The sequence below is a fragment of the Odocoileus virginianus genome, chromosome 23, assembly GCF_023699985.2.
Source record: "Odocoileus virginianus isolate 20LAN1187 ecotype Illinois chromosome 23, Ovbor_1.2, whole genome shotgun sequence".
Taxonomy (NCBI): Eukaryota; Metazoa; Chordata; class Mammalia; order Artiodactyla; family Cervidae; genus Odocoileus; species Odocoileus virginianus.
This window is the reverse complement of record NC_069696.1, coordinates 14,852,945-15,135,990: the sequence shown is the minus strand read 5'-3', so window position 1 is coordinate 15,135,990 and position 283,046 is coordinate 14,852,945. Positions and strand designations below refer to the sequence as shown.

The following is a 283,046-nucleotide window of genomic DNA, read 5'->3' as shown; positions in this document are numbered from 1 at the left end:
TGGGGGGTGCTCTGTGAGCTCAGCAGGGCGGGTACCTGGGGTCAGGTGCAGGGCTGGCCTCCCAGGCCCGCCCCGAGAGGCCTGTCCACCTCCAGGCCTGGTGAGGAAGTGTGCCCTCGACTGTCTCCATGGGTGCGTTTGGTCCCCGGTCTTGGTGGAGGACTCGGAGTCCCACCCTTCGGGAGGTGACATCACTTTTCAAAGAGCTGGCCCATGTTCCCCGGAGCCCAAGCCCTGTTCCCAAAGGGGGCTGGACTGCGGCCACCCCACCCCCACCTCAGGGTCCCCAGTCTCAGGCTTTCTGCCTAAAACACATGTCATCTTACCCATGTCTCTGAGCTGCTGAGAGCATCGGAAACACACAGTGTGGTGGGCTTCCTGGGCTCGGCCTCCCCAAGGCCCGGGCACCCTGGACACTGTGTGTCCTGAGATACCCAGGCACAGGACCAGGGGTCTGATGATGAGTTCCGCTCCGTCACCACAAAGAGGGCCCTGTCTTCCTCTCAGGCGGAGAATGAGGGGTCTCCTGGGCGGGCAGGAAACTTCCCCATGAGTCCACAGCGGTCGTACCCCCGCTGCCCTCTGCCCCCAGACGGGCTCCATTCCAGAGCATAACAGGCAGAAGGCGTCTCGTTTTCCAACAAGTAATTAAAAAATGAACATTGAAGCTGTGCTGGAACGGGGTTAAGAGAGAGAGCCCTGGGTCACCAAGGAAGTCTGGGTTTTATTTTATTTCCATGTAAGCGTTGGCGTCGTCTGCCGACTGGATCTGCCTCTTCATCGGAGGAGGGGGCGGGACAGTGCGATCTCCCCTGAGTCTCAGGGTTCTCCGGAACAGTTTATGCTCTCTCAGCGGCCGGAGCCACGCGGCTCTGGTCAGAGGAGTCGGGGGGCGGCAGGAGAGGCAGAGAGGGGGCCTTTCCTCCTGCAGATGACGCCCCACACGCCCACCGTCTGCCTCCCCCGACGCTGTCACCCCACTCATCTCCTGTCACCACCAAGACGTCCAGTCTAGGGCAGGCGCCTCAGCCCCCGTGGCCAGGCCCCTCTGTGCTGTGCAGACAGAGGGTGTCTCTGACCTCTCAGGGCCCGGCTTGAAGCTGGAGTGCCTCCCTGTCGGGGACTCCGCAGGCTCCCGCCAAGTCCCCACCCGTGTCTAGACGTGTGCTGGGCCTTGGGTGTACTGTCCACTATGCCGAGAGCCAGGCAGAAAACAGAGCAGAGCTGGCAGGGGGTGGGGGGGTGCGTGCCTGCTAGTCGTGAACAGCTCCGCGCGGCCCCGAGGACTGCAGCCCGCCAGGCTCCTCCGTCCATGGGATTTCCCAGGCAAGGACGCTGCAGTGGGCTGCCATTTCCTTCTCTGGGAGGAGTCTTCCTGATTCTAGGATCGAATTTGAGCCTCCTGCTTTGTGGACACATTCTTTACCACTGAGCCACCAGGGAAGCCAAGACTGCCTGGGGAGGGAGGATTAGCAATCAGCAGGTGGCACGGGGTGGCCAGCGGGGGCGCCTTCACCAGGAGCTGAGACCTGGGCAGAGCTGTCTCCCCACCCCCGCCCTGCTGGGTGGGCTGGCGCAGCTCCCGTCCAAAGAGCGGAGTCAGAAAAGGGGTGGAGCAGGCGGCTTGATGCTCAGGAGACACGCTCCGTGGCGCTGCAGGGCCTGGGTCCCCAGGCGGCTCGCCTCCGAGGCCAGGCGCCCCCAAGGGTAGCCCCAGTGGCTCAGCGGCTGCAGGGGGTGTATGCGGGTGCGGGCTCCTGGCTGCAGGGGCTGCCAGAGCAGAGGGACCAGGGGCTTCTCCCACCCCTGGAAGGGGCTCATCGGTGGCCCCTGTCCCAGAGCTGGGTCCACAAGTCTGTGTGACGCTGGCCTTGGCCCATCTGGCGAGACGGGGCCAGCCCAGTGCCACCAAGAGTCCCTGCCCCGCACGGAGGAGCTCTTTGTCACCTGTGAATGGAACTGCCTCAAAAAGCACCGGGTTCCCTGGAACAGAGGCTGAGCTTCTGAGGGAGAACGCACATGTGTGTCTTATCATCATGTTTCTCAGAATATGAAGGATTAGAATTCTAACACTGCCTGGGGGAAGGAGCGCACATCTCCAGTGAGACAACAGCGTCTCACCCTGCAGACACCCATCCTGCCAATGCTCCCCACTGCCGACGTCCCCCACCTCTGCTCCGCCCACACCCCTCCCTGCTGACACCCCACTCTGCTGACGCCCACCCTGCCGAGAGGCCGCCACATTAACAGAAAAGGATGCAAACTGAATTCACCGTCATCCTCATTCTCAGGATGGGCTGCAAGGCATGATTTTGGAAGCCAATGTCCCCCCCCTTGGGAAGTGGGGCAGACAGGGCGATGGGGGGTCACGACAGTCAAGTTTGGTCATGGAGAGAGCACAGGCCAACCCTTTGCTAACAGGATGAGGGGTCGAGACAGATGGGGAGTAAGACAGACAGACAGAGATGGCCCCACTTGCAGGGACCGGCCCCCACCTCCAGGGCCGGGCGGAAGCAGCAGGCTTGGGGCACCCGGGGAGATGGAAGGGGTGCGGGGAGGCTCAGTCTGCTCTCTGAGCGGGGTCCCGGGGGCCCTGCCCCACCACGTGTCTGCTTCAGGAGAGGCTTCTGGGAGGGGCATCCTGGGCTGGATTCGCACGCAAGGCCCGTAGCCCCCCTCTTCTGACCGCGTGTATGGAGAGGAAAGGCCTTGAGGTCCTCTCAGGCCCCGGACACTCACACCCCAGACCTCCGGCCACCGCCCAGTCTCTGCTTGCAGCCCTGCTGGAGTCCCTACGGGCGGCCAAGTGCCTGCCGTCCCACTAGTCCCGGCCCGGCTCCTCCAGGACCCTTGAGAAGGGAAGCCCCTGCTGGGTTTGCAGGGCTGGTGGAGAGAGAAAAGGGCTTCAAACAAAACCATCATAGCAAGAAGGCTTGCAGTCCCCCGTTACCCTGGCCCCGGATCTGGGTGCTGTCCTGCAAACCTTTCTGCAAGAGTGCTGCGCCCTCCCTGGGGGTCAGCACCTCCCGGGCACGGAGTCCGGTGGGGGACTCACTCTCCTTTGAACCAGTACCACGTGAAGGGTCCTGGGAAGGCTAGGCCGGTTCCCAGGCAGCCGCCTCCAGGAACTGCGTCCAGACTGGCTCCAGAAGGACCCCCAGGGCCCCGCAGGAGCCGCAGCATCGCCAGGCAGAGGGCAGAACACCCCAGAACCTTCTAGACTCCACTCAGCCCCGCTGCCCGCCCCAAGCCTGGTGGGAGAGGCCAGGCGTGTGACTCCCTCCCAGCCCCATCCTGGACAAGCCCGGTTGTCTATGTTTAAATCCATGCAAAGGCGGCCATCGGCCTCAGGGGCCCGGGAGGCCAGGCTGCTGGCTGCCTGAAAAGCCATGATGGGTTCTACCCCCGCCTTTCACGCTGCAGAAGACGCCACCCATTTGTTCTGGCTGAGGTGCGTCCACAGGTCTGCGAATATAATAACTTGAGAGGAAATTGAAGTAGTTAGTGTGAAGTGATGGGCATTTGAAGGAGACTCTCACTTGACCTGTGGGACTAATTTTTCAAACGCCATTTATTGTCTGACTTGAGCAGACGCGCGTGTGTGGGGCCGCCTCGCAGGCTCCATCAGGAGGCAGCTGAGGATTCTGGGGTTTCCACCTCCCATTCAGCTGGGGGGCCCCCTCCCCTCTCTGTGATGCTTGCCGCCGGGGTGTCTCTTTTCCTGCCAGCAAAGTGGCCCCAGGCTCCGCCGGCTCGGACGTTGCGGGGGACGCGGGCACTGGCTGTTGGCTCGCGGTCTGGTCGCAGCTGTCTGGACTGCAGGACCACACGCGCCACGGGTTCAACGTCTCTGTTATGAGGACCTTTCCAGACGGCATTGCTTGTTAGGTGGACAGTTAGACTCTGTAGCCTCAAGCAGTCTCAGGTGGGGACATTCATCTTGGAAAGAGTGGGAAACTGACACTTTCCCGTTTCACTGCCGAGGGAGAAAAATGAGCTCGTCCGTCCGCCCCTGGACGGAAAACTCTGTCCCCCGCCAGCATCCGCATCTTCATTAGACGGAACAGGTGATGGGAGCAACTGGACACCAGGCAGTGGGTGTGGGTGTGGGTGAAGTCAAGGCCTCCTCTAGGGCCTTGGAGCATGTATTTCACCGGCAGCTGTTCGGAGGTCTCGCCGAGCCCATCCCCACCATTCTGGCTCCTGGATCTTAATCCTCACACATCTCTTGTCATAACCGGTCATTTCAGGGTCTGCCCAACGACCCTGCCACCTTGTCAGCCGCTCATTACTTGGGCACCGTCTCTCCCAGGATCGAGTCCACCGCCCACCCCGCCCTCGTCTGTCCTGGGGTGGGCTCCGCTTCTCCCGCCCCACCTGCCACGCCTCCTTACCCACCTGGGTCCACCCGTCCTGTGCTCATCCTCAACCTGTCCCTCCCCAGCGCCTTCTCCGAGGGGCTGTCCCGAGTGCACAGGTGACTCCCCCGCGGGCCGGGGCTCCACGCACCCTTCTGAATCAGTGGAAGTAACTGGGACCAACCAGCTGCGCTGGTCGGGGTTGTGGCGTCCAAGGGCCGCGCCCTCCTGTGGGGTCTAAGGTGAGATCGTGTATCTGCCTGCACCCCTGACTCTGACTTCACCCACGTGGCACTTAGCTGTTAGGTTCTAAAGCTCCTTCTAGTAGGAGGATCCTATCTGACGTCCGCGACTGCCCAGCGGGGCTCCCAAGAGGTGCCCACGGGCCTCTGAGCCCCCGAGGACCCCTGCACACCAGGCGTCTGACGCTGCCTTCCTGTGCCCTCCTGACCTCGGTGCCTCCCACGTCCTGTCCCGCCAGGCCCCTCCCAGGTCCTAAAAATGCCCAGAAGCCCCTGCTCTCCTCCCGCCTACGCAGAACCCTGTCCCTACTGGGCCTTCCTGGACCCCTGTGGCTGCAGCCAGGAGGGGTCCCCTCGTCCACCCAGACCCCCAGGCTCACAGTGGGCGTTTCCTGCATCACTGACGGATGGGTCTATGTGGTCCAGGACAAAGTCACTGAATTTTGGTCCAAGCCAAATGGCTCAGACTCAGGCCTTCCTGACTAGCTGTGAGATCGGGCATCATCTCTCTAGCTTTCCATCCCCCGTTCCATAAACACTGGGGTGTGGGATGAGGTAGGAGGTGGATGGGCTCCAGGCTGGACATTTACAACCAGCCTCCGGTTTACCCTCTGAAGTGGAAGTGACAACAGGGAAAACAGTCCGTCTTCACCTCTTGTAAACATCTCAGAGTAACAGTCATGGCAAGGGCAAAGGGAGGCAAACCTGTCCCAGTAAAGGATTAAGAGATCTCCGCTCCCCGGTTTTCTTTTAGGACAAGGGAGACAGCACACACGTGCAGAAAGGCTCCTTGGGGTCAAAGTCAGAGGATAATTCCAGGCCATAATGAGTCTTGCTCTTCCCAGAAGCCTTCACTTTGAGATCCATCTTGGCTGAAGGACGGGTGCGCACCCCAGGGGTGGGTCCTGAGACAAAGTAACTGACAAGGGGGAGAGCAAGATGATTGGCTTGAGAGAAGACAACTGCCTGAAAAACTGTCCTCTTGTGAAGGATTAAACCCCCAAAGGCACGGCTCTCTCTGAGCTCGCCAGCGTGCCTTTCCACACGTCCTTTTGTTTTCAATAAACTTAGTTTACTCTGTACCTTCCGCCTCCTTGCCTGATTTTGTTCTTGACTAGGCAGGCAAGGACTCAGGACTTCAGACCTCACTGCTGGTCCCTGTGGTCGAGTGTTTAGGACTCCCAGTCCCGGGAACTAAGACCTGCTTCCAGCTCCTGCTCACTGCTGCTTGCTGCAAGCTGCTGTTTACTGCTGTGTGCATCCAAAGTCAGGGAGATCCGTCTTAGTGATTCAGAGAAGCCACTTAGGGTCAGTGGAGCCGGGAGGTGTGAAGGCCTTTCTGGACAACAGAAGTGTGTCACTGCCCCAGGGTAAAGCATGGCTGACGCACGGATGGTGGTGAGTGTTTGTCCAGATGGATGGATGGGTGGATGAATGGATGGATGGATGAGTGGATGGATGGATGGATAGACATCTAGGGTGGATGGATAGATACATGGATGGATGGATGGATAGATGGATGGATGGATGGATGGATGGATGGATGGATGGATGGGTGGATGGATGGATGGATGGATGGTGGATGGATAGATGGATGGATGGATGGATGGATGGATGGATGGATGGATGGATGGATGGATAGATGGATAGATGGATGGATGGATGGATGGATGGATGGATGGATGAATGGATGGATAGATGGGTGAATGGATGGTGGATGAATGGATAGATGGATGGATGGTAGGTAGATAGAATGACGGATGAATGATGGATGGATGGATGGACAGAATGAATGATGGATGGACAGATAGACATGTTTTGTGGGCATCCCCACCCAGAACTGGGTCTGGCCCCTCAGTGACAGATCACACAGTCAGACAACTGGCAGTTACACTTGAGCTGCCCCTGGAGGGAGTGCTCGGAGACCACTGAGGGTGACCCTCTCCCATCCTGTCCCGCCGCCTGAGGCCCAGCTCCTGGAGGTCAGTTCAGGGACAGCTCGGGGAGTGTCCTCTCCCACAGGCCTAGGCCAGTTCTCTCCGCAGGGACAGCTGCGGGCACAGCCGGGGCCCTGGCAGAGAGCAGGTGGAGGGTGGGCACCGACCTCCAGTGACAGGGACCCGACGCCACAGAGGCAGGGGCAGACCCCGGCGCCCCGTCTCACCAGCACACCGGCCTGGGTCTCACCGGGAGGTCCCGGTCCCCTTCTGTGCCCTTGGCCCTGTGAGTGGCCAGTGCCTTTGACCTTGTGTGAGGCCCAGGGTGGGAAGGTGCGCATCGCAGCGAGCTGGCTCCGTCAGCCAGGCGCACGTGGGTAAGGCAACCTTACAGCAGAGGCACAAAGCAAGCGTTCCTCGTCAGAACAGCGCGAGCGTGAGCCCCGTGCAGTTGTTGGTGTTTTGTGCATAAATAAATATAAACACAGATGGGGTTTCCCATGTGGCATGTGAACTTGAATGCCAACGCAGGAGACATCAGAGAGCTGGGCTCGATCCCTGGGCAGGAAGATCCCCTGCAGGAGGGCATGGCAACCCACTCCAGTGTTCTTACCTGGAGAATCCCGCGGACAGAGGGGCCTGGCAGACTACGGTCCATAGGATCACAGAGTCAGACACAACTGAAGTGACTTAGCATGCATGCATGTGAACACGGATACCTTTGTGTACCCTTAACAGGAAACAATAATTATAATTAGCACTAAGGGTTTATTTTTAATGTAACCCAGTCACTTTACATGAATTATCTTATACTCCAAACTCTAAAATGTTTATTTTAGCTGGGATAAGGAGAAACTTTCAGATTTTCATCTTTCTGTTTCTTTTCTGTTTTGGTTTTAAACAGAAGTGAGCTCTCCCAGCGGTGTCTCCCCGGGAGTGGGAGAGAGGCCGTCCACTCTCCAAAGCCCCACCCCCACCCCGCGTCTAGGAAGCCCCCCAGTGGCATTCTGTGTGCTGGCCGGGGAGGGGTCAATGTCCCGCATCCTGGGTCGAGGGCAGTGTCCTCAGCAGGTGATGAAACAGAGGGGCTGGCAGGATGACTGCCTGGGGACAGGGGCTCCAAACGTTGCCGCTGCCCAGCTGTCTCCGAGTTGCTCCTGACTGGGCGCCTGGGGAGGGCAGCGAGGGCCGACCCCATTCACATACTCCACTAACCTGCACTAATCTGCAGCATGCGAGGTCAAGGGGCTTTTCTTTTTGTTTTTTTAACAGCACCAGCTTTTTCAATATACCGTCACCAGGATACCTGCCCCCAGCTCTGCTGGGAGGAGAGACGCAGACTGCAAAGCAGAGCGTAAGGCTGAACTATGGGAAAAGGGGAGACAGGTCCCCAGCGCCTCTCAGCAAACAGGCGGGCTGACCAGGGGCCACCCCTCTTCCCGGGGATCCCTGCGTCTGGAGCCCCTGAGGCCGCTCCTGCGTACCGCAGAGGGGACCGAGTGGGGGTGACCAGGCATTTGTCGTGCAAACCCAGACGCCGGCCTGGGGTAGATGTGGCCTGGGCGAGATTCAGGGGCAGCAGGAGGAGACCGATCAAAACCGCCCCATGTCCCCCCGCTCGCAGGTTGGCCCCCTGGAAATAACGCTCACACTGAGAAGCGCAAACAAGTTCACCCCGGTCCTCACTGTGCCCTCCAGCTCTCCAGGACAGCCAACCCATGCTGGTTGCGGGGAGCCCATAGCAGTGGCTGCTAGCTCACCACCAACCTCCAGTCTCCCACTTCCCCTTCATCTAGTGGACACTCCCAAGTTTAGCTGGGCACGTGGCTACCTAGCAAGGGATGCCCTAGGTGTGGCCATGTGGCTATCTTGGCCCCATGAGCAAAAGGGATGCACACCACTTTGGGGTAATGATCTTCAAAACAGTGGGCATGTAGCCCCTTTGCCCTGTTCTTCTAGTCAAAGGAGTTGCAGATGTGATGGCAGGACCCAGAGCAGCCACTCTGGGCCCAGAGTCGAAAGCTACCTGTTGAGATGGTAGTCACCCCACCAGCCCATCACTTCCTACCTTCTAACTGCTTGGTGAGGACTGTTTGTTACCCCTGGTTAGATGGTGCAAGTCATATAAGCTGAAGGAGCATGGATCCCTAACAAGTCGGCAGGAACTCAGGTTTCCACTCCGACGTGTACTGGGGTCAGGGTGCAGGCAGCACCCTCAGGTGGGAGTGCAAAGCCGTTTTCACTAGTCCCTGCTCTTGCCTCTCAAGGAGTTTGGTGACCCCAGCCGTTCGGCCCTGAGGAGAGCCAGCTGACCCTGCTGGTGGTGATGCGGGGACCAGCGGCTCCTCCTTCACAGCCCCAGGGTCTCAGAGCCCCTTGCTCCAGCCCAGCTCAGGGCACGAGCAGGGGACAGACTGCAGGATCCAGAGCACAGCCAGCTTGGACCAGAGTGCCCTGTCTTTCTGATGCCCTTCATTTGGTAAGAACTGGCCGTGTGCCCCAGGGCCCTGGGGGTGTGGGAGCCTGTGGGCACTTGGGGAGCCTCCTCGTCATCATGGTTTTATCAGGAGAAAGAGGCTCGTCTACATCCAGGTCAGAACCATCGACACGCCTCCTAAGACTCCACTTGACGCAAGGTCCACGGAGAAAATGAAGGATCATGTGAGCTTAGGCCCCCAGTCGTGTCCTGACACCCTGTGACCCCACGGGCTGCAGCCCACCTGGCTCCCCTGTCGACAGGATTTGTGACCCCGTGAACTGTAACCCGCCAGGCTCCTCCGTCCATGGGATTCTCCAGGCAAGAATACCGGAGTGTTGCCATTTCCTCCTCCGGGGGTCTTCCCAACCCAGGGATCAGACCCACCCCTCCAGCGTCTCCTGCGCCGGCAGTCAGGCTCTTTACCTGCTGGGCCACCAGGGAAGCAGAAGCATCATAAACTTTTCCTAAGATAAAAAAGAAAAAGTTTGCAGATACAAGAACTGGACAAGAAGAGAGAACTTTCAGATACAAATGAGACAGCTCCCAGGGTGCATGTGAGTCCATGCGCCTGTGGAGGGTGGTGACCACCCACGCGGAGTCATGGGAATTGTGGAATCAAAGAGAACCATGAAATGGGAAAATATTGGCACTTCTGGTCATGTGAAGTCTAAAAAAAAAAAAAAAAAATTCTTGACTTTGAACAAAAGAGAAAATTACATAATGGATATTATTAGATTAAAGGCTGTTCCCACACCCAATTAGTAAATGTTGAACACTTATTTAAAAAGCAATTAGGAGGCTCCCCATGATACTGCAGTCTGGCTCTGCCCAGGTAATGAACTTGAACCTGGGGGCCCGCAGCCTGCGCCTGCCCCTGTCCTGACCCCCTGCTCCATGGGGACACCCTTCAGAGCCCCACAGCAGAGCGGAGGGCTGCCCCACCCAGGGCTGCCTTGTTTTCCCTCCGCCACCGTCCCCCCAGCACAGCTGAGCCCCTGCACCCCCCCCCCCCGCCCCCCCCCCCGGGCCTTCTGCGCTTCTGTGTCCTCGCTGGGCTCCGGCCCGCTCAGCTCCGCCCCCCACTGCTGGCCCCGCCCCTGCCTGTGACCTTGGGTGGGTCATCTCAGGGATTACACGGGGCCGTTTAGCCCTCCAGCTTGATTCTTGAATGCTCCATAAACGGGAGCCTAAGGGCCGCACGTCCTGCCTTCCGACCTGGCCTTGGGCTTTGGCGAGTCTAAGTCTCAGCTTAGCTCTGGGACAGGGGGACAGCTCAGGCTGACCCAAGGTGACACCTGTGGGGCGGGGAGTCCACGCCTGGTGTTGAGTGAGCTTCCTTGTCGCAGCTCCTCCGGCTGATGCGCAAATGTCTGTGAACTCGGGGCTTTCGGGGGTTTTTCCTCTCACGGTCAGGGGCCCAGAGACTGGAAGCAATGTGCCTACAGGGCCGTGCTCCCTCCTGGCTCTGGGCCAGGACCCTTCCTTGTGTCGACTTAAAAGACAGTCACAACCTAAAAGTTGGGAGTTGTGTTTTATTTGGTGGAAAATTTTTGGACTTCAAGCCTGGGAGACAGCATCTCAAAGTAACCTTGAGAAATTGCTCTTAGGAGATTGGCGGGGGTGGGCGGGGGTGGGGGTGGGGAAGAGTGGGTTTCACGACAAAGGGCAGGTAGTCTGAACATCAAGAGATTATTGTTAGTTAAAGGAAACCACGAATTTCAGGTTAAGGAATTTAGCCCTTCTCTGTGAATGGGAGGGCACAAGGGTCTGGGCTCCCTGAAATCAGTCCTTTCGTATGCATCTCAGCTCTCAGGGCCAGCATCCTGGTTTTGTTCACACCCCGAGCGCCCTTGGGCTCACTGTTAAGAGTGGTTCCAACCCCGTGGCTGTTAGAACACAGGTATTTTTCCCCTTCCCGAACGCCCTGAAGGGCTGGGATCGCAGATGGCTGTGACAGCTTGTTTACTGATATGAAGGAAATGCTCCCTTTCTCACCGGGTTCTCCCGAGGCTGCTGGTGGCTCCAGGGGACTTGCAGCCGCCTCGCCTGTCTCTGCCTCTGCCTTCATGTGGCCCCCTTCCTGCTGTGTATCTGAGTCTCAAAATCTCCCTTTTTTCTTCTTATAGAGACTCCTCTCATTGGATTTAGGGCTTACCCTAAACCCCAGGGGAACTCATCCTAATGCTTAATTACACCTGTGAAGACCCTTTATCCAAATCACGTCACAGTCAACGTTCTCAAATGTTAGGGCCTGGGCATAGCTTCTGAGGCCACCACTGAGCCCACCTTCCCCGCAGGTGTGGGTGCCTACAGGCATGTGTGCACTCAGCCTCTGCTTTTGAGAGTAGAAAATGCCACTTCCCTTCTCCCCTTCTCTCTGTGCTCCAACAGTGGAGGCCGCCCCTCACCCCAGAAACCTGCCCGGGACCCCAGATCTTTTCTCTCGTCTCAGAGCTCCCCACGGCCGTGCCCGCCGCTGCACCAGCTGCCCCATGCCTCCTCCCTGGCAGGTCTGCCCTCCTCGACCCGGACCAGAGCCCCCACCGCACAGGACGTCTAGCCTCAAGGCTCAGAAGTACAAGCGGAGTCAAAACCAGACCTGCAAAGGAGCGGGCTGTAAGGACAGCGATGCTGAGTCTGCAGCAGGAAGGGGAGACGCGGGAAGCCTGCGGCCTCCACGGGGCGCAGACCGCAGCTGGGAGCATCTGGGGAGAGACTGACCAGGGCCCATTAGCCCGCTCTGCTCCGAGAGCTTGATTGAATGAGGTTTTAGGTTTGGCTTCGCTGGTTATTGTAGTTTTTCCCATTATTTCATTGTGCAAATTCCTCGTAGAGTCAGCAGAATCTGGAGGTAAACTGAGCAGCTACTGTGAAGTGTGAAATATTACCCTCAACGAACGCAGTCAAACTATTTGCTTATGGGATCAGCTTGTGGAAATGAGGCCTTGGGGCTGGCAGGCCGGCCGGGAGCGGTCACCTTCCCGGAGCCGAGTCGCGGCTCCTGACTCCAGCGGCAGGCGGGATGTCCTGGCTCCCATAGGGCCAACGCCGCATCATCTACGCGGTATTGCCAGCCCCATTCACTGTGCCACTGACAACAGCTCCCGGGGGCGGGCAGGGCAAGGGGGGTGGAAAACACGTCCATGGTGTATACTCATTCACCGGGCAATTATTGACTCCTGCCCCCTCCCTGGGCTCCCCCCACGTGGGGCCTTAAATCTGGGCAGGCTGAGAACAGGAGCAGGCCTCTGGAGGCCGCGTTTGCGGTGCTGAGTGGATGCTCAGGTGCCTGCTAGACCTGCTCTGGATGACCCCAGCGCAGTCCCTGTCCTCCCTGGGTCAGTGGTCCTCCCCCTGGCTACGTGGCAGAATCCCCCAAGGGCTGTGCCTGACCTCAGCACTGACTGACGTCAGGACCGACTGAATCAGGACGTGCAGGTGGAGCCTCAGTGTCCATGTCCTTCCCGCACTCCTGGGGCTTCAGGAGCCTCCGCGGCTGAGAACCGTCCTCCTGAGCAGGGTGCTGGCTCAGTCTTAGAGGAGGCTGGGGGCCCCTCACCCTTTAGAGCACATGCCTGGATGGGGAGAGGAAGGCCTTGCACACACAGAGGCTTCCTCTGACCGGCATGGGGGCTGCCCTGACGTGCACACGTCCCTTCAGTATAGTCAGTGCTTGAAGAGGGAGGGGTGAATTGGTGGAAGGAAGGATGGACAGATGATGGATGAGTGGATGGGTGGGTGGAAGGAGGAGTGAATGGATGGTTGAGTGGATGGATGGGAGGATGGGTGGGTGGATGGATGGATCGGTGGGTGGGTGGATGGATGGATAGATGATAGATGAGTGAATGGGTGGGTTGATAAGTGGATGGACAAGTGAATGGGTAGGTGGATGGATGAGTGAATGGATAGATGAGTGGATGGATGGGTTGATGAATGCATGAGTGGATGGATGGGTGGATGAGTGGATGAGTGGGTGGATGGATGGACAAGTGGATGGGTGGGTGGGTGGATGAATGGGTGGATAGATGGGTGAATGGATAGGCAGATGGATGGAAGGATGGATGATGGAGGATGGGAAATAAATGATAGTCACCCTTTGCTAGAGGACTGTTGAGAAGCGTAAGACAGAATTCCTTACCTTACAATACATTATAAAACCTTAGCTTTTAAGAATCTGTGAAAGCAATGACTTACAGAGGCAGCAGGGGACACCGTGGTTGGTTTGGGGAGTGGGGAGGCCAATAACCACTGAGCAGGCGTGTGCTCTTGGCCCGGGACCTGGACTGACCCACAGAACCCCCCTCCCATCTCCTTCACCCTGGCCACTGTCCCCACCCCTGCCCCCACTGTCCTGCTGAAGACCCCACACTCAGATGCTTGACTGCTGGCTCGAGCTTCTGCAGCTAGGAGATGGAGGGACTGGACCCGAGGTTATCCGTGCTTGGGTGTAGGACCAGCGTTCTAAACACAGGGGACAAGGGCCAGGGCTTGGCGGGCGTGAGGAGGATGCAGAGAAAAGGTGAGACCCTTCTGGGCTCTACAACACTAGGGGAGGTGGCGTCTGAGAAGGGTAAGCAACCCCACCCAGTGGAAATGAGGCAGAGACACGCAGGCGTCGTGCCCCACCCCGCCCCACCCCCGAGTCCTGGCCGGGGCTCCTCGGGGCTTCTTAAACAAATGTGGTTATGTTATACATCATTTTAATACACATTTCTTGCCTTATGCTTTTTTGCTAGTGACTTATGACTTACTGTGTATATTTATTTTAGACTATAGAAAAGATGTTAGACAAAAAGCAAACTTGAGCAATTTTCTCATTCAGGTTCAAAATGGGTTGTAGAGCAGCAGAGACAGCTCGGAACATCAGCAACACGCTTGGCCCGGGAACTGCTAGTGCCGGGGTGGCTCAGGAAGTTTTGCGAAGGAGAGGAGAGTCCTGATGAGGAGCACAGTGGCCGGCCGGCGGAAGCTGACGATGACCGGTTGAGAGCCATCTTCAAGGCCGATTCCCTTACAGCTGCATGGGAAGTCAGCCACGCTGTGGTTGAAGAGGTGAAAAAGCGAAGTGAGTGCCTCGTGAGCCGACCGAAAGCCAAAACATCATCGTTTTGAAGTATCGTCTTCTCTTACTCTGCAAAACAACAAAAAACCATTTCTCGATCAGATCATGATGTGCAACAAAATGTGGATTTTATGACAACTGGTGGCAACGAGCTCAGTGGTTGGACAGAGAAGAAGCTCCAAGTGCTTCCCAAAGCCAGACTTGCACCAGAAAAGGTCATGGCCCCTGTTCAGTGGTCTGCTGCCCGTCTGATCCCCTACAGCTTTCTGAATCCCAGGGAAACCGTTACATCTGAGAAGTGTGCTCTGTAACGATGAGATGCACTGAAAACCACAACGCCTGCAGCAGGCGTTGGTCAGCAGAGGGGGTCCAGTTCTTTCCCACGACTCTGCCTGACCCACATTGCACAACCAACGCTTCAGAAGTTGAACGAATTGGGCTACGAAGTTTTGCCTCATCCACCATATTCACCTGACCTCCTGCCGACTGACTACCACTTCTTCAAGCATCTCGACAACTTTTTTGCAGGGAAAACACTTCCACAGCCAGCAGAAGGCAGAAAATGCTTTCCTAGAGTTCATCAGATCTCAAGGCACGGATTTGTACACTACAGGAATAAACAAACTTATTTCTCATTGGGAAGAATGTGTTGATTGTAACGGTTCCTATTTTGATTAATAAAGGTATGTTTGAGTCTAGTTGTAATGATTTCAAATTCGCGGTCTGAAACCACAGGTAGGCTTGCACCAACCTAGATAGAAGAGCTGGCAGATCAAGCCCAGCTCCACTCTGACCCTCGGTCTCGTCTGCAAAGCAGAGATGACACTGACTCTCCGTGCAGCAATCCCCTCAGAAAGTGGACCCCTTCCTGGAAGGGGTCGGGACATACACTCCCTCTCCTCCCAGGACCCCTGGCTCGCTCCTGGACCAGCATTAGAGATGAAGACAGGGTTTAGGGCAAGGAGACTGCCCTGTAGGTTACATTCTGCATAATGTCAGTATACATTTGTCCAAATCCATAGGACGTCCAATACCAGGCATGAACTGTGATGTAAGCCATGGGCTTTGGGTGATGGTGACGTGTCAATGGAGGCTCACCAGTTGTAAATATCCCATGTGGAGGTGGATGCTGATATTGTGGGAGGCTGGGCATGCAGGTGGAGGCGTACATGGGAAATGTCTGTACCTTCCACTCGATTTTACCTTAAACCTAAAACTGCTCTAAAAAGTAAAGTCTTAATTACAAAAAAGAGGATGAAGGGGAGGAGGAGGAGGGAGACTGGCAGGGCAGGTGGGTGGACCCTCCCGAGCCTCTCCCGCTCCAGGAGGCAGTGAGGCGAGTTGCCCGCAAGGGTGAAGCCGCAGCAGGGACCCAGCCCAGGGAGCCAGGAGGGGACACACACTGGGCTCCTGTCCCCCAGCCAGCCGCGCCAGCTGGTCCCCGAGACCACCAGCGACATTGCCAGGCTGAGCTGTTGAAATAAGCTCCTGGCGTTTGTACATCAATCTCCAGGCTGAGAATGCCAACGTGGGTTTGATCCTGAGTGTGGTTTCAGCAGCACTGATAATGACTCCGTAAATCTGCAAAGTATGTATCTTTAATCTGGCATAATTAAATGCTGAGTTATTTGCAAATGAAATGTTTAAAACCAGCAAAGCTGCTGCAGCGTCCCAAGGCTGAATCTCTGGAAGCAGGTCTTGGCCGAGCATCGTCTCCACCTGCCCCTCCTCCGTGACGGCTGGTGGAGGAACAGGAGCGCAGACGGGAGCCCCGAGGCCCCGCTCTGGGGGTGTGTCACCCCGAGCTTTGGCAAGGGAGCTTGCTTGCCTTGGCGGGGGTGGCGGCAGGCGGCTCAGCTGGCTCCCCAGCAATGCTCCAGGTAGGCAGGTGCTCAGGGGATGGGACTGAAGTGCCGCTAAGCCGATGCTTGGAGCACCCTTGCTGGGATGAAGGGCTGTGACTGCGAAGAGGATAAAGTGATGGGCTCCTTACAATCCTTCCTCCTCCTGTCCCTTCCACAGAGGTGGGGCCGGGAGCAGGGCAGAGCCGGGGCTGGCGGGGGACGAGATGGGTCAGGGCCCGGGCGGGCCAGGGGTCCAGGTCCATCCTTCTGTCTCCCGGAGCAGTGTTTGTGGATGGAGGGTACCCGTGTGTGTGTGTGTGTCTGTGAGAGACATGCTCTGTGTGCAGGCTTTGTGTGAATGTGTGCAGGTGAGTATCTGTGTGCAGATGTGTGTGAATCTGTGTGCAGGTGGGTGTGTGTCTGTGAGCAGGTCAGTGTGTGTTCAGCGAACTGGCCCCAGGAAGCCTGATCACACCTGTCCAGGTGACACATTATTTTTGGCTCCATCGTCCAGCAGTCACTCTGTGAGCGTGAGCTCCCAGCCAGACTCTATAGGCAGAGCCCACAGGTGCCGACAGTCAGCGGAGGCTGACCGTGGGCTGTCTGTGGTGTGGTAGGGCTGTGTCAGTGACAAAGGTCCTCCTTCAGTGGCATCACTGGAGCATTTAAGGTGAAAGTTATGGTACTGACATTGGTCTTGAAAGCCATATTAATAATAAAAGCAGTAACTACAGCAGAATCAACTTCAACAGAGATAAGGCTCACGCAGCCATTGGCAAATCCAGGTGAATGGTGTCTGCGTATTGATTGTACTGTTCTCGCAACTTTTCACTAAGTGAGAAGCATTTTCAGTATTAAAATAGCAAGTGGTGAAAATGATTTCACAGAGAAAAAAACAGGTGGAAGCTGAACATGGTTTTCATGTCAAGGACATGTTTGTGACCACACGGAACAGAATAACGGAGTCAGAATCCACAAACAATGAGTGACTGGCCCGGTAATTGACACAACCAGCAGAAAGACATTAGCGGATACACAAGGATTTAAATAATCCAATTAGAGGGCTTGCAGTGGAAGACATATGTACTATTTTACACAAAGACACGCAGACTACAAATCCCTTTGGATACACCAGAAATAGTATGTGTGCAAGCATTAACAATGAAGCAGACTACAGAGGAACTGCCCAGATGCTGAAGAATACGTACTGTACAGATTATCCTTTTGGCCAAAGAATAATAAAATTAGAAACTATTGATTTTGAAGTATCATTGAAACCTAAACAACATGGAACTCAGTAAATGTGGGTAAAAACACAATCAGGTTGAAATGACAAAAAGTTTCTAATGAAACTTTGCATTCCCTTCTGGAGCATGGCTAAAGCATAATTAGGAATTTGATTTTAAATATGGTTATCACGGGGGCTCCCTGGTGAAGGATCTGCCTGCCAGTGCAGGAGACATGGGTTCCGTCCCTGACTCAGGAAGATCCTATGTGCCGTGGAGCAACTAAGCCTGCAGAACACAACTGTGGGGCCTGCGCTCTAGAGCCTGGGGGTGGAAGCGACTGAAGCCCGTGGGCCCTAGAGCGTGCTCCTCAGCAAGAGAAGCCCCCACCGCGAGACGCCCCCCGCTGCAACTCAAGAGCGGCCCCTGCGTGCCGTAACTAGAGAAAGGACAAGGCAGCAACAAAGACCCAGCACAACCAAAAATAAATTAAAATAAAACAAATAAATAAATTAATTAATATGCAGACTGGGGGAACCAAAGCTAAATCTTCAAGTCAGGAGGTTAGGAAAAAACCAAAGCAAGTGTCCCTCCCTTCCTTGGCCTTAAAGGAAAGAAGGGGATGATAAGACAGAGCCCGGCCAGCAGGAGCACTGAGCCAAGTAAGGGGAAGAAGCAAAGGCTGGATGTCTGCAGGAGCTCACAACGCAGGAAGCAGCGGTCAGGACCAGAGACGAGAGAAAGGGGCGCAGGAAGCAGCGGTCAGGACCAGAGACGAGAGTAAGGGGCGCAGGAAGCAGCGGTCAGGACCAGAGACGAGAGAAAGGGGCGCAGGAAGCAGCGGTCAGGACCAGAGACGAGAGAAAGGGGCGCAGGAAGCAGCGGTCAGGACTAGAGACGAGAGAAAGGGGAGAAGCAACAAAGTCAGAGTAAGAGGGTGACTAAAAGCATCCCAAGGGGCTTTTCCGTTCTCCTCGCTTCTTGCTGCTCAGAGTTCCTGCTCTCCACACCTTGTCACCACGCCACGCAAAACCGAGGAAATCTAGAGCCTTCTGCTCACAGCCGGGCGAAAGGATGCCAGGTCTGTCAAGATCAGGAAAAGTAAGGATGATGCGACGTTTAAAGTTCGACACAGCAGATGCCTTTCCACCTTGGTCATCACAGACCAAGAGAAGGCAGAGATGCTGACATGGTCCCTACCTCCTGGTTGGGCAGAGAAAGAGCTGAAATGAACCATGTGCACTGATTTGAACTGTATTAAAATATTTTAAATTCTCAAAAAAATAAAACCACACACAAAGAAGGTAACATGATAGTTCTCCAAAAAGCTCTGTGTTAATGAGTTGGAAAACATAGATAAAACATATATGTTTTTGGAAAATCTGAAAATGCCAAACTTGAACCAAGGAGAAAGGAAGATTTGGCTAGGAGAGGGGTCATTAACGTCACCCCAAGGGGAGGCTCCAGGCCTAGCGTGGCAGTCAGGTGTTAATATCCACAGTGAAGGGCATCTTCACCCTTCCCAGGAAAATAAGCCAATAACCAACTTTGGAGCTTAACTTGGTTTCCAGACTGGACAATTGCATTGTGAGGTAATACAATTTTAAGCCTGTTTTATTTATAACCATAGATGCAAAAGTCATAAACCAACTGTTACTGAAATTCATGTCCATGTTGGAAAAAACTGTCTAATATGATTATGATTTTCCCTTGAATGTGAGCATGTCTCAAGACTAGAAAATCTAACCATGAGATTCCACCAATTCAATGGATTAAAAGATAAGATTTATGTGACTACAAGGAGAGATGTAGAAAAATGTTTAGGGTTAAAAAACAAACAAACAAACAAACAAACCAAAAACCACAAACTGCTCAGATTAAAAAAAACAAATCTATCAGAAGATTAGTAACAAAGGGAATTCTCTTGGTTAAGACCATATAATAAAAACCTATAGTAAATACTATGCTTAAAAGAAATTGAAAATGGATTTCCAGTTAAATCAGACTAAAGAGAAAGTTTGCTCATTAGCATAACCACTGCTTGTGGCATCAGAGAACTTGGCCATGGACAATGTGGGTGAAATAAAGTGGTTCTTATAGAGAGATGATCATATACATGGAAATCCAAACAGAAACAGAGATGAAAGCCTGGCACTAATCAAAGGACTTGGAAGGCTTCTCAGACGCAAGGTCAGCTTAGCATCACTTAGCTCTGGACCTCAGTGGGAGCAACACCCAACTACAATGTTGATCCTAAAAAGAAGTATAATTTACTAAAATGACAACCCATTTTAGATAAACTGGTCCAACAAAGAACACACAAGATCTTTTTGAAGTTTTTTTTCTTTAAAGATTTCATTGAAGTGTATAAAATACACCCAACATGATCTCATTCAAAATTTCATGTGGCTTATTTGGAGATGAGATTCTACAAAATGGTTCAAAGTCATTCCAAAATACACATGAAATCTGCACAACTCTTATAAACTCTAGTCAACTCTAATAAAAGAACAGCCAGCACAGGCAACTTGCCTAAGGGGTATTATGACTTATGAAAAAGTTACACAAATAATTTAATGGACAAAAGCCGAGTGGTTGGACAGAGGAATGAGCAGCTGAGGCCAGGAAGAGAGATCAGTCAGGTCTGGATGTGGGTGGGCCCCTGGCACAAGGTAAAAGCGCGGACTGATGGCTGTCAACCACCCGAAAAGCTCTCAGCCACGGGAAATGTCCAGCAGATGCTGAAATGAGAAAGACAGGAAATGCTGAGTAAGGCTAAGCAGCAAAGAGACCTTTCCTACAGGATGGATGAGATCGCAAATTGGGACAAAGACCTTAAAAAAAGTAATAAAGCCTACAAAGGCTACAGGTAGGGCCAGCCCATGACTCAGCAACTCCAGACCTAGAGATACAGTCAGCAGAAATGCATGCATTGGAAACAGGAAAAGATGTCGATCCTTATATTTTGCCTCAGGGTCCCATATGGCTGCTGGTGCTCCACCCATCACATTAACTTTCCCAGAAGGAAGGGACTTTCCATAATCCTACACTACACTCTATTACCACTTTATTGACCAGAACCCAGTCATCTGGCCTTGACCATCTGCAAAGTAGGCTGGGAGTGTAGTCCCATAAAGGAGTGCAGGGCAATCCTATATAAAACCACAAATCTATGGAAAGATGTCCAGTTGTTCAGTCATGTCATTCTCTTTGTGACCCCATGGACTGCAGCATGCCAGGTTTTCCTGTTCTTCACCATCTCCTGTAGTTTGTTCAGCTTCAGCATCAGTCCTTCCAATGAACATTCAGGGCTGATTTCCTTTAGGATGGACTGGTTGGATCTCCTTGCAGTTCAAGGGACTTTCAAGAGTCTTCTCCAACACCACAGTTTGAAGGCATTAATTCTTAGGCACCTTCTCCCTCCAGCCCTTCCTTCCTGCCTCCCAGGCACGCTTATGTCCACTTGTCCAAAATGCTCTGTCCTTTCAATGCCCTTGAAGTTGCAAGTTGATCCTGCTTCCCGGAAAGACTTATTGCCCAACATCCTTTTGTGAACTCCTACTTTACCCTCAACACCCACCTCACAGAGTCCTTAATTATTCCTTAATTATTCGTCTGCATACACAGCTGTCCCCCAACTAGAATGGGGCCTTCTCAAGGGCAGGTACCATTGGGTCTGAATGCCTCCTGTGGGGCACACAGTGGATACAGTCTGATATTGGTTGAATTAATGTTTACCTTCTAAAGTTTAGGCCTTCCTTTTTTGGCAGGGAAGTTCTGGCTTTGACGTCAGGGGGTTGAAATGCAATTGACGTTTCCTGTTAATTGGTTCCCTTGGTTCCCAGCAAGAGCCCCCTCCTTTCCAGGACACCCCTGTCCACTCTGCTTACTGCGTCCTGGTGGGGCTTCTCGGGGTGGGGCTGGTCTCCTGGGATTTCATTGAAATTCATTGAATTTCATTTGTCCTGGGAGTGAGGACAAACCCGCCTGTTTCCTAATGGGTCACCCATGCCTCTCTAGCATCTTCCAGGGAAATCACCCCTAATATCAAACACAAAGCCCAGCGCTGGTGACTGAGGGGCCGGCTCCCAGGGGCTCCTAGGCGGCGGGCTCTCCTGAGACCCGGGAACATCCGGCCAGGTGGCCTCTGCAGGGGTTTGCAGCTTGTGGGGCTACGGCACCTGAACCCAGGAGAGTCGAGGTCGAGGCATGTGCTCTAAGTGGGAAATGCACCCCGGATTTCAAAGACACTACAAAAAAGCTGGACTACATCATGCATCAGTTTCTAAATTGGCTACATATTGAAATGATAATATTGGATAATTGGAGTTGAAATGATAATAATTGGATAATTAGATTAAATGAAAGAGATGATTAAGATATAAATATTTCAGCTGTTTTCCCTCGCTGAGTGTGACCAGTAGAAATTTTTAAATTATACAGTTGGCTGGTAGTCCGGTCCCCTGAGACGGCGTGGGTCTCCTGGGCAGGGCAGGGCCCGTGGTGTCAGATCCACGGGGGCTGTCAGCTCTCACACACAGACCCCACAGCTTCTGATGCACCCGGGTGACAAAGGGACCCGTGACCTGTCCCAATCATCTCCCATCTCCGGGGAAAGACACGGAGGGAGCTTCCTTAAAGTCCTTGGACACAGAGGAGCGTACACCCCAGAGAGTCTGCAAGCTGACCCTGCCGGTGCTGTCTGAGCCCCAGGAATGTCAGAGAGGGGTTCCCTCCAGGAGGAAGGGCCCCACAGAACTGCAAATCCAGCTTGGGCTGCCTCCACGATGGAAGCTTTGTGCTCCAACCTCGTGGCACCGGCATCGAAGCTCACGGTCAGCTGGATGGAAGGAACAGGAGGATGTGTGCCTTACAGACCCTGATGCCCGCCGTGACTGCCCGCCGTGACCTGGTCCTGCTGAGTCACAGTTTTGGGGGTGCACGTGCTGCCCCCGCACTTACGCAGCCTTGGTCTTCCCAGGGTCTGGTCTGCACACCTGGGCCCCACTTTCCTGGCCTCAGATAAGGTCTCTCCGTCCCTGCTCTGCACACCAGCTCTTACGAGCTCCAGCCCAGAAAGGACCCGGTGCTCTGCCCGTCTCAGCCCATGGAAGGAAGTAGAAGTCGCAGCCTGTGGAAGAGGGGAAGGAACTCCTCTTTCTCAGAGCTGGCCGAGCAGTCTGGGGTGGGTCGAGAACCATCAGGGGCTCAGGGAGCAGGACATGTCCCTTCACAGTCGCCCAGGTCCTCCAGTCGGGGAGGCAGAAGGGCTGGACCATGCCTGGCTTGCGGTTTGGGTTTAACCAAACTGTGGTGAGAGCCCAGGTCATTTTCTGATGACCTTTACCTGACAGCAATTTCTCCAGCGGCTTCTATAAAATAGCCACGGCGGTTGCCTGAGTTTCTGCGTCCACCCCTGCAGAGGGGACTCTTGGTGCCTGGAGACTTAGCTGGTTCTGGCTTTGACAACGTACCTGCTGGGTTTGGAGCTGGCGTCCAGTAACTATGGGCTTCCCTGATGGCTGAGATGGTAAGGAATCCACCAGCAACGCAAGAGACCTGCATTTGATCCCTGGGTCAGGAAGTCCCCCTGGAGGAGGAAATGGCAACCACTCCAGTATTCTTGCCTGGAAAATTCCATGGACAGAGGAGCCTGGCAGGCTATAGTCCATGGGGTGGCAAAGAGTCAGTCGTGACTGAGCGATTAACACTTTCACTTTCCAGTAACCATGGAGACATTCGTCTTGGGACCACTTCCTGTCTGTAGAGTGGACTTCTAGCAGCATCTCCTGGCAGGGCTCGGAGGACCCAGCCACGTGGTGCCCACACGCCCCTGGGAACAGATGCAGACAGATAGAGGCCAGCTCTTCTTCCCACTGATGCTTAAGAAACAGACCCAGGGGGCCAGGCCTCCCACTCCCGATGTCAAGAATGACTGTGGGAAAGGCAGGCTGGCTATCTGTAGGTCCTTTCAGAGAGAGGATGTTGTCTGAGCCCATGAAAGAAAATAAAGACCCAAAATCACCTCTGAAGTTAGGCGAACAGTAACAGAGAAAGCAAATTAATGGTTTAAGGAAATGTTTAAAAATAGAAAACTAATAACTATTAATTTTAAAATAAATTAATTAGGCAAGCTTGAAAGAATGCCATTTTTTCCTGAACTGTCAGCATGAGAAGCTAAGAGTGCCTCACAGATGACATTATAAATTTCACTTATATTCTAGTGATTAAACCAAAGTGATTTATTGGAGTTTTATGAGGGCATTTTCCCTCTGTAACTTAAAACACAGACTGTATCAAAAGCGCCCACTTACTGCCATTATTCCAACATTGGTTATATTCTATTCTCTTATTTTGTGATTTATGACTTTGTTTTTCTGGAGATTCTGATCTTAACACTGTTGCTGTGCTGTGTGTGTTAAGTCGCCTCCGCCGTATCCAATTCTTCACGACCCCGTGGACTGTGGCCCGCCAGGCTCGTCTGTCCATGGGATTCTCCAGGCAAGCACGCAGGAGCGGGCTGCCATGCCTGCCTCCAGGGCACACACAAAGAACTTAGGAAAAAAACATTAATATGAGAGACAATGACAGGCTGGAGAGGTGTTCTATCTGAGTATGCACGCGTGTGTGAGTGTGCACGAGTGTGGGTACGCATGTGTGGGTGTGCACGAGTGTGCACGAGTGTGTGGGGTGTGCACGAGTGTGTGGGTGTGCACGAGTGTGTGGGTACGAGTGTGTGGGTGTGCACGAGTGTGTGGGTGTGCACGAGTGTGGGTACGAGTGTGTGGGGTGTGCACGAGTGTGTGGGGTGTGCACGCGTGTGTGGGGTGTGCATGAGTGTGTGGGTACGAGTGTGTGGGTGTGCACGAGTGTGTGGGTGTGCACGAGTGTGGGTACGAGTGTGTGGGGTGTGCACGCGTGTGTGGGTGTGCACGTGTGAGTGTGCACGAGTGTGGGTATGCATGCGTGTGTGGGTACAAGTGTGTGGGGTGTGCACGAGTGTGTGGGTGTGCACGAGTGTGTGGGTACGAGTGTGTGGGGTGTGCACGAGTGTGAGTGTGCACGAGTGTGGGTGTGCACGAGTGTGTGGGGTGTGCACGAGTGAGTGTGCACGAGTGTGTGTGGGTGTGCACCGGGGTTGGGTGGTCTCTGCTGGCCGGACCTGCCCTGAAGGATGAGGAAGTTAGCCCCTCCCCGCCCTCCCCTGCAGCGCCTCCGCCGGCTCGTATAGTCACGTCACTTACACTTACGCTGCTATTGTAAGGTCCAGCATCGCCAAGGTTGGTTCATCTTCTCTGCACTGAAACACACTTTAATCCGTACACTGTTGGCATTTGTACCAAGTATTCTTCCTCCATCGGCTTGTTCGCTGTGGCCCAGCCATCACCTGGACCAAATGCCTCCGTGAGACATCTCATGTCTCTCGAGCTTTGGGTTAGAGGGGACTTAATTCACTCTGAGCCCACAGAACCCTTTCTCACAAGTCCGTCTTCGTGTACAAAGAAACTTGGCTTCAGGTAGGCAGCGCTCATTCCCCACTGACCCCCGCGGCGTCGCTCCTGTGTCTCGTGACGTCAGGGTTGTCGGAGCACGCCTGAGGCACGCGTACCCGCCCTGACCCTCAGCAGGCTCGCTGCTGTGCCTACCTGGGAGAGCAGGGGGTGGGGGACGTGCCTAGCCCAGCGGACAGGGCCTGAGCCTCAACCTCTCAGCTCGTCCATCCCTTGCGGTTGGAGCCCATCTCTCTCCTGGTGAGATTTCATCCCAAAGTAGGTGTTTCCAGCAGAAGGCAGAATCCATTGTGTACTTTATTTTTTTCCTTTATTTTTATTAGTTGGAGGCTAATTACTTTACAGTATTGTAGTGGATTTTGCCATACATTGACATGACTCAGCCATGGATTTACATGTGCTCCCCATCCTGATCCCCGCTCCCACCTCCCTCCCCATCCTTCCCTCTGGGTCTTCCCAGTGCACTTCGGAATGACTGCCGTTGCCTTTACAGTTCTTTCCTGCCAAGAACCACACTGCCTTTTTCCTGGAAGGCGCCCCAAGCAGACAGAGCAACCACGCCCTGTCCCTGGAGCTAACGTGCTCCGGGAGGAACCGGACTGTCCTCGCTCGCCCCAAGGGCGACGAGGCCACCGGGAGGCGTCCTGCCCTCGTCGTTCTGGGTCAGCACGCTGCAGCGCGTGCCCTTCTGATGGATGAGCTGGTTCTGTGCCTGCTGTATCTTCGAGGGCATTTTTTCACGTCACGTATTCCGGGTTGCCTACATGTGGTCCCCGGACCCTTAGCTCTCCCAGGCGTTCAGCCCCCACCTAACTGCGCACTTTCTGCTCAGTTCTCTGAACAGATCCCAGCCACGTCCTGTATCAACAGCTTAGTTTTCATCCGCGTCTCTTCTATTCATCGCGGCTCTAATGAATATTCTGGTTTGCAAATCGTGGCACTTCTGCCTTGGTTCTTCTTCTGAGCTCGGAAATCTTCATCATTTTCCTATAATTTTCTAATCATCTCATCTCGAGCTCATGTCCTGTGGAAACAGTGTTCTAATTAAGCTTTTAACTAATTCACAGAAAGCTTCACTGCGTGGGCTATTCTTTCCTCCAGTTCGCTTTTATAAATGTTTCTATTGTATTTCTTTCCTCATGGTGCCAATTTCTTTCTCTTTCTCCTCCTTCTTCCTCTTTGCCAGTAAGTCCATGCGGTTGCCAGACTGTTCTTTTCCCCTCTGATCCTTCCGGAAAGGCAGGCCTCCCTGGACAATTTGTTCTTGGACAGTGTAGGGGACTTTCCTTGACCCTAGCTCACCGGAAGCCGGTTTGCTTTTCCTTCTGGGAAAAGCGGGTGGTGAAGGGCGATCCTCACACAAGCAGCTGCACTCAGGAGGGGGTCCGCGATGCAGCCTCCCCGCTGAGATTTCTAACTAAACTCCAGCCGCAAAGGTGAGTGCTAGTCCCTCAGGCGTGTCCGACTCTTTGCAACCCCAGGCTCCTCTGTCTGCGGAATTCTCCAGGCAAGAATACGGGAGTGGGTAGCCATACCCGTCTCCAGGGATGCCCCCAAGCCAGGGATGAAACCCGGGTCTCCGTCATTGCAGGCGGATTCTTTACCGTCTGAGCCTCCAGGGCAGCCCCACTCCCCCAGCTACGTGGTATTTATCCTGTGTCTGTGAAGAAATCCCTCCCCTGTTCAGCACCGACGTTGGAAAATGGTTGAGTCCTCAGCGGCCCGTCTGCCTCCGCTGGCATCCCCCACGGAAGGGTCAGCGTCTGTTCTCAGTGGTTTTTGAAATTCATGTTTGATGGGAGGGTAGTTACTCACACCGCTGTGCTGGTTTCTGCCGCACATCAACGTGAATCGGACCCCTCCCTCCCACCCCCCACCCCTCTCGGTTGTCACAGAGCACCAGGTTTGAGCCCCCTGCATCACTGCAAAGTCCCTCTGGCTGTCTGTTTTACAGGTGGTAATGTACACGTCTCCATGCTGCTCTCTCAGTTCATTCCACCCTCTCCTTCAGCGCTGGTGTCCACAGGTCTGTTCTCTGCATCTCCATTTGTTGTCATTCAGTCGCTCAGTGGTGTCCGACTCTTTGTGACCCCGTGGACTGCAGCACGCCAGGCCTCCCTGTCCATCACCAACTCCCGGAACTTGCTCAAACTCATGTCGGTGATGCCATCCAGCCATCTCATCCTCTGTCGTCCCCTTCTCCTCCTGCCCTCAATCTTTTCCAGCATCAGGGTCTTTTCCAATGAGTCAGTTCTTCACATCAGGTGGCCAGAGTACTGGAGCTTCAACATCAGTGCTTCCAGTGAGATCAGGGTTGATCTCCTTTAGGATGGACTGGTTGGATCTCCTTGCAGTCCAAGGGACTCTCAAGAGTCTTCTCCAACACCTCAGTTCAAAAGCATCAGTTCTTTAGCGCCCAGGCTTCTTTATGGTCCAACTCGCACATCCATACATGACCACTGGAGAAACCACAGCTTTGACTAGATTGTACCCTCCCAGGAAGGCGTGGAGCTCAGGGCAGGTGGGAACATCTGCATGTGGTCCACACCCGAGGCTGCAAGGACGAGGTGGTCTCGTCACCCTGGAGGGCCTCCGTCACCCAGGGGCTGGCAGGAGAGGAGGTGCAGCCAGGGGCAGAAGGAGCCCAGGGGGCCGTTTGGAGGGAGGGTGAGAGGTGGGGAGGAGGGAGCTGGGGGCGGGGTGGGGGCTGGGGTCGTGGCTGCAGACGCGGGAGCAGGCAGAGAGGGTCCCGCATCCACTGCTCACGGACGCAGACATGCATCCGAGCCGAGGCTCCTCCCCAGGAGTGTGTGTTGGAGCCTTCTAGAAGCTCCCCAGTCACCCGCTCTGCTCACTGTCAGGAGCACTCGGAGGGGGCCTTTGTCCTGTGCAAAAACACGCTTTTCTTTGTGGTCGTTGAACCCTTCAGTCCTTGGGACACTTTGGGGATGTGACCTCAATGTCACAGTGGGTCTGGGGCCAGTTAACAGAGAATCTCATGTCCTCTTTCTCACCGGCTCTTGACCATACACCTGTGGGCACACGTGTGCTTTATTTCTCCTCTCAGCCAAGTCACTCACTTAAAATCTGTATTTCAGTGACTTCCCTGGTGGTCCAGTGGCTAAGATATTGTGCTCCCGTTGCAGGGTCAGGGAACTGTATCCCCCATGTCAAAACTAAGACCCAGTATAGCAAAGTAAATATTAAAAACAAAGAATCTGTATTTCATTTGTCTTCCAATTGATTCATCACATACGCACACACACAAATCCCCTAACTTATTTTACAAAACGCTCATTATGATCTCCATCGGGCCTGACCTCACACCGATAGCAGCTGTGACCGCTGTCCTGTGGGGGCGGAGGGGCCCCTGGTCACTGGAGATGACTCACTCGGGGACTTGGCTCTGCCCGGAGCCTACAGGCCGTCCTCCAACCTCGGGGCCACCAGACGGAGACCGGCCACAGCCAGGGCTCAGCCTGGGCCTCCAGCTCCCTGCCACTGACCCCGTGCAGCCCACCCGGCCACACGGGGCTTCGTCCCACCTCGTCCGGGAGTGTCAGAAGGGCACACTCTGTAAGCCCCCAGGAGGCAGGGCGGGGGGCCGAGCACCCAGCCTGTTCCTGCCACCCCCCTTTCCGACTCACGGCTCTGCTTCTGGGGGCCTCTGTGCCTGGCCCGTCTCTACAGCAAGCAGTGTCCAAGGAGGGGAGTTTCACCCCCATTCAGCCAGAAGACCCTCCTCCTCTGAGTCTGAGCTGGAGGCCCAGCCCTCCGTCCAGCTGGGAAGCTGCGACGGGGTCTGTGTGGGGTCGGGACCAGCCCTGGGGTGGGGGTGGGGAGACACCAGCCCACCCACAAGGCTGCCAGGAGGTCACGGCTGGCGGGCTCTGGGCCTTCTGCGGACTCCATTGCGGGCGTGAATACAGCTAATGGTCACCAAGCCTCTAATTCCGTTGTTTTATGATATTAAAACCTATAATTTAATAGAACTTGGCCCAGCGAGAAGTGCCCACCTAACACCCACTGTGATTCTCGGTCACTTGCCAAGGCTGACGGGGCTCGGGTCACTGCCTTGAGACTATGCAGCCCGCTCCTCCCGCTCAGCGGGTCCAGGCCAGGAGCAGGGGAGGTGCTGATGGGGAGGGGGCAGAGATGGGGGCTGCAGGGCAGCGAGGGGAGCTCCGTGGGGCCCCGAGGGTCTCAGGACCAGGCTGTTGGGTCCTGCGGTGCTCACGTGGAGTTGCATCACCCAGGAGCTGCTGAAACCCCGCCTGATGCTGTCAGGGTCGCGGCACAAACCAGGCCTGTCCCTGGGGGTGGACACAGGCCCCCCAAGGGAGAAAGCAGGGGAAGACGCGGAGCCTCCAGGCTGAGCTGTGGCTCGAGAGGCCACCTTGCCTGCCTCCCTCCCCCGGGTCAGCGGGAACCTCCCGCTCACGCACATCCCCTGCGGTTGCGGCCTCCCTGCCTCTCTGGTGCCCCGAGGGGCCGTGTGCTCTCGGGGATGACCACTAGGTGTGAGCAGGCAACTGCTGAGCGCTGAACCCCATTTCTGGCCGTGAAGAGCCAGGTCCTCCAAAGAACCTGGGTACTGTTGTCTCTGGGCTGACCCGAGTCCTGATCCAGGGCCCATAGACACAGGGCCGGGCTCCGCTGGGTGCTCAGAGCCCCCCATAACCCCCTGCAGCCATGATGGGAAGACAGGTGCTTGGTGAGACCCCCAGGGCCCCAGCTGCCCCACAGGCTCTGGATCCCGCTGGCCAAACCTCTGGGGCCACACGGAGGCCTTTGGCTTCATGGCAGCACTGGGGAGGGCTGCTCCTGCAGTGAATGCCTGACAGGAAGCTGCCAGGTCGCGTGTTCGGACCCCGTCTGGGGCGGGAGCAGGAAGGGAGGTGATCTCGGGCGTCGGGATGCTCCGGGGCACAAGCCCAGGCGCCCAGGGCCTTTCGCTGCACAGGCCTGGGGTCAGCATACCCTCCGCCACAGCAGGGACCCAGCTCCACAAAACGCCCTCCTCCCCACTGCCTTCCCCAGGCCCCCGAGGGCGGCGCACTCCGTGCTCACCAGGAGGTCGTGAGCGGTGGTCCCTTGTGGTCCGGGACGCCCTCCAGGACCGGCCGGGGGGCACGTGGAGCCAGGCTTTGCAGACCCAGCGGGCACGCGTCTTGGAGGTGACTTCCTGCCCGTGCTCCTCTCCTCTGCCTTTCAGAGAAGCCACAGGACACCACCCGGCCAGCAGGAGGTGGTGATGGGGTGGGTGATGGGGTGGGTGACTCAGGGTGGGGGATCCAGGGTGGGTGATGGGTGGGTGATGGGGTGGGTGACTCAGGGCGGGTGATCCAGGGGTGGGTGACGGGGTGGGTGGCCCGGGGGCGGGTGGCCTGGGGTGGGGTCTCTCCTAGTGCTGTCCCCTGGGAGGAGGGAGGAGTGGGCCTGGGGGGCTGTGAGGGTCTGTGGTGAAAGGTCTCTGGTCATCTTGTTGGGCAGCTTGGTCAGGGGGCCCGTGACGCCCACTCACACAGGCCCTCCACGCCCCCTCCCTCCAGGCGTCTGGGCAGCGTAACACCAGGACGAAGGTGTCGATCTGTGCTGAGAGAGCGGTGAGATCTATCGACAGAGACGTTTGCATCGATCCCGCAGGAAGCAAGGTCGGGGGCCTCCCGGTGGGGGGTGCAAGTCAACTCTTTGCCTGAGGCGGGGGTCAGTACCTGCTCCTTCCAGGCCTCTCTCAGTGGCCTGGCCTCCACTGTCCACACTCAACATTAACCCAGTCAGCAAGGCAGGGAAGTCAGTGAGCCAGTGAATACGCCCAGGTCACGGGGGCTGAGGACTCGGGGGCCCAGGACACGGGCCACGTGGGCCCTGGGGTGCGGTGAGCCCGAGGCCAAGCAGCTCTGGGCCCGGCTGACACCGCCTCTCCAACTCAAAGGAGTCCCTTTGGTGAGCAGATAGCCTGCCCGCTGCCCCAAACTCACGGTCCACGGCAGAGCAGGCTGATGGACCGCAGGGCCGCGTGGCCCAGCCCCAGAGCACGGTCCAGTCTGAGGCTGACCCTTCCCACACGCCTCTCTTTAGGCCGGCTCCTCCTGGAAAGTGGATGTGGGGCTGCAGCTGGAAAGACCGCCCCCAGGGCCTCCGCCTCCTCCTCTCGTCTGACTGTCCCGGGGGAGGGCGCCCGGGGAAGGACTGGGGCAGGGAGCCCCACTGCACTCCGGTGGCCCCCTGTCTCCCTCTAGACAGACAGTGCTTGGCCGGAAGGAAGCAGCAGTCCGTCCTGAATGCTCTGCCGCGTCCTGGGGTCTTGGACAGGTGCACTGGGGTCCGGTGGCCCCACACAGCCTCGGGGTCCATCAATGTGCCCGGAGACCATGTTTCCCAGACAAGCTGACTCTTACCGCAGTGTTCCCCGCAGATCTATCTCGACGACAGGTGACCGGGGGCTGGAGGGAGCACATGTACGCGGCAGGGGAATCACCACGCTCCCCCTGGCCAGGCGACACTCTCAGCACGCCGCAGGCCTTAGGCCCACTGGATGGGAGCCCAGCCCATGAGGGCAGGCAGGTGAGGCTGCAGGGGGCGGTGGGCGCCAGGCCCTGGACCCCGGGGACAGGAGCCCGCTGTCCCCTGAGGGGGCCCTGTGAGGTCAGGAGCTGTGTGAACGTGGATGAGGGAACGTCATCAGATCCTCGCAGGGACGGGCTCACCTTGGCCGAGGGCAGAGATGCGGAGATTCACGGGAGAGATACACGCTCTGACTCAGCAGGCAGAGTGTTTTAACCCGACCCACCGCCTTTGCTCAGCAGTTTCTGACCCACACACTCGCTCTGTGCCCACCTCCCCCAGGGCACCCTCCTGGCTGGGGGCTTTGAGGAGGGGCTGCCTGGCTGGCGGAACAAGAAGACGGGGAGAAAACCAGAGTCCCGGGGGGCTGGAGGTAAGTGCGATGGGAGTGACTAACACAATGGGAGCGAGAGCTTACAGTGAACGATGTCGGGTTCGTGATCTCCGAAGAAGATTTAGCTTCAGGACCAGAGACCCAGGCTTGATCACTCAAGAGCATTTGTCTGGCAGAGTTTTACTAAAGTCAGACAAGGCACAGAGGAAGCTTCTGAGACAGACATCAGAAGGGGGACGCAGTGCCCCCGTCCCTCGTCCTAGCGAGGGAGCTAGATACTCTTAACTGGCTATTGCAATAAATCAAAAGAATGTCTCAAGGTTGTAAAGATCTTCCTAGACCCACTCCCATAGTACACATTTAAGATAACAGGATTAGTCAGAAAGTTTTCAGGAAGGAGAAACATGCCCTCAAGCAGGACACATTGTTGTTACGTAATCCTTACTAAGGAAGGTAGAAAAAGACGCGTGTCCTTTCCTCCTCCTGGAGAGCCCCAGACCCGTCTCTCCTCCTCGGGGACCCCGGCCTTCTTATCGACCGGCCTCGGCGTTGACCCTCCCAGGAGCTGGTGACCCCGAAGGTCCCAGGGGGCCTGGGCTGGGCGGGAGCGGGGCGGGGACGGGGCGGGGAGGGGCTGGGCCCTAAGGCAAGAGGGACTCACACGGAGGAAGGGGCGCCTCTGCTGGCTCCAGTGATGTTTTAAAAAAGCTTTATTTGCATATAGTTGATTTGTGCGTTAGTTTCAGGCGTCCAGCAGAAACTCGGTCACACACGCGTCCCTCTTTTCTAGCTTCTTTTCCCGTGTGGGTCCCTGCAGAGCTTGAGGGGCATCTCTGTGCTGGACAGCGGCTCCCTGTTGTCTGCTTCCCAGATATCTAGGGGGGTGTGTGTGAGTTCCAGCCTCCGCAGGTGGAAGAGACGCGTGCTGCCCAGCAGCGCCAGAAGCGCTGGGAGACACAGGGGAGAAAGCTGGGGAAGCGGCCCCAGGGAAACAGGACAAGTGTCTGCCTCCCAGGAGAGCAGCCCCCGGGGCAGGAACTCTGATCCCGTTACCTACACGGGGTGGGGCCTGGAGGCCCAGAAAGCAGGAGATCCGGCCGTGATGGGGGTACGCTAGGCAGGGGGCCACAGGCCTGGGCAGCAGGGCCTGCAGATACCAGGGAGAGGACGGGAGCGGAGGGCGTCAGAGGGGAGAGGGGGAGGGACGGACTCGGAAGGGAGGGAGCAGGGAGACCCTCGGGAAACTGAGCTGTGTTCAGCGTGCCCTGCTTCAGCGGCATGTGGTCACCTCCCGGCGAATGAGACTCACTCCATACGAGAGACCAGGGGGCTACCGACGACAGGGAGGGTCAGGGCTCCGAGGCTGCAGGACCCCCGGCCTGGGAGACAGCCGCCCGTCTCCAGGATGGGCAGAGAGGCTGGACAGCGGCGGGGAGAGCCGCCCACGGAGGCGTGGACGTGGACGCAGCGTGGCCCTGCCCGGCCCACCCATGGGGAGACACACAGCGGAGCCCCTGGGGGTCTCCCAGGACCAGCTCCTCCCACCCCGACCTCAGGGAGGGGAAGAGCTGTAGGCATGGAAACCACTCCCTGTCTGCATTTCAGAGCCGGGAATATTTGAGTCAATCAAGAAATTCAATTAGCGGAGTGACATTTTGTCACGCGCGGCTCCGCTGCCCTGCTTCCCGTTTTCCGGGAGATAATTGGTGTATTTGCAACAAAACTGCAATTCAATATTTATCAGCTGCTGCTTTTCAATAAAGGAATACTCTGTTAACCGCCCTCCTTAGGATGTCATTTTTACTCAAACCTGCTGACACGTGAGTCCTGGTTCTGGCACGCCCCGGGGACTAAGAGACGGGGGGCGAGGACAGGGGCACAGAGGCTCAGGCTGGGTGGGGGTCTGTGTTCACAGCAGGGCAGGCAGCCCCGGCTCAGCCCCCCAGAAAGGCTGGTGTCCAGTGGGGGGGTGGGGCCCCCAGCCCAGCTCCCACCGCGTCACCCGCATCCCCGTGACGGAGGAGAAGCTGTCTGCTGACCCACAAGGGCAGAGAGGAGCCGCAGCCAGCAGGGGCGGGGGCTCTGGAGGGGTCAGGGCCCAGCTCTGGGGGTGGCCTCGGGACCGCAGGCCACAGTCCTGAGCACAGGCGTGGCGGCGGCTGGGACGCGGGTCTCGGTCCTGGGCACAGGCGTGGCGGCGGCTGGGACGCGGGTCTCGGTCCTGGGCACAGGCGTGGCGGCGGCTGGGACGCGGGTCTCGGTCCTGGGCACAGGCGTGGCGGCGGCTGGGACGCGGGTCTCGGTCCTGGGCACAGGCGTGGCGGCGGCTGGGACGCGGGTCTCGGTCCTGGGCACAGGCGTGGCGGCGGCTGGGACGCGGGTCTCGGTCCTGGGCACAGGCGTGGCGGCGGCTGGGACGCGGTCTCGGTCCTGGGCACAGGCGTGGCGGCGGCTGGGACGCGGTCTCGGTCCTGAGCACAGGCGTGGCAGCGGCTGGGACGCCGGTCTCACGTGCCGTCCCTGCTCGGGAGCGGCCACGGGAGGGTTGGGTGTGCGACCCCCAGGGTCCGTTCACGACCACGCGCGGATGCCCCAGGTGCCGTCCTGCATGTGTGCTGTCACGGCTGTGGTCATCAGTTCTCTCACTGTAGAGTTTGATAAAATAATAATAAATGAACACCGCGAGGTCGCCTGGCTGCTCAGGAGGTCCCCGGGGCTTCCTCCTCCCTCCTGCTCCCCTCCCCTGGGGTGGGAGCCCCCTCGGGGCACCCCACCCCGTCCACCGCTCCCTCAGGCCCTCCTGCTCCCTGCTGCAGATGGAGACGATGTGTCAGATGAGAGCAAATCCAGACCTGAAGGAGGAGAGACGTGATGTCAAAGTCTGTCATCCTGGGGGAGAGTCGCCCCCATCTCAGGCTCCATGAGGCCCCAGTACCACAGGAAGAGGCTTGCCCCACCTGGGGAGGGGAGCGGGCTGACAGCAGGTGGGGGCCCCGACTCTGAGGAGGTGTCCCCACTTCAGTAGCTGTGCGGGACCAGAGGGTCAGCCCCATGAGGGCTGGTGTGGCTGGATGATCCTGGCTGCCCTGTTCCAGCCCTGCCTCCTCAGGCCAGGGGCCCCATCGTTCTGCGGGGACCTCAGGTTTAGGACAAGAAAACAGAGTCCGTGCCCCATCAGCCCCGGGTCCCAGACCGCCCCCTGGGCAGCGGCCAGTCTCCCAGGGTCTCTGGGAGTCCCTCCAGAGTCGGCGTCCAGCAGGCTGGGCAGTGGACAGAGGCCGTGGCTGCTGCTGTGACGTGGGGGAAGCAGTGAGCCCCCCACTCCCCTGTGTTAAGTCCCCAGGGCTGAGACCAGGACCAGCCCCAGCATCCAGCTCAAGGGGCCCCCAGGGCTTGATGAGGAACGCACGGCGGATCAGGGTCAGACGTCGAGCACGGCCCTTGTGCAGGTCTAATCTATGGTCTCACAGCCTTCTCTCCTGCAAAGCAGCTTTTGTGCTCTGTCAACTCCCAGCTCCTTCCACCCGGGTGGGGCCCGCCGTGGAAGTCCCATTGTAGACGTGGGCACACGGCTCGGAGCGACGCTGTGGCCGGTGGGGCTGTGCTGGGAGTCTCCGCGGGGGCCCCAGGATGGCTCTGCAGAGGGGAGGGGCCCCCTTCCCCGGAGACATGGAGAAAGCTGGGGCAGGGATCAGGATGCTTTCTTTTACTGCCTTTTCTGCACAGGCAGGATACAGAAAGTGGAGAGCAAATGGATTCAGAGATTATCTACTTTTATTTAAGGGAAAAAAAACACTTTAATTTTGCAAACTCCACTGGTGTGCTGAAGCTGGCGGGGATCCTGGGCTCCGTTCAGGAAAAGAAAGGCCTGGAGGCTGGGAGCAGCGTCTTCCGGCAGGTGGCGGCGCTAAGTGCCCAGAGGGCGCGCGGCAAGGAGGGCAAGGGCTCTCCAAACGCCCAGCCGCTCCTCTGCGGTCCTGCGGGGCGAGAGCTGGCTCAGCGCCACCAGGCCCGGAGGCAAGCCTGCGAGTCTGTGTGCTGGCGGGCGGGGTGGCTCTGCAGGAATGCTTCGTGCGAGGGCCGCCCCCTCGCAGCCTGCAGGGAGGGACAGAGGTCCCCTCTGTACAGGGTTTGACCTTGTCCTTTCAGAACCCCCTCCTTTCCCACCCCTGCCCTTGTTTGCTCACTCGAACCCTGTAGGCTGCCCGCTGGGGTCTGAACGTGCGAGTCCTCCTGAGTGTGTATGCCGAGATCCTCGCCCCAGCACGACCGTGTTGGGGGGTGATGACATCAGGAGGGTGGGGCTCCGGGAGTGAAATTAGTGCCCTTAGGGAGACCCCAGCAAGCCCCTCACCCCCACCACCTGCGGACCTGGCAGGGAGGTGCCACCGGGGGCCAGGAGGAACCCACCCCTCCGGCACCTCGAGCTCCCGGCCTCCAGAGCTCTGGGAGGTCAGGTCCTGCCGCTTGTGGGCCCCCAGCCTCACAAGCGTTCAGTCACTCTTGTCCCTGGGAGAGAGCAGAGGCCCCAAACCCTACACAGGCCAGGATCCAGGGCTAGGGCTGGGGGCAGAGAGGGCAGAGACGGGGGCGATGGGCTAGGGAGTGTCCGCCAACGCCAGCAACTGCCGGACGGCCAGCACGACTCGTCACCCCAGGGGCAGCGCCGGGCCAGTCCTTGGGGGCCAACGGCCGGGCCCTGCAGGAGGAGGGGGTCCCCATTCTCCTCCATCACTCCGTGAGGAGAGCAGCCGGAAACACATCTCCAAGCTCAAGGATTTGCCCCAGAGGTGGTGCATTGCCCAGACCAGACAGCTCCAGATGAGGCTGCGGAGGGGACAGCCCCCAGGGAGGCCTTGCTGGTGACAGGGGAGGAAGGGGCCATCCCAGCTTTGGGGGCCCCGCCACCTGACCCAGCCTGTCCACCTTCTCCCGCCCTGCAGGGAGCTGACCGTCCAACCTTGGGGACCTCAGTGACAGGCCCCCAGGGCGTAGCCGGAGGCTCCCTTCAGGCACAGGGCTCGCTCAGTGGGGGACGGGTGGGGTGGGGCTGGGGCGGGGCAGCGGCTCAGAGCAGGACCCGGCAGAAAGGGGGTCAGAGGGGTGGACGGGGCAGCGGCTGCCGCAGGGGTGGAGGGGGGTGACGGGGGACCCTGCACCAGCGGCCTCCCCGGAAGGCGGGGCTGTGAGGCGAACGCCGGAGCTGGCCTCTCTGCTTGTGCTGATGCTGGGGGCTTACCGCTGAGAACAGAGGGCGGGAGGTGCCCAGCAGGAGGCAGCGTCTGGGGCGTCTCCCAGTCTCCCTGACTCTGTCCGCTGGGAGTCGGAGCGGGGCCGCCAGCCCCCGTGGCACAGCCCTCTCCATCCAGGGGGGCGGGCAGCAGACTCCCTTCCCGTCCCCACGAGGGGCTCAGCCCCTGGGAACAGAGCCCAGGCTCCAGGCACCCTTTCTAGCTGGTCCCTGGGCTCTGGCAGCAGAGACTGTGAGGCCCCGGCGACCGCTCACCCCCCGGGAACACCAGGCAGGCATCAGGGGACTCGGGGACCAGGGCAGGGTGGGGGTGGACAGGGGAGGGGGGCGCAGGGGCCCTGGGTCTGTGACCACTTCCATGACCTTCGTCATCCGAGGGTGAAGACGGAGGCCACAGTCCCCCTCTGTCTTTCCCCCATCTGGAGATGCGAGTTTGCTGGAGGAGTTTCCGTGGGCGCGGGGACCCCGAGACATCACAGCGAGGACCCCCACGGCCCCTTCGGGCCCTCAGGGCACCGGCGCCCCCCCCCCCCGCTGCCTCCGTTCCTGGTGGTGGGTGATGCTGGCACCGACGCTGCCCACCGGAGCCCGCTTCCCGCCGCGCTGCGGCAACGGTGCCCCCGCGCTGGGCCCCAAGCCCTGCCTCCAGCCTGACGCCCCATGAGACCTCTGCGCACAGAGCGTGAAGTCAGGGCTAGGGAGGCCCAAGCCTGCTGGGCCTGAGTCCCGGGCCACGTCCAGGAGCAACCCCCTGGGAATGGCCAGATCGCAGCCCCACACCAGGACCCCGGGCTCCAGGAGGATGTGAGAGGAGGCGGCGTCCTGAAGGCTCTGGTCTCGAAGTCCTGAGGTGGGCTGAGCGAGCGACAAAGTCCTCCTGCCAGCTGAGGGGACGGGGTGGCCGGGGCTCATTTTGTTGTTCTTAAGTCCCTAACTCGTATCTGACTGCAACCCCAAGGACGGCAGCACGCCAGGCTTCCCCGTCCTTCACTATCTCCCGGGGTTTGCTCAAACCCATGTCCATTGAGTCACTGTTGCCATCCAACCATCTCATCCTCTGTCGTCCCCTTCTCCTCCTGCCTTCAATCTTTCCCAGCATCAGGGTCTTTCCCAGTGAGTCGGCTCTTCGCATCAGCATCAGGTGGCCAAAGTATTGGAGCTTCAGTTTCAGCATCAGTCCCTCAAATGAATATTCATTTACAAGGAGATAAAGGAGATGAGCCTCCGAGGATTAAATGTAACAGGAAATGCACCAGGCCGGTGTGAGAGCACCTTTAAGACATTCGTGAATTTAAAAAAAGTAAATTTACTCAAATGCAAATAAACAGCCTCACAAAGATGCTGATTCTGTTCATTTATAAATTTAGCACAATCACACACACAAAATACTAATGGGTTGCTTTCTCTGGGATTAGTTGGGGAATATTTAAATGTCATATGGGGGAAAATATAAGCAGAAGCAACCGGGAAAGACGTGTGGGTGGGGGCTGGCTAGCTCTGGCAAAATCATAGTGCCTGTGAAGCCTCCACTTCGATCAGCATGGCCCTGGAGTGAGGGGACAGACAGACAGACGGACGGACAGACGGAGGGGCAGAGTGAGAAGTGCAGAAAGAGACGGACAGTGCTGGGTGGGACGGGCATGGCCCATGACGGGCGGGACAAGGGTGGTGAGAGCAGGAGAGAGCCCTGAACTGCACGTGCTGCCCCAGGGGTGGGGCGGGGGGCGGCATTGGCCAAAGCCCTTCACAGGCTCACCCCCAAACCAAGCAAGTCCCAGATAGATCGCTGAGAACAGGAAGCCAGGAAAGAAAAAGCAAGTGGAACTCAGAAGAGCAGAGCAGGGCAGGGCAGCCGCTCCAAGGCCTGGTCCCCTGATGCACTGGACGGATCCCATGTCCCGGGTTCCCCCTGCCCTTGGTGGTGCCTGAAAACACAGCCAGGAGACAGGAGACAGGCCGCAGCCAGGGGACTCGGCTCCTGCCTCATTCTGAATAACCCCAAGGAAAAGTTCTCGGAATGGATGTGCGGGTTCTGATAATTGGCCAATACGCTTGTCCTTCCACAAAGGCATGGGGGTGGGGGAGGTCTCCGAGAAAGACAAAATCTCCTCTTTTTAAAGTAATATCCTTGTTTGTGGAGTGGAATTAATATCTCGTTCATAGCATTTGCTATTGTGTATCTGTCTCTCTCAATCTGGCTGCAGGAGGTGACCTCCAAATAGAGCTAATTTAATCTGCAGAAATCACCCTGCAATTGACTTTCCCAAAACTGATATTAGATGAAATCTCTATTCCAATGAGCCTGCCTGTCATTAACTATTCCCCGTGAAAGGCCTAATGTACAACGTTTAAAAATCTTCCCTAATGTTGTCAGATTTCATAAACGCGCTCTTTTACTAAGGAATTAGTAGCGAGGGCTGAGGGACTCTGATGAACAGGCGGATCCCGGGATCTTGCCCTGGACAGACAGGCTCCTGGGGACGGAAGCTGAGAGTGGTGGGCAGCAGAGATGCTGACGCCAGCTGCCCAGGGATCAGGAAAGGTGTGGGGACCCCAAGAGGGCAGAGGGACGGGGCTGGATCCTTGCTGAGCTGGCTCGGGGTCCCCAGGGGCCCAGCAAAAACGTGATGGCCAGGTTCAGCCGGTCCACCTGCCCCCAGCTCTGGGCCGGAGCTGCGCCACGTGACGACGTGACCACGGACACGTCCGCATGTCAGGAGTGTTTCTGCTTCCTACACACGTGAGCTCCAGGTCTGGTGGGGAGGTCGACCTCTGACCCCAGCACACAAACCCGCGCAGCGCTTTCTGGGTTGCGACTGGGGAGCCAAAGTCAGCACTCTGCCCTCCCCCTTCCCTCCCCATCCCCGTCTCTGAGCTTGGTCCCCACGTCTGCAAAGGGCGCCAAGCCGGCCCGCCTCCTGGGCATGCTGGAATTCCCGGAGGCCGCGCGGTAGGGGCCAGCCCATCGCAGGCACACATCAGGGGCTTTCCGCCCGTGACCTCGGATTAATACTTTGACTAGCGCTTTCACCTCCCGTATCTGTAAGGTGAGTAGTGGGGGGTGGGCTTGTCCAGAGTCCTGTAGCTCATCAGAGCCTGCTGGGGGCTGGGGGTGCCCAGGCCAGCCACTGGTCCCAGTTCAACCAAGAGCTACATCTGCTTTCTCGTTGGAAAACAGGCAGGCAAGAGAGGAATGGAGTGAAACATTCAAAGTGTTGAGAGAAAAGGCAACAACCGAAAGTTCTGAAACCTGAGTAATTATCCCTCCTTCAAAACTGAAGATGCATAGAACCCTTCTCAGATAAGCAGAGTTTGAAGGCGCTCGTGTCAGCACACGTGCCTTGTGAGAAATGCTAGGGAAGTTCTTTAGAGAGAAAGAATGCTATAGTTCAGAGACTCAGATCTAGCTAAAGCAAGGAAGAGTGGAAAAGGACTAATTGACAGTAAAATGAAAATTTATTTTCTTATTCTTAGTTGAACTGATTGCAGTTTGTTACAAATAATGCTGACAGTGTATTTGATCATATATTCTTATGCATATGTCATATGTACATATCCTTGGAGAAGGGAATGTTTACCTACTCCAGTATTCTTGCCTGGAGAATTCCATGGACAGAGGAGCCCGGGGTTGCAAAGAATCGGACATGACAGAGCAACTAACACACACACATATGTACACATATCTATATGGTTCTATAAAAAATGAATGTCAGAGTAATACAAGTGACAAGAGGGAGGAACTAGAATTATTTGGCTATTACTAGGCATTTAAACCACCCTTTAAGTGGTAGAGTATATACTGAACGTGTTCTTGGATCTGTTGTAAATGTATGCTGCAAACTCTAGGCAATCAGTTAAAAAAAAAAGTACAAAAGAAATACAACTGATATGCTAAGAAAGGAAATTATATAAAAAAGCTCAATTAAAACCACAAAAGGCAGATAAAGAGTGGAAGATAAAAATAGGAAGAAAGAACAAAGGCAGCAGATAGAAAACAGGTTTGGTTTTGTAGAAGCTGAAAGATTATTCTAAAATGTATGCAAAAATTCAGAGTAAAAAATAGATGATACAATCTTGAAAAGGAGCAAGGTGGCCAGACTTCTCCATTGCATTCTCGTGTGTCCTGCATGCTAGCGTTCGGGGCTGATGCTGTGGGAGTGAACGACTCAGTGTTACGTAATTCGGGATGGGAGTGTCTCCATTGCATTCTCGTGTGTCCTGCATGCTAGCGTTCGGGGCTGATGCTGTGGGAGTGAACGACTCAGTGTTACGTAATTCGGGATGGGAGCGGAGCTGGTGAATGGCCTGGAGGGTTTAAGAGCAGGAGCAGGTCCTGTGCAATCTGCTCTTCGGTACCTGATGCTCCTCCGATGAAACTAAACTCAGATGCATCTTCGCTTGTGTGCTTAGTCACTCATCGTGTCTGACTCTTTGTGACACCGTGGATTATAGCCCACCAGGCTCCTCTGTCCATGGGATTTCTTCAGGTGAAAATATTGGAGTAGGTTGCCATTTCCTCCTCCAGGGGATATTCCTGACTCAGGGATCAAGCCCTCGTCTCCTGTGTCTCCTGCCTTGCAGGCAGATTCTTTACCCACTGAGCCATGTGAAAGCCCAAGATGCACCTTATGAGTTAGGTATATTCTTTGTATTAGAGGGTTTACAAATGGTGATCACTCAAACTTGTCACCATAACTGTAAATAGCTGCAAAAATGTGATTTTCATGATATTTCAGATATTGAAACAAAACTACCACCATCATCACTTCTTATTTTTGCAACAGAATCTAAACATATAGCAATGGACATCAGGCATATATTTTTTAAAGACTTCAGTAAATGCTGGTTTTAAGTTGAAAGCACTTAATTTTTACCTTCCTCTCATATTTCTATTCTAGTTCTCCATTAAATCGTAAACTAATATATTTTATACATCCAGGGTTTTTGGTCACCCTATCATAATTCCCTATCATAACATGAATAAACATGTATATAAATTGATATTTTAAATATCCAGGTGTCATTGGGTTCTAAATGCTAAATTTTCTTCTAGGTTGAGTTATTATTACCATTATTTTTACAACACTAGATTAAAAACACATGAAAGTAGTATACATACTGACAAACGATTAGCAAACATGAAAAGCTTTTTAAAATGCATCTCATCCCCACATTTAAATCACACTCTCTTAGATGACTAATTGCTGGAATGAAGCAGCGTTCACTTTTTCCCCCTATTTTTAATTTTTAAAATTTAATCTAAAGCACTGTGAATATGCTTATATAAATCAGATGAGGATGAAGGGAACTTTCTCATTCAATGAACATCATTTGGTTGCAGTTGGACGTTGAGCTCTGTGCTGGTGAGCACGCTGTGTGTGGTACCCACACGTCCCCCGCCAAGGTGCACACCCCCTGTGTGATGTCGACACGGGGTTCAAGCTCCCTTCCCTGGAAAATCTGCCGGCCTGGGGCTCTGGGACTCTGAGGCTGGGACACACAGGGGATACGTACCCTCTCCCACCACGAGGGTGACTGACACCCCAAATCCAGAAAACGACAGGTGTCAGGAGTGCGTCGAGGCTTTAGACTGAAATGGAATAGGACCCTGTACCGTCCTTGTCCCCCAAGTCCTCAGCCTGCCTTTTGACTGGAAAACAAGTAACCAAAGAGTAAGTTTTTGGTTTTCTTTTTAATAGTTGTCTGATTGATGCTGAGGTCTCTCCCCTTTTACGGGTTAAACATTCAAAACCAAATGGTAGGGGGCTTCCTTGGTGGCTCCGTGATAAAGAATTTGCCAGCCAGTGCAAGAGACATGGGTTTTGCTCTTCGTCCGGGAAGATTCCACACTCCACGGACCAGCTAAACCCGTGTGCCAGAGCTGCTGAGCCCCTGCCCAGAGCCCGTGTTCCAGAAGGAGAGGAACCACAGCAAGGAGACGCCCAGGCCCCGCGACCAGAGAGCAGGCACCGCTCACCGCAACGAGAGAAAGCTCGAGCGGCAGTGGAGAGCCAGCACAGCCAAAAACCAGCCAATAAATAAAGTTCAAAAAAACCCAAATGGGCTCTGGGGTCAGCGTCTCAGCCTGAGTCGCCCAGTGAGCTGGGGTGCGTGTCTGCTGCCCCATTCCATTCGTGGAGCAGCCAGCCTCAGTGTTCCGGCTTTGGGAGCTGAGCTAGTCGGCACAGCTTTACCTGGGAGTCTGCCCACCTGGGAGAAGCACCTGGGCCTCTTTTCTCATCGCGTCCCGTTTGTAAACCGTGCAGCTGGGTGAGTGAAGATCCAGCTGAGGACGGAGCCCTCCACCTTCCCCGTGACCTCGGGCGACCCCCTGCCCCACTCCTTTCACTGCCTCCATAGCCAGGGACGGAGGTGCGTGACATTGTACAGGAGGCAGGGATTGAGACCATCCCCAAGAAAAAGAAAGGCGAAAAGGCAAAATGGCTGTCTGAGGAGGCCTTGCTAATAGCTGTGAAAAGAAGAGAAGCGAAAAGCAAAGGAGAAAAGGAAAGGTATATCCATTTGAATGCAGAGTTCCAAAGAATAGCAAGGAGAGATAAGAAAGCCTTCCTCAGTGATCAGTGCCAAGAAATAGAGGGAAACAATAGAATGTGAAAGACTAGAGATCTCTTCAAGAAAATTAGAGATACCAAGAGAACATTTCATGCAAAGATGGGCTCAATAAAGGACAGAAATGGTACGGACCTGACAGAAGCAGAAGTTATTAAGTAGAGGTGGAAGAATACACAGAAGAACTGTACAAAAGAGATCTTCACAACCCAGATAACCACTATGTTGTGATCACTCACAGAGCCAGACATCCTGGAATGTGAAGTCAAGTGGGCCTTAGGAAGCATCACTATAAACAAAGCTAGTGGAGGTGATGGAATTCCAGTTGAGCTATTTCAAGTCCTGAAAGATGATGCTGTGAAAGTGCTGCACTCAATATGCCAGCAAATTTGGAAAACTCAGCAGTGGCCATAGGACTGGAAAAGGTCAGTTTTCATTCCAATCCCAAAGAAAGGCAATGCCAAGAATGCTCAAACTACCGCACAATTGCACGCATCTCACACGCTAGCAAAGTAATTCTCAAAATTCTCCAAGCCAGGCTTCAGCAATACCTGGACTGTGAACTTCCAGATATTCAAGCTGGTTTTATAAAACACAGAGGAACCAGAGATCAAACTGCCAACATCCACTGGACCGTCGAAAAAGCAAGAGAGTTCCAGAAAAACATCTATTTCTGCTTTATTTACTATAGCAAAGCCTTCGACTGTGTGGATCACAACAAACTGCGGAAAATTCTGAAAGAATGGGAATACCAGACCACCTGACCTGCCTCTTGAGAAACCTGTATGCAGGTCAGGAAGCAACAGTTAGAACTGAACATGGAACAACAGATTGGTTCCAAATTGGAAAAGGAGTATGTCAAGGCTGTATATTGTCACCCTGTTTATTTAACTATATGCAGAGCACATCACGAGAAACACTGGGCTGGATGAAGCACAAGCTGGAATCAAGATTGCCAGGATAAACATCAATAACCTCAGATATGCAGATGACATCACCCTTATGGCAGAAAGTGAACAGGAGCTAAAAAACCTCTTGATGAAAGTGAAAGAGGAGAGTGAAAAAGTTGGCTTAAAGCTTAACACTCAGAAAACTAAGATCATGGCATCTGGTCCCATCACTTCATGGGAAATAGATGGAGTGACAGTGGAAACAGTGTCAGACTTTATTTTTTGGGGCTCCAAAATCACTGCAGATGGTGACTGCAGCCATGAAATTAAAAGACGCTTACTCCTTGGAAGGAAAGTTATGACCAACCTAGACAGCATATTAAAAAGCAGACACATTACCTTGCCAACAAAGGTCCGTCTGGTCAAGGCTATGGTTTTTCCAGTGGTCATGTATGGATGTGAGAGTTGGACTGTAAAGAAAGCTGGGTGCTTAAGCATTGATGTTTTTGAACTGTGGTGTTGGAGACGCAAGGAGATCCAACCACCTTTTCCAAAAAGGGGAAACATTTCCCGGGTGTTCATTGGAAGGACTGATGCTGAAGCTGAGACTCCAATACTTTGGCCACCTCATGCGAAGAGCTGACTCATTTGAAAAGACCCTGATGCTGGGAAAGATTGAAGGCAGGAGGAGAAGGGGACGACAGAGGATGAGATAGCTGGATGGCATCACTGACTCGATGAACATGAGTTTGAGTAAACTCCAGGAGTTGGTGATGGACAGGAAGGCCTGGCGTGCTGCAGTCCATGGGGTTGCGAAGAGTCGGACACGACTGAGCGACTGGACTGAACTGAACTGAGCGCGTGGCACACACATATGAGCACCTGGCTTCCTGCACATAAGGTGGGCCTGGGATCACCTGGTGGAGGAGCCGCTTAGTTCAGCGAGTCAGGCAGCGGGTTTAATCAGGGATCTCAGGGCTAGAGCGCCTCCATCCCTGTCATCCCAGCCAGCCGACAGCCACTATGTGACCGCGTCCACCTTCGGTCCTGGGGTGAAGAGGCCCGGGGCCACACCCTCCACAGCCTCCCCATCACCATACCCTGGGCAGGGCCCCCTGAGAGGGAGCAGGTCAGGCACTTCCTGAGCTCAGCTGAGCCCTGGGGCGGGGGCTCCAGGGGAGGCAGGGCTAGAAGGGTGGCCTCTCATGGCCAGTTCCCAGGCCTGGCTGACCATGGGGGTCTCTGCAGGAGGCAGTCTGTCCCCTCTTCATCCTACAGCGGCAGCGCCAGCATCTCCAGAGGCTCAGAAGGACCCGTACCTGCCATGTGGAAGGGGGTGTGGGCTACACGCTGGGCTCCAGTGGGGGTAACTTCTCCCAGCGATGTTCATCTGAACCGGTATCATCACCATCGGCAGGGCCACTGACCTGGGGTTCTGTGTCACTAGCTGGGTTCACATCCTTTGATCTCTGGTGCTGGGGGGCAATGCCAGGATTCCTGTACCCCTGAGCACTCTGGGACTTGCTTCAGAGAAGCACGCTGGGACTGTGGGACCTGACCCTTCACCCCGAACTCGAGCCACATGCCCCTTTGACACAACAGCTCCAGCCTGAGGGGTGGCCTGTGTCTCGCCTGGGCGAGGTGCCAGGCGTGTTGGGGCTCAGCCGTGGCCGGGGCAGGGGCAGGGAGAGGCAGATGGGGGACGGACGTGTCCGGGCCAGGGTCCTCCTCCCTGCCCTGGGCTCTGCAGGGGAGTCCAGGGCACGGAGGGCCCAGGAGGAGGCCTGGGGCGTCTGAGGGCAGCAGGGCTGGGGTGCAGCAGGGCCCGTGCAATGGACGAGGGGGCCGGCCGGGGAGTGTGGATGAGGGGGGCCCTGGAGCAGAGAGCCGGCTCTCCATGGGCTCCCCCAGGAAGGGCAGAGCCGGACGTCAAGGAGAACAAGTGTACCCACCAGTCCTGCTGCGTTCTTAAGGCACTCAGGGGGCAGGATTTCATCCGCACTAAATAATTCACTCCAGCACCAAAAACAACAGAGGATGTTCTTCAAATGGCCGAGAAGAAACCTGTGGGATCCCGGGGGCTGCACTCGGTGGGCTGGGGGGCTTTGTCCTTCCCCCAGATCCTGGCCTCCAGCCAAGCACAGCCCCGGCCAACGAGCCCGTCTGGGGGAGAACCGTCGGGGGCGGGGTTGATAAGACTCCTGCTCACCCTCCTTGGGTGACCCAGGCCCACCCAGTCCTTTGACGTGGAGACTCAAGTCCAGTGAGCACGCCTGTTCTCTCCATCAATCTTGGAGAATGCGGACCAGGAGCTGGCCTGGTGCTCACTGGGGGAAGCCACTGCTTCAGACGGTGTGGAAACCAGACGCCCTCCTGCAGCTCTGCGAAAATAGCCCCGAGTTCTCCGGACTCTCCCGCTGGCTCCTGGGCGGTCCCAATGTCTGCATCTCCTCCGGGTGGCGTGTCCGGCCGTGAGGTCAGGGCTCAGCCCCGAGCCGGCCTGGCCTCTGTGCCCCTAGCACCTTCCCGACCACTGGCTGTACGGGGGCTGGGGACCCGACTGGCCGGGCAGACAGCCTGCAGGACACGAGGCAGGACCCCCAGAGCCAGGCGGGCACCGGGGAGGGGCAGCAGGTCCTGGAGAAAGTGCCTCCACTGGGGGAGCGGGAGGCGGAGGGCGGGGCCAGGAGAGGACGCGGCTTCAGGACAGCTGCCCGATGGCGCGGCCAGAACGCTGGATGGGGCGGAGATGGACGTGGACCCGGGGAAGCCCGCCCAACGGACCGGGCCACGGAGGGGGCTGCCCAGGGAGGATTGCCCTACTCACAGGACTCGGGGCAGTCTGGTAGGCGTCGAAGTGTCAGAGCAGACGGTACACAGCCAGGCGGGTACAACGTCCTCTCCAGGGGATGAGGCGGGAACCACCGCGTGGGCAGCGAGAAGCAGGGCCCCATGTCCATACTTCTCCACGCCCTGCTGCAGGCCAGGTGCAGACTCTAGTCCTCCCCTGGCCCTAGTTCTCCCCTAGCCCTCACCCTAGTCCTCCCCCGGCCCTCACCCTAGTCCTCCCCCGGTCCTCACCCTAGTCCTCCCGGCCCCACCCATCCCCCCCCCGGTCCCACCCTAGCCTCCCCCCGGCCCCCACCCCAGTCCCTCCCCTGGTCCTCACCCTAGTCCTCCCCTGGCCCTCACCCTGTCCTCCCCCGGCCTCACCCTGCCCCCCCTGGGCCCACCCTAGTCCCCTCCCCTCCTACCCTTTTCCCCCCTGTCCCCACCCCAGTCCTCCCCCGGGCCCCCACCCCCTCCTCCCCCCGGGCCTACCCTAGTCCTCCCCTTCCTCACCCTATCCTCTCCCGGTCCCCCCCTAGTCCTCCCCTTCCCACCCTTCCTCCCCCGGCCCTCACCCTAGCCTCCCCCGGTCCTCACCCTAGCCCCCCGGGTCCTCCCAGAGTCCTCCCCCCCCCTCACCCCCAGTCCCCTCCCGGTCCTCCCCCTAGTCCTCCCCTGTCCCCCCCTAGTCCCTCCCCTGACCCCCCCTCTAGTTCTCCCCCCGGTCCTCACCCTAGTCCTCCCCGGTCCCACCCTAGTCCTCCCTGTCCTCACCCTAGTCCTCCCCCGGCCCCACCCTAGTCCTCCCCTGTCCCACCCTAGTCCTCCCTGGGGGCCCCCCACCCCATCCCTTCACGGTCCTCACCCTATCCTTCCCCGGGCCTCACCCTGTCCTTCCCCGTCCTCACCCTAGTCCCCCCCCCGGCCCCACCCTATCCCCCCTGTCCCACCCCAGTCCTCCCCCCCCCCACCCCAGTCCCTTTCCCCGGGCCTCACCCTATCCTTCCACGGTCCTCACCCTATCCTCCCCCCCGGGCCCCCACCTAGTTCCACGGTCCTCACCCCATCCTCCCACGGCCCCCCCTAGTCCTCCCCCGGGTTTCACCCCAGTCCTCTCCCCGGTCCTCACCCCAGTCCCCCCTGTCCTCACCCCGCCCCCCCCGGCCCCCACCCCAGTCCCCCCCTTCCTCACCCTAGTCCCCCCCCGGCCCCACCCCATCCCTCCCCTGTCCCACCCTAGTCCTCCCCCGGCCCTCACCCTAGTCCTTCCACGGTCCTCACCCTAGTCCTCCCACGGCCTCCCCTGTCCTCCCCCGGTCTCACCCATCCCCCCCCTGTCCTCACCCATCCTCCCCTGTCCTCACCCCTTCCTCCCCCGGCCCCCCACCCTAGTCCCCCCCCGGTCTTCACCCCCTCCTCCCCCTTTCCCCACCCTGCCCCCCCTGTCCTCACCCCAGTCCTCCCCCGGCCCTCACCCCAGCCCCCCCGTCCCCCACCCCATTCTCCCAGCCCCACCCAGTCCTCCCTGTCCTCACCCATCCTCCCCCGGGCCCCCCCTAGTCCTCCCCTTCCTCACCCTATTTTTTCCCTAGCCCCACCCAGTCCCCCGCCTCACCTAGCCCCCCCGGCCTACCCCCAGTCCCCCCTGTCCCCCCTAGTTCTCCCCCCACCCCCACCCTTGTCCTCCCCTGTCCTCACCCCAGTCCGCCCCCGGCCTCACCCTAGTCCCCCCTGTCCTCACCCAAAATCCCCCCCCCGGGCCCCCCACCCTAAATCCTCCCCGGCCCTCACCCTAGTCCTCTCCCGGTCCCAATAGTCCTCCCCTGTCCCCACCCAGTCCTCCCCTGCCTCACCCTGTCCTCCCCCGGCCCCCCACCCCAGTCCTCCCCCCCCTCCTCACCCCCTCCCCCCCCTCACCCTGCCTCCCCTGTCCTACCCTAGTTCTCCCCTAGCCCCACCCAGTCCCCCCTGTCCCAACCCCATCCTCCCCTGTCCTAAACCCCGCCCCCCCGGCCCCCCCCTAGTTCCCTGTCCCCACCCAGTCCCCCCCCGGCCCCACCCCGTCCTCCCCCTTGTCCTCACCCAGTCCCCTCCCCGTCCCACCCTAGTTTCCCCTAGCCCTCCCCTAGCCTCCCCTGTCCTACCCTAGTCCTCCCCTGTCCTACCCCAGTCCTCCCCGGCCCCTCACCCCGCCCCCCTGTCCTCACCCTAGTCCCCCCCCGGCCCCCCCCAGTCCTCCCCTGTCCTCACCCTAGTCCTCCCCGGCCCTCACCCTAGTCCTCCCCGGTCCTCACCCTAGTCCTCCCCCGGTCCTCACCCTAGTCCTCCCCTGTCCTCACCCTAGTCCTCCCCTGTCCTCACCCTAGTCCTCCCCCGGCCCTCACCCTAGTCCTCCCCCGGTCCTCACCCTAGTCCTCCCCTGTCCTCACCCTAGTCCTCCCCCGGCCCTCACCCTAGTCCTCCCCGGCCCTCACCCTAGTCCTCCCCTGGTCCTCACCCTAGTCCTCCCCCGGCCCTCACCCTAGTCCTCCCCCGGCCCTCACCCTAGTCCTCCCCTGTCCTCACCCTAGTCCTCCCCTGGTCCTCACCCTAGTCCTCCCCCGGCCCTCACCCTAGTCCTCCCCCGGCCCTCACCCTAGTCCGCCCCTGTCCTCACCCTAGTCCTCCCCTGGTCCTCACCCTAGTCCTCTCCCAGGTCCTCACCCTAGTCCTCCCCCGGTCCTCACCCTAGTCCTCCCCTGTCCTCACCCTAGTCCTCCCCCGGCCCTCACCCTAGTCCTCTCCCAGTCCTCACCCTAGTCCTCCCCCGGTCCTCACCCTAGTCCTCCCCTGTCCTCACCCTAGTCCTCCCCCGGCCCTCACCCTAGTCCTCCCCTGTCCTCACCCTAGTCCTCCCCCGGCCCTCACCCTAGTCCTCCCCCGGCCCTCACCCTAGTCCTCCCCTGGCCCTCACCCTAGTCCTCCCCTCGGCCCTCACCCTAGTCCTCCCCTCGCCCTCACCCTAGTCCTCCCCTGGTCCTCACCCTAGTCCTCCCCCGGCCCTCACCCTAGTCCTCCCCCGGCCCTCACCCTAGTCCTCCCCTGGCCCTCACCCTAGTCCTCCCCTGGCCCTCACCCTAGTCCTCCCCTTGCCCTCACTCTGGTGCACAGCCCAGCCCCGCCTGGAGCCTGGGGCATCTGCCCATCTCTCTTGGCCCCCACCCCAGGCAGCCCCTCACCTGCCCCCAGCTGCCATCAGGCCTGCATCGAATCCCACCAACACTCGCTGCCGGACCCAAGGCCTGGCATGTCTGTTTCTGCTTTCTCCGGCAGCCTGTCTCCCGCCTCTGGATCCTGCCCATTGAATGACCTACAGGCAGGTCCTGCCCCCGTCAAGCTGCCGCATCCTCCACCTGATTTCTGCCGTCTCCCCTCGACCCCATCTACCCTGGGCACAGAGGCCAGTCAGACCGCAGCTTGCCCTCCTCAGGGCCTGGGATGGCCTAGGGGTGGCCCCAGGCCCTGCCTGACCTGCCACGGCCTGTCCCTCTGCTGTCTGGCCCCCTGGCCTTCTCGCCGCCCGTGGGACCGCGCCCAGAGCCTCGGCACCCTCACCCTGGGCCCTTGGTCCTGGCCGTCTCTTCCTTCCTTGAGACAAGACTCGCCCTTACTTTTCCTTTGGGACTTTTCTCAAAAGTCACCTCCTCAGAGAGGCCCCCCAGGACTGCAGCATCTAAGCCAGCCCCGTGCCGCCCCACCGCATCCCCGATTTCTACTTCTTTCCAGCGCCTGGCCCCCCAGTCCTTGCTTGTCGGTCCCTTGCCGGTCCCCCCACTTCCTTCTCTACCCTACTAGTTGCCGAGCGCAAGCGTGCATCTGCCCTACCCCCGCCCCCGCTCCCTGGAGCCTTTGCAGGTGGGGGCTGCCTACACAGGTCAGAGTGGCTGAACGGAGGCCCTACAAGCCTTGGGCCGCACCAGGCACACTCGCTCTGCAAATCACATCGGGAAAGCTGAGTCAGGCGCTGCCCTGACTCCACAAGAGGAATCCTTCGAGGCTCCGGAGGCCGCAGCCACCTGCACCCCTGGCCCAGGAGGCGAGGGGGCCCAGGTGAGGCGGGTGCCCCGGCGCCAAGGACACGTGTGTATCGCGTGGCTTCGCCGACGGCAGCTTCAAAGCCCCACAGCACACACGCGTCGGGGACGCCAGCTCCACGCCTGGCTGTGATTGCTCTGTGCGCCTGTCCCCTCTGCCTGACATGCCTTCCGCCCACTCAGCTCATCATTAACTGATAGTTCGCTGCTCGGAGATAATATTTCTAATGTGTAATGCAATTTACAGAGTGTAGAAAGTGCTTACGGTACAAAGCTGTGACTCGGGGTCATGGACCTATATGGAAATTGCTGCAGGAGCCGGCTGGGGAGACTGGGGGAGCAGGCCATCCCGGGGAGACGGGAGGACCGTCCCGACGGCCGTCTGTCTATGCAGGAGGTGTGTGTGTAAATCAGGAGGAAAGGGAGATCAGTGCATTGGCATCTTTCCTCTCTCGGAAGCCTGTTAGACGCGCTTTATTCAATGCAAGCTCTGCTTGTCCCCCATCGTCAGGAGGAGGCATATGGGTCGGGACCTACCAGTAATTCTCATCTCCTGAAAGCACATTTCTATGCTAATTTTTAATTACAATTAGTGCCAGTGTCAGCGGTTAGCTTGGCTGACTGACTTCATGGCCTGCCAGTGTTGAACCTCTGCTTGGAGACTCACCGTGAGGGGTGGGGCCCCCGGGAAAGGACGGCGCGGGTGCTAAGCCAGGGGCCGTCGGGCACCTGGCGGGGGTGCCTCGTGGGCGGCCTGGTCGTGCAAGTCATCTCACGCTGCCTCGATGGGCTCCGCCGGCCTCCCGCCGGTCATCCCCCGGCCCGCCGCCAGCGCACATGGCCGGACCTCTGGACTTCTCAGAACAGCCCAGCTGCGGGGAGAAGGCGTCCCAGGAAGGAGTGAGGCCCACGGGCTCTGACCAGCAGGGGAGCGGCACGGCCGGCCTGCAGGGCGGGGAGAAACGCAAGCTGCCTGTGCGGGGCCAGAGTGTGCGGTCGTTTGTCTCCTGACCTCAGAAGAGCCTGAGAGTGACGGGTCAGCCTGGGCTCTGCCAGCCCCGTCCCCCAGGAAGCCCCGGGTGGGCAGGAGAGCTCTTCAGTGGGGGGCCTGGCCTCCAGGGGAGCAAGGAGGCGCAGGGAGGCTGCACCCAAAGCCTTGTGGGGTGTGGGAGAGGGCGGAGGGGCTCTGAGGCCGGGGGAGGAGAGCCAGCCCAGAGGTGGTGGGGGCCCCTCAGGACGCCCCCGGCCCCCGGGGGCAGCGCCCCCAGGCCAGAGGGCCTCGCCCCCTCCCGTATCCCCTCCGGAGTCTGCAGGGCCCCTTCGTAATGGAAGCTGACAGAATGCAAATGAGTTGCTAAAGGAACCAGCAAAAGTGGCAATTTTTCTCATTTAATCTTCAGATGAGCTGTCTGTCTCCAGGAGCAATCTCATTAGAATTCGGAGACTAATTTTGTCCATCAACACGAGATTATTGGTGTGAGGGAGGTTTGGGGGGTGTCCTCCCAGTGAGGCCCGGACACAGAGCTCGGAGCTGCCCCGCAGGCCCACCCCGCCTCTCCAGGTGGTGCTGTCTACGCTGGGAGGGGCCCCCCAGGCCTGCGGGACAGGCCGCACCGAGCCGTCTGGCGAGGAGGGGTCTGCAGTCCCGGCTGCCAGCTGGACGTTCCTTGCGCGCAGAGAGCTTCAGTCCTGCAGTTCGCTGAGTAGGTCGCACACCCAGAACCCGCTGCCTCCAGCCCCCCACCCGCCCCCGCCGCCGAGCAAGGCTCGTGGGGCGAGAGGAGCTAATGCAGGGGCTCCAAGGAGAGGTCCCCGCCCAGAAGGGGGTGTCCACGCAGCGCAGTGCTTCGCTGCCGACCCCACGCCTGAGGGTCCTGAAGGACGGTGCCAGCCCATCTCACAGGCCGGAACGCTGACGAGACGGGAGCGGCGGCACTGGGCTCTCAGCCGTGTGACCCAGCCAGGGCTCGAGCCCGGGTCTGCCTGCTTCCAAACTCCACGCACGGGTCTCCCTCCTGGCAGCAACAGCCAGGAGGTGGCCGAGCAAAGCCAGCAGCTCCCCTTAGACCCACAGGTGTGGGCGGGCAGAGCCCGGAGCAGAGCGCAAGCGGACTGCAGAAGTCCCCCTGAGCCGACAAGAGCTGGGCTGTGTCCACGCAGACTCGCAGTGACCACCCCCCACCCACCCGACCGGAGGAGGCCGCCCCTCACAGGCCATCTGAGGCGGGGTCTCCACCTGTGCTGAGACCGCCCGCTCCCAAGGGGGTCTGTGGGCAGAGGGAGACGTTCCCCAGGGAGTCATGTCGAAATCCAGGGATGCCAGCGGTGAGGACCCACTGAGACCTGGGAGCACTGCGCCCCCCGAGGCTCCAGGGTTAAAGGTCAGGAAGCAGGAGGGCCCCAGGAGGGATATCAGTGCTGACCCCAGGCCTCCTATGTGCCTGAGACAGACTCTGGCTTTGGGAATAAAGCCCCTCTGTCCCCGCGCTCCCTTCAGGGAGGGCACCCCTATCACCCCAACTCGACACCAGGGAAGCCGCGTCTCGGAGGGTGTGCGGAGCTGCCCAGGGTCACGGGGAGGGGACTGCAGCGCCAGGGAGGGCTGGGACGGGGGCCGAGAACCCACCCGTCAGCGCCGTCCTCAGCCGCTTCCTAGGTGAGACGCTCTCCCATGAAACTAGGGAAGGACACAGGAGTGTGGAGCTGGACAGAAACATGTTGCCCCCGCGCATACAGGGACACCTCCTGAAACACAGGGCCTGGAGCTCATCTCAAATGAGCGAGAGAGAAGGACTGTGAAAAATCCAAAGTCACTTTCATGAGGATAAAGGGTAAAGGTGAGCTGATGGAGGGGCCGACAAGGACTCCCCGCTGGAAACTGGCCTCTGGATGCATGCAGACTGGAGCCTAATGCAACAGACGAGCCGACCAAAACTAAGACAATGACAGATCTGTGAAGGCACACAGAAGCAAAAATAGAAAACCTCAGGAACGAGCTTGCTAAGCAGGAAGCCAGTAGAAAGGGCAGAAAAGCTTAGAAACAACTTTTTAAAGAAAAAGCAGCATCGTTTCAGAAATGAGAATCTAGCCCATTTGTACATAAGGGTGAGCAGACAGCACAGATGCTGCAGTCAGGCCGATGGGAGAAAAGGAGAAAAAATCGGGAAAATGAACTAAAAAGTAAGGGTTCTAAAGAAAGGCCCAAGATGCACGTGGATGGAACCCCCAAATCGGGTGGGGTGGTGATGGAGCAGTGTTCACCCTCCCCAGAAGGGAATCTCTCCTGAAATAAAGGAGTCTGTGCAAAGGGCCAATCTGTCAGAACGGCCCACCCTGAGCATATTCTAGCAGATCCTGGTCTTTAAGGATTTAAACATCTGCTGGGGCTTTGTAGGCAAAAGGGAAAGCTGCTTGTGAGTAGGGTGACTAAAGCTGTTTGTGAGTAGGTCACTAGCATCCAATCGGGGCAGCTTCCAGACGGAAGCGGGGGTGTTATGTAGACTGCGCTGGGGGGACAGTGCATGCAAACCGGCACACACGGTCACCTGAGATCAGGATGGGCTTGTTGCCAGGATCCCGGACAGCGGACTTTGCGCCAGAAGAAAACCGAAACGCAGATGTGAGATACTCGAAGAAAGAAAATGCAGGTGGGGATCGTACATGCTAACTGGCCTTCAAGTATCAAGATCGCCCAAGGGGCAGCCCGCTTCCCCGGCCCCTTCCCAGGAAATCCGCCTGGGAGGGGCCTTCAGACACCCAGGACGTCACAGAAGCACAGCTCAAGAGCGGGGCTGAGCGCATCACTGCAGAACCAGCAGCAGACGGCAAGTCCTTCCCAGCAATGGTCTGTATAGTAACAGAGTTATTTCAAAAGGGACAGAGTCCCCAGTAATTTGGAAACAAATGGGGAGAGGGGAAGTTGTTCAGTCACTAAGTCGTGTCTGACTCTTTGGGATCCTATGGACTGTGGGCCGCAGGCTCCTCTGTCCATGGGATCCCCCAGGCAAGAATACTGGAGTGGGTTCCCATTTCCTTCTCCACGGCATCTTCCCGACCCCGGGATCGAACCCACGTCTTCTGCACTGCAGGCAGCTTCTTCACCACTGAGCCGCCTGGGAAGTCCAGAAAGAGGGGAACCTGACTGTAAATCAAGTTAACAACGCAGCCGTGCTGAGAAAGCCGCGGAAAGTGTGGTGGGTTCGTGATGGTGAGCTGATCCGGATGTCGTGGGGGAAAATCCACACGGTCCACATACGTGGAAAGAAGACCTAAGCCTGATCACACGTGCGAACCGAGACTCTCCGAGTAAGCGGGTGGCGTTGCCTTAGGACGAGAAGAGGCAGGGAAAGCCGGGGTGGTGGGGCCCTGGCTGCCCCGACACCGGGAGGGTCTCCTCCCACTTGCAGTTATGTCGTTGGTGCGACATAGCGGAGCCCCCTTGGGGCTGACGGACGATCCTCCAGGGTCCACTCTCGGTCACTATCTCGGGTGCCTCCTCGAACACCGTGCTCCCGCCCCACCCAGAATCCCCCCAGGATTGCACGTGTCACGGCAGCCGCAGACTCCTGGATCCCGGGGTCACAGTCAGGACAGCAGCTGGAAGCAGGAAGCCCCAGAAAATGCTGGCACTTTTACACTCCTTTGCTCTTACAACATCACCCCAGAATAGGTCAGGCAGAACTTGGCAAAAACAGGAAGGACAGACTGATCAACCAGGGGAGGTGGAGGTTTAGATGAATGTTAGGAGCTCGCAGGAGCAAAGACCAAAAGGGAGAAGGCTCCTTAGGATACCATGGCGGGCTCCCTTGTCCTGATGGACAGAAGTCGGATGGAGTGCTAAACCTTGGACCACAGAACACGCTTGAGATGGGACACAGGAAACTGCACAGCCCTGCTGTGAGTTACAGCTGCTACACCCTCCAAATGTGGCGTTGAGGGAAAGAAGCCATCCCCTTAGACACCAACAGTGTGGCTCCATGTTATAAAGCTCAAAGTAGAGTAAGGCCCGAGCTCTCCCTTTAGGACGGTATTTGCAGGTGGCACAGCTGTGCAGGCACGAAGTGGGCATGGCTGACGTCAGGAGGCCTCTGGGTGAGGGGGCCTGGGGCCTGGAGGGGTCGTTGCAGGGAGCAGAGTGCCCAGCCTTCACCTGGGGGCAGGCACGGCCATCAGCCCAACCCCGATTCTTACACATGTGGATGCGTGCTTTCCCCCTCACACGCGTGCACAAGAAACACACGTTTCCCAGTTGGCATTGGAGCCGTAAAGAGTGGGAGTGGAGTAAATGAAAGTTGGACTCGAGAAGATTTCCCAGAAGGCAGAGACGAGATGACAGCAATGACAGAGAAAAGAGACGGAGACCGCCCGAGGCAGCAGTCCCAGGCTGGGTCAGGTAAAGACCCGACCTGTCCACGCCCGGCAGGTGGAAGGTCCCGCCACTGCCGCGTTTGGGGTCTAAGGCCACGGGGCTGCGGGTTCTGGCCCTGGGCTTTCCCGCTAGGTGTCTGGGACCTCCGGTCCCTCGGGGCCCCAGACCCCAGCTGGTGCCAGAGGAGAACTCGCATCCACCTGTGCTCCAGCCGACGCAGGAGGCTTAGCCGCTTCCCGCCCCTCTCATCCCCAGGGCAGAGCAGGAGAGGAGAAAGTGCAGGGACCACGGGCTGGGCCTGAGCCTGGCCACTGTCCACACCTCTGAGAGCCCGGAGCCGGGGCCGACTCCTCACCATCCGGGGACGCCCGCAGCCGCCCGGCCCGAGGGCCGTGCCCTGGGGGGGAGGGAACGGAATGGAATGAGTCCCCCCTGCACCTATCTGCCCACCCACCACGGCTCCAGATCCCTGAGGGGCCTGTGTTACCGAACCCACCTCTGTGCTCCCCGGCGGCTCACGTGTGGTCTGGACCCCCCTGAAGCGAGGCCAGGGGACGACCCCAGGACCCATCCGGGGCACCTTTCCTGAGCCCTCCCAGCGGGTGGCCCCCAGCCCCTTCCCTGTGAGTCCAGCACCTGGAGGGTCCTGCCCCCCACTCAGAACACCCTGGACACAGAGGGGCTCGGCAGTGAATCCAGTCTTCTGAGTCCAGGCCTGCTTCCCGACTTCGCTAAGAGAAACGCAGCCCCGTGCGCCGACACCTCGCACCTCGGCCTGCTCAGCCGCCCCGGCCCAGGCCCTGGTCGGGGGGCCTCCCTGACCTGCAAGCGGCCTCTGCACACAGCTGGGATGGAAGACGGGGGGGCTGGCCAGCAGGCTACCGTGCGGTATGCCGAAGGTCAGTCTCACCCAGCTTTCTCGAGATCACTGAGACACGAAAGACAGAAGTCGGAGCAGAACAGGCGCAAACGGAGCAGAGAGCCCCGGCACAGGCGGGCGGGTGTGTCTGCCGCTCCCAGGCTTTGCAGACCCTGCTCCTGACGCCCGTCAAGGAGCTCCCCGGCCCATCCGGGGCTTGTATTCCTGCTCTGACTCAACGAGGCACGTCTCCCCGTCTTCAGGCTGCGGTTGAGAGCCTGGAGGGATGCTAATGGAGCTCTCGAGGAGAAGATAATCTGCTAATGGCCTCCAAGAGGCCGCCCTGGAAACCGGACTTAATACACACACCCGAGGAGTTAAAGCCCTGCTTATCCTCGGCTGAGAACGTTTGATTAGAAGGTTTTGTGGCGGGTGCTGGAGGGAGGCCCAGCAGGCCTGATCCGGCCTCTTGCGGAGGAGGACGTGGCTGTTGGCTTGGGGGCTGTGGGCAGCTCCTGGGGTCCGGGCCCTCCAGGAGCTGGGAGTGAGGGAGCTGGGGTCCCAGTAAGGGCTCCTTGGGGAAGGACAAGATGCCTGGAACACGTTGCAGTGGACGTGCCCTCCAGGCGGGCCCCCCACTCCCGCCTCCGGATGGCTCCCACTCAGGCCCACGTCAGCCGGGCCCTGCCGGTCACTCCCACCCGCCCCGGTTAGGCGGCATCCTGAGCCTGGCCCTGCGCTTGGCGGCTGCAGGCTGCCCAGCTCTAAGACACGGGCTCGGGGGCAGACGGCCCTCGCTGGTCACTGGGACCCTCAGAGGCTCAGGCATGGTCTGGGCATCCCACTGACACCCACCCCGGCGCCTCTACCTCCTGGGAAGTTGTTTTTCTGACCCGAGCTGGGGGCAGGGCCCTGTGAGTGACCCAGCCACAGGAGCTGAGAATCCGGTGAGGGCAGCTTCCAGGAGGAGGGAGCGCAGGGGAGGCCGTGGGACTGGACGGGGTGTCCTGTCTCCTTCCCGCCGGCATCTGTTCTCCAGGCGTGGAGGCCCCAGGGCGCAGGGGTCCGGACAGGATGACCCAGCGTCCACAGAGGCTCCCAGATTGGCCTTGGGGAGGACTTCAGGGATAATCGACCAGGGAGCCAGCAGAGGGAGGCGGCGAGGGCCGCAGTGGGGCTGGGGGAGAGGAGGAGCAGACGAGAGCTGAGGGTTCTGGCCGAGCTGGATTTTAACCAGAGACGCTGGCTCGTGGGGGGCTTGCAGGGTTTCTCTGTCCCCAGGCCTCCAGCTGTCCCCTGCCAATGCTGCCCTGAGCACCCTCACCGTGTCCCTGTGTCTCTGGGCACCCCCCACCCAGGGACCCAGCCTGCTCCTCCTCTCGAGAGCCCCCGCCCCAGCCGCCCGGAGGCCGGTCTGCAGCTGGTCTGAATGCACTTGGCCCCTGCCTGGGCAGACGCAGCTCACGGCGGAGGACCACGGTCATCCATCTCCGTAATGAGCCCATTTGTCACACGCGGGCCGGTGCTGTCCACCCACTTGGCGAGCGGTCTGTTCCTGCTGGACGAGCCCCAGCCAGGCCCCGGGGTCCGGGGCACTTTGCAGGCCTGTGTAGGGGGGCTCGGTCACGGCTGTTACCTAGGGCAGCGGTCTGTCTAGGCCCCTCAGCTTGCAGCAGACCATGGGGTTTCTGGAGGAGCCCAAGGAGGGTCTGCTGGGTCGTTTGTCCAGAAACAAGGGGGTCTGATGGGTGGTCACACCCTCTGGACACCTGGGAGGGAGCAGCTGCCATCTCCCCATTGTCCTGGCCTGGACTTCAGCTGACCTGTCTGGAGCAGATGGGGACAGTTGCCTGGTTACCAGCCATGGATGGGGTCTGGTCCTACTGGGAACAGAGAGAGCAAGGTCCCTTGGTCCCATGCGGCTGCCCCATAGCCGAGCGCCTTTGAGACACCGCCCACCCTCCTGGTTCCTCCAGAACCTTCCAAAGGGCACAGTGGCATGCCTGCGACCCCCCTCTCGGTTACCCCGAGTGCCTGCTCCCGGGTTGCTGAGTCGCTGGACTGTCAGCCCACGTGAAGGGCTGTGTCCCTCGTTGCTCAGTGAGCGGCTCCAGGCCACGGGCTGTAGGTGGAGGCCCGGGGACACGCTTGGGTGGGCTTCTGTCCCCAGGGGCTCCCAGGTACCCGCCAGGCAGCTCTGCAGGGAGCCCTCACCTGGCCCTGGGCTGGTAGACTCGGAGGGAGAAGGAAGGCATGACCTGGGCAGGGCTGAGTGGTGTGGTTGCAGCCAAAGGAGCCCTCCCTGGGGGCAACAGGGGTGGGCAGACGAGGAAGACCCCGCCCTGCATCACCAGGCCCCACGCCCCACACGGGTGCCCTCCCCCGCGTCCCCTCCTGAGGACAGCCTGGCCATCCCTGGGCGGGGGCCGGCAGGGAGGCACACACGGGCAGAGCTCTTAATTAAAAGAGGGGAGTCAGGACTCAAAGACATGGGTGTGTGCAGAGGCCTACGTGGACGCACTGGGTCACCTGGAGGGTCCTGGCTCTGCTCAGCCGTCTTCCGGGGCCTGTGATCCATGGAGCAGGACACCCCAGACAGGGGCCTCAACCTGGGTCGTCCAGGCTGTCCCCCAGCTCCTGACTCCAGCAGCCCGTGAGGCTGCCCCAGGCTCCCCGGAAGCCCATGCTCACTTCACCGGCGGCCGGAGTCCTGCCAGCACCACGGCAGGCCTGCCTCCTCGTGCCCTGGTCCCTGTAAACCTGCCCTGTGAACGTCCTCCAAAGTGTCTACTCCATCCCCTGATCCTTTACCTGGGGACTCATCCCACACGGTCTCCCAGCCCCATTAGGGTGTATCCCTGGCCCCGCAGCTCCTTGGGTGTAAATTCTCTCTTGAGAGTCCCTTGGACAGAAAGGAGACCAAGGCAGTCAGTCCTAAAGGAAATCAACCCTGAATGTTCATCGGAAGGACTGATGCTGAAGCCAAAGCTTCAATCCTTTGGCCACCTGATGTGAAGAGCTGACACGTTGGAAAAGACTCTGATGCTGGGAAGAGAAGGGGGTGACAGAGGATGAGATGGTTGCATGGCGTCACCGACTCAACGGACATGGGTTTGAGCAAATTCCAGGAGACGGTGATGGGCAGGGAAGCCTGGTTTGCTGCAGTCCATGGAGTGCGAAGAGTTGGACACGACTGAGCGGCTGAAGGACAGCGACCCAGCGGCAGGCGCGCTCTCACAGCCTCTCAGGGGGAGGGGGAGCGCAGACCTGCAGTTGTCTGGCCGCCCCTGTGTTCTGGTGGGGGCAGCCTGCTCCCGCCAGGGCTGGGGGTTGGGGCCCCTGCCCCACCCGCTCTCCCCCCAGGCACCCGGGGCACCAGCCCGCCCCCTCTGTCCTAGCAGGCCAGCCCCGCTGGCCCATCTCAGGGTCCCTGCCCCTCTGAAGCCTGGATCCCTCTCTGGGGCACCTGCAGGTGACATCCAGCACTGACGGGGAGCCCCACCTCTCTGGCCCCCTCAGGCCCCTTGGGTTCCGCCCTTGCTTGGCTGCAGGCTCTGATCCGTACCCAGCCCACCTGCCCGCCGTCCCTTCCCACGGTTCCCTGACCTCCGGAGGCAGACTGAGGCTGCTGCTTTCTCTGCCGGCAGCCTGAGCCCAGGGCCTGAATCCGCCCAGCACTCTCCTCTGAATCCCAAGTAGAGCCTCACCAGACGTAACACAGCCATCTGCGCCCTGGCAGCTGTGGAGAACCGATTACCAGGGTCCAGGCAGGAGAGAAAAGAGCCCAGCGTGCTTCCTAATGGTATTAGGGATGCTGGGAAGAGGTGTTTCCTGTCCCACAGGCGGTGCAAGCCCTGTGGTTACACTCGCCGCCTCTGCTCTGCTCAGGGTCCCCTGGGACCTGCAGGGCCAGGCCATCAGCACCAGCCGCATCCCTGATGATGCTCTGTCCCCTGAATCGCATCTCCAGGTTCAGGTCCAGAGACCTGCAGACCAGGGCACACAGACTCCAGTCCTCCCAGCCCCCAGAGGCATCCTCCCAGCTGGGGCTGCCTGGGACTGAGAATGGTCCCCCAGCCCCCTAAACCCATTCAGTCCTCCCAAAGCCCTAGGCATGCTTCCTCCAAAACCAGTCAGGCCCCTCTCCTCCCTTCATCCCTGCCTCCACCTCCCTCCTCAAGCCCCTACTTGCTGTCTCTTGGGGGCTGCCCTGGCCCCCTGCTCACCCCTTGCTGCCTCTCTGGGCCCCACAGTCCCGCCTTTTGCAAGAACAACCCTTTTCAAACTCTGCAGTGTCATCTGATAAATGCAACCCCCGGCTAAGCCCATCCACATCCCGCCTTCCAGCTTCACTGGGAGCTGATCCGCCTGCCCCAGAGCACCTCACGCCCCACCCCACCCATGGTGCACTGGGGCCATCAGCACGCTGGCGCCCATCCAGACCCGCTGCCAGGGGGACGTGCCCTCCTGTGGCTCCTGCCCACCCCTCGGATTAAGCACCCGCATTGCCGTAGGCGAGGCTCCCTGACCCTCTGTCACTGTGCCAGCGCTGGTTCCTCGTCCATGAAGCCAGGTGGTCAGTTCCCGCGGCCCCCACTCACTGCCCGTCCCACCCTCCTCGTGGACACAATGGGCTCCGTGTTCCCTGGGTTCTCAGCACTGTGGACAGCACCTCCACGTGAGCCGGAAGGGGTTCATCTGAAAGGGGGACATGTCGGGGCGGGGGGACAGGACAGGGGGTGGGGTGGGGCCCGCACCCGGGCACACGCTTCCTGCGGGACCGCCCTCTGGGGCAAGGGGAGGAAGCCTCTCACGTCTAAGTGTGAGTGTTTCTCCACGTGGTTTCACGTGGCCCTCGGGTAGCTCATCTCAGAGAAAACCAGTCCAGACACCAGCGTCCAGACGCCAGTGTCCACCCTGAGCTTCGCTGGCGAGCGGGTCCCTGTGAGCCCCAGCCTTCTCCCCGGCCCCGCTCAGGTGACAGACATGCCAGGTCAGCCTCCGTGTTCCTGAACTCACTGCGAGTGATCGGCTCTGCCCATGGGAGGGACGAGCACACGTTTACGGTCCAGCCACAGCATGCAGCCAGACGCTGGGGGTCACGGACGGGTGGACGGGGTGGGGCACGAGCTGCGGTGGCGAAGACCCCTCGGAAAGTTCTCGGGTGGGAACCCCAGGGGCAGGGTTCAAAGCCCTGAGTCACAGATCCGGCTTCTTCCTGACAAGGGCAAAAACCATACCCACTGTGGAATTAACACAGCATTCAAGCCAGCAGGCAGGCGCGTCCTGCAGAACCCAGCTCCCACGAGGCCCGTGCAATGTTCAGCTCGGCTCCCACGGACCCTGGCCCCCTCCCTGTGGCCAGATTCAGGAATCTGGTGGGTCAGAGGTCTTTCCTGACAGGACGGTTGTCTGGGCAGCTCTGGGTGGAACGTGGGGACGTGGAACCTGGCTGATGGAGGTGGGGATGTGAGCGGTCCCCCCAGGCAGCCAGGATCTCAGAGCCTCTGCACTCGCACCCACCCCACCCAGCTCCACTGCTGTGCCCACAGGATGGCGGGGATTCAGCTGCAGGCCACGTGACTCCCCCGCCCCCTGGGCAGACAGTGGGCGTGGCCTTCACGAAGCCCCTCCCACCGGGCCTGGGAAAGCATCGCTTGTCCTTGGTCGCCATGAGCAACAACCACGCTGCCCTCTTTGAGGGTCTGGGCTTCACCGAGACAGTGCTGGGTGGCCCAGGCCCCGCGGCTGGGATGAGATCGGCTGGCTGGTTGTTCCTGAGGCCCTGCCCTGCGTGTCCACTGAGGAGGAAGGTGGTGGTCAGGGTATCAGTCCCGGGACCCCACTTAGGGTCCCACCAGGAGCTTGAGGAAATGGCACGGCAGCCGCCAGGGAGCGAAGGAAGGCCTTCCATTTCATCTTCAAAGCATAAGGGGTGGGTCCACGGGAGCAGCAAGGATGGGGGACCCAGAAGCCCAAAGGGAGGCCCCTGGGGCTCCCCTCAGGCTGGCGGCCCTCTCCAGGGGCTGAGGCCACTCCTTCCCCCTGGACAGGCAACTCCGCCTGCGGGAAGAACAGACACACAGACTGAAACGTAGAGGACAGACAGGGGGCCCAGCTGCGGACAAGAGCCCGCAGCCGGCGGGGCGGCACAGGGATGGAGCTGGGTCTGCTCGGGGCGCAGGAGGGTGGCGGCTCCAGGCGGCTCCATCTCCTCATCACTGGTCAGCAGCAGGCCCTGAATGTCGGGGTGTTCCCTGATGAGAAGATGAGCCACTCGCCCGGTTTCCTGGCTCCTCGAAGGCGACAGTCAGATGCTCTGCACAGGCTCAGACTTCGGGGGGTCTTAGTGATGCACGGCTGCATGGGCGTCCACTCGGAGGCTCGGGGACCAGACCGAGTGCCCCTCCCAGCCCTGCCCCGTGGACGCTGACCGGCCCAGGACACGGACCGGAGACTGCGGTCCTCCTCCTCTCGCCTCATGAAGTCAGGCTCCAGCTCACTGGCCTCGGAGACAGGGAAGGGGGCTCCTTCTCTCCACCAGAGATGAAGGCTCGAAACATTCCAGAAGCAAGAGCCAAGGGAACTGAGCCCGAAACTACAGCAAAGTCCCCTCAAGGTACCGACTGATTCCCCAGCTACGTGCGCCCGGGTGGGAGGCTGAGAGCACAGACAGAATCCAGTAGCTGAGACAGCTGGGAAGGTAGGTCCGCACCCAGGGAGGGGACCACCGAGGCTTCCTGGGCTTCCATGGAAGAGGGGCCCCAGAGAGCATCTGGCTGGCCGTCATGAGATCCCAGAAGTCTGTCCCCTGGGAGTGAGCGTGAAGAAGAAAAAAGGGGGCAGTCCCTAAAGGAGGAGAGAAAGGGAGGGACCACATGGCGTCTGAAGGTCAAGGGCAGGTCAAGGGACACGGGGCATCTGAAAGAGCCCCTGTCGTCAAAGCTGGAACCGTTTGAGCATCCAGACACGCAGTCTGGGAGACACCCAAACATCTGAAATACACCCCCCTGAGTTCAGCCTGATACGATGGCTGAGCAGATATGTAAGCAGGGAAGAGGAGACCTGTCTGGGCACGGCCATCGTAGGGTTTGCAAACCCCTGGACCTCGAGGAGCTGGCGCAGGACCCCCACCCCAGGAGTGTGGGCTGCGCCCGGCGGCTTCCGTCCGAGGAGGGCAGGGGGCCTGGGGGGGGACAGGACCCCTCAGCCAGGTGACGAGGCCGGCATCACGGCGATCAGTCACGGTGACAGCACGCACCCTGGGTCCTCTCCTTCCAGGATGACCATAGAGCCAATCAGACAAGCCCCGCCTGCCCCGCCGCCCAGACGGCCAAGGTCACAGGGGCAGGGAGGCTGCAGGGACTGTCCCCGCTGCAGGGGCGCTCAAGGAGACAGGAGGACTTTGGGTCGCCTGGGGTCCTGGAGAAAAAGGGCGTTAGATAAAAACCGAGGGATTCAGATACAAACTGAGGAATTGGGAGGAACGCTTGGACTTCAGCTAATGCTAGTGTGTGAATACTGTTTTATTTGTGGTGATGAGTAAATAAGCATGCTAAGGTGGATGTCAACTGGAGACCCTCGGCGTGGGGTGTGGGATCTCTGCAAATCTAAAACTGGTCTGAAAAACGAAATTTACAAAAATCAAAGCAGAGTTCCACTATGAGGCACCGCCGTCGGTCGAGCCCCTCCCACTCCATCTGGGCAGCCCCAGCCCCAGGCCCCCCACCCCGCCCCCGCAGTCCCCCTCCTGCTTCCCTACCCCAACCTGCGCCTTCCAGCCGTCCCCCACCGGCCCTTGCAGGAAGCCAGACTGCTTCCCAAACTGCGTCTGCTGCAGACGTAGTTGTGGCTCCAGCCTTTCCGGTCAGTTCTGAGCTGCTGACCGTGGGGTCCCGCCTCTCTGGAGCCTGGTCCTTGGCCCCCACTCTCTCCCCTGGGGGCCCATCCCGAGGTCTCCTGGCTTCAGTGGCTTTGCTCAGGGGGTCCCATCCATCTGGAGCCCCTACCGCCTCACTAATGTGGGCGAACCCCTCACACTCCAGGCGCCTCCCCCACTACGTTGGAAAACCTGCCGAGCTCCCGGCCAGAGCGGGTGGGGTGAGTCCCCAGGGGATCTGAGAGCCGTGGGGGTCACAGCCTCCCTCCTCCCCTGCGCAAGCGTCCCTCAGAGAGAACTGGGGCGGGGGCGGCCGGAACCAGCACCCCGGGGCGAGGCTGCTGCCCAGCAAGGGTGGGCCTGGGGACGCACGGCCCCCACGGGAGCTGGTGGCCTCCCGGGCGTCCTCGCTGGGAAGTGGGGCCCGGGACGCCCACCCACAAGGAGTCAGGGAGAGTCATCAAAGCAGCCCACCTCCAGAGACCCTACGGATGGTGCCCAGCTCCCGACAGACCCTCCCCACCGTGTCTCTGTCTGGAATGAGGCTGCCACCAGTAGGTCGGTCCCATCCACAGAGACAGTGTAAGTTCCATCCTGTCTGCGAGGCCCCAGGAGAGGGGAGAGGGGAGAGACCCTTCCCCGCCCCTCCTCCCGGCTATGACCCACCCACCCCACCCCCTGCCCCGGGCTCTAAGGCCTTGACTGCAGCCCTGGCCTCCCGCTGGAAGCCTGGCCAGCTCCAGTCACACCAGGGTCCCCCCAAGACCCTCCACCCCAGCCCACCAGGACGCTGCTACTTCTCTTCAAAGCTCCCTGCTCCCTCTCCAGGCCTCCTCCTGCGCCCATCACAGCCCCCTCCCAGGCTGATGGCAGGAGCCCCTACCTGCTCCCCGACATCGTGGGGGAGGGTTCCCCGGGCACCTCCCAGCACTTCCTGCCCAGGGACACCTGACCCCCTCTCCCTCTGTTCCCGGGTGACCAGTCCCGGCCCCAGGGCCTTCGGACGGCTGCTGCCTTGCCTGATCCCTTGGCTCAGGTGCCCGTGAGTCCGGGACAGGCGGTGGTCACAGGTGCTGGTAGGAGGCTCACCTGCCATCCTCAGAAGGATGCTCAGAAGCAGCGGCCCCTGCAGGAAGCACCTCATCCGGCCTGAGCTGGCCCAGGCCAGGGAGGCCCGGCACCCCCACCCTTGGGACGGGCTCTGCCCTCTGAGGACGGGATGCGAGGGATCCATCCTCCGCAGTAGCCCCAGCAGTGCCCCCAGCCTGCGTCAGACCCAGGAGGCCCCTGGCCACCCCAGCTCCCAGCTCCAGGGGCCGCCCTCGGACCTGGATGGTTCTCACAGGAGCGAGTATCATCAGGAGGTCCCCACCCCAAGGCGGGGGAGGAGGCTAGAGCATCTTGCCCCCTTACCTCGCTGTGCCCGGGGGAGGTGGCCTGTGGTTTCCTGAGCCCTGGGCTCACCAGCCCCCAGGCCTGCTGGCACCCTCCCCCCCCCGCCCCCCCGCCCCCCGCCATTCCCCACCCCTACCCCCTACATCCTGCGGGTCAGGCCCCTGCTGGAGCTGGGATGCTATTAAGACTGCTAAATGTACACTCTTGAGAGTCCCTTGGACTGCAAGGAGATCCAACCAGTCCATCCTAAAGGAGATCAGTCCTGGGTGTTCACTGGAAGGACTGATGCTGAAGCTGAAACCCCAATACTTTGGCCACCTGATGTGAAGGGCTGACTCATTTGAAAAAACCCTGATGCTGGGAAAGATTGAGGGCAAGAAGAGAAGGGGACGACAGAGGATGAGATGGTTGGATGGCATCACCGAATCAATGGACCTGAGTTTGAGTAAAATCCGGGAGCTGGTGATGGACAGGGAGGCCTGGCGTGCTGCGGTTCATGGGGTCGCGATGAGTGAGACGTGACTGAGCCACTGGACTGAGCTGAAATGTGCGCTGGCCACGCAGGTTCTTACCGGGCCTCAGAGGCAGGTGCCAGAGGGGGTCCCCCTCCCGGAGGATGTGTGGGGACCATCCATTCTCCCGCACCTGACGGGAGAGCTTTCTACACCTGGCTCACCTTCAGCTCGCAGGGGAGGCCAGGCCCGACATGTGGTCACGGAAAATCCCCACCCAACCCTTCTTGCCTGAGGACACGTCTCCTGCGCTTGTGAATAATCAGCAGAGCCGCTCCCACCACAATCAACCAAGCTGGACGGCTGGGCGCTGCCACCGGAGTGACCCGCTCCCTGCCAGTCCTGAGATCGGACAGAAGCCCCAGGCCCGGCAGAGCCCCCTGGGCACCAGCGGGCAGGCTCCTCCGGAATCCATCCCCCCAGCCCTGCCTCCAGGGAGTGGAAGCCTCCAGAGCACCCAGCGTCCCCAGGGCATGGCTGGGTAGGAAGGCGGGGAGATGAAGGCAGGGCCCGGCCTGAGAGCCTCCAGCAGGAAGGGACGCTGGCTGGGCGCTGACATGGCCGGGGTCCTCGGTCCTGGGGGCAGGGGCCGCCAATCTGATGGCCTTTCCACTCAGCTGCCTGCCCAGAACCAGGGGTTGGATGGTGTGACTGGCCGACCACAGGAACGAACGCTGGTGGGTAAGCGCCCGTGGTGGGGGCCCCAGGGCTCAAGAGAAGCCTCAACACCCCAGGCCATGCATCTGATGATGGGGGACCCCAAGCCCTGACTTCGTGGCACCTGCAGCGGCCGCGGGCAGGCTTCTCCAGCAGCGGGCCCTGCACGACGGCTGAGCTTGCAGCGGACGGGACGGGTCAGCGCCAGAGCCGGGTCCGGCCCTCTACCCCTGTGGCCGTAAACACACTGTCCTCGGACGCTCCGTGGGTTTTATGGACTGACAATGCCTCTCATCGCCTGATGATTATTTTTTTAATTTTGGCATTAATCATCCAAGGTCCCGCTACATATTTTATGAAATGTTCTATCTCCCATTTAATGAGCTCTATGCGACTAATCAGAAAATAAAACATAAAATGTAGAATGATTTAGCTGGTGGGATGGAGGAGGAAGGGGGGCCAGTTAAGTTGAGGGGGGCTGCTCGGGGCAGAGTTGACCTTGGGATGGTTGGGGGGGCGGGGGTCATTCCGAGGGGGATTTGGAGAGGCCAGAGGCACGGCAGGGGTCCTGATGGTCAGAAGCCAGCCTGGGCCCAGTCTCCACACGGCTCACTTCTAGGACTGGGGCGTCCCCTTCACCTGGGGGGCAAGGCAGGGCCCCAGGGGCAGGGCATGTCTGTGACTTTTTGCCTGGGAACCATTCCCTCGCCGACCCACCCCCAGTGGAGGAGGCCAGGCAGCTGGGAAGCATTGGCCACTACGCCTGTCGGTACAGTTGATTTAGCTTTTAAAGGCTCCAGAGCTGAGCCCCCAGAGCTCAGGTTAGGTTTTCAAATCATTAGCCTGAAGCAGAGTTCCCTGTTAACATGCAAATCTCTCTGAGCTGAGGCCTTGCCAAGCTGCTGTCATCCGCCCCCCTCGGACCGCGACCGCGGAGCCCAGGGCATTGGGGGGAGGGCGGGGGAGTCTGTGGGGGAGTCTGGGGGTGCACGGAGCTGGCAGAGCCGGCAGGGGCGTCTTTGACCCGTGGCTGGACGCCCTCTGAAGCTGGAGGACTGGATCCCCCTGAAGCTGGAGGACGGGCCCTGCCTGGGATGGTGCCTAACCCGCCCTCCCCCAGCCCAGGGACCAGGTCTTTGAGCCCCTGATGGAGGAGGCCGGCTGGCATTTTTTAAAGGCTCCATAAATGTTAAGGACTTATTTACATAAATGGCCAATAAACATATGAAAAGATGTTCAAACTCTATAGTCATCAAAGGCATGCAAATGCAAGCGACAAAGCCATTGATACCGTTTTTTGTTTAGCAAACTGGCAGAGATTAGAGAGGAGGTCACCCCTGGTATGGGCGGCCTGTGGGAAAGGGGCCTTCTCCGGGTTGGTGGGCTTCTGAAGGGGTCCCTTTCCCAAGAGGGATCTGGCCTTGGGCAGCAAGTGTGAATGTGCACAGGGCGCTTACACTGTCGCCTAACAAAGTCCTGCCCAGGGTTTCGGTAAGGGAATTTCTAAATGAGTTTGAGGGTCGTACATGGATATATTCAAGGCAGCGTCAATCATCCCAACAGGAAGGGGCCAGGTCAGCGAGACTGAGGAGGGGCTGCTGTCTCTGAGGGGATTCCCGGGCCCACGTTTTAAAGAGCAGGCATGCATCCGATTTAAAACTATCCTCCTGAGAGCTTCCCAGGTGGCTCGGTAGGTAAAGAGTCCGCCTGCAATGCAGGAGACCCTGGTTCGATCCCTGGGCCGGGAAGATTCGCTGGAGAAGGAAATGGCAACCTGTTCCAGTATTCTTGCTTGGGAAATCCCATAGACGGAGGAGCCTGGTGGTCAGACATGACTGACTTCGCTTTCTGCTGGTCACAAGGGGCAGATGTCTCCATGAAGGATTTTAGTGCCTTTCTAGATATGAGGAGATGCAAGGGTCAGGCTCATGAAATCTCCTGAAAATGTCTGACTATCTGAAGACCTGTTCTGAAGGCCTCGTTCCTGATCTCCACCCTGAGCTCCTTTCTGGGGTTGTTGTAGGTCGGCAGCAGCAGCAGCTCAAGTTTTGATCCTTGGCGAGGTAGACGGCAAGTGCCAACCCGGACGAAGCCGGGGCTGAACTCACGGTGACAGCAAGACAAAGCCATGTCCACAAGGAGCGGGAGGCGAGGCGGAGTTAGTCTCCATGGGCTGCCGGGCATCTGTCACAACCCGGGCGGGTTGTGACCGTGGGGACGTGTTCGTTCAGGCTCTGGAGGGCGGGGTCTCAAGGTGGGGGCAGGTCAGCTTCCACTGGAGGCTCGGGGAGGGTCCTTCCTGCCTCCTCCGGCTCCTGGCTCCGGGAGGCTGCAGCTGGCCCTCGGCCTGCAGTGCGTCGCCATCCCTGTCCCTGTCTGCACACGGCCACTCCCGGTGTCTGCTTCTCTGCGTCTCCCACGGGGACCCTGGTCATTGTGGGCAGCACCCGCCCTTCTCAGCAGGGCCAGCTCTTAACTTGACCCTGGCTACGAAGACCAAACAAGGCCGAGCTCCCAGGATGGGCGGGCGTCAGGACCTCAGTGTGCTTTCCGGGGGACACAGTTCAATCGACACCAGACCGCAACCACCCATATTCGAATCCAGTGGCTCCTCTGGTTGCCACGACAACCTTGAACAGGGCTGATGGACGAGGACGCTCTGCCGGGGATCAGGAGCTGGCCCAGGGTCACCGACCGGACTTGGAGGGCGGGTCAGACTCCTCGTTCACCCTTCCACTTCCGTCTCCAGGGACCCCCCCCCCCCATCACACGCCCATCCTCCCGCCCCCAGGCTGGCCTCCTTCCTGCCCTTGGGTCAAGCAAACTCCTCAATGTCATGGACCTAACTTCCTTGTTTTCTTTTATGGTTTCACCACCCGTGTCTACAGCCCTGAAATGCGAGCATGATTTTGCCTTTGGGGGGACTTTGTGAAAACAGAAATGCGTGCATGTATTCGTTCAGTACCCTGCGTCTTCCGCTCAGCGTGACGGTTTTGAGATTAATCCCTGCTTTTCCCAGATTTGTGGCTAATTCCCTTTCACCGTGAGTGATGTCTCACTCTGCGTAAGCCTCTGGCTCGTCCCTCGAGGCTGTAAGGAGCACCGAGACCCAGCGCCGCCCCCCGGCAAGGGCTCCCGTGTGGGCACGGCGGCCCGGGGTCTCCAGGCTCACACGCTAGATGCGGCCCCTACCGCCCTTGGAAAGGCCAGCCCGGCTCCCAGCGGGGCCGGACGAGGCCAGTCTCTATTTCCCACTCTGCGTTTTAGAGATTGCTTAGAGATTTCCGAACATTGCTTGAATAGTTACATTATTTTGGATCATGTTAAGAGAGAGCAGGCTGTACAGTCTTGTGCGGAAAGCTTGAACTCTGCGGTCAGAGGGACAGCGACGCCGCCCACGGCCCACGTGATGCTGGGCGAACAGCGCCTCCTCTCTGGGCTCGGGCTCCTCACTGTGCTGCCTCGCGGGCAGAGGGGGTTAAAGAAGTCACGCCCAGATGGGTCTGCTAGGACCGCTACTCTCAGAGAGACAGAAGCATTCTTGCTTTGGAAAATAATAAAGCCGCATAAAAAGCAGATGGACAGCAGCCCCGCGCATGGAGCCGACGTTCCTCGAAAGGCCCACCCCCAGGGCTGTGGTCACCGGAAGCCTTCTCCCGGAGCCCCAGCGCGTCTGCCTCCCACTCTGTCCCGGCCTCTGTGGGGTGACTCTGCTCTCGCGGGGCTTCAGGGTCTCCAGGCAGAGCCCTGACCGGTGAGTTAAAATGTGAAGCCACGGGTCAGGGTCACAGTCCCGTGTCTGAAGATTTGGAGCCAGAATTTAGCTCAGGGTCTAGCGAGTGGACTTGACTCCTGGGCCCCCAGACACCCTGAGGCAGCAGCGTCCACATACAGGCCAGCTCTTCACACTGACCGTCTGTGTCCCCCCCATTTCAAATGTTGAAACCCCCACTGCGAGGACCTCAGCATGTGAGTGTATGTGGACATGGGTCTTTAAGATGATGGTACAAGGAGATCACGATGGTGGGCCTCGGTCCAACATGACCAGGGTCCTTGTAAGAAGAGACCGGGACCCAGACACTCAGGTTGATGACCACACGAGGACATGGGGAGAAAGCCGCGTCTACCGAGGGGAGAGGCCTCGGCAGGAGCCAGCCCTGTGAACACCTTGGCCTTGGACTTCCGCCCTCCAGGAGGCGAGGAAGTAAGCGTCTGCTGTCGGAACCACTCGGGCTCTAGGAAATTAAAGCAGCCTCCTCATCTCCCCCTTCCAAGCTCAGCCTGGCTCCTGCCTCCATGCTGGCTCCAAAAATGGTCCATCCTTTCCCCCTCCTCCTCCTCAGGTGTCCCCAGACACTCTGTCACAGTGAGGGTTAGCTTCATGTGTCCGCTCGACTGGCCGTGGGGCCCCGACAGCTGGTTGGACGTGGATCTGGGTATGTCTCAGAGGATTCTGTGGACAGAATAAGTCCGGTCTCCTCAAGGGTGTGTGTGTTGGGTGGGTGGGGAGTCATACAATCCCTCGACCCCAGGATGGCACAGATCGGAGAGGAGGTGCAAGCTCTCTCTCTCTCTGCAAACCCGATGTCCAGCTGCTCCTGTCCAGAGACGTCAAGGACATTGTTGCTCTGGGCTCTAGTGCTTTGAGATTCACACTGGGACTCAAAGGACTGGCTGACCCTTCCTTATCTCAGGCCTCAGACTCAGCTGGGATCTGCTCACTGGCTGTCCTGGGGCCCCAGCCTGCAGGCAGCTTGTGGGGCTTCTCAGTCTCCATCACCATGGACGCGAATTCCTACAATAAATCTCTTCTGTTTAGAGGCTTCCCATGTGCCTCAGTAGGTAAAGAATCCACCTGCCAATGCAGGAGATGCGAGTTCGATCCCTGGCTAGGGAAGATCCCTTGGAGGAGGAAATGGCCATCCACTCCAGTGTTTTTGCCTAGAGACTCCCATGGACAGAAGAGCCTGGTGGGCTACGGTCTGCCGATTCTTTGGGGCCACAAAGAATCGGGCACGACTGAGCACGCACCACAGCACATCCCACTGGGTCTGCTTCTCTGATGACCCCTGACTCCTCGGTGAGGAGGCCCCGGGGGAGTTCTGCCGGAGTACAGGGTGGGGAAGCTGTGAGCTCCAGCCCCTGCTGGAAACTCCCCCGAGTCCCCAGACTGGGCGACACCACAGCGCCCGGCCGGCCGTGTGGACCTCATGGGGCATCAGCCCTCTGTGTCTCCTCTGAAAACCAGCAACTGCCTGGGAGGCAGTTACCCAGATTAAACAAGAGGCCCGTCCCACCAGCCATTCCACGCGCGGCGGCCGGTGCTCCCTCTCCCCTGGTGAGGCCAGCCACTTCCGGTGTGTTCTGAATGAGGAGGGGTGCCGGGGTGCCCTGCGCCAGCCCAGGTTGTGGCGTGCACCCACCGCACTGATGGCAGAGCCTCCAGAGGTGAGAGGAGGGAGGCCTGACGGGCCGGGAGCAAAGCGGAGACAGATGTTTGGCTGATGTTCCATTACATCTCAAGAAAATTCACTCAGAGAAGTCCTGCAAAGTCCATTTACAGGAAAATAAAGGCCCATGGCCCAGTTTAAGATGCTACATCAGCCACCGTCGCATGGAGAATGGGCGCCTCGCTGCGGAGATGACGGGTAACCCCCGTCACTGTCCCGGCCGGCAGCAGCTCCCCGAGCCTCGCCTTCCTGAGCCTTTCATTGCTGGCGCAGGGCACCAGTCAGTGTGAGCAGGGCCGGGCTCCGCGAGCAGTCCTCAGGGAAGCTCCCCGACATGTGCGTCCTGCGGCGTGGCCCAGCTTGCATACCCCCCGCCCCGCGTCCTGGCCCCCAGGACGCAGCACTGTGGGAACTTGGCCTCAGCTCTAACCCCGTCCCGGGACCCCACATCCCTGCACTCGGCCCCCACTGTCCCCGGGCACAGGGCCCCCCGCAGAGGCCTCCTGTCTGGGCTCCTCTCCCGTGACCCCAGCACTCCTTCCCGAGGCCCTGGGCCCTTTGCAGGGACTCCCCACCTCCCCTGGGAGGCCTCTCCCACGCCCTCCTCCGCGGTGCTCCCCACACGCCTTGGCCGCTGGACCGCAGCGTTGGCTTCAGCGGGGGGTGCGGCGGGCCTCGGGTCCCTGCAGTCGGGCTGCCTCCTCAGCATCAGGACACGGTGGACAGAGCAGCCCTGGGCCCTCTCTCCTCAGGGCCGAGTTCTGGGAGGTTCTGCTCAGAGCCCGTGACCCGAGACAGAGCAGCCTGGCTGGGACTCATCACACCAGTGGGCTGACTCCCCTCACGAGGCAGATGGAAACGGGGAGGAGGGGAAGTGGGAACACGGCCTCCTACACTGGTCTCTGGATTTCAGTGTATGTGATCTAGTCCCTAGGAGGTAAGGCAGGCCAGGCCCTCCTGCTCCTGCAGACCAGGGGTCCACACAGCGTGAGCCTGCTCTGAAGCAGCCGGTGCTCTGGGGGCACGTGCCCTGGGGCAGGGGCAAAGAGGCACCTGGGCACTGCACGGGCTTCCCTGAAACTCCGACACTGCGAGGGGCCATGTGACTGAGATGGACAAGGAAAAGCACTGCCATCTTTGCAGGAGGCGGTTAGTCCAACACACACTGGAAGAAAGGCATCCTGCCCATGAGGAGTGGCTCTGAAAGCACTGATGGCCTGGATGGAAGCTCAGTGTAGACCAACGTCAGACAATATGCTACAAGTGTGCCCGTGTGCGCGCACACACTCACATACAAATACATGTGTGCACACATACAACACACACACACATACCTGCAGATGCATGCACATACAAGCGCTTATGAAAACATGCATGCACGCACGTGTGCACACACATACGTACACACAAACACACATACATGTACATGTATGCACACAAGCACACATACATTTGCACATGCATACACACGCACATGGCATTTATCTGTTCATGGCGATGGACTACCATAGCTGGGGGTAGGCGGAAGTGAGTGTGGAAACTATGAGCAAAATGAAATAATTTGGTTAAGTTTTCAAATACAAGGGAGAATGTGATGGCCATAAAAGAAAAATAAGATTGCTACCTGTATATAATTGCTTGCCTTAAAGAAGAGGAGGTAAAATTCCTGGACTTGAAAGATATAGAAACAATACTGTGAAAACCCACCTCTCCCTCCAAAATTTAATCAAATATTAGGGGAAGATGTTGGTCCATCTTAGGACTTTTCCACAGGAACTTTCGATATTGGAAAAGCCAGATTGAAGTTCATAGATTTATGAAAAGAAAATGCCACTTGATAATTTTATGCCCAGCTCAACTATTATTTGAGTGCAAAATAAAGAGAGACCTTTTGTTGTATAGAGAAGTCCCATTGCCTTCTTGAAGAATTCACTAGAGGCCAAAGCACTCTGCTCCAAGCCATCCTGTTCAAAAGCTGTAACAAGTGAACTGGTGTGGAGCTCATTATGAAATCTTATAAACTTAATATGCAGTCTAAAGCAAGGGTAGAAATGATGGCTATGGAATGAGGATTAAATATTATAGGCTATAACACTGCGAAAATAATGATATGAACTAAAGAGCCAGCGGTGGGGAAAGCAGGCTGGGCGTTGGATCAGCAGTGACCTTACCATCCTGCTCAGCACAGGTCAGTGGTTTAAAGCTCATTAATCAAGCAATCCAAGTATCACTATCACATTCAAGTGAATGAAGTTGTGCATGCTTGCTCAGTCGTGTCTGACTCCTTGTGACCCCATGGACTGTAGCCCACCAGGCTCCTCTGTCCACAGAACTTTCCAGGCAAGAATATTGGAGCAGGTTGCCTTTTCCTCCTCCAGTAGATGTTCCCAACCCAGGGATTGAACCTGCATCCCCTGTGTTTCTTGCATTGGCAGGAGGATTCTTTACCCCTGCACCACCTGGGAAGCCCTGTAAGTATGAAGTTGACAACTAGAATTAATAAGAGTAATTGTGAAGCCATCTTATCTTGACCTCCCCCACCAGCTCCCGAGCCCACTGGCTTGCAGTTGAATTTGGTCAAGCAGGTAACACGAGAGACCCAGGGGAACAGGCACACAGCCCTCTCCCCGGAGGCCCCCTCAGCGCCCCGGAGCTGCCATGGCCCCCGACAGCAGGTCGCTGCTCCTGTGTCCACGGGGCCTGCTTCTCCCACCGCTGCCTTCTTCCACGTTTCAGCAGCTCCTCCTCTCCTGGGCCCTTGTTCTATAGAGCTGGCTCTTCCTTCATAACATGTACACACACAGCCTGCTTTCAGCACAAGGAAAGAAGGGGGAGGGAAAAAAGCAGGGAAATTCAGAAAAGGCAGAAAAAATCGTTGCACTGGGGTGGGTAGCCTTTCCCTTCTCCAGGGGAGCTTCCCAACTCAGGGATTGAACCCAGGTCTCCCACATTGCAGGCGGATTCTTTATCAGCTGAGCCACAATGGAAACCCACACGTGTAAAAATATTCCAATATAATTAATTATAGCAAATTTAAGAGAAGCAGTCATATGGCAAACACAGCAGCCACGCCCACAACATAAGGAGACATTGGGACAGAGACTAGGAGGCAGATGAAACGACAGTGTCCTGGAGCAGCTGGTGTGGGGTGTGGAGGAGGAGCTGCTGCAGATGAGGCGGGTGACTTGACCACGAAGAGCCTAATTCATCAGGGCCACGTGCAAAAGCCCAGATACGCCTGCACACAGCAAAACTCCAGATTCCAGCGTGCCCAGGTAATAGAGCTGCAAGCACACATAGACGCGCCCACCACCATTCTGCAAGACTGTAACAGAGCTTTCCAGTAAACCAAGAAAGCAAAAATATGAGTATATGAAAGATCAAAGCAACACAGTTACCAATAATTAGCAAGGAGATCTCGCGAAAATACAGACTGTAGGAGAACGCACCTCTGACTTGTAGGACTGACTTTCTTTTAAGTATACGCAGGATGCTTACGGAAACTGACCTGGATTAGACTATAAATCAGTGCATTTCAAAACCAAACCAATTTTACCATGAAACAGAACATACTTTGTGAACATAATTATATGGCAAGTCACTGACAAAAAATAACTTAAAATACCCATATGTTTAGAATGGTTATGCGGGCTGCGCCCACTCCCCCCCTCCCCACCATGGAGCACTGGTCCCCAATGAAACTAACTACCTGCACCCTAGCATGGAGCCTCAGGGAATTACGTGGAGCAAAGAGAAAAGGCCCACGGCTGCATGGCATACGGTTCTCGTTGTATGACATTTTTAAATGATGAAATTTAGGACTGGAAGATGGACTAGTGTTTGCCAGGAAGGTGGGGTGTGGGGAAGGCGAGGGGCAGGGGAATGTGCTTAGAAGGGTGCTGGGTGTGAGAACGTGTTGGGTGTCACGACTGCTGCTAGATTCATGAGGATAACACTGTACAGGACTGGATTCACGCACAGCACGCAGGTACCTGCCTTACCACACACACACACACACACACACACACACGTCCAAGGAAAAGTGGGGAAATCTGAACAAGATGAGTGAATTGTGCCACTTCAGCAAAACGCCATACTATAACTTTACATGATACTTGGATTGGTGAAAACAGGGCAAATTGCATGAGATTGTCTCCATATTATTTGTTCTACCTGCATACAAATCTCTATCTCAAAGGAATTTTCAATTAAAGATCCTGTGTATTAAAAAAGGTTAAATACTTGTGGTTTAAAGGAGAAATAGCAATGTAAAGTATACAACAGACTTTTCTAAATAATAAAAGACTCTTATGATCAAAAATGTTAGACACAGCTGATGCAAAACTAAAGAAAAGTTTACAACCGTAAACTCTTACTTTTGGAAGGAAGAATGACCAAAAATAACTTAAGGTAACTTAAGAAGTTAGGAAAAATAAAAAACAAAACCAACAATGTAGATATCAAAAAAAAAAAATATAGAATGAAGGTAATAAAAAAGAGTAGAAATTGATAAAATTGAAACCAAACTAAAGGTATTTAACATCTTCAACCTTAAAAGTTAGACTTTTAAAGAAAAATTTATCAATATTGACAACTTCCAAGAAATTTATCCAGAAAAAACTTCCAAAAACTGAAAGTCCATTGCATTTTGAGGACAAATAAACCAATCCTAGAGATGTAAGAGAGGATAAGTGTAATTCTAGCATGACCATATTATCTCTTCAAAGATAAGATCATTTAGAAATTAAGATGGTAGAGTGCATATTCCATCTATTTTTGCAACTTCCCCAGAACATTAATAAAATGACTTTTTAACCTGAAAATCTTTTCTGAAGTTCTACAAAGATGGGGGTAGAAGGAATAAAAATTTTGAGGCCAAGAAATAGACCAGTGAAAAATAGCTAATTGAGTGAGTCTGAGAAATCTGTATTCCAAGCAGTGCACGGGAATGTGGGGAACCAAACGGATGTATCCCAGAGAATTCACAAGGAAGGAAGGAAGAAGGAAGGGAGGGAAGATGCCCAGGCCCTGTGGCACCAGCACCACCTCTGTTTGGAGAGCAAGTCGGCTCCTAGCTTTCCTCCCCCACCCCACGGCCCCTCCTCTACCTCTGCTGAGGTCTGGAGATGCAGTTCCCACCTTTGGCAAAACTGAGACGCGGATACCGTATGCAAAAGACTAAGACGTGACCTGGCAGGAAACCTTCACCTTTTAGGTAAGAGATGAGAAGATAGTCTTCTGGGGGATCAGCCAACCAAAGAGAAAACATCTAAATGCACCTTGAGTCTCCAGGGAGACGAGAATGGTGACCAGATGGGCCATCTCCGTGTCCTTGTACAAAACCCAGTTTCCATGAGTTGACCATGTAAAGCTTCCAAACACGCCGCGCCGTGAGTCATCAGCCCGGGAGTGTGGAGCGGAGGAAAAGTTTCCAGCGTGGGAGACAGTGGCCAGAGCTGCAGACAGAGCCACGCCACTGGGAGGAAACAGGGCTTTTCAGAGAGCAGAGACCTTCCCCAAAGTCGTCGTATACCCCAGAGAAATAAGAAAAATATTGCAATAATAAAACAAGAACAGCGTGCTATCTATAACATGCGAGGAAATACAGAGAACAGTAACAAAATAGTGATTGGAAATTAAAAACATGGCGGTCAAAATGAAAAACTCTAGAGAAAGTCTGCAAGATCAAATTGAAGCAATCTCACAGTGAGACAAAGTCACAAAAAAAGAAAGCAGAGGTAAAAGGAAAGCAAGGGAAAATGAAGAAATCAGATTAGACAATCAGTTCAGAAGGCCCAACAGCCCAATAATAGACGTTGTAGACGAGAAAAGTAAAAATATATTAAGCAAATAGAAGAGGTTAAATCAACAAAAACAACAAAAATCAAGAAAATGTCTCAGAAATGAAGGGCATGGGTTGATGGATTGGAAAGGCCCTGTAGATATCTAGCACAGAAATGAAAAGAAGCCCGCACCAAGGCTCCTCACGTGAGGCTGGGCAGCGGAGCAGAGACCACGCTGTAATCTTACTTGCAGAAAAGTTGGCTCAGAGGGTGGAATCAGCAAGACTTGGGGTTTCTCAACAGCACGACAGGAACGCAAAAGACAGTGATGTGCCTCCTTTGAGTCAGAAGGAAACAGTTTCTAACCAGACTTCTTTACCCAGACAAACCCTTCAGTATGTTTTGATAGTCAACAACAAAATAAAATATGTAGAAAAAAATAAAAACCACTTTGGCAAGAAGACTCTAAAACCACTGCTTCCCGAGAGTGCTTTCGTGGGAGGCTCGGGAGGTTGTGAGCACCTGGCTGATCACAGCAGCCCACTGAGGGCTCAGGCCAGCGGACACGCAGGGCAAGTGTGGCCGCCACCCTCGGGAGGCAGGTGAAGGCCCCTGTGGACGGCCGTCCCCCAGACGCAGAGGTCACCACGCCCGGGTCGGAGGGCATCCCTGTCAACGCGCATGTGGAGGTCCATCCAGGGGCCTCACTCCGACCGTGCCAGCGTCGGGCCCACGCTCTGTGCCCCCGAACCGCTGACCCGGGTCCTTCTCTGTGCCGTTCCTTGGCCGTGTGCGTGGCTCACCTCCTCCTGGGACTCTGGGCCATCTGAGGGCGTGCACCCCTCTGCACAGATGGGGCTGCTCGGGGCTCATCCCGGGAGTGGAGGAGAGTGGGAGCCGTGAGCACGGCTGTGGCCGTGCTCCTCCCAGACACCAGCTCCTGGCCCGCACCACAGCCCCTGCAGGGCCCGGCCGCGGCGAGCCCAGGGGTCGCCGCCTCGTTCACGACCTGCTCGGGGCACTCTGCACAGGCCGCACTGACCCTCCGGGGTGCCAGGCTCCCCCACACGCTCTGCTGGGCGTGTTTTCCCCGGGCGCCTCCCCTGAGCGGCGGCCACGGTGCTCTGACCTTTACACTCAGCTCCCTGACGCTGCTCTCTCTGTAATCCCGGATATGTTCTTAGCTTACCAGCTCTTAAAAATGTAAGAATGTGATTTCCACAAAGTCAGGGAGATGACGGCTCTGGGGAGAGAGTGGAAGGAGGAAAGATTGGGGCGAGGCGGTGGTGGCTTCGTCAGGCCTGGGGAGGCTCCGACCCTTCCTGGAAATGCTGGAAGGGTGCGTGTTTCCCGGGGTTACTGCTGTTTGCTGCATCGTTGAATGAGTGATGTGATATATCTCACAGTAAAGACGTTAAAGACGAGAGAACTCTATAAACACATCTGTCCTGATAAATGTGCAAGCTAAAGTCAACTTGAAAAGTGTCTGATAAAGTATAACTTCCCAAAAATGACCCCCAAAGAAACAGCAAGCCTGAAAAGGCCTATAAGAGTTAAAGAAACTGCACGGGTATTTTAAAGGCCATCCAGCCTATATTTAAAAACAGGCACAGATAGTTTTATGGGTGAATTCTACCAAGTAGTCAATGAACAGAAATCATTCCAATTTCATAAAGAATCGTCCAGACAATAAAAAATGGAAGAACTCTTTTTATGAGGTATCATCTTGATCCCAAGTCAGTGAAGGACAGTGTAAGAGAAACAGAGGTCAATATAATTTATGAGCATAGATTTAAAAATCAATCAAAGTGTTAACAACTCAAATGTGGGAATCCATTAAAAATTACTCATGATCAAACTGAGTTTTCTTAGGAATAAAAGGATGCATTAATACCACATGTGTAATTCACCGCTTAAAAACATACATTTATGAGAACAGAGGCAAGAAAGTGCATTTAAAAAATTTAACTTCATTTTTGATAAAAGCTCTGAAAAAGCTATGAATAGGAGAGTAATTCCTTAAGTTGATATAGGTTATCTATAAAAACAGACCACAGACATCATACTTCAGTATAAAACTTCTAGACACACTCTCTTTAAAATGTGGGACAAGTTAAGAGTGTTTCAATTTGGTGGAGTAAAACAAGATAAACAGTAAAAGATTTAAAAGGGAAAATGTGACACTATTGCCAGACAATTTTGTGGCATCAACAGACGTATTATTCAAAATAAGCTTCTCAAAGTTGCTCTCTGTAAAACCTAAAGGAATGAACACTTAGTAGATGAAAACCTGTTAAGGAGAAAGTAACACAATGACAATGAAAGACAATCAGAAGATCTAAATAAATATTTAAATAAACATTATATTCATTTATGTAAAGTCTCGATACCTATAAAATGCCATATTCATTAAGTTCAATGTACGTCGCATTAATATTCTAATATTTTTGGTAGAAACAGCGAATGTAAAAACTTTATATTTGGATATGTGGTATTTATAACAGTCGATATTTACAGGGCACAGATGTGACACTTACAAATACACATTTATTTCAAATCAATACAGTACGTTCACTACGATAGATCACAATGGGCCATCAAACAGGCTCCGTTTCAAAGGGCTGAAATCATACAGGATACTTTCTTTGGCCATGATGCAACTAATTTAGACCTCAGTAACCCTAAAATACCTAGAAAATCCCCCAATATTTAGAAGTTAAATAACCCATTTCTGAGCAATCCATGGGTCGAAAATAAATAACCAAGCAAATTAGAGAAATACTCTGAACAGGACAATAATGAAAACCCAGCAGACCCACACGTGTGCGACGCAGCAGAACCAACTCTGGGAGGGAGATTCACAGCTTTAAATGTTTACATTGGAAAAGAAGGAAATCCAGAAGCAGACATGCAGACGTTCGCATCAACAAGGCAGAAACAGGAGTAAGGCAAGCCCAGAGCAGGAGGAAGAAAATGAGAGACAGGAGCCCAGATCAGTGAAGCAGAAAACAGAGGGGTTTGTGAGGGCGGGGGTGAGGAACGACCAGAGGTGGCTTTGGGTCTGGTGGGCACGTCCCTTACATTGACTGTGGATGTTGGGAGGTGAACTGTGCCCCCTCAAAAGCCCTATGTTGAATCCCCAGCCCCCAGCGTGGTGGTCCTTGGAGGTGGAGCCTTTGGGAAGTATTTAGGGTTGGATGAAGCCAGAAGGGTGGGGCCCTGGTCCTATGGGACTGGTGACCTTCTAGGAGGAGACACCCTGTCTCCCTGTCTCTCTCCATCTCTCCCTCTTTGCCTCCCTCCCCGCTTCCCTGCCACCCTGAGTTCACAGAGGCAGCCACCCGTAACCCGGGGGAACAGCCTCGCCAGGAGCCCAGCCAGCCGGCACCTCCATCTTGAACTTTCCAGCCTCCAGGATGGTGAGAGATTGGTCTCCTCCCCATTGCTTCAGCCGCCATGCCCGAGGTTCGCTGTTACCGCAGTCACAGCAGACTGAGATGCGGCGATGGTTTCAATGGTGCACACATGTCAAAACGCTGACATGTTCCACAGTGTGTGCTTAAAATATGTGCAGCTAATCGCACATCCATCATAACTCTGTGTGGGCTTCCCTGGTAGCTCAGCTGGTAGAGAATCCGCCTGCAATGCAGGAGACCTGGGTTTAATCCCTGGGTTGGGAAGATCCCCTGGAGAAGGGAAAGGCTACCCACTCCAGTATTCTGGCCTGGAGAATTCCAAGAAGTGTATAGTCCATGGAGTTGCAAAGAGTCGGACACAACTGAGCGACTTTCAATTTCACAACTCTGTAAAGCTGCTTTTTAAAATGCCACCATTTGGTTTCCTTGCTTTTCCCTATTACTTATTCACTTCCTGTTTCACTGATCTCTGCCTTACCTGTACCACCTTCTTTCCACGTACACGGAGTTTGCTCGCGTGTGTGCATGCTAAGTTGCTTTAGTCATGTTTGACTCTTTCCAACCCCAGAGACTGTAACCTGCCAGCCTCTTCTGTCCATGGGATTCTCCAGGCAAGAATACTGGAGTGGGTTGCCATGCCCTCCTCCAGGGGATCTTCCCGACCCAGGGATTCAACCTGCATCTTTTAGGTCTCCTGCATTGGCAGGCGGGTTCTTTCCCACAAGGGCCGCCTGGGGAGACCCTCATGGAGTTTTCTCTGGTTTCTTAAGGAGGAAGCTGATGTCAGTCGCTTCAGACCTTCCCCATTCCTAATAAAAAGCATTGCACTGGCTACACTGAAGAGATTTTCAGTGTAGTGTGTTTTTATTTTTATTCAAGTCAAAATATTTAAATTAGTTTAATTAAACATGTTAAGTTCACAGTTTTTCTTACCTCCTGGATTGTTTAGAAGGTATTTCCAAATATTGGGGAATTTTCCCGATATTGTTTTCTGATTGATTTCTAACTTAATTCAGTTGTGGTCGGAGAGCATGTATTATATGATTTTAGTTTCTTGAAATTTTTTGAGATTTGCTTTTTGTCCAACACTTGGTCTGTCTTGGATCATCTGCATGTGTCTTGAAGAGAGTATGAGTGAAGTTAGTTCATTAGAATATCTAAAGTTAAAAAAGACTGATCAGACATGTACAACTACTTTTGAACAGAGTTTAGTAATTTGAGAAAATACAGATACACAGCCCTACCATGGGTCCCGGCACTTGTAGGGGCCATTCTGTCGGTGGAATGTTCTAGAAGTGTAATTAGGTACTGGCTGATCTTATCTGAGTCGTCCATGGCCTTACTGATTTTGTGTTTCTTTCATCGGTTACTGATGGCAGAATAATGATATCTCTGTTTCTAATGGCTTTGGTCTCTGAATTTCCTTGCAGTTCTGTCCATTTTGTTTCATGTACAATGTATTCATTTTCAGGTACATACACATCTATAATTATTTTATTTTCCTGATATGTGGATACTCTGTCATTATTAGACTCCATCTCGTCTATTATTACTCATAAATCCCCTCCCCACTTCTCACGCCTGTTGTCTGGATGGAACAAGTTGTCCATTCTTTCACTGTGTGTGTTTTCGTGTTAGGGTTTGCCGGCATAAAGCACATATTTTGTTATTATTGTTTTATCCCATCTGTCCTACCCTGACTTTTCGTTGGAGTTTATTCTCTTTACATGTAGCTGCTGCTGTGCTTGGGTTTGGGACCAGCTCACTGTCTTTTCCATGCTCTCAGCTCATGTTTCTTTCTACAGCCTCTCCTGCCTGCCTCCCTGGGCGCACTGCATGTCATTAGCACACCGCTTTCCTTCCACTTTCAACTTTCTAGGTGAAACTCTGCTTTTAGCGTTGCACAGTGGATTATACTATGTTATCGTACCTTATTTAAGATTAATATTAAGTGACTTCTGAAAAAATAGGAACTTTGTAACAGAATATTTTGTACCTGCAACCATCATCTTTTGGGCTATATGCCTTTGTACAAGACAAATAAAACCTCTGTACATTTGAAACCCAACAAAATGTGTTTTGAAGAAATTATGAAATTGCATGCACACCACTGTTGTTTGTGCTTATGTGATACCTGATCCTTTGTTTCACTGCAAGGCTACTGGCAAGGAATTTTCCTGGCTTTATTTTACTGGAAATGTCTTTATTTCACATTCTATTTTGAGGGATAGTTTTTCTGGAAGCAGATTCTTTGTTTGGTAGATTTTTTTTTCTCCTGGACACTTGCGATGTGACTCTGCAGTGTCTGACCTCCACATGGTTTTCTGTTTGCTTTTTTAAAAAAATAGAATTATGGTTGATTTTCAGTGTTGTTAGTTTCAGGTATGCAACAAAGTTATTCTGTTTTAACATAAATACTTACATATTTACAAATCTGTTCTGTTTCAGATTCTTTTCCCTCATAGATTATTGCAAAATATCGAGTATAGTTCCCTGTGGTATTCAGTAGGTCCTCGGTTATCTATTTTGCATGTAGGAGTGTGTATATGAACATCCCAGCCTCTTAACTGACGTCCTCCCTCACCCCCTTGCCCTCTGGTAACCATATGTTTGTTTTCTATGTCTGTGGGTCTGTTTTTGTTTTGTAAATTAGTTCATTTCTGTCATATTTTAGATCCCACATATAAGTGACATCATATGATATCTGTCTTTCTCTGACTTACTTCACTTATTACGATAATCCGATTCCATGCATATTGCTGCAAATGGAATTATTTCATTCTTTTTCATGGCTGAGTAATGCTCCCTTGTATACATACGTGTGCGTAACACCTCCTTTACCCATTCCTCTGTCTGTGGCCTCCCTGGCCTCTGACAGGACGTCAGCCACGAGTCCTAGCACTGTCGGCTCTGTGAAATGGGTGCTCTCTCTCGCTGTTTTCAAGGACGTCTCTTAGCCTTTGTCTTTCAGAGCTCTGACCAGCACATCGTCATTGCGGTTTCTTGCTCCGCCTGGGGTGTTGACCCGAAGGATCTGTGTGTTCATGTTTTCTCCAGATTTGGGAGGCCTTGGCCAGCATTCCTACAAATGCTGCTTCTACAGCACATTTCCTCCTCTCGTTCCGGGAACTAACGCCGCCTCCCTTGGACAGTTTCACGTCACCCCAGAGGTCTCTGAAGCCTCCCCATCTCCCTTCTGCAGTTTCTGTCCGTTGATCAGATCGCCTCACTTTTACTGGCCCGTCTCCAGGCTCACTGGCTTGCTCCTCTGCTAGCTGCCAGCTGCTTTTGAGCCCATCTGGTCAATTTTTCAATCTGCTTCCTAACATTGTACTTTTCGGCCCCAGAACCACCACTCCATGTGGCTGTGGCTTCCTTTGTTGGCCTTCTCTGCCTCTCTACCAGTCAGCACCACACGGCGTGGCGTGGCATCCACGCTCAGTCATGTCCAGCTCTTTGAGGCCCCAGGCTCCTTTGTCCCTGAGGTTTTTCAGGCTCGAATACTGGAGTGGGCTGTTGTTTCCTCTCCGGGGGATCTTCCCAACCAGGGATCGAACCCTCGTCTCTTGTCTCTGCTGCACTGGCAGGCGGGTTCTGTACCAGCTGAGCCACAAGCAAAGTGCCCTGATACCACACTGTCCTTTAACTGTTCGAATATCTTCATAAGAGCTCTTGGAAGTCTCTGATAAATCCAGCAGTAGGCTGGTTCTGAGATGAAGTCTATGTGTAAACTTTTTCCTGACTACAAATCACACATCCCTGCTTCTTGGCGCATCTGATAAATTTAGGTGGAAAGCTCAAAGTGGTATGTTGTGGGCACTCTGAAACGCGCTATTTTTTGAGGGTTGTTGCTTTGCGTTACACTTGGCAGTTATTTTGCCTGCACTCAGACTGTGAAATCTGTCTTCCCTCAAGTGAGGAGCAGCTGATGCTTCTGCTTCGAGCTCTTATCTTCTGGGTTCGTTTCATGTTCCTTGGTTTCCAGCTCTGCTCACTTTAAATCCTGACTCCACGCGTGTGTCTCACACCTGTGTGGTCTAGTGCTCCTCTGAGGATATGGGGAAGTCCACTAAGGTTTGGGGGCTCGCCCACTGTCTGGGCCTTTGGCTTCTGTCTTCCTTGGTTGCCCTGTGTTCCTCCTTCTGATGCCTCAAGCTGGAGCATCTCATCCGGCAGCAGCCTGGACCATGCAGGTTGTAGACTGTCCTTTATCAAGGGCACGGCCTTCCCATAAGTCATCACAAGCCTTTGCCTCCAGTTTCTGCCCCACGTCCCCTGTCGCCTAGTGACCAGCCAGGAACGCGGGCAAACTGGATACTCAGTCTTGGATCTGGACCCATCTGCGTCCCCTGCTCACAAAGGTGCTCTTTCTGCACCCTTCCTGCTGCCTTACCCTTCGAGGCTGTGCGTTTTCATTGCCGCAGCTGGGGCGGGAGTAGACCCAGGAAGAAAGCCATGATGTTGCAGTTTTCACCTGATCAGCAGCAATCTTCCCAAAGTAAACTCTTCCCTGTTTCTTCCTGCCTCTGTTCAGTGCCTTCAGAGCGCTGTGTTGGAGAACCGGATTCAGGTTTTGTAGCTTCTTGGAAAGAGTTGCCAACCTTACCATTCTCCAGTAACCAGCATCCCACCTCCCTGGTCCTTGTTCCTTCCTGAGCCTGCCCGATTCCGGCCAGAGATCTGCTGAGGCCCGTCTCTCGAGGCCTGGGAGTATGGTCTCCTCTTCAAATTCCTTGTGCAGGCAGCTTGGCATTCCCCTTACGGAAGAGGAACAGGGCCCAGGAGATGAGGCTCTGAATAGGCGCCTTTTTTCTGCCAAGGGCGTGGGGCGTCTGCAGCACAGTGCGTGGTGGTGACCCTGTGGGTGTGGCCGTGGACTGTCCAGCACGTGTCCTGCCTGTGCCCTGCAGGGGCAGGGCGCCGACCAGGGCTGGTGCCGGGAGAGACCACGTCATGTCACACCTAGGATGCCGCCATAGGACAGGGCATCACCCAGGGCCGGGTCTGCAGGCGTGTGCAGTGGGTAGGGATGATGCTGGGCGTGGTGCACGTGTGAGCCTCAGGGAGCAGAGGGCAGGTCTAGACCCAACTCTCAAAACACCTGAGTGGAAAGGAGGGCAGAGCTGAGCTCCAAACCTCCAGTTTCCCCCATCCAAACAGAAGGCTGTTCTGTTTGTTCAAGCCTTCATCCCAACCAGGTCAGGACAACTTAGGCTGTGACGGGCCCTGACCCCCGCGTCCAGCAGTGCGCTCCCCACATCCCTGTGGCCCGATGGCGACGACGTTTACCCGTCTGCTTGCGGGGATCATCTTCCCTCCCCTCCCCTCCCCTGCGGCAGAGCCTGGACCCAGCACTGTATCTGCTCTGTTCCCCACTGCCCCCACCCCTGGGCTCGTCCCGCGCTGGGTGGGCGGCGGTGAAAGCGCAGGTGAGTGAGGGAGGGAGGGGATCTCAGCCCCGGGAGCCAGGAGCCGCAGGAGCCGGGGAGGGCTGGACCTGCCCAGGCGGCGCCTGAGTGATCTGGGGGCTGGGAGCCGTGGCCACAGCCCTTGGTTCCCGTGCGCCTGTTCCCTGCAGCATCTTCCCTTTGCACATGTTTTCTCCGTTTTCTGGAAAACCACGGTTCATCTGGATCCCACCTCTGACGCTGCGTCCGTGCTCTGGGGCGCACGCTGCTGTCGGACGTTTCTGGGCCCCTGGGCACCCCTCCCCCGTGTCTGCTGGACTGTGGGGCTCGTGTCTGGGGGACCTCTCTGGATGGGCCGCGTGGCCGAGTAGAGGGGTGTCTCTGCAGAAGGACACTGGGCTGGGCCCTGCCCCACACTGCACCAGGCCGGGAGCACCCTCCTGTTGCTGAGGAAACTGTGCTCCCCTGAGCCAGGATCCTCCTCCTGGGGATATCAGCTGGGGCCAGACACAGACATCCAGGCTCTGACACACACTGTGGACACTTCCACAGGCACACATGTGTGTGCACACACATTCACACACGCATGCACACACACAGACGCACAGAGACACACACACATACATGCACACACACAGACACATTCACACACATAGGCACACACACACTCACACACACAGACATATACACACACACACACACACACACACACAAACGCACACACACACAGACACATCCTGGGATCAAACAGCAGCTGAAAACCTAACTGGGAAAACAGAAATCTCTTTGACCATCTGGCAAAGCAGGATCCCATTAACAGACACCCCAGTTTAGCATCTGAGCACAACCTTCACCCACTGCTGTGGAATATTCGCATTTTTACCCCCCCTCCCCCAGGCAGGCCTGTCCCTGGAGCCTCACCAGCAGGGCCTCCGGGACAGCGCTGACCAGCATGGGGAGAAGCGGCCCTGCTGCCCCCTCGGCCCTCCGCACCCGGCTCTGCCCTGCAGGAGACTGCAGCCCCTCCTGGACACAGAGCACATGCCCGCCTCCCCTGAGCCTCTGCTCCTGCGGCCGCTGGGGCTGGGGGCAGCACCGTGGAGGCTGGAGAGAGGGTGACCACCCTGGAGCCTACGGAGCCAAGTCACCTGATCACAGCAAAGGAGGTCTTTTCTGGATGAAGGAGACTGTTCAGAAATTCCCTGGATGGGAGCAAAGTCCAGGAGCGTGGATCCCAGTGGCCACGTGGTCTCTGGGGGGCAGTCAGGATGCTTGCGGTCATTCCTGTAGCTACTGTTTCTTGTCTTCTTGAGAAAAGAGTGTCTCCACACAAGGGGGCAAAGAAGGGCTGACAGGGTCTGGGGGCCCCACACAGAGGAGTCTGTCTGTACCCGGCTGACCCCTGCCAGGATGCACCCCCACGCCCGCGACACAGACTATTTCCCCAAAGGGCCGGGCCTCCTCAGGCCGCAGCTCACCCCCAGATGATTGAGGGGCTCTCACAGTCGTAATTAAGGGGAAGTTTATGAACCCCAAGCAGAAAAGTAAGTTTAATTATTTGCAAGTCAGAAGCTCATTCTCTCTGGGTGACTTATGACAGCCAGCCACCAGCCTTGGGGATGAGATCGGTTCCGTTTTAGGCATTAAATTGATAACTTGACCAAATCGATTTCATTAGAGGCTCTGTCATATCCACAGTTACTGATGGGCGCTCAGCCCCAGGAGCTGACCACAGCCCTGTGAAAGCGGGAGGAGGCGGCGGCTCCCCTCAGCTGGCGGCCTGCGTGGAGACACTCCTGCTGGACCCACGCTCATCGCTGGCTCTGCCCTCTGCCCTCTGCCCCCAGGTCACCTGGGGCTGCTCTTGTCCTTGGGGCTCACAGGCATCTGATGGGGTCATCTGGTGGGTCCTGGGCACCATTCATGGGCCCCGAGGCAGTGCGGGCATCCAGTGGGTCCCGGGCACCATTCATGGGGCCTGAGGTGGTGGGGGCATCCGGTGGGTCCCGGGCACCTGCTCGGGGTGAGGCGAGGACCTGGGCCCTGAGCAACACGGATGCTCCTGTGGGGACTGCGGCCTCCCCAGGCGCACAGCAGATCCGAGCCGCTCCTGGACCGGGTGGATTCTGGGACTCAGTGCTGTGTTCACGCTCCTGAGCGCTCAGCCCAAGGTCCTCCAGCCTCCCCCTCCCACCTGCCAGGCTGCGCCGGGGGCAGGGCCCCCTTCCGTGTCCTGGGAGTCCCGGGCATGGGCTTTAGGCCCCACCCAATGTGGCCCCACCCCCCGAGCCAGTCAGACGGTCCCACGGCGGGCTGTGGGCCCCAGTGCCTTAGCTGACCCGCGCACGACATGGCTTTTCTGGGACGAGATGGAGCTGGAGCACGGGGCCACGGACCCCACGTGGGCTGGGCTCGTCTGCGTCTCTCAGAAGGGAGTCCAGGCCGTCCCCCTGTCTGGCTGGGTGAGGCCTCGTCCCTCAGAAGGGTCCCGGGAGCCCTCACTGATGGGGCCCGGGGTAGGAGGGGCAGCCGGGCCATCCTTGGCATGCGGGGCTGGGCCCGGACAGGGGCAGGCTTTGCTCCAGGGGGTACAGCCGACCTCTGCCCGAGGGCTGGCCCTGCCGGGGTCCGCGCAGTGTCAGACCAAGCGTCACCTGGAAGGTGCCTCTGGGCGACCCTCCTCCCTGCTCTCCCCGGAGCGTTGGGAGCCCAGTGGTGATCGCGGGCTCAGCAGGTGTCTCAGCATCTCCTTGGCAACAGGAGCATTTCCTTCCTTGTCTGTCTTCCTGCAAGTGAGGCCAGGCTCAAATGGGAGGGCCGCACTGTGGAGGTTGGTGTGGGAGGTACCATCTCCACGCTCAGAGAGGCTCATGACCAAAACGCTCCCCTTGACCGAATCTGGCGCTCGGCCAGCCTGGCGTTGGGATCCCACGTGTGACCTCAGCATGCCCGTCTTAGCCAGAGTCCTGCCGCGTCAGTCTCGGGGGCCCCACCTTGGCTGGCACGTCTACAGCAGGAACCCCCAGCCCCTCCGTGTCCAGTCCTGGCCGCCTGTCCACTTTGCTGCTTGGCTGTAAATCCCCAGCCGTCCGTCCGCTCTGCTGGGCGTGGAACCTGACCTCCCCTGTTGCGGTGGTCCCTGGTGGAACCTTCCCGACTGTTTCCACAGGGCTCAGAGTGAAAGTGTCCATTGCTCACTGCTGTCCGACTCTTCGCAGCCCCATGGACTGTAACCCTCCAGGCTCCTCTGTCCATGGCACTTCCCAGACAAGAGTCCTGGCTTGGGTGGCTATCCCCTTCTCCGGGGGATCTTCCCGACCCAGGGATCAAACCTGCGTCTCCTGCATTGCAGGCGGACTCTTTACTCTCTGAGCCCCGAGGGGAGCGTGCCTTTTCCTTAGCGCTCGCCCTCTGCAGAGCTGAGGTGCTGTGAGGTGGGGACACCTCCACGGTTGGGCTCCTTTCTCGCCTCCCAGGCTCACCCCCTGTCTTTACCATGGCACTGGACGGTGCAGCAGGCATAGATGGGCAACTTCTGGGATCCTCTTGCCCTGGAATAAAGCCCTCTCCTGGCGAGGGTCCCCCAGGGATGAAGGGCCAGCGATGTCACAGGTGGGTCCACTGGGTGCCGCCCCAGTAGAGGGGCCCCTGCACCCCACCAGGAAGGAGGCGGGCCTCCTCCCTGCGGTGCTGGTGGAAGGAATAAATGAGGTGACATCTATAAAAGCAGAAAATAAATGTGGTTATTATTTTAAAGCAATTCCATGACCCTGGGTGCAGAAGAAGAAATAAAAGATGATTTAAGATTCAGTGCATCCCCTAAGAAAGCCAGTGACTAAATGGAGAGGACACACGACCAGACCAGCTGGCCAGCCAGAAGGGGGCACGCGGGTCCTCCAGGGCAGTGAGGCCAGGGGGCCCACCCCCACCCTCAGGAGGGATGCCCGATGCCCAGGCTGGCGCCCAGGAGGAGTAGAGGGATGACGGTCCGTGCGTTGGGTGATCAGGCCCTGCCTTGGCGGTCTAGAGGGTGGCTGAGAGACAGAAGGACAGATGGATGTCTGGAACAGACCAGGGCTGTAAGCTCTGATCCGACCAGTGGAGCTGGGGATGCAGGGCAGCACCTGTGAAGGTCCGCACGCGGTTCCTGCTCTGGGAGCTGCTGGGTTCCCCGGTTAGGACAGAGCGTGTGAGCAACCCCCGTGGAATGGGTGCATCTTAGTGGGGGGCGGCCAGCAAGTCCCGGTGCGGGGTGAAGAGTGCCCGTGGGCAAACACGGGACGTGTCCTGGGAGGGCAGGCTGCCGTCCTGAGGTCCTGGAGCTGCACTGAGAGACCCGGACACCCGTTTCAGCCCCTCTCCTTGCCCACCGCCCTGGGGCCCCTGAGCCCACTTCCTCCCACTCATGTCTGCCTTCTTTAGCCCTCCCTGAGCACCCACAGCCCCCATGTCCGCCAGGAGCCCCTTCTGCACCCCGGTGTTGCCTCTCTCTGGGCCGGGCTGACCCGGCCACTCAGGGAGCCTCCTGAGCCCTGAAGTGGGTCCTCTCGGAGGCATGCGGGCGCTGTCACAGGTTCTGCTGGGGACACCGGGCCCAGTGTCCGCTTAGACCAGCAGGACGAGAGGTGGCTCCCACTCTTCTTGCTGAGCCCAGCACCCTGGGAACCTCTGGGATCCTCCCGAGCTTCACCTCCACAGGGGGTTTCAACAGATGCACACTCTGGTGGGCGCCAACCTCTCTGGGTGGTGGTGTGTGACTTGGACCCCTGACCTAGGAAGTGCTCCGCACACGAGAGTGAGCATGAGAACAGGCACGTGTACACACACACACACACACACACACACATGCATACACTCCCTACACAGGCATGTACAGCGGTCCTGGTTGGCTGGTCCAGGAACTGACTGTGGAGCGTGTGCCTGATCGCTGTAGAGACAGTCACAGTGGGATCGGCTTAAGAAGCCCTGTCCTGCCCCTGCCCCAGAACCTCACCTGCCCCTGTAGGCAGGTGCCCCCTGGACCCCCATCACCCGCAGCCTGCTTCACTCCTTCCAGGAGGCGGAGCTGCAGGCCGATAGGCGGCGGTGGCACAGGGTTCTGGGAGATGGGTCACTGTTGGTGGCCCTGACTCACGGCGTCACCCCTAAATCAGCACCGTCCCTCCTGTTCTCTCAGGCCGCCGGGCACCAGGTGATTCTCGCGCTCCTCTTCAGTCTCCAGGAGCAGGGTGAGCTCCGCCCAGCTCCCTCTGTTCCACCAACTGGAAGCCCGAGGCCCGGAGCGCAGGCGCATCCGGGCAGTGCGGGCAGCCGGGCCAGGGCCCGCTCCCAGACTCCGGCCCCTCCCGACATACAGCCGGGCGGCCTCCGCAGGTCAGGGTCGTGTCCCTGGGGAGCACGGCCCTCCAGCAACGCTGTCCGGCGGGGGTGGAGAGCAGTCCTTCCCCTCCTCCGGACAACACTCGCCCAGCCTCAGGTCACAGCCCAGCTGGGCCCAAGCCCCGTGGGGGGAGTGTGTGACTCCCCCACGGGGGGAGGCGGACCTCACATCCGTTCCCCACCATGTAGGTGGGCCGCAGGGAGACCTGTTGCCTTTGGTGGGTCAGGAAACTGAGGCCAGGAGCTCAAGTCAGCAGACACAGATGAAGAGCTGTTATGGAAGAGCCAGACTTGGCCCAGCCTGGGGTGGACAGGGCAGAGGGGGCGTGGCCAGGGCGTGGTCGGGACAGGGGCGTGGTCGAGACAGAGGGGCGTGGCCAGGTCCGGAGTGAGGAGGCCGGGACTGAGGGGCGTGGCCAGGTCAGTGCAGGCATGGCCGGGGCGGGGGCGTGGCTCTGACAGAGGGGCGTGGTCTGGACAGGGGACGTGGTCGCGCAGAGGGGCATGGCCAGGTCAGGGGAGGCGAGGTTGGGCAGAGCTGGCTTGGCCGGGGCAGAGGGGCGAGGCCAGGTGAGGGGAGGCGTGGCCAGATCAGAGGAGGCGAGGCCGCCGCCAAGGAGACAGGCAGAAGCTGCTTCCACCTGCAAGGCTTTGCAGTGGGTTCTGGATGCCAGAGAGACGCGCTCGCGGGGCACCCTAGCTTGTGGCGGGAGGGGAGAGCCCTGCTGATGGGAAGGTCGGCCTCAGAGAGGTCGGCTGTCACTGCAGCGCCACCAGGCCCATCCCGAAGGTACACCAGGCTTCGCTTGGAGATCAGGGGCTGTTTTCACGAACCTCGGTGGTTACGAAGCTCTTTCTCTTTCCTCTGGCCTCACGATTCTATTTTCCCCTGCTCTGCCCAGAAGGCTCTGGAGTAGCTACGGGTGCACGTGGCTCTGGGTGGGGGAGGTTACTTCCTCTGGCCTGCACACCCCCTGCCCCCTTCCGGCTCATTTCTCCCTGTGCACAGAGGGGGGAGGCGAGGGCGGTCCCTCTCCCGGCCACACTGCCCTGCCTGCTTGGACGCTGATGGCCAAGTCGCCCAGCTCTTTCCTGTGGTGTAGTCCTCGGAAGGCCCTGTCTGGCATGGACGCCCAGGTCCCCCGACAGTGTAGGGCACCCCTGGGAGGCCCTGTGGTGGCAGCCAGGCCTGCATTTTGTCCGTCTTCCTCTTGGGATGAGCCCGGCTCCGTGTGGGAGGGCGGGGTCTCCTTCACTCCCTGGAGTGGCTCCAAAGGCCAATGAAGCCTCCTTAAATCTAGCACAGACTTCGAGATGCCCACGGCCCGCCCGCCAGGCTGAGGTCCCAGAGCTGAAATTTTATCAAGAGCACTTGGAAGCTGACAGTCACAGTCTGCCCCGATTCGGAACACACCGAAATCTGCTGTTTGGATATCCGAGCGGATTTCCCTGGAAAGGGGGGGCCTTCAGACAAGAGTCTCCTTCTAGAGCCCCTGTGCAGGGGTCTGAGGTGGGCCTGGGGGCATGAGCAGAGCCAGGCTCACAGACCCCGGGGAGGGGGTGAAGGCAGGTGGCTGTCAGCCTTCCCATGGACTTGGCCGGGGATGAAGCAGTAGCTACCGGTCAGGCGCTGCTCGCCTGCCCCGGGCTGGGCGTCCGGGAGCCTCCGTGGGGCCAGAAATGCTTGGGGGGCTCTCGCCTGCCCGTGGTCATGAGGCTCCTCCCGGGAAGGAGGCCCTGTCAGCACTGGAGCCCTGAACTCCATCTCTGCCAGCCACACTGGCGAAAGCCCCTCCCAGGACACCGCGGCCAGCGAACAAAAGCCATGCTTATCAAAGGAGTTTCTCTTTATTTTCATAATTTAGCTGAATCAACACAAAACTGAATACTGTAAAACAAGGGGAAAAATGCTGCAACATATCAAACTCCCAGTCTCTGCCCTCAGAAGGTGTCTACACCCACTGTCGAAAGAAACAGGTGAGGGGGGAGGTGGTGGGGACGCTGGCAGGCAGGGCAGAGGTGCGCTGGGTCGGGGACCCTCCCCAGGCCTCCCTCCCCACTACTGGAGTGACCACGGGCCGAGGAGCCTGGGGCCAGCCTGGGGGAGCCAGCACCCCGCGGCCGCCTCCTCTGTGATGGGAAATGCAACCGCCAGCCATCCCTTTCACCCCAGGATACACGTGCCTGTGAATCTGTGGTGACCGAAGGTAACTAAATACTCATGGACGTTGGAATGGGTCTTAAATAAATGGAGTTTCTCTCCTATCTTTAGTCTATGGGTGGCTGGAACAACTTCTATATAGTTTTTTTATAATTTTTTTTTTTTTTTAGTAGCATAGACCTAGCATAACACTCCTGTTAATTGGACTCTTAGGTAGTATACTTCAGCTGAAACTCAGGAAGATAAAGGGGCCTGGCACAGGGCGGCCGGGGGAAGGTAAACGTAACTGTCCCTTATCCGTGGGGCCTGGCGACCCCGCCTCGCAGGAGGGACAGGGGAGATGCGGGCTCGGCCCGTCCCCCACTGTCTCCGCCTTCTGGCATGAAGACTGAGATCACAGGGGGCATCTGATGGGGAAGACAAGTTCTGCTGCCAACTGCCCTCCAGATCTGCGAACGCGAGAGGGGGTAAGAAAACAGGAAATAAAATTGGTTGGAATAGGCGTGATCCAAGGACTGGACACTCCCAGGACAGAGGCCCAGGGGGCAGGACCATCCGACCCAAACCAAGAGAAAGGCCAGCGGCCCTTCTGTGTCACCGGCCAGTGTGCCTGTGCCGCCCAGACATGGTGCTCAGCCCGCCGCCCCCAAGTCCTGCCCCCTCCGCACGCTGGGTGCCCCTCTGTCTGGGGGTGCAGGTCCCCAACACCCGCCCCAGACCCTTTGGGAGGCTCCTGTCCCGGTCTGACTCTCAGGGACGCCTGGGGCTACCACATGAATTGTTAAATAAGATTTTCTACAAATATACAACATATAAAAACTGTTAAATATATAACTTTCGGCTTTGCAAAATACATTTAATGATCTCTTTCAAACAAGTGTTACTTTCGCTTTCTTTAATTTGCTTTCTGGAGCTAAAGGGCGGTCGGATGAGACAGCAGTCATGGGAGACCCAACATGCTCTTGCGGATCCTGGATTGTCCCGCTATCTGAATGGGGCGGCGAGAGGCGCGTCGAACTGGTTAAAACAGAAAGTGATTTTAGTAGGAGAAGGTCCACCTAAGTAGAGAGGAGCAGGTGTGCGCGGCGGGCTGCGGTCCCCGGCAGGCGTGCCCGCGGGGTCCGCGTGGGGACATCACAGGCCACGTGTCCTCCGGCCGCGTCCTCCGGCTGCGCGGGGCGGGGGCAGGGCCCGCAGTGTTCATGGGGCGGGGGCCGCCCGGGCACGTCTCTGCCCCAGTGTACCCCCCGTCGAACCCAGGGACTCGGATGGTGAGGGCGAGTCCACGTGAAAATAGATTTTGCTCTTTGGTCTATTGAATATACTGAAAGGATAAGAAAATAAAAGCGATTCGGACAGTCTGGGGCTCGAGGAGAGGCCACATCTGCGTCCGAGACTCAGTCCTCCCGGGACCCGGCGCTGTCCTCCACTCCCGGGCTGACGGGGCTTCAGTCTCGTCCTCCTCGTCCTCCTCCTTCTCCAAGTCCAGGCCGGGAGGGCGGCCAGGCCAGGCTCCAGGGGTGCCCAGCAATGCGGCCCCGCGGCGTGTCCCCGGCCTGAGTCCTGGGGGAGGCCGGACAGACTCCGCACGGGCTGCCGAGGAAGCAGGCTGTCCTTGACGGGCTAGAGAAACGGAGGGTGGGCGGATGGCAGAGGGCAGGCGGCGTCCACGACGGGCCGAGGACCGTGGCTGAGCTGCGGACTCTCCAGGGCGCCGGGGCCACTGCTGGCGCCCCTCTGAGGCTGCGTTTGTCAGGAGACCTGAGAAGCAGAGAGAGGAGAGCTGTCAGCCTCCACGCTCACCACAGGTACCCGTCAGGAACGGCAGGAACCCAGGGACCCCACGAGGCTGGGCTCACCCAGACAACTGCTCAAAAGACGCCAGCAGACTTTCTTGAGGACAAAAACTAATTTTCAGACCCAAACTGGAGGAGAAAGCTATGCTTGCCATAAGGAGAAGCCCTTGGGAACACCCCCTTCCTCCGGGGGGTGGGTCCCCGCCCCCCCCCGGGGGTGGGTCCCCGCCCCCAGCCCTTGGCCGTGACGAGGGAACATGCTGGAACTCTCAGCAGCTGGTGTGAGCTATGTGTCCTTCGTCCTGTGCTGGCCAGGCCCTCAGGTCTGGGTTGCATCGACCTGTTTCTTTAACCGTGTACACAGCAGGCACTGCGTAATTGCACAGAGCAGAGCGCTGGAAACAAGTGTGCCTCACCCCCACGGAGCCCCTGGCAGGATGCAGGGCTGGGGTGTGCATGCTGGTTGGTGGGTGCAGAGCACCCAAATGTCTCGGGGACACGGCAGAACATGCCAGGTCAGGGCTGTGAGGGGAGAGGGGTCCCCAGACTCTGCTCTGCAGTGGGAGTGTCACGGGTGAGACAGCGGACACAGGACGGGGGTGGGGGTTTCCCCGGGGCACCCCCGCAGCCTCCCGCCGAGCGTCCACGTCCACGCCGGGCCCACCCGCTCGGCAGGACGGGGCCTCCCAGGGGCTGCAGGAGCAGGACTGGTGTGGGACCCCGGGGCTGTGGGCATGTGTCCAGAGCGACAGTAGCCCCCGAGGCGAGCGCCACGCGCCGCTGGAGAGGGGGATGGGTATGACGGCGGGCAGCGGGGGAGAGGCTCGGAAGCCCTGTGTCTCCAGGAGGGGGGCGGGGAGCAGGGCCAGGGTGGGACACAGCCTGGGGTCACTGTCCAGACCGGCGCAGGGTCCTGGGGGGGAGGGTCACTGTCCAGAACGGCGCAGGGTCCTGGGGGGTCGCTGTCCAGACCGGCTCAGGGTCCTGGGGGGGTCACTGTCCAGACCGGCACGGGGTCCTGGGGGGGTCACTGTCCAGACCGGCGCAGGGTCCTGGGGTCACTGTCCAGACCGGCGCAGGGTCATGGTTGCATGCTTCTGACCAGCTGCCTATCAGCCCCGGGACCCGGACCCTAACCCGCAGGAGCACCCCTCCCCCAGCTCTCCCACGTTGGACAGAGGCCCCCGTGCGAGCTGTGCTTGGCGCAGGGTCCAGGAGGGGTGGTGACCCTCGCCTGCCCGGGACTCTGCAGGCCACGTCCAGGCCCGCCCTCCGCTCGGCTGCGCACAGACCAGGGCAGATGCCCTCCCCGACCTGTCCAGTCACGTCCATGACCGAGACCGTCCAGCCTGGCCACTCACTGGCTAGCTCGAGGGGTAACCAAGAAAGGAAGCACCGAACCTACTTTTTCTACATAGAAAGTTGTGTAAGTTCTTACTTGTGGATAAATGGGAAAACACAGGAGCATAAACAAAATAAAAATCCACCCACGTTTCTGTCCCCGAAGGTAAATATTTTGATAACGTTACTGCATTTCGTCTGCACTCCGTAACAGCTCACACGCTCAGTGTTACAGCAACGATGAGGCTGGGGCTCGGCATGAGCGCTCGCGTCGTCCGGGGGCAGGCCGGCAGCCTGTCCGGGGGGTCGGCGGCCCCTGGCCATGTCCGTGCTCACACGGGACAGACGGGCAGGGCCAGGGCCGTCTCAGCGCCCCCCTCCCAGCGCCGCCTGGGCCGCTGCCTCTCACGTCTGCGAGCTCAGACAGCAGAGGCTCCCACGCCCCGTCATTCCACCGAAAAGAGGCCAGCTTTGGCTGAGGACTCCTCTTCACTTCTCGTGCCGGCCGGAGGAGGGGAACACACTCACATCTATGTCAGTTTGTCTGGCCGGGCCCTGCGTTTCTTCCCGATCTGAACAAGGACGCGCGTTTCATCATGGGCAGGCCGGCGAGAGACCCCGGCACGTGCCCGTGGGCCTGCCGCCCAGCGCGTTCCACCCGTGGCTCTCGTCTATGCCGTCTTGCGGACACTCAGGTTTCCTTTTCTGGGAGGGAAGCAGGGCTGGGAGTCCATTCGGGACGCCTTCGTGGCTTAAAGCAACCCAGTCATTACACACCGTCCTAGGGCTTGTCACAGGGGGTCCCCTCATCCTCAGGGGGTCTCCGCTTTCCCCCACACCCCTTGGCCTCTGGCCTTTCCTGCCCCTGGGTGGGCAGGTGGGTGGGGAAGGGTGGACACCAGGCCCCTGTCCGCTCCGGCCAGCGCCCCCCCACGGGCCCAGCCTGGAGACAGAAGCCAGGACAGAGCGACACGGGGGCCTGTCCAGCTTCCTCCTGAGCCCAGAGAGTCCCCTTCCTTCTGTGGCCAGGCCCACGCTGAGTGGCAGAGGGAGGCAGACCCAGAACCACCAGAGGGTAGGGACTGCAGCCAGACCAGCCAGGCGGGGGCTCACGGGTCTGCGGCCTTTGTGGTCAGAGCTTGGGCTCAGCAGCCTGACCGCGGCATGGCCATCGGGAATGGATGGGCAGCCCGACATCCTCAGAGGCTGTGCCCGTCTGGGACAAAAGGTCCGGCCCACCCAGCAGCACCCATGGGTGGGGACTTCCAGCTGGTTCCGAGGCCCAGTGACTGGGAGAGAGGCCGGGGAGTCGGGTCTGCAGCCTGGGAAGGCGGTCAGAGCCCGGGGACCAGCTGCAGCGGGGCCGACAGGGCTCTTCTGGCCCCAGAGGCACGCTTCCGAGCGAGGGATCTCCTGGCCGAGGCCCGTCTCGGGGTCCCCGCTCAGGGCCCCGTGCTGGTCCTCACGGCCCCCGGCTGGCCCTGTGGGCGGTGGGAGGCTGCTCCGCTGGAAACCGGGTCCTCTGGTTCCCAGCACCCTTCCCTGGGGACAGGCCCCTCAAGACAGTAGGCCACACCCCCGAGGGACCCCGGGATCTCCTGGGGGGCTGCCCCACACCTGGGGACCACATGCCTGAGCCCTGGGGAGACAAACGAGACGGAAGGAGGGCCTGAGCTGGGGGGTCTCAGCTCCAGGGCTCCCTCCTCGCACCTGCTCAGGTAGAAGCAGGGTCAGTGACCGGGACCCCAGGCTGGGAGGGACGTGGGCTCCATCCGCCAGGAGCTTGGGCAGTGGTCTCTCTGTCTCTGGGGGGGGGGGTCCAGCCTGGGGTCCCCTCCGCATCTGTGCATATGGGGGCTGGTCTGAGCTGGCATTGTGGACCCGCTGGGGTTCCCGTCCAGGGGAGTCTCTCCCACCAGCCGGGGAAGCCCGCATTCCGAGGTGATGAGTTGGTTTTTCTTGGTGTTTGGAGACTATAAAGCTTTGTTCACAAAACACAGGGATGCTCTCCAGCTCTATGAGTCCACGGAGTCACAGTCTCGGTTCCTCTGAAAGTTCCCACTGCCTTCTGGGTCTGCATGAGCCTTCTGTTCAGGAAGCTCGAGGTTCTGGATTGAACGCCCTGAGCTAAAGGTCCTGATGAATCGCAGAGACACGGAAACCACGGGGCCTCGAGACGACCGTGGACTCTGCGAGAGGGCTTGACCACGAAGGCTGTTACCGTGGAGAAAGTAAAAGCCTGGGAGAAGCTTCTGGAAAGGCTGAGCATCGTCCCGTCCACACCCAGCCAGCCGCGTGACTGCGGCTCTGGGACGGTTTCCTGATCTCACACGTGAGGGATGTCGTTAACTGAGCCCCGAACCCGGGCGGTCCCAGACGCCTGAGGAGGGAAGGGACACGCTCATCCCCAGAGGCGCGTAGATGCTGAGACGTGGCCCCCTCTGCCCGGGCGTGAGGGAGGCGGCCACCTGGAGACCCAAGTCCAGGTGAAAACTCAGAGTGGTGGCTGGTGCCTGGGGCGGACAGGGCGGAGACGGGACACCGCAAACGGCGGGGCTGCAGACAAAGGCCAGGGCAGCTCGTGGCCTGGGGATGCCTGGCAGGAGGCGGCGGGGCGCCCCTTGGGGACCAGTCTGGCTGCCCCGATTGCAGCTACTGGTCACTGTGGCTGCCCCCAAGGCTGCCTGTCCCCGGCACACCTGAGCCCCCCTCTGTCTCCCTCAGGGGCTGCTGGGCACCAGGAGGGTGACAGCCACGCTGCCTCCTGATACTTAGGGTCCCTGAGCGGGCAGCGAGTGAAGGGCTTCGTCCCCTGGAGCCCACAGCCCCCAAAGATCACACGAACTGCCCCAGACCAGCAGGGACACCGTGAAGACACGCAGCAGTGCGGCCCGCGCCTGGGAATCCGCCCCAGAGGCTGCAGGCTGCGGGGGTCTTGTGGGACCTCGCAGAGCCGGTCCTGAAGGGCCAGGCCTCCACGGTGCCCTTGACGAGAGAAGCCAGGGAGGGGAGGCGGCCCGGCAGGGGCAGGGCACGCAGATGGGCCGCTCTGCACATCACATCCCCACAGCACCCCGGGGGCCCGGGTCTGGGGCCCAGCCGACCGGGAGAAGCCGGGTCTGACCTCAGGGCCCCCTCCCCCGCCACCCTCACACCTCGGCCCCTGGCTAGGACTCAGGTGACCACGCCGGCCGCCCCGGGCTCAGCGGCGGCCACGCGTCTCCCCTCCCGGGGTCTCTGGCTAACAAAGCCTCTGCGTGGCCTCAACCACCCGGAGCTGCTGGCCTCCCAGGGCCGGGGGAGGCAGGCCCCACCTCTGGCCAGGCTGGTCAAGAACCAGCAAAGGGCGGGAGGGCGGGAGGGAGGCCGGCACCCAGCCCGAGGCGGGAATGCGAGAGAACTGTGTGCTCAGCGGCCTGCCCCGGGCAGAGCAGACCCTGCGTGTCGGAGTAGAGGAGCTGATTTGGCACCCGCTCACCAGGGCGAGTCTGCTGCACCGGTCACAGTGGAACCGGCCCTCGGGGGACAAAGTGACGTGTGTGTGGGGAGGGGGGAGGCAAACGCCGGGAGGGGCTGAGTGCCGACGAGGGTGTCCCAGTGGAACAACGAGACAGAGAAGACGCGAGAGCCAGCGCTTAAAACACGCCAGGGGCCCCTCCCAGCAGATCTCTCTCCCTGCACCGGTCCCGCAGGCCCGTCTCCCCAGTAGGCAGTGAGTGCCCGGCCCCAGTCTCCCCGAGGCCTGCCTGAGGGAGGCGGCGGAGAGAGACCTCCACTCCACCCGGGGGGAGGCCGGAACCCCGGCAACATCCTGCTCAGCTGCCCCTGGAAGGTCCAGCTCGCCAGGCAGCTTTCCCGAAGGGGGTCTGACAGCTCCGGCCTCTGGTCTGTCTGCTCTGTCCCTAGGCAGAGGCAGACTCTGAAGTCCCTGCTGCCCCCACCCTGCCGGCTCCGCCAACGCCAGCATCAGAGGGCGACACATTTGGCCAACCATCGCTCGCAGCCGCCCCGCCGTCCTGAAGTCCCAGCGATGCTGGAGATGACAGGGCGTGGCGGGGGGCCTGCGAGGGGTGTCAGGCAGCCTCTCTGGTGCCTGACCGTCCGCAGCATGCGGGGCCCCGCGTGCCCGGGGAGCTCAGGGTGGAACCCCGACTCTGCTCTGCCTGCCATGTCCGCTTTCAGCGGGCGGGGAGTCACTGCTGGACCCAGGCTGCGTCCTCAGGGGGACACGAGTCTGCAGATGGTGCGGCGGCCCTGCCAGGCTGCTGTCAGTCAGAGGCATCTGGGGAGCAGGCCGAGGATCCGGCCAAACCCTTTGTGGCTCAAATATCCATCCACGTCCATCTGTTAAAAGGAGCTTCACTGAGGGACAGCTCAGAGCCCACAGGTGCCCTCTGACGGGGTCAACTCCGCGGTTTGGTTTGTTCAGAGCTGGGCAGCCATCACCACGGTCAGCTTGCAACACTTGCCACATTCCCCAGAGTATACCTGTCAGCAGTGACCCCGACCCCCTCCCACCCCGGGGAGCCCCCAGGACAGGGGTTCTGGGGCACGTGGTAGATGTGTCTAACTTTCTGAGCAACTGCCAGACCGTTGTCCAAAGGCGCTGACACGTGCATCTCTGACTCTCTTGATGACGCAATGCCCAGCACTTTCCAGGAAGACTGGCAAATTCACACGGCTCCCAGAATCCTTTGAGAAGCTTCAAAATGAAGCTAAAGGAGATCAGACCCAGCCCAGGGGCCCCGGGAGCCGCGCCCGTTGGTGCTGCGGCAGCCGACCCCTGATGGAGAACCTCTCGTCACATGTTCCATCCACATTTCAGGCTTTAGGAAGTTTCCGCCCCGAGCTGCGATCCTCCCCGTCTGCCTGCTGCCCTGTCCCAGGCTGGGAACCAGCTCCCACTGGGCAGGCCCCCCACGCCCACCTTCCATCGGCCTCGGTTCTCGTGGAGGGAAGCTTGACTTTCAGAAGCTCAGGGTATCGGGGCTGCCCCTGAGGATGGGCCCAGTGTCGGCCTCCTGGTCTCTGGTGACCTGCAGAGGCCTCAGCTGTAAAATGGGGTGACGACAGTCCACGGTGACCACCCGCCTGGACAGGGGACCCTGGGCACGTGCTCAGAACAGCGTTGGGGGTGTCTGCCATCATCACTGCTGGTCACTGCTTGTGTTCAGGCTGCTGGACCATTTCAGCGTCCTTCCTCCTGAACTCAAATGCCCACCTGGCCTCGTCTCCAGCCATCTCATGGTTTCCGGTGTCTTATTTTAGTCTGTAATCCATAGGAAATTTAATTTGGGATGAGGGGTAAGGTAAGGGTCTCACTTGAATCTCCCTCAAATATAAAGCAGGTGTTCTCAGCATCCACTGTTGGGGGCCGCCCCTTCCTCCGGCACCCCTGTCTATGGACACCAACATCTGGGTATGTGTTGGCCACGTGGTCTGGTCCTTGGCTCAGAAAGAGCATCGGAAGAGGGAACACCTTCGTGGGTGGTAACTGGATCCCGGGAACTTCATGAAGCATGGTCCCATACGGACTCATGAGGCGGGTGAGTGGATCCCGGGAACTTCATGAAGCACAGTCCTCTATGGACTCATGAGGTGGGTGAGTGGCAGAAGCAAGCTGAGGCCACACTGCCCAGTGCTGATCAGCTCACAAAGCTTTTTCACCCCCATGTCCCTTCCCAGCGGGAGGTGGACCCTGGGGCAAGTCCCAGAGCCTTGTTCCACACCGTGGCTGGGTCCCACCCAACATGAGACATGAAATCATTCTGTAATGTTCCAGAAAAATTTCATCGGAGATTTGATTGAAATTGTATTAAATCTAAACATCAAGTCTGAAAGGACAACGTCATAATATTTAGACAATCCCTACCTGATCAAAGTGTGTGACATCTTTCTATTCATCTCTGCAAGTCTTTGTAAGTTTCCCATGGTGAAGCTTTGTCATGATCTTTATATGTGATTTTTCTTACTAGAGTTACTCCCAGTTATTTTATGTTTGCTCCTGCCATTAACAGAGAGCTCCTGTCTCTCACTTTCATTTCTTTATTAACTGCAATGAAACCATTATGCTTTCTACACACAGCTGCTTGGAGGTAAGAACACACAGGCTTTTTTCCAGTCTCTCCCCCACGAGCCAGTGGGCGTGCTTCTTCCTTAAAGCTGCCTACAGACTTCACGTTCTGTTTCCACCTCCTAAATGACCCATGTCTAAGCGACTGTGACTCTGTGCCCCAGCCCTCAGGGCGGATGAGCCTTTATTAATCGAGTCTGGGGTGGGCAAACTCATGCTCCCAGGGGCCAGGCAGTGTATATTTTTTAACTTTGCAGGTTGTAAGGTCTCTCTGCAAAGACTCAGCTTTGCCAGTGCAGTGCGAACACATCCCTAGGTGATATATGGGTGAATAAGCCAGGCTGTGTGCCAATAAAACTTTATTTACAAAAACAGGTAGGGGGCCAGATTTGACCAGCAGGTGGTAGTCAGCTGGCCTCTGATCTAGACCAGAGCTTGATCCTGTCTATGAAAGTTTACAGTTGAACACAAGTAAAGGAACTTCTATGTTCCTAGTTGGTCTAATTTAACAAATTCTTTAATTCATTTTCAAGACATTCAGGTGATCCTCTAGAGTTTAGGAAGTACCTGTTTACTTTCTGTAGGTAATAGTGATTGCATTTTCTCATACCAAATAGTTTTATGAGTGCATTTGCCAGAACTTCCAAAAAGTAACCAGTCCTGGGGGACTGTAGGCCAGCCTCACGACAGCCGCTGGCCCTCGGCCCAGTAAGGACAGGGTGGGGTCCACCTGCAGTGCAACGTCAGCCCTGGCTCCAGGGGGACACGGGGCTCTGGGAGGACCCACCTTCTCCTCCAGGTTAGCCTAGAGGGCTGCAAGCATCGCTCCTGTGATGTTTTTTTCTGAGGAATAAATACAGGGTTTGACTGCTGTCTTTTCCCGCATCTTCTGAATTAGAACACGTGTTGTATTTGATCTCCTGACAGATCTTGTTGTCCTACCTGATTCTGAAATATTAAAGTGTTTGCATCTCATATAAATCTGCTGTGTGGTGGACTGCCCTGGGTTCTTTTGAAGGCCTGCAGAAATCAGCCTGCTGTTATTTTATGTCAGTGCCAGCATAAAATCACCCAGTCACCACTCACACGAGGGGCAGGGATCCCCCGAGAAGCATGTGTACCCCAAAACAACGCTAAGTCCCAGAGGGCCTTGGGCACTGGCCAAAGGAGCTCAGTGCTTGGCACATAACCCAGCCCACATCACAGACGCAAGACTCTTTACTGAACAAAACGACTCTCTGCAAACTTTAACTGTGGGGACCTTTCTGGCACCAGGGTTTTACCAGCTCCTAAAATGACCTGGGTAATTTACTGCATTTTCCAATTTGGGGGAAGAGACACCTGTGTGCAGAATGCTTTCAAGAACATGCCAGTTAAAACATCTGGAACTTTTCCAGGAAAACATTAACATTTCCTACTCCTTTGGTTACTTTGTTAATCCCATGCTCCCCAAAATATGATATATTTAATCAGATTTCCATGTGTAGTGATCAGTGGTCCAGCTATGCACACACTCCTGAATAATTTGAGGCCCCATTACAGGCTGATTTTTCTTTCTTCCTTTCAGGCTTATGTTCTAACTTTTAAAAAACCTACACATGACAGAAGTAAAAATGCATTTTTGTAGTTTTGCCAGAGATGCAACGATCAATTCCCTGTCTTTAAAAAAAAATCATTAATATTTCTTTTTCATCTTTACAGGTTTTCTCCTCTCGTTTTGAAGGTGGCTTTTTCTACAGCTTCACTTCTTCATTTTTGTTCTGAGTTAAAAACAAAGTTATTTAAGCCACAGTGTATTGACGAGCCCATCTTTCCCTGTGCCCACAGGTGCACTGGGCTGTTCTCATCACATTCTAAATGAGATTTAACAGTAACTCAGATGTGTACCCTGTGTCGTCCGGTAAGTGCCGGCCCCACGTGATGGCGTTCATGTTCTAACTTTCTGAACCCTTACAGCAGCCCTGGGGGGGCTTCCCTGGGGGCTCAGATGGTAAAGAATCTGCCTGCCAATGCAGGAGACCCCGGTGCGATCCCCGGGTCAGGAAGATTCCTTGCAGGAGGGCATGGCCACCCACTCCAGTGTTCTTGCCTGGAGAATCCCATGGACAGAGAAGCCTGGTGGGCTTCAGTCACATCAGGAGTTCCAAAAGAATTGGACACAACAGAGCGACTAACATTTTCACACTTCCAGAGCAGCCCTAGGAATCAGGGAATAGCATTTTGCCCATTTTTATAGATACAGAAATGGAAACGCAGAGAGCAAGGTCACGTGCTCTGAGTTAAGCAGACCAGGACTGCTCTGCCAGGGAATTGAGCGGGAAGACTGACCTCACAAGCACATGACTCATGGGCGGAGCTTCGGGTTTTATTTCATCCTTGACTAAGAAATTATAGGAAGGCCCTGGTTGCTCAGGTTATGATTCTTTTGGGGGGTATGGTTTCAAACATATGCTATCGTGATTGGAAAAGAAGGTTGGCACATTCCTCCTTTTCAGTTCAGTTCAGTCACTCAGTCGTGTCCGACTCTTTGTGACCCCATGGACTGCAGCACACCAGGCCTCCCTGTCCATCACCAACTCTGGAGCCTGCTCAAACTTATGTCCATCGAGTCAGTGATGCCATCCAACCATCTCATCCTCTGTGGTCCCCTTCTCCTCCGCCTTCAATCCTTCCCAGCATCAGGGTCTTTTCCAACGAGTCAGCTCTTCACATCAGGTGGCCAAAGTATTGGAGTTTCAGCTTCAGCATCAGTCCTCCCAATGAACATTCAGAACTGATTTCCTTTAGGATGGACTGGTTGGCTCTCCTTGCAGTCCAAGGGACTCTCAAGAGTCTTCTCCAACACCACAGTTCAAAAGCATCAATTCTTTGGCACTCAGCTTTCTTTATAGTCCAACTCTCACATCCATACATGACCACTGGAAAAACCATAGCTTTGACTAGATGGACCTTTGTTGACAAAGTAATGTCTCTGCTTTTTAATATGCTGTCTAGATTGGTCATAACTTTTCTTCCAAGGAGTAAGCATCTTTTATTTCATGGCTGCAGTCACCATCTGCAGTGATTTTGGAGCCCAAAAAAAATAAAGTCTGCCACTGTTTCCACTGTTTCCCCATCTATTTGCCATGAAGTGATGGGACCAGATGCCATGGATCTTTGTTTTCTGAATGTTGAGTTTTAAGCCAACTTTTTCACTCTCCTCTTTCACTTTCATCAAGAGGCTCTTTAGTTCTTCACTTTCTGCCATAAGGGTGGTGTCATCTGCATATCTGAGGTTATTGATATTTCTCCTGGCAATCTTGATTCCAGCTTGTGCTTCATCCAGCCCAGCATGTCTCATGATTTTGCTTCCTATAAACTTACTTTAATCAGTATGCAAAGGTTTCTGTGACAGTTCCACCAGTTTGAACTGCAGTGAATCATTTTGTATCAATAATCATAAGCACATATGTATCAATATATGGCACCATATTGTTCCACTTTAATCATTTTACCTGGACTTCCCAGATGGCTGAGACAGTAAAGAATCTGCCTGCAATGCAGGAGATTGCAGGTTCAATCCCTGGATGGGGAAAATTCCTGGAGAAGAGAATGGCTACCCACTCCAGTGTTCTTGCCTGGAGAATTCCATGGACAGAGGAGCCTGGCAGGCTACAGTCCATGAAGTCAGAAGAGTCAGACACGACTAAGTGACTAATACACTTTGACCTACTGATTTCTTTTCCATTTCATTTGCCTAGCATCTTTATTATTTGCTTTTATGCTTCTGTTTGTAGGAGTGCCCTTAGAAGGCAACACATATTTGACTCTTTAAAGAAACCTGATTAGATAGTCTCTGTCTTTTAGCAGAAGAGACTAACCCGTCTACATTTATTGTCACCACCGAAGCGGCATTTCTGCCTTGAGCAGCAAGTTCCACAGAGTTTCTCTTTCTGCTCCTTTCAAGTTTCTTTTCCTTACACACGGTCTTACTTGCTTTTCCTTCCACACTGGTTTAGAAGAAATCATGTTTTTGTTTCTACTAGTGGTGGCCTTTATGTTAATCAAGTGCACTTTTAATGATTAAGCCGTTTCCTTAGTAATGGAAATTCCTTCTTTCCACAAAGAAACACTCAGTGAATTTTCCTCTTTAGTTAAATTAATCAGAAGTTACAAATCAGTTTATTATTACACAAAAATATTCTTCACAATATATGGAGCACATTACATAATAGGTTGTCAATTTTGTGTTCAATCGTGTAACCACTGTCATAGGAATAATTTATATCTAAGCTCTATGTAGTTAATTGGCATCCAGTCACAAGTGGTCTTCTGACCTATGACCTTTACAGTCATCAGCCATTCATTCATATTTCTTTGATGGGCTCCAGGGCATCTCTTATTGACTCTTTTAGGAAAGGTATGTGAATGTACACTTTCTAAATTCTTGCAAATTTAAAACTGTCCTGTTTACTTCCTTTGTCCAAAACCACAGAGATAGAACTGAACTCACAAGTAAAGGGGGGCGACAGAGGACGAGATGGTTGGATGGCATCACCGACTCGACTCAAAGGACATGAGTTTGAGCAGACTCTGGGAGATAGTGAAGGACGGGGAAGCCCGGCACGCTGCAGTCCGTGGGGTCGCAGAGAGTCAGACGTCACTTAGCGACTAAACAACAACAACAACACAGATAAAACTACTTTTCGACAAAACCCTGGAGACGGTGCTCCTTCCCTCTGGTTCTGGGTCTCGTAGGTTCAGAGGCAGCTTGTCTACGCCTTTGGAGGGAGGTCTGTGGACTTTTCCTACTGCTTTTGTTTTTTTCTCCAATACAACCTGGAAGATTAGAGAGTTTCCCTTCTTTCTGCCAAGTCCAGATACTGCCATGGATGGTTGAGTTCCGGATGCTTTTGTTCTGCCTTAACTGGGGGCTCCTCTGGTTCCGCTAACTGGGGGCTCCCTGGTTCTTGACAACCCTCTCTTCTCACCTTCACCTGGTCTTGTTCTCGCCATGTGGCTTCCCCCAAGGGCGTCCACTTCCACAGGCTGCATTTCCGTCCTCTGTCCTCATAAGTTCTTTCTCTACAGCTTAATTTCCTCCATCTCTTAGGAAGTGTCTCTTGGTATAAGATAGGTCCAGGACCCTGTGCTGATCCTCCGCAGCGACACCTCTGTCGTCTGCGGCTTCTGGACACATCTCAGTCCACTCTGCTGTCTTGGGCCCCTTTGTGTTCAGCCGCCACTTAGTCCTGCAGACTTCTGGGTGCTTGCCTGCATCTCATCCCAGGCTGCCATTTCCTCCAGGCTCTTTGCTCCTGGGCCGCGGAGGTCACAGCCTCTTGTATCTGTTTGATGCCAACAAGCAGATGGTTCCCAGAAGTCTCACATTTACTGCAGAGCCTATTTCCAGAGCTAATGTGCCTTTAGGTCTCCAGAAAGCATTCCCTTCCACAGAGAGCTGGCGTTCTTTTACAGCCTTCTGTTTATATTTTAGATGTGATGCTTTTAAGATTCCTTTTTAAACAGGCAGAGGCTGATTCCACCTGGGAATGTGTCAGCAGGCTTGGGAAGAGCAAGTCTGATTCTCTGAGCTTTGGGGGCTGTGGGAGGCCCTGCCTGCCCCAGGCTGGCGCAGAAGTTTGGGGCCATGTGCAGAGACCCCGAATCTTCATTGGACCCCAAAGGCAGCTCCCGGGGGGGCCTGTTCCCACCTGGGAGGTCAGGTTTTCTGTCTAAATGGCAGAGTTTTGAGAAGGAAGGACTGAGGGGACATCACAGCCTTGGTGTGTTGGGCAGGCTTCTCCTGCTCCCGGTGAGAGGCTCTTCTGGCTGACCATGCCCCTTCCAGGGGGCTCACCTGCAGGCTGGCATCTTCTAGTCCTGCTGCCTCAGCCATGTACTCACAGTGACGCTTCCCCCACCCATCTCAGCCCCTGGTGGGCAGGCTCCACTTCTGCCTGCTTGTTGGGTCTCGAGGTCCAAGGTGAGGTCCAAGCGTGAGGAAGAGACCCCAGGCTCCACACCTGGGGGTGGCCTTCTCCTCCTTTATCTCCCTTTCCCCACACCCCAGGACCTGTGCGGTCGGACAGGGGCGCGCTGCCCTCCAACACTGGGGACGCTGAGGCTCATGGAGGGGCAAGTGGCTCCTGCAAGGCTGCTGTGCATCACACCTGTCCCGCCTGCAGGCGGTGGGCAGGGGGATGGACCTGTCTGGGCACAGCCGCGGAACAGGACTGGACAGAACGGGGGGCTCGGGAGGTGTGAGCCCACACGGGTCCGGGTGAGCCTGAGATCACGCTCTGGTTCAGGGGATGACGGGGGGAGAGACGACCCAGGGACAGGACCGCAGGGACGACAATGGCAGCCTTGGCACCAGCCCAGCACCTACGTCACCCTGTGGATCTGCTCAATGGGGAGCTGACATTTAAAGTGATCTAGACTGAGACACAAATCCTTCTATTTCATTTTTCAAGACTGATCTTTAACAAACGTCTGTGCCAAATGCCATATTTCACGCCCACTGCAGCGCCCAGAGGCCATCAGACCTGCCACGTGGGAGGTGGGACCGGGCGGGGATGGGGGTCACACCGGCCGCAGCGGGAGGGCAGGGCAGGAAGACACAACCACAGGGAGAGGTTTGGGGAGACCAGGCCCCAGGCGCGAGGGTCAGGCCAGGGCGGGCAGAGGGGAAGCCAGGGGCCTGGCTGCATCAGAACTGGAGCTGCGCTGCGTTAGGAAGAAGGTCAGCACCCTGACGACTTTTGTTGTGCTCATGCCGACTTAACTTCCGTCTTGAATATGTGATCTGACTTTTCACAGAGCAGTTAAGAAGGATCAGACTTACCTTTGTCTTTTATGAAAAAATAAATCATTAGGCAATGAAATGCCACATGTAAGATTACAAGGACATTGTAAACCAGCAGGAAAAAAATGTGTTTTCGATGACTTTGCCAGTATTTCTGCCCAATTAGTTCATGAAACGTGGAATCGACAAACAGTATTAATTCCAGCGGCTCTGCTGGGAGCTGGGGATGACTCTGAACTTTATCCGTCCTTATCGAAAGCTCACATGGACAAGATGAGAACGTGCGTGCTTGCAGGACTTCAGGGGCACTGCTGGTCAGGGAAGAGGGCCAGGGCGAGGTGGAAGCCCTGGGCAACCGTGGCGAGCTTGCAGGCTGGCTGAAACGGGCAGCGTGCTGGGAGCCATGCCTGCTCGCTCTAGAACCGCTGTCCCGATCATCGAGAGGGCTCTCTGCAGGTTCCTCTGTGGGGACACACGCCCCCAGGCTTTCCTAAGGGTCACTGAGATCTGCGACTCTCTGGAATTCTCAGATCCCCGCCCTTACATGAGCCTGAGCGGTGGGACTCGGGTACCTGGCTATTGCCCACTGCCCCCCACCCCCGCCCCAAGTTCTACAGAAAGTATTCTCATCCGTTTGGTCAGCAGCCACTTGACCTCAATGTTCCAAGCACTGATCATCCCTGCAGCCCCTGGAGAGGCCCCTCCTGGGATTCCTGAGGGGCGCCTGCTGACGCCCTGAGACCCAGCATCCCACACAGCCCGCGGAGGACGAGGGCAGGGCAGGGGGGGGAGGGGAGGAGGAGCTGGCGATACTGCGAGCTGACCACGTGGCCCAGCGGCGCACGCGGTGCGAGGGGAGGGCCACCCCCAGGGCCGGCTGAGCGTGCAGAGCTCGGCTGAGCCCGCCCTGGCCCGCTGCTCTCTGGCAGGCCGCCCGTCAGCGCTGTGGGGTCAGGAGCACCCAGCCCCACGCAGTGACCCGTCCAGCGCCCACTGGCTCTTTCCACTGGACATGCTTGCTCCCGTTTCAACTCTCACCACTGAAGTATTTAAAATCGAACAACGACTCTTCTGAAGAACACTGATGCTCGCAGCACGATTACGGTGAAGAGTCACCAGCAGGAAACTCCCCCTCTTTCGGAACGGGCCAGGAGTGCCCGGGAAACACGGTGGGTTTGGTCAGACCTGCTTTTCGGTTCGGTGCGCATCTCAGCGGAGGACATGAAGAATGTCAGTGCTCACGACGCGATGGTGCCGGGCCGCCATCTACGTTTGTGTTTACACACGGAATCCATTAAAATGTCCAGCTATTATCGCTGTGATGAATAGCAGTGATTCGAAAGAACACAAAATGGATTGCAGACAGGGATCGGAGTCACGACGGGGTATTTTTCATTGTTTGGCAGAAGGAAGAATCGGTGAGGGGCAGGTACCACGTTCCTTCTGCGGGGGACCCACCGTCTGCTTGCCTTTTGACGGGCCAACCCCGGACCTCCTGCACAAAGGCCTCTCGCCCTTGTGAGGGTGTCTTGTGCACAACGAGAAAGGCTGCAGCCCAACCTCCCTGCTGGGCAGCTGGGTCTGCACGGACCCAGCCTCCCCCTCCGCCCCCGTCTCTCTGCTCCAGCACCGCCCAGGAGGCAGTGAGGCGTCTGGACCCAGGACCAGGTCAGAGGGTCCCAGCATGTGTTTCTTGGAAACAGAGGAGGCAGGAAGCAGGCCCAGGTGCGGCAGGGCCCTCAGGAGGAATCCCGCCTGCCAGACGCATCCCGGGGGCCGGTGGGCCCTCCCCCCGAGTAACCTGCCTCCCGGGGCTGCACTGGGCAGGGGGCGGCAGACAAGAAGCCCCCAGCCTGGGAGGTCCAGGAAGAGCCCTTGGCGCTCAGGGCTAGTGGGGCTTCTGCAGACACCCGCCTGGCTGACCCTGGGGACTCAGGAGAGCCCACCTCTTCCTCAAGGAAACAGGAAAGACGGCCCCAAAGCAGCTCACCATGGCCTCTGCTCAGCAAGGCCGCAAATCACCTTGCTCCCGGCTCAGAATCAGTTTTGTTTCATTGATTCTCAGAAGAGTAGTGGGAAGGTGGTGATAGAGGATGAGAGGGTTGGGTGGCATTACTGACTCCATGGGCGTGAGTTTGAGCCAACTCCGAGAGATGGTGATGGACAAGGAGGCCTGGCGTGCTGCAGTCCATGGGGTCGCAGAGAGTCAGGCATGTCTGAGCAACTTAGCAACAACAAAGTGGGAAGGCTCAGCGACAAACGCTTCTAACTGCTGGGCCGGCACGCTTGGGAGCAGAGAGGAACCTGACGTCACCAAACGTCTGCAGGAGCCCTGGCTATGCCGGGACAGTCCCGTCCGTGGAGACCCACCCCCAGCTGGGAGGCTGGGGCCCAGAAGCCCTGGGTTGTGAGACAGGCCAAGCGTGTGTTCCTCCGTGAAGGGGACAGAGTCCACTGCTCCCGGGGCCCGGGGTGGGCTGACCTGGGCTGACAGTGGACGGATGGCCAGATGGTGGGGGAAGAGGGCCTTCAGCTGTGACGGGATTGAGGCCTGCAGGATGCCGGTCCGGGGAATGATGCACCGCCCACAACGCCCCCCAAAGTCCTGGCCCAGGGGGACAAGGCCCTGCCACCTTGACCATGGAAGGAGCCCCCTTCCCAGGGAAGGAGGGAAGGACTCACACAGGAGACAGCAAAGCAGCAGGTCGCCCCCAGACACCACAGCGCATCAGAAAGGCGGTGGGAGTTCCTGGGTGCCCAGGGGCCTGGGGGGAGCCTGGGAAGGTTGGGGGCACCCTGTGGACCAGACGGGAACCCAGAGCCCAGTCAAGCTGCGCTCTGGGGAGAACGAGAAGGCATGGCTCCCTGGGGAGGCTGAGGATGGGGCAAAGGGCACAGTGCAGGGCCCCCAGGTCCTGAACCACATCCTTTACCCAACGCGCGGTCAGCCACCCAGGGCTGGATGTCACCTGCCAGGACCTCTGGGCTCCCTCCAGGACCACGGCCGCCACCTTCCCTGCTCGGGGGCCTCCACGCTGCCCCCACAGGGATGCTGAGGACCTGCCACACGCCCCCTCTGGCCTCAGTGACTCTTGGTCCTTGTTACCTGTGCGCGGCCAGGCCTGCTGTGTGCAGCCAGGAGGGGTCAGGACGGGGCCACCCGTCCTCCCTGATGCTCATCTCTCCTCCCCACCCCTTGCACCTGCCATGTGCCCCTGGGTCTCCTCCTTGGCACCCCAGAAGTCTCTGTGCTGCATCCTGGGATGGTTTCCCTTCTGGTTTTCCTGGGGAATCTTCAAGGTGTTCCACTGCCTGACTCCTGTGCCTGAGGGGTCTACCCACAACTTTCTGGAAGCATCTTCAGGGTGGCCCACACTGTCCTCACTGGAGGAGCCCTCTTGGGGCCTGTCTGACCGCCATGGGCTGTGATGGGGGTGCATGGTGTCCCAGGTTCCCTTCATCCTTCATCTTCATCCCGGTGGACCACTTCATCCACAGCCTCCAGAGGACAGGGCTCCCAGAGTGGGGAGCGGGCCCACGGCTCCTGAGCCTGGGAGGACCATCCCAGTTATGGACTCCAGGCTGGCGGGCCTCGCCCTGACCCATGAACTCGGGGCTGGCGTGGAAATCCACCGGGTCCCCGCTCTGGAAGGTCTGGGCCGCTGTTTTCCAGCTCCGAGCACTTCAGCTGAGAAGCCAGATCCACTCTGATGTCTGCATCTTTGTAAGTGACCTATTTTTTTCCCTCTGAGTTTTCAGGATGCTGTTTTCATCTCCACGGGCCTGAGATTTCACGCTGACACGCCTCAGGACGGGGCTTTCTTCACTTATTTCCGGCCGGCGGTGAGTCCCTGCACACAGGAAACCCAGGCTTTGAGTCCTGGGAATTTCTTTAGAAAACACTTCTTTGATAATTCCTTCTTCATTTGTCTCTATTTTTGGATCTTGTAGTCTCTAGACCCCCTGAATCGATCCTCTAATGTACATTTTTTTCTTTCGTACTTCCTACTTTTTTTTTTTTAAGTTCTCCTCCTGGCTTTATGAGATCTCTTCAATTTTATGTCCCACACATTTGCCAGAGTTTTAACAAATTCTGTTACACACACACACTCATACAGGTAGGTGCTGTCTGCAAAGACAGATACACATCACGTGCATTTGTGCAGGTATGTGACCCGAGTCTCACAGTTCTTGAAGCAAGTCGTCCTTCCAGGAAGCTGCAGCCTCATATAAACAGCAGCCGCCACGGGCGTGGTGGGGGGTGAGCGCCCTTGGCCGCGAGCCTGGCGGGCTCACCACGGGTCTGGTGTCTGAGCCGCCTCCTCTCCGCGGCCTGGGTGCTCCCTCTCCTCTGAGCCCTTCACCCCCGCCCTCAGCTTCTGTGTGTCTGTCCTCTCTCTCTCCTCCCACTGGTGAGGATCCTGCCACTTGAAACTGAACAAATGGATGCGGGCATCACAGGGGGCCTTAGGCCCCAGCTCTCAGCAGCCAAGCTTCTGCACTGGGCTTGGCTGGCTAGTTGGTGGCAGAGAGTCCTCCCACCAAGTTCTCATCCACCCGGAACATCAGAATATGACCTTCTTCGCAACTGGGTCTTTAAGATCGAGCAAGTTAAGGACTTTGGGATGAAATCACCCCTCAGGGAGGGTGGGCCCCACATGTGATGCTGGCGTCTCTACGGGAGAAAGAGGGGAGCTCAGCTGCCCAGGGAGGAGCCGGCGCCTTCATGGAGGGACGTGGCCTCAGCCCGGGGCCGCAGGCAAACCTCAAGGTTGGAAGGACCGTTGACCTTGAACCTGTGGCCTCCACGCTGTGAGGAAAGGTCTCTGCGGCCATGGGTCACCCAGCGTGGTCGCTGGCCACAGCAGCGGTGGGAAGCTGAGACCCCGGGTTTGCTGGAAAGAGGCCCCACGCCCTGCCCGTGTCCCTGGGAGCAGGTGGGTCTCACATCTCGGGACGTTCCTCCTCACTCGGCGCTGGCCTTCCAGGGCCGAGAGGCGCCCAGCTGTGAGTCATCCGGGCATGAGCCTCTTGGGGTCCAGGCTCCCACGGGGCCCAGAGCCCCCGGGTTGGGTGCCTCCACTCCACAGGCGGGGGGCCCTGCGTGCTGGCTCCTGAGGCTGGGGGTCCAAGGGCAGGCCCGGCCCGCAGCTCCTCGGGGGCTCAGCCCCCCGGGTCCCCGAGATCACAGGCCTGCCCTGTTTGGCTTTGCGACTGTACCACCTCCCACCCGCCCCGAGCTGGGGGACTGCGCCCCACCCCACGTCCCTATCCCCCCAGGCATTCCAGCGCATGGAAGTGGGAAACGCGCCTTCTGCTATCACGGTGGGGGGAGCCTGGCGTCGGCAGCTGCAAAGTGCCCCCGAATGCCCTTTGAGGGCCTGAGCCCCTGTGCGCGGGGTCCAGGGCTCAGGGACCCGGAGCCTCCTTGTCCTGAGAGTCCAGCCCTGACGGGGGGTGGCACACAGACCCTGGCAGATGGGAGGCCTGAGCCACCGCTGCCCTGGAGAGGCCCCAGCCAGCCCCTTTCGGGAACCTCAGCGGGAGCCACACTAGACACACATGAGGCCCTCGGTTGGTACATTTTGAATCCAAGGGTGCAGAGGTTTCCAGGCTGACGCTGGGCTTTCCGAGGACTCCCAACTGGCCCCTTGCAAACACTCTGAGCTTCAGAAAAAAAGAGACATGAGGTCCTGGGTTCAGGGGGTGCTGAGCCCAAGGGTTCTCAAGGCAAGAATGCTGAAGTGGTTTTCCATTCCCTTCTCCAGTAAAGAGAGTAAAGCTCAACATTCAGAAAACGAAGATCATGGCATCCAGTCCCATCACTTCATGGCAAATAGATGGGCAAACAGTGGAAACAGTGTCAGACTTTATTTTTGGGGGCTCCAAAATCACTGCAGATGGTAACTGCAGCCATGAAATTAAAAGACACTTGCTCCTTGGAAGAAAAGTTATGACCAATCTAGACAGCATATTAAAAAGCAGAGACATTACTTTGCCAACAAAGGTCCATCTATTCAAGGCTATGGTTTTTCTAGTAGTCATGTATGGATGCGAGAGTTGGACTATAGAGAAAGCTGAGCGCCAAAGAATTGATGCTTTTGAACTGTGGTTGGAGAAGACTCTTGAGAGTCCCTTGGACTGCAAGGAGATCCAACCAGTCCATCCTAAAGGAGATCAGTCCTGGGTGTTCATTGGAAGGACTGATGTTGAAGCTGAAACTCCAATACTTTGGCCACCTCATGTGAAGAGTTGACTCGGAAAAGACCCTGATGCTGGGAGGGATTGGGGGCAAGAGGAGAAGGGGACGACAGAGAATGAGATGGTTGGATGGCATCACCGAGTCAATGGACATGAGTTTGGATAAACTCCAGGAGTTGGTGATGGATAGGGAGGCCTGGCGTGCTGCGGTTCATGGGGTCATAAAGAGTTGGACAGTTCAGTCAACTGAACTGAACTGAGCCCAAGGGGGAGGCCTGAACAAGGCTGGCTGTCATTGGGATGGTGAGGACAGACAACCGGAAGGGCTCCCCCTCTCCCATACTGGGCCAGCTCCTCAGTCCTGGACCAGGGCCGTGGAGGCTGGATGTTCAGTGTGGATGAATGACAGCAGGATCGGTCCAAGCTGGGATGACTGGGGGTCAGCGTGCAGGGTGCTCCAGCGGAGAGCGTGGCTGCCTGGTCCAGGGATGGTCGGTTCATGACAAGATGAAGGATGCAGGGTGATGACCCAGAGGCCACTGGGTGCCTCTCCTGGCATCTAGGGGAGCCCCCTGGGCACCTGACCACCTCACCACCATGCACTCCGGGGACAGGGACACCTGGGCTCAGGCAGAATTCGGACGCCCAGGGTGCCTCCTGGGAAAGTGCTCTTGGTGTCACAAGTTTCCATGAAATCCAAGGTCCTGAGCAGACTGTTCTGACCACACCCCCCCACCCCGTGGCCAAGAATGCCGCTTACCCCCCGAGCATGGTGTCCACGCAGCACAGGATTAAAACGCAGAGTTTAATCGCTGATTTGAGAGACGAATTCAACCAGCTGGCTTGTCCTGGTCCAGCAGGCGCTCCTTAGAGCAGCTACCAAGGCGCAGCTTCAATACGGAGACACCGCACGTGGTGGACGGAGCACGGGTCACATTGCCCTGAGCGCCACCAACTCTCAGGCACTGCTTCAGCCGCTCACGTCCGCAAGGAAGCCACGAAAGGGCGGGGCACTCACGCCCGCCGGCCCCAGCCCCGCCCGCCCCTTCTGCCTGCCCAGTCAGCTGCTGTCAGAGGCTGTTTGGTTGCCAAGGAGAGGATGCTGCTTGTGACCTTGGGAGGGCCAGCAATTTCACTTTGCCCCATGCGGACCAGCATCACAGAGCAGAGACAGATTGTGAAGGGAGCCCCTGGAACAGGGATCACAGGAGAGCCACAGGAGCCAGGCTGCCCCCACCCCGAGTACCCCCAGGACCCATGTCCCCAGGTCTCCATGGCAACTGGCCCTGGTACCCGTGTGACCTCACCCAGGGGCCCTGTGTGCGTGTCACCCAGCAGCTGTCACCCTCAAGACGTGGATGCACCCGAGCAGTTTTATTCTATTTCTTCCTCCTTCTTTTAATGCTAGTCGTGAGCCACTAAATTAATTTCACGACCCACTAATGGGGTGATGACCTGCACTTTGCAAAGCGGTGATCCAGGAAATGCAGGCATCAGCATGCACCCGGGGCCTGGGTTCTGCTAATCAATTCATCAATTGATCACAAGCATCTACGAAAGACCTGAACGGGGGATGGGGATGGTGAGACCCCCAAGGCTCGTGTCTGCCCTTGGCTTGCTCACGGTTTGCTGGGACACGGAGAAGGGAGCAGCCACGGCCACATGGAGAAGAAGCTGGGGCGTGGCCAGGTGGGACTGGGGGCTGGCGACTTGTCGACACAGCCTGGCTGCAGGGAGCTGGGCTGAGGACCTGGCCACTGGGGTGGAATTAGCAATCTTGTGGCCAAGCAATCCTGAGGTCTCCTAGAGCCTCGCCCCCCAGTCCCTGCCATGGAAAACCAATTTATGGTAAAATGTGAAACTCCACAGTGTTAATTTGCCAGCTGTAAGAGGCCTTCAATTCGATCTTAGAAGAGGATTATGTGCTCCAATTATAAGGTGTTTGGGTCAAGAGCTCAGGCCTTCTCTTATAACTCAGTCGGTAAAGAATCCGCCTGCAATGCAGGAGACCCCGGTTTGATTCCTGGGTCGGGAAGATCTGCTGGACAAGGGATAGGCTATCCACTCCAGGATTCTGGCCTGGAGAATTCCATGGACTGTATAGTCCATGGAGTCGCAAAGAGTCAGACCTGACTGAGCAACTTTCACTTTTCACTTTGGGTCAAGAGCTCAGGTAAGCATTTAAGACAGCTTGGAAAACAGGTCTCCGCAGGCGGAGGCACCTCTGCAGACTCTTGGGAAGATGACGGAGCCCACGGATCCCCTAGGGATCCCGCCGCTCCAGCCCCCGGAGCCCACTTCCTGGGCGGGGCTGTGACACTCAGGGCCAGCACGTGGCCGGGAGGTCACTGCCACCTGCCTCTCGGCCGTGCCTCAGAGTGAAGGGCCGTCCCGCAGGAAGTCGAGGGTCCCTGCGCGTGCGCGCCCCTCCCTGACCTGCCACATGCGTGCCGGCTGCTTCCGCCTGCCGTGTCCTTCCGCCTGGGCCGCGGAATCGGGGTGCTCCCCCGGCTCTAGCACCAGGCGCCCCCCCACCGTCCAGGGAGGAGGGCTACACGGGCCCCAGGAGACACGCAGGGCTCCCCGCAAGGCCAGGGCAGCGTTTGAATTCCGCAGACCCGGCAGATTCAAGCCTCAGCTCCACGGCCCACCGACCCCTGGCCATCGGCATCTCTGTCTCTCCCAGTTGCAGTTTTCACGGCTGTAAAACCTAGATGATGGTTCTGAGCCCGGAGGCCTGGGGGATGGAAAGGAACGCGCATCCGCACCTTCTCAGCAGAGGTCTAGGAGTAAATCAAGGGCTCGGGCTGTGCTCGCGGGGAGGGGCCAGCCTCAGAACTGCCCCCTCCCCACCCCGCGGTAGGGCGCCGGGAGGGGTGGGGGCTTGATGAGAGGGGCGTCCGATTCACCGTGACGACACAGGTGCTGCCCGGCGCCATGCGAGGGCAGGCCTGAGCCTGCGGCAGCGCCCCCAGCCCCACGCCCGCCGAGGCGCCCAGGGCCTCTGGAGCCCTGCCTGAGCAGCCGCTCCTCCGGGTGTTCATTCAAAACCCCCAACACAGCATCACCTGCACCAGGGCTGGCCCAGTCCCGGGCGCCCACTCATGGACCCCTGGCCCCACGGATCTGGGGATGGTGACCCGGGGGTGCCAGTCTGCTTGTCCCCAAGGCTCCGTCCCAAAAGGGGCACAGTACGCAGATGGGGACCTTGGAAAGGTCACCTGCCTCCAGGACTCTAGGGGAGGCAGCAGCCCCAGCTCAGAGTCCCTTCCCTGCCGGAGCAGCGAGGCAGCTTCAGGGAAGGGGTGATGCTCAGACAAGCTCACCGGTGCGGCTCCAACCGGAGACCCGGGGGTGCTCGCTGCTGCCCGGCTCCGACACTCATGAGGGGCCGCCCTGCTCAAGACCCCCGCCGCCCTGGCCTGCGAGGGGGAGGCTGCCGGCAGGGCCCCAGGCCCGAACCCCCACAAACACAAGCGGCTGCCAAGGCATCCATGGGGCAGCGGGGGGCCTGCATCAGCTTTACAGCCCCGACCTTGGAAGGTGCCCCAGGGGCCCGACTCAAGCTCAGTGCTGACCTCGGGGCCGGCCATGGGGCAGGGACCCACGGCTCCGCGCAGAGCAGCTCCCCAGACTGGTCTCTGGAGCTGCTGAGAGAGACCCCCTGTGTCTCACTTGGAGGCCGAGAGAGCAGGAGGGGTGGGTTTTCCTCTGACCTAACTCCCGAGGGGCCGTGGCCCCCGCCTCTCTGCCGGAGGATGCCGGCAGAGAACTTCCAGGTGCTTCCATGAGGCCCCGGCTTGCTGACCTAATGCTCCCCGGCATCGAGGTGGGCGTCGTAGCCTGGAGCCCACGCCAGCCCTCAGCTTTCTATGGAAACCTCAGGAGGACGAGTCCGGATGAGGCGTGACAATTGGCTTGAGGAGCCAGTGCTGAGGGTGCTGGGCCTGTGGAGCCCCAGGGCGGTCCCAGTGGGTCACATCCAGGCTCCCCAGCTCCCCTGGCCCTCACCGTCCCAGCCTGTGCTGGGGGAATGTTCGCTTGGAAAAGGAATCTCAGAGAAAACATCCCCGGGACCACTCTGCCATTCTCAGACTCTCAGCCCACGGGAGGTGAGCAGGGGACCCAGCACTCCACTCAGCGGGGTCCAGGAGGGACCGGGCCCTCTCAGAGCCTCTGCTCTAAACACCTGCCTTGGGCCGGGGGGTGCCTGCATCAGACCCATGGTCCCCGTTTCTTTCCTCTTAAAGGCCGTCTGCCCAGAGGTGGGGTCTGAAGCCCCTCTGTGGGTTCCAACCTTTCCTGCAGCCTGGGGCTGGAAGGATATCACCCCAAACAAGACAACCCCCCCACCCACGAGCTTGTGTGGGCTGAGCGGCCTGGCGGTGCTCTGTGTGCCCTCTCGGGCCGACGGGCCCCCAGTGAGCCCGATGCTCTGAGCAGCCAGGGGACAGGCCCGTGTGGCCGCAGAGCTGGCAGCCCCCTGCATCAGGAAGCCAGGGACCGCCTTCTCGCTGCCGCCGGTGTGGCGTCCACCCCGGCCCCGCCTGCTCGGCTCCCCCGAAGCCCCACGCCCCGTACATACCGTGGTGGTCTTTATCCCCCGGGGGCTGCGTACATACCGTGGTGGTCTTTATCCGCCCGCCGGGCTGCGTGCACGTCCAGCCTGACCGGTTGATCAGCAAGTCGCAGCCCTCCCCCTCTAGACACGGGAGCATGTCACACCACTGCTTCGTCCTGATGATCCGCGCTGTGGACAGAGGACAGAGGTCAGCGCCGGCCGGGCGTGGGGGGCGGTTCCCACGCTGCCCAGCGCCCAGCCCCGGCCTCAGGGATGGGAAGGCGGGGTGGGCAGCCCCTGGGACCCATCAGGGGGCCTGGCCAGGTGCCGCCCCTGCCCTGGCTCCCAGTCACCCACTTGCTGTCTGGGGGCAGCTCTGCCGTCGGTCACTCGGTCAGCAGGGACCAAGGGCCTTGGGGACAGTGTCAAGGAGCACCCAAGGCGCCTTCCTGGAGGGGACAACATTGTTCCCTCCTGTGTCTGGAACCCACGTGAGAGCTGGAAAGGCAGCAGGCAGGGCTCTCCCGGTCAGGACCCAGATGTCATGGGAGCCGCCCATCTGCAGGCCAGTATCCAGGGACTGGGTGAGGCTGGAAGAAGGTGGGCGGGGACATCTGGCAGATCTTACAGTGACCACAGTGCTCCCAGAGCTTCATCCACAAAGGGGACCCCCCAGAGGATGCCCGGGGTGGTGAGCCCCGGGGGACGCCCCGGGTGGTGAGCCCCCGGAGGACGTCCTGGGGTGGTGACATCAGGACTTGAGTCCTTGCCATTGTCAGATGGGGAGGGAACAGGTAGACCCCCGGGCCGCCAAGCCCCTGATGACTCCAAACCTACGCTTCCGGGTGCAAGGGGATCGTGTTTCTCTCTTCCTGGGAAACCCACCACCATCCTGTGGCTGTGGGTTGGGGGTGGGGGGTGGGCGGCTGGGGACCTCTCACTGATGGAAACCCTGGAAGGAGGAGCTATGTGATGGAAAGAACACAGATCATATTCATGGACATGTCGTTAAAGGAACCTGGGAACCGTGGGTCGTTTCTGAATTAGGACCAAGTGACCCTCGTCCTTTTGGGGGCAATCGCTTTGGTGGCCGCAGACACGGGCAGGCAGGGTGCAGCCCACAGGGCCCCATGCTGCCCTTCCTGGGCCTCGACGGTCTTAGGAACTTTCAAGGTGTCCTGGCACTGCTCTTTGCAGAGGCCACCAGGCATACCACCAGCCCTGATGGCTGTGACTGTCCTTGCAAAGGTGACAGGGCTCCTGGGGGGCCTCACCCCGTGGGGGCCTGGGCCTCGGGGCTCCTGCAGGGGAGGGGGACTCGGTGAGTCTTAACAGCAGGTGCCCTGGGATGTGGTCTGGAAGACAGACAAGGACGACATCCCAGCTGACCCCTTGGTGCCAGTTCTGACAGGTGAGCAGGAGCTGCCTGAACGCAGGGGAGAGCATCCTGGGGGCGATTAGTGATGTCTGCAGCGGGCACAGCCGAGGGCCCTGTGGGTTGTGCTGCCCCACGGCCCCACCCCGAGTATCTCACTGTCCACGGCCACTGGTCAGTCATCCTGAGACCAGCTCCTTTCTGGGCCGAGCTATGGACGGAACTGTGACCCGCCACAGTCACAGAGTGACCCCAGGGTAGCTGGGCTTGGAGACGGGATCTTTAGTGATCCCGTTCAGCTGAGGTTAAATGAGGTCACAAGGGTGGGGCCTCCCCCCACCGCATCGGTGCCCTTAAGAGAAGCGACCTCAGTGAGACCAACCTCCCCCGGGCAGACACAGTCAGGAAGGGGTCCTGCCAGGAGCCCGTCAGTGGCACCTGCACCAGAGCCTCCCGTCTCCGGAGCTGCAAGAAAAGGAATTTCTGCTGCTCAAGCCCCATGGCCTCCAGTTGTCACTTCAGCCTGAGCGTGAGCACAGACGGCCCAGGAGACTCCACGGCTCGGAAAAGCCCCTCATCCAGCTGAAGTCAGAGCGGAAAAACAGTCCAGCTGAGTGGCAGCTCCTGCGGAGGAGGAGATGGGCTCTGCTCCCCCAGTGGGTGTGGGGGCCCCCAGAAACAGCTCCAAGATGCACGACAAAGGCCACCCACCACCTCCTGCCCCTCGGAGCCTCCAGACCAGTGGGGACAGACGGCTGCGCCCCCCAGCACGTCCCCCTCGGGCCTCCTCTCCTTGTCTGCACTTCATTCCTGCAGAAGCCCCCAGTGCAGTAAAAGATACACAAAAACCTTGTCATTGCAACAAGCACAAACCTTAAAGCCATGAAGAAGGAACGAGATTGAAACACACACCCTGACAATCCCTTGAAATCCTACATGCACAGCACAGAGAAGATCGAGATGAATTAAAGAAAGAAGGGAGGGTTTCTCTGGGATGAACCAAGACAGACTGGGTGAGAAGAGGCTCGTGTGTGGCTAGAAAAGTCTGAATCTGTGCTCCCCTCTGTGTCCCGGGGCTACGCCCAGGGAGGCGCTGTCAGACCACTGTGCCTGGCTCAGAGAGCTCCAGCACGGGGCGGGGCGGGCGGGGCGGGGCGGGGTGCGGCGGGGCGGGGCGGGGCGGGGCGGGGCGGGGACCCAGCCCCTGGTGCGCCCAGGGACCAGAGCAGGAGCTTGGCCTTCTCAGGCAACAGGCCTGCGCTCCAGCTGCAGGAGGGACAGGCGGACCTGGAGGCAAGCAGGCTGGGGTCAGGCCCTGCTGGGAGAGGCCACAGCCATCCAGAAAGCGGCCATCCCAGGCCAGGGGGCAACGTCAGAGGCCTGGTTCTGACGTCGACGCTGCCCTGGCTGGTCTGCAGGACCAGATGACGGAGAGGGGATGCGTTCAGTCTGCCCTGCTGTGCTAGCCGAGACCTTGAGCCTGGGGTGCCCCGCTCCACCCACCATGGGCTCTGTCCTCCCCTGGAAGCTCAGCGACCGTGGGGATACAGGAGAAGCTGTAGGTGGAGTACCCGGCCCAGGGCTCGGCCAGTCCACGCCCCAAACACACGTCCTTCACAGTCGAGTGAGGACAGAAGCCGCGCTCGGCCGCTGACCACGGTGCTGGAGACGGTGGACAGATGCTGGGGGAGACAGAGCCAGCCTCCCCACAGCCGAGCGCCGGGACGCCCGCTGGTCCCCTGGAGGCCCCCCCAGGCTGCAGTGGGCACAGCTCCAGGCCCTTGGTCAAGGCCACGAGCGCTGCTCATCTTCCCTGAGGCTCACGTGGGGGCTGCCTACCCCAAGCCTGCATCCCCTTCGGGAGATGGGGCCACGGAGCCCCCACGGTCATGGGGGAGCCCCACAGACATGACGGGACATTTGAAGGTCAGGGAGAGGGAGGAAAGCTTGTGGGGCACAGAGCCTGGACACACGTTCGCACACACAGGCCTGCACATATGGAAACAGGCACAAGGATGCAGGGGCCTAGATGGAGCACGCGCACATGCCTATGTGTGGGAAACAGCTCAGGTATGCCTGGCTACATACACAGACATGCACACACGCGCACATGAATGTGGGGGCTTCCCAGCTGGTGCTAGTGGTAAAGAACTCGCCTGTCAAGGCAGGAGATGCAAGAGACATGGGTTCAACCCCTGTGTCAGGGAAGATCCCCTGGGGAAGGGCATGCAACCCACTCCAGGATTCTTGTCTGGAGAGTCCCATGGACAGAGGAGCCTGGCGGGCTGCAGTCCACAGGACTGCAGAGAGTCGGACACGACTGAAGCGACACAGCCTGCACTCACACACACGGATGCTTGAGCACACACATCATCACCACACACGGGACCACCGTGTGGGCCTGCCTGGCAGGCAGCAGGCACGTGGATGTGTCTGCAGGACAAACAGACACACTGATTCCATGACCACCGCCCTGTCCCCTCCCAGCGAGGTGGCCTGGAGTGTGGGCGCCAGCCCCGCTGAGGGCGCTGGCTGGCCAGTACCGGCCACACAAGGCCTTCTGTCGGCCTTGGGAGCTCGGCTCAGCCACCCCAGCCCACTTCCTGTGGGGGCAGTTGGCGGCGCAGGGCTGGGCCACTGTGTTCCAGGGACAAAGGGGCCTTTCATGCCCACACGTCACCACCTCATCTCTGGTCTTGACGTCATGGCAGCTCTCAGCTGGGGAGGGCATTCCCTGGGGCGGAGCGGGTCCAGCGAGCAGAGTGACGTGGACGACAGCTGGGCACCACAGAACAGCCCATTCCGGTGTCACGACTGGGGGCCCGCGGCCTCTGCCGGCCCAGGGCGTGGGTCTCCTATGGCTGCATACCCAGTGCCCGTCCGAGGCACAGGGGAGGGTGGGTCCATCCAGGCTGGGCCTCGGGGCCCAAGATGGACCAGCTCTGCCAACCGGAGCCTGTGACGGGCGCTGCACCCGGGGACCCAGCCTGGTCACACTCCTCTCCTGCCTCACACACACACATTTGCACGTGCACACATGTTTGCACACAATGCACATATACTTGCACTCACACACACCTGCACGCACACACACTTGCACACCCACATGCACTTGCAGACACACTTGCACACGTTTGCACACACCCATGCTTGCACGTGAGCACACGTCTGAAACACACATCTGCAGTGCAACACTTTCTACACACACTTGCAGAGCACACATCTGCATGCACACGCACTCACACACCCACATGCACTTGTGCACACACCACACACATTTCCACATGAGCACACACGTCTGCACAGGCAGCACTTGCACAGGCGTGTCTCACATGCTCGCAGAGCACAGTCTGCAGACGCACTCACGTCCACAGCGTGCATGTGAGAATGTCAGCCTGCAAGGTCACCCTTTCCTCCTGCAGCCATGTGGGGGCAGGCGGAGGCTGGCTCCTCCTCTCCGAGTCCACCTTGCTGTGAATACCCAGGTAATTCCAGGCCCAGAGCCTCCTCCCCAGCCATTGTCTCCCCAGGAGGAAGCCGCCCCTGCAGCCCCGGTGCTCATGAAGGACAGAACACACCTCCTGGGACACAGAGGGCCAGCGTCTGGGGCAGGGAGGGACCTGGAGCCTGGGAGGGGAGCAGGGCAGGGCCCCAGGGTGTCCAAGGTGCTGAGAAGCGGGCAGCCCGGCCCGGGGGCAGGTTGTGGACACATCACGGACTGGCTGAGGCAGGTCCCGGTCAATTGGCTAAAGGGCCAGTTTGCCAAAACTGTGGGGAGTAAACCGTGCCTGGAGTCAGAGACAGACCCCAAGGGCCGCAGGGTGACGGGGCCGCAGAGGGGCCTGTGGACGTCTCCAAGAGAAGACGGGGTGCTGCAGATTTAAGGGACAGGGCAGCACAGGGCCCATGCAGAACCCAAGCGGGGACCCTCAGGACAGGCGCCCACACCCGGGGGAGACCCTCAGGACAGGCGCCCACACCCGAGGGACCGCAGGGGCCCAGCGCACCTGCCTCGGAGCCTCCTGGGGGAGCCAGCTCCTTCTCCTTAAGAGACAGATGTCCCTCCCACCCCTGGAGCCCCCACTCTGAAGATCAGTCACCTGGGATCAGCGGAATTTGGGTCCAAATTCACTCAGATCCACGGCCAGCCCGCGAGAGATGGGGCTTTGCTTGAGAGCATTACACCCTAAAAAGTTAGTGGGGCTTCACACGTGCCGTTTCTCTGGAGCCTGCGGAACACCCAGAGTTGGACTCAACCAGTAGAGACTAGCAGCATCTCTCCTGGGAAGGCCCGTGAGACTGAGCCTTTGTCTTATCTGCGGACAGCTCCTGAGCGCTTGCCCTCCCCGGGCCTGTGAGGGGTGCCAGCTGGCTTTGGAGCGGCAGTGTCCACCCTCCAGGGCCACCACTCTGGAATTTTCCATCTCAGGAAAACGGACAGCCCATGTGAGGCAGAGAAGAGTGGGAGGGGCCAGGACTGAGGCCGAAGCTGCAGGACTCACTCTGCTCAAAGAGGACGCTGAGCTTTCCCAGCATGCTCCTCGACTGGGCCGAGCACCCCCTGACTGCTCTCAACCTCCAGACCAGGGTCCCGAGGACGTGAGCTCAGCAGCCATGAGAGCCTCCTATGGAGGCTGTGTGTCCAGCTGTTGACTCCAGTGGGTGTGTGTGTGTGTGTGTGTGTGTGTGTGTGCGTGCACACACCCATATGTGGTGTGCACAGATGTGCCCGTGGGTGACACCCGAAGCTCTCCTGCAGGGATGAGCTGCGTGGACTTGCAGCCCCTGCCCCTCCCCATCAGGACATGTGCGATTCAGGAACCCCCTTCTGCTCTCAGCACACACAAGCTCCAAAGACGGGGAAGCTCAGAAACTCACCCCTTCCAGACGCCCTTGCCGGCCCCCTCGTCCACTCCCGCAAAACTAAGGACCTGGACAAGCACGACGACCTTGAAGACACCCGGGTCTGGCGGCTGGCACGCTTGCTTGGACAGCAACTGTGGCGACGAGCATGCCGCCCTCTGGAGTCTGGACAGATGGACGGGGACGCGCGGCGCTAATTGGCCCGGGATCACAGAGACGGTGCTGCTCCGCTCGACGCCCGCGCCCTTTGCTGCTCATAAATTGCATGGTTCCCTTCGGAATAAACTGTTTCTTCATTTCCATTAACACACGAATCTGCTTACTTTACTCAACAGCTCGGAAAAATGCATCATCCAGAACAAAACCAGTGGGATTCCAGAAATCTCCGGCCACACTCTCAGATTCAGTCATAAAGGGACCGCGTCCATCCAAGATGGGGAGGCTGCATCTAGCAGCGATGTCCCTGGCCCCAAAGTCCCCCAGGTCTCGCTGGTGATGGAGGGGTCAGGCCACATCCACACGTGGGGGAAGGGGCGGCTGGCATTTAATATGAGTAGAGAGACACTAACTATACACATACACCCCATGGGGGTCAGACATTGCTGAGATGTACGCAGGTTTCCAGAAGAGTCCACCACAGGAGGGACTGGCACAGGCCCTGAGGATGGAATTGAGATGTTTTGCTGCAGGAATGTTTGGAGGGTCCCCAGAAGGCCCATCTTTCTGCTCCTCAGGGCAGCAGGTGAGGGCCCCTTCTGGGAGCGGTCACCAGCTGGGGCAGGAAGGCCTGGGGGGCTGGAGGTCAGAGGGCACCTAGGGTGGCGGGGGGCGCTGTTCAAGGGTCTTCCCTGCCAGCTCACTCTCAGGCCGGCCCTCCCAGGGCAGGAGGAATCCGAGGAGGGGGCTGGAGGCCCGCACAGGGAGGCCCCACCCGGCCTGGGGAGACGAGCCGGCCCAACTGGGCCTCTCGGTGGGCTCTGGTCTCCCCGCACCCCCCGGAGATGGGCGGCCTAGGCTCAGGAAAACTCCAGCCACCGTAACACCTGCTGGGACCTGCACGCCTCTGGGAGAGATCCATTGTACCCTCACCCACGCAGAAGCAGCTTCTGCCTTCCAGAAACTCCCGTTTGAAACGTCAAAGTCCAGGCACACCCGGCGAGCCCAGCTCGGGGCCAAGCAGGCAGGGTCTCCTGGGGGCTCCGGACGGAGCTGCGGGGCCTCGCCGGCTCTGCCGACCGCGGGGCCGGCTTGCTGCTACTCCTAGAGATGCACAGGCTCCCTTGTGGTGGACGGAGGGCTGGCCGTCACTCACGAGGACGCGATCGGTCCGATTCCCTCATCACGCGTGGGGACGTGGGAGCTCAGAGCGGTCAGGGCCTGTGCCCGGGTCACAGAGCTGCCAGAGAGGCGAGGCGGGGACCGGAGTCTGCTCGGCCTGACCGCGGGCCCCTCTCTCTGACTCCACGTGGCCGAGGCCAGGACCGGCTCCCCGGGCAGGCCGGCCAGCAGGAGGAACGTGACCCGCCCAGAGGGGAGGCTGGGGGCGCTCAGAGCCCAACCCCCCTCCCGCCCACCACGCGGGGCCGTGTCCCAGCTCTGCTGCTCACGGCCGCGCCCGCGGGAGAGCCGCCTGCCCCGCCTGGGGCCTCCGTTTCCTCACTGCCCGTAGGATGAAGGCACTTACGGGGTGGGGGTTGGGGGGCTGCTGCAAGGATGGAGCTGACGCAAGAGCCGATCAGAACCAGCTGGCCAAGGTGCCCCCCGCCCCCCGCCCCCCGCAGTCCATTCTCTCAGGGTTATCACGGGCCAGGACAGCAGAGATAGCGGCCAGCTCACAGTGCCAGCTCCTGCGGGCGGGCGGCCGGCAGGGGCGGGGTCACCGGGTCCTGGCTGTCTGTGCCAGCCCCCCCCCGCCCCAGCTCTGGTGGCCCGCGGTCCTGCTCTGCGGAGGCACCGGCCAAGGCCAGCTCAGGCCCCCCGCCGCCCGCCACGCCGTTCCCGAGAGAGAGCAGCTCAGCTCGGCCCTCAGCACAGTGTCCCCCTTCTTTGGGACTATTTTCTCAGGATGCACTCCTGAGAGGGGAATGACGGGGTCGAGGGTCTGAGCATCTCCACGGTGCTGGACACGTGCGGCTGGGCTGCCCGGCAGGTGGATGAGACCCTGAGCGTGCCTCGGATGACCTTCTCAGATGTCTCAGTTGCAGCCGGTCAGGCTGGCGGCCACTGCGTGTCCTCCATCCCTGTCCCCGGGGGGAGCCAGCACCAAGTCGCGTCTGGCAGGCGGGTCTGTGGCCATCACAGGAGGGGGTCGGGAGCAGCTTTACGATGGCCTCGGGCCTGAGTCAGTCTCGCCACAGAGGCGCACCCTCTCAGCGCCCACCTGACCGCAGAGCTGTGGGCAGAAACGGGGGTCCCTGCTCCTTGCTGGGTCAGCCCAGGCCTGGGCTCCAGGGCTCTGCAGGGGCGGGGGGCGACCCTGGCAGGGGTCGCGGGCGATCCGGGAGGCCTGTGTGTGAGCACCCTCCCCCCGCAACACCCAGGCGGCAGGGCTGGGGTGGCGGCTTATCCCCTGCTCTGTCCCCAGAAGCATCCGGACGGCAGAGGACGGATGGGGTCCAGGCACTCCCACTGCGCTGGACCCACAAGAAAACCCAGAGGCCTCGCATCTCCAGGGGCCTCCAGGCGGGCTCTCCAGAGACCCAGGTGACGGCTCGGGCTGCTCTGGCCTGGGGCTGGCTGGGCCTGGGTCAGCGGCCCGAGGACAGGGAGACACTTCCCAGGCTGACCGCTGGGGTCTGCGCTCCACCTGCCACCCCACGAGGGTTTCTGGTGTCCACACAGACGACATCCATGCCACACATATCAGGAGCTTCTGGGTGCTCCAGGGCCCCGCTGGGTCCCGGATAATCAGAGCACGCAGCAGGCGTCTGCCGGGTCTGCGATCGCGAGCGGGCTGAGCTTACAGCCACCTCAGTTCAGAGGACTGATTTCACTCCCCCCCCCCACCGCCCCCAGCACTGGGCTGTGCCGACTCCTCTTGTGGGAACTGGGTACGTGAGATTGCCGCCAACGGGCCCAAAATAGGCTCCGGGCCTTTGCCACGTTGATTACGGCTGACAGCCAGAAAGCGGATCCGTGAAGGCACCGCCGCCTTGAATCACAAGCCCTGGCCGCCCACCTGGCTCCAGCGTGTTCTGTGGGCCCAGACGTCCCCGCTGGGAGCGTGGCGGGCATCCTGATGCATTTGGCGGGGGAGGGCTGGGTCTGGGGGGGGGGTGGCAGGGCTGTGGGAGGGGGTGGGAGAAGGATACAGAACCCGAAGGGACCCGAGACCCTGCTGTCCTGGCCCGGGGCCCTGGGCGGACCCGAGGGACAGATTTCTGGGCAGAGAACCTGTCCCCCCGCAGGGCCAGCCCCACACACGCCTGCTCCAGTCTCCAGCTCTGGGGCCCACCTGGTGGCCGCTGGACCTTGGCCCCAGGATGGAGGGACACGGGGTGGACCGTCTGTGGGCCTGTGGGGGAAGGTGTTGTGGGTTCTGTTGGAAATGGCGCAAGGAGGCAGAGGAGAAGCAGAGAGTGCCCTGGGTGGGGACGTGGAAAGAGCTGACACAGCCACACATGGCCACCGAGCCCACGTCTTTACGGGGCAGCGCGGTCCCCGTGACGGTTTAAAGGCCTCTGCGCTGCGGGGCAGAGGGGGACCTGTGGGCCCTGTCCTCCCCCGGCACTGGGACCAGCCCATCAGAGAAGCAGGCAGGGCGGCAGTGGGCACAGTTCAGACGCTGGGACCCCTGGGCTCAGGTGGCCTGGCAGCCTCTGCCCCCAGGCCAAGGGCGCCCGGGCCGCTGGCTCAGGTTGCGCTCGGCCCACCTGCAAGGCACGCCCAGCTCGAGCACGCGGGCCTGCGCTCAGGACCGACGGACAGGCAGGGAGACCACTGTCCCCGGAGGCGCCCGGGGTCCAGACGCCCCAAGACCACGCTCCGCCCTCCCGGTGGGGTCTGCAACAGAGGCCAAGGCCGTGGGCCTCCCCAGGCTGGCACACGCCGCACCCAAGACTCGGGGATTTGAGAAGAAAAGGCAAGTCCTCTTCCCGGTCACTCAGGCTGAGTCTTAATCACCCGGCAAAGAAAAATCTGCAAAACCCAGATTATGTTTTAAAATTAGACAAAAATTTTCTTTCGACAACTTCTAGACAGTGTAATTTAGCAAGCACATTCTCGGTAATTATTTTTTCTTTAAATAGTTACAGTAGAATGGATTAATTTCCAAGACTAGTCTCTGATTAGCGTGATTCATTAGCTGCCTGGGTGATGTCCGCACCAGAGTGCAAGGTCGGAGAAGTCCCCTGGAAGACTGGACACCGGCCCACGCCCGCGACACACTCTACAGATTTGGGTAATCAAATTAGATTGAGAGAGAAAAACCATAGTTGTCGTGAGCTACCTGCATCATTATCTCATTAGGATCAAAAAATGTACTTGGAGGGGGGAGAAAACAATACTCCGGGCATCTTTCTTGGGCAATTCCCACGAACTGACAGAAGCTCCTCGGGAGAGCAGACAGGAGAGGCAGCTAGGTTTCCAGTTTAACTTGGGATGGGCAGAGCGTCCCCCCTGGTTCCGGGGGTCACGGGGCTCCTGGTGGGTAGCAGGGGGAGTCAGGCCCTGGTTGTGTGGGGACATCACACACCCGGGAGCGGAGACGGGCATGCCCCCACATAGGGCAGCCACAGGGCTGGGGGCTGCGCCGGGGGCCCGTCTCCAGAAAGTGATGAGGCTGTAGTCCAGAGTACACGTCCTGCCTCTAGGAGACGCTGGATGTGGTGGGAGATGCCGAGGCTGAGAATGCTGGCGTCCAGGGAATCCAGGCCCCCACTAGGACTCAGACCTATCACCTTCCATGGACGACAAGGCCCATGAAATATCTAGAAACCACTCTGCCCACTCATCTCTCCTCTTGTCCATCCACCCTCCCTCTGACTCCCGCGGCACGCAGAGCGGACATGTAGCTAACACACGGCGTCCCAGACTTCCTGCCTCTCCCTCCTCTCCTGTGGTCCACGGGGAAGGTCACTCGGCAGTGACAGAAGGAGCCAAGGACAGCCGTGGGCACCTAAGACTCTGCCCAGGCTCTCTGCCCCCTGATGTGAAGGCCAGCTCATTGGAAGAGCCCCTGACGCTTGGAAAGACTGAGGCCAGGAGGAGAAGGGGGCCACAGAGGACGAGACGGTTGGATGGCATCGTCGGCTCAATGGGCGTGGTTCTGAGAAAACTCCAGGTGGTGAAGGACAGGGAAGCCTGGCGTGCTGCCGTCCATCAGCTTGCAGAGTCGGACATGACTTAGCGATCGAACAATGACAACTGTAAACAGGGAACCAGTGAGTTTTCACCCATGAACTGGAGGTCCCAGAGGCTTGGAAGGTTTCCTCCAGACAGCTCTCCCCGTCCTCCAGCATCTCCTCCCTGACGGGCTCAAAGCCCCTCTCCCTGTCCCCGCAGGAAGGCAGGCTGAGGCCTGGGGAAAGCAGGGGTGGGGAGACGGAGCCCCGGAGGCGGCTTGCAGCCCTGCGGTCCCTGCCTCCACCCGCACGTGGCCCGCCCCTGCAGCCTGTCTTCATGCGGCCTCTCCTCCTCCCATGAGGACCCCGCACTGGACCAGAGCCTCCCTGATGCCCCCGTCTTAACCGGTCACCTCTGATTACACAGCCACCTAAGGCCACAGTCACAGGCCCATGGGTTAGAACTTCAACGCGTCTCTGTGTTGAACCCAACCCACTACAGACGCCCTTCCTGGGGCGCAGAGCAGGACACCCAGGGCAGGCCACGTCCCACGTCCGTGTTCCACATCCCACACCTAGGAGTGACCAGCACAAGGCCCCCCGGCCCCGGGAAATGGACTGAACTGTGGGCAAGCTGCCAGAATCCAGGGTCACGTGAACTCAGCATGGAGCCCCCGAGCCGCAGGGTGTGGGTGTTGGATCAGGCACCGGGGAGACGCTGTGTTCAGACGCCACGCCAGGATCGATCGAGTTGGCAAGAAGGATAGACTGCTTCCACACACACGTTTTATCTTAGAATTTGGGAAAGGTGTCTCTACTGGAAGCATCTTGCCTGTGTTAAGATTTACAAACCGCGATTTACGGAACGGGAAGGAAGCCTCTCCTGATGTCTGTTTATCTGCTCGATGCTTTGAGCCCCTCACGGTCTGAGAGGCTCCGAAGCCGGGCAGACTTGGCCTGGACATTCTGATGCGGTTTCCTTGGTTACCACTTTGATCTGTGTCCCCAAGTCTCCCCATAACTTTGAGCTAAGCTTTGGTCCAAGCCCAGGGCTCTGCTTGGCATTCCTAATTTTGCTGAAATCCCCCAAGCCGGGAGGCTGCGCCGTGGTAAGGGTGAGGCCTTGCCAGCCACCCGGGGCGGGGGTGGGGGGTGGGGAGTGGGGGCGAAGCTGCTGAATTAGAAAGAAAAGGCCCAGGGAGTGCAATGCCCACAGGAGACGCTGGAATCAAAGGCTCTGAGTTCAGAGGCTGGGCTGGAGTCTTTTGGAAGCCCCGGGGGGCTCACTGAAATGAGCCCGGTGCCCCGCCCTGGGAAGTGGGGCTGGCACAGGCCGGGGGTTTGGGGGTCCCCATGCATCACGCTCCTGGGGCTGCGACCGCTGGACCCCTCCCGCCCCGGGGTCCCCGTTCCGGGCTCTCCTGCACTGTCCAGGGCTGCCCCGCCTCACTCAATGCAGGCTGCCCTGACCACCTCGGGGAGCCCACGGCTGGAAGGGGTGAAGCGCCCAGGGTCGCAGGAAGGCGGCTTTGGGCAGCAGGGGGGCTGGAAGAGAAGCCCTGTCTCTGACTTTCTTCCTTTATCTGAGCCAAGAATCCAGCAACCGCTGATGGCCACCTGGGCAGCTGGATGAATGGCTCCCGGCCTGGTATCCACGGAGCTGCAAATTGGGCGTTATTTATAGTCTGCCTCTGCCAGGGTCAGGGTCTGGGGAACGGAGCGGGTGGGACCAAAGCCTCGGAAATGGACTCCCATCCCCTGCCTGGGGCCGGACCGCCGCTCCCTCTCGGGGCAAATCAGATCCCGCTGCAGAGGCGAGGCCGGCTCGAGGCCTGCCCAGGCCAGCGGGCTCTGTCCTGCCTTCCTGCGGCCCCCACGGCTCCTGGGGACAGAGCCTCCCTGTGTCGTGACACTTGTCTCCAGAGCCTTTTCAGTGAGTCAGGCTTTCATCCTGTGGGCCGTGCTGGAGACCCCCTCTGACTGTGGGACCGAGACCCCCGGGCCACATGCCCTGGCTGCCCGCCTGCAGCCTGTCTCCCACCCCCACTGCACACGGTGCCCCCCACGCCTCTCAGGCCTGACCTTCCCCGGAGGAGGCCTCTCCTGCCCCCTCCACTGACCACAGGCCCCAGGGCCTTCCCCGGGAGCCCTGACCCTCCACGAGGCCAGTGACATGCAAATCCGAGTGTGGATTTGGGGAGTCTGCACCCCACGAGGGGCTCCGTGAGGATGGGGCCGGCCTGCTCAGCCCCCTGCCACAGGCTCTGCACAGCTCCTGGTGCAGAGAAGGTTCTGGAAAGAACCCCTAGAGGGTGGGGGAGGAGGAGCTGCTCTGGGAGCACTGCTGTTTCCAGAACATTCCACATCCCTCCATCACCAGGCGTGGCTGGGCCTGGCCGCTGCGGCCCCGGGAGTCGAGTCTCCCGGGCTGAACTGTGTCTCATTTCCAAGCTTCCAGGAGCGTGCCCGGCTTCTGCTGGGCTTCTCCATCGCTGCCCCTTCTGGCAGCCGCCCTTGTTCAGAGGCAGGACCAGCTGCTGGCTGTGGCCACAGGGTGAGCACAGGGTCAGCCTTCTGCCCCTGGGGTCCGCGCTGCCAGGAGAGTCAGCAGGAGGCGCTAGTTTCCGGGTTTAGACGCGACTCCAGGCAGGGGCAATCTCCTCACCTCAGCAGGTGGACGACGCCTTTCCTGTCCCTCCGGGGCCACCACAGACAGGGCGCCTGCACATCCCCAAGCTTGTGCCGGGCAGCTGGTGCCCGTGGGTGCAGGGTGGGCGCGGGCCTTGGGCCCCCGGGATGCCGGCTCAGCGCCTGAGAGGACGGCCCAGCCCCATGCCCCAGCAGCGTCGGAGCAAAGGGGCCAGGTTCTCCCCCAGGGGGGCTCCATCACCCCCACACTCTTGTTGGCCTTCCCAAGGCTCAGAGTTCATCCACCCCCCACTGTGAGGGCATCACTCTGAGATGCCTGGCTGCAAGGTCAACTGGCTTGGTTACAGAGGTCCCCAAACCCATTTCCTCCTTTCCCGGCATACGTAGCAAGAATGCACTGGAGGCTGTGGCCCGGCCGGAGGACCTCAGGGAAGCCGAGAGGCCTTTTCAGGCTCGGCCCAGAACCCGCCTGCCCTCCCCGGCCAAACGTGGCTCCTGCAAGACGGGGGTCCCCAAGGTGTGGGGGATCCTGGGCCAGCTAAACAGGGGAAGCCCCACTATGATCTTGTGGTTGTTGTCTGGTCACTCAGTCGTGTCTGGCTGTTTGTGACTCCATGAACTGTGGCATGCCAGGCTTCCATGTCCTTCAGTATCTTCTGGAATTTGCTCAAACTCATGTCCATTGAATCGGTGATGCCATCCAACCATCTCATCCTCTGTCATCCCCTTCTCCTCCCGCCTTTAATCTTCCACAGCATCAGGGTCTTTTCCAATGAGTCAGCTCTTTACATCAGGTGGCCAAAGTATTGGAGCTTCAGCTTCAGCGTCAGTCCTTCCAATGAATATTCAGGGTTGATGGAATAAAACAAACTTGTATTACAGGCTTGATCATCAGCAAACTTTTCTTAAGCCAGAAAGTGTCCCTGGACGCTCAGTGGTAAAGAATCTGCCTGCAATGCAGGAGATCGGGGTTTGGACCCTGAGTTGGGAAGATCCCTTGGTGTAGAAAATGGCAACCCACTCCAGTATTCTTGCCTGGAAAATCCCATGGACAGAGGAGCCTGGCGGGGTCCCAATAGTCGGACACGAGTGAGTGTCTAAGCACAGATGTGCAGGACGTCTCGCAGCTGCAGCTCAAATGCGGCCCTGACGCCCCCGGAGGCTGAGCGTGGAGGGGACCCTGTGAAACTCCACCAAGCCGGGCCTGCCCTGAGCAAGGCGGACGCATTAGTGGAGCCCAACTCCCCTTGGGCTCAAGGCCACTGCCCAGCAGGCATGAGGAGCGGGGTGTGGAGGCCTCCCTCCCACAGCCTTTCTCTACACGGGGGGCTCTGTGGGGGAGCCGGTTGGCAGGGCACCCCCACCCTGTCCCTGACCTAGGAGTCGGGGTGAGCCATGGGCAGAGACACCCAGGAGGTCAAGATGCAGGGTCTGCTCTGGTGTCGACTCAGGGACATCAGGTCCTGGCTCTGCCCCCCGAGGCCATGCCCCAGTCGTGTCAGAAGCCTGCACCCCATGAAAGCCCCATGACGGGGGGAGGTTTCCAGTGTTGGACGGTTGATCAGACCCCCACCTGGGCTTCCACAGAAGCTGGACAGGTCTGAGACCAGAGCACCGAGCACTCATGACCCGGGTTCCCCCCGCCCCCTCTGCTGGGCCACGTCTCAGGCAGACGGTGATTAAGGCCTGGGATGCGGCGCCTAACTGCATTGACCTGGATCAGCCCCAGCACTGATGCTGACAGTGCAGTGTGCAAGCCACACCCTTCAGTCCGTGAAGCCACAGTGGCCTTTGTGGGAGCCGGAAGGATGCACAGGAAGGTCACAGCCATAAAGGCCGGGAAGGTGCCCTGGAGTTGGGGAGCCACGGGCCTGAAAACTGCCCCCCTACACCTTGGGCTCAGGCGAGGGTGGGTGCCGCAGGTGGGGCACAGAGGGGCCGCAGATGCAGACATACACACGACAAGAGGTTCAGCTGCGTTTACTCCCCGGCACTCACAGCAGTTGGGTCGGCGTCCCAGGAAATGGGAACAGGGGGAGCCGTGACCACAAGTCTATAGTGAGAGCCCAGGGGCTGGGTCCCCACGAAGTCCTGGAGCATCATGACGGGAGGCCAGCTCGCCAGGGAGGGGCCAGTCCTCCCAGCCCCCGCCTGGTACCCACAAAGCATCTACCGCAACATCCAGCCCCACATCAAGCCCTTAAACGACCTGTGGGCTGGCCAGATGGGGAGGTGGGCACATCCACGGAGAATTGCAAACAGTGGCTGTCAGAGCCTGAAGCAGCGCTGGCCCTCGATCACCCCATCTTTCTGAGTCCCTCCCCCCACTGCCTTACACATGAGCAGACCTTCGGAGACTCAGGGGCTTTGGCGAGGAGGAGACAGCCCACCTCCAGGACGTGTAAAGCTGTCCCGGCAGGGCAATGACCAGGGCACCCATCCTCCACCCAGTGCCTGGTACCCGAGAGCTGTTCCATTCTCCAACTTAGGGAACAGGCTGCTGCAGATGCAGGGGACCCCGAGCTGTCCACCTGCGCGGTGCCCGGGTGCTCTAGGCTCAGAAAGAGGCGGACGTCACAGGCTGGGGGCAGGGCAGAGAGGAGCAGGTGGGAACCTGCCCCAGAGACAGCACAGAGCAGAGACCACGGTCGGCCCATCTCAGAGTCACATGGATGGACGCGGCTCACGTGAAAGGAGAGTGGACTTTGGTGACAAGAAAGCAAGGTCACGACAGCAGTGCCCTCAGGAGTTGGAAGCTGCATCGTGAGCACAGAAAGCAGGAAGGACAGAGGGCGCTGCAAGCACCCTGGTCTCTAGACCTTTACAAACACCCCCGTGCCTGGGAGCTGAGCTTCTCAATGCTGAGAGCAACCCACAGGAAGGAGCAAGGCGGAGACGGGGCTGGGGGTGATCAGAGATCGTACAAACATTTCCCCAGCACATCTGGAGTCTCCAAGGGCCCACCGAGTCTCGGCACCAGGGGCTGTAACCCAGGGATGCCTCTGAATGCAGAAATTCCAAGGGAAGTTTCAAGAGGCTCTGGGAGGGAGGGGAGGAAGGATGCCCCGGCCGTGGGCGGGCACAGACAAAGGACGCCCAGCCACTGAAGGCGTGAGAGGCCCCGCGGACGTGAGCAAAGCCTTGGGAGCCCCGCACGGAAGGGAACCTGAGCCGCCGTTCTGCACCCAGCCAAGACAGCACCCAGCACGAGCCACATTTGCAGGAGACATGTACCTGACTTGCAGCTGTGTCTTCCACACGTGGGTTTTGTTCCCTGATACACGAGGAAAACAAGCATTTTCAAAAGAGCTAACAGTGGTATTTTTTGGGGGGGGAGTATGAAAGAAACATCTCCTTCTTCTTCTTCTGTCCAAATGACCTACCACAAATAAACATGCAGAGCTAGTTTTAAAGATAAGTGTTCAAGGGGATGGTCGTATCACAGGCCAGTGCAGGCAATGCAGGTCCACAGACCAACCCTCCCCGGGTCCATCAGTCACGGCCTGATAACCAAGTGCGGAAACACAAGTGAAGAACAGGAGGGTTTGCAGCTGAGGTCTGGGGAGGGAAATTCACGGGCGAAAGTTTTCAGGTGAGCCCAGACTGACAATCACCACCCCTCAGTCGTGCCACTTCTGGTCCTTGAAGCGGGCCCTCTACCCACTTGATGGATGAGAAAGCAAACTCAGGAGGCTTAGGAGTTTCTTCAGAGACACATGGTTACTCTGCAAGAATCACGACGGAACCCAAGGGACCACATCACACTCTGGGCTCACGCCCTGGTCATTGGAGATCATTAGAGTCTTAGAAACAGGCAGCTTCTTTTTCTTCCTGCGAGCCTGGCCAGGGCTGCAGGAGCCAAGGGTGAGTCGCAGGTGCGGCTGGCTCCAGGACACAGCGATTCTCGGGGAGGGACCCCCGTCATAGGTCCTATGCATCCAGAGTACTTACGGGTCTCATGGGACTTGGGGGCCTGGGTGGTTCCCTGACAAACACGCCGGCCCGTGTGGGGTGTGCCGTAGGGTTATCCCACGGACCGCAGGTCCTCCTGGACGCCGCTCTGCCCTGAGAGCAGAGTCAGCACAGACCCCGGAGGCCTTGTGCCCCTCGTTCGGGTGGGCTGGACATCCTGAGCCCTCTGCAGGAGTGGAGCTCCCGCCTGCTGTGGTCATGAGCCCGGCAGCCCCCGCCCTGTCCAGCTGCAGATTTCCGTGCTTCTCAGCAGAGCAGCTCAGGTCCGGGAGAAGAGGGGGCCTTGCCAGAGGTGCCCTGGGTGCTCAGGTCTCCAGTTCAGGACAAGACGGTGGTCCTGCAGCGGTGAGTGGACGGCGGGGAGGAGCTCGAGGTCAGGGCCCACCTCCCTGCTGAGTTTCCTCACACTTGGTTCATTCCTTGGGGAGCCTGGCCGGGGAGGACTTAGTCATGGTCATGTCACCAAGGCTACGGCTCCCCCAGCTTCTGCATCACAGACATATCAACCTCCAGATTTAAGCAGTGTGACCGAATAGCAGGCTCTGGTCCTCCCAGGCTCACCGCATCCCTGGGACACGGAAGCTCTCTGGCATTTCTCACTGGACACCAGCAGGTGATGTTCCCTGGGCCCCTACTTTACGGGTAATGTGTGATGACAGTCTGACTCCCCGGGGTTTAGGGTTTTCATCTGAACAGATAAGTCAGGACCGGCTGTCCCAGCCTCTGGAAATGGTGCTTTCCCGTTGTATTTATGACCCAGGACAGTCACCAGAGGCCAGTAAAGTCCGCTGCGGAGAAGCTGCTGTTAATCACCATCTCCATCACGTAAAACCTCCCTCCCTTGGCACGGGAGGCGCCTCCTTGCCAGCAGGACTGTGACAAAATGCCCCGGCCCCACATTCTCTACTCCTGATGAGCTGGCAAGTCTGCACGGTCGTTACCCAGGGGCTCCGAAGCGGCTCCCTCCTGCCGGGAGCTTTGACCGCGGTGCTGCCCCGGCCCGGCCGCCCCCGGCAGAGTCCCCTCCCTTCTCGCCTCTTGAGGTTCCTCTGCAGGGCCAGACTGGGACAGGGGGCTGCCCTCAGCCAGCACTCTCCTGGATCCGAGCTGACAGTGGCCATGGGTTTGGCCACAGAAGGTGGACAGAGCTCACTTGGGCGTGTTTATCACATGCGCACTGGACGGGCCTCCCAGCAGCTTCTAAGTGGTCTGTCCACAGAGCCCTCCTCATTAAAGAGAGCTCCAGACATCTCTGCGAGCCGAATCAAGACGCCCCGTGCAAGGCAACACCGCCCTGCATAACGGACTAAAACAAATACGGCATTTATTTATCAAAAAAGCCACAATCAAGGAAGACCACCTTGAGAAGTGTACAGCGATTAGCAACCAATCATAGGATTGAGGGCGGCTGGCCCGAGGGCACATTCAGAGCCCGGAGCTGCCCCCTCCGAGAGGAATGAATGAACAGTCCAAGGCCAGAGGCGGGGCGTCCAGCCCCTAAAGGCCATCCTTCATCTTTGCCTGACTCGCACAGGCTTGGGCCGCTGACCAGGGCAGCCTGGCAGATGGAGCAGGGGCCAGAGGTCAGGATCCTCCACTTCCAACAAACTGGACGCAGAGGCCACCTCGGGCAGGACGCAGCTTGCCTGGGGGTCTGCGAGATCTGGCTGAAAACCTGGGCTCCGTGAGGTCCTGCTATTTGGTCACTGGTGGGCAGGGACTCCCCTTGTGCAAAGTCCAGGAGAAACAGGGCTGGGGGAGGGGGCTGAGGGGGGGACAGAACTGGGGAGGGGGCTGGGGGGGACAGGACCGGGGGAGGGGGCTGGGGGGGACAGGACCGGGGGAGGGGGCTGGGGGGGACAGGACTGGGGGAGGGGCCTGGGGGGGACAGGACCGGGGGAGGGGGCTGGGGGGAACAGGACTGGGGAGGGGGCTGGGGGGGAACAGGACCGGGAGAGGGGGCTGGGGGGGGACAGGACCGGGGGAGGGGCTTGGGGGGACAGGACCGGGGAGGGGGCTGGGGGGGACAGGACTGGGCTGGGGAGGTGGCCGAGGGCAAGTGACTCATTGCCAGCCAGCAGGCGCTCCGAGACGCTGCCGCGGTCCTGCACCACTGAACCACCGTGTTCAGAAAGAGAGGCTGCAGTGCCAGCTGACGCCTGGGAGGGGCGCCAGAAGGACACCGGCTTGTGGGTTCATTTCCAGGGAACCTGCCAGGCGGAGCCCTGGGGACCCTGCTGGCCTGGGGCAGGTCACGGATGCTCCCTCCTGAGGTGACCTGAGGCTCGTGGGCGGCGACTGTGGCCCAGGTCAGCCTGAGGGCGCGCTGCCTGCTCTGCTCAGGGTGGCGCGGGTGAGGGTCACCAGCAGGGAGACAGAGGCACACGGCCCTTCCCAGAACGACTAGATCTCCTGGAGGGACATGACTGGGCTTCAATCAGGGACCCCCAGTGCCTGCGGCCTGAACGGTCTCTGGGTTCTGGCCAGGTAAGGTCCCGGGGGCTGAGCAGTGGGTCCCACTCTCCTTTCTCAAGGGTTTTGGAGATGAACCTACGCCCAACTAGACCTTCATCTCTGTTCATCCATCAAGGTTAAAGTCGGGACTTCCTGGGGCCGGGAGTCAGGGTGCCGTGGGCTCGGCTGATCCCAACGACAAGGTCAAGGAGGACGGGGTGCAGCCCCCAGACCAGGACCTCGGGGCACCTGGAGACCCAGCTCTCGGAGGAGACTCTGCGGCCCTGGCAGCCAGAAGCCCATTACTTTTGTCAGTGGAGTCAGAACAGAAGGGAAATTGAATTAAGCAGGCGGCGAGTTATAACGCAGTGCTGGCGTGCTGATGAGCGTCGCGCTCCCAGCAGAGCCTGCAAGGTAACTCAGCGTCAACAGGACAGAGCGGCCGGGCCGGGCGGGGGTCAGCGGGACGACGCTGCTCACGTCGGCCCCCGTGTCAGAACCAATACGGCGGCAGGCACATCACCAGCACGGGCACGGCTATTTCAGGAAACGCAATTGTATTAGAAGTTTTCCAATCTCTTCTCTCGCCTCTCGGGGGGGCTGCGGGCCTTCCTCCTGCAGTATGGGCGTGTCTCCTGGAGAACTTTGCCATCTGGGGGCAGTAACCAGGCCAGGAAGGGGTGATTCTTGCTCCCAAGTTGGCCCTCTCGGGCCCTGGAGTACTGGAACCCGGCTGCACACACAAGATGCCAGTCCGGGGCTCTCTCCTCCAAGCTCCTCATGGGGCAACCAGCTTCTGCCCCACGCACCCGCCTTCCGGATACCCCTGCCCTTCTGGGCAGGAACAGCGACCCTGCCCTGCTGCCGCTGGCTCCCAGTGCTCCGGGCCCCACTGGGCATTCCCAGACAGACAGGCTGCCAGTGTGGACAGAAGCTTCTTCAGGAGCAGCCGGCCCAGGGGTCTCTGCAGCCTGAAGACTTTTTTCCAAACCAGCTTGGCAGCACCTGGGCACGGGCCACAGTGGGTGCTCTGGGCGAAGGACGGGGGGCCAGGCCCCGCTGCCCACCCTGGGGGCTGGCGGACACTCAGCAGGGTCTCTGGACGCACCGGGTCCCCCTGTCGTGGTGTCCGGCTCCAGCCCTGGCCTGACAGCACAGTCCCAGAATCAGCAGCTCCTGCGAGGCTGGCTCCCCCATGGGGCCTGGGAGCTGGGAGGGTGGGCTGCCCTCGGGGACACAGACTAGGTCAGCCCACTGCCTCCCCGCTCACCATCGCCCCGGCTTCCTGGCGTCAAAGGGAAGAAGTGGCCTCTTACCTGCCTTCCTGAGGACCTCCAGGGGGACGATGCCCATCTCAGTAGGCGCAGGCGTACCCTGGGTACCAGCTCCCTTCCACCTGCCACAGGGATCCCCGTCTTAGGGAACAGACCCCAGAGTGTGGAGGGGTCCCAGCTTGCTCCGACAGCAAGCTCCAGGGCAGAGCGACCATTGTGGTCGACGCCGTCCCCGTGGGTCCCTGACATGAACTATTTGGCAAAATCCGCCTGATACAAAAGTGGACTTGGTTTAATGACAGTCTCTCTCTACCAGCTCCTCAGCCGGAGCAAAGGCACTAGCAATACTGTTCTTAATGCCAATAAGGGGGGCCTTGGGGGGAGCTGGGAACACTCTGTACTTGTTGCTCTATTGTTCAGTAAACCGAAAACTTCTCTAAAATAAAGCCTATTAATTAAAAACAGACGAAGGAAAAACATGGGCTCCAGCCCAGACGATGTGGAAGAAGACACATGGCCCGATCCTCAGTGGGAGGAGAGACCTGTCCCCCTGGAGCGCACAGCCTGGAGCGCACAGCCTGGAGCGCCCAGCTCCGGGTCCTTGCCAGCCACCTGACCACACGGCCAGAAGAGATCCTCCCCGGCCTGTGGGTGCAGCGTGGCCCCAGGCCAACGGCCCAGGATGGAGGAACAAGCCAGACCCTGCTCTCTGCCTGTCTGTCTGTCCTGCCTTCACGCCAAGAGTGCAAGACTGCCAGGCCAGGGTCCCTCTACGTGGCCAGCACCTCACCCGGTGAGCCTGGCCCTGCACCCCCATGGGAGGACCCACAGGCCAGGACTCTCTGGGGAACGAGCGGCAGGCCCAGCACTCCCTCCCGTGGATTTCACCCTGAGATGCTCATCAAGGTGGAAAAGGACAAGGAGGTGCCACGGGTTTGTGAGCGCTCTGGGTGGCGGGGGTAGGATACACAGGGACGCACATGTGACCTGAGCTCCTGCTCCCAGTTAGCTGGGTTAGCTAACGAGGTGCAATACAATCAGAGGCACGACCCAGCTCTTCCACTCTGCTACAGAATCATGTTTTAGAACTTCACATAATATTATCACGAGTTCCAAAGACTAGAACTTTTCAGCAGTGACACTGGAACTGAAATCTGAGCTCCATCTGAGACCACATAAAACATCAATGAGAAGTGTTCACACACCCACAGGTGTGAGGTGGACGGCAGAGCTCGCGGAAAGACATGAGGCACCAGCCCCCGACCTGCAAAGCACATGGCCTGAGGAGAGACCGGTAAAACAGACCTGCTTAAAACAGGAATTTCTCTTCATCCAGAAATCGCCTGGGAGCACCCGTGCCCAGTTGCTGGACACCTGTGGCACTGTGCAGGGAACGGTCCTGGGTGGGGGGCTGCACCGATCCACAGATCTGCAGGCCGCCTCCACCCTGCCCCCTCCTGCAGCTCACGGACATCACAGACCCCCATCCTCAGGGTGGGTGGACACACAGGAAGCCAGCTGACCACGCCAGGCTGTTAGCAGGACAAGCCCTCAAGGCAGGAGTCGGATGCAGAATAAAGAAAAGAGCTGCTGAGAACCAGCTGCTCAGCAAGCCTGAGGAATCACGCTCACCATCGCCGCTCAGCAGAGAGACGCATGTCAGCTCCGAAGCGAGACACCACCTACAGCCCAGAGGGTGGCTAAAGTAAAAAGACCCGCAGGAACAAGTGCTGAGGAGGACACAGGGCGAAGGCAGCTTGACTGCGTGGCTGGAGGCGGGTCCAACGGGAAGCACTCTGGGCAGCACTTCGGCTGTACCTACTGTAGGTGACCGGCATCCCTGCCACGTCTGGGTGCACACACTTGTATGTATGCCCACGATATATGAGTGTGCACATTTACCAAGACACGCACACATGTTCACAGCTGTTGTACTAATAATGATGGAAAATTCAAATTAACCCAAACCCGTCTTCTTGGAAACAGACAGATTGTGGTATAATGATGCAATGAAATTCTACACAGCAGTAAAATAACAAAATGTCACTCCACACAACAGGGTCGAGCTCACAGACATGGTGAGTGAACGAAGCCGCACACAAAGGTTTACTTCCTGCCTGGTTCTTTTTGTGGGAGGCTCCAGAGGACGGGACACTACGGATGGGAGGTGGAGGGAAAGACCGCGGTCAGGGAGAAGCAACCAGTCCTGGCTGGCCAGTTGTGTGCAAGCCTGTGTGTGTGTTCGTCTCAAAGTGTTTTGTTTTTTTTTTAAAGAATAAACACTGGTTTGGGACTTCCAAATCCTACACAAGGTCATGGAATCTTTCCTGAACTTGTTACCCAGGCATATTTATGGATTTGTAACTGTACAGACACAGATTCCTTAGGTCAGTCACCCGGTGCTGCGGAGGAGGCCTCGCAGGAGAAGGGGCCGCGCTCACTGCTCCCTGGCCTTGGGACACCCCGTGCACTGTTCAGGCTCCCCAGGCGCACTGACGGTTAAAGGAGAAGCATCTCTTTACACACACGCCTGCACCTCTGGTTTGCTGCCCCCGGGGAGCTCTGACCGCCAGTACCAGCTGTTGTCACAGGTCCACACGGGAGGGGCCCCGGTGCTCAGGGTGGAGGTGAGCGTCAAGGGAGGTCACACGGGCAGCTGGGCTCAGGACCTGCGAGGACTCGGGTACTCAAGCCCCCTGGGGGCCCGGCGGCTCTGACTCTCAGGGGCGGCACCCTGCCCCCCAAGCTGTGGACCCAGCACGTGAGCGTCGTGTTCCGGATGAAAGCTGAGTCAGCTCAGCTGCTCAAGTGTCAGCTGAGAACACTCAACAAGGTGACTGTAAAGCCAAACAAAGTGCGGCTGAAGCACAAGCGGGACCCCTCTGGCCGACCCAGAGGACCGCCCGCCCCGGGCGCCTGCCCTGGGGGCCCACAGCCCTCCCGAGGCCCCTCCGACCCCCAGGCCCCGGGCCCCTGGTTGCCCATCAGACAGGCCAACTCGGCCTGGTCCTGCCGGGCCACTGAACTAAAGGGAGAACTTGACTCACGTCTGTGGCTCGCTGACTAGAGGCCTCCTTGCTGCGCCCCCAGCCGCAGGGGGCAGGAAGGGGACACTGGCCCCCCAGGCCTCCGCGCCGGGCTCTGAGTGGCAGTCACCGCCTGGAGTCAGGCTACCAGACCTGCGGCCAGACCTCCATCCTGAGCCGCCTCCCTGCCGACCTTGCACCTCTTCCCACCAGCCAGGGGAGCCCCCCAAGCCTGCCTCCAGGCCCCTGGAGACCACCCGCTCCCCCGCCCACAGCTGGGGGGAGCCGACACTGCTCAGGCCCAGCCCAGGTCCTCCCCGGTCAGCATGGACACCTCTCTGAACTGAGATCCCTGTGACACTGGGCCCTGCCCGGGTCCCCAGGGAGTCCCCAGGCTCCGCCCAGGGCGCTGGGGGGCAGGCCCACCTCCCTCCCAGAGGGGCCCCCATACCCCCACTTCTTGGCCAAGCCCTGCCCTGAAACTGGAACGGCGCCTGGGTCCACTGCTCTATGGAGCTGGGCTCCCGGGGAAAGGGCTGGCCTCCCTGGGAGGCGTGGGACTCTCCCTGGGAGAGATGGGACCCTCGGCATCCAGCTCCCACGACCCACCTCGGACTCAGCCTGGATGCGACTAGGATGGCAGGCTGGGCTGCGTCCACTCTGCCCCTCGACCCCAGGCAGGGCCTCACGGTGGCTGGGGTGCCCCCAGGCAGGGGCCCAGGGCTGGGCGATGGACCAAGGCTGAGCGCTGGTGTGACCCTCTGCTGGGCACATGGGCAAGGCGTGGGCAGCAGGCGGGGTCACTGCCTCTCTCCTCGGCAGCCACCACACCAGAAGGAAGGGGACCCTCAGCCACAGGTTCTGCGGGGCCCGGCCCCCAGAGACTGTGTTCACGACAGTGTCCACGGCCTAGCAGCCGGCGAGCACCCTAGAAGTGCTGCCCACTGACGCCCGCCTGCTCCTGAGATCTGCGGCCCCGCGATGAGCGCCGGTGTCACCTCTTCCAGGAACCTCACCTGGTCGCTGCAGCCTGAGGCCCTGGTTCCCTCCCCTGGGGTCTCATGCCCCCTCCAAGCATCTCAGGGTAGGTCAGGACCCTTTGTCCCATCTCCCCGGGTCCTCGATGAGGCCGCCAGCCTGGGCCATTCTTACTCTGCACCCAGGACTGGACCCGCTCAGCCCTGCTGGGGTGTTTCCCAGGGGGAATTGCGACTTCCCTGGTGCCTCTGAAACCCCGGTGCCCCCACGATGTGGCTGACCACACAGGGCAAGCTCCATCCCCCAGATGAGCCAGTCTTCGGTCTTTAAAGGCGGGCGGAGGACATTGCTTCTCTCCATGGGTGTTTGTGGAAATTAAACCAGTGATTCCTTTAAAGCTTTCAGCAAGGACCTGATACCCTTCTGAGGCCCGGGCATGCTGGCCTTAGGAACTGCTTACAAAGCTCTGTCACCCCCATGTCAACCGTAGCTTGGCTTTGGGGGTGCTGAAAAACATCCAGAGTTAGGGGGCTCCAGAGCTGCGGACCCACTTCACCCTCCTTCCCCGGGGGAGACAGAGACTCAGCCATCTCAGGGCGGTGGGCCTTCCTCCAGCATCCTGGGCAGGGCCGAGGGGCTCCCTGGGGACGTGGGCGAGCCCAGGGTGCCAGGCTCTCCTGCCCCCCTCTCCCACCACGAGGACGAGGGTCTGTGATGCCCGAGCTGCAGGAGCAGGGCAGGAAGGAGGCGGCCTGCAGATCTGTCAACTGCTGCAGACCCCACCCCGGCGCCGTTCCCTGAAGAGTGTGGCAAGTGCGCCCGCAATCAGAGCACCAGGGCTCCCACCGCTCACCAGGGCACAGCGTCGCCTGCTCCCGGAGAGAGTTTCCTCTGAGATGTTGCAAAGATCTTTCTTCTTTACATGCTGATTATCCTCAAACGCTGATGAAAATGTATAAGATGAGGGAGGCGGTGTTATTAGCTCTCTGTTTTATAGCTTTCGGCGCAAGAGTCTGGCACTTCCATTGAATTTATTTTTGAGTATTTCACTCTTTCTGAGGCTCCCGTAAATGGAACTGTTTCCCTGAGATCATTTCAGAGTTTTCCCTGCAGAGTATTTCATTGCAGACATATTCCATTGTTTTGTAACCTCACCTTGTATCCTGCGACCACGCCAAACTCTTATTACTTTTAAGTGTGTGTGTATGTGTGTGGATTCCTTCAGATTTTCTTTGTAAAAGATCACATGGTCTGTGAATAGACAGCTTTGCTTCTTCCGTTCCAATCAGGGGGACTTTTACTTACGCTTCTTGTCCAGCCATCCCGGTGGGGCCTGCAGGACGAAGCTGGATACCACGGACAGAGCAGACGTCGTAGTCTTGCTCCTGATTTGAGGGCAGATGCACCCAGTCTTCCCGCTGAACGTGAAGCCCCCTGATGACTTTCACAGATGTCCTTTGTCGTGTGAGACGTTCCCTTTTGTTTCCAGTTTGCTCAGTGTTTTTATCCTGAAAGGATGTTGGATTTTGTGAAGTGCTTTTTCTGCGACTATTGGCACGACATGGGACTTTTGATCTTTATTCTATCAATAATAAATATCAGCAATTTTCATTTTTTGAATATGAAATAAAGTTATACCCCAAGAAAAAAAAAACCAAATACCACAGTTACTGGTTTGTTATGTTGAGCCATGCTTGCATCCTTGAGATAAATCACACGTGGTCACGATGTATAATCCTTTTCCTGTGTTTTTGGACGTGGTTTGCTAGTCTTTTGCGGAGGGTTTCTGCACATACATCTATAAGGTCTGTTATTCAGTCGCTCAGTCGTGTCTGACTCTTTGTGACTCCATGGACTGTAGCCAGCCAGGCTCCTCTCACCATGGAATTTCCTAGGCAAGAATATCGGAGCGGGTTGTCATTTCCTTCTCCAGGGGATCTTCCGGCCCAGGGACTGAACCCACGTCTCCTGTACCGACAGGCAGATTCTTTACCACTGAGTCCCCGTAGAAGCCCGCTGCAGTCTCCTTATCATGTCTTCCCCTCATACTTTTGTTCTCAGGGAAAACCCAGCTTCACGGAGAAAGTCAAGAAGTGTTTCCGCTTCCATTTTTGTTGGGAGAGTTTGAGAGGAACTGGCATGAATTCTGGTCTGAAGTAGGTAGAATTCACCAGTGCCACCATCTGATCCTGGGCATTTCTTGCTGAGATGCTGCTGGGTGATTACCTCACTGTCTTGTCTACGCAGACTTTCCATTTCCTCCTGAGTCAGTTTTTGTCTTTCCAGGAAGGTGTCCATTTCATCCGAGCTTCCATTTCACCCGAGCCACCTAACGTGTCAGCAGCCAGCTGCTCAGCTGTTTCCCAATTCACAATTTAAGCCTTTTTCTCTCTCTGATCAGACTAGCTAAAAATAAAATTTTGATATTTTTGTTTATCTTTTAAATAATTAACTTTGGTTTAGTTGATGTCCACTGGGTTTCTTCCTATTCTATTTCATTTATTTCCATTCTAATTTTTATTATTTTCTTCCTTCTACTTGATTTGGGTTTAGATTGTTCTTTCTTTTTAGAGTCTTAAGGTGAATAACTTCCTTTGGTATCTTTCTTCTTAGTATCATTTATGTACAGGTAAATTTAAATAACTTACTTTGTGATAATGGCTGTGTGGGGCAGTCAGCTCACAACACTTCTGAACATCTAGCACACGGCCCTCACGGTCACTGCCAGCCTGCGGGGCACAGCCCGGGGCGGGGCTCATGGGCGCCAGAGGGCAGGCGACCCGGTGAGGAAGCGCTGGGCGGGGCCGGAGCCCAGCGCGACTGGGCCTTTGCTCACCTCTGCTGTCCATCTGCCCACAGCTCGGAGAGCTTAGCCAGCCAGCGGGAGGCCACCCAGCGGCATAAAACGCACATGCAGGCTTTAAATGCGCACCAGAACTCACTTATCTAAGCGTTAAAAGACACAACAGCTGTCCCCCGAGACTGGGGCCTGCTGTCCACTCTGCACACCCCCTGCAGAGAGCGCGGGCCGGGGGCCTGCGCCGGGACGGTCATGGAGGTGGGGTGGCCACTCACGCACGCCTCCTGTCACAGGACCCCTGGGAGTCTAGCGCAGCCAGGGCCACGGAGCGTGGCCGCCTCCCTGGATCACAGGGCCCAGCTCCTCCAGGAAGCCTTCCTGGACTTTCCCTGCCACATCTGCCCGGCTCAGCCTCCGTCAGGCGTGCACTGCCCCGTGATGCCCCCTCCTCTCATCTCACGCCTCTGCCTCTGGGCCCCACCGAGCGCTCCTGCATGGACACCAGGGAGAAGCGAGGTGATCCAGAGGGTTGGGAGCTGCAACGCCAAGGCTCCAGCCTGATGGAGGACCCGGGGTCACTCCGGCCTCCTGGGTACGGGCCTCCCGCTGGGTGTCTTCCTCCTCCCCGAGGCGGCCCTGGCCCCACTCCCAGCCCTCTCCTGGGGATTCCCAGTCACTCCCGGCTTCTCTGTCCTTCTCGGCTCCCCATCTTCTTCACCAGCATCTAAGTGGCCTCACGTTTGCTTCCCTTTTGCTTCTGAGCATCTCAGCCCCGTCCCAGCTTCCTGCCCCTTCGCGGGCCGTGATCGGGGGGCGCTGGCCACGCTGCTCTTCACACAGCGGGCGGGTGTGACAGGGAGGGCCGTCCAGGCTCCACTGGGCCTGTTCTCGCGCACAACATGCTTGGATTTGAACGCCCTCTGCGAGTTTGTTTCCCGGTTACCTGATTTTCACCACATCCTGCAAGACAGATGCTGGGCCCTGCCTTCAGTTTAAGGAACGGTGGTCTACACTCGCCTCCCCCGTCAGACCTTCTCCAACCTGAGTTCTAACCCAGCCGGGCTACAGCACAGCCCTCATCCTCACCCGACCCGTGCCTCTCAACAGGTTGGTGGCGCCAGTGCCGCACCATGGCACAAGTCTGCCAGGCGCCCCCTCCCAGCTCACCCTCCTCATCTGCTCTGTTCACGTGTGGTGGGGGGATTCACACACCTCACAGTTCCCGTCTCAAAAGCGCACACCCTCAGTGGTCTCAGCGCGTGCGGAGCCGTGTGTCCACCAAGCCAGTTTTAGGCCTGGTGGTGCAGACAGTAAAGAATCTGTCTGCAATCTGGGTTCAATCCCTGGGTCGAAGATCCCCTGTGGAATGGAATGGCAACGCACTTCAGTATTCTTGCCTGGAGAATCCCAGGGGACGGAGGACGTCATGGACTCCACAGGGCAGCAGAGTCGGACACGACTAAGCGACTAACACTTTCACTTTCAGCCCCCCAAAAGAAACCCCGTTCCCTCACCTGTCACTCCCCAGCCCCCCGCAGCCACTGACCGGCCCCTTGTGTCTCCGAATCTGCCTGTTCTGGAAACTCCACGTGCACAGAATCACACACCCCGTGCCCTTGGGGTCTGGCTTCCTCACTGAGGGCCACGCTTCCCAGGTGGGTCCAGGCCGAACATGTGACACTTCTCATTCTTTCCTACGGCTCAATAGCACCATTTACGGACACCTTGTGTTCAGCTGACCCGTTTTCCCACTGGCGGGCTGTTTCCGCCTTTTGTCCGTTGTGGCGAAGGCTGCTCTGAATGCGTGTGGACAAGTTTTTGCGTCGCCAGCTACAAGTGGGCACTTGTCATCTACCTCCACGAGGAGTAAACTGTGAGCCGCTGCAGCTGCTGACCTTCAGCACTCCCCGAAAGGAGCTCAGGGCGGAGATCAGGAATGGGCTGCTCTGCATCCTGGGAAAAACTGGCAGAACAGGTCTTTGGATAGTTAGGTATTTTCAGGAGGTTTTATGAGCCCAATTCTTGCATCTCCTTGTATCTAGAAAAGCACTATAATCCTGGTGACGCCTGCTCTTCGTGACCAGCAGAAACCTTCTGCAAAAAATATGTGCTTTATCGCATGTATTCCCCCTTTCACCAAAATCGCACAATACTGACCTTCCCCTCTACCTCTCTGGAGTGAACGGTCTCTAGGGGCTAACTGAGGGCCGGTCTCCCGGGCTGCGGTCCTCATTTTGCCCCAAATAAAATTCAACTCACAACCGTCATGCTTGTACCTCCTGCACTCGACACAGGGGAGGTGTGTTTTCATTCCTCCTGGAGAAAGAACTGGGATTCCCCTGAGAGTGGGGCTGTCAGCTCACAGGACAGCTCTTGTTTAATCAGGACCATTTTTCCAAAGCAGCTGCTTCCCGTCACCTCGCGGCACTGGTGTATGAGGCTCTGATTACCCACATCCTTGGCAACACTTGCGATCATCTGAGGCCCGACTGCAGCCACGCTGTGGGGTGTGCAGGGCGTCTCATTGTGGGTTTGACATGCAGGTTCCTGCTGACTCACGGTGGCTGGCGTCTTTTCAGGGGCTTACTAGCTATTCATGTCCGTCTTCTTTGAAGAACTGTCTACTCAGGTCCTCTAACAATTTTCAAAAAAATGTGTAAAGTGTTTGCTCAGTTTTGAGTGGCAGGAGGCCTTTATATGCTCTGGATAAATGTCCCTTATCCAATCCACAATTTGCAAATGTCTTTCACCGCTCCGTGGGCTGCCTTTTCGCTTTCTCCATGGTGTCCCCGGAGGCCCCAAAGCTTCTCGCTGGGATGAAGTCTCATCTCATCGATCTTCCTCTGCTGCTTGCGCTCCTGGCGTCCTACGTAAGGATCTTTTGTGAAACCCAAGGCCACAAAGAGTTCGCTGTTTCCTGCTAGGGGTTCTGACGTCTTAGCCCGTGAGCACTGAGGACGCTGATCTACCTTGAGGCTGTCTGCGTTCGTGGCGAGGGGCGGGCAGCTGACTTCATTCTTCTGCACGTGCAAACCCGGGTGTCCCAGTGCCGCCCGCTGAAAAGACGTCTCATTCCCCGTTGAGCCGTCTTAGCGCCCTTGCCGAAAATCAGCTGGAGTGCCGTGAGGGTTCATTTCTGGACCCTTGACTCCTTGCATGTACCCACGAGGAGCCTCCTCGGGCTCCATCTGGAAGCTTCTTCTGGGTCTTCACCTGATCCCGAACCACAGCAGCTGTCTGGGCCGACCCCTCCAAGCCCACCTCCGCACACCACGCTGACTGTGCAGGGCCCCCAAGGCCACGTCCGGACCCTCGAGCCTTTAAACTGCCGGGAAGGGTGCCAACGGGCACGGGTGGTTGCCGAGGCTGGAACAGCCACCGAGCGCAGGCCTCGGAGCCCCAGCAGCCCTCCCATCCGAGGAGCTGTGACGCTCTATCCCGACCCGCAGAGGCACAGACAGGCACGGCCCCCTGGGAAGGAAAGGCCTACGACGTGGCCTGGAGGCATCCGGCCCCTGCTCGGGAGCACAGAGGCAGACAGGCGGGCTCTGGCAGACAGGCGGGCTCCCGGCAGGTGTGGCGGGCAGCAGCATCGGCCAAGGGCCCCTGCAGGGCCTTTGGAGAGCCTGGCCGGGGACCCTCCCCAGGCCGCGCCTGCCCCGGCTACGACCTCCTGCCGAGGGCCGCGGTGGCTCTCGTAAGAGGCCTGCCCCCCGCCGCCCACAAGGCTCCGGTGTCCGCGCCGGGCCCGTCTGAGGCTCTGCCCGGCCGAGGCAGCGTGGCTCTGGGAGTGCCTCCGCCCTCCCCCTGCCCGCGCCCGGCCTGGGCACCACGCTGCTTCCCCTGCTTCGATTCCTTTCAGAAGAGCTTCGGGAGAACTCAGCCGGTGCGGGGAGGGCCTCTCTTTATAAGGAAAGAGGCCAGTTCAGGGAGGCGGGCTGCTCGTGGACGGACGGCCTGCTGCGTGCTGGGCGGGGTGCGGCTTGGGGACGCGGCCTCGGCCCTCCCAGGGGTGCTGCGGGGGCATCGGGGAACCTGCCAGGGGTCGGGGCCCCCGGAGCCTCCGGGAGCAGCAGGGCTGCGGGAGCAGGCACCCACCAGAGGGTGGGGGGTGCAGCTCTGTGTCTGCAGGGACGGTGGGTTGTCTGCTTGAGAACCTCCATCCCTGACGGTTCCATGAGTGGGAGCGACCCCAGGCGGGGGCACTGGGTCACCTGGATTCAGGATTTTGGGGGGTGGTTTCAGCTTGTCGGGAAACAGTTCAGGCTGTGAGACATGGCCAGGAGCGCCCGTCTGGTCACCAGCCTCTCCTTTCACAGAGATGCTCTCCTGGTGAGTTCATATCCATCCTTCAGTACCCTGCTCACATGTGCCCGTGGAGATCAGCTTTGCCAAGGTCACACGCCGGAAGAGATGACTGTACTCTGGGGTCCCACAGCCTGAACCCTAGCCCCCCAGCACCACATGTACCAGGTCCCGGATACCCTAAGAGTCAATCTCCCTCCCAGCTCCCCTCCCTCCAGGAGCAAACGCCTTCTCTGAGTGAGTGAGTGGGTGAATGAATGAATGATCTAATAAGTAAGTGAACAGAGGCAGCTGGGCTCTGGTATTTCAAGGCCCCGTGTTTACTGAACTCGGGGTGGGGGCAGGGCCAGCACAAGCCCTCCCTCCCAGTTTAAGCCCCGCTCACACCGACCTCCAATCCCACCCCCCACCACACACACATGCAGAGCGAGTTTCCTCTTCACTGACACAATCCACAGGTGAGGAAACTTATTATGCACACAGAGCAAGCAAACAGAAAAGCAAAAATTAAATTAGATGGCAGCCTGGAAATGCCCACTGTGCAAAAAAATGCCAGCTAACTGGTTTGCGTGGCCTCCGCTGCAAATGGCCGGGTTTAATTTGGGTCTCTGGGACCCGGCTCCTGAGGCGCGGGGAGCTCGCAGGAGAGGGGTGCGGACGCGGTTTCGGATGAGCAGACCCGGATTCAATTAGTAATCAGTTCCGACCCGACTCCCTGGTAGGCGCGCAGAGGTAACGAGGAGAGTGGAGGGGAGCGGGGCCGTGAGTTTCCGCCAGGCCCGCGCCTCCCCGTCCCTGCCTCCCTCCCGGCTGGGAAGAATCCATCAACGTCAGCCAGAAGGCACCAGAAGGCCCTCCGGCCGCCTCGAGTTACAGGAGCTGCAGACACACGGGATGCGGGGACTTAGCTCAGCTCGCTGGGGTCATGACGATCCACCCGGGACCCAAGGGGCTGACCAGGTCTAGGCTCGGCGTAGCGGCCTTGCGGAAGCCAGGCGTGTCCTCCCTCCAGAGCCCTGGTGATTGTTTCTGAGAAGGGTCCCAAAGGCGAGGATGCTACACCATGCACGAACATCTGGCTGCTCAATTACAGCCCGTCCACGGGATGCTGATGGTATAGATGGTCTTAACAAAGACAGACCAGGCTTCTTAGAGATAGAACCAGCTCCAGACCCTCAAAGGGTGCCAGCAGCCCCGGCAGCATCCTTCCACTCTCTCCAGCCCCAGACACGGCAGGTCCTGACCCTCCAGGCGCCCCCGACGGACAGGGTCCTGACCCTCTAGGTGCCCCTGACATGCCCAGGGAGCCCTTCCGGACCAGCGGCCATGGCCACAGGCCTGAGGGAAGTGGGGTGGGTCCTGGAGCTGCGGGGGGTGGTCCTAGAGCCCCGCGTGCCTCCAGGAAGCTTCTGGACCCCCAGGCTCTGCGGGTGAGGCCCCTGCAGCCAGAGGTGCGCGGGCACCGGGGCCTGGACCGATGAGTCCTCACCCAGGGCTTCCCTGTCCTGCTGGAAGCCCAGTGGGGCCAGAGCTCCGGGCCTCAGAGAGGCTGCTGCTGACCTGGCGGGCTCCTCAGTCGGCCTGTCCCTGGGGGTGGGGCTCAAGGCTCTGCTGGTCCCTTCCTTGGGGGCCTTTCTCGCTGTAGGGGCCGCCCTGGGACCCGCCGGATCCTCAGAGAGCACCTCCCCACCCCGCACTGGGATGACGCGTCTCCACTCCCGATGCAGGACTGCCCTCACTGCCGGTAAATCTCTGGCCTCGGTGCCCAGAGCTGGCCCGTGTCTGCTTGCCTCTCACCTCTCCATCTGCTTTACCACCGTCCCCCGTGGCATGGTCAGAGAGGGGCAGGGCGCGGAGTGAGCACTTGGGTGGGGCCGGGAGACTGAACCAGGGGGCCTCCCCACGCCCCGGGTCAGAGCAGGGGGCTGGGGGGAGGCACCACTCTGGGGGTTCAGGAGACTGAACCGGGGGGCCGGGACCCCAGAGCCCATGCAGAGGCCCTGGGGCAGCGAGGGCCCAGCCGGAAGAGCCCGGGTCCAAGTCCAGCTCCGGGCCCGCTGCCCCGCGGGATGGACCGGCTGATACCTCAGAGCCGGCCTCACAGACTGCTGTGACCACGTCTCCCCCAGCCCCCTGCAGAACCAAGGCCACCCACCCCAAGGAGGCCAGACCAACACAGCAGGCCACAGGAGCCCCCAGCCCACCTGGAAGAGGGGGTCTGCCCCGCCAGAGGCATGGGGCGGGCGGGGCCCCTGGCCTCCCAGCTCGCCTGCTGCCCCGCCCCCCGCTGGTGTCGTCAGCAGACCCCTGCTGGGCCACCGCGTCGGCCTCGGAATGCCCAGGTCTCCGGCTGGGCCCCCTGGGTCAGCACCCCGCGCCCCGCACGGCACCCAGGGCATTCCCTGCATCAGGGGGTGCACCCACGTTGGGGCTTGACGGAAGGTGAGGGGCTCCTTTCTCTGTGAAGACTGAGGATGGTCCCCAAGGCAAGGACGTTAGCAGGACACGTCTCGTCCCCCAGACGGCTCAGCCTCTGGGGAACTGCCAGCCCACCTCCCAAGTGCGTCGAGGGTCCCGGGAGCCCGGGCGATCTGCCTCACCTCACTGGGCCTGGGGCGCCTGACACCTGCCAGGCCCAAGGGCAACTGAAACCACACAGGCATTCGGGCCCCCTCACCCCACAGTAGTACCTCGAACTGCTCCGCCCACAGCAAACCTGACCTGCCAAGAAACGCCCTCAGGCCACATGGGGACCACGGTGCCCCAGCCCCCACGCCCACAGGCAGCCCAGGGCGCGGCTGCCACGATCCTGCTGGGGGCCCCATCGGGCGAGCAGGAGGCCAGTCCGGCGAGCAGGAGGCATGGGCAGAACTTCCTGGGCAGCCAGGACAGGCGCCAGGGGCCCTGGGCTCTTACCGTCCACGCAGGCGGGCCGGGCTCGGGTGGTGCCCGCGATCTGCCCCTTTCTGCAGGCACAGCGGGCCGTCTGCCGGGCGATCGTCCTCCGCGGCTGGCTGCTGTCGCGGTCCAGCGTCACAATCTCACAGGTGCCGGCAGCCAGCTGACCTGCAAGAGATGCACAGGCGGGCTGAGCGGACGTACCTTGGGGACCAGCCCACGTGGTGCCCACACGTGCCCACGCGGCGTGCACCCCCCAGGGAGGACCCAGCGCAGCATGGGGACGGAGCCTGCTCCCCGAGGGACGTCTGAACTGCCGTCAGCCCTGCCCTGTGAACGCCGCCGTGCAGGAGACCCCGGTGACCCAACCCATCACGTGGTGGGGCACTGGAGGCCCTGCCCTCACGACAGGACATTAACTGTGGCCCATCTCAGTCATGACCAGAAACGAAGGAAGGAAGGGACTGACCTCCGGTCCTGAGTCAGGAGCGGGGCTGTGCAGAGCTCGGTGATGGGGGCCTGGGCTGACCTGGAGTGGGGGACCAGCCTGGACCCTCTCCCAGGACCTCTGGGGGCTGCGCTGGCCGCCACTGCACCGGGGAGAGCGGCCGTACGTGGTAACCTCCAGGCCAGGCCCCCAGGGTCCCCTCTCCACCTGTGGTGGGCACACACAGTTACACAGACGGTGCAAACACACACACTCCACACGCCAGGCGAGTGCACATGGGACAGCGGACACGGGTGTAGGGCTGAGGTGTGAACACGCCAGGGCCAAGAGGCACACCGACGCGAGTGCACACACACACGCACACTCACAAACACGCACACACATACACACACTCTCTCACACACACTCCAGCGAGAGCAGTCGTGGCTCCGAGAAGCCGGCGTGGCCAGTGTCCCGGCAGCAGGGCCCGCCCCCCGGAACCCACGAGCCCCGAGCGGTCACACTGACAGGGCGGCCCAGCCGCTCACCCCACGGAGGCCACATGTGCTCCCTGAGCCCCGCCGGTGCCCCAGGTCATCCCTGCCGCAACCCCAGGCACCGCAGAGCTCCTGGTGACCCCCCAGAGCCCCCCATGGGCCAGCTCCCGCCCCGCCACATGGCCACCGCCTCCACCAGGGCGTCCACCCACTCTCTGCCTCACTCTCATTCCCTCAGCAAATAATAAGCACCTACTGTACGCCGCCTTCTGCGTGGCCCTAGGACCACCATGGGAGAAAGTGGGCGTCCCGGGACGCGACCCCGAGGGGCCCTCCCAGCTCAGGGACACGGCCTCCTATGGATCCCAGTCCACCCCATGGGCTCGGCAGGGAGACAGGCGGGGGTGCACGCCGCAGCTCATGACAAGGGAACCGCAGGGAGGTGACGCCCAGGAGAGGGGCCCCACCTGCAGGGGCGGGGGTGGCAGAGTCCACCCTGCAGGCGACCGGCTGGCAGCCCCCTGGGGCTGCCGGGCAGCAGTGGCCCCAGCCCTGGGGGTCCTTCTGAGGCACTGCATCACCTCCAGGCTCCTCCTCCAGGCAGCCCACTGCACTGACCCATCCTGCCCTTTTGTCCCTGTGGTCACCTCCAGGTCCTTAGCCCGGCCTGGGGCCGGGTCCAGGGCAGCATCACACGAGCTGGCAGGACAGAGCGCCGGGAGTCGCCACCAGCTCCGCCACCAAGAGCTGCCGGAGCCGCCCTGACTGGGGGGAGCCGCCCTGACCCGGGGGAGCCGCCCTGACTGGGGGACCGGCACCTGGGTGTGACCTCAACCAGGGGGCCCCGGGGGTGTCTGCATCACCCGGCCCAGGGCTTGGAAAGGGCTGTGCACAGTGACCCCAAGCCAGCCTCCCAGGGCCCATGGTGGGTGGCTCACGGGGCCACACAGGTGCAGGAGGACGGACGCGGGGCCCTGGGCACCTCCTCCCTGACCGTCGGGACGCCTCCCTTCCTGAGAAGAACCTGTCCTCAAGTCAGCACTGCACAGCCTCCTGAGGCTGATTTAACGTGCTTGAGCTAACTACCTGCGAAATCACAGAGAACAACAGGATGGGGCGAAAACAGACAGACGTGTTCGTCAGTCAGCAGACGCACAGAGGCAGCAGGGAAGCGTCCCGGGAGGACGAGGAGGGCGCGTCTGGTGACAGGAGGGGCACAGCCTGCAGGGTGTGGTCACGGCGCTCAGGTGAGGACGCACGTTCGCCGGCCGGCCCCACACCACCCTCTGTGGTCGGCCGTGGTGCGGGCTCTGTCCAGCTGTTATTTAAGCTCGATGGGGCCGCTCCGGTATCCCTGGTCCTCACTGCGGCCCACCCAGGCCCCAGACACCTCTGGCCAACGTCAGCGGCGGGCAGAGGCCCGCGTCTCCTGGGGTCCTGAGCCCTGGTTGCTAACTAACGAAGCAACGAACCGACCAGCCACGCGCTCACCACGAGAGCTGTGACCTGACCAGGGTCTGGCCTCGGCAACCCAGCACGGGAAGCCCCTGTCCTGGGCCCCTCACGCCTCTGGGGCCTGGACCCTCACTGCCAGAGGGTGGCCGGGCAAGACCACCTCCGGCGGCTGGAGAGGGTTTCCCTGTCTGTGTGTCCAGCCCCAGGCGGCTGTCAGCCAGATCATCAACCCCCCACCCCCTACCCCGACCTGGAGCTATGACCTTGGACCACACCCCATGGAGCTGGGGGAGGGGAGGTCAGGCCGCCAACAGCCCCACCCTGATTCCTCCGCACACGCAGCCACACGGAGATGAGGCAGACAGCGGGGCCACGGGCAGTGGTCCGTGTCCGGGACCTGGTGTAAAGAGCAGTGACAGGCTGGGCACTGACCCCCCGGAGTTTTCGCCGGCATCCTGGGGCTGTACATATGTAGCCGCGGCAGCAGCAGGATGGCCCTGGCGGGGGATCGTGCTGCTCCCGGGGGCCTGGGGGCCATCCTTGCTTTGCAACCCTGGAGGACCCATGTCTGCCCCCAACGTCACAAGGCCTCCTGGCATCCTGCTCTACTCACGAGGGCACTGGGCACTGGATGAGGCTTCACTTAACGTCAGGACTTCCCTGATGGCTCAGAGTAAAGCGTCTGTCTAGAGTGTGGGAGACCCGGGTTCAATCCCTGGGTCGGGAAGATCCCCGGAGAAGGAAATGGCAACCCACTCCAGTCCTCTTGCCTGGGAAATCCCATGGATGGAGGAGCCTGGTGGGCTGCAGCCCATGGGGTCGCAAAGAGTCGGACACGACTGAGTGACTTCAGTTCACCAACAACCTCATCTTAGCTTCACCACGGCTGCAAAGACCCTATTCCCAAAGGCGGCCACCTCCGCAGGGACCAGGGCCCCCTGGATGTATTTTCAGGGACGCGATTAACCTACAAAAGCAGGGAACCCACCTCTGAGTGTAGAAAGCCCAAGGGGAACAGGCCAGCCTGGATCCGTGAGCACACGCTCCTCCATGCGCCTCCGGGAGACCACAGGGCCGGTTTATTGATTTATTCCCAGTGCAGAGCTGGGCACACACCCTCCGGCCGTCTGTACCAGCTCTCCCTCTGCTGCCCCGGGGTCTCCCGCCCTCATTTTTCACCCCTCGACTTCATGTTTGGGGTTGGCTGTCTGTGGACTCGGATTCCGGGCTTTCGCGTGGGCCTCAGCCTGCACTGTGACCATCCTCCCTGCGGGGCTGGGTCTCAGATCTTGTCCCTGACCGAGCCCTGGAGGACCTCACGGAGAAACGCTTGAGCCCTGCTGCTTCACCCTTGGTGACGCTGGCAGGCAGCACGCACTGAGGCTCCCGTGGGCGCAGCCAAGACTGCTGGAAGCAAGCGGCCCATGTGAAGGGCGCGGGGGCAGGGACACGGTGGGCCAGGACCAGCACACGGGCCCAGCACAGGGGCTCCGAGAGACCCGAGGCGCTCGGGGGGCTTGCAGGAGGCAGCTCCGAGACCCCCCGGCCACTGTTCCTGCAGCTGCTCCCCCACAGCCCAGCGTGGACCCGAGGCCCTCTGGGGCTCCGGGGTGAGAGGGCCTGTGTGTACACATGCGTGTGCCTGGGGGTGCGAGGGGTGGCAGGCTGCTTCTGTGAAGATGGAAAGAAACAAAATGTTTGCGAGGAGCCAGGCAGCAGCACAGTCCTTTAACAAAGACCAGACGCCAGAGAGAAACGTAAGGAAAGAGTGCTCATCCCCCAGGGATGGGGCTGCCCTCCTGCAGTGCCTCCCTGGGCCCCTGGACGGAGGCCGTGGTCAGGGTGCGCGTGGGGAGGTTGTGCAAACCCGCAGTTCTGCAGCCTGGCTTTTTCCCCTGACACTCGTGGGGACCTCATTCCAGGAAAAGAGCTGGCCACTGGCCACTACCCTGGACACTGTCGTCTCTGCTTGCAGCTGGGGGCCCCCGGGACAGTCTGCTTGGGATGGGGGAGCGGGAGGCACCCCAGGAGAGGCCAGGTCACTCCTCAGTCCCATCATGGCCACCGACATGGGAGGCAGGCTTGCCCAGCCTGGGGTGCAGATGCTCCATGACCTGCAGGGCGGGGGTCTGTGCGGGGGCCCAGTCCTCACCGCAGAGACAGAGAGAGAGGATGAACCACAGCCGCCGGGCGGTGGAGGCTGAGCCCGAGGAGGGAGCCCTGCTCGGGAGGGGCCCACCCTGCGGAGCTCACGGCCCTGTGGCTAAGTGATCCAGACAGCTGACGTGACCCCAGGACCGGGGGCTGGGAACGCCTGCCACCCACAGGGCCCCAGGGGCTAGGAGCCCAGCAGTGCCCCTGCCGGCCACACTGGTCCCTCGCGGTGCTCGGCTGGATGGGCGAGAGCTGCGCCCAGCCCCCGATGACCCTGCTGGACAGTGAGTGCCATTCTCATCCCTGTCTCTACAGATCTGGACAAAGAGCTCACAGACATCACGCTCCGCCCCGGGAGCCTGGATGGGTGCCTGGGGCTCAGGGAAGGGGCCCTGGGGAACATTTCTGTGGACCAGGCTCCCACCCTCGGGGGCCTCCTGGTTCCCGGGATCCTGCAGGCTGTGGACAGTCGCTGTCTTCTGGGTATTGAGGGGCGTAGCCTCTGCTGCGAGGTTCTGGCCGAGTGAGTCAACTTGGCCAGGTTTCATTTAGCCCCTGCGCCAGAGCAGACAGGATGGCTGGACACCAGGCCCTGGATGTCCCCAGGATGGTTCCCAAACCAGGGCGGCCACCACCCAGACCCTGAGCCCAGCCACTGGACGTGCAAAGGCCCGTGATGCCGAACTGCAGCGCGGGAGTCGCTCCTCCGGGACGGGAGCGCTGTGTAGCCTGGTGGAGGTTTGGGGGGACGGGTGGTCCACGTGGAGAGGGCAGCCAAGGCCAGCCTGAGGGCGAGGGCTCCGCGGTGATGTGGCTGGGCCGGGTCCTCCCAGCAGCACCTGCCCGCCCCCGGGTCCTCCCAGCAGCACCCACCCACCCGCCCATGTCAGCCGCTTTGGCCAGGCTGCACCGAAATCCGCCTGGGAGGGTGTCCTGCAGGACGGATGACAGCACAAAGGTTCAGGCCGCCTGGACGGGCACTCGGAGAGGACGGCACTGAGCGATCACGGATGTCAGCCCGTGCCTGCATGAGACCGAAACCAGGGCGGGCGAGGCAGCTGGCGGGACCAGAGCTGACCCCCGGCTGGCTCACCACTCGCCACACGCGTGGCGAGGAAGACCAGGGCCCGGGGCAGGTCCCCGACAGGAGGGAAGGACCCGGGTGACGAGGCAGCTCTGCCCGCGGAGAGGGTCCGGGCGTGCAGGAGCGCTGGCTGTGGGGCTGGTCTGACTATCCTGGGAACTCCAGACCCTGACCCCGCAGGTGCGGGGGCCCCGGAGGAGAGGGGGCCATGCCAGGGGTCAGCAGTCAGACCCCAGCCTGCAGAGGAGAGGCTGCCAGCCACTCGCAACGGCCCAGAAGCACGGAGGACCAGGTGCCAGCCGGGCAGGCGGATACGCTGCCACTCAGCGCCAACTTGACCTTTCCCCTCTGACCTTCCATCCCACCGCCGGCCTCAGAGGCAGAGAGTCCGATGGTCCCGGCCACACCGGGTGGTCAGCGTCCCCACCCCGTCCTGCCCCAGTGACCCTGCCTGGCGCTGCTCCACCGGGGACCCGTCAGGAAGGGCGGGGGTAATCGGGGGACAGGCCACGCTGATGGACAGACGAGCCTCAGGGCTCAGAGCACGACAGCCACCTTCTCCCAGCTTAAAGACACTCTGTGGGTCAGTCCCTGGCCGCTCCCGTCAGCACAGCCGGGAAGCATCATCAAGGCTTTCCCAGCAAAGCCTCTGATCGTATGCAAGCCCCCAGCAGCCCGCTGATGACCCATCCCAGCCGGCTCCCCTGGTCGCTGCCCCTCCTGTCCACGGCCACGTCCCGCCCCAAGCCCAGAACTTGGGTGGGCTGGGACGAGGGCTTGTGGTGGCCCCTCCCATGGCCGGCGCACCTTCTGGAACCTTCTGCGCGAGGAGCCCCCCACGTGCCTCCCAGCCTGTCCCGCAGCCTCCAGACACAGGAAGGACCCCAGGGGAGGAGGGGGAGGGAGGAGAGGGTCCCCTCACGGCCGCCAGCTCCGGGAGTGGCCTTTGCTTACAGACGCCCGCCCAGCAGGCCCTTCTGAGACGCTCGACCGGGCGCCCCGAGGGCTTGGCCTTTTCATCTGCAGGAGGGACCTGGAATACGAAGGGAAGAAGGCAGGTTGCGAACCTAGCAGGGAAGCAGGTTCTCTGGGAACGAGACCAGAGCCTGAACTCAAGATCTGCGGGGGGTGCCACGGCGGCCCCCGCAGTCAGCCAGTGTCCCGCCCCGGCTGAGCCCTGAGCCCCCAGCACGCAGGCTCACCCAGGCTCACAGAGAAGTTGCAGGGGTCTGCGTGACCCGAGCTGGCAGAAGCCACTGCAGGCCATCGGGGACCGCCCCTGCTGTCTGGACCACGGCCGGCCGGCCACCTGCAGGGGGCAGGGCAGCGCCCAGAGGCAGGATGCACGTTGTTGGGATGTGAGATCGCAGAGCCGGCTGCTGACGGGGCTGCGAGACGGAAATGCAGGAGCCGATGGAGGCCCCCGAAATGCCCCTGCAGCCAACACGTGGGGCGACAGACGCCTCCCCCAGGAGCAGCTGTGTGTCCCCGGTTCTGGGCTCTCAGTCAGGCAGGGGAGGGTCATCAGAGGAGGCCCGGGCCGGGCCTGCAGAGGGCAGACGGCTCTAACGTCGGCTGTGGGCGTGTGGGTCTGTGCTCCGCCCTGGAGAAGGCTGGGTGGGGACCAGGCCCACCGGGACTCACAGGCCTGGCACTGCCCCCGCCCCCCCCCCCCGCCTGCATCATCAGCCTTCCTGGGCCCTTGGCCTGCCCTCCCTGCCGTCAGAGCCCTGCTCCCCTCAGCTATGCTCCCTACGGGGGTCCACGCGGGGCCTGCCCCGCTCACAACCACGGGTCCCCATGGAAAGGACACTTGCGGGCGTGCACCTGGTCACCCCACCTTCCAATCCTCCCCGTCTAGCTGGGAGGGGACAAGGAGGTCAGGGAGAGCACTGGTGGCCATGCAGCCCACTCCCCGTGTCAGGACAGACTCCACGGGGGGCGGGCGAGGCCTGTAGGTCAGAGCTGGACGCGCCCCCCAGGTGCCCTGTGACCTCTCCACCGGAGGGGCCACGTGAGCCTGGACGCCAGCAGCCGGGTCGCCCCGGGAGGCTCCAGGCACGTCTGGTGGGTGCTCTCCGCTGTCTCCTGGCCTGACGCTGAGCAGGGCAAACCCCACCCCTCCACCCCACACTCCCTGGTGAGCCCGCAGGGCCCATGTGGGGTCACAGCCTGGTCGGTCAGAGCAGACTCCTTGGGGAAAAGCAGTGGACCCCCAGTGGTTAAGGTGATGAGGATGTGCACAAGCTATTCGCTGCCACAGGCCTCCTCGTTAAGGTCACGCTGCCTGACGGGCTCCAGGGCCACAGACAGCAAGACCCAGAACTCAGAAAAGGGGTTATGAACGACCCCATGTAGCCAGGAGAAATACGGCCCCAGAGAGGCCCACGCCCTAAACCCTAGAGCCTCACACAGGTGAGCATCATCTTAACTGGCGGAGATGTGAGTGAGGGTCCTGAGTGTGGCGACAGTGCTGGTACCCGTGGCATCGCAGGGTCCCTCTAGGGAGGCGGAGGGAGCCTGACCGCAGAGAGGGAGGTCAGGTGATGCTGGGCTCAGGGGCTGGAGGCAGGAAGTGGCTGTGAGCCACAGAACTAGGGAAACACAAGGGACAGACGCCCTCCTGGAGCCTCTGGGGGGACTCAGCCCTGCCTGCACCTTGACTTCGGCTCAGGGAGACCCATGTCCATTTGTGACCTGCAGGAGAGCAAGAGTGTGGTGTGTTCAATCTGCAGCCCCGGCAAACAGGCCCCGGCCAGTGGCCACACCGCCGTCACCAGACCTGGGACCACTGGGGCTGGGCCTGGTGGGCAAGGCTGGCTGGCCGGGGGGAAGGGCCTCCAGATGTTGGTTCTGGGAGGCAGAGCCCATGGTGAGTGGGCCAGTCTGTGTAGCCCACATGGCCCCCACTCCGGGTCTTGCTGGGGGGTGTCAGAGGCAGAGGAGCCCCATATCTGGGTCCTGGAGAGATCCCTGCCCAGCTTGGAGACACTTCCTCCCAGCCAGCTCTTCCTGGAAACCCGGGGAGTGGGTGTGGCCAGCCCTGCCCCCAAGGACAGGTGGGCAACAAGGACGGAGCTGGTCAGCAGGACGTGGTCCCTGCCAGGAGCCCAGGTGGCCTGGCAGAGGGGCCAGCACCCCGGAAGTCTCCCTGGCAGGTCTCGCCCACAACAACGGGGCTCAGGAGACCCTCGGAAGTGGCTGAGGCTCCAGGGACCCGGTGAGGGAGCAGAGCAGGGTGTTGGATGTCCACTAAGGTGACCACGAGACCCCTCTGTATTCTGAGCACAGGCCCCCGGATGGAGACTCCGCAGGGCTCCTGTCTGCCCCACCCTCCCGCAGCTTGCTGGATCTACCTGACATCTCGGGTGTAACCTTCCCCCGGCAAGGGGGGACGGTCCAGGGTCTGGTCCACGGCTCCCCGGGCTGGTCTGCGGCCTGGCTGCCTGGTTTCAGGCGGAGAAGCAGGGAGTGAGAGCCTGCTCCCTGGCAGACTGTACTTTCTGCCGCTCCCCAGCACACCACCTGCCTTTACGGACAGTGAAGAGGGCCGAGCACGTCCACCGTTCTCCTTGAGGCAGCGCGCACGGCCCCGAAACGTCCGTTACAAAGCGCCCGGCCGGTCCAGCTGGCTCCCCGTCAATTATCCCCGCGGATGTGTCTGTTAATGAGGCGAGCGCGGCTGGCGGGTCCCTGCGGCCCTGGGGGCCCGGCCCGAGCTGGACCGGAACGCTGTTGGCACAGCATCGTAAACACGGGGTAATTACGCTGCAGTTTATGACTTCGCAAAGGTCGATAAAAGGCACGCAGCATCACTCTGCATCGGAGCAGCCCAAGCCAGAGACGCCAGAGAACCAGGCAGACCCCTGCCTCGGGGCCCCACCCCTCCAGGTCTTGTTCCCCGGCCCCCACGGCGCCCTGCGCCAGTCAGCCAAGCTTGGAGACGCCATGAACCGTGGCCGCCCCTGCAGCCAGGAGCCCAGCACCAACCTGCCAGAGCGGCCAGGAGAAGCGGCCTCTGCTGTGTCAGCAGCTCAGGGGTGGCCTGGCCTCTGGGCTCCGGCCCCGTCCCCACCCCGGCCCCCCGGCGGCCCTGTCCCCACCCCGGCCCCCGGGGCCCTCACCTCGGGCAGAGTCTGACCTCTCCTGGCCCCACACCCCGCACCACAGACAGGACGCCCCGGGACTCCAAGGCACCTGGAGCCCAGCGGAGTCACGGGGTCACACTGGGCGATTCCCTGGATGGAGCTGGGTGTCCAGCGGGAGCATCCAGCTCGTCTCTGGTGAGAAGGGGCCCTGCGAGAGGTCCCCCTGCCCCACCCGTCCAAGCTGCTGCCGCCCCCGCCCTTGCTCCTGGGATGCAGCATCGCTGTTCGCAGGGACCGCCTCCACCGTGAGCAGGGGGCTTCCGGCAGGTGATGGGAGGACTTGGGCCATGAGGTCCCCATAGGGCGGTCTGTCCCTCCCATCCTGACCCAGAGCTTCTCCCCGGGGTCCTAGCCTCCAAGCGCCCCAGCTCAGCCTGTGGCCCAGGCAGAGCCAAACTCCTTTTCCAAGAAGAGGGAACAGAGAAATGGGCCCAGCCGCCCCCAGAGGCTGGCCTCAGCAGCCTGTAGATGTGCCCCTGCTGTGGAGTGAGGCCCCCCTTCAGAGTCTCGGCTACCTGAGGAGAGTCCACAGGGTTCTGAGGCATCGGGATGCTCAGCCACCCCCAGGGGTCTCCAGGGCGGCCTCAGCCACATGCATGTTTCAGGTCAGAGGTTGGAACCTCTGCAGCACCTGGCCAGCCGGCCCCACAAAGACGGGAGCATCTGAGGACCCGGGGCTGCGCTTGCTTCTTGCTGCGGCCTGGGGCGCTCAACAGCTGTCACAGCAGGGCCTCCAGCCCGGCAGCCCAGGGACAGGCCCCCAGGGAGCCCATCCCCACCGCCTGTGCCCTGGGGTCCAGTGGCCTTCAACCTGTGCCTGCTCCCAGGTCCCCACCCGCCACACAGTCCTCCCCACGGGTGTGCTGCTGAGCCTGCCTGCCACTCAGCAGGCCTGTCCGCTCACTGCTGTTGGCACAGAGCAGGGACTGTCCACAGGCATGGATGAATGGATGGGTGGGTGGATGGATGAATGGGCAGATGGATGGGTGGGTGGATGGATGAATGGATGGATGGGTGGATGGATGATGGATTGATGGACAGATGGATGGATGAGTGGATGGATGAGGGGCTGATGGACAGATGGATGGATGGGTGGATGAATGGGTGAATGGATTGATGAGTAGATGGATGATGAGAGGATGGATGATGGATAGTGGATTGATGGACACATGGATTGATGAGTGGATGGATGAGGAATTGATGGATAGATGGATGCTTAGATGATGGATTTATGGACAGATGGATGGATGGGTGGATGAATGGGTGAATGGATTGATGAGTGGATGGATGGATGGATGGATGGATGGATGGATGGATGGATGGATGGACAGATGGATTGATGAGTGGATGGATGAGGGATTGATGGACAGATTGATGAATGGGTGGATGCATGGATGGATGAGTGGCTGGATGGACAGATGGATGGATGGGTGGATGGATGCATGGATGGATGGGTGGATGGATTGATGGACAGATGGATGGATGGGTGGATGGCTGGTGGACAGACAGATGGGTTGATGAGTGGATGAGGGAGGAAGGGGAAGCAGCTGACTGTGAGGTTCTCTGACGATCCATCCTCTCTGACCTGGGCCTCAAGGCTGGAACAGTGTGGGGCTCCCAAGAACAGGTGCTGGATAAATAACCTGGCAGGACCAAGATCCAAACCCCATGGGCTGGCTGTCTGGAGTCCCCGGCTCCCCTGTAAAGACACCCACATGAAGGGCTGAGAACGCCCGCCGACCATCACGGGCAGCCACAGCCTCCGTGACTTGCACTTGGGGATCCAATTCAACTGTCCTCTGCAAGAGCAACAGAGCAAAGTCAGGAGCCGAGGAGGCGGCCACAGCGGGTCCACCGTGGAGAGATGTCAGAGGCACCACCAGCCTCTGCCCACTGACTGCGCGCGGCGCCAGGTGAGGGCAGCGCTCCTGGGCAGCAGCGACGGCCGAGAGCCCCTGCAGCAGGCAGCGCTCAGAAGAGCAAGGGCAGGAGTCTGCGGCAGGGCTGGAGGCTGGTCTGGACCCATCAGACAGATCCGTCTGGAACCTGGGTTTGGGGCTCAGCCGCGGCGTCTGCACTTGGGGGGCTCTGAGCCGTCAGTCACGGGACAGAATCCGGCCTCTGGTGCCGGCGCAGGCGCAGAGCAAGAGGAGGAAGCGTCCTGGGCCAGAGGTGCTGGGGTCAGAGGCGGGCGGGGGGCCTGTCTCCGCCCGTCCTCCAGCCTGGCCGCCCTGAACCCAGGGTCACTTTGCCTCCTTTTCTTTCTCCGTTTCCTGTTGGGTCTGACATGGGGGTTTGAATAAAAGCCTGCGGTGCTGAGCCCCACAAACACCAGGCTGCAGCACCCAGGGCCCCGGGGGCTCGGGCATGAGCAGCTCAGACACGGGAAGCGGGCTCTGACTCCAAGGAAAAGGGCTCTGCCGGACAGTGCGCGCTGGGCTGGTGCCAAGGCCGTGTCTCCGTCCTGATGCTGCCCCGCAGGTGGACGCTGGGGCTGCCCATCTCTCTGTGAGCGCCTGCCTAGGTCACCAGTGTCCCCCAACTAGGCCTGTGACTCGGGGGTCCCGCTGTGTCCTGCACTCCTGGCTGCACCTGACCAGTAACCGTGGGACAGACGGCACCTCCAGCACAGAACCTAGGTTTCCCAGGGCGTGTGCCAGGGCTGGCTCGAGGACGGGCCATGGACTCCTCTGACCAGGAGTGAGGACGCTGAGGCTGGAGGCAGGTCACTGCCTCGGGAAGTCCTGGCTCACGTGCTCATCCTTCATCTGTCCCTGCTTCGTTCTGCAAAGATCAGCAGAGCAGCTCAACCAGACAACTCGAAGCCCACCACCCTCGTGGGCAGGGGCGGGACAGGGGGCAGGTTGGACGTGAAGGAGCCTTGCAGGCAACCCGCCTCGCCAACCAGGGTCCGACGGCAGCCACAGAGACCAGGCAGCCCAGCTCTGCTCGCTGCCACGCACCCGAGCGGCCGGGTTGCCAACGATGAGCATTAAGCCGGCCGATCAATTACTCATCGCGGGGCAGAGCCGTCCAGGGTATCTTTATGAGCAAGTAAATCCTGAGCTTGTTCCAATAAAGTATTTACGAGGCCTCTTGCTTCAAAAGTGCATGACGGCCTTTTCTAATTCAGTTGACGTGGCAAGAGTAAATACGAAGACGTGAGTTTGGGAACACAGACATGGAGCGCCCCGAGTGGACACGGTGCCCGCTGCGGCCTGGGCACCTGGGAAGGCCGCTCTGTGCCCACACGGAGGGGCGGCCCCAAGGCCGGCAGACAAGCCCGCTCCCCTCTGAGCCCCTCGTCAGAAACACCGGGGCTCCCTCTGCCGCGGACACTTTCACACAGCCTGGAGGTTAAGTGCATGGCCAGACTTCTTGGGTTTGAAGCCTGGTGCTGCCTCAGTTTCCCTAGCTGAGAAATGGGCAGAAACAGCACCCCTGGGAGGAGGTGATCACTCACCAAGTGCTCCCCACAGCGGCGATCTGCAGGGGCCACCATGTACCAAGCTGCTGCCCCCAGCGGCTCTCACGGTCACTCGGCCTACGGAGCAATGGCCAGGGCTGGGGGTGAGGGTGGGGGCATGCCGGGGCCCAGATCAGCTGTGTATGAACCTCCTGTGGCTCCTGCAACAGACGGCGCCACCGCCAGGGAGGCCTCCAGCAACAGAGAGGACAGCGCCCAGCTTCCGCAGGCCCCTGGGCCCCTCCCCACGGAGCTCGGACCCCTGCCCCCATCGTCCCAGTGACACGTCCTGCTCCGTGACCTGCCTGCCTCCCTGTTAGTAGGACCCGCAGGGCAGACCCGGGGTGCAGCAGTCGGCCAATGGCCTGGGGCCGGCACAGGTCACGGCAGGCCCGAGCTGGTCCTGGTGCCGGTCCCCCCACCATCCCCCACGGCTACAGTCGGCCACGACCTTGGACGTCAAATGGAGGATGTGCGTGCCTGCCTTACAGAGAGACGCCCCTCTGCCTGCCCTGGATGCCCCGACCCTAGACTTCAAGGCAGGTGAGAGTGCCAGGACCATCCTCCCGGCAGCAAACGGCGTTTCCACACTGGGGTCATCGAAGCCTTGGCTCTGGGGTCCGAAGGGCTTTCCTGTGCCGAGGAGATGGCAGATGTCCTGACTCTGCAGCCCTGGGCACCTGGGGGCTGCTCAGCACGGGCTGAGGGGCCGAGGTGGCCCCAGAAAAATCACGGACGGGCCTGGGGTGCTCAGCCCACCCGTCCCCAGAGCTTTATTTCTGGCCGCTGCAACTTGAATCTCATCAAAGTGCTAGTGGCTCAGTTGTGTCTGACTCTTTGTGAGCCCGTGGACAGGAGTTTGCCAGGCTCTTTTACCCAAGGGATTCTCCAGGCAAGAACCCTGGAGTGGGGTTGCCATTTGCTTCTCCAGGGGATCTTCCTGATCCAGCAATTCGACCCGGCTCTCTGGCATTGCAGGCAGATTGTTTACCATCTGAGCCACCCTCATTAGATGTCTGGTTAAGTTCTTCAAATATTTCAAGGTGTGAGTAACAATTCTTATCTCAGGAGGCTTGCAGGCAGGGTCTGCCCTTGTGGCCTCGCCCACATTTCTGGGGGGTTGGGTGGGGGCCTATAGCGTCAGCTCCCCTCCCGCGATGCTGTTGCCCCCAACGCCCGTCAAACCGACACCCCTCAGCGGAGCAGGCTTTATGAAGGCGCTTCTGCGCTTCTGGTGGTGGGCTTGTTTTTCTAGTGATCGCAGCTGAAGTCTTCTCCGTGCGGGGGTCACACACGCGTCACTGACAAGTGCCCCTCCTTCCTGGGCCCCTGAGGACCCCTTTGTGGTCTTTTCTGCAGGACGGCGGGGTGGGGGTCCTTCAGGTTCAGTGGGCAGCAGATCTCCAGGGCCCACCTGTTTGGAAGTGACGCCGTCCTGATGTCTACTAGACCTTCTATCTCAGCACCTCGCCGTGCCAGCCTGCCGGGATCTCTGCCCTCCTCCTGAGTCAGCCCGGACGTCACCTCCACCAGGAAGCCCCCCACTCCAGCCCCAAACCCGGATCAGCTGCTAGCACCTGAGTTCCTGTGTCAACGACCTGTGAAGCCAGACGTGCCAAGAACCGCCTCCTGCCAGAGAGGGCGGGAGGGGAGGAGGAGCCTCCATCGGACCTACAGGTCACTCCCAGGGTCTGAGAAGAGGCCTCGGGCTTCTGTGGGCAGACTGTGCTCTGACGGGGCAGGGGGGTGACCACGCAGTGGCGGGCTGCTGCGGGCGGCCTCTGAAGGCCAGGAGGCCAGGGGGCACCTGGGCTGTCGGGCCGTGGCGGCAGGGCTGCCACGGTGTGGGCACCCAGTCCTGCCCTTGCCGGGCACGCCAGATGCCCAAGGGTGGGGTGGGGTAGGGTGGGGTGGGGTGAGGGGCAGGCTCTTGTGCTCACAGAGAGCTGAGAGAAGACGAGGATCCACGCTCCCTGGACCCCGTGGGACCTCCGCGTCCAGCCCGGAAATGCCCCCGTCTGGGCCACCCTTCCTGGAACCTCTGGGCACGCGGGGGGTGCGGGGAGGGGCGGAGCGTCCACTGCCAGGCCTCGGCCTCCACTCGGGAAGGCAGCGCCGCCCAGGGTGCACGAGCCGCCTGCAGCTCCGCACCCTCCGCTGCGCCTCGCTCTATAAGTGCTGCTTCCAGAGGGAGCCGAGCCCAGCGAGGAGGGGCCAGCCAGCACTCTCCGGCATCCGCAGGGATCCGAGTCCACTCTCCCCATGAAGACCAGTGCTTACCAGCCCCTCGCCAAGGAGCCTCGGAAATCAGGTCTAGGCTCAGAGGTTGTGATGCCCACGTAGCTGTGGGTCAGAGCCCCTGTGCCTGGACCATGGAAGCTTGGCCATCCTGCCCAGGGCCCCGGGGTTGGGGGGAGCCTTCCCTCTGCTGGAAGGGGGCCCGTCTAGGGTCACAGGAGCAGAGAAGAGCCGGAGGCCTTTTGGGAACAGAGCCCTGCCCTGAGCTTTGTCTTCTCAGGGTGGTGCCATTGCCCTTCCACACACACGCACACACACGTGCACACATGCACGCACACACACGCACGCACACGCGCAGAGGACTGACCCCCTCCCTGAGAACCCTGCTCTAAAATGCATCCGCCGTATCCTCTGCACCACGTGGGTGGGTCAGAATCAGGAAGGGCTGTGAAGCTCACGATTTTCCTGCCCAGCATCTGGTCCGGGCAAAGAATATAACAACCAACATCCCTGGGCCCCGAGACTCAGCCCCTCCCCAGGGCTGGAGCCAGCTGGGGCGCTCCGCCCCCACCCCCAGCCCAGGACACACAGAACATCGTCCGGGGGCCCAGGGGTACCCCAGACTTAGGCCAGTGGGCCTCACAGTGGTGCCTGCAAGGTGCGCGGACAGGGAGGTCGGGGGGCACCTGCCCTAAAGGTCGACACAGACCCCACGGGGAGCCTCTGGGGTGAAAGGCAGGGAGCAGTCACCTCACCCCACAGCCACCCACTGCCCTGCAGAGCTGAGAGGGGCCCTGCACCCCACTAGCAGGAGGAAGGCTGGGGGTAGGGGCAGTGTGCACACGGGCCTGCAGGCTCAGGGGTGTGACTCTCTGGGGAGGCGGCTGTCCTCTCCTTAGTCATTAGCTCTTATCTCGGTATAAGTCTTAGATCTTATCCCGGTAAAACGCACGCGACAAGACTCTTTCGGAACCAAGTTTAAGTGCGCAGCTCAGCGGCATTAAGCGCATTCACACTGCCGTGTGACCATCACCATCATCCTCTCCAGAACTTCCTCATCTTCCCAAAAGGAACTCTGCCCGCACTGGAGACTCACCCCTCCCCCAGCCTCTCCCCTCCCCTCTCCCCACCCTCTACCTTCTGCATCTGTGGCTTTGAAGGCCCAGGAAAGAATCGGGCTGTCCCCACATGTCCGTGTCTGCACGGGCGCACAGGTAAGATGCAGGGTGAGGGGTGACGACCCCCTTGGGAACACAGTGGCCAACCCCCAGAGCAGAGGCAGCAGCTAGGCACTTTTTAATGCTGCATTTTTGCAATTACAAGGAAACATGATGTTTACTTAAAAAGAAGAAAGTGAGAGAAGAGAGAAAACAGATCTCACGGATAATCACGGCACCCGAGGAGCCGCCACGGTGGGCTCTCCAGCACACGCTCACCCCGAGTTCCGGCTCTGTGTCTCTCACACACATCTGTGTTCACAAACACGGGTCTCCGGGGTTACCCTGGGGCTGTCGCACCTAAGGCATAAACCTGCTCTTCTTCAGCCTTGAAGGTATCACCTGTATTCCTGCCCACGCAGTGGGGTGGGGGCCAGGGGGTCTCTGTGTTAGAGATGCTGGGGGACCCTCCCCCTCTGCCCTCAGACGGGTCCCCACTCCCACAAGACCCCGCCAGGTCCCAGGGGAGCTGTCCGCGTGTCCCAGGACCAGCTCCCTGAGGCAGGATTTCTGGGGCAGATCCCTGGACACAGGGCACACACATCCCAGAGGCTGAGCCCAGGGCTCCATGGCTGAGTCTGTAGAGGGCGATCAGGGTTCTCCCCGACTTTCACCCAGTAGGACGAGAGTGCTGAGGCCTCCTGAGGTCTGGCCTGTGCTGACTCATGGGCCACAGGGCTGGGCCTCCCCTAACCACCTCCCCGCTCTGTCTCCTGTACACAGACCCAGCATTCTACTTGGGAAGGGAGGCTGCCAAGTCCACTGCCCAGAACTGTGATCCCAGAACCCGAGCCTTGTGGGGCTAGCGGCTCCCCGGGCCTGACCTTGTGGGCACTTCCGCCCAGGGTTAGCAACGCTCACCCCAGCGGTGGGCGGGGCCCAGGCCAGTCACATCCAGAGACTGACCCCTCAGGGCTCCAGACACCAGCAGCCTCTCCTGCCACTCAGGCCAAAGAAACAGATTATAGTTATTTCCACTGTGTGCCTTGGAGTGAGAAACGGTCTAATTTTGGAATCAGCCAGTCTCAAGTTGACATTTGAGGCCTGCCAAGTTATTCATGTTGAACCTTGGGAAACGTACTTCACCCCTAAATCCTCAAATACATCACCTGTAAAACAGAGGTAATACCTGCTTTCAATACACCAGGGCTCATAGGATTCGAGGAGGTGCTAGATGAAAGGCACCGAGACATAGATTGGTTCCCACCACCATCACCATCATCATGATCACCATTGTTGTTTCATCTCACAGTCACATCTCTTTAATACCCCAGGGACTGCAGCACACCAGGCTCCTCTGTCCTCCATTATCTCCCAGAGTTTGCTCAAACTCATGTCCAATGATCATCACCATCACCACCATCATCACCATCACCACCATCATCACCATCACCACCATCACCACCATCACCACCACCATCACCACCACCACCATAACCACCATCATCACCACCATCGCCACCACCACCATCACCAGCACATCATCACCATCATCACCATCACCATCACCAGTACCATCACCACCACCACCACCATAACCACCATCACCACCATCATCACCATCACCACCACCACCATAATCATCACCACCATCACCATCATCACCATCACCACCATCATCACCATCACCACCACCATCACCATTATCATCCCCATTACCATCATCACTACCATCAGTCTCACAGACATGCTTCCTGGGCTGGCCAGGTGCCACTGGGCCTCTCCCACCTCAGGCTCTGCTCCTTGCCTCTCTCTTTGAAGATGGCCTGCCTCCACTGCTCCTGAAGCCCTGCCTGTTTCCTCACAGGTCCCCTGCCCCGGCCTTCTCTCCACCCCTCACTCCTGTGCCACCCTAGGGCAGGGGCTCAAGAAGAGTCCACTGGAGAGGCCCCAGCTCACAGCGCTGGCATACTGTCGGCACAGAGGGGAACAGCAGGGGAGAAGAAGGAAGCCTCTGCCAAGAAGTCACCCATCCCAGGCTCAGAGTCCACAGCCAAACCCTCCTTCAGCCCTGGATGTGGTCTCCATGACAACCTTGAGCAGCTTGCCACTGAGGAGCACCCAGCGGGCACCCTGTGGGCATGGACAGGCTGCTGGTGCCCAACAGGGACCAACTTCACCCCATGGGACCAGGTGCCCCAGTGAGCGCACATCCAGGCACCATCAGTGGTCAGACAGGAGGAGGCAGGACCGTCCCAAGTGCCCCAGGGATGCGCCAGGCATGTCCACTGTGTGTCACGACCCTGCCTGGCCGTGGGCCTCCTACTCGGCCAAGGACCTCGAAGCTGGGTGACCTCTAGGCTTCAGTGACCCCAGTAGCCATGAGGCAGAGGGGCCCAGCCTCAGGACACCCTGCCCCAAAATGCATTCTCCCGAAGTGACATCTGGAGGTCGTTCATCACTAAGGCCAAGGGCCCACTTCCCCGTGGGGTGCGTGTTGCTGATCAGCGGGGTGGCTGAGCCGTCACAGTGAAGATCGCCGTGTGTCCACCACCTCAGTTTCAGCCCTGGTGGTTCAGACAGTAAAGAATCTGTCTGCAATCCAGGTTCAATCCCTGGGTCAAAGATCCCCTGTAGAAGGGAATGGCTACCCACTCCAGTATTCTTGCCTGGAGAATCCCACGGGACAGAGGATGTCATGGACTCCATGGGGCAGCAAAGAGTCGGACACAACTGAGCGACTAACACTTTCACTTTCAGCCCCCCAAAAGAAACCCCGTTCCCTCACCTGTCACTCCCCAGCACCCTGCAGCCACGGACCGGCCCCTTGTGCCTCCGAATCGGCCTGTTCTGGAAATTCCACGTGCACGGAATCACATACCATGTGCCCTTGGGGTCTGGCTTCCTCACTGAGCGCCACGCTTCCCAGGTGGGTCCAGGCCGAACGTGTGACACTTCTCATTCTTTCCTACGGCTCAATAGCACCATTTATGGACACCTTGTGTTCAGCTGACCCGTTTTTCCACTGGTGGACTGCAGCCCTCTGCCTGGAAGCCCCCACACCCAGCGTGTCCCCAGACACAGAAGCTAGAAGCCCCCACACCCAGCGTGCCCCAGACACAGGACCTAGAAGCCCCCACACCCAGCGTGTCCCCAGACACAGGACCTAGAAGCCCCCACACCCAGCGTGTCCCAGACACAGGACCTAGAAGCCCCCACACCCAGCGTGCCCCCAGACACAGGACCTAGAAGCCCCCACACCCAGCGTGTCCCCAGACACAGGACCTAGAAGCCCCCACACCCAGCGTGTCCCAGACACAAGACCTAGAAGCCCCCACACCCAGCGTGTCCCCAGACACAGGACCTAGAAGCCCCCACACTCAGCGTGTCCCAGACACAGGAGCCAGAGCCAGGGTCCTCTGCGCCCCCAGCACCTCGGGGTTCCCCCTGCGGCTGCTCAGATGGCAGCCCAGCCACAGGAAGACCTGCAAGAGAAGCCTGGAGCCCAGAGTCAAAACCACGGATGATAAAAGCTATGTTCTAGGAAACGAAGCCTCCCACCCAGCAACACAGCGGGGCTGGCAGGTCTGCGAGCTGGTTTGGGTCAGCTCAGTGCCTTCTGCCCAGGTGCGCCCTGTGCCCAGGGAAGGTGCCCGCGAGGCCACAGTCTTGCAGTCTTTCTCCCAAACTGTGGGCGAAGTCAAAAGTGTTACCTATGTCAGTACATCACCTGCTCACACACACGCACGCACACACACCCCACAGTAAAGGTATGTGAATGCACGCACATGTGTATATGTACACATACATACACATACACACTTTTAAAGGATGAAAACCAAGGGTGAACATGCCTCAGTGGACGGCACAGATGTGGCTTCAGAGGCCGCCAACAGCCTTGCTCATCTGCAAAGCCTTCAAGCAGCCTCTGCTCTGAAGCACGTGGCGGGTCCCTATGCCCCACTTGCTGGGACCCCTCCCTGGGCTGCCGCCCCCTGGGGACCCTGTGTGCCTGCACACCCCCCTCCTCCCCAGCTCCAGACTGTCCCCAACGCCCCTCCAGGCCCCCTGCCCGCCCGCCCGCTCCCCGGGGGCGTCCCTTGGTCACCAGTGTGGACCATGTGCTCACTGCTGCTTCATTCCACCGGAGTCTGGAGTCTGGCGGAGACGGGGCACTCCACGGCTGCCCCAAGAGGAGGAGCACGTGACAGGGGAGAGCCTCGCGCGTGGCCGTGCATGGGCAAGGCCCAGATGACCGGCAGAGCGCCCCGCCTGCGCGCGGAGCTGGGGGTGTCCCCCACCCCCGGGCAGAGGTTCTGGACCCAGAGAGGGGAGCAGGGCGCCTCGGGCAATACCTGCGGACTCGGGGCAGACTGCTGCTGGCCGTGAGGGTGGGCACCAGGGCTGCAAGCCTCGATGACTGGATGGCCCCCCTGATGGGCACGGCGCCCAGCCAAAGCAGACCAGCCCGGGGGAGGGGATGGCACAGCGCTTTCCCACCGGGGGAGGGGACGGCACAGCGCTTTCACACCGGGAGGCCGCCGAGGCCCCTACCCTGGACCGCGGACACCTTGGCGGCTGATCGCTGAGCACGCTGTCCTGGCACGTGTGGTGCTGGGAGCCGCCCGCTAGGCATGCCACTGCCCTGGACTTCCGAGGGGCACCCAGCCGTCAGGCTCCCCGTCCACAGGCTGTGTCATCAGCAGAGCCGAGCTTCCCAGCCCGATTCCTGCTAACCTCTACTCCTGTTGATCCCCGACTCCTGCTGGCCTGCCCTGAGGGCACCTGTCTGGGGATGAGCCCATCACCAGGCCCCCAGACGACCCAGTCAGGTGGAGGCCCAAGCAGAACGCAGCGTGACCCCACCCCGGCCTGTGGGCTCACTCCCCGTCCGTCCGAGGGAGGTGGGAGACCATCTGGGTGGAGAAGCAGAGGGGAGGGCCGTCCTCTCCTGAGAGGCGGGTCTATTGCTGGCCCTTCACAGGGAACAGTTATGCCAGCACCGCTTTCCAGCGTTAAAGAAAAAAAGCGGTTGTAAGATAAAATGCTGGCGTCTCAGCTGTATCCTGTCCTGGGTCATAAATGCTACACTGCAAAGCAGGGCAATAGAGACACAGCCTGGTTACCGAGGAGGGGTGATCCTGAGTCCCCTCCCAGCCCCGCCCCAGGAGACCCCAGGGAGTGCTCATGGACATGGCCAGGGCTCGGAGAAGCAGGCGCTGGGCCCAAGAGCTGCAGCCCGATTGCTTGTGGTCAGAGGAGAAGATGACAGATGATGGAGCAGGGGAAACCGCCCTGTGCGACACACAGCAGTGGACACGGGTCGCCGTCCACCTGCCAGACCACGGAGCGCACACTAGCAAGGCGACGGAAGCCCCAGGAGAACTGCAGACCCGGGTAAAAATAACTCGGGGACGTCAGCTCATCACTCGTGACGGACACCTCCCCCCAGGTCAGGTGCGGAGCAGCATCCCTGCGGCGGGAAGGCGTGCAGGGGTCCCTTTCTATCTGCTCAAATCTCCTCCAACCCTAAAACTGCCCTTGTAAAAAGGGGACATCACATTTTTTTAAGTGATAATGTAACAACATGGTTCTTGTCCTTTAACGGAAATGAGAACGTGCCTTAATTTTTTTTTTTTATTGTGGTAAAAATGCACACACATTTTAACCATACAGCTCACCAGCATTAAGCGCCTTCACGCTGTTGTATGACCATCTCCACCATCATCTCCAGAACTTTCTCATCCTCCCCAACTGAGAGTCTGTCCCCATGAAACATCCTTCCCCTTCCCTGCCTGCAGCCTGAGGCCCCCACTGCCTACTTTCTGTCTCCAGGGAAATGACGGCTCAGGGACCTCACGTCGGTGCAATCGGACATGACTGGTCCTTCTGGGTCAGGCTTGTTCCCGAGTCACACAGCGCTCTCAAGGTTCATCTGTCTCGTACCAGGCGTCAGGGTTCCATCTTCTTGAGGGCTGTGTAGTATTCCCTCATGTGCCGAGACCTCATTTATCCACTCATCTGTGGAGGCATGTCCAGAACGTGCCTTTGGACGGAGCCAGCGAGGCCAGTTCCCCACCCCGGCCGTGTCCCCCAGGCCCAGGACCAGGTCTTACCCTCGGTGACCAGACAGGAAGGCCAGCCCATGTCCCCGGCCCTCCCTAAAACAATTTATCTCAGTAACTTTCAGGAAAACAACACCTTTTTTTTTTTTAATTAGATGAAAAAAAAATCTGCTGGCACGTGACCAAAATATCTACAGATTAGTGGGCTTTGAAATCTCTTGTGCTCGCTCCCTTGTTAAACCAGGGAAACCAGGCACTGCTTTCAAGATACATTTCAAAAGCTTCGCAACGTGCCTTCTCAACACAAAAGTTAAGATTTAAACAGTAATACCACTAATTCCCCCGCAATCGAGCTTAAATAGAGCCGAATGGGAGATAATGAATGTCCTGTAGGAATCACATGGAAACTTGCATTATCACACGTAACGATTTTTTTTCCGCATAATCTTGCCACTTAATAAGGCTACACCATACCGTGCAGGAGGAGTTTTAATGGATGCTGCTTGGAACTCAGCTGCCGTTGAAGACTGTCTCTGTTCTTAAAGGATTAGCGCCCAGCAATGTTGGGGGCCTTGTAGACACTAATTAACCAGCGCGAGGAGGTGGGTGGGTCCCACCAGGCTCCCAGGGGCACAAGATTCGCCGGTGCTCACTGATGCTGAGACCCACCACCCGCCCCCCGCCCAAAGAACACCGCCATGGTCTCCGCAGCCCCCACAGACCTGGATGCGGCCCAGTGGCCCTGGGCTCCCCTCCCTGGAGGCTCTCCTCCCTGCCAGTGGCAACGTGCTGATCCTCAGGACAAGTGCATCCACCTCCCCAGCTTTTCCGTGCGGTCAGACCACCCTCATGCCATCAGCCGCCTTCGCTCCTGGAACCCACCAGCTGGGGCTGATGGCACAACTGTGACCCCCGCCACCCCGGGGTCCACAGGAACAGAGGTGCCCGGGGAGGGGACACTGACTGGGGGACAGGGAGTCCCCAGGAGCTGGAGCCAGTCTCAAGACCCCTGGGTGGTCCCACTAACCTGGGAAGGTGGCAGGAAGACCCCCTGCAGTCGGGGCAGTGAAGGCTGGCGAGGCAGGGGGGAAACGCTCCTGGGGCCCCAGGGCGCTTGCGGCCCGGCTCCCCACGCGCCCGGCACGGGGCTCAGGGAAACCCTGAATTCCAGACTCGAGGACCTGGGGCTTCTGCGCCCAGGGCCGACGGGGACGGCCGCTCCGGAGAGGCCTCCGGCCGAGCCGCCTGTGGCCGAGGGAGCGCTCAGGCGAGCCCGGGGGCACTCAGTCCATCTCCAGCTCCACCCCGAGGCTGGACGACCAGCTGGAGCGTGTTCTGTGGTCTGAGTGGTCAGAGCCCCACGCCGAGGGGTCCACCCATCACCTACAGCCCTGCCTGCACGCTGGGCCCAGGTAGGCGGCGGGGACCACAAGGGTTCTCTGGACACCCACAGAGGCAGCGGCTGATGGGAATGGGGGACCCCCCACAGCAGCCCCCCGACTACTGGGAGGAGCCCTGGGTCCCCAGGTACCAGCCTGTATTCAGATAGACACACACTCATCATGGAGAAAACCAAAAGGCTCCCTGCACATGTAAGACCTGCAAGGCACCCCCCACCCCGCATGCCCCAGGCTCATCTCATGGGCCCTCTTGAGGGGTCAGACACACAGAGGCCTGCCGTCTTCTGGGCAACCCGCAGGGCCATGCCTGGCCGGGTCCCAGCCACCCCCGAGGCCGCGGGGGCCCCTGGGGGTCGTCCCGGTGAGTCCCCAGCACCCCAGGGACACAGGCATCCCTCTGTGGGGAGAGGAGGACCGCTTCCAGGGCCTGGGGAGGGTCCGCAGGCCCCCCACACAGAGGCTGGCAAGATGCTCCTGTTTTCTGGCATTCATCATCATCAGCCTCCTAGGAAACCATGGCTCTTTGAAAGAGGACTTGGGTAGACAAGAAAAATAACAAAAATAGCTAAAAAGAAGAGCAGCGTGGATTGAGGGCGTATGCGACGCAGGCCTGGTGGTGTGCGCTCCTCCCCCTCCCAACCTCACGCCACAGCTGGGGGGCAGCCGGGAGCACCCCCCCTCACAGACTGGGAAGGAGGGCCCAGGGAGTGAGCCACGGCCGCAGCTGGATGGTGCCCAGGCTGGCTGGTGGGGAGGACCCCACGGGGCCCTGTGGTTGGGCTCCCAGCTCCCCGGGCACCTGCCCTGGAGGAGGTGTGGGGGCAGGGGGCTGGGAGCAAACAGCACACTGTCCTTCCAGTAGCGGGGCCCCCTCAGTCATGGGGACGCTGACCAGAGAGTCAGATGGAGCGTCTCTCTCAACCCGGTAACTAGACAGACTCAGCCCTGCCGACCCAGGCCCCAGTCTTTCCCCGTCCCTCAGCCCACCTGCACAGGCCCCCAGGCTGGTGAGCCCGTTCTGAGCCCCCACCGGTCACGTGCATGGACAGCCCCCGGAAGCCTTCAGCCGCACCCACCTCCCCACCAGAAATCCACTCCGACACTCGCCAACGTCATTCTGAGACCCACGCAGCCCTGGGCGAGCCCCTGCCCGGCCCAGCCCTCGGTTTCCCCATCTGTACAATGGGCACTCGGTCCCACCCGGCGCCCTCCAGCACCTCCACCTCCAGCGTCTGGGGGAACCGGTCCTGAGGCTCCCTTTTAAACAAGCCCGGAGCCTGCTGGGGACACGGGTGTGGGCCCAGGCCGGCCTGTGCTTACGGCCGTCCCCAGGGCAACTCCACCGGAGACAGCGTGCACGCAGGTGATGCTGCGGGCCAGCCGCCTGCTCCACTCCGGATGCTACCTGGGTCCGCGTGGACACCCCCAACCGTGGCTGCAGGCAACGCAGCTGTCCTGCCTCCCCTCCCTCGCCCAGCAAGCTCCCAGGACGACCCCATGTCCAGGATGCCGAGGGTGAGATTTCACACGCGATCGCCCCAAGGGCTCTGCCCGGTAAGCCCCAAGACAGCAACTCCCCAAGACAGCAACCCCCCAAGATCGGCCCCAGGAAACACAGGTGGCCTAGGGCTGGGGTAAGAGCATGGGGAACGCTCCCTTCACTGCGTGTCCTGCTGAGTTCTCCAGGAAATTCTGCCGACCCTCGGGCTCCCGCGCCCCAGAGCCCCGGGGCCAGGTCCAGCCGCTCAGCCCCCAGAATGCAGCAGTGTGAGGGCTGGGTCAGGACGATGCAGGGAAGCCCCCGGCGACCACCTGTCTGCCAGCCAGGGGCTGTGTTGAGAATCTTCAGCCCAAGGTGGGGGAGGGGGCGCAGGCAGCAGGGACCCCAGGCAGGGCGGGGCCGGACCAAGGGCAGCCCCTCCCACTCACTGTCGGAGCCACGGGATGCTCGGGGGCACCTGCTGTCTGGACCCGCCGTCGCCCCGGGCCCAGGCACAGACAGCGCCAATGCTCACGGGCACAGACCGGGGGGAGGAGAGCCCCGAAAGGACTGAGAAGCCACGGGCTCCCACCCAGGACTCGGGGGTGCGGAAGTCAGTGCCAGATCAGACTGGACAAGCTGGTCTCTGGAAGGAGGTCGGCTCAGGACCCAGAGAGCTTCACCCCAGGGCCCCCGTGGGAGCACCCCCACGTCTGCAGGCGGGCGGACACTGGCTATGCCTGGGCCACAGGCAGCGGATCAGGACCCAGAGAGCTTCGCCCCAGGGCCCCCGTGGGAGCACCCCCACGTCTGCAGGCGGGTGGACACTGGCTATGCCTGGGCCACAGGCAGCGGCTCAGGACCCAGAGAGCTTCGCCCCAGGGCCCCCGTGGGAGCACCCCCACGTCTGCAGGCGGGCGGACACTGGCTATGCCTGGGCCACAGGCAGCGCCACACGCCCGGCCACTCCTCCAGCAGCTAAAGGGCGCTCCGGACTACGAGTCTCACCTGACCCTCCTCATGGCCACCTCCTGGGTTCCTGTCCCCACCCCAGGCCAGCAGGAGGCCTGTGTGCCCAGTGAGGGCGCCCTCAGGACCTCCCCACCTCTGCGCCCGCCCCCACTGCACGGTCAGAGCTTGAGGAATCTCCGGCCGCCCTCCAGGTAGACGGCTGAGTCAGAGGCCGTCTGATGATGGGGAGTAGGACCCTGGGGGGCAGGCTGTGATGGGGCCTGGGTGTCCCTCTCCTGCCCCCCAGTCTCTGGCTTTAATGGTGCTCCTCACCCAAGAGGAACCACCTTCCCTTCTAGAAGATTCCTCAGGCAGAGTATCCCCCCGACCATGAACACCTTCCCAGCCTCAGTGAGAAGATAACTGAACACCCAGAAGTTTGCTCTCAATGCCAAGACACACACTTAATGAAAAAAAAAAAAAGAAATACGCGAGGTTCAACCAACATGAGTCAGCTCGTCAGGATGACTCAGGAGCTAAGAGAATGAACGATACGAGACACATTTTGAATAACGTGCCGGGAAACTGCTAAGCTGGCAACTGACTATTCCAAGTGGAATCAAACGTGCCTTGTGGGAGGCCAGGCACCAATGCCAAAGTGGCTTTCACAATTTTCTTTAAAAAAATGAAAGAAAAGAAAAAACAACTAACTTTCACACGTGCCATCCATGAATAGAAGCAGAGTCCTCGCCCCGTGCAGTCAGCTCAGCTTGCAGACGGCCGGCCCCACGGAGGGCGGGACACCAGGGTCTCTGAGGGCAGGATGCAGGGGTCTCTGGGGGCTGCCCCTTCCATCAAGGAGTGATGGGGTTCAGCGGGAGGGAGGAAGCCCCCAGCCCCCAGGAGAACCCCAAACACAGGCAAGGCCCAGGCTGTAAGGGGGCTGGTGCTTGTTGCATTAAGGTCTGCAAGGCCTCTGGTCCTGGGTGATGGCATCAGTGCCCAGTCATGGGTGCATCATCTTCCAGCTCCCATGTGGTGAGCGGAACAGTGAACCCCAAAAGTAGGTCTACCCAGAGCCCCAGAAGATCTACCCTGAACCCCGGAAGGTCTACCTTACCCCAAAGGGAGGTATACCCAGAACCCTGGAAGGTCTGTCAAGAAACCTGCAAAGTCTACCCAGAACCTCGGAAGGTCTACCCAGAACCCTGCAAGGTCTACCTTACCCCAAAGGGAGGTCTACCCAGAACGTCGGAAGATCTACCCAGAACCCTGGAAGGTCTATTCAGAACCCTGCAAGGTCTACCTTACCCCAAAGGGAGGTCTACCCAGAACCCCGGAAGGTCCACCCAAAGCCCTGGAAGGTGATCTCATCTGGAGTAAATGTCCTTGCAGATACAGTGACGCTCTCAGGATGAGGTCATCTGGATGCGGGTGGGTGCGAAATGCAAGGGCCCGCGTCCTGATGGAGGGGAGCAGGCCATGTGACGCAGGCAGAGCCTGGAGAGGCAGGCCCTGAGCTCGGGAGCCACCAGCAGCACGGAGGGGCTCGAGAGGAGCCCCGCCCCCACCCCTGCAACGCCTCGGCCGGGACTTTCGGCCTCCAAAAGGAGGGGACAGTAAACGCCCACGCTTCAAGCCCCCATTGTGGGCTTGTGTCCCGCAGCCCCCAGAAAATGACTGCCCACCTCTCTCTCCAGCGTCCTACATCAGAGGAAGGCCCCTTTGTTCTCCGTTGGCCTGGACACCGGAGTGACCGCGGCTACTGGAGCGTGGCCTGCGATGACCCTCACCCACCTGCACGACCCTCCGGGGCCCCTGCTGCCCAGAGCTTCAGCCCCGTGCCCACCGGCCTCCTGCTGCCTGGCTCAGCCTGTTTGCTGGGCCCAGCTCACAGTAGGCGCTCCATAAACACGCGCCCCTGGGGCTCACTGCCTCCACCATAACCCTCCCACGAGCGTCCCTGTCTGGCCGGAAAGGAACTCTCCATCTTCTGTGAGCAAGAAGCCAGCCCCATGGCCGTAAATAGAAGGTAACCATAAAAATAAACACACGACCGTTAAAATGAAAAATGCCCACCCAAGCCCACATAAAGTCATCTCGTATGCACAGCCTACGTGCCCTGGCTTTGGGAAACACTGATTTATGGATGGAGGCGTGTTGAGGACTTCCGGGCCGCCCCCAACCCCCACCGCCGGGAGAAGCGGCTTCTGCCTCAAGCTGGGACTCAATGGCCGTCGCCTCTGTGGGCCCAGATGCCAAACGGGAGACCACGTCTTTGCCCGAACACTGACGGAGCGTCTGCCCGTCCAGGCCTCCCTGGGACAGAGGTGGTGAGACCCCCACCCCCCGGCACACGTGGCCGGGCTCCTCTAGGCACGTGCCCCTCCGTCACCCACGTGCGGCCTCCTGGTTTCCTGCGGCCGCTGTAACAACGAGAGTAAACCATGGAAACTCATCCCGCCGGTCCTGGAAGCCACAGGTCCAAGGTCAAGGTGTGGGCAGGGCCAGCCATTCTCTGGACCCTCTGGGGGAGGGTCCTCTGCCTCCTCCAGCCTCTGGAGGTGGGCATCCCTTGGCTGGTGGCCACATCGTCCGTCTCTGCCTCTGTCTTCACAAGGCCTCTCCTGGGTCTCTTCTCCTCTAAGGACGCTTCTCTCTGGATGCAGGGCGGACCGCATCCAGGACGATGGCACCCAGAGAGTCTTACATTAACCTCACCTGCAAATCACACCTCCTCCCCAACCAGGCCCGCCCACAGGTTCTGGGTGCACGCGTCCTTTGGGGGGCATTGCTCAGCCCTCAGCTGTGAGCTTCTCCAAGAGCCCAGCTTGTCACGTACAGGGTCCCACGGGCACCAGCACACAGCCTGTGCCTGGCATACTGCAGGCGCTCAACGTGTGCATCACTCTGGGCCGGTATGTCCAGCAAGGCTATCGCCCAGGCAATCGGCCCTGGGGGCTGTGGCCTTGCAAGGGCTCCCGGGGAAGGGGGGCTCAGGATGATGGCGGGGAGTGGGGGCGGGGTCCTGCAAAGCATAGCTAAGCGTCAGTGAGACCGGGGCTCCTGTCTCAGTGAAGTGTACAGAGCCTGTTCAGCTGCTCCTGCGGTCGGAGGAGAAGAGAGGGAACTGGTTGATATAACCCGCCTTCTCCAGGCAGAGGCTGACTTTGAAAAGACCGTGTGTTTGAAAGGCTGCACACCCTCCTCCAGACTCAGGAAGAACACAGGGCTGAGAGTGGGCATGTGTGATTGGGGTTAGGACTTCCCACAGGGTCCTCAAGGACCTTCCAGAACCAGCCTCCTGGCCAAACCGGGGGCCCTGGGGACAGCGGGGCAGAGGCAGAGGGGGCCGCCCATGAGGTCCAGCGTCAGCCCCTTGTAGGACCCACTGTTACACCAGGAGACCAGGGCCCAGACCAGCCGCTGGCACCCTGGGGTCATAGCTCCATCGCTGAGGTCTCATCCCAAGTCCGGCAGGGTGGGGAAGGCGGGCGCCACCACACCGTCCACCCCGCCTGAGACCTCGGATCACTCTCCCGAGCCAGGGACCCAGCACCCGCGGGACTCGCCAGGGACGCGCCCGTGGGACTCGCCAGGGCCCCAGGGCCGTGGGACTCGCCAGGGACCCGGCGCCCGTGGGGCTCGTCAGGGCCGCAGAGCGTGGACTGAGCCCTCCGCAGCGACCACCTCAGGCCCAACAAGGACCGAGTCATTATTGGCCAGGACACCAGGGAGCCCTGTGCACTGAGGGTGGCCCTCCCAGCACTGGCCAGGCTCCCCCAAAGCCTGCCCGAGGTGCCCCCTGACTGCCCACACTGTCCTAGAGGGGGCCAGCACGTGGCTGGAGAGGCACCACCCTGACCGTCCCATCCCGCCCTCGGAAGGCCTGAGACGGTCCAGGGTCTCCTGGCCCCGAGCTCCACCACCAAGAGGACCCTGGCCTGGACGCTGGAGGTCGCATCACACCTGCAGGGCTCTCATCAGACGGGGCAGGCTGCATCTTCTAAGGTTTAGCCACAGAGAATAAAAAGGGCTCCCGTGCACCCTGGGAGGGCAACAGACAAACATGTGCCCGTGGACGGGAAAGACTGGACCCGGGGTCACTGCCCTACGGGTGGGCTCTGAAGACCACTAGACACACCCACAGCCCTGGGTTCGGTCTGGTCACACACATGACTCCATCCACGGGGCTGGGGGCTCAGCCAGGACACCTCACGCGGGTCCCCGGAGCACAGTCTGAGTCTGTGACCCACTTTCTCCAATCACATGTGGGACCTTCCTAGTGAAAGTGGGGGTGGTCTGGGTGGCGACCCCGATCTCCCTGGGTGGCCAGAGGGGCTGGGACACAGGGCAGCCTCCCTCCCGCTCCTGAAAAGGAGTGTTTGGACAAAGGGCCACATGACCCACAGGGGACCATCCGTAAGTCATCATGGACACCATCAATGTCACCCAGCCGAGGGTGGCAGGGTGCATGCTGGCGTCCTCAGAGACAGTACGGGATAGGGCAGCCAAGAGCAAGGCCCAGGTTCCGCCCCGGGCCGTCGGGGCACTGATGATGGGCAGCGGCAGAGGCCGCGGTGACGGCAGGAAGTGGACGGCCCTGAACAGCCAGGCGACCAAGGGCCGCCCACCTGGCTCCCCATCTGCCAGCGTCTGCCCTTCCCCCGCCAGAAAGGTGACCCTCCTTCCCCACCGCACAACCACCCCCCAGCTCCACAAAAACACACTGGAGCCTGGAAGGAAGGGGCTACTCAGGTCACCGCCAGGGGACCGTGTGGGCCAAGAACAGACTCTGTCCACCACCAGCCTCCGTGCAGCCAGCTCAGGGGGTAAGCTTCCTGGCCGGCAGCCTGGGCCAGCCTCGTGGACAGCATCTCAGCCCCAGGCCTGCCCCATAGGCTTCCCGCCCTCGGGACCACGGAACTTGGAGGAAGCAGGCGGGTCCCAGCTTTCCTGCACCGAACTCTCCGGGGCCACGTGAGGACACCCCCCCTCCCCCGGGTGGGGGTCGAGGCGGGGCTTCACTCAAGCCTGGTCAGTGGCCGCCAAACCCCTGGAGGCTCGGGGCCAGCCCAGCCCACCAGGATGTCAGGGCCCAGGCCTGCTTCTGGCTCCTTCCTGGACCGCCTCTGCCAGGAACATGGCCCTGACCCTCGGTCGGACGGGTCCCGGGGTGGCCTGTGGGGCTGGGCGTGTCCCCTGCTCCTCAGCTGTCCTGGGCTGCCATCTCCCGTGGGAAGCCCCTTGCCTCAGAGTCAGTTCTGGGGGCACAGGCTGGCTGGGTGATCAGAACCCTTGTGAGGGAGAGATGGGGGGCCCTGTCCCTCCCGGGGGCTCCCCGGAGCCAGGCCCAGCGTCCCGGCACGTGCTGGCGGCCGCGGCTGGGGCCTCCCAGGCGGGGTGGCCCGGGGAAGGAATCTCGGGGGGCAGGGAGTGGGTGTGGACCGAGGCTGCAGCCCGAGTCCCTGCCCCGGAGGGGCTCCGCCCAAGATCCGCGTCCTCTTCAGCTCAGGAAATACGGGCTGGACCACCCTACGTCTCAGGTCTGCGACCCTTTCCATCCTGCCAAGGAGACTGGGGTCCCGGCACTCCAGTGACTTGCCTGATATCACGTGTCCACCCAGCCTCCCAATTCCAAAGGCCATTTGCCCAAGCACGTGTGAGCCACGAGCCAGGTGCTGGGTCAGCGGGGTGCGGGATGTGTGAGGGAAGGTGGGTGTGAGACTCCCGGGGCCGCCGGGCTCCGGATCCAAGCAAAGAAGGAGAGGCAGTGAGCGCACACACGGCCCACGTCCCCCTGACGTCTGTGACCCAGGCCTGTCCGTGGGTGCCGCAGGGTCTCGCTGGGCGTGGCCGCTCCCGACAAGGCGGCCCCAGGGTGCTGGGGGCAGAGACGGGACCGCAGGGCCTCTCCCCTGCTTCCTGCCTCCTGGCTGGGCGCTGCTCCCCACGTGTGCCTGCGTTTGTGTGTGTGTTCATGCACGCACGTGTTTGCATGTCTGTGACCATGTTGCCTGTGTGAGACAGGCTCAGGAGGAAAGGCGAAAGGGAGCGGGCACAGCGGGCCGGCTGGTCACCGGCACAGAAGGACAAGGACTCCAGGGGTCACCGCGTGCAGCTCCAGGAGGCTCTGAGTCCATTCACTGAACGTGTGTGAACAGCAGCACACGTTACACGCAGACGCAGTGACAGCCTTACGCGCTACCTCACACACGCTCATGCTGCACCCTGCACCTCCTGGAACCGGCTACTGACCAGTAAATGCCGAGACTAAGGGCGGCTTCCTGATCCAAGAGCAGGCTCTCAGGGTGTCTCATCACTTCACGTGCCTACGGGCATAACCTGTGGTGAGTGTTTAGTGAATGTAACCATATCATCCAACCAGTCCATCCTAAACGAAATCAACCCTGAATATTCAATGGAAGGACTGGTGCTGAAGCTTCAGTACTTTGGCCAACTGATGCAAAGAGCCGACTCACTGGAAAAGACCCTGATGCTGGGAAAGATTGAGGGCAGGAGGAGAAGGGGGCGACAGAGGATGAGATAGCTGGATGGCATCACCGACTCGATGGACATGGGTTTGAGCAAGCTCCAGGAGACAGGAAAAGACAGAAGAGTGCCGCACTTCATGGGGTCACAGAGAGTCGGACGTGACTTTGCAACTGAACAACAAACCACCATCTCCACACACACACACGTGTGCACACAGACGCATGCACACACACACGCACGCACACACACACACGACTACATCAGCGGTACCCCATTGTCAGGGACCCACCACCCTCTGCCCCCCGCAGCCTCGGCAGCCCTTCCCCAGCGAGGGGTCCTGGCCACCCCACACTGCCCCCTCGCTGCTGGCGCCTGTGCACAGGGCTACGTCCCCAGGATAGGCAGAAACCCTGGTGTAAAAGCCTGGTGTGCACACGTGTGTAAATCAGACCCTGGAGATGGCGCTCACACGGTCTGCTGCAGGGATCCCTGATGCCCGGCTCAGGGTGGAGGCCAAGATGGGGCCTGAAGAGCTTCCAGAGATGAGGGCGGAGAGTCCGGGCAAGGGCAGCCCTCCCGAGCCTGCACGCCTGTGCCTGGCCCCGGGGGGTGTGACAGCAGCCGGCCAGGCCCCGGCGCCCCAGCGGAGCAATCCCCCTCCGCGTTCACTCTGTCCAGCTGTCAGACACTCCGCAACGAGGCTCCCATTACGGTGAGTGCGGGTTTTAGACTCTGCCACGCTGAATAGATACTACATGATGATGAGAAGCCGGGCTATTTCGATGCGGCCCCCAAGTGCCCCCCAGCCGGCCCCACACCCCTGGCCTCAAAAAGGAACCCCGCTGAGGGGAGAAAAGGCAGTGTGGCCAGGCCCCTCTGGACGCAGCCAGAGGCTCCAGGAGAAACAGGCAGGCAGGGAGGTCCGGGCGGGTGGTCGGAAGCAGCTGGAACACGGGGCATCTCAATCTTCTGCCAATGTGAACACTAGTCCCAGGCCTCTGTTCCGACCCTCCTTGGTCATCACAGCCTCTGAGAACCATCTGTGCACAGCCTGGGCCCCAAAACTCCTGTTCTTGGAAGCTCGACATAGGGGCCACAATCCTTCCCAACCCACGGGGGGCTGCCCGCAGGCGCCAGTGCCCGGGAGACCCCGGTGTGCGTTGTAACTGGGGTGATTTTCTGCTCCAACAAATATATTTCTGATGGACCCCTGGGTGCCAGGAACTGTGCTCTGTCCACTTTTTAAAATAAGCTCACAGATGTAAGAGACAGTTAACCCTGGACTCCTGACCTCATGACGACGACAGTGATGACCGCCCGGCGCACAGTCACGGCAGCTCACAGGAGACGGCGGAGGGGCTTCTCGGGGGTAAGCGTGCTCCTCCCCAGGCCCGGGCTCCCAGAATTCTGCTTCACTTCCAGAACGAGGCGCTAACTAAATAAACCAAAGTTGAATCCTGTTTACTCAACAGTCGGCCCTCAGAGCAGCTGTCCGATTCAGAAGGGACCTCCGGAATCAATGCCGGGTCCACGGCAAGCGTGTCCGGACATACACACTCATCTCCGGAGACATGCTCTCCCGCAGAGGCTGTGAATCACACACCCACCCACCTCCCAGCTCTGCGGCCCCCAAGGAGAGGGAGACGCAGGCAGACCTCAGACCCACAGCGGCGGGAAAAGCGGACTGTTACTGCTCCTGTTACATCAGCAGCGACCCGAGGACCCGAATCTGCAGGGTGATTGAAAGGCTGGGAGAAAAATACCTTCGGGTCTTTGGTAGAGGGAGATGGAAAATCTTTGTTTTTCTTTTTCCCCTAATTCCTGCCGTTTCCTTAAGGCCGTGTTCTGAGACCCAACATCATCAGGGAGATAAAAGGAAGTCTCCCCTCTGCCCTTTTGGGGTACAGCACCATGCGGGCCCTCTGTCCCCCAGTTAAGACGTTGCATTTGAAATCAGCTCCCCAGACCACCCCCTCCACCCCTCCCGGACTAGCTCAGAAACACAGGGCGCGTGCGGGCTGCATCCAAAGACCAAGGCCAGCCGGAGCTCCCCAGAGGAGGGTCAGGGCGTCCCGAGGGGCGAGCAGGAGAAGGCAGGGGCACCCAGGTCCTCACCGCCCCCGCCCCAGGTCGCGGCCCTCTCTCCCCTGCCCTCTGGGTGCCTGGCCCGGCTGGCCGTGGCGGGCAGGACGCTCTCACAAAGACCGGCCTGGCCAAGACTGCAATCAGGGACCACAATACGCCTCTCTCTCGTCCACAGCCCTATTCATCTTCGCCAACACAGGGAGACAGACTGGCCAGAGGGGGACGGATTAGCCACGGGGTGACCCGCATCTGCACACAAAAGGCGGAGTGTGGAAAAGCGGCTCCCGGGGGCCCCCCATTCTTCACCGCTGAAAAAGCCAGATTCAGGGAAATGGCCATTTAAACAGCTCTCTCCCACCCGTCCGCAGACAACAAGTCACAGTTGTCTGTCTGCCTGCCTCGCTCCCCACCTCCTGGGGCCAGCGCGCCTGGAAGGAAATGGCCTGGGGCCTGCAGCCAGAGGGCCCGGGGGTCCCGTGCACCCAGGGTGGGCCTGCCCCCAGCCCCCGGACCCCGGCCCCTGGACCCCCAGCGCCTGCCCAGGGCTCCTGACCCCAAAGGGGACAGTCAGGGAGGACAGGGTGCTTGCTCCCAGTCTGACCTTTCAGAGAGACGGAGCGCAGGGCACTCCACCCTGGGAAGCAGGAATGTGACATTCTTTCAGGATGGACAGATGGCGTTTCTAAGAATTGTAGAGGGCTGTGTAGACAATCAAACTTCCCCCAAGCGCCTGCAGAGTGCGGACCTGCTCCGGGCCCGTGCCCCACCTCCCTGTTCCTACACCGGCTTCCAGAGCGTCGCGGCGCCTCGCGGAGGTTGCTGCCCAGATCAGGGCAAACACGGAGGTTTCCGTGCTGGGCTCTTCAATAACCCATCCTCAGAAAACAGCACCCTCTCCAAGCAAGATGAGGCCCCGAAACCCTGCCCTGCCCTGCACCCAGAGTCTTTGAATCCAAGAGACAGAAACTCTTCTGTTGATCAAAACATGTGTCTTGACCTTAGGACGCGGGGCCTCAGGAGGACGGCAGGGCCTCTGAAGACAGCAGGACCGGTCAGCTCCCACCGGGCGAGCGAAAGGCACAGGCTCGGCCAGAGGCTCTCAGAGCTCCCTCTCTCAGCACGACAGCTCTAAGATCACGGAGAATCTGTCTCTACACAGAACAAACCCCTCCCGGGGGAACACACACACAGCCCGGCCCTTTCCACCTTAAAAGCAGTGAACTTCACAGGAGTCCCCCTTTCAAAAGAGATCCCCCTGAAAGCACAGCTTGGTGGGAAGGAAGGGTGAGGAACTGTGGTCCACTTGGTGGGGCCCAGAGTCCCCTGGCAGAGGGCACAGCTGGGATCAGCCTCTGGGTGGCTTGCTAGCCCCCAGGGACCACCCACCCCCAGCAGAGCCAGCCGCTCCTGAAGCAAGCTGGTGGTAGAGGGCGGGCCTCCAGTTCATCCGAAACTCACTGGGCCCTCTCGAGGGGCTAGGCCCCGGGGGGTTGGGGGGGGGTGGGGGACGTCCCCTCTTCCTTCAGGGCCTGGACCCAAAACCAAGGGCGGGAAAGGGACACCAGGCCGAAGAAGCCGGTGACGGGCGGCCTGGCCTCCCACACCTACCTGCTTCTGGAGAGCCAGAGGCAGCTCGTTAATTAGGCTAGAAAGCAGCTGAACGCTGCACACCAGTCCTTTGTGAGGGCCGGGAGCCAGCGAGGGTCTGCCTGCGCTCCCGGCCACGGCGGCTGGGAGATGGGCTGGCGTGCCCTGCCGGCCGGGGTGGCACCGCACAGCGCTGGGGGCAAGGGGCCTGGGGGCGAGGGCACGGCCGCCATGGCAGCGGGCGCCGCCCGGCCCGAGTGTCTGGGCCGGCTGTTCCACAAGGGCAGCCGGGCTGCCCTCCAGAGCCCCGGCCTCCGAGCCAGCAAGTTCCCGGGAATGACCCGGGTACTCGGGTCCGCGCCGCCCCGCGAGCCCCGGGGCTCCTTCCCTGGACAGCAGGGGCAGAGCCGCCCCTCCCAAACTTGCTCGACTCAACCAAGTCCCAAGAAAGATCCACTGCAGCGCGAGCGCTGCTCTCAAGCAGGCAAGGACGGCGGGGGCCGGACTTGGTGCGGGGCCAGGCGCTCTGGCGGGCGAGCCCCTGCTCCTGGAGCCGGACGGCCCCGGGCTCGCCCGGAAGGCGGCGCGGAGAGCGGGGTGCGGGCGCGCAGGCCTCGTCCGGGGCTCCCTCCGCCCGGGCCCGCGCCTGGCCCGCCAGCGTGGAGCACGGGTGCCATCTACCGAGAGCCGGCGGACAGAGGCCGGGCGCCGCTGCCCACGAGCCGTGCGGGGAAGGGGACGGCACGGCAGCCCCGGAGCGGGCCGGGGCCCGGCGGCACCAGACGCACCGAGGCCCCCGCGCCCGCCACCTCGGACCCGGGGCTGAGCGCGGCTGCGGGAACCGCGCGGGGCCGGGCAGGGAGCGCGCCGGGCGCCGGGGCCCCGCAGTGGTGCCGGGCTGGCCGGGCCGAGCGCGGCGGCGGCGGCCGAACGTGCTGGAAGCCTGGCGCGCGGGGGGACAATTACCTTCTTTCAGGAACTGCGCGTGGATCACCAGGACGAGGAAGCAGCAGAGCGCGGCCCCCGCGAGTGCCCAGAGCGCCTTCAGGAGCTGCATCGCGGAGTGCCCACTCGGCCGACGCCCCCCAAGTCGAGCAGCGAAGGTCCAGGCGCCGCATCAGCGCCCCGCCGGGTGCAGCCGCCGCGGCCGCCCGCTCGCGCCCTCCATCCGCGCCAACGCCGCGCTCCGCCGCGACTGGAGGTGCCGCTCCGGGAGCCGGGCTGTGTCTTTTTGGGCAGGGGGAGGGGAGCGGGCGGGGGCGCGGGGAGGGGGCGGGCGGGGCGGGGAGGTTAGCACCGAGGCTCGGGCCGCGGCGGCCGCCGCTCCGGCCGCTCGGCCACCAGCGCGGGCTGCGGAGCGCCGGGGGCCCGGGCGCGGGGGGGTGGCCGCCGCGGCCCCATGAATCAGCCCCGCCGCCGCCCCCGGAGCCGCGCCGCCGGCAGGACTCGGACGGCGGGCCGTGGATTGCGCAACGGCCCAACCGCCGGTCGCCTGCCGCCTCCCGCCGCTGCCTTCCTCTCGCCGCCGCCGCGCTCGCTCCGGCCCGGGGCTCAGGGGGCCGCGATGCCGCCGCCGCCGCCGCCGCGGAGAACCGAGCGCGGGGCCGGGGCTGCGCGCCGGGCGCGGGGCCGCCGCACCATCGCCGCCGCCGGGACCCGCGCGGCCGGGCCCAGCCCGCAGGCAGAGAACTTGCGCGGCCCGGTGGCCCTCGAACGGTGCCGGCCTCCTCGCTCCCGGAGCCCGCGCCTCTGCCGCGGCGGCCGGTCGAGGCCCGGCCCGGGCTCTCGCGGGCCGCCTGCCCGGCTGGGCCGGTGGCGGCGGCCGCGCCGACAGGTGGGGCCGGCGACAACGCGCGCCTCGTCCGCGGGACGCCGCCGCTCCGGCCCGTGGCGCGCGCCCGCCGCCCGATCGGCTCGGTGCTTCTGGGGAGGCGGCGGGAGGGGCCGCGCGGCGCTCGGACTCCGGCCCGCGCCCGCCGCCGTCTGCGCTCCTGCCTGCCAGCCGAGCCGCCGATGCGCACTGGGCCGCGGAGGGGGCCCGGGGGACCCCGGCCGCCCTGCAGCGCCCCCGCCTGGCGCGCCGGCGGGTCAGGCGAGGCCGGTCCGGCAGAAAACCGCGGGTCGGGCTCCACCTAGGCGCGCAAGGGCCTCACTGCAGAGGCGGCCGAGGCGGGGGCTGACCGAGAGGGGATCGCGCCCCCGGTGCGCCCAACCTCCCCCCGACCCCTCCGTGCTCCGCGGCTCCCGGGGGGCGGGGGTGGGGGCGGGGACCCGGCCCAGGACTGACCCGCGGCGGCTTCTGAAAATCTGCACCTCGTCCTGGAAACACACTCGCTGCACATTCCGGCCCCAGTAGATGCCATCCTTCAGGCCAGCCGGCTCGGTGCGTGGGCCTCAGTCAATGCCCGGGGGCTGCGGTAGACGCAGGAGCGGGCCATTCCTGGCCCGGCTTCCTCCCACCTCTGGGAAGCGCTGGTATTCGCTACCAGCCCCTTTTCCTCACCAACTCTGAGTCCTAGAGCCGGGGTATCTGTGCCCAGTTCAGAGTCCCGGAGGCCAGTATCTAGGCCTCAAGGCAGTTGTTTGCCTGAATTGAATTTCAAATGCAATTCCAAATGCCCAGCAAAGAGCTTTGGCTGGGGATCAGAGTGGGAGCCTCTGCCTGATTCTAACTAACCCCCACCGTGTGGGGTGGGTGGGGCACAGGAGAGGGTCCCCCCGTTTAGGCCTGGAGGGCAGGCCCTAGGAGGCCCCAGAAAGCTGCTTTCTGCCTGCAGGGACATTGGTGGGCAGGAAGGGAAAGCGGCCAGTCCTGGGAGTACTCCTGGAAGTCAGGTGAGTCAAGGCCCTCCACCCACACTTGGGGACACAGACACCAAGTCACTCCGGATCAGCACTGAGGTTGCCGCTGCCTACCTGGCCTGAGGTGCTGTGCCAGCCCCGGGTCGGAGGGGAGGCCGCCCCTGAAGCAAGCCCCCACACGGGCCACGTCGCTAGCCAGGACCCCTCCCTGGGGATGGTCCACGAGACAGAACACCAGCTCTGAGCCCCTTCCTGGAGAAGTGTCTGCACCCTCAGACAGGCCAAGCAACTCAGACCCTGCCTTGCAGGTGGCAGGGTGGGCGGGCGCAGTCCTCTGTCCCCTTGCACGGATCCTCAGAGTCCTATTTCCTTTAACAGCCTCCTTCTCGGCCTTCACCCCCAGGCACTTTGCAGGAAACCCCCCTGCAGCAGCCTCTGGGGAGCCGCCCTTCCTAACAGAATAGAGCCTGACCTCCACCAAGGTCATTGGCGTTAAGTCCTCACCTGGTGCTGCGCTATCCCGCTCAGAAGGCTTGAGGCTTGCCGGGAGCTTAATACACACGCACCACCCACCCCCACCCCAACCCAAAGGGACCTCAAGCAGGAAGCACGGCCAGCCTCCGACATCCTCTGTGCCCAGGCAGGTGGCTACTACTGGAAATTTTGAAAATTGCAAGTATTCTCCATTCCCCAGGAGAACTTTTACAAACTAACCATTTCGAAGCTCCTTCTGCAAAGAGAACTAAGAGAAGAGAGTTTATAAAGAGAACTGTGGTGTAAATTTATTTTCAACAAGTGCGACAGGAGGGGCTGTGGCGTGGGGACCAGATTATCCTCCAGCTCCAAGACCTTCCACCGGCAACACGTGTGGCATTGCTTGTGCCCTGAGAGGAGGTGACAGTGAGAACTGGGGGCCCTGTGACAGGCGTCCACAAGAGGGGATTAGCCATGCACCCAACAGAAGCCCACAGTGCCACTGGGAAGTGAGTTCAAGGTGTCAGAATGAACACCACCCACATCGCAGGAGGGGACACCCGGGATCTGACCAAAGAGATGCCTCAAAACAAATGATAAAGCCATGATAGTGTGTGTACGCGTGCTCAGTCAGTTCAGCTGTGTCCAGTTCTTTGCGACCGAATGAACTATAGCCCGCTAGGCTCCTCTGTCTGTGGGGTTCTCCAGGCAAGAATACTGGAGTGGGTTGCCATGCCCTTCCCCAGGGGATCTTCCCGACCCAGGGATCGAACCTGCATCTCTACTGTCTCTTGCACTGGGTGGGCTGTTTACCACCAGCACCACCTGGGAATCGCCCCCCCTCTGCAACCGGGACTCAGATTGAGGACAGTCTTCAGGCCAGAAGTGTGGGGAGTCCTGGAGCCACTTGCTGGAAAGAAGGGAAGAAGGCTGTGGCCAGCGATGTTGGAAGGATGTCCGGGTCTCCAGAGCCAGCACGTGTGACCCCGAGGAGAAAGCAGTGCCTCCGAGGAGCAGAGGCCAGGCGCTCGCAGGTGGGAGCTGTGGCGACGCTGCCGTCAGGCGAGGGCTGCTCAGGCCAGAGCCACAAGCGTGCTGTCCGAAGAGAGAGGGGCGTCGTCTGCCTGGGGAGGAGCCCAGAAGGCTGGAGGTGAGCACTGGGAGTGGAAGACACACCTCTGGTTTGATGTGTCTCTAACTGAAACTTAACATTCCCTTCAGTTGGGCATGCAGGCAGTAAACACAAGAGTTTAGGTGTAACTGTGATTTCTGTCGCTACCAGAAATTGCAGGAATCTTCATATCACATTACAGCTCATGCAGATAGCTTGAAATATCACCCTGACTTCCAATTATGGTTGTCCCACTGCCAGAAATTTTTATGTAATGTTTTAATAAGGAAGCAAACATATTACTGTATCAAAATAGGTTTCCCAACATTTGATAAAACTGCATTTTGATATAATTGGTTTTCTTTACTAATCTTGTATGTTTTTCTGTTGTTCTGAGAAGGGCTTCGTAAGCATCACCAGAGTGCCAAAAAGGCCCATGGGACAAACAAAGCCTGGGGTCTCCTGATCTCCTGAGAAAGGGAGAGTGTGTGAGAGAGACAGAGGGCAGAGTGGACATCTCTGGTCATCCGCCGCAGGCAGGGGCAGGGGTCAGAGGCAGGACCATCCCCTGGGAGGGAGATGCACAAACATCCCCAGGCCGCAGCCGGCCAGCATCAGGCCAGTCAGGGACCTGGCTTGCCCACCAGCTCCGCTGCTCCCTCCAAGGGTGCCAGTCTGTCCATATGCCCTGCCTGTTCCCAGAGAACCTACAGTCAGCTCGCTTGGTCAAGCAAGAAGCCTGCTGGGTCAGCAGGACAGGAGTGACACTCAGTGACCAGTGACTGTACTCACTTCAGCGTTTATTCCTGTGGAGAGGACCTGGCCAGGAGGGCCACCAGGTGTTTGCAGAATGAGAAGGGAAACCCAGGACATGTATGCTGTTAACACATGACCCTGGGTGGGGGTAGGGGGGTGGAAATCACCAATGACAGAGAAAAGTAAGGTAATAAAAATAATTCAAATAGCATCATTCTAGAAGAAACTTGAGAGAAGGTGCACTAGTGAAAGAAAATAAGTTACCATGAAAAACAGGGAAAGAAAACAAGAAGGAAATCTTGAGAATAAACAAGACTAACCAACTTGGGGCTCCAGGGGATACCCTGAGAAGTGAAACAGGCATGAGTGGGAACCAGGCGTGGAAAGTAAGGGATACCTTGCAGAACAGAGTAGCTAGAAATAGATGGGAGGGTCGGGAAAAGCTGAAACAGGCAAGGTGTCAGACGTCTATCTACAGAAAGTTTAAAGGAGAAGAAAAAGGGCAACAGAGACTAGGAAATTCAGACAACCAAACACACATCCTTGGATGGCAGCCCCCAGACTCAGAATAAGTCTGACTCAGCCCAGGACCCATGAAATGCAAGGGACTCCGAGAAGCCGGCAGAATGAAGAGAAGAAAAGTATGTCTGGGAAGTCAGACACAGATGGACGCTGGGGTTTCCATTAGCAACACAGCTTCTAGAAAACCCCAGAGCAGATCGTTCGGCACTGAAGAGAAAAGTTTTGGCACCTAGAGTTTTATACCCAGCTAGACTATCAACGCGGTTCCCCATTTGAGGGAGCACAAGACTTTGGTTGACTGGCCATGTGTCCACAGCAGTAAAATGACCTAGGGTGACATCCCAGCATAAACAGGAATCAAGGAGTTGGATGTGGGAATACGGGACTGAAGAATATCTCGCATATTTGATTCTTTAGATGTGAAATAAGCTGTAAAGAATGTGCTTAAAAACACATTAGGCCCTCACACTTGGAAGAATCTCCTTTAACTAGTAACACCTTTGCTATAAAACGTTACATCTCTTTCTTCATAGTGCTGGTCACAAATTTGCTATCTTTGCTGAACAATATTCATAAAGTAGTATTGTAAATGATACTGATCTCTTTGTTTGTTTTAAAATCCACAAGTAGACAAAACTCAGAAAAATGTTTATGGTAGAAAGATAAATACACATCTTAAATCTTGATTTTTTAAAAAATTTGTATGAAACAAGGGAAGGTGGTGTTGATGTGGGCCTTCTGATTTCTCCTGGGCCAGAGTGAGAGGTGCTCCTGCTCTGCCCTAGAACTTGCACTAAACCATCACGCATGTCTGACCATTTCCTGACAAGGCTGATCAGAAGCAGCGAGTCAAGGGGTAAACATTTAAGTAAGCACTTACCGCCACAACATTGGGCAAAAATAAATAAATAAAAATCACAGCAGGAAGGCCCAGATGATGAACAGTTTTGTCTCTGGGGAAAAGGTCAGGGTGTGGGAAAGACCGAGGCAGAATCTTGCTTTCCATTTGTTATTTGATTTTATTTTCTCTAACATGTGACCCATTTAAGCTCTGTGATTTGAGAAAACCTAGTATTATAAAAATACTGTAAATGAATCACATTCTGTCCATATAATGTAATAGTCTGCACTTGTTGAAGAGAACGAAGTGGTATTTATAGAGAGATGTAAACAAAATAGAGACGGTCACAGCTATGTTTTTAAATAAGTGTGAACACACTCTAACAGCGAAACACCACGAGAGCAGGAGGGGCTGGAGGGCTGGCCGTGGCTGGTGGAGAGAGGCCACCCGCGTGGAAGGGAGGCCCGTGGCTTTCTAGGAGGGCAAGGAGCTGGGAGACGCAACAGGTGGGGGGCTCAGGGCCAGGAGACCAGAGTCCAGAGTTCTCAGAGGGGGCTGAGTTCCCAGTGAGCGTTCCAGACAAGGCAACGGGAGGCAGCAGGCAGAGGAAGCCGCGAGGGGGGAGCACTGGGGGTCAGGACGGGGGTGAATTCAGTGCAGCCTCGGGCCTCCGATGCGGTGGGAAGGGGTAGGACTCTGGGCTGAAGTCCCGCCTCTTCTGGGTCCAGCAGGCGAGGGCAGACTGGGCCCAGAGTCGGAGCCTCATCCGCCCCTGTGACCACAGCCAGGGCTGGGGGGACAGCTGGAAAGTGACCACCACTGTGTGCATGGGTAAGCCTCTGGGTGACTTTAGAGGACCTAGCCCCAGTCAGCAAGAATAGTTAGTAAACGCAACAAGGGGGCGGGGAAGCAAAGAGCAGGGTTTCACTGGACGCACCTGCGGCCTGGGGGCGGGCTTGTCTGCTGAGGAGGGGCCGTCCTGCTCACAAGGGGACCCTGAGCTTTACCATCCCCCCGCCCCACACCAGGGCCCCGGTGTCCTTGGGAGACCCCAGCTTTACCACCAGACATCCATCCCAGTCGTCCCAGAACAGGGAGGGGGGGGGCGCCTGGACCCAACTGGTGCTCAGAGCACACGGCCGCTGAGCGCTGAGGGCTCAGAGAAGGGGGAGGGGAGACGCGGGGCGGCTCAGCAAGGGTGGGGCCGTGCTCGGGAATCCCGGCTCAGCCCTCAGGCCACCGAAGCCTAGGACTCTGAACTCGTGGCTGAGCCGCAGCAAGGCTGGAACAGGACCACAGTGGCCGTCCTAAGGAGAAGACAGCCATCTGGAAGCCAGGCCTGTGTGTGTCCAAAGTGGGGTCCTGCTTGCCTCAGCCTTGTCCCCACCTTGGTGACTGCAGCCCCCCACCACCCACAGGCACCCCTCAGTCATCAGGCCAGGCCAGACCCTCCTCGGGCCGCGTGTCCCCATGATCCTCCGAGCAGAGGTCTGTGTGTCCACCAAGCAAGGCCACACATCCACTGATCTGTGACGACCCCTCCCTGAGTACCTGTGGCCACTCTGCGCCCTGACCATGTCCCAGGACTGTGCTAAGCGCTGTGTGAGGTGCCGTCCATCCTGCAGACGGGAAGGCTGAGCACTGGGGTGGGGCTGCCCGTTTCCACGCCCACTTATGCGCTCTGGCGTCAGGCAGGGATGGACCCCGCACCCAGCTGCCCCTCTCAGATCGCGTTCAACCGTGTGACCCTGCTGGGGACACACTCCTGCTCTGGGGAGGGCCGTGGTGCTGGGGGACGGGTCAGGCCAGCAGCCAGGGGGTCTTAGCTGAAGAAAAGGGCTAGGGGTCTGGGCGGGGGGCCCGGGCTCAGGTCAGTGGCTGTGGAACCACTGGCCAGCTGTCAGTCCCTCTGCCCCTCGATCCCTCACAACTGCTCGGGACTCGGACTAGAGCTAATTGGGCAGATGGCACCCCCTGGGCTTGGCTCCCTTCCTTCCGTCCCCTTCCACACCCATGGAAGGGGCGACACCTGACCCCCAGGGAGGCCGGGGCATGGGCATTGCTGTGGGAGCCCCAGCAAGATGGGCCAGGCCACGCTGGTCCAGAGTCACCCCGGAACGCAAGCTGTGAGCTCAAGCTGTGACTCTGTGTGGAGGGCAGATCCCCCGGCAGGGCCACCTCCTCGGTCCTTTATACCCGGCGTTGGGGGGGGGGAGCAGGGGCGTCTGGACCGTGTCTCTAGAGCAGGAGTGAGCGGAGCCGATGCAGGCTGGAGGGGGGGACGTGGCAGATGTGAAGGTCGCTAGCGAGTGAGGGCGGTGGGGACGCTGGGCGGGGGCTGGGCGGGGGCGGGGGCTGGGGGGCGTCAGCTTTCCGCGGGGCTTCAGGGCGGCCGGGGCCAGGGGCCAGGCTCAGCGTCCACCACACTCAGCCCTGTGTGGTCGGGAGTGCTTCCTCTCTTGGTCTCATTTCTTCTGTGGGCACCCAGCACCCCCAGAAGGGTGTGACCTCAGCGAGACTCCCTTCCCGTCACCCACAGACCGGCGCTAAGCCCCTGTGCCTGGCGCCACGGCCGCTCACAGTGAGCCCCCAGGCCCTCGCCTCCCTGCTCGGACCGCCTTGCTGCGCCCCTGGTGTCTGAGCTCGCCATCGGCCAGGCTCAGGCAGGGACCGCGGGCTGAGCCCTGCTCCTGCGTCCTCCCTCCCCCAGGCCCCAAGCTCAGGCCGGGCCTCTCGGGAGCAGGGCTGAGTCCGCCCCGCAGACCTCCCCACCGGTGCCAGGCGCCGAGGAAGAACCCCGAGGATGCGGTACGCGGGTAAGGGCTGGGGAGGCGGGCAGCAGGCTGGGGCTTCACGGAGGGGCAGACGTGCCCCCTGCAACAACAGCCTCCGGGGCTCAGCGGCTCCCCTTCTCCAGCCTTGCAGCAACGCCTGTGCGGCTCCGGTCCGGGCCCTGACCCCTGCGGCCCCGTCCTCTCCTGTGAAGCGCCGCCTGGTCTCCACACGAGGCGGCCCTCACTCTCACCCTAGGTGAACTTGATACCTCCCCTTCGCTCAGCATGTCTCTTGATGAGCCCGGAAGGGAACTGCTGCCCATGGGGGAAGCCTGGCGCTCAGGGTCCCTGGAACAGCTACGAACAAGCTGCCCTCCCAGGGCCTCGGGGGCTAGAGGAGGCCGGAATGTGGCCGAGCTCACAGCATCCAAGTGAGTGGCCACCTGCCACGTAGGAAGCAAACAGGGAGGTTCTGGTTTCATTTAAAAACAATGAGTTCCTGTTGAAGAGTCCTTGAGGCAATATAGTCAAATTCAAGATGTCCCAAGCCTAAATCTGAAAGTCACTTCCTCACAGCGCCTGGAGCTGATTGTGGGTGTCCAACGAGGCACACAGGACTCGGGGGAGCCTCTCGTTATTGATAACAAAACGTCTGAAACCAGGACACAGCAGGAGCGCCTTCCTCCAGGGAGGGGTGATGGTTGCAGCACAGCCACGGGACCGGAGGCCGCGCGGCAGGCAGGAAGGGGGCACCGGGATCCACCGTGCCGAGCATGAGCCTCCAAGTCGCAGAGGCAGGCAAAGAGCAGACGCGACAACCCCAGCGCAGGCAGCAGGACCGTGGCCACAGCTGGAGCTGGGCCCCTTATCACAAGTGGTCCTCACAGTGACCTCCTGAAGCAGAGGTTCCCCACTTACTGCTGCGGAAACAGAGGCTTGGGAGCTCAGGACCTGCCTCGAGACAGGCAAGGAGGGGCTGGGCTAGGGCTGGGCTACCTGGCAGCTCTCGCCACCCGAAGAAGCTGTAACATTCTCAGAGCCGCTTCATCTCTTCACCCATCCATCACATCCACCTGTACATCCATCAGTCCGCCCCCCATCATCCAGCTCTTCATCCTTCCATCCATCATCCCTCCATCTGTCCACCCACCCATCCATCCATCATTCATTCCATCATCCATCCATCCACCCATCCATAATTTGTTCCATCATCTATCCGTCCATCATTCATTCCATTATTCCTTCCATCATCCATCCATCCATCGATCATTAATTCCATCATCCATCCATCCATCATTCATTCCATCATTCGTTCCATCATCCATCCATCCATCCACCCACACATCTATCCATCTACCCATCCATCTTTTGTTCTCTCTACCCAACTGCACATCCTATATATGTCCACACATGTGTTCATCCTTCTGTCCATCCACCCACCAATCCTTCCATCCATCTAGGCATCCATCGCTCATCTATTCATCCATCCATCCTTCTATCCACCCATCTGTATTTCCATCCATATGTACATCCATCAGCCCACATCCATCATCCATCTGTTCACTCATCCATCATCTATCATCCTGTCCTCCATCCATCCATCTAGATAGATAGATACCTATCCATCCATTTTACCTATCCATATTTCCTTCTATCCACTCAACTATCCATCCACCCATCCATCTATTCATCTATCTGAACATTCATTATAATATATCTCTCTATCACACATCTATTCATCCACCCATCCATCTACCTGTCCACCAATCCATCCATCTATGTCTCCTTCCATCCTTCTATCCACCCATCTATACATCCACCCATCCCCTACCTGTATCTGACTCTGGTCCAAGCAGGGAGCATCCAGGTGGGAATGAGACCCAGACCCTTTCTCCAGAACCTTCTCCTGGAGGAAATGGACGTTGGTCCTGGGCAGTCCCAGCCCCGGGAGGCACATGATGTGATCAGGGCCAAGAGGGGCTTCCTGGCAGCTGAGCATGGGGCAGGGTGGGTGGCAAGACTGAAGTCTAATAGGGCTGTGGACTTCCAGAAGCTGAGACCCCAGAATAACGAGGCTTCTATGCAGACCAAAAGGCCTTCACCTGAGGGAGAAAAATGCTGGATTCGGCTCAAAGCAGGCAGAGCCAGCAGCAGTGTGGGGCTGGCCCGGCCTTCCGAGCGCTCTGGTAGCTGCCGCTGGGACTGAGTGTCTTCTGCTGCTGAGGCCAGAACCGGAGGCTTCCCAGCAGCCACTGTGGTGATGGGAGCTGGGCCCGGGATCATCTCTTCCGTGCACATCTGGGAGCCCGTCCCTGCAGCCAGGACCGAGGCGGGCCCCCTGCACCTGGCCTCCAGGGCAGGTCCTCTCATGTTCCCAAGTCCGCCCCAGCCTGAGTCCAGGCGCCCATCCCGGGGCTCCAGCCAGTCTCCCACCTGCCCCTGACTGTGCTCAGCGTCCCCCAGAGATGTTCCAGCCTGGCAGGGGCTGGTTCCTTCTCCACCCCCATCCCACCACCCCAGGCTCCAACCCCCATCATGCACCCCAGCCTGGCCACTAGGAGGCAGGTGGCGTTATACAGACACTGGTCAGACCATACGCGACAGCCCACCCTATGGCCATCAGTGACTCTCCACTTCCCTTATTTCTTTTCCCGGATTCCATCTCAGAACCAACCTGAGGAGCTAAACATGTCCCTAACCACTCACACGGATGCCTCGCTCTGAGCCGCAGCCCAGCCACCCCGGACCCGGCCTCTGACCAGCCCCTGGAGGCCAGCCTTCTTTCTCCAGGACGGCCACCACTGCCCCCAAGGTGCCCAGGCCCTGTACCACAGTCTCTGCTCCTTCCCCCGGGGGGCAGCCTTCCTCTGCCCCACCAGGTGGAGCTCAGCCGTCCCAGGCAGGGAGGCTTCCCTCCGACTCACCGCCCTCCCTCCTGATGCCCGTCTACCACCCCCAGCTACTCTCTCCAGTCACCCCCAAGACCATGTGCAGGCCCATCCTCGTCTTGGGCGGCTTTCCAAGGAGCACAGCCGGGGAGCCGTCTGCACGGCCCTCCCAGAGCTGCCGGGCTCAGGAGCCTGCAGGAAGGAGCCCGACATGGTCCTGGCAGGGGCTGCCCGTGACAGCTGGGTGGGAGAGCCGCCTCCACACTCAGCAGGACACCAGCCGGCCACTGCCCCACCCCGGGGGGCTGCTTGCCCTTGACCTCTGGGGCCCGCAGAAGCTGTCCATCCAGGAGCCGACACGCCCACGACCCCGCTCGGCGAGTTGGAAGCAAGACCAGATGTCCCGGGACCACCACCGCTGCCCAGGGGGCGGCCACTCCTGCGGCGGGTGGGGATTGCTCTGGGTGTGGGGGCAAGAGGCGACGAGAGCCAGGCCTCGCCTACTCCCAGGAGAAGCCCCTTCTGAGCACGCAGCGGCCTGCCAAGAGCTGCTCACCTGAGGCTGCCTCCCGGCTGAGCAGGCCCCCACCACAGGAAGATGCTGCGAGCAGCAGTGCCCAGCGTCCTGCATCCAGGGACTCGGGCGTCTGGGCCGGCTTCCCTCCTGCCCTGAAGAGTTCAGTGCTCGTCCCCTAAGCTGCCGGTGGGGCCAGGCAGACCATCCGGGGCTCAGGACACTGCCCCTTAGTCCTTCAAACCTAAACACCCACCGCCATTCTGTCTGGAGAAATGTGCAAATGATCCCCGGGGTGAGGATCTGCCCCTTGTCTGCCGGCATCCTCACGGCGCCTGCACAAAAGCCCGGCTGAGACTCTGAGGAGGAGGTGGCAGCTGACACTGTTTGCTAAATGTCAGAGAAATGGCTGAAGGTCAGGGGCCACGGCCTGGCTGGGGGAGGGGAGGCCAGATCCAGCCCAGCATCCAGTCTGGATGGGGTTCTGCCCCCGGGACGTGGAGCTGGCCCAGGTGCCGGCCTGCAGTCCACCCAGGGCCCCCAGCACCATGCCCTGCAGAGAGGCCGGGTCAGGAGAGGAGAGGAATGCCTCACCTGCCTGGGGGGGTCCCTCAGAGTCTGGGAGGGGCCCTCTCTTGCTGTGGAGAAGCAGTCGGCCCCGTGCTGACCCCTGATGATCAGACCCATGCCTGCGGGGAAGGGTCTAGAAATGAGGTTCCGTGGCCCTCGAGGCTTTGACCTGGCCCCAGGGGACCCCATCCCGCATCCAGGCTCTACCTCCTTGGGTATGATGCCCACTCTGCAGTGGGGCTGGGATTCCAACTGAGCTGTGGCCACCGCCCACCCCCCCAGAGTCCCAGGCCACCCTGTGGGGTCTGCAGTGCTGCTGGGGAACGGCCCTGCATCCCATACACCTCACTTTTCTGAAAGGGTGAGGATCTGGGGGTGTTAACAGAAGCGGCAGCGGGAGCAACGTGCTGACCTTCACTCAGCGTGTCCTCTGTGCCCAGGTCTGGTCCAGTTCCTGCCTCGGCCCCAGGTGAAGGGAAGTCGCTCAGTCATGTCCGACTCTTGGACCCCATGGACTGCAGCCTACCAGGCTCCCCCATCCATGGAATTCTCCAGGCAAGAGTACTGGAGTGGGTTGCCATTTCCTTCTCCAAGGCCCCAGGAGGGAGTTACTATTGCTAGTTCCTGATGAAAAGAAACGGGGGCTGTGCCAGGCAGGACTCCCGGAGGCCATCTGCTGAAGCCCCCCCGTGGCCCCTCCCAGGTCCCCCGGCAAAGGGACAGATCGCACCTGGACTGCACGCCGCGGGCGAGGCCCGGGACCCGACCCTGAGCGGCGACGCCAAGAACCAGCACATCAGCGGCTAAATAAGGTCAGAGCCCACGTCAGAGCATCAGAAATGGCTTATTGATTTTAAAAACATGGGGGCGCCTGCTTGGCGAAAGTGCTTTATTACACCTGCTGCGTCTCGAACTTTCCAGTGGGACCATCTCCACCTCGGTAATAACAAAACTCCATCATCCCAGCTCGGGTCAGCCTGCTGACTCTCAGAGGAGCGCGTGAGGCAGTGGGTGTCAACCTTCTATAAAGTCTCAGGTTTACAAACTGACGAGGCTCCTGTTTCTCGTCCACCGCCTGCCCGTCCCCAGAGGCCACCGCTGGGTGCCCAGGATCGCAGAGGGGCGGGCGCCTCTGCAGAGCAGAGTATGGCCCAGTGTGGACACCAGGCCCTCGCCGCACAGCCAAAAGCACACCTGGGACCCGACGTGGAGCTTGAAAGCCACAGTCAAGAACCAGAGCAAGGCCACGAGTGAGCACACGGATGCCCGTGAGGGCCTGGCCCACGAAGCATCGAGGGTCTGGGTGCGTTTTTCAGCTCGGTGGGGGAGAAACGCGTCCAGGGCTGCCTGCAGGCTGGGGGCCGTTACCGGCAGCCCCTGCTCACTTCCGGGTTGGCCTCACTGTCCACTGTCCACGGGGCAGACGGAAAGTTCCAGCATCCTGCCTTGGGACCACGGGCACCCAGCAGGGGGCGGTGTGCCCATAAGGACCCCCGGCAAGGAAGCTCCCGCAGAAAGAAGGGTCCTGCTCCCCGTGCGTCGCGTCCACCGCAGGCTCTGTGTTTCTGCCTCTGAGACGGAGGATGCTCCGAGTGCTCCGCCTGGACAGGCCCGGAGCGGCGTCAATGTCCCGCAGAATGGCCGAGAGGAGCACACGGACCCCGGGACAGGGCAGGCCACGTGGGCTGGACAGGTTCCCGATGAAAGGGGGCAGGGAGGCGTCCGCTGTCCCCGTCCTCCCGAGGAGGGGCGGGGAGGTGTCCGCTGTCCCCGTCCTCCCCGAGGAGGGGCGGGGAGGCGTCCTCTGTCTCCGTCACACGCACCTCCCCGTCCAGGCCACGCTCCCAGGACCCATGTCTGATGCCGCTCTGAGTCCTGCGACGGCCACGCCCACAGGAGCCCGCTGTTTCCCACAACGACCTGTCCCCCGGGACGCAGCAGGGGGCTTGGAACGGAACCCGTGTGTCCAGGAACCACGGAGAACGCAGGTGGCAGGATGGCTGTCACGGCCGCCTCGGGCCTCGGGGCTCGGGCCTCGGGTGCGCCCTCTGCTGCGTGGTGGGGGCCTCGAGTCCACACTGGGCGGCGCTCCCCTGGGGCTGCCCCTGCTCTGCTCACGCACCTGCCCCTCTGGCTCCCAGCGACCCGGCCGTGGCCTCCGTGACGGGGGGCGAGGATGAGAACTCGGGTGCTCTGTCAGGGTCCTGACAGATCAGGTGTTGAGGAGGGCAGCTGGACAGATGCTGGGGGGCTGGCCTGGAACCACCGTGGAGGGCCACGGGGACTACGGCCCCAGGAAGCAGCTGACTGGGAGTTAGAGTCATGGCACCCTGCTGAAACAATGGGGACGCCCCTCCCACGGGCGTGCATTTGGGCTCTGCACCCCCACCATGAAGGCACTGCGGCCAGGCAGGTCCAGGGTCCCAGGAAGGAGCCCGTGGACGCCGCCTGTTGCCCAGATGCTCATCTGCCCCGAGACACTATGCCCGTGGTCTGTGCGCCCTCCTTGGGACCTCGCTCCGGTCACCCCAGTGCTCCCGTCAATCCCCCAGGGCAGTCCGCCCAACCCGCCTTCCTGTTCATGCCGTGTCCTCGCCTGACCCCCACCCCACGTCCCTGACTGCCCCCGAAGGCTCAGCTCAGACCGGTCCCTGGTTCCCGGGACAGTCCAGCCCTCGGTCCCAGGAGACCCCTCTGTGGTCTGCAGGGACCGAAGCACGAGGCCCTGAGGCCCTGAGTCCCTGGGAGGCAGATAGAGGCCAGTCACCTGCTTGTCTGGAGGTGGGGGGGGGGGGGGTCTCTGCTCCCTGGGGAATCGGGACCGCATCCTGAGAGTGGCTTTGGAGTGGATCCACTGCTGGGGGCCCACGTCGGGTGACAGAGCACCCACCGCCCTGGGCAGCCGGCTGCAGGACAGGCGGCACAGATGGGGGCTCAGATGGCCTGCTGCCCCTCTCACCCGTCTGGAGGCCCGAGGTCCAGGCGCTGCTGGGCTGGTTCTGGGAGACGGCTCTCCTGCTGTGCACACTGCTGCCTGTCTCTGTCAACCCTGGCGGGATGCCCACTGCAGGGCCGCGTCCCCTCCCACTGCCATCACAGCGGGGTCAGGACTGCAGCCTGTGACTCTGGGGACACGACGTGGTCTGTACACAACAGGTGTCAACTGTATGCTCTCCCTGAGCAGCCATGCACACGCCCTCCCTTGGAGGCTGGTGGCCGAGGGGACGCCCGCAGGTGGACCTGGCCTCTCCGGTCTGTCTGGCCCATGTGGCTGGCAGGCAGGGTCTCTCTGGACCTGAAGAGTGACCATGTGGCTGGCAGGCAGGGTCTCTCTGGACCTGAAGAGTGACCAGCCTGGCCCGGCACCGCTCACCCCGCAGTCCTTACCACCCAGTCCCCGCGCCCCCGGGGCCTCACCCGCCTTCCCCTGACGCGAGCACTGCCTGGCCAGATGGGTAAACACACACAGGACAAAGACTGCTCTCCAGCCGCCGCCGATCCTGACAGCCACCCTCAAGCCCTCAAGCCGGCCCCAGGGGGAGCGTGGAGAGGACCCATATGGGCCCCGACTCTGACTAATAACTTCATTATGGACTTTGAGGCCACGTCCCTGTAAGTAATGGGCTGCTTGGAAATGCAGACCATCCCGGCTCCGGCACCCTGAGAGACGCGAGGGCGATTAGCGCCCATGATGTCAGCTCCGGAGAGGGACGCCTTCATGTCAAAATTTAATTTGCCTGGTGGAAAACGCGCAACTTTCAGAAACACCCAGGGCCAGGAGCAAATGAGTGTGTGTCACCGAGGAGCCGGCGACGATTTGCCAGCTCCGGGCAAATTGAACATAAGCTCACATTACAATGCAGCCGCAGAGAGTGGGACGCAGTAATGACCGCAGGGGTGGTGCGGGGCGGGAGGGAGCGGGCACCGGCCAGCCTCCGTCCGTCCGTCTGTCTGTGCATCTGTCTGGGAGTTCTTGTCCGCCCACCGAGCTTCCCCAGGACCGTGTGCTGATCCTTCGGGTGGGCGGGTGCCCTCTGCCTGGGGCGGGTTTGAGGCGGGACGCTTCTGCTGGTGGGATGGGGGTGGGGTACTCTTCCCTCCAGGAGCCATAGGCCGGTGGGGGGGGGGGGCGGGTTGAACCGCACACACTCGCTGTCCCCAGTGGAGGAGGCTGGGATCCCAGGCTGGTCCCTCCCGAGGCCTCTCCTGGACTGGAGACGCCGTGTCCTCCACCCATCCCCACCTGGTCAGCCCCCTGGGCGTGCGTGTGTCCTGACTCCACTTCTAATAAGGACACCGGTCCTGTGGGGGTGGGGCCCCACCCCTCTGTCCTCATTAGTCACCTGTAAAGACCCGTCTCCGTCTGAGTCTGGGGACACAGTCAGCCCACGAGTCCTGCCCTCCCGCCCGCGTGCCGTTCCTAGAGCTGACGCCCGGCCGTGACGCCCCAGCACTCGCCTCTGGTCCCCTGAGCATGGACACAGGGACCCGGCTGGCTCCCGTGGGCTGTCTTCCTCCAGCCGGGGACCCACTCGCTGTGCGGGCCTCTGCTCCCCCCGTAGGACCAAGCCGGGAGGGACCCACTCGCTGTGCGGGCCTCTGCTCCCCCCGTAGGACCAAGCCGGGAGGGACCCACTCGCTGTGCGGGCCTCTGCTCCCCCCGTAGGACCAAGCCGGGAGGGGGTGCACGCCCCCCAGAGCCGAGGAGGGCGGCCTGGGGGTCCGCGGTGTCTCCCACACCCGCTCCCCCGGGGACCAGAGGGACGTCCAGCTCCCCCCCCGCGTTCCCTGGGGCTCCCGGACTCCGCCCCAGATTCCGGTCCCGACGGCATTCTCGGCCCTCTCACTCCGCGAGGCTGGTCACTGCACGCTGGCCGTGCTCGGAGCTGGAGCTCCCCGAGGGCCCGGGAGAAGGAGAGGTCACGTTGCAAGTTGCGGCAAGGACTCGCAGAGGCCGAGGGTGGCCCAGGAGGCCAGCCACTAGGACGCCCCGCCCTCCTGCCGCCGCCGCACACATGCAGCTCCCCACGCCACCTCCGGGGCAGGCGTGCTGGTTGTCTTCTGAGAACTTGAGCCTGGGATCCCAGGTTCCCCCCACCCCGAGGCATCAGGGGTCTCTCTCACACCCATCTCCCCAGGTAGAGACCCTCAGAATGGCAACACTATAGCAAACACGTACCAGCCTTTCTACCAGAGGACCTGGCTCTCAACGGAACCTCAGCCCCAGACATGCAGGGCTCCTCTCCACCCCCTGGCCTCCCACCCTGCAGGCTGGCCCGGGGGCACCCCAGACTCTCTGGATGGCTCTCCCCTCCCCCGTATCCACAGAGCACCTGCAGGGCTGCGTGGGCGACACCGCTGACCTGGCCCCCAAGGACAGACGCGCGACCTCACGGGGGCACAGCGCGGCCCAAGGCAGCGGCCGGCGCTGGGCCGTGAGGCGAGAGGGCGCGGGCCCGCACAGCTGGAGGCGGTAAGCGGAGGCTGGGGCGGGAGGTGGGAGGTCCCCCGGGGCGCGGCTGGCCCTGCGTCCTTTCAGCAGTTCTGGGGAGCAGGCAGGCTCCCAACAGGAGCGCGGAAGCTGCCGGTGAACCACCGGCCGTGGTGCCAACAGGGCCCCCAGATCCCCGCCCCCCGCGGTCCCCTCCCCCAGCCCCCCCCGATAGAAAGAGCTGACCACGGCCTTCACAGGAAAGGCCCCCACTTCACACCTGGGCAGGACCCTCAGGCTCAGATGCTGTCAGCCTGGGCGCCCGGAGAGGAGCCTCTGGCTGCGCGTCCGGATACAGTTCTGTGCCGGCCGTGAGGTCCAGTGGGGGCCCTAGGGCTGCACCCCTGTTTGCATCACAGGCCTGGGCTGGCCACTCAGAGGGGGACCTACACGCAAGGTGCCTCCGCGTCCTGGAACCTAACTGGTGTCCGGGTCGCAGGTAACTGAAAGAGTCCTTTTAGGACCTGTGGCTACTTCCCAGCAGTGACCAGCACCCAGAGCTGGGAGGAGGGTGACAACCAGCTGCCCGAGCGAGATGCCTCCTGTCAGGTGCTGACGGGAGGCCCCGGTGGGCGGCACACGGAGCCGGGACCAGAGGGCAAGGAGACGTAGAGGGCGGGAGCCCCTGTGTCCCTGCGGCTGATCCCACCATCGATCTGTCCCCCGAGCACCGCTGAGGGACCCGCATCCCGGAACACCCCCGACGGCCCCCCACCTGGCCGTCACGGGAGCAGCGTCTGCTGCGCAGGCTCACGGCCCCATCCCGCCCCCGGAACTCAGCCCTGTGGCCCCCGGTCTCCTGCCGGCCCGGCGCCGCTTGGGGATTCCCAGCTTTCCCTTCACAAACCAGAGGCATCTCGACACGGGCCTGCCTGGGATGTGTCCCTCCCTGGATGAATACAGATGGCAGAGGCTGATTTAAATAAATCTATTAATTATCCACAGCTTAGCATGTGTGTGTATGTGTGCAAGCTACGGCTTCTAAATAATGTAATTCCGGAAGCCCCGGCATCTATTACATTTAATTACCTCTCCCTGTGGTGCTCGGGATCGAGATGCACAGATAGCGCGCCGCCCCCTGGGGAGCCTGTGGACCCGGGGGGCTGCTCCGTGGGAGGTGCCCGCCCCCTCGCCCCACCTCCACACGGCCCCGGGCCTGGGGCCAAGGGCAGGGGCTGGGAGCATGTCCCCGAGGGCCCGTGCCTTCTCCCCTGGGCCCCCGGGAGCCCCCCAGTGGCCAAGACGGACTCATCTCCTCTGCCCCAGACCCCCTTCTGTGCCCTCCCAGGCTCACAGTGACAGACCTTCCACAGGTGGTCCCCGAGGTGACGCTGTCAAAGCTCCCAACACACCTGACGGTCCTGAGGAGCCTCCGAGTCAGGTCTCAGCCAGGACGTGAGGTCCAAGCACCTGGACCCCCAGCGGGCGGTCTCTCAGGCAAGGGGAGTGCAGGTCCGGCCTGGGGTGGGTCTCACAAGCAGGGGACCTCAGACCAGCCCCACTGGACATCTAGGAGCCTCAGTCTGGGAGGACGCGCTCCTGCTCCTGGAGAGTTGGATGTGACCCCAGGCCACCGGCCCCAGGCAGGTCGCCCACGGCCCTCTCCCCAGGTTCCTGGGCTCAGGGCAGGGGCTCAGACAAGGTTCTCTGAGTCCGTTGGTGAGGGGATCATCTGGCTGCAGGAGAGCTCGGACCACTGGGAGCTCAGGACCTGGGGGTGCTCCGGCCCGGGGGCACTTCTGGGGTGAAGCATCTCCTGCTTGTCTCTGCCTCTCCCTCCAGTAAATACGGGTCCAGCTGAAGACACGGACACCCTGGAACTCACGCTGCACGCAGGGAAGGATGCCAGACAAGCCCACCAGGATGAGCTAGAGCGGATGCCCACCCCCGGAGACACACCCCAAGGCCCCAGGAGGCAGGGCCTGGGCCCCTGGCACTGCTGGAGAGGAGGGGCTGCTCTGACCTCACAGGACAGCGACCTGCACGTGCAGGGGGAGAAGCCAGCCACACGGCAGGGCCACAAGGAGCCCGCGGCCCACAGTCACCCGAGACAGCAGCCTGCGTGCCGCCCTCAGGCGCTCACAGCCGCCCCCCCCCCGCCCGCCTGCACCAGGCCCTGGCAGTGCCTGGGAGTCAGCAGTGAGCGGACGGTGGCAGGCTGCCCAAGGGCTTGGGTCTGGTGATGGGGGGCCCCGGGCCCTCCTCTGATGCGGGCGGCTACCTGAGCATCCCCCTGCCTCTGCCTCCGTCTCCGCTGACCGGGTGGGACGCCTGCCCACAGCGTCTCCACAGAGCCAAGCCCAGAAACTCGGACATCCGGGGACAAGTGCGCCCACACATTTGTGACCGTGAATGCACGGGGGAGGGCGTTCCAGGCACGAAGGGGTCCCCAGCATTTGATAATTCTCAAATTACACCCCAAACACCTGGGAAGTTTGAAATAACAATCATTTGGTGGTCTGATCTGTTAAAACAATAGGTTTTAATACTCACTTGTTACTGGCAATAAATGGCCGTAATAACTTGATGATTAAGCTGCTGTGACCTTCACTGAACCTTGCCGGTTCTCATTTGCATCCTCATTAAAATGACAGTTCCCCTCTCATTCTTTGAAATCCGTAATACTCTCCTTCCCAGAATTTGCAAAGCCTCCCTAAAGAGTAATTAACTCATGTGATTAAAAATGTAATATGTTGGGGACATTTTTTACTTTAGGAAGGTACCAGGTTAAAAGTTTTAATATGCACTGTATTCATCATAAATCATTTTGATTAAAAAAAAAACCCTCCCAGAATGAGAAGTAAATGGGAAAGCTTCATTGTCAATGCTGGATTATGATAATTTCTTTCTTATCCTAATTTTTATTAATGGGAAAAAATGATGAACTAAACTAACCCGTCAAACTTCTGTACCTTCAAAGCCACAGTCCAGGCTCCCAGGCGCTTTCCCCCAGACCCGGCCTGGCCCTGGCGCCTTTTAGAACATCCGGAAGTCACTTATCTCCCTGTTCTTCAAAGGTCCCTGCAGGCCCCCAGGAACCTCTGAGCAGCCCCCAAGGATGAGGACGGCTCCAGGGACAGGGGCTCCAGACAGAGGGTGCTCACCGCCTACCGCCAGGGGCACGTCCTTGTTGCCCGGACGCTCACAAGCTGAAGACCGAGGCCTGGACAACATGACTGTCCCCCCAGACCCCATGGGCTCACTGTGTCCCCCCAGACCCCGCGGGTCCAGTGTGTCCCCCCAGACCTGGCGGGTCCAGTGTGTCCCCCCAGACCCCACGGGCTCACTGTGTCCCCCCAGACCCCACGGGCTCACTGTGTCCCCCCAGACCCCGCGGGTCCAGTGTGTCCCCCCAGACCTGGCGGGTCCAGTGTGTCCCCCCAGACCCCACAGGCTCACTGTGTCCCCCCAGACCCCGCAGGCTCACTGTGTCCCCCCAGACCCCGCGGGCTCACTGTGTCCCCCCAGACCCCGCGGGCTCACTGTGTCCCCCCAGACCCCGCGGGCTCACTGTGTCCCCCCAGACCCCGCGGGCTCACTGTGTCCCCCCAGACCCCGCGGGCTCACTGTGTCCCCCCAGACCCCGCGGGCTCACTGTGCTCACTGTGTCCCCCCAGACCCCGCGGGCTCACTGTGCTCACTGTGTCCCCCCAGACCCCGCGGGCTCACTGTGTCCCCCCAGACCCCGCGGGCTCACTGTGTCCCCCCAGACCCCGCGGGCTCACTGTGTCCCCCCAGACCCCGCGGGCTCACTGTGTCCCCCCAGACCCCGCGGGCTCACTGTGTCCCCCCAGACCCCGCGGGCTCACTGTGTCCCCCCAGACCCCGCGGGCTCACTGTGTCCCCCCAGACCCCGCGGGCTCACTGTGTCCCCCCAGACCCCGCGGGCTCACTGTGCTCACTGTGTCCCCCCAGACCCCGCGGGCTCACTGTGTCCCCCCAGACCCCGCGGGCTCACTGTGCTCACTGTGTCCCCCCAGACCCTGCGGGCTCACTGTGTCCCCCCAGACCCCGTGGGCTCACTGTGTCCCCCCAGACCCGGTGGGTCCAGTGTGTCCCCCACAGGCTCTGACACCAGCTGAGTGCCAGCTTCCCGCCCGGGTTCCGGGACCCCAGATACCCTCTGAGTGGGACCCCTGAGCAGAGGAAGCCGCTGCAGTCCAGGCCCAGCCCTGGGGTCCCCTCTCCCCGTCTGCCTGACTGTGGTCCCCCCATGACGCCCCTGCGCCCGGGGGCCTCCACCCAGGGTGTTGCCTCCACCCAGGGTGTTGCCTCCCACTTTCCCATCCCCACAGGGCCCGCAGGGGAGGTTCTCGGGATGCCAGGAGAATGCACGAATGAGCCAAGGAGCTGTGAAGGGTGGCCGCCGGCGGGAGAGCAGAACTGGGCAGTGGCCCCCTCCAGGCCAGGCCAGGGGTGTGAGCCGATCTCCCAGGACCCCAGTTCTCAGTCTCTTCCCTCGCGGCCGAGCCCAGAGGCTGGAGTGGGTGCCATGCAGCTGTGCAGATCCCAGTGTGCACGACAAACGTTTACTTAAGGTTTTTCCAGTTGTCAGTGTGATAAACGGACCCTTGACAAAATCAATGGATCAAGTAAGCCGAGTTAATCTACAGGAGACCCTCCTGAGGGCATGTCCCACTCCGCCTGTCACTCAGAGCACTGCAGGGGGTGAAGGTGAGCTCTGTGGGCTCTGGGGCTGGGGGGCTGGACTGAGAGGGGAATTCCCACCTGGGGCCAGGACGGGGCAGAGGGATGGAGCCAGGACAGGGCTGGTGCGAACATGTGTCTCAGGAACGCAGAGATCCTGGTCACAGGCGAGGTCTAACAGAGGACCAGCTGCTGGCAGGAGGGGCTCCTCGTCCCAGACGGCTAGGCCGGGCCAGAGCCCTTGGGATATCGGGATGCAGAATCAGCGAGACCCCGGGGAGCCTGGGCCAAAAGGATCCCTCCCTCGGCAGGGGCCAAGTCTGGGCCCAAACCTCACCCACGCCCGCTTGCTTCTGTAGGAGACCAAGTCAAGTCCAGTTAATTTCAGACCAACTCAATTATATCAAACAATTCAGTGGAAACCATGTGATCTGACTTACAGATAAAAAAAAAAAGTCAAAAACCTCTCCACCATATTCCATCCTCCAGATTCAGCACCGCCTTCCCGTCCGTGGGGCCCCCGCGGCCCCTGAAATGAGCCGACTGTACCCCCCACCTCCGCGGACGCAGCGGTCCCCTGGGCGCATGTGTCCCGGAACGGAATGACTCCATCTCCTGCTGCCTGCACGAGGCAATGGCCTGTCCTTGCAGTAAAGTTGCACAGGTCCAGGCGTGCGCCTGTTCCTCGCCGCAGAAGGCAGCAGGTGGATGGGGCGACGGGGCTCAGGCCAGAACCACTCCCAGCTGGCGGTCGGCTGACTCACAGCCGCAGCCTGGGCTCTTCATCCCTGGAGGGAAGGGCCTCGCCTGGGTCGCCAGCTCCCGGCCGAGGCCAGCAGGTTGCTGAGCCCCTCCCCCCGCCCCAGCACTGCCCAGAGCCTGGGACCCCGAGCTCTCTGGGAGCCTGGCCTAAGGGGCCACGTCTGGGGTGGGGGCTGTAACCGCTAGCCCCCACAGTGACGCACGAACCCCGCCTGTCCTTCCTGGGGCGGAGGCCGGGCCCCATGCCTTCCTGCAGTCTCTGGCCGGCAGCCTGGCAGGGCCCAGGAGCCCTTGGCAGGGGCTACCATCTGTGTGCAAACCCGTCCCAGGAGCCGCGGGTATGCCAAGGCCCTGCCCTGACCTAGGAACAAGAGAGGGGCACCGAGACCCAGAACAGGGAGGCCCCCTGAAGCCAGACACGTGGCTGAGGGCCCAGGAAGTCCAGCCTTTGTGGGGGCCGCTGGGCATGGAGGACTCAGGCCTCCAAGGGGCTGGGGTCACAGGACCCAGAGCCGGGTCAGCCTGTACATGGCCACTTTCCAGACAGCTCCATCCCAGGAGGAGGGTCCTGGGGCCTCCCATCCTGGGGGGAGAGCCCCCTGGAGATGAACGGGATCATGTGCTAGCTCACAGCCCCCAGGTGGTGTCTCCTGGCTCCCAGCCCTGTCCTGGGCTGACCCAGGAGACTCTTTCAGCCAGCCACCCCCTGCTCCCCTAGCCTGGCCTTACGGCCATGGAGACCTCACACATTAAGGCATCTGGTTCCCAAGCAGGGCAGCCAGGCACCCTTCCCAAGACCACGCCCCAGGTCCCCCACCCTCGCCCCCACCAGCAGGACCTAATTCACACCCCAGCCCCTGCTGAGTGGGCAGTCACTCCGCGTCCCTGGTGGACCGTCCTGGCACAATGACGGCTGGGGGGATGAAGCCGGCCAGGCCGTGCCTAAGTAGTCAGAGCGGCTGGCCTCCCCGAGGGTTGGCCCAGCCCCGCCAGGACGCCCCTCCTTCCTGCAGGAGGCTGCACTGGCCTGGCAGATGGACCAGCCTCTGGGTCCCCGACCTGGGGATTCCCCACCCCCCACTGTGGCTCTGTTGGGCCCTGGAGGCGGTGAGAAGAGTTCAGAAGAGCCAGCAAGTCCCCAGGGCGCCAGCCTCCCGGCCATCGGGACAGGGAGAGCAGTCCCCAGGGGTCCGCCCCACCACCCGGCCGAGAAGGCTCTCAGATGGGCAGGACACACATGGAGTGCCCTGGGCACTGCAGGTTCCCGGCTGTGACCCTGGGGGGCAGGCCTGTGACCCAGGGGCTCCTCTGACGGAGGGGAGGAGGCTGGAGCTCTCGGGGACCCCACCCCCAAGAAGGGGACAGAGACACCTGCCACAGCAGCGGGCACGCGGCCCCCGGCCACGGGGCCTGTGAGCACATCGGCCACGGGGACCACGCGCATCGCTGACCCCTTTCAGTACCAGCTGGAGAGTCAGAGGGCCCAGTTTCTCTCGAAGGTCCCCAGGCGGTGCACTCTCCGCAGGGCCTCATGCTCTTCATCACGCTGCCTGCTGTCCCCGCCGGCGTCCTCAGCTGGCCCCGAGGCCCCCATCCTGCAGGTCTGCCCCCCACAGCCTCCACGTGGGCAGAAGCAGGCGGGGCCGGGGCAAGCCCGCAGCCTGGCTCTGTGGGAGCGGCATCCTCAGGAACAGCCTGCCCCAGGGTCTCTGGCAGCTGTCTGCCTCCTTACGAGACGCTGCAGGGTGGGTGTGAGGAGGACCGCTAAGCCCTGCCCGCCTGCTACTACACCTGCACGTGATCACACACACACCTCCCGGACGACACGGTGTGACGTAGCCCTGCAGTCTATATTTAGAGCTGAACTTTAAGTCAAATATCAAGGAGTTCTGGAGCGGAATTCTCGATAGGCTCGGAGCACCAGCCAGGCTGCTGTCACCCGCCTCACCTTGGAGGGGGGCGGGGAGCCCTGCCCCGGACTGTCAGAGAGGGCACAGGCTGTCCTTTCCCTGGGAGGCCCTCAGGCCAGAGGGGCCCCCTGGTCACCGAGACCTCTGTCCCCGAGCGTGGAGGGCTTAAAATGACGCTGGACAGGGGCCTGGAGCAGCAGCAGTGGCCACAGGGACCGAGGGCCAGCGGTGCACGCGGACCCTCCTCACGACAGCCCGAGGCCCCAGCGCCGGCTGAGGCCTGAGGGAGCGCTTTCAACAGCGGCTGTTTTCTGCACAAACAAGTGAGTCCCCTGGTTCCCGACACACTTCGGTCTGAAGGTTCCTGCTTCCAAGGAGACGGTCAGAGGAGGTGTCCCCTAAAGCCGAGGGCCTTGGACCAGGATACATTCTTCCAGGCTCCAGGCCCATCCAGGCCTCCAGCCTGGGACTGTGGGGGACGACTGAGGGGGCCTTCTTGGGAGGAGACCCTCCTCTCAAGCCAAGTGTGTGAGTCTGAATCAGGAGTCTCCACGCTGGGTCCCTCCATCAGATGCATTTCTCCTCCCGGTAGAGAGGAGGACAGGGAGCCCAGACCTCAGCTGTCCCACCCACAGCTCGGTGGAAGGTGGGACGGGGCTCGGTGGGGGGCCCGGCACCATCTCCAAGGCAGCCCTGCCGAGATCCCCGTCTCACAGCAGGGCAGATGGGCTGGCGCTGCAGAGACGTCATCCCCTCAGCCCAGGAAGACCGAGCAGAGGGAAACCGCCCGATGCCCAGCGCCTGTGGGCCTCAGCTCTGTGGATGGCGGGGGAAGCTCCAGGGCGACACCCAACCTCCCAGTGACTTTTGCCCTGGACTCAGAAGGACGCCGGGTAAGTGAGATCAGCCCCTCCACCTGTCAGGGCCGCTGGGCAGCCCCCAGCTCTGAGATCAAAGCCGGCGCTCAAACAGCACCTTGACCGCCTCAGCCCGGTGCCAAGGGCGCTGTCCAGGGTCCCAGGCCCGTCTGCCTGCTGCCCTGAAACAGCAAGGGCTCCAGGCTGGTTCCCCCATCTGCACCCTCAGCAGACATCGCTAACCCATCTCCTTCAGGGCCAAGAAGACGCCAGAACCCCTCCTGCGCGGCATCTGAAACCAGACTGGCGACCGCAGGGGACAAATGTGCACCACGCTGGACACTCACTGCCCACCGTGGCTTCCTGTCCACCCCTTCCTCTCCCTCACCCCTTGCCCTGTGGTGTGTACGTGTGTGAGTCGTGCTAAAATAAAAGCCAAAGTCGCTGTGTCCTCCCGTGGCGTGGCCCTGCGTCCCCCAAGTCAACACCGGCAGGCTGGCTGTCGGTCAACCCAGCAGCGACAGTCAGGACTGCACTGGTCGCACAGTCACTGCCTGCGCTTGGAACAGCCCACAGAGGCGTCCGCTTCTGTCCACTCGAGCACATGCCGGCCACAGCGTTTCTGATGACCTGGACTGGAAAGCCTGAAGTCCTGATTCCAGGCCTCCCGGGCCAGTCGGCGACGGTGTGAGTCTCCTGAGGGGCTCGTTCCTGTAGGCTGCCCGGAGGGGGAACGGGCACTTGGAGAGGTCTCCTTAGGCTGAGATCACTCTCCTTTCAAAGGCCGTTTTAGGACCTTCCTTCCAGCAGCTCTGGGAGGGTTCCTCCTCCTGGGGCTGGGACCTCGGGAGACCACGTGCAGAAGCGTCCACTCCTGGAATCAGGAAGCACCCACATCCCCGACTCGCCCCAGGCTGGCCAGACTCCGAAGTGCCGGGTCCTGTGCCGGCCCCGGGGCACACAGCCTCACGTGGGGTCCCTCGGGCGTTCAGAGGGGCCGTGAGGTCACACTGATGCCCCTCACATGGGTCCCTCGGGCGTTCAGAGGGGCCGTGAGCTCACACTGATGCCCCTCGCGTGGGGTTCCTCGGGCGTTCGGAGGGGCCGTGAGGTCACACTGACGCCCCTTGCATGGGGTCCCTCGGGTGTTCAGAGGGGCCGTGAGGTCACACTGATGCCCCTCACGTGGGGTCCCTCGGGCGTTCAGAGGGTCCGTGAGGTCACACTGATGCCCCTCATGTGGGGTCCCTCGGGTGTTCAGAGGGGCCATGAGCTCACACTGACGCCCCTCACATAGGGTCCCTCGGGCGTTCAGAGGGGCCATGAAGCCGACGTGACTCTGAGCGTGTGGTTCCTGCCGCTGAGTGTGGGGACCCGGCAGCAGGAGGTCTGGGGGAGGCCCTGCCCAGCAGCGGGCCCTGTGGGCATCCTCACGGCGCTGGCACCCATGTGGGCTCTGAGACCAGCGGGCCACGTGCTCGGTATGTACACCCTGTGGCTCCGTCCCTCCTCGGGAGAAAGGGACCGTGAGAGCGCCTCGTGGTGGGGGCGCCTCGTGATGGGAGCAGCAGCCGTGAATGAATCACTCGAGGAAGCCGCCAGGACCCACGCCTGGTGCGCAGTGAACCGCCCCGGAGGGTCCGAGCGTGGAGGGCACGCGCCCAGCGTGGGCTCGGCCCCGCGGTCCCTGGTGGTGTCCGGTCCTCACACCTGGGTGGGGGCCTGTGGCTCGTTCACTGTTCGAGGCCGCACGGGCGGTGGGGGCCACAGACGGATCCCAGCGCCAGGGGGTGGTCCCCAGGCTGCTGCGTCCTGGCCCCACTCTGGCCGCATCCCGCCCCTGGAATGCACGGTCAGGCACCTGCAGGTCAGGCCTGCAGGAGAGCGGACAGCCTGGATGCATGAGAGCCAGCCCAGGCCCTTGGGAGAGCCAGCACGCGCTGGCGTTGGGTTCCTGTAGCCTGCTCAGCACTGCGGTGGGTCCCAATGCCGCTGCGTGAATAGGATGAGCGCGATTTAAATTCAGATGAAGGCCCCTTTCTGAAAGGCACGGGGAAGCGTGGAGGCACCAAAGCTCAGGATGAGCACAGTCCGGAACCACGAGTCCTCTGGCTCTGGGGCGAGGGACGCACCCACCAGCAGTGCGCTCTGTTCCCGGCATCACTGACGCGCCACGGGCCGTAAGCATGCAGGGGTGGCCTTCGGTATCAGCCGGCTGCACAGGCGGGACCTTCACACCCCAGACCCCTTGGCCAGGAGTCTCTCTAACATCTGGAGAGAGCAGAGAGGCACTCTGCCCTCGGTGGGGGGTGGGGGGGTGAGCCCTGCTTTTGGCAGAAAGAGTGAGACCCGCTCCAGTTGGGAATGGACTCTGTGTTTCCACTTCGGAGACAATTTAAGACGGGATGGGCACTGCCGTTTCATGCCAATGAATTTACATTTGAAAACTCTTCTTGGGGTCAATTTGATTTCTATAAAGGAGGTCGCTTTGGCCAGAAGCCTCCACGCGGGGTTGACGGCGCTGTGTCATCTCATTCCCAGAAAGACAATGAATTCAGAGAAAACGGCCGGCTCCCGGCCGGACCTCAGGCCTGCATTAAGCACCTGCCGTCTGACAGGCGCCCGAGGGGGCTGGATGGAGGGGCCAGAGCTGAGGGCAGTGGTGGGCAGTGGGGGAAAGGCCCTGCCCTCCCTGATGCTGTGCCCCCGGATGGCCTGCGTCAGCCAGGGGGCTGTAGTGCCCTGGGGCCTGGTGTGGGCCCCTGGCGCTTCACACACAGAGCAGCCCAGAGGCTGGGGCCCGGCCTGCTGAGCCCAGCAGGACCCCAGGGGGTCCACAGCCCTGTCTTGAAGGCCTGGTCTGGGTCCAGGCTAGCCCTGAAGCAGCTGACCCCAGACTCGAAGCTGGGACCACCCAGCTGACCCACAGACCCCCGCCTGCCGTGCTGAGCCCTTGAACTGTCGGCCTGGCACCCAGCACCGCAGGGCAGCAGCTAGCTGAAGCAGACCCTTAGTTTTGAAAGCAGGCTGGCTGAGACGCCAAGCCAAGCTGACCCGAAGGAGGGGCAGGTCACGTCCAAGTTACCGTCTGTGATGGGAGGCGGGGCGGGCGCCAGAGAGAGTGGGGAGACACGAGGCATCTCAGATCGTCTCTGGAGACGCGGCTGAAAGCCCCAGCGTCTTCCTCGTTACTCTCACTTGTGAGCAAGGACGTGAGCATCCCCCCCAGGGATCTCCACCCCAGGAGCACTGACTTGGCACATTTGGGGAACCCACTGGGGGCCGCTCTTGGCGCTTCTTCAGCTTGGAAGCTGCCCCACCCGGCGGCAGAACCAGGGCCCACATCGTCCCCTGGGACAGACTTCAGGGTCCCCACCTCCGTCCAAGGACGTCGGAGGATCCAGCAGGGAGTGCATACAGGGGGTGGACACAGAAGGACACAAGGGTGCCTGCTTCAGCCCTGGACGAGCAGACAGCCTTATCCTGCTCCCGTTTCTGTCGTGGATGAGACGTCAGATGTCAGGCAAGTTAGTTCATATCGACTTTCTCAATTGTCCCCACCCAGAAGACAGGGGATGGGGGACGTTATCCACAGTGGGGCAGCGACTTTCAACCTTGCACGTGCATCAGACCCCCTGGGGAAAGATGGGGGAACCGGGTCCTACAGGGGGTCTGGATGGCCCAGAACCTGCATTTCTGACTGGCTCCCGGGCGAGGCAGAAACTCCACTCTGAGGACCACCGCCTAGACAGGGTCGTGAAGGTTCAAGGAGCTGATACCGTGAATGGCAGACGGAGATGGCAGGTGACACAGAGCTTCCAAAGGACAGTTGCTGCCACCTCCACTGGGGCCACTGAGGCAAAGTCTGCAGCCACCCAGGTGCAGCGGAGTGACCGGTGTCAGGTTCAAGGTCCCCTGTGCCCTCTGGTCACAGCTCCCGTCCAGGACTGACATCTCAGTGTTTGGAATGTCACAGGTGCATCTTGAAAGGAAAGGCCTGGGATGGGGGGTGGTCCCCACACCCAAGAGCTCCCTGGACAGGTCCAAACCGTGGGGCCAGCATCTCCGAGGGGACAGCTCAGGGATCCCTCCGTCCAGAATGCCAAGGGGTCTCCAGTGGGGCACCCCCACGCCCCCCGAGGCAGAGGAAGGGGGCCCCCCCAAAGCGCAAGAAGCGCAGGAGGCGAGGTGGTTCCCAGGCTGCAGGGGCTCGGCTGGGGGACTTGCTGCCTTTTCATTTGAAAACAGAGATACCATCAGACGTTTTGATCATTTCTATTTTTGTTTCTACGCCTCAATTTTGGCAGTTCTCTCCCGGGAGCTGGGGGGTGGGGGGAGAAACACATTTTTCTCTACCATTTTTAATCTTCTTTTATTTATCAAACTTAGCTCCTCTTTTGGTGGATTAAAACAGACTTGGACAGAGTCTGGAAAAACAAACTCTTCGGAGACAAGATGAGGATTGAGTCTGGCCAACTGGCTGCTCGCAGCTCTTTGGGAGCTTCGTGTGCGTGGGGGTGGGCCCCCTTCCTCTGCCATGGGGGGCATGGGGGGGTGCCCCGCTGGAGACCCCTCGGCATTCTGGATGCAGGGATCCCTGAGCTGTCCCCTCGGAGATGCTGGCACTGTGGTTTGGACCCGTCCAGGGAGCTCTTGGGTGTGGGGCCACCCCATCCTAGGACTTTTCCTGGAGCTGCGGTGGGAACAGCGGCTGCGGGCGCCCTCCTCCTCCCCACGAGCCCCGGGGGCTTCCTGGGAGCCTCCAGGACCATGGCTCCTGGAACCAACCAGCCTGACCCCAGCACTGCGGGGGCGTCTTTCCAGAACCACAGACGCCTCTGCTTGGAGGACGGGCGTGCTGTTCGCTGGGCACCAGGGGATGCGCACGGCTCGGGCAATCTCTGACCCCCCGGCTCCTTGGGGAAACGAACTAGAGTGCGAGACCCCCTTCCCCGTCCCAGGCTTGCAGGAGCCCCGATGGGCGGCGTCAGGGAGACAGAGGACCCCACCCAGGCGGTCCTTCCTCTGAGAGCTCTCAAGGGTCTCCAGGGACCGTCCATACACAGGACAAGGGTTTGTGGGTGAACCCAGACGCTGCTGGCACATCGGGCTCGGGTCCCCGCGGCCCGGGACAGGTGAGCCCAGAACGAGGAGAGAAAACCCAAGCAGCGGCCCTGGGACGCTCAGGCCGTGGTGCACCCACATGGGGCTGCGGAGAAGGGGCGGGAGTGCAGCTGCGGAGAAGGGGCGGGAGGGGCTGGCGTGTGTTTACACGATTAACACGCCCTTCCCAGCCGCCAGCGCAGCTGCTCGTTTGAACAAGGCCCACACTAGCGTCCGGCGCAGAGCTTCCACGAACACTGCCTCCTCAGACGTCACCGCGACGGGGGTCTATGGCGTCCCTGGGAAGTCCTCCAGGACAGCGGGCAGAGGGTCCACAGCCCTGATAGGACCCCCATCTGCAGGGCAGGGGCTCCCACTGGCCCCCAGGGTGAAGCATGGAGGCCATCAGGCCCAGACCAAGAGTTCCGGGCAAAGCTGGGGGCCTGGAGGCGCTCGGGAATCCTGCAGCCCCCGGAGGCTCTTCCTGCGGGGACCACCGACCCCTGCCCCTGGATCCTGGCCTGGCAGGTGAGACCACTGCACGCCGGGTCGGCCTCTGGTGCACCGGAGTTTGGGGCTGAGTGGTCTCAGAACTCTCTGTGCCAACGTCTCAGGACACCAGGTGGCTCATTCAGGCCAGACCACTGCTGTCAGATTCCCCCTCACGTGGGCCACCTGGGCAGGCCAGTCCAGCCTCCTTTAAGTGCCAGGGGCTGAGACGAGCCCGGTCTGGCTGCTGAGGGGCCAGTCCCGGCTGTGATGCTCGGCCCCATTTCCCTGCAGTTCGGGGTCTGCTGGAGCCCTGGGGCCACTCCAACCTCTCCTGGGGGAGGCGTCTCGTGGGATCGCAGATGCCAGCTGGAAGGGAGCCGCCCTCCGGGCTAAGGCCCACCTAACAGATGCCCGAGGGCCACGTCTGAGTAAACCCAGCCCGCCCCAGACCCCGCAGCCAGGGCCCAGCCAGGACAGGGCAGGATCAGCCCAGGAAGGGAAGGGTGGGGCCCGCCGGCAGTGGGAAGGGCGGGGCCCGCAGGTGATGAGAAGGGCGGGGAGGCTGGCAGGCTGCCCCCCAGGACCACTCCTGGTTCACAGCGAAGCTTCCGCCCCCTGTCCAGACGGCTCCTGGCCACAGGGCAGGGCCGGGCAGGTGGCCTTGGGTCAGGGAGCACCAGGCAGGCACGCAGGCTCCCCTCGGATGTAAGACCCATCCACCCGCTCTCCTGGGTGACATTTCCTCCAGAGGAACTGGAAAGGTCACCTCCTGTCCACTCAGGCTGGCTTCCTGGGCAGGATTACATTTTATGATCCGTTTATGAACATTTTGTCTTTACGTTCCACAAACGTTATTGCGCAGAATGACTGGGGCCCGACCTCGCGCCCTGGGGAGGGTGAGTGTCTTGACTGATGGGTGTTGGGTAATGAGAGTTCACGACGCTCAGTCTTCGCAGCTGCAGAGCCAGAGGAGGAACTAAAGGCACGGAGCCGCGACCCTGATGCTTCCCTGGAAGGAGGTGCAGGTGCCTGGCCTGGGCCTGGAGGCAGGGCCGCTCCCCCGAGGCTGGCCGGGGTGGGTGGGGTCTGTGATGGGCCGGGACGCCCCCCCCAGGCAGGAAGTTTCGATGGAGGAGACGGGGTGACTCCCGGGCGCCCCTCAAAGCAGGACAGAGACGTGCCGGCCACACAGGGCTCCCCGCACCGAGGAGGCTGGGCTGCAGCTGGTCCTGTCCCCCTCCTGGGGGTGGGCTGTGGGCGCCTGGGCCTCCTGGAGGCTGGGTGGCCACCCCTGGCCCAGGGCCCACCTGGGGCTCCGCCCTGCATCCGGCCCTTGCACACGGCTTCATGTGGTTGGGGGGCTCTCCTGGGAGGGAGGGACTAGGGGAAGGGCATGGCCACTTTCCCAAGAGCATGACTGAGCATCACCCCTGTGTCCTTCGAGGTCCTTTGCCTCCCGAGGCCGTCCTGACCCACTCGGGACCACCCTCACTCACCTCCACACCCTGAGGCTGGGTCCTGCTGAGGCCCTGGCAGTGGGGCTGCTGGGAAAGCTGCAGTCCCCCCAGTTGGCTCACGAGGAACCCTACATCCTGGAGGATGGGGAGTGGGGCCCCACCACGGACCCCTGTCACATGGGGATGATGGTAACACTGGACGGGTCAGCTCTGTCTGAAAGTAACAGATGTCACCTTCCAGCCAAAACGCGCCTCCATCACCTCCCAACAGCCAGAAAGGGTGGTGCTGTCTAAGGAAGCAACAGAGACGTCAGCCTGCCTTGATGGGCTGAGTTATGTCCCCTGAGAGAGACCGAGTCCTGACCCTCGGAAGCCCCTGGCGCCCAAATGTCTTCATCTGGAAACAGGGCAGCTGCAGACCTGGCTGGTGAAGATGAAGCCTTCCTAGAGCAGGGAGGGCCCGATCCAATGAGACTGGGTCCTCGTAAGAGGAGAGACAAGAGGCGGAGATCTCCCTGCGAGTTCGGAGGCACAGCCCGGAATGACGCAACATAGGCCAAGGCGCCCCATAAGCTGGCAGAGATCAGACTCCCCGCCTCTCAGACCTGCAGCCTCTTCTCTGAGCGCGAGGCGGTAAAGCCCGCTGTCTGAAGCCACCAGTTAGCAGTGCTCTGTCACAGGGGCCCCGGGAAGCCACACGGACGGCTGGAGACAGTGGAGCCAGGCAGGACGCCCGGGCAGCCTGAACAAGTGGGCTGAGCCGGAGGCGCTCAAGAGGAGTGGACACACGCCACCTGGGGCCAGGGCCCCACCGGGCCACTCGGGTTGCAGGGAGTGGCCTCCAAACACAAAGGAGCTGCCTGCCTGCCTGCCTGCCCGCCAGTTCCCAGGCTGGGAGCAGAGCCCCACCTTGAGGGGCTGTGAGTCTGGGGCCAAGACGGGGGGGAGCTGAACCCCAACACAGGCCGCCTGCAGGGACCCCCAGCACCTTCACACTGGCCGACAGGTAAGTGTGACCACGTGCACAGAGAGTCTGCCCGAGACTTTGCACCTGGGCCAGAGGCTGGGCCCGGATCAAACAGGGTGTCCTCCTTAAGAGAAGCAGCCCCCAAGGTCCCCAATTCTGCATCTTCTAGCCAGAAAAGCACCAAGAACTCATCACCATTCCTGGTTCCCGCACACACACCCACAGACCTTGGGGGGATAGACCCGCGGGTCCCTGCGGGAGCGGGGACGGGGGTCCTCAGCCCTGTGCATCCACTCCAGGAGGCTCCGGGGGGAGCGCCTGCGGGGGGCGCACACACAGGGGCCTGACCGCGGCCCCGAGTCTCCCCGCACGAGGGTCCTCGGACCCGCCCCTCAGCCCCGGGTCCCACCTCCCTGTGGGAGACCTCTCAGCACCGGAGCGTCACACTCACAGGTAAACCACCACCAGGCCTGACACGACCTGCCGGCTTCTAATAAACGGCTGCTTCTATCATCGGTGGTGAAAAACGGGCCGCCAGGCAAACACAGAACAAACCCGGACACTGGGAGCCACAATTGTCCACCCAGACGTCGGAAAGAAGCTGGGGCCGGGGCTGAGTGTTCACGCACGTTAGTGACTAAATTCTGAACAGCACCATCTTGTAGAGAAGGAATGACTGGCGAATTACAAGACCCTCACAGTCCAGTAACTTGAGGGAGAACTGCAAGCAAGCACACGGAGGCTTAGACTGGCGGAAAAAGCAAAGGGCATGTTGGAGGCCATACCAGGGCCATGGGCCGGCGCTCTGTTGGGGGTCAGGCAGCGGCCGCCTCCCCGGCCCCTCCTGGGGTCCCCGGGTTTCCCGCTCTGAGCACCCGTCTCCCGGGGCACCTGGTCCATCCCCGGGGGCGGCCCCACCAGCTTCAGCCTGTCTGCCCCCTCCACGTCCTGCCTGCAGTCCTCGGTTCCAGAACAGGCTTGTCCAGCCAGGACACCTGTAGTCTCCCAGGCCCGGACCCAGTGGTGGGTGGGGAGGCCCTGGCCTGGGTCCCTCTGAGGGGCTCGCTGGGGCCCCGAGGGAGCCGCCTGAGGGGGCGAGACGCGGGCAGCCCACCTGCCTCTGGACCCGACGCCCCTCCCCGTGCCGGCCACCAACGGCCCTCTGCTGTTTAAGCCGGGGTGTGTCAAGCTCTCGGCACCTCTGACCGGGAGCGTCTCAGCTACTACGGCCCCCTGGGCAGCCCTGAGCGGGGCTGGGATGAGAGGTCACGGACTCCCCCGTCCAGGGCCCTCTTCTCCCCTCGCCAAGCACCGCCAGCTGCCCTGACTGTCCCCTCTGCCTCCCGTGGGCCCCACGCCACGTCCCACCCCCACGGCCCAATCGCCAGCAGCCCCGGGAGCCTTCAGAGGCTGAATCCGACTGCCTTCCTCCGGAGGCTCCACTGCACGTGGAACCAAACCAAGGCCATGTCCACCCCCAGGACTGCCTGTCGGCACCCTGGCTGCACAGGGCAGGGGCCCCCCGCCCACCTGCCCCCCCGGGGATGCCTGCACGGGGACCCGCGCTGTGTGCGTGTGTGCGGGGACCCGGGGCTTGGCTTGAGGCCTTTGTGTTTTTCTGTCCTGAAGATGCAGGACCCGCGGCCTTGGAGGCCGCCTCTCTCAGCAACCTCACTCCTGGACGGGCTGAGTGTCCCTGTGAAAGGCCTGCTTCCTGCCATCCAGGCTTCAGCAAAGTGCCACCTCCGGGGCACGGGCCTCCCCGAGCACCCACCCCTGCAGCCTCCGCGCCACCATCAAGCTCCTGTCGTGATTCTCTAAAGGGACCGTCCAGGGTGGGACGGACCTGCTACGTGCTTGTTTATCTGCTTCTGGCTTCTTCTCCAGGGACCGGGGCTTTGGGTGGCCAGGCTATGGGTAAAGGAGCCTAGGCTTTGAAGAAGCGCTGGCACCACCCGGGGTCTCGGGCAGCCCTGCCCATGTCACAGAGGCAGAGACGGCGAGACCAGGCCCCGCCGGCCCGGCAGTTGGCAGGGACCCACACGCTGTGCCCCGAACAGCCGTTAACCTCCATTCCTCATCGCTTCCTAACGCACTCACATCCTTCCTAAATGCCATCCCAGCTCGGAGCAGAAAGGCGGAAGGTGGGGAAGCAAAGCTACAGTGACAGACGGCACCCTCTCGACGCAGCGCCGTCTTTAGGAAAAGTCCACACGATGATTCTGTTTCAGACCAGGAGCCCAAAGGGAGATCACGTGGCTTTTCTTTTCGGGGACGCGGTAACCGCCACTTCAGAGGAGTCCGCCCGCCAGGCCCATCCCGCGGGGTCCGATCACGCAGTCTACCCCAGAGTCCGTGTCCTATTACGGCACCTTCTGTGCCTCTGATTACCTGGCAAATAAACCAATTTGGGGGCCCACCGGGGTCTTTCTGGCCGCCTCTCCAGGGCCCTGCCTTCATTACCACAAAGCCACCATCTGCCGTGAGACACAGAAATGTCATTATGCGGCAAGAAAGCAGGGCCTGAACGCAGCAATTGCCGGCAGGTCACGGAGGGCCCCGGGGACCCCGCTCGGCGGAATCCAGCCCGGCCTGATCAGAGCTGCTCCCAAGACGCTCCAGACCTGAGGCACCGCGTCTGACTCGTTACCGAAAGTGGACGTGTCCCCCTCCAAAATGTGTATCTATTCTTGCCTGAGCACAGACATCTACTGCACACGTTACAGAACACACCCGAAAAGAGAAAGAAGGAGATAAACATGAGGGGGCTTTCGCTCTGGGCCCCGGGGCTCATCTCCGCGGCACCAGAGGCCGCCCTGAAACCCCGAGCCAGGCTGTTCAGGCCACACACCTCCCCTGGTGCTTCACGCGATCTGGGCCCTTTGCCGTGGTTCTAACCCTTCAATGATGTGAAACCCACTCCTGGTGGGTGCTACTGAGCACCTCAGTCATGTCTGACTCTTTGCGACCCCAGGGACTGAAGCTCGCCAGGCTCCTCTGTCCATGGGATTCTCCAGGCAAGGACACTGGAGTGGGTTGCCGTGCCCTCCTCCAGGGGATCTTCCCGACCCGGGGATGGAACTCGGGTCTCCTGCTTCGCAGACAGTCTTTACTGCCGAGCCACCTGGGGAGCCCAGCTCCCTGCAAATACAAAAGCAGGCCGCGGGCAGGAGTGCCAGGCAGTGGGTGACAACGACAGCTGTGTGCCACCTGGAAACCACGGGGTGTCCACGGAGACCCCCTGCCACGCCCATCCTGACCCCCCAGCCCCCCTCCCGGCCTGCGGAACTTCTCGGGACCAGCAGGCCCGGGGTCTGCTCCCCGATCCCCTGGCCCTGTTCCCACAGGCAGGCAGCAGCCACTGAGGACAGGATGCTGTTGACAAGGAAAGCCCGGGTCAACAGCTCCTCGGGCGGCGTTTGAAATGTCACGAGTTGAGAACCAGGCTGGAGTCCGGGTTCCTTCTGGGCAGGGTTGGGCGCGGCACGCCGGGCCACACAGACCCCCGAGGATGCGTCGTGTCGGCGCCCGGGGGCCGTGTCTGCTCGTCCCCGGGCGTCTCTGAGCTCATACACCGTCAGCACCGCAAGGGCAGCTGCTCGGGGGGCTCCGTGTCCCGACCTGGGCTTGCAGGCGAGCAAAGGAGACCCCTCGCTTCCTGGCTCGAGGGAGTGGAGGCCCTAGGAAGGACACGTCTCCTCCGCACGTCCCTGCAGAGCCTGGGCTGCCCGCTGGCCCTGAGCCGGGGTGAGGTGGGAGGAGTCCAGGCCCCGGGTGTGTGTGCGCGTGTGTGCACATGTGGGCATGGAGGGGGTGCAGGCGATGTGCAGACCCAGTCCCTCACCCACACACAGACGCTGTCTCTCCCAAGTTCCCCAGAAGAAAACCACCAGATGCTGCAAAACCCTGCTGGTCCGTCGTCAGCCTCACGGGTGGAGCACAGAGCCGCGGGCCTCCCGCCCCACAGGGGTCGTGCACGGGTGTGCGTGTGCCAGGGCTCAGCGCACACTCACACATGATCCAGTCCGAGAAGCCTTTGCACATGTGTGTCTCTGCTACGCGTGTGTGATGTACACACAGCCACACAGCTCTGAGTTCAGATGGTTCACCCCCACACAAAGGTGGGGCTTCCCTGATAGCTCAGCTGGGAAACACTCTGCCTGCAATGCAGGAGACCCCGATTCGATTCCTGGGTCAGACAGATTCCCTGGAGAAGAGAAAGGCTACGCACTCCAGTATTCTGGCCTGGAGAATTCCATGGACTGTATAGTCCATGGGGTTGCAAAGAGTCGGATAAGACAGCGACTTTCACTTTCACACAAAGGTGGCCGAGGCTCTTTGCTCCCTCTCTGCATGCACAGGGCTCATGAATATTCATCTACACACATATGCGTGCATGGGTTAGATACTTTAAACTACCTGTGTGTGCAGAAGACACGCTCCTCTGAGCCACGGGCACGTCCAGTGGGTCAGTCACCATCACACGACCCTGTAGAAACGTCCTGTCTTCTCAGGAGCCGCAGCTGCGCACGTTGACACACACACCCAGGACCAGAGTGTCCCATGACAAAGGCGCGATTCCTGCCCTCGCGTCCGCTCCACCAGGCTGGGAGCCTGGCCAGGGTGTCTTCGAGGAGTGCCCCACCAGGAACACGGGCCCAGAGGGTGGGAGCCCCACATCCAGCAGACAGAGCCGGGGAGGGGCCTCCCGGGTGGGGTACACGTGGATGGCAGAGCCTGAGCAGCATCTCTGCCAGCCCCCACCTCCCTGGCAGATGGACAAACAGCATCGCCTTCTCCACGATCCGAGAGCTTCCCTCTAGATGGGTGGCCCCAAGGTTTTCGGCCGCAGGGACTGTCCCACGGAAGATCGCTTCTCCAGGGACAGATGGGGATGACTCGGGCAAGAATGGAGCGCTTCGCTCGCCTGCCCACCACCCGCCCCCTGCTCAGCAGCCCAGCTCCTGACGGTCCACGACCCGGAGGTGGGGGCCCCGCTCAAGACACACGGGGCGACCACACTTCCTTCCCAGCGGCCCGTGTGGAGCTGTGCCCCTGGAGTCATTCTGGAGACAGAAGTGTGAGCGGGACACCACACACTCTGCCCGCCCGCCCCACTCTGCCTCCCGACAGGCGGGGGGCCCTGTGACCCTCTCTGGGCGGGGCCAGGAGCCGAGACCCACTCAGGCCAGGCTGAGCCCGAGAGGGGCTGCCCACGACCCCAGGCTGTGGACGTGCCTGTGGACTTCATGCTCTGCGGCCCACGCTCCTTGCGGGCAGAGGGCAGGCCCTGGCCCTCCCTGGACCGTGGGTGACACCTGACGCATCGTTGCTGACTCCAGGGTCAGCGTTTAAACCTCCTGACGGCCTCCTCTGGGAGGCCCCTTATGTCAGGGGCAGCAGCCAGGCCAACCGCGGAAGCCCCTGTGCTGAGCGGCACGGCCGGGAAGGGGTGGGCGGAGGGGCCGGGGCTCTTTGGAGCCGTGGGGGGGGACGGAGCCCCCGAGCCGTGGGCCGCACCCAGGCACACTCTCATATACACACTCACTGTACACATGTGCCTACCATCTGCACACACTCCACACACAAACATGCACATTCACGCACACACAATGCTCTCAGATGCACTCATGCGTGCACACAGGCACACACGTACACACTCGCACGGGCACACACGTGCACACACACTGGGACGTCAGCTTTCCCCCACCATGGAGACTCCAGGGCCTCCAGGGGAATAGGAGCCATGTGCCCACGAGGGAGAAGGACGCTTTGCCAACTGGGGCCCCTGACAGCCCCCTAAACCCCAGTCCCCCAGGGGGACCAGGCGCACGGCTTCTCCCAGGAGCCCAGGAGGGCTGCCCACGAGCTGCCTTCAGTCTGGAGAAACCAGCTCCCACAGGTGGCTTCCACCCCCTTGCCCCGAGCACTGGCCACCACATGCACGGCTGGCCCCTGTGCCCTCGGGGAGGCCCATCTCTGTCCAAGACCCCACAGCAAAGGCAGCCAGGGCAGGGCGGCTCACCCCCATCGGGCACACGGCAGGAGGGCGGAGCCCACCACGTCGGCTCTGGCGGTGGTCCTGGCATCCACCCTCCCTGCGGGGCTCTGGCAAGGGCCCAGGGCCTAGCACATGGTCAGCCCCACCAGGGTGGATGCCAAGACCACCGCCAGACCCGACGTGGTGGGGTGGGGCCTTGTGGACGAGGCCCAGGGGGACCCAAGCATGCTTCTGGGGATCTGAGTCTCCTGACTGTGTGAAATGACCTACGCCTCTCCCTCACTCCGGAAAAAGAAATGACTGAAACCTAATCATGCACAAAGCCTGTCCTCCCTGTCCCCTCCTCTGAGTCACTGCAGCCTCTGAGCCGTGACCCCTCCCAGGCTCCCCTTGGGCCCGGGGGGGAGCTGGCCAGGGTGATGCCGGGGTGGGGGCTGCCTGCTGCCCGCCGCAGCATCTGGATCAGGGCGCGCTGGGGATGTGAGCAGGGCGGGCGGCCCCGGCCCGGCCCGCACCCTCCCGACTCGCACAGTTTGCTGCCCCTATCCCCTGAGTCACCCTCAGGTCTGCCTTCTGGAAGGTTCTGGGTTCCAAGGCCAGGTTGGCCGATCCTGCAAGCAAGAGAAAGGAGGGAGGACAGGAGGGACGGCCTGGGGGCAGCTGGGAGTGGCACCCGCCTCTGCTCGGAGCCCTGGGGCACTGACCCCTGTTCTGGGTCCTGCGTGGCCTCTGGGATCCCGGGGTCTCCCCAGGAGAAGATTCTGGGCGAGAGTGGGCCTGAAAGGATGGGGCAGGAAGGCTCCCGGGGGCTCCCGGGCAGGAAGCCACAGCTCCCTGGCCACCCTGCATTCATTCATTTGCTCATTCATTCATTTATCCATCCATTCAGTCATCACCCACTGGTGCAGACAGACATCTGTGTCCATGTAACACAAATGCGTTCGCTCATCTGCTCTTGTGTCCCAGGAGGAACTCGGCTGGAGGCTCTGAAACACCACCCTCTGGGAGCTAAGAGGGCAGGTGGCCCGCACAGCCCAGCTTGGGGCCCAAGTCCCCCAAGGCTGGACCCAGTCCCACAGTGGGGAGTGGAGACCCTGGGAGGGGCCTTCTGAGGCCTGGGTTCTCCAAACGCACACATCCGACTTCCACAAAATGAATACCGAAGTTACGAGGGGCCTTCATCACGAGGGAAGCAATATTTAAAGGCAAAGAAATTGTTCCGCAAAGTCACAAGGACAACATCTCCCTCTCAGAGGCGCGTAGCCCATCTCGCAGTTGATGTCACTGTTAATTTTTTCTAATGACACATTCAAGAAACAAAGCAAAACAAAAGAACCATCAACTCAGCATTTAGAACAACATATTTTGACAGCGTATTTTTAAACGAATCCCCTCTTCCAATGAAAGTGCCATCTTGCAATCTTTGAAAGTCTATTCAGTATCTACCAACATGATTATCTCATTCTTCCCACGATAAAAACTCCCAGATACATAATGACAGCACGATCAACATGCAAATGCATTCACGGGACACGGTCTCTTCCTGCGGGGACCAGGAAGGGGGAACAATGGGCGATGCCCCCGGGAGCTCCCGCAGGCCGCTGTGCGACGCCAGCTTGCAGAGGGTTAAGGGGAACGAGAGGCGCCGTGATGCCCGACCCGGTCCTCAGGGCCCAGGGCCGGGGGCTCAGGGCTCAGGGCCCGGCACGCCACCCTCAGATGGGGCTGTGGGCGTCAGCTCCCGGAAGGCTGGGCCGCTGCACCTGTTCCCGCCCTTCCCACGGAGAGCTCTGGTGTCAGGCATCTCTCCACCCGAGGGCCCTGCAGCGGGAGCTGCCCCAGGGTCCTGGGAGGCTGCAGGGACGCCCGCACAGGTGCACGCACAGCCGGTGTCTCTGTCACCTGGGAACACCCGGGCGAGGCCCTCACAGCTGTGCCCTGTTGCCCACCTGTACCAGGAAGCCGGTGGCACGGAGCCCTCCCACCCACCAGCCCCTGGAAGGCGGGTGCAGGGGTCCCTGAAGACCTCCGAGGCCAGCAGCCAGGCCTGCGTCCCCCAGGGCTCCCTCGGGGCCGCCTGGTGCTCTCATCCGAGAGCCGAGCTCAGTCAGACGGAGCCCCCTCAGAGGCCCCCAGGTGATGGTGTGGGCCCAGGGGGCAGGAAAGGCTCAAAGGACCCCGTGTCATCAACCCAAGGATAGGGGACCCCACAAGCACCGTGAAGGAGAAAGGGCTGTGGTTCTCAAAGTCGGCATCCACACCCAGGAGGGAAGCCCTGCTTCTGAGGCCAGGTTGCTGCGGAGACCTGGGAGGGAGCCCCCAGCAGAGAGCCCCCCATCCCCCGGGGAGCGGCGTGGGGCTCCAGCCACTGAAAGGCCGTTTTCCATCCGTCAGGAGGCCCTGAGGTGCTCACGGGTCACAGGACGAGCCTGCAGGCGGCAGCGGGTGGCCACGCCTCTGACCCAGGAGGCTGGACACCAGGTCTCAGCCGCGGGTTCACCCCGTGTGTGCATGTGTCGAGTGCAAACGTCAGGCTGGGCACCTGCTTGGCGTGTGTGAAGGTGGGTTGTATTTGTGCCCACACGGGTATGAGCCATGTGCGTCCGTGTTGCCGGCACGAACATCCCTCCTGTCTCTGAGGGGCGGCTGTCACTGCGGCTGAATTCCGGCCAGGCAGGGAAGGGGGTCTTGCCACCTCCTGCCTTCCACTCTGTGTCCCCCTGGCCCGCCCTCTTTTCTGAGCCCTGTTGCTGTCCCCAGGCCCTGCCCTTGGCTCTTGGGGGGCATGCTGGTCCCAGCCTGTGCCCCAAGCCCCGCCCCACTCGCCCCTGCAGGCTGGCACCTGAGGAAGCCAGCTGTCCAGGGGGCTCCTCACAGGTTCAGGGTCAGCCCTCCCCACAGCGAGGGAGACCTGGCAGGGTGGGGGGAGGCAGAGGTGTCAGGGCGCCTGGCAGGGCTCCGGTGAGTGGGCTGGACGGACAGAGGGACAAGCGGGTGGACAGATGGACAAGTGGATGGAGGCCAATGGAAGGCAGCCTGTCCAGGGCCACACTCGAGAGGATGGACGCTCTGCTCTTTGGTCGCAGGACAGATGTGACAGCTGACCCTAGACGCAGGAGGGACCTGCATGTTCTGTGATGTCCTAGCCCAGCCCACAGGCCGGGCAGCTTGAATAGCAGACCTGTCCTGGCTCAGGCTGGAAGCCCGGCAGTGTGTTGGCCAGCCGGCTCCTTCCGAGGTAGTGAGGGAGCATCTTTTCCAGGCTTTTCCCCCGCCGCTGGGGCTCACTGGCCATCTGCGTGTCCCCGCCAGCCTGCACCTTCACACCCCCGGGCGCAGGCCCATGGGGGCTCTGGGTGTCCCCACCACGCAGGACTCTCGTGAGGACACTGGTCACCCGGCATCAGGCCTCATCTTGACCAGTAACCCTGCATCAGCCCTCTTGCCAAGTATGACCCCGTCCTGAGTTCTGGGGACACGACTCAAGTGCCTAAGGATGGTCAGCCATCTGCCGAGTGAGTTCTCGGTTACGCAGCCGGGCGGAGACGCTGTGCCCGACACCACAGGGCCCACAGAGCTTGGGCGAGTTTCTGATCTTTAGAGAAAGTGAGCGTGGAGTCTGATTCCGGATGCGAGATTCTGGGGAGGAGAAGCAGTATCACACATGAGCCAGACCTCACGGAGCTGCCAGCCACAAAGCGGGTGGCGGTCTGAGTAAATATGCCTGCATCATTAAAGATGATCTTGACCCACCAGATTGATTTTACATCAAGGCAGGGTCACAAGCCACAGTTTGACAAGTGCTGGGCTTAGCGGATCCTGGGGACGAGGGACTCCTGGGATATGGGGGAGGAGGGCCTGAATTTGGGGGGTTCTCCTAAAGTCTATGCACCAAGATGTCAGGGTGGGAAGACTCTGGGTGCTGTGGGTGATACTGACGGTGGAGATGACACATGGAGAGACAGAAAGAGACAGACACAGACAGAGACAAAGAGAGAGAGAGAGAGACGGGGGAGACAGGGAGACAGACACACAGGCAAGGGAAGGCAGAGGGGCCTAGGGAGACAGAAGGGTGCTCCTCAACCAAAGATTCAGCGCGAAGCCCATGCCCTGCGTCTCCCCTGAGTGGGCCAGGGCGGGGGCCGGGGCTACACTCCTGAGCCCCCTGGCGTGCCTGAGGGCTGGGCTACCAGCCCACACGTGGGCATCACGTGGGCCCCACCAGGGTGAGTGAGTCCCCACCAGTGTCCACTGCGCAGCCTGGCCTGGGCCCGTGCACTTGATCACCCTGTTGGACCGCTGCCAGGCCAGCCTTCAGTGGGAGTCGATTAACTCACTGGGCACACCTCCCATCCATCCCACCGCAACGCTGACGGCCTGACGGGTCTGACACGGGCCAGACCTGTCACGCGACCACCTCCCAGACACGGCCGCCCGGGCACAGGACGGGAGACGGGCCTGAAGCCGCCCGTGCCCCCAGCGAAGGTGCAGAGAGCACCGCCCCCGCCCCCCCACTGCCCCAAACCACAGGCTCTGAGCCCCGCCCCGAAGGAGCCCATCCGGCATTCTCAGCCAGTCATGCTCCCACCGCGCTGACCCTGCAGCTTCGAAGACACACGGCCACGGCCGCTGCTGCACCAGGACAGCTGGGCCCCAGGCTGGGGTCAGGTCGACCAGGCCGGGGAGTTGTCAGAGGACCGACCCTCGAGCCAGGGGCCTCAGCTCTGGGTGGCCTGCGGCCCCGAGGCTGAAGCCGGCCCCAGGCTGTCCAGTGCAGTTTCGGTCGCCCTCTGGGAAGACCTGCCGGCCCTAGGTCCTTCCTGCTGGCAAGGAAGTGCCATGCGTCCCCAGCCCTTCCAGTGTCCTGCCGTCTGAGCACCTCGGACTGCTCCTGCTTTCCCGAGGCAGGCCGGTTTTCCACCCCCAGGACAGGCTGGCCGCGAGCCGGCCCCAGGGGTCGCTGAAGGCCACTTCCGGCCTCACAGGGCCCCGTTTGCCCTGCTCTCACTGCCATGAAGTCACCTGGGGTGGCAGGCACCTGCCCCCGGACTCTGCCAGGTCAGCCACAGTGAGTGGACGCCCGGCGGGACAGACTTGGTCTCCAGGGCCTTCCTGCGTTCTGTCTGTCTCTGAGTCTCCCAGCATCTCACCTTCACTGGGACTTGAAGGGGTGATGCTCCCAGGAAGCTATGAGCCCACACGCCAGGCAGAGCTGGGCCCTCCTATCCTCCAGGGCTCCCACTCACCCTGTAGCATCATCTCAGCAAATGGAAAAAGTGTGGCGTTTCATCAGCCTGAGCCCGTGCTAGAGAGGGAGACAGAAACCCAGACGGTGTGAGGATGGAGCGGCCCCCAGGCCCGGGGCTGGATGGGGGTGGGGGCAGGGGGCCTGCACCACCCTAAGATGGGCAGGAGGGATGGACAGGCCTTGCCTTCAGAGACCCCGTCAGCCCCACATCAGCTCTGGGCTGCTCACCCTGCTCTTTCACGGAAAACAAGGTCTGCTTGCTGACACCACTGCTGGTCAGATGCCAGCACTCCCCAGGGGAGTGGCAGGAAGTGACCGGAGCCTGGGAGGACCTGGAGCAGCCCTGGCCCCTGCTCCCACCCGCTCCCAGCCCCCCGAAGTTGCGGGGCGCTGCCTGGAAGCCTGGGCTCCGTTTCTGGGACAGAGCTTCCCTCCAGATTCCCCGGGCTTCCCTTGTGGCTCAGAGGGCAAAGACTCTGCCCACAATGCGGGAGACCTGAGTTCGATCCCTGGGTCAGGAAGATCCCCTGGAGAAGGAAATGGCAACCCACTCCGGTGTTCTTGCCTGGAAAATCCCATGGACAAGAAGAGCCTGGCGGGCCACGGTCCACAGGGTCGCAAAGAGTCGGACACGACTAAGCAACTTCGATTTCTTTTCCCTCCAGCTGGGTCCAGGGCCCTCTTCAGCCAAGCCCACGGCTCCTCTGGGCTCCAAGGAGAAACAGAGATGGCACAGACCGTCTCCCAGTGGTGGGCGAGGAGGGTCTCAGACACCATCCCGAGGACACAGACACAGGCCAAGGCCACCAGCGACGAGCGCGATGCTTCATGACCAACCCAGTGCCGACCGGACAGCTCCAGGTGGGAGTTTTATCAGTACTTTATCCTCGCAGCCCACTGCCCAGGCCTCACGGCCAGGTGTCCGCAGCCGCGCTGCCACGGGGCCGCTCCGGATCCCCAGAACCCCACATCTGTAGAAACACCACTCATCAAAGACACCCTGGAAACACAGCTTGGGAGTATCTTTGCTTTTATCCTCAGCTTAACGATGACTAACACCCGGGTGACTTCCTCCTGCTCTTTCCTTGAGGCTCCGGGAACAAAGGGCAGCATCAGCACCTGAACAGGACAGGCAGTGGGTGATGGAGTCGGTGGGGACAAACTCGGGGGCGTCTGCAGGCTGAACCCTGAGCGTCTGCAAGCCGAAATCTGGAACCTTCCGTCCCTCACTGTTTGATGCTGCAAATAAAACAAACCCAAATCGGGAAAAAGAGTTCCCGAGATGCACTCACATTATTTTGTAAAAGTGCCCAGATGTGCATTTAAGAGCAGCGTCCTGCTGGGTAAATAAAGCAGCGGACTGCATGCCAGCGAGAGGCAGTAATTGCTGAAACAGGCCGGAGGAAACCCACTCACAACCCTGTTTCCTTGCCCTGGATTCTGCTTTGCTACAGCCCAGATGGGAAGAATTCACCGGACAATTAATTTCCAGGGAAAATTCCATCCACGCTCACGTTCCCCCCCACAAACAGACTTCTCCGTCAGTACAGGATCCACAACCCCCGTTCCCCTCACTGGGCTCTTCCAGGAGTTGGGGTGGGAGCCGGACACAGCGTGTAGACCGGGTCGTGACCTCTGGACACCCACCCTCTCTGCACTCCTCCGCACCAGCCCAGCCCAGCCCAGCCCAGCCCAGCCCGGCCCTTGAGATCCGACGGAGCCAAGGCAGGCCGGTCCTGATGGAAACTTCCAGACCGGGGTGTCTACATGCTCCTTCGAGCTGTGACCTGCCCACCCGTCCCTGGCCATCCAGTGAGCTCCATGCAGCCCTGAGGCGGGACCTCCCCCAGCACTCAGCAGCCCTGGGCAATTCGAAGTGACCGTTCCTGCTGCTTCTTCCCCAAACAAAGCTCAGGGTGGGCCCTGCTGGGTGAGGCCAGCATGGTCAGGAGGGTGCTTTCCAGGAATATCAGGGAAACCGGCCACACCCCAGCCTCCAGGCTGTCCCGTCTCGGCGCTCCAGCCAGGGCGCCTGCCTCAGCCTCTCCCACCATCCACATCCTGCAGTGAGGCCCCCACCTCAGTTCAGGACCACTACTCACGGGCTCAGCCTAGAACCACAGTCCCACCTCCAGAGATAAGCCACACGCCCAGAGGTGGTCCCTCCTGCTCCGACTCCCCAGGGATGCTATCCACCTAGGGTCCCACCCGGGGGCACGGCCTCAAGCTGCGTCGTCTCACCCAGCAGTGGGGGTCACTCCGCCCCGCAGAACACGAGCTGAGGTTGCTGGCACGACCCTGCCCCACCCCCTGCTCCACGGTGTTCAGACGTGGACCAGGGGCTCAGAGCAGAGCTGTGACTGGCCACGGCCCCCAGGAGGGATGGAAATGATAAGTCAAGGAGGCATGGATGCAGAGAACGATTTCCATGTGCTGCCGTCTGCCTGGTTCCCACACGAGCACACAATCGGCACCCTCCGGCTTCCCTGGCGGCCCAATGGTAAAGAACCTGCCTGCCAAAGCAGGAGACAAGCGTTCGATCCCTGGGTCGGGAAGATCTCTTGGAAAAAGGCATGGCAACCCACTCCAGCACCCTTGCCTGGGAAATCCTGGTGGGCTACAGTCTATGGGGTCGCAGAGAACCAGACACAACTGAGCAACTACGCAACAACAGGGCAGCCTCTCGCCAGCCCTGGGCGGGAGCATCTGCCCCCTGGGGCGGCCGCCGCAACGGCCCCAGACAGCCCAGCGGGAGCTCCGATCACGGGTCAGCGCTGCTCCACCCGGGGCCTCTCCCCGGCTCTGGAGCGCTCCGGCAGCCCTGGCATCCGGGGCTGGTACGTGCATCGCTCTCATCTCTGCCTCCGCCGTCCCATGGCTTTCCCCGGGGTCTCTGTCCTCCCTTCTCTCTGCGAGGACCCTAGTCACCCAGTTCAGAGCCGCCCTTCTCCAGTATGACTTCCCCTTAACAACGGACACCTGCAAGGACCCTCTTTCCAAAGACAGGCACACGCAGAGGTCCCGGGTGGGCATGAGCTGAAGAGGGGATATGACTCAGCCCATCAAGAGGCCATCCTTGGCGGAGGGGAGCCCACGCCCAGGAGGCTGGGCAGCTCGTCCCAGGTGGCACAGCTTCTGCGTGGTCACGGCAAGACCGACCCCGGCCCTGTCCTCAGGAGCTCAGCCATGCAGACGGTGACACAGAGCTGAGAAGGGCGCTGCTTGCGGACAGTCACACGGTGTTAGGGCCGAGCGGCTCCTGGGACGGGGGTCTGCAGTCTGCTCCCCTCCCTGGCCCCCAGCACAACCACCTTCGAGACGCGGGACGGTTCCACGGATGCCAGAGGGGCTTCTGGGAGCATGAGGCGTTTCGCCCCTGCCACATGACCGCATAATCAATAGATTAGGGCATTAGGCGCCCGAGTTATTAAAAGTGAAAGATCCTCCATGAGAAAGCGAGGGACGCTTGGAGCCTCTGTCTCCTACAAATATGTAATGAAATTTAAATTGAATCTGGTTTAAAATCATTTACCTTTTGACATCGTGTATCAGTGCACTAAGCATCGGCTGAGAAAGCAAATAACCTTTCAAGCAGAATGAAAAATTACTCTGTCTCTTTTGATTTCATGTTAATTTTCAAATTTAAACTACCCCAGGGCACTCGGCTTGGGGTCAGCCCCTAAGAGCCTGTAGCTTGCACAAGGCCTGGGCCATCGCAGGCTACCCCTGGCCTGCCCTGCAGACCGGGGCGCAGACTGCCCTGGGGAAGGCAGTGACAGCCCTGGTCATTTCAGGTGACTGTATGCAGAGGCTGGGGAGACCCTGGGCGGGTCTGTTAGAGTGCCTGGGGAATCACTTTCTACTGGGGACCTCAGTTTCCTCATCTGCACGCAGGCCATCGCCACCTAGCCAGCCTACCCGGCCTCCGGAAGACCCTGGAGTCTTCAGGAATTCCTGGACAGCACCGTGCAGGGCCCAGCAGGAGGCTGGTCCAGCAGGAGGGGTCCCAGGGTCATCCCGTCCACAGCCAGGCACTCTTGCAGGAACCCCACGTCTGGTAAGGTCATGGCAGTGATGGAGATGGTGGGGACACGGCTGGGCTGCCACTCAGGTGAGACGGGGCGTGCTGAGCCCAGCACTCACCTCTGTTAACCTGCTGAGGCCAGGAGGTGAGCCTTGGGGAAAAGTGCTCCTGGACTCCTGCTCTCACAGACCAGTACACCGAGGTCCCAGAGGCCGAGCAGCTCACCCCGTCCCATCACTGCGTCTCCAAGCTGAGGGCTGGACCAGCTTCCAGGAGCCTGTGGGTCACGGGGCCCAAACGCCAGAGCCCGTGTGTGTCCAGCAGATTCTGTGAGGTCGGAGGCCTTTCATCTCCAAGCAGATCAGGATCTGTCGGCCCATCCTCAGCTTTGGCCACAACTGAAGCCAGGGGAGAATGGCTGGGCTCCCTGGGCAGGCCCTCCGAGCAGGGCACGGCCCTGCCACTCCCAAAGGCCACAGTGGGAGGCGGGACCCCCAGCAACCGCCATGGAAGCCAAGCGAGCCTCGCCGGAGTCCCTGGTCCCCGCCCCTGGGAGCACAGGCTGAGCAGACGGGAGCGGGAAGGGGCGCCTGGGGGCCGGGGCCCAGCACACCAGGACCACGCCAGGTGGACTCAGTGCGGAGACGGCGGCCCTGCTGGGGGTCACGGCGAGGGCCTGGGAGCAGCCTCTGCCCTGCGGCCTCCGAGGCGAGCCCGCCCCGTTTCCCAGAGAGGAGCACGGGGCCTTGGGCGCGGTGCCCGGCCTGGGCTTCCAGTGTGCATGGAGCAGTGGCCTCAGACGCTGGGCCCGCTCCCAGGACCGCGTCGGTGTCCGGGCTTGGAGGAGAGGAGGCAGCCACTCACTGACCGGGGGCCGGGAGGCCCCCGTAGGCGGCAGGATGCTCGGGCGGGCCTGGAAGATCCTTCGGGAATCCCACTCAGGCCCTGGCCGCGCCTGTCCAGCCCTTCGGGACCCTGGCTGACATCCAGAGAGGACCTGGGGCTGGGCCCCCTTCGAGGCCTGCTGCTACTTCTTAATTAGCCAGATCAGACAAAGGGGCTTTTCACAGGCACTGTCCCCTGCGCGGTCACATGTGGGCACCGCTGGGATGGAAAACAGAGTGAGCTTTGCCAGGACTTAACCCCCACCGAGCCTGCCCGGAGAAGACGGGCCGGGAGAGGTGGCGCTGAGGAAGGGGCCGCCTGGGTCCCCAGCCCCGCCCCGGCCCTGGGGGTCATGTGGCAGACCCCACTGCCACCACTCGGGTGGGACATCCGGGTGCCCAGGCGGCAGAGCCCTGGGGTCCGCCGCTCCCCAGCGACGGGCTGCTTTCCACCGGGACACGGTTCAGGGCCTCCAGGCGGCCCGGCGCCAAGCCGCTGGGCAGAAGCCCCGGACGTCTGCGTGCTGCGCTCCCCGGGAGCAGTCATGGCGCCGGCCCGGGCCTGGAGCTGGGTCGGAGTTCGCTGCTGTGGCAGCGTGGGGAGCCTGGCCCATGGCCGACATCTGGGCAGGGAGGCGGGAAGCAGGGCCAGGCGTGTACCCTGGGGGTGGGGGGTGGGTCACGGGTGCCTCCACCATGCATCCGCTGTCTGCAGGAGGCCCTGGGCACCCCCCGGGGCAGTGGCCGATGCCAATGTAATGTGGCCTGTCAGATGCCCCCAGCACAACCGTGCCCTGTATTCCTCCCACGGTCCGCGTGTCTGGGCAGTTGGGTCAACGCCAAGGTCTTGGTTTCCCTGATTGTGAGCCTCCAACTGTGAGGAACTGAAGGTCTCTCGGGTGTTGCGTCACCAAGCTGTGAGTCTGGGGGTTCCCGGGGTGGGCAGAGGGGGAGACAGGAGTGCCTGCTTAGAGTGCCCGGGGTTTCCTCCTGGGGCATTGGAGGTCATGGCGACGGCAGTGGCAGGACATGCGGAATGCCAACGAAACGTGCGCGGAAAGCGGTTAGGTCTGTTATGTGAGTTTCATCTCAATAAAAAGTGAGACAAGGGAATATTTTAAAAGGCCGTCAGAGCAGCAGAGTCTCCCTGAGAGAGCAGGAGGGAGGCCCGCTTGCCGCGGAGCAGGCCTGGGTGAGGAGCACACACTTGCGGGGGCCCCCGCGGCCCCCCCAGCAGGGTCTGACACACGCCCATACCCTCGCACACCATCCCTGGGGCCATGAGCACTGCTGGGACGCAGCGGGTGGGGGACCGGCGGGGGCCTGGCCGGGCTGCAGCCACCGCCCCCCAGATAAAGCTCTGGCCTCTGGTGGGGGGCCTCCGCTCCCTCTTTGACTGAACATCTGCACTGCCCGAGCTAAAAGCCCCCCGGCCGGGGACACAACCCCAAAACAGGAAAACACCCGCGCACAGAGAAGGCCCACAGGCGGTCGGCACGTCACCACGGAGACAGCCATCCCCGGAGTCCCCGGGCCCGGCCGGGAAGGCCTGCCGGCTCCGCATGGCCTCCATCCTGAAGGTCACCCACGGTGGTGACGCCCGCGCTGGGTACTCCGCCGGCTTAAAGGACATCCAGCCCAGGTGGCCCTGGGGTCTTGGGGACAGGGGCCCAGGCACAGCCCGCACGAAGTGGCGCGAGAGCTGTGAGCCCATCACCAGGAAGGGGTCCGGAAGGGCCACCCGTATGTGCGTAAAAGGTTCCTAATCTCCACCAGCACACACGGTGCCACCCGACTCTGATCGACTTAAATGTACAACTGACTCCGCACCTTCACCCGGGGCCCAGCGCCATCTGGTCTCATCTGTCCTCGGGCAGCACACGCAGCGCTGACGGCGGCCCGCCTCGCCCACCTCACCTTGGGGGGGTTGTAGTCGAGGTCGCTGGGGACGCGATGGGGGTCGCAGCTGAGGTCGCTGGGGACGCGGCGGGGGGCGTGGGGGGTCAGGCCTGGAGGTGGGCCTGGGGCGTGAGGCTGGATGCGGGAGGCCAGCCGCCTGGCTGCCCTGGGCAGGAAGGGGTCTCTGTGCTCAGCCCCCAGAGGACGCACGCCTGTCCACAGGCTGGCGGAGCCCTCGGGTGGCCCCAACCCATTCCCCCCGCCAGGCCGCAAGGTGGGGCTTGGCAGGAGTGGGCCGTGCTCCCAAGACGAACGACAGGGAGGCCAGCCCGGAAGAACAGGGCTGGCTGCACACGGGCAGGAGCGCCCGTGGGGAGTGGGGAGGGGGGAGTGGGGAGGGGCCGGGGAGGGGCCGGAGGAGCCGAGCCCTGGTACCGCGAGGCCTCGGAAGACCTAGTGGTTGGCAACTGCAACAGCGACCTTGACAAGTTTGACCCCTGGGAAGAAGGAGCCCAAAGTCCCAGAGAACGGGTGGGGGAAGCCGAGGGCAGCCGGTCTGAGGCCCAGGTGCCAGAGGGTGGGGTGGGGATGGCCTGGGAAGGGTCCTCAGGCCGGCCCCGGCAGCACCGGAAGCTGCAGTCTGGGGGGCCCATCCCCGTGCGGCCCCGTGCTGGAGTCTCACCAACCCAGAGCAGGTCTGCCCCCGGCTCCCCGGCCTGGGAGGGCCCGGCCCCTCCCTCGGGGTCACGCCCACCCTGCCCCGTGAGAGGCCCCTCTTTGGGCCTCTCTGGTTTCAGCCTAAGTCTGGGAGCAACATGGCCCACCTCACCCAGCTCTGGAGGCTGGAGGGTGAGTCACCGGGATGCCGGAACAGCCAGTGTGATGGCCAGCAGTTGGCAGCCCTGTTGGCGTCATTTCAACCTTCTCAGCTGAGTCCCTGATGCACACTCAGAGCCCTAAACCCAGTGGATTTCCTCCTTTTGTCTTGTCTGCCAGAAAGCTCAGGGCTGAGCTCTGGGCTCAACTTCAGGGGCTCCCCGCGCCTGGGCCGGTGAGTCTCAGCTAGGAGGAGTCGCCCGGCCCTGCAGGCTCCAGCTCGCCCAGCCTGGAAGTCACCCAGGGAGGTCCAGACAGCCCCTGAGACCTGGGCCATGTCCGTGGAGACCGGGCTGATGCAACAGACTGCTGTGTGCTCCCGCAGGATGACGGATGGCTGCCAGGCAGGCTCACATTCCCACTGTCAACGCCCAGAGAGCCCACACTCAGAGGTCACAGGAAAGTTATCCCCAACAACCCGAATTAAATTTATTAAGAGGTAACGGGTTTTCAGCGAATTTATTAATCAATTTGACAATGCCTGGGGATTGTAATATAAAAATAATCAGTTGGCCTTCTCACCAACGTGAGACGCCAAGAAGGTGTCATTTAATTTTCTAATGCCGACAGCCACCTTTCCGAGCTTATTGTTGCATTAATTGAGATGAAAACTTTGCAGTCTGGAAGTCCAGAGGAGCATGTGTTCACTCCGTCTGGAGCCTGTGCACACAGATGCCTGTGACTCGGTCCGCATGGGGTTCCTTGCCCAGGGCGCAGGAAAGTCCCTGAGGCCAGCTGTAACCTCAGGTCAACAAGGTGCATCCAAGAAGGGGCGCAATCCCCCTGGAGCTGTGTGCCTCATGAAAGGGAAGGAGGGCCGGGTCTTCCCTCCATCCTGCCCCACCCATGGCAGGCAGCTGGGAGCCCTTGTCCACACCAGGCCCACCCAGACCAAACCTCCCTCCCAACGGCCCCCAGCATCCCGGGGCCAGAGGTTGGCAGACAGATGAGGTTGTCCACACAGCGAGCCCTGACAGGACTAAAGGGCACCATGCTGAGACACGTGTGGGCCCCGGGGAGAGGCAGCGCAGAGACCCCAGAGGCCGACTCAGCCGGGGCCCGGGATCAGCCATGGCACGGACTCGGCTCCGAGTCAGGATCTCAGCCTCCTCGGCCTCCCTGCTGAGTCCCCAGGCTGACCTCTGGGCTGGGGAAGCCTCCGGTCCCGGGTCAGGAGAGGAAGGTGAGCAGGTGCCGGGCCCCGGGGACCCACTGGAGGGAAGAAGGGCACGTGGAGAGGGGTTGTGTTAGCACCCACGCTTGTGTCTGTGCACAGACACACACAGACACACACAGACAGACACACACAGACACAGACAGATACACACACACAGACATACACACACACAGACAGACACACACACACACACAGACATACAGACAGACACACACAGACACAGACAGACAGACACACACAGACACAGACAGACAGAGACAGATACACACACAGACATACACACACACAGACATACAGACACACACAGACACACAGATACACACACACATACACACAGACACAGACAGATACACACACACAAACATAGACACACACACACACACAGACATACAGACAGACACACACACAGACATACAGACACACAGACACACAGACGTATACACATACACACACACAGACACAGACAGACACACACAGACAAACACACAGGCACGTACACATAGACACAGACAGACACACACACACAGACACAGACAGATACACACACACATACACAGACACACAGACACACACACACAGACAGATACACACACACAGACATACAGACACACAGACACACACACACACAGATACACACACACAGACATACACACACACAGACATACAGACACACACAGACACACAGATACACACACACATACACACAGACACAGACAGACACAGACAGATACACACACACAAACACAGACACACACACACACAGACATACAGACAGACACACACAGACATACAGACACACACACACAGACACACAGACGTATACACATACACACACACAGACACAGACAGATACACACACACACAGACATATACACAGACACAGACAGACACACACACAGACACAGACAGATACACACAGACATACACAGACACACAGACACACACAGACACAGACAGATACACACACATAGACATACAGACACACAGACACACACACACAGACAGATACACACACACAGACATACAGACACACAGACACAGACACACACACAGACATACACACAGACAGACACACACAGACACAGACAGACACACACAGACACAGACAGACAGACACACACACAGACATACAGACACACACACAAAGACACACAGATGTATACACATACACACACACAGACACAGACAGAGACACACACACAGACATACACACACAGACACAGACAGACACACACACAGACATACACACACAGACACACAGACGTGTACACATACACACACACAGACACACACACAGACATACAGACACACAGACGTATACACATACACACACACACAGACATACAGACAGACACACACAGACACAGACAAATACACACACACAGATACACAGACACACACACAGACACACACACACACAGACACATACACCCAACACATACACGCACAGTTACACACACAGACAGATACACACACACACAGACACACAGACATACAGACACACATACACAGACACACAGACGTATACACATACACACACACAGACACATACACCCGACATACACACACAGTTACAGACACACACTGACACACACACACACACACACACACACTCTACACACCATCTGCGTTCTGACACTGTCCTCATCTCAGATTTCGTTATTTCCCTGCGGGTCTCTGTTAAGGTCGCCTCCTCTGAAATGACCGCCTGTCTCCGGGAGCAGAGCAGGGGACGGTTTCCCGCTGGGGCGGCCGTCACAGGGAGAAGGAGCAGAGGGAAGGCGGGGTCACCTTGCCGCCGGGACCACACGGGTGCAGGTGCGGGTGCGGGCGCGGGCAGGCCCCGGCCACCTTCCCCACGTCCAGCCTGCACCGCACCCGCCACCCTGGGTCAGCTCCTTGCAGCCCGCCTGCCACGCTGGCCCCGGGGGACCCGCCCCTTCCACCACCAGCTGCAGTCTGGGGATGCCCAGCGGACACCCCTCTCCCTTCTCCGAGCCACGCAGCATCTGAGCACTTAGGGGAGCCCCCAGCTGCGGGAGACCCGACGGCGGCCACCACGGGCGGTGGGGGAGGAGGCACTCGGAGGCAGCCTCCAGTCCCGCACCCCCAGCAAACTGGCCCCTGGCACCCAGACGGGCAGGGGCCGTCCCGAGACCCCACGACACCCACTCAGGGTCTGCACAAGCCCGCCTCACGGTCGGCCCTCAGAGCTCCAGGGGTCCCGCGGGCCTAGCAAGCGAGCTGGATTCCTTGCCATCCTGGGACAGCACTGAGCGTGACTCGGCCTCAGGAAGCGTGTCTGTGAAATTCACACTGATGAACAGTTTCTCTGCAGACCTGGGTGTGGCCGGACCGAGCCATCTTCCAGCAGGACGGCCCTCGGGGCTTTGACAACTGTCTCCCCAGGAAGGACAGGCCCCTTGGGCCTAAAGGCACCCAGGAGAGCTGGACCCTGGACGGCACCACCTCCTGAAGCCCGAGCCCCCCGGCCGGTTAAGCCAGGGCAGGAGCCAGAGACGCCAAGCCCGCACCGGGCACAAAACCGAAGCTCCCGGGGTGACGGGGCCCAGGGAGCACCACGCGCAGCGCACCCCGAGGCTGCCCGCTAGCCAGCTGGCTCCCTCCAGGGCAGCGCCGGCTGCTCCCAGCTCCCAAGACACTGCAACCTCCGGCTCCCACTGAATGCAGGCTCCTGGCCACCCCAGGAAGAGCTGGGCGTCACCCCACAACAGACGGCAGCCGTGCCCGTGCTCACGTAGGGGAGGGTGGCCCCTGCGGACCGCGGTTTTACTACTTTGGCCCACGTTGTACGACACACCCTCCAGCCTCTCGCACGCCGGGCTGTTTGGACCCCCTCTTCCCTCCCCCGATCCTGACCCCGCTCCTTCCCTCTCCTCACTGACAACCACCGGCTTCTTCTCCGTATCTGTGAGTCTGCTTTTTCGTTACATTCACCGGTTGTATTTTTTAGATTTCAAATACAAGTTGTATCATACAGTATTTGTCTTTCTCAGTCTTACACTTCACTGAACACAGTACCCTCCTAACCCATGCATGTCTGCAAACGGCATTACTTCATTCTTCACGGCTGAGTACTATTCCACTGTGCATGTGTATGTGCCACATCTTTATTCATTCAGCTGTTAACTGCTTCCATATCTTGACAACTGTAAATAATGCTGGAATGAACACTGGGGTGAATGTGTCTTTTTAAATTAGTGGGTTTTGGGGGGGTTTTTTTGGATATATACCCGGGAGTAGGATTTTTGAGTCGTATGGTAGTTCCATTTTTAGTCTTCTGAGGAAACTCCATGCTCTTTTCCACAGTAGCTGCACCAGTTTTCATCCCCACCAACAGTATAGATGGGTTCCCTTTTCTCCACGTCCACACTAACATTTGTTATTTGTGCTCTTTTGGTAACAGACACTCTGACACGCGAGAGGGGGTATCTCACTCTGGTTTTATTTGCATTTCCCTGATGATTAGTGATCTCTGTTCATTTCCAAGGCAGACCATTCAATATCACGGTAATCCAAGTCATTGCCCCAACCAGTAATGCTGAAGAAGCTGGAGTTGAATGGTTCTATGAAGACCTACAAGACTTTCTAGAACTAACACCCAAAATAGATGTCCTTTTCATCACAGGGGACTGGAATGCAAAAGTAGGAAGTCAAGAGATAACCAGGAATAACAGGCAAATTTGGCCTTGGAGTACAGAATGAAGCAGGGCAAAGGCTAATAGAGTTCTGCCAAGAGAACGCACTGGTCATAGCAAACACTCTCTTCCAACAACACAAGAAAAGACTACACATGGACATCACCAGATGGTCAATATTGAAATCAGAGTGATTATATTCTTTGCAGCCAAAGATGGAGAAGCTCTATACAGTCAGCAAAAACAAGACCAGGAGCTGACTGTGGCTCAGGTCATGAACTCCTTATTGCCAAATTCAGACTTGAATTGAAGAAAGTAGGGAAAACCACTAGACAATTCAGGTATGACCTAAATCAAATCCCTTACAATTATACAGTGGAAGTGACAAATAGATTCAAATGATGATATCTGATAGACAGAGTACCTGATGAACTATGGATGGAGGTTCATGACATAGTACAGGAGGCAGCGATCAAGACCATCCCCATGGAAAAGAAATGCAAAAAGGCAAAATAGCTGTCTGAGGAGGCCTTACAAATAGCTGAGAAAAGAAGAGAAGCTAAAGGCAAGGGAGAAAAGGAAAGATATACCCATTTGAATATGCAGAGTTCCAAAGAATAACAAGAAGAGATAAGAAAGCCTTCCTCAGTGATCAGTGCAAATAGATGAAAATAATAGAATGGGAAAGACTAGAGATCTCTTCAAGAAAATTAGAGATACCAAGGGAACATTTAATGCAAAGATGGGCTCAATAAAGGACAGAAATGGTATGACCTAACAGAAGCAGAAGATATTAAGAAGAGGTGGCAAGAATACACAGAAGAACTATACAAAAAAGATCTTCATGACCCAGATAACCACGATGGTGTGCTCACTCACCTAGAGCCAGACATCCTGGAATGTGAAGTCAAGTCGGCCTTAGGAAGCATCACTATGAACAAAGCTAGCAGAGGTGATGGAATTCCAGTTGAGCTATTTCAAATCCTAAAAGATGATGCTGTGAAAGTGCTGCACTCAAATGCAAGCATATTTGGAAAACTCAGAAGTAGTCACAGGACTGGAAAAGGTCAGTTTTCATTCCAATCCCAAAGAAGGGCAATGCCAAAGAATGCTCAAACTACCACACAATTGCCCTCATCTCACATGCTAGCAAAGTAATGCTCAAAATTCTCCAAGCCAGGCTTCAACGATACGTTAACCATGAGCTTCCAGATGTCCAAGTTGGATTTAGAAAAGGCAGAGGAACCAGAGATCAAATTGTCAACATCCGTTGGATCATCAAAAAAGCAAAAGAGTTCCAGAAAAATATCTACTTCTGCTTTATTGTCTATGCCAAAGCCTTTGACTGTGTGGATTACAACAAACTGGAAAATTATTCAAGAGATGGGAATACCAGACCACCTTACCTGCCTCCTGAGAAATCTGTATGCAGGTCAAGAAGTAACAGTTAGAGCTGGACATGGAAGAACAGACTGGCTCCAAATTGGGAAAGGAGTATATAACTTGCTTATTTAACTTATATGCAGAGTACACCATGAGAAATGCCAGACTGAGTGAAGCACAAGCTGGAATCAAGACTGCGGGAGAAATATCAATAACCTCAGATATGCAGATGACACCACTCTTATGGCAGAAAGTGAAGAACTACAGAGCCTCTTGATGAAAGTGAAAGAGGAGAGGGGAAAAGTTGGGTTAAAACTCAACATTCAGAAAACTGTGATCATGGCATCTGGTCCCATCACTTCGTGGCAAATATATGGAGAAACAATGGAAACAGTGACAGACTTTATTTTGGGGAGCTCCAAAATCACTGCAGATGGTGACTGCAGCCATGAAATTACAAGACGCTTGCTCCTTGGAAGAAAAGCTATGACCAAACTAGACAGCATATTAAAAAGCAAAGACATTACTTTGCCTACAAAGGTCTGTCTAGTCAAAGTTATGGTTTTTTCCAGTAGTCATGTATGGATATGAGAGTTGGACCATAAAGAAAGCTGAGCACTGAAGAATTGATGCTTTTGAACTGTGGTGTTGGAGAAGACTCTTGAGAGTCCCTTGGACTGCAAGGAGATCCAACCAGTCCATCCTAAAGGAGATCAGTCCTGGGTGTTCATTGGAAGGACTGGTGCTGAAGCTGAAGCTCCAATACTTTGGCCACCTGATGTGAAGAACTGACTCACTGGAAAAGACCCTGATGCTGGGAAAGATTGAAGGCGGGAGGAGAATGGGATGACAGAGGATGAAATGGTTGGATGGCATCACTGACTTGATGGACATGAGCGTGGATAAACTCCAGGAGTTGGTGATGGACAGGGAGGCCTGGCATGCTGTGGTTCATGGGGCCACAAAGAGTAGGACACGATTGAGCAACTGAGCTGAACTGAACTGAATTGACCATAAGTGTGTGGGTTTATTTCTGTGCTTTCTATCTTGTTCCATTGATCTGTGCATCTGTTTTTTGTGCTAAAGCCATGCTGTTTTGATAACTGTAGCTTTATAGTATAGTCTGAAGTCAGGACCAGTGATGTTCTTCTTTCTCAAGATTGTTTTGGCTATTCAGGGTCTTTTGTATTTCCATACAAATTTTAAAATTATTTGCTCTAGTTCTGTGAAAACTACTATTGTATTTTGATAGGGATTGTGCTGAATCTGTAGATTGTCTTGAGTAGTACAGTCATCTTAACAATATTGCTTCTTTCAATCCAAGGATGTGATATATCATTCCATCTGTTTGTGTCATCTTCAGTCTCTTTCATCATATCTTCTAGTTTTCTGAGCACAAGTCTTTTGCCTCCTTAGGTAGGTTTAGTCCTAGATATTTTATTATTTTTACCACAATGACAAATGGGATTTCTTCCTTAATTTTTTTCCAATATTTCATTGTTAGTGTATAGAGATGCAACAGATTCCTGTATATTAATTTTGTATCCTGCAACTTTAACAAATTCATTGATAAGTTCTAGAAGTTTTCTGGTAGCATCTTTAGAACATTCTATGAACAGTATTATGTTGTCTGCAAACCATGACAGTTTAACCTCTTTTCCAATGTGGATTCCTTTTCTTTTTCTTCTCTGATTTGCCATGGCTAGAACTTCCAAAACTATGTTGAATAAAGGTGCTGAGAGTGGACACCCTTGTCTTGTTCTTGATCTCAGAGCAAATGCTATCAGCTTTTCCCCATTGAGTATGATGTGAGCTATAGGTTTGTCCTATATGGCCTTTATTATGTTGAAGTAGGTTCCCTTTATGCCCACTTTCTGGAGAGTATTTTTTTTAATCATAAAAAGATGTTAAGTTTTACCAAAAGTTTTTTTTTCCATTTACTTTTATTAGTTGGAGGCTAATTACTTTATAATATTGTAGTGGTTTTTGCCATACATTGACATGAATCAGCCATGGATTTACATGTATTCCCCATCCCGATCCCCCCCTCCCGCCTCCCTCTCCACCCCATCCCTCTGGGTCTTTCCAGCGCACCAGCCCATTTCTTCAAAGAAGACATACAGATGGTTAACAAACACATGAAAAGATGCTCAACATCACTCATTATCAGAGAAATGCAATCAAAACCACAATGAGGTACCATTACATGCCCGTCAGGATGGCTGCTATCCAAAAGTCTACAAGCAATAAATGCTGGAGAGGGTGTGGAGAAAAGGGAACCCTCTAACCAAAAGTTTTATCTGCATCTATTGAGATGACCATATAGCTTTCATTCTTCAATTTGTTAATGTGGTATATCTGCATTGATTTGCAGATATTGAGAAATAAATAAACCCCACTTGACCACGATGTATGATCCTTTTAATGTATCACTAAAGTCAGTTTGCTAGGATTTTGTTGAGGATTTTTATGTCTATGTACATCAATTATATTGGTTTGTAAATTTTTTGTGTGATATCTTTGTCTGGTTTTGATATCACAGTGAGGCTATAGCTTCATAGAGTGAGTTTGTTAAATATCCCTTCCTGTGCACACTTTTGGAATAACTTCAGAGGGACAGGTATAAACTCTTCTCCAAACATTTGGTAGAATTTGCCTGGGAAGACATCTGGTCTGGAATTTTGTTTGTTGGGATTTTTAAAGATTACTGATTCAATTTCATTACTGGCAATTGGTCAGTTCATACTTTTTAGTTAATAATTTTAACTGGAGGAAAACTACTTTACAATACTGTGATGGTTTTTGCCATATGTCAACATGAATCGGCCGCAGGCATCCATGTTCCCCTCCCTCCTAAATCCCCCCACCACCAGGCTGTCACAGAGCACTGACTTTACATTCTCTGCATCATTCATCAACTCCCACTGGCGATCCATGTTACATATGGTAATGTATAAGTTTCAAGGCTATTTTCTCAAATCAGCAAACCCTCTCCTTCTCCCACCGAGTCCAAAAGGCGGTTCTCATATCTGCGTCTCCTTTTATTCCCTGCACATAGGATCACTGGTACCAACTTTCTAGAATCCACAGATATGCACTAGTATATGGTATTTATCTTTCTCTTTCTGACTTACTTCATTCTGAATAATAGGCTCTAGGTTCTTCCACCCCACTAGAACTGAGTCAAATGTGTTCCTTTTGATGGCTGAGTAATACACCATTGAGTATATGTACCGCGACTTTCTTGCCCATTCGTCTGCTGATAGACACCTAGGCTGTTTCCACGTCCTAGCTGTTGCAATTAGTGCTGCGACGAACAGCAGGGTACAGGTGTCTTTCTCAGTACTGGCTTCCTCAGGGTGCATGCCCAGCAGTGGGATTGCTGGGTCGCACGGCGGTCTTATTCCTAGTTTTTCAAGGAATCTCCATAGTGCTCTCCACAGAGGTTGCATCAGCTTGCATTCCCACCAACAGTGTAAGAGGGTTCCTTTTTCTCCACCGCCGCTTTCTCCCGGTTAGGATCGAGGGGACTGGAGCCTGCCCGTCAAGTGGGCCCCGGCAACCACTCAGGCCCCAGGGCTCAGGCGAGTCCCCGCGTGGTGACACCCCAGGCGGTCCCACGTCCTCGCTGGGGAACTGAGTCCCGTCTGTGCCACCCTGGTCTCTCCTGGAGACCGTGTCTCTGTGGACCTGTCCCTCCTGCTGATTTAATCTGGGCCCTTTCGGTCTAACAGCCATTTCCATGACTGTCACAGCGTTTCTGAACCTGAGGATGGTCTCAGAGACCCTGACCCACCAGGAGAGGCAATGGTCTGCACCAGGGATGCTGAGGCTGACGGTTCTGCTGACGTGGTGCCAGACGCCAAGCTGCTAGGCTGCCTTTGGGGAAACACCGGCCCTCAGTCCCCAGATAGCACCGTGGGCTGGCGGCAGCGCTCTGTGCAGTGTGGCCCTGGTCAGGCAGCTGGCGACCACCCGATCCCACACCTCGTGGGGCAGCAGCTGTCTCAGAGGTCACCAGCAGGACCCAGGGCTGAGGAGTCCTGCGTGTGTGTGTGTGCTAAGTTGCGTCAGTCGTGTCCAACTGTGCAACCCCATGGACTGTAGCCCCCCAGGCTCCTCCGTCCATGGGATTCTCCAGGCAAGAAGACTGGAGTGGGTGGCCGTTTCCTTCTCCAGGGGAATCTTCCAGACCCAGGGATCAAACCCACATCTCTTATGTCTCCTGCACGGGCAGGCAGGTTCTTTACCACTAGCGCCACCTGGGAAGCCTGAGGAGCCCCGGACCCAGGTTCCCCTCCCAGCCTCTGCCCATGGTGGGAAGACCGGGAGGCCTCTGAGAGCCTCAGTGTTTTCTTCTATAGAAAGGAAGCCACATTGCCCATCTTCCACTGGAAGGACTGGATGTCACGAAGCACAAGAAGTGACTGGCACCTGTCTGACACCCAGCAGCAGGCCGAAACGTCCTTCCCAGGAGGACTATGGACTTTTGTGTGGGTTCCTGAGCACTGGGGCATTCTAGATGCAACTGGTTCAACTCCAAAGGCAAATGTGTGTCCCAACTGCAAGCAGAGATGCCCACAGTGGGGCACGGCGCCCATAACTGTCCTGCCCAGCGAGCTCATGCGAGGCTTGGGGCAGGAAGTTTGCAAGGCACGCAAGCACCCAAAGTTCCCCTGGTGCACACCCTTGGCCCCAGCCTGCCAGCTGGAGGGACCCCGCAATGGCCTCCGAGATCCCATTTGGGAGCCCCCGCTGTGACTATGCTCCCCTCCGCCGATCTCTCCCCTGCATCACCAATCCCCTCTCCAAGTCTCCCAGGCCCCTTGGGACCAGGCTGGGGGCCCCAGAAGAAGGTCCTGCCCTGTAGCCACCTACCCTCACTGGGACCCTGGGTGCACCCCCTGACTTCCCTGAGTCCCACTCTCCTCTAAGATGAAGCAAAGTATCGAGCTGGGAAGGTTGCCAGGTAGACCCAGGAGCACATGGACACTGTCTGCCAGGCACCTGGCGGTCCATCCGTCCACCGGGACTGAAGCTAAGCGGCACAGGAGGGCGGTGCCCACCTCTCCCAGGACGGCCCGTGGGAACCGGGCAGCCTCACTGCGTGGACAAGCCCTGGGGTGACGGCACGCGTCCCTCTGTGCGGCAGGTCCAGCCTCAGTCACCAAGGCCCTGTGAGCTGGAGTCTGCCAGTCTCGGGGAAGGCTGGGGTCTTCCTGCGGGGCCCTGCGGTGGACCCTGGAGGCAGGCTTCCATGTGGGGGTCTGGATGGGGCAGGGGTGAGAGGCGCCGCAGAGGGGAGAGTCCAGGGGCAAACGAGGCCTCCACTGGGGTTACAGGAGGGCAGAAAGACGAGGTGTCGGCCACGAGGGCCCCGGCGCCTGGACGACCTGTCTCCTCCCGGAACTTCATTCGATTAAAAAGTTGCTAAAGGCCCTTTCCCCACGCAGGTGAGGACACCTGCCGAGCCAGTCTTCCAGATCAGGGTCAAAGCAGGTGGGCCACCCCAGGTCCACCCCGCCCGCCCTCATCAGCCACGTTCGCATCGGAGCCTTGTTCATACACACGTGTGAACGGCTGACCGTGGCAGTCAGCCCCGGTAAGTCACCTGCAGCAGCTGCTCTTTGCAGGCCCTGGCCCAGCAACAAGGACAGTATGATCACGGGGAAGCCCAGGTCCTGCCAGAGCGGGTCGCAGCCCAGGGTAATCGCAGAGCCCACACGGCGAGGAGTCGGCGGGCCCAGAGCCCCCGCCTCCCTGTCTGCTGCTGTGAGTGCAGATGCCCCCACCTTCCAGACCAGCCCAGGTCACAGGAGCGAGGCCTGGGCCTGCTCACACGTGGCCACGCTCGGCAAACACGGGCCCCGAGGACCCTGAGTCCAAGCCCACGAGGCCCTGCAGGGCCGGGCCAGCTCCTAACCCTCCCACATGGTGTCTGATCCCAGGAGAGGTTGTGCTGAAGCTTCAGCCACTCCAATGAGAATCGGACTGGTAAAGGCCCTGGTCTCCCAAAGCCAGAGCTGCGTCCTGCCCAGAGCTGGCAGGGGACGAGGCTGCACGGAGCGTCCACTGTCACAGGTGGCCTGGCCCGCCCCAGGGAACTTTCTAGGCCCCAGAGAGTCCATCCAGGACATTCCAGTCTGTCCCGTCTGCTCAGCGGTGCTGAATCAGGCTTCTCTGTTTCTCAGAAGCACCTGCCCCTTCACTGGCCCCAAGAAAACAGGGGGAGCACACAGGGAATCAGGTCTGAGGGGCCAAACCGGGGCCGTGGTCACGAGGGACGTGCCTGTAGTGTGCAGACTGCTCTCTGAGGGTCCCGGCCCCGCGGGCAGGCTCGTGGCCAGGAGACAGGGCTGGCATGCTGACGGGACAGAGGTTTCCGGGTGTCCTGCCCACTTCCCAGGGTGCCACAGACAGAAACCTTCTGACCACCTGAGACAGTGATGGCAACTAGAGCGTCTTGCAGATCTCCATGACGACGGCATCCGATGAAGTCATGTGCATCCCCCCCACACACTCCGGGCTTTAGAGCTGGAGGCAGCTGGCTGCCACCCCACCACCCAGCATGGGGGGCCTAGAAAGTTCCCTGGGGCGGGCTCCTGCTGCCCCTGCCTCTAGAAGTTGCCCCCTTTTCATCCTGGAACCTTACGATGAACACTGAGCTAAGACAGACCGAACACCGCCAGCCGCCAGCAGATGCATTTCTGTTGACCACAGAGCACTAATCCCGATTCAGCTGGAGTCTCTGTAAAGAGGTGCAGGGGTTGCCACGTCGCTGGGACCTTGGTGCTGGGAGGCCTAAGCCTGCGAGAGGGTTTCAGAGGTGCTGGGTGCCTAGGCCAGCCTCCGCCTCCCTGCATGGCACCCCATCAGGGCCCCAGAGGCCCCCGCGCGCACAGGACGCGACGGACGCAGGAGAACTCGGGGCAGACCGAGCCTGGCTCCGCAGCCAGCCTGCTCCAGCCACCGGTGCGGCCGCGAGGACCATAAATTAGCATCAATTAATTAACACGAGCCCTATCAACCCATTAATGGCGTTTAGTATATCCGGGGAAGTGCTACCAGGTAATGGAGCTGCTACAGAGAAACATAATTTAGAGACAGAGGCGGAAAGAGGCCGCTCACCTGCGTCCAGCGGCGTCCAGGGCGGTGCGGACGCATCGGCATTTCGACTCTGCAGCATCCTCACGGGAGAGGCCTCCGGAGAACGGCCCAGGTCCCCCCAGACCCAAGGCTTCAGGCCGTGGGTGTGCTCTGAAACCACCTTTCTCAACGCTCAGCAGGGTCAGACGTGAGTCAGGTCCTGGAGAACCGGCAACACCCTTCCGTCCCACGTCACCCAGGTACCTCAGGGCAGGAGACTCCGGACCTGGCCCAGCTCCAGCCGACCTGCTCACGGTCAGGTCAGCCAGGCCGGGAAGACTGGCCGTCACCCCGTCATCAGTGGATTTTAGTAACAAGGGAGCTCAGAGATGCGCAGTAACGCTGGTGCTGACTTTTTGCAATGTCAGATGGACTCTCCCAAGTGAGCTCAGGAGAAAGCCGCCTGTCACAGGCCGTCAGCAAGGACCCCGGGGGCACCTGCCCCACCGCGGGAACCATCCTGTCTTGCTGGACATTCGAGATGCCAAGATGGGCAGCTGGGACCCACCTGGACGATGGGGTGTCCTGAGAAGTGCGGGGCCCTGGCTCCCCACACTGCCTGTGCAGGGACTCCACTCTGCCTGTTCTCTGGGAGAGCCATTATGCAGCCGACGGTAAACCAGAGGTGCTGTGCCGAGCACCCCGCCCTGGAGAGGCCGACCGTGACTGTGACACGGGAGTGGGGCTGGGGTAGAGCCTTGGCAGCCGGCATTCAGATGGACACGGAGCACGTGGAGACGCAGAGGAGGTGGCGTTCTCAGGGAGGCTTCCTGCAGGAGGAGGTCTCCAGCACCGGGGTCTGGGGGTGTTCCAGAGACCAGTCCAACTCCAGGTTCCTGCCTTGCACTCGCGACAGCAGAGTGGGCAGTTGCCGCGGGAGGGGCCCCGCGGGCAGCAGAACATTCCCGTGAGACCAGGTGTGAAGGAGAGAACTAGCTCACACGATCCCATGGAGGGAGCCCAGGGTGCAGGCCCCAGAAGGACTCCGCCAGCCCAGGACAGAGGGGCACAGAGGACCTCCCTGGGCAGGAAAGGTCAGCGGCGACGTCAGGGGCCCGCAGTGATGTTCACAGGGAGGAGTGGAGGGTGCCAGCTCCATTCTAAGGGGAGCCGCGGGGGGTCTCCCGGAGGCCAGCCTGGAGGCAGTGGCCCTCCGAGAATGACGCTGATGTGTGCAGGGGGGACTCCGCTGACGGTCCTGCAGACAGACCTGGAGGATGGTGAGGGGTGTTTTGGAGAAGGACTTCCAGGAGGCTGGGCACAGGGTCAGAGCCAGAGGCTGTCCTCAACACAGGGGCCCTGGTGGAGACGGGCAGGGCCAGGGAAGGCTCCAGGGATGGAAGGGGAATCAGGGCCAGAGCCTGGGGCCGAGCGGCTGGGGTGGGCTGTGACTTGAGAGAGGCCGGGCAAGGACCCGGAACGGGGTGCCCGGCCCACCGGCTGCCCCCTCCTCAGCTGCCTTGACGTGATGCGGACTGTCCAGCGCCCCCGGGATGCGAGCCCAGGAGGCCACCGTCTCGCCCATCGCTGCGTCCACACGCTCCCCAACTCCCTGTCCCACGAACGCACAGAGGCAGAGATTCGGGGGCTGGCTCTGCACCCCTCTGGCTTCCTTTAACACGCTTGGAAAGACAGCTGGGTCCCCGGGTGGAGTCCCTCTGAGGCCAGCCCTCTGGGGGGAGGCCGACCCCACAGCGGGACCCGGGACCAGGAGGCGGGAACACCGCGAGAGGACTGCGGCGTCCCCGGGGCCATCTCACCACGGCACCGCCATCCCATCAGACCCAGGCCCCCTGCCGAGAACGCGGCGAGGCCCCGGGGGAGCTGGAGGAGTCCCGCCGGCCTCGGTGGAGACAAAAGCGACTCCATGCCCGACTCCTGCCAGCTGCTGTCACGGATAAGGAAGCGCTCCAAAGCCTGCGGGCGCCCTCCACCACGTTCGTGGGGTGAAGGAGGGATGGGGCTGGCTGCCCAGATCCACTGCCAGCGGCCAGGACGTTTGCGGGAAGCCGGGCCACAGAGACGGCGTGTGCGGCCTGCTGGGGCCTTCCGTGAGCGCCCCTGCAGGGCCCGGACCTGGAACCCGCGCCGAGGGGCGCCTGGAGGGAGGAGCAGGCGGCCGCTGGAGGCTTCCCAGGTGCTGTGGGCACCCTGGGCCGGGCCGAGCAGTGCTGGCCCAGCTCCGGGGCCTACGGATGGCGTGACAGGCTGCAGGGACAGACGGAACCCCGCCCCCCAGGCACTCTTGGCCCTGGGAGCCAGCCCAGGCCACAGTCCTCCAAACACACACAATCCGCAGGCCCCGCGGCCGCCCCCAGGCACGTGGGAACCTGCCCCGCGGCCCCCTCGTCAGCCGCTCTCCTCCCCGCCACTCGGCCGGCACCCAGGGCTCTGGGTGACAGGTGGCGTGCGGTGGAGGTCATTAACTCCAGAGCACCACCGCTTTAATGCAAAGACGAGCCCTTCTAAATCGGCGCAGCTGCGGAGCTATATAAAGAAATGGGGGTTTTAATGTTTTGCTTTTCTTCCCTTTTCTAGTGCCACATTATCATAACATTTTCCCATAATTACGCCCATAAAAGTCACCTGAAAATACTTCATGCCACAGAGACTGATCTCCATATATCACTCCGGCAATGTCGAGGGGCAGGTCCGGAGCAAGGAATTCCAGGGCACGGGTCAGCCCGAACGCCTGGTGCCCAAGGCTTGGCTGGCAGTGGCACGTGGTCTCCTTCCTGCGTGTGCATGTGTCCCCGGACTCGCTGCAAGGGGTGAGAGGCCATTTGGGGGAGTCCTGCAGGATGCAGCCCCTCCTGGCCACGTCTGGGGGACTAGGGGAGCAAGGGGAAGGGTGGGGGAGCACCGATCTGCCCGGCTGGCTTGCGGGGGCAACCCCTCCCCTCCCCACGCCAATCCTTGAGCATGGAGTTCCGCTAACACACAACCCACCAATAGGTAACCTATCTCTATGTGGTTGAAAGAAACACACGGGGCACATCTTCTCCTGCCAGAAATTCATCAAATAAAAAACTCCGTAGGAGGAAAAAAACCAAAAAGACAAGAAATAAACTTCTGAATGGTATCACTTCATTAAGTTTCCAGTACTTTCAATTTTACCTCTTGGAAAACCCCAGAAATAAAATGTGAACAGCAGGAAAGTGGCCTAATCTCTCCTAAATATGCAATAAATTGTATTTGTAAAGAAAATGCAGCACCAGAGAGCCTACGCTTGGTTAGTATTCTAATGGATCAACAACAGTTCAGAAGTTGTTTGTAGTTTCTTCTTGTAGTTGTGTGAGAACCATGACGTGAGATTTAACTTGAAGCTACCATTCAATCCTGATGAGATTTATTCAGAAAAAGAAACAGAAGTCAAAACCAGAGTCACAGTGCCTCTCCCACCCTGCTCCCTTGTACTTTAAAATACAGGCTTTCCTCCCAACATTTACACACTAGGAATGGCTGGCCATCAAGCCTGTACAAACAGGGGACTCACAGTCTACATGAAAGCACAGCCTTCTTCACCTTTGGATTAAATACTGCACACGAATATCAAGTCAAGGCTTAGGGTCCTAAGGCAGCCTCTCACTCACCATTCTCCCCACCCCTCTCATTGTTATTACAGCCTGATGCGATGAGCTGACTCACTGGAAAAGACTCTGATGATGGGAAAGACTGAAGGCAAAAGGAGAAGAGGGTAGCAGAGGGTGAGATGGTTAGATAGCATCACCGACTCAACGGACACGAATCTGAGCAAACTCCAGGAGACAGTGGTGGACAGAGAAGCCTCGTGTGTTATAGTCTGTGGGGTCCCAGAGTCAGACACGACTTAGCGACTGAACCACAAATGCTGCAAGCTAGCACGAGAGACGGCATCTCTGAGGTCTTAGGATGAGCACGGCATACAAGCAAACCACTCCGGTTTGGCCAGAGCTATCCCACTCTAGCCAAGAACCGAGTCCAGACAGACCTCTTGGCTCTGGATGTGCTAAGGGGAAAGGACCTAGGCCAGCGCCTTCCAAGCCGCAAGGACAGAGGTCTCCCCCGAGCAGGGAGAAGGAGAGTTTCAGGGTCTCATCCGAGCTCCTCACCTCCTCAGGACGCCTCTTTGCTGAGCGCCCAGTCCTGCGGTAACGGGAATGAACACAGACACGGAGTATGCTGAGCGCCCAGTCCTGCGGTAACGGGAATGAACACAGACACGGAGTACGCATCTTGAAAGAAAGCCACTGAGGGCTCCATTCCCCTTTCTGCCTCTCCTGGCAGTTCTTCCCCAACAGGAGAAAATGACAAGGCTGTGTCACTATAGCAACTAACCTAACTGGTGGGCTGCAGGTCTTTCTCCAGCCGGAGGGTGGAGCCCACGTCCTTAAACATGAAGCTCAGCAGGCTGCAAAAAAGCCAGGCTTTCAGGGGCCAAGAACAGCAGAGCACCCCTAACTGAAAACCAGGCCAGGAAATATTCCAGTTTTCTTTCAGCCGTGCCAGGAAGTGAACACCTTTTGTGCTGCAGCAAAATGCACAGATTGAACAGGCAGGATAACTGAACCCTGTATGGTGAGTTATCAGTCTCCCTAATTAATGATACAGATAGATCTTCTCCAAAACACAAAAACATTTCGGGTAATAAAAATCCCAACTGATAACAAAAACAATTTACAAACACGGATGCTAACTATTCTTCTTCATCCCAGATATACTGGAAAAGGGAATGAAATCCCAGGGACTGTTCCATTTGCATTTTATTTGCTTTATCAATTCTAAAAAAGAGAAGGGGGGGTTCTTTTTTCTCCAAGACTGATGTTCCAAGCTATCAATTATTATTATGTCTGTTTCGCATTTTAGTGCCATGCTTTAATTTCTCCAAGTGCATATGTCTACTTTGTATTTTACTGAAAGGTTTTAATTTCTCCAAGTGCCTTTCTGGTGTAACGGGGTGTGTCCACAAACGTTATCTTATTGTCAATTATCGCATTCCATGGAGACAACCATAAAAATGTGGTGAACCCAAGCTTCTGCTATTAATGATTTCTGCCATTCTGGATAAGATGTTTTTTTTACCACATGTCCTCATCCTGGTAGAAGAGCTGTTTCTAGAATGCCCGGGAGGCTTCCGAAAGGCAGCCTGAGTGCCCCACGGGACCTCAGGTTCCACCAAGTGTCTGAGCAGCAGGCGCCGTGCACTCTGACCCCCCGGGAGCAGGCGGCCGTCTGGCAGAGGTGTGAGTGTCAAGACGGGCAGAGAGAGGGTCCCCCTCAGGTTCCAGCAGTGTTGGCGCGGGGGCGGGGTGCACAGAGGCTGCAGGGAGCAGAAGGCGAGAAAGGAGGGCCCTGGCCGGTGCACCCGGGGTGGGAAGTGCTGAAGCCACGGCGGAGGTGTCACACACTTAACAATTAGCAGTTGTTCTTTTCCCCACCCAGAGGGCTGCCTCCCCAGTCAGCCTGTGACTGCTGTGTTCTCACGGGGATATCATCCCCAGAGCCAGCAAGGGACAGTGGCTGGCGGTCGCGGACAGGGACACAAATCGCCTCCCAACACGGCAGGTTGTGGGTGTGCCCCCTCCCCGGCCACCACTAGGAAGTGCATCCACATGGCACCTCCTCCGGAGCCCCGAGTTTACCTGCCTGGGGGACCCTGCCCCAGGGTCCCGAGATGGCCGCAGGGAGCTGGGGAGAGGACACAGGCCTCTTCCCTCAAGCCCCAGACCCCCTCCCCCTCCAGGCAGCCAGCCCCGAACACACTGGGAGAGGCCCTTGGAGTGCACCCCGGGGATGCGGTGCCAGCCGGGGCAGCAACCTTCCGGCCCGAGACCCCTCCCCACCGCTGGCCACAGCGCGCTGTGGGGAAATGCACAAGCCGGCTCAGACCAGTGGCACCATTCCCGCTCTGAGCACGGATTCCCCAGGGTTCCGGGCTGGAGGCGGGGGCTGTCCCAGGACTCGCACCCGCGCGCCCAGGGTCTCCATGGCCTGCGGTCCCATTTTGGAGAGCACGAAGGCTCAGGCTGGAAGCGAGGAGGCCGAGGGAGGGCTGCGAGGTGGTGGCGGGGAGCGTGGTACGTCGCCGGCCTCTCTCTCTTTTTTTTTGTAAAGAATCCATATTTTTCCATCGCCTCCCGCGCCCATGGCAATTCTTCATGACAGGTGTTCCTCAGCGCCCGTCCCTTTCTCCTGCTGGGGTGGGAAGGGACCCAGACCCTGTGCCAGGCGGCTGGTGGGGAAACCCACCCCACCCCCAGCCCTCGCCATTCCGGCTGGGAACACATGCCCGGACACTGACCACTCCCCACCCACCCCAACCAGCTGCGAACCCATGTCTGGAGCACTGACCACTCACCCCCACCCCAGTCCGTAGGCTCAATGTCCAACCACCTCCCATTCACGCAATGCCCAGCCTGTGTCCCTGACATAGCGCACCCCGACGCACCCAGGCAGACCCCAGCCTGTTACTGGCACCCCAGCCCCCAGCCTGTGCCCCGGGCGCCCACCAAACCGTGCCACCCCAGCCCCGAGCCCGTGGCCCCGCGCCAGACCCACGGGGGTCACCCGGCTCGGGTCCCCGGACACGACCTGCGAAATGCCGGCGGCAGCGGGCACCCCACCCCTCACTTCTCTGTTTTTAGGAGAGCACCGGAGAGCCTGCTTCCCTGCAAGCCAGCAGCTCCAGCCGCGCGTCCTAGCCCGAGCCCCGCTCTTGCCCCGGGCGCCCCGCTCCGGAATCGGCCGCCGCGTCCCCCCACGTTCCCCGCGCGAGTGTCGCCCGCGGAAAGCCCCGGGCAGGGCGCTCCACCGCCACCCCCGGCAGCGCTACCCGCCCGCCCCAGACCCTCCGCCGCCTCCGGAGCGCGCGGCTTGGCCAAGAAGCCGCCGGCTCAGCTCGGATCGTGGGCCTGGGCCGGGAGCGGCGGCGGTACGCCGGGCAGCCGCGGGCATCGCCGCGTAGGGACGCGCCGAGCCACCCGGGGCCTGGAGCCCGGGCCCTGCCCCGGAGTCGGGGGAGGGAGGCTCAGCGGCAGCGCCGGCCTCGGGAAGTGCCGGACCCCCGTCCTCCTGGCCCAACGAAGGACCGGCCGGGACCCGGGGGACCGCGCGCCCCGAGCTCGCAACTCCGCAAGGACTCCGGGCGGCCCGAGGGGCGCCCCGCCGGAGCCGCGGCCCGGGATCGGGGGCCGGGGCCGGGACCAGAGGGCCTGGTGGGGGCCCGGGCCGCGCGGTACTCACTGCAGTAGGCGATGAGCAGGCTGGCCAGGATCATGAACGCCCAAAAAGTTGAGGACATGCTGGGCAGGGCGGTCGCATCTTGCCGGCTGCCGGTCCTGGGCGATGGCGCCATTGAAGCCGCGGCGCCCGCGCGGGGGGCAGCAGCGCGTCTCAGCAGCCGGCCCTGCCCGCGCCCCCGCGCCGGCCTCCACGTGCGGGCCCCGCGCGCGCCATCCTCCGCCGCCGCCGCCGCCGCCGCCGCCGCCGCGCCCGGGCTCCGGCCCACTGCGCCCCGCGCCGGCCCGCCCCGCGCCGAGCCCGCGCCCGCGCCCGCGCCCGCCGAGCCCGGGGACGCCGGCCCTGCTGCTCTGGGCGTCGCTGCGCGCCCGAGACAGGCGCGCGGGCTACCGAGGCGAGGGGCGCTCCCGAGGCGCGTGCCCGGCGCCGCGGGGGCCCAACGCGGGCCCTGATACAGGCGGGGGAGGCAGGCGGCGGAGGGGACGAAGCGCCCGAGCCGTGCCTCTGGATGGCGACAAAGACGGCCCGCCGCGCCGGCGTCCGGGGCCCCTCACGGGGAAGACGGGCGGCCAGCGCAAAGTTTGCGGACCGGGCCCGGTGGCCCGCCAGCCCTCGGTGCCCGTATCCTCCCCTGCCGGCGGTGCTAGGTCCCCTACCTTGCGGGGGGGTGGTGGGGGGGCACCAGACTTCATTCCAAGCACAGGGGTCTTTGGACCCTTGCCCCAGATGGGCCTTGTCATCCCTGCTCCGGGTTGAATGTTGGCATCCTCGAATCCCCGGACAGCACAACCTTGGCCTCGCGCAGAGTCAGCTGAGTTCCAGCACCGGGAAGGCCGTTCCTTTCGGCAGGTGGGGCCGGGCACACGTCCCAGGAGCCCCGCATTTTGCCCACCGCCCTGGCCTTGATGAGTCGTCTTGGTGCCCGCCGTTCACAAGAGCCCGGTCCTGGGTCTCCAGCTCCTCCTCCGGAGACTGACCGCCTGTGTTAACCCAGAGGATGGACCAAGCGCGTCCTCTGAGTTCAGTGTGGCCATCCCCACTCCTCCCTCTGCTGTCCCCTCAGCGGGACACGCTGGCAAGTCCAGGGGACCTCAGGGTCGTCCTTCCGCCCTGGGAGGCTCCGGCCCTGCAGCGCCCAGACTCACTGTCCACCCCAGCGCAGACTGCCCGCCCCTTTGTGGACCTGCTGCAGGAACCATCCTTCCTGATTCCGAGGGTCTTCGGATTCTGCATGAGGAAGGGGAGCTGGACACCCACGAGGTCCCAGTGGAAGCGGAGACCCTTTCTCAGGAGCCCCTGGAGGGCCCGGGCACTGACTGAGCAGCTGGGAAGAGCGGAGGTGGAAGGTCACCGGTCCCCCCTTCAGCCTGAGTCCTGGCTGGGGAGGCCCCCGAGGAGCCAGGGAGCCTGCCGTGAGCGCGTGAGGATACGGCTCTCCCAGGACCATGCACACGTGCACACAGCACATACACACACATGCATACCACGTGTGCACACACGCGCACACACACACGTACACCGCACACAACATATGCACACATGCATACCACATGCGCACACACGTGCACACACACGTACACCGCACACAACACACACACACATGCATACCACGTGTGCACACACGTGCACACACACGTACACCGCACACAACATACACACATGCATACCACGTGTGCACACACGTGCACACACACGTACACCGCACACAACATATGCACACATGCATACCACGTGTGCACACACGTGCACACACACGTACACTGCACACAACATATGCACACATGCATACCACATGTGCACACACATGCACACACACACGTACACCACACACAACATACACACACATGCACGCCACACACACCCTGTGGGGGGACCATACAGGCAGAGGAGAAGGCTCAGGCCAGGTGGTCTGTCTGGTCCCAGAGGCCGGCTCTCTGGGCGCCTGGGCCAGGGGCTTGGACAAGGCTGGTGCTGTAATACGGTTGTGTCCAGGCGGAGTTTCTCCATGAATTTTCTGGTCCTGGTTAATCACATCCTCTGACTTCCCATTTCAGGGTCTTCCCAGCTGCAGCTGCCCGTCTCCCTTGGCCGGCAGGGAGGTGCTACAGAACCCGGACCTCTGAGAACTCGGGGGGCAGGAGGGCAGCACCTCATGTCTCCTCTGCCCCCAGCCCGGGGAGGGGGTCCCTCAACTGGAATGCAGGGGGCCGCCATGGATGCCTGCATCTCCACCTTCACAATTCATTCCTTTGATTTCAGCCTTTCATCCTGTTAAAAGGGTGTACAGGATAAAAACCTTGCACCTTGCATTTCATCGTGTTCTCTCTGAACATCCTGGACACTCCTTTCTTCAAAGTCTGTTTGCTGAGCACCTGCGAGATGCCAGGTGCTGGAGGAGTGGGGGAGGAAAGTGGGGCAGACGCGCCCTTCTTGGCCCCTGCAGATGTGTGCTGATTTGGGAAAGCAGCCATCACGGTCCCCTGTGCAGCGATGGAAGCTGAGAGAGCTGCCTGGCGCAGAGGAAGGTCGCCCCAACGCGGGCTGTGGGCTACAGTAAGGGCGTCCCAGGAAAGCTTCCAGAAGAGCAGTCTTGAAAAGTGCTGTCCTTAAGACACACACACTCACTCACACACACAAACACTTGAAATGAAAGTTTCACAGAACAATACTTATACCCTCAGCACTCTCTGACATGTTCAATTCTATCCTAATTCATTTCTAAAAATGCTGGTTGCCCACCCAATAATTTTGCTGACTGTAATTTTCTTTGCTTGACAAACACGGTTCCAGAGAGAGATGTGGTCTGTGTCGAACCTGGGCGGATAAATCGGGGCTGTCCTGCCAAAGGACGTAGGGGATGGCAGGATGGTTGGGGAGGGGCCCCCAGGCAGTGGTGGGGGCACACGGAGATAAACAGCCTCCTCCATTCTGAAACTCAGGCCTCAAGATTTTTGTGGCCGCAATGTTAGGAGTTTGACATGTTAAAGATAAAAAATGAAAACAATTCAAGGACTCTTGCTAAGGATGGTAAGGCAGACTTTATTCAGGACCATCACCACATGCATGGGGACCACTGGGACAGGGTTTTGCCACTGAGGAGGCAGACGGGGCTCCTTGCTACGTGCAGCATGGTGAGTGAGCATTTATAGCCCAGAGCAGGGAGGGGTGTCAGGAGATGGGGAATTACCGAGAGGAAACAGCAGGGCTTCAGGGGTTTCTGGCTAACTGACCCGACAGGATTCGTGCCCCAGGCAGGCCAGGTGGTCAGAATACCCTGGTGATGGGGGGAGGGAAAGGAGCCTGATCAGATATGGAGGGGCTGGTTCTGAATAAACAGACTTGATAGGACTTCCCTGGTGGCTCGGTGGTAAGGAATCCGCCTGCAGGGTAGCAGATGTGGGTTCTGTCCCTGGGTTGGGAAGATCCCCTGCAGAAGGGAATGGCTACCCACTCCATTTCTCTTGCCTGGAGCATTCCAAGGGTGGAGGAGCCTGGCGGGCTACCTCCACGAGGTTGTGAAGACTAAGATAAGACTTAGCAACTAAATGACAAAACAAGGATTCTTGCTGAAATTGGATCCTACAAGGAAGAGGGGCCTAGAGAAGGTTCTGGAGGCTGGCTAAAGATTGATGGAGCAAAGAATCTTTCTCAGGTGGAAAACTTTAGGAAGTCAGAGTGGATGGATGAGTTCACACCCGTGCGCTGGAAACTCTTACCAGGAAGAGGCAGGGGAATGGGGTTCTTGCTGCTCATGACTCAAATTCAGGGTGACGGAGAGGCTGGAGCCCAGTGAGGCTGGAGGGGGAGGAGTGGGGAGAGAGACAAGGCGGGGCCTCCTGACCTGGGCCGCCAGCCCTGAGCTGATCACAGCAGCACAGCCGGGATGCAGCCCCAGTCCAGCGGCAGAAGCTGGAGGCTCCCGCAGGCCTGGTGAGAGACCAGGATGGAACTTGAGGATGGGGATGAGCGGGGCGCTGAATTCTGTTGCTAGGAAACAGAAAGCTCAGTCCTGGAGCCAAGCGTGCTACCCAGTGACAGTTTGTTGCTCTTGATTGGCTGCTTTCGATTACTGGCCAGAACTGACGGAACGTGAAATTTTGAATCACGGATAAGTTTATTAGAGGATCACACCACCTCCTTCACATCCCTGGGCTCTGCCCCACATCAGGCCGAGAGTCACGGGGCTGTGCAGACGTGGCCGGGGGTGTCCTGCCCAGGGGATGGCTCAGGTGGCCGCGGAGGCCCCGGGAGTGGACAGACCTCCGTGTGGAGGCTCGCTGAGACACCCTTCCCGGTCTAGGCAGGAACCCTGGCTTCTCCCCTCGGGGCGAGTGTCTCCCCCACTCTGATTTGAACCCGGGACACCAGCTGTGGCTGTCCCGCTGGCTCTGGGGCTCTATGCCGGGTGGACGCTCCCAGTTGCAGCGAGCGGGAGCTCCGCTCCTGATGTGGCGCGTGGGGCTCTCACTGGGCTGACCTCTTGTCGAGGGCCATGGGCTCAGTTGCCCCTCGGCAGGTGGGATCATCCTGGACCAGGGACTGGACCCATGTCCTCTGCCTCAGCAGGTGGGCTCCCAACCACTGGCCCCCAGGGACGTCCCTCCCGTTCCCTTTTCACTGCTCCACTTTGGGTGTGATGTTTGTCACCCTAGTCGGGCCGCCAGGCTGGCCAGGAGGGCCCAGGGCGCCTGAGCCGAGTCAGGTGTGGGTGAGCTGCCGGGATGTCTGTGGGGGCCGTCGGGGAGGGAGGAAAGGCCAGCCCTCTTTCAGGGAGAAGACACGTGGGTCTGGGTAGAAGGCAGCTAAAGGGCTGGACTGTGGTCGACCTGGCCCTTCCTCCTCTGGTTTCCCTCTGAGGGGCTGGAACAGGCCACACGGTCTCCCGTGTGCGTTTGGAAAGACATCGCTTCCAAAGTGAGTGTGGGGTGGGGAGGGGCGAGGGGCGGGGCGCAGACGGCAGCTGCAGCAGGTGCACATGTCCACGTGGGAGGCAGGCTGTCCAGGAGACAGCGTGGAGGCGTGGGTGCATCCAGGGGTTCTTTAGGGGGCGGGCTGGACTCGCCACGGGAACCGGGAGGCGGGGCGGGGGCACCTGGATGGACGTGTCCAAGGTGGCTCAAGTTTCTGCCCAGAAACCCAGGAAGAGGGTAGCTGTGTCTCCATGTCTCCTGGGACAGGCACCGGCCAGGCGCTGGGGACAGATGTCAGCGAGGTCAGCCGCTTCCTCTGCGCGCTCTCAGATGGTGGGAAGCTGCAGCCCAGAAGGAAGCATCACGGGCAGAAGATAGAGAAGCAGGAGTGGGCGCTTCTGCAGGTGCAGACCGTCCGCCCCGCGGGACCAGAGACGACCCGGCAGCACTCTCGGCTCCTGGAACAGTGCTTTCCAGGGACTCGGTCGAGGGAATCTCCATCTCGGTTTAGTGAACAATCACCCGTCTTACCAGTTCAGCATCAGTCACAGGTAAGTGGTGATTCTTTCGTGCCGTGTGCCAGGCACTGCTGCGTTCTGGGCAGGCACGTGTGGTTGCCTCAGCTGGTGGGACCCATCCCGGGATGCACAGGTGGGACGGCTGGGCAGGGAGGCACTGGGCCACCCCTCCGGGCTGTGCGCTGTGAGGGCTGGCAAGGCCGGGCCCGGCCGTCTCCTTAAGCACTGGTGCTCCCCGGCTTCTCCTTGTTCAGTTAAGTTTGTTTATAGAAAGTTTTGTAAGACAGACGGATAAGCGGAAAGAAAATCAGATGCTCCTTCCTTCCACCACTCAGAGTTAGCCACACTTGGTATTTTGTTGGTAACTTATACGTCTCTGTTTGGACATCCAGTCGATTGATCTTTCCCTTTTCTTACTTTTGTCACAGCTTTATATGAAGATAATTCACAAACCATACGATTCACCCGTTTAACCAGTGTGTAATTCAATAATTTTAAGCATTTGTGCAATCAGTCCCAATCGATTGTAGAACGTTTTTATCACCCCAAAAGATGTCCCAGACCCCCTGTTACCCCAGAGCCGTCCATACGATTCCAGCAAGCCCTAGATAACCGCTAATTTACTTCCTGATTTGTAGATTTCTTTATAGATTCGCCTAATCTGGCATTTTGTATACGCGGAACCCTGCCATGCGTGGCCTTTCGTGGCTGGCGTCTCTCCTGCCGCAGAATGTCTGCAAGGCTCATCCATGTTGAGCCTCTCCTTCCCATGTCTGAGTACTCATCCACTCTACAGCTCGACACCTTTTGTTTATCGTTCACTGATTCATAAATATTGGGCTCTTTCTCCCACTGGGCTATTACAGATAATGGTGCTGGTAACTTTATGAAGAAGTTTCCATTCAGCCTTGTTTTCATTACTCTTAGATACATGACTAGCAGTGAAATAGCTGAGTCTGTAGTTTTTTAGTAAACAGGCTTCTTATATATAGCGGGTGTTATTTCATGGCACCATGTACTCTTCCAGAACATTCTTTCCATGCAGTTGGAATATAGTAGTGCGTAAATATCCCCATTTAATTAGCGATTCTACTTTGGGGCATTTAAACTGCTTCTAGTGTTTTACAGTTTGAAGCGCTTCAGCAATGAGCACACTTGTACTCATATCATTTCCTATATTGTAGAGCCAGATTTGTTAGGTCAAACTAAGGATATCAGTTTAAGGACTTGAGATATATATAGCCCCATGAATTTCCAAATAATGTTTTATTAATTTGCATTCCTCTGGACAGTACCTGACAGGAGCCATTTCAGTCAACTCATGTCAGCCTGGTTATTATTATTGACTCAAATTTGTTGGACAATTACTTAATTGATAAAAAAATTCTTTATTTTAAAATTTGCTTTTATTTGCTCTAACAGGGGTTAACAATATGTATATGTCATTTTAACATCTTTTGTGAATCAACTGTTTATATTGTTTGCCAAGTTTCCTCCTAGTGTTCTTATCTTATTATTGATTAATAACTCCTTTAACTTTGGAATTAATTTCTTTCCATTTGTTGAAGTGTAGCGTATACAGAAAGGAATAAATAAGACAACAATGGCTACTGCCGATCTTACACATATATTAGAAATTATTTTTTCAACTGTTGAATGAATCATGGGCCATTCATTTTTTGATTTGTAGATTTAAATATGCTGTCAATGGAAGTATGGGTTTTCATCTTTTGTATCTTTTGATATCTTTAACAGCTTTACAGATGTGGATTAGTCAGCATTCTCCAGAGAAACAGAACTATAAGAGAGAGGCAGACAGAGAGAGAGACTGAAATGTAAGGGATGCTTCGTGCAGGTATGGAGGCTGGCAAGTCCAGGATTTGCAGAACAAGGCGGGCTGGGCACTCTGGGAAACATTGGCATCGCAGCTAGAACCCAAAGGCCATCCAGAAACAGAATTCCCTCTTCTTGGGGGACCTCACACTGCTTTCTCTTAAGACCTTCAATTGACTGGATGAGACCCATGCACCTAATGGTGCATCATTTATTTTCTCAAAGTCTGCTGATTTAAATGTTAATCATATCTAAAAAAAAAAAAAAAAACACCTTCACAGAAATAACTAGATTGGTGTTTGATCAAAGAATTTGTCATCATAGTCCAGCCAAGTGATCATGAAATTAATCATCACAGGAGATGCAATTGGCATACAGTAAACAACACACATTTGCAGTAGACATTTTTATAAATTTTGGCATCTGTATGCCTATGAAAAGTCTTCCTTGGTGGCTCAGTAGTAAAGAATTTGCCTGCAATGCAAGAAACACAGGTTCCATCCCTGGGTCGGGAAGGTCCCCTGGAAGAGGAAATGGCAACCCATTCCAGTATTCTGGCTGGAAAATTTCATGGACAGAGGAGCCTGGTGGGCTACAGTCCATGGAATAACAGAGTCTGACATGACTGAACACCTGTGAACATGCGTATGAAAAATCATCACAATCAAGAAAATAAATGCATCCACATCCATCTCCCCAAGCTGTTTCCACTGGCCCTTTGCAATCCCTCCATCCTGCATCTCCCCATCCACTTCAGCCTGTGTTGGACTCATGATACATTAGTTTTCATATCCTAGATCCATATTAAAAATGCACTTATACAGTGTATCCTCCTTTTTTTCTGGCTTGTTTCACTCAGTAAAATTATTTTGAGATTCAACCATGTTACTAAAGCTCTCAGTTAATAGCTAATTCTTTTTCACTGCCAAGTAATGTTCCCTTACATGGATACAACAGTTTTCATGAATTCACCTCTGGCATTTGGGTTGCCTACAGTTTGGGCTATCACAAATCAACCTGCTGCAAGCATTCGTGTGTAGTTTTTGTATAAGCATGTGTTTTCGTTTCTTGTGGGTAAATATCCTGGAGTAGAATGGCTGGATTGTGTCTCAGCCGCACACTTGCCTTTGCATGGAATGGTGGACACTTCCAGCGTGACCGTGCCACGTGCCGCCACACCAGCAGCGAGAGCTCTGTGTGCTCTGGCTTCGCCTGTCCTGGCGTCTGCTTGGTGTCATCCTAGTGGGTGTAAATCAGTGTCTCATACGGCTTTAGTCTGCATTTCCCTAACGACTAACCATGTTAAGAATCTTTTCACAGGCTTGTGTGCATATGTGCAAATAAAGACTTCTGTGGAGAGGTACCCACAATTTTTACTGAGTTCTCGGTTTTCTTGATTTTTGATAGTTCTTTATTTATTACTACATAAAGCTCAGTTGGTAAAGAATCCACCTGCAATACAGGAGACCCCAGTTCGATTCCTTGGGTCGAGAAGATCCCCTGGAGAAGCGATAGTCTCCCCACTCCAGTATTCTTGGGCTTCCCTTGTGGCTCAGCTGGTAAAGAATCTGCCTGCAATGCGGGAGACCTGGGTTCTCTCCCTGGGTTGGGAAGATCCCATGGAGAAAGGAATGGCTACCCACTCCAGTATTCTGGCCTGGAGAATTCCATGGAATGGGGTTGCAACGAGTCAGACACGACTGAGCGACTTTCACTATATATTAAGATGCAAGTCTTTTTATCATGCATGTAGTTTGCAAATATTTTCTCCCAATCTACAATTTGCCTGTTCATTCTCCAAACTGTGTAAAACGAAGAACAAAAGTTTTTAATTTTGATGAAGTCTTGTTCATCAGTTTGCTCTGTAAAGTACATATTTTGGTATCCTATTTAAGAAGTTTTCGCCTAACTTCAAGCCAAAAATGTTTCAGGTATGTTTTCTTCTAGAAGTTTTATAGTTTTGGGCTTACATTTAGATCTATAATTTATTTTGAGATAGTTTTGTACTTGGTGTGAATTACACATACAAATTTATTTCTGAAAATGAATATTTCAATTGTTTTGGCACCATTTGTTTGAAAGACTATCCTTTCTCCACTGAATTTTCTCTGTAACTGTGAAAACTTGGCTGGCAACATTTGCATGGGTCTATTTCTAAACTCTCTTCTCTGCACCACTGATCTATTTATCTGTGTTTATGCACAAACTTGATTACTGTAGCTTTACAGAGTCTTGAAATGAGATAGTGTTAGTTCTTTACTTTTCTCTTTTAACTTTTCTAGATTATTTGCATTTCCACGTCAGTTTTGGCAATAGTTTAGGATGTGATTGTCAGCTTAATAATTTTGAATTTTGACCCACAGACACTGTGTCTTTCTATTCAGATTTTATTTAATTTCTCTCAGCAATATTTTGTAGTTTCTAGTATACAGGTCTTTTAACCTTGTCCCATATTTGTCATACGTTTGGTACAAAGTCATACTTTGTTAATTTTTAAGTAATTTTTATTTCAATTTTCGACTGTTCTTACTTTATAAAAATTCTTTTGTTTTTTTTTTTACATTGATCTTTGATACTGAAAACTTGATAAACTCAGATATTAGGTCAGTATCTTTTTGTTGATTCCATCAAATTCCTACAGAATCCTAATTTCTGTGAACAAAGACAGTTTTAGTTCTTCCTTTCTAATCTGGATGGATTTCATTTCTTTTCCTTGCCTTATTACATTGGCCGGAAATGCCAGCACAGTGTTGAATATAAGCAGCTGGAGCAGACATCATCATTTTATTTCTGATCTTAGAAGTAAACCTTTATGTCTTTTCCATCATGCATTGTGTTCACTGAAGATTTTGAACAGGTGCTGTTTCAGGTTGAAGAAGTTTCCTTCCATGCCCAGCTTTTGGAATGTTTTATCAGAAATGGATATTACATTTTCTAAATATTGTTTCTGTGTTTCCTGAGACAATCACAGCATTATTTCCCTCAATTACTATTTTAGTTGTGTCTTCATTTCCATTCAATCCACAACACTCTCTCATGTCCCTTTTAACTTCTTTTTTGAACCATGAGTTATTTAGAAGTAGATCATTTAGTCTAAACATTCAGATTTTCTGGAGATTTTATTTTCTTGATTTCTAGTTTACTTCTGTTGACAAAGAGCATATTTGACTGACTTGAGTCCTTTAAAATAATCTGAGATATGCTTTATGCCTAGAATAGGGTCTATGATTGTAAACGTTTTCCTGCGTTCTTGACAAGAATGGAATACTACTCTTGTTGGTGGGATGTTGGACAAAATTCCATCACGCAGTTAGTTTTCAGTGCTCCTCACATCATCTGTATCTTTAATGATCTGTCTACTTGATCTGTGAGTTGTTGTGCACTTGCTCAGTTGTGCCCACGTGTTTGCACCCCCATAGACTGCAGCACGCCAGGCTTCTCTGTCCTTCACTATCTCCCAGAGTTTGATCAAATGCATGTCGATCGAGTCGGTGATGCCATCCAACCGTCTCATCCTCTGTCGTCCCCGTCTCCTCCTGCCTTCAATCTTTCCCAGCATCAGGGTCTCTTCCAATGAATTGACTCTTCGCATCAGGTGGCCACAGTATTGGAGCTTCAGCTTCAGCATCGTTTACTGAGAGTCATTGCAATCTTTGCCTATAATTGTGGATTTGTCTATTTAAGCTTGCATTTCTATCAGTTTTTGCCTCAAGTATCATATTGTGAAATTCTGTAATTAAGTACATAACCACTTAGGATTGTTGTGTCCTCTTAATAGACTGAGTCTTCTGTCATTGCAGAATGGCCACATGGATTCCTAATAATAGTTTGCTATGAAATCTACTCTTCCAGATAAACATCCCCACTCTGTCAATGCAGCATGTCTTTATATTAATGTAGCAGGTCAGGATGCTGCAGGGCCTCACTTTTTCTATCCAGTCTGGCAATATTTGCTTTTTAGTGGGGTATTTAGGCAATTTACATTTAACATGAATATTTATTAGTCAGATTTAAATATAAATATTTTGTGTTTTCTCAGCTTTTCTTTTTTCCCATTATGTCTTTTTCTGCCTTCCTATGGATAAGTTGAATATTTTTATGATTCAATTTTATATTTTTAGTTCTGTTTTTTTTTTGCTTTATTATATTAGTGTCTGCTTCTCACAGTGTAGCTGCATTATACCACACTGAACGCGTATTATTACACTACATCATTTACGCTGTAAGTATCACACATACTTGCTGATGTCCTTACTTGAATAGATCAGTTGTTTCATTTGGTGTTATTTCTTTCTGCTTGAAGTACCACTTTTACCCTTTCTTACAGAGCAGATGTTGGTAAAGCATTCTTCCACCTCTTGAGTGCCTTAAAAGCCTTTGTTTCACCTCCATTCTTGAAAAAAATTTAAGTGTAGGGTGCTATGTTCACTGGTATCTGCTCGCTTGTGCATTTTTTTCTTCCAGGTGTTTTGTCCGGGTCTTCCCGCCCGCATTGTTTTCAGCAGGTTACGTGCCCTTCTGTCTGTGACGCATCGTTTGTTTCCACCTGCTCCGCGGGTTTCTCTTTTTCTGCGTTAGCAAACTGACTATTACAATATGTCTTGATGTTGTTTTGTGCTTGGAGTTCTCTGCGTTTCCTGGCTCTGTGCGTTCAAAGTTTTCCTCCAGTTTGGAAATCGCTTAGCCATTAGTTCTTTAAATATTTGTTCTATTTATATTCCCGGAGGATCACCATTACACACTGCGTAAAGCTACCCCACTGCCTGATAATTCTCTAATTTAAAATTATTTTCTCTTTGTTTCCTTTTGAATGGTCTCTACTGCTATTTCTCCAAATTCATTAATCTTATCCCCCTTAATTTCTAATCTATCATTAATCCCAACAGTAGTTTTCATTTCAGGCATTATATTTTTATCTCTGGAATTTCATTTTGAGTCTTTTAAAAATATCTTCCATGTCTCCACTTAGCTTTGTGACCATATGGATTACTGTTTTAACATCTTTTGAAATGCTTTGTCTGCTAATTCTAACATCTGTGTCAGTTCTGAGGTGGTTTCAATTGATTGGTATGACTCCCCCTTATGTGTTGAAATGTCCTCTATATAGCGGTCCTGGTGGTTTTTAATTGGACAACAAACATCAGGAGTTTTCCTTGTGGAAAGAAAAATGAAAGTGAAAGTGTCAGTCAACCATGTCTGACTCTTTGTGGTCACATAGACTGTGGCCCGCCAGGCCCCTCTGTCCATGGGATTTCCCAGGCAAAAATACTGCTGTGGGTTGCCATTCCCTTCTCCAGGGGATCTTCCCGACCCAGGGACCGAACTTAATCTCCTGCATTGCAGGCAGATTCTTGGCTGGCTGAGCCGCAGTGGATATTTTTGAATTTCTGTGGATATTCTTGAGTTTCGTTCTAGGCTGCAGTTCACTTGGAAGCAGTCTGATCCTTTCGGGTCCTGCTTTTGGAGGTTATTTCAGGTGGGACAGGAGCAGTGGATGGTCCAGGATTGTTTCCCATGTGCTTTGCTATGCTTAGTTGCTCAGTCGTGTCTGACTCTTTGCGACCCCCCCGGAAGGCAGCGCGCCAGGCTGCCCATGGGGCTTCTCTGGGCGAGAACGCTGGAGTGGCTTGCCATGCCCTCCTCCAGGGGATCTTCCCGACCCTGGGGTCAAAGTCAGGTGTCTGGCATTGCAGGCGGATTCTTTACCAGCTGAGCCAGCAGGGAAGGCCAGGAGTACTGGAGTGGGTAGCCCATCCCTTCTCCAGGGGATCTTCCCAACCCAGGGACTGAACCTGCATCTCCTGCATTGGCAGGCACATTCTCTACCAGCTGAGCTACCAGGGAAGCCGAATTATTTGCCACAGTTAAGGCAAATCGCGGATTCTGAGCACTCTCCCCAGGGTTCCCTGAACCTTGAGGCTCTGTCTTCTGAGACAAAACACTGGGAACAGGCACCAGCAGCGGGCCCTGTGTGGATGATGGAAACCGTTACCGTGAGTCCTCCTGCGGCTCCGTCTCTGGCCTGGGGCAGTACCCAGCTGCCTGCATCGGCTAGTTCTCAGGTGAGCACTAGAGGGGAGAGGCTATGTCAGTCTTGGGGTTCTCTCTGGGCAGACCTCTCCTCCTGGGCATCCTGTGGGTGGTCTCTGGCCATCCTGTGCCCTCTGTATCCTGGATCCGTCTCCTCCATTCAGAGAACCAACGGGCCCCACCAGGTGCGGCTCCCTGCAGTCCAGCCTGGGACCTCTTTCCAGGCAGTAAGGTGGGGCTCCCCCAGGGCTCCCCTCGTTTGACCTTTCAGGGGTCACTGTCCTTTGTTGCCTGATGGCCAGTATCCTGCAGGCCCCTGTTTCATGTACTTTGGCCATTTCCCAGTGGATTCAGGTGGAAGGGCCTATTCTATCACTGTTAGTCCATCATTTTTGAAAGCAGAAGTCTTCCTTTTGGTAATTTGAATAATGAAAACACACTACCCTGTAAAATATATGATGAAATAGTCATCCTTGCAGTCACTCGGCGCTCAGTGCTGTTCTGAGCCCTGGAGAGGGACCGTCACCAGCCCAGCCCC

The 283,046-nt window shown here is 59.4% G+C and overlaps 1 protein-coding gene and 1 long non-coding RNA gene across 6 annotated transcripts; one reads left to right on the top strand and one right to left on the bottom strand.

The window, feature by feature from the left end:
- Nucleotides 1-25,943: 25,943 nt before the first annotated feature.
- Nucleotides 25,944-33,342, top strand: LOC139030585 (uncharacterized). 4 transcript variants are annotated; one of them, XR_011482974.1, is made up of 4 exons: nucleotides 25,944-26,095; nucleotides 29,700-29,907; nucleotides 30,212-30,313; nucleotides 31,078-33,342. It is a non-coding gene; the product is annotated as an uncharacterized lncRNA (long non-coding RNA). The 4 variants fall into 4 exon arrangements; XR_011482975.1 differs by having other exon boundaries at nucleotides 30,212-31,226; nucleotides 31,509-33,342; XR_011482972.1 differs by having other exon boundaries at nucleotides 30,212-33,342.
- Nucleotides 33,343-95,108: 61,766 nt separating this feature from the next.
- Nucleotides 95,109-269,486, bottom strand: TAFA5 (TAFA chemokine like family member 5). Of its 2 annotated transcripts, none has more exons than XM_070453525.1 (4): nucleotides 269,221-269,486; nucleotides 158,094-158,243; nucleotides 122,261-122,388; nucleotides 95,109-97,201 (listed from the first exon to the last, which is right to left on the bottom strand). In XM_070453525.1, exons 1-4 carry the CDS (start codon nucleotides 269,330-269,332, stop codon nucleotides 97,193-97,195), a joined length of 399 nt encoding a protein of 132 aa, XP_070309626.1. In that variant the 5' UTR covers nucleotides 269,333-269,486; the 3' UTR covers nucleotides 95,109-97,192. The 2 variants fall into 2 exon arrangements, with proteins under 2 accessions (XP_070309626.1, XP_070309625.1); XM_070453524.1 differs by lacking the exon at nucleotides 269,221-269,486 and adding an exon at nucleotides 195,731-195,920.
- Between the last annotated feature and the right edge of the window lie 13,560 nt (nucleotides 269,487-283,046).

What these genes read in the sequence shown, in the direction of transcription:
- TAFA5 (XM_070453525.1), bottom strand. Translation starts at nt 269,332, where the DNA reads ATGGCGCCATCGCCCAGGACCGGCAGCCGGCAAGATGCGACCGCCCTG. An exon ending in CCTGCTCATCGCCTACTGCA is followed by an intron (nt 158,244 to 269,220) that starts GTGAGTACCGCG and finishes CATCTCTTGCAG; the next exon opens with GTCAGCTGGCTGCCGGCACC. An exon ending in CCGGCCCGCCTGCGTGGACG is followed by an intron (nt 122,389 to 158,093) that starts GTAAGAGCCCAG and finishes CTCTGTCCACAG; the next exon opens with CGCGGATCATCAGGACGAAG.